The 260,226-nt window shown below is 33.4% G+C and overlaps 10 protein-coding genes and 10 non-coding genes across 21 annotated transcripts; 4 read left to right on the top strand and 16 right to left on the bottom strand.

The window, feature by feature from the left end:
* Positions 1-26,058: 26,058 nt before the first annotated feature.
* Positions 26,059-29,969, bottom strand: Rlb1. The gene is made up of 3 exons (XM_068766568.1): positions 29,751-29,969; positions 27,865-28,026; positions 26,059-27,188 (listed from the first exon to the last, which is right to left on the bottom strand). Exons 1-3 carry the CDS (start codon positions 29,787-29,789, stop codon positions 26,091-26,093), a joined length of 1,299 nt encoding a protein of 432 aa, XP_068622669.1. The 5' UTR covers positions 29,790-29,969; the 3' UTR covers positions 26,059-26,090.
* Positions 29,970-30,574: 605 nt separating this feature from the next.
* On the top strand, positions 30,575-35,344 carry RpL36 (ribosomal protein L36). Its single transcript, XM_068766447.1, has 4 exons — positions 30,575-30,658; positions 30,807-30,930; positions 31,162-31,254; positions 35,171-35,344. Exons 2-4 carry the CDS (start codon positions 30,808-30,810, stop codon positions 35,321-35,323), a joined length of 369 nt encoding a protein of 122 aa, XP_068622548.1. The 5' UTR covers positions 30,575-30,658; position 30,807; the 3' UTR covers positions 35,324-35,344.
* A 10,127-nt stretch (positions 35,345-45,471) lies between these two features.
* Positions 45,472-48,080, bottom strand: Prps (phosphoribosyl pyrophosphate synthetase). The gene has a single exon (XM_068766378.1). It carries the CDS (start codon positions 47,775-47,777, stop codon positions 46,749-46,751), a length of 1,029 nt encoding a protein of 342 aa, XP_068622479.1. The 5' UTR covers positions 47,778-48,080; the 3' UTR covers positions 45,472-46,748.
* A 424-nt stretch (positions 48,081-48,504) lies between these two features.
* Positions 48,505-54,654, top strand: Hinfp (Histone H4 transcription factor). Its single transcript, XM_068766581.1, has 7 exons — positions 48,505-48,834; positions 49,168-49,315; positions 50,697-50,938; positions 51,155-51,358; positions 51,595-51,815; positions 52,948-53,217; positions 54,330-54,654. The coding sequence occupies exons 1-7, from the start codon at positions 48,613-48,615 to the stop codon at positions 54,652-54,654; spliced, it is 1,632 nt and encodes a 543-aa protein (XP_068622682.1). The 5' UTR covers positions 48,505-48,612.
* A 3,024-nt stretch (positions 54,655-57,678) lies between these two features.
* LOC137923462 (phenoloxidase-activating factor 2-like) lies at positions 57,679-62,855 on the bottom strand. Its single transcript, XM_068766720.1, has 7 exons — positions 62,822-62,855; positions 61,459-61,573; positions 60,550-60,670; positions 59,894-59,999; positions 58,968-59,143; positions 58,400-58,558; positions 57,679-58,008 (listed from the first exon to the last, which is right to left on the bottom strand). The coding sequence occupies exons 1-7, from the start codon at positions 62,853-62,855 to the stop codon at positions 57,847-57,849; spliced, it is 873 nt and encodes a 290-aa protein (XP_068622821.1). The 3' UTR covers positions 57,679-57,846.
* Positions 62,856-67,501: 4,646 nt separating this feature from the next.
* On the bottom strand, positions 67,502-124,845 carry LOC137923241 (spermine oxidase-like). Of its 2 annotated transcripts, none has more exons than XM_068766433.1 (7): positions 78,763-78,831; positions 74,226-74,396; positions 73,221-73,433; positions 71,569-71,773; positions 70,808-71,004; positions 69,697-70,068; positions 67,502-68,927 (listed from the first exon to the last, which is right to left on the bottom strand). In XM_068766433.1, exons 2-7 carry the CDS (start codon positions 74,387-74,389, stop codon positions 68,687-68,689), a joined length of 1,392 nt encoding a protein of 463 aa, XP_068622534.1. In that variant the 5' UTR covers positions 74,390-74,396; positions 78,763-78,831; the 3' UTR covers positions 67,502-68,686. The 2 variants fall into 2 exon arrangements, with proteins under 2 accessions (XP_068622534.1, XP_068622533.1); XM_068766432.1 differs by lacking the exon at positions 78,763-78,831 and adding an exon at positions 124,711-124,845 and having other exon boundaries at positions 67,503-68,927.
* LOC137923243 (uncharacterized) lies at positions 92,682-132,829 on the top strand. The gene is made up of 4 exons (XM_068766434.1): positions 92,682-93,341; positions 128,956-129,041; positions 130,644-130,980; positions 132,555-132,829. Exons 1-4 carry the CDS (start codon positions 92,794-92,796, stop codon positions 132,658-132,660), a joined length of 1,077 nt encoding a protein of 358 aa, XP_068622535.1. The 5' UTR covers positions 92,682-92,793; the 3' UTR covers positions 132,661-132,829.
* A 1,479-nt stretch (positions 132,830-134,308) lies between these two features.
* On the bottom strand, positions 134,309-142,314 carry Smn (survival motor neuron). Its single transcript, XM_068766397.1, has 7 exons — positions 142,167-142,314; positions 141,367-141,526; positions 139,291-139,464; positions 138,744-138,920; positions 137,563-137,672; positions 136,227-136,375; positions 134,309-134,853 (listed from the first exon to the last, which is right to left on the bottom strand). The coding sequence occupies exons 1-7, from the start codon at positions 142,209-142,211 to the stop codon at positions 134,820-134,822; spliced, it is 849 nt and encodes a 282-aa protein (XP_068622498.1). The 5' UTR covers positions 142,212-142,314; the 3' UTR covers positions 134,309-134,819.
* Positions 142,315-142,783: 469 nt separating this feature from the next.
* Positions 142,784-155,959, top strand: LOC137923356 (uncharacterized). Its single transcript, XM_068766582.1, has 8 exons — positions 142,784-143,445; positions 145,620-145,779; positions 147,234-147,288; positions 147,933-148,086; positions 151,850-151,978; positions 153,250-154,164; positions 155,200-155,335; positions 155,843-155,959. Exons 1-8 carry the CDS (start codon positions 143,062-143,064, stop codon positions 155,896-155,898), a joined length of 1,989 nt encoding a protein of 662 aa, XP_068622683.1. The 5' UTR covers positions 142,784-143,061; the 3' UTR covers positions 155,899-155,959.
* Positions 155,960-160,176: 4,217 nt separating this feature from the next.
* Tace (ADAM 17-like protease Tace) lies at positions 160,177-180,803 on the bottom strand. The gene is made up of 17 exons (XM_068766719.1): positions 180,740-180,803; positions 180,211-180,450; positions 179,018-179,139; positions 177,209-177,341; positions 176,017-176,291; positions 175,436-175,495; positions 173,643-173,777; positions 172,648-172,786; positions 168,852-169,087; positions 166,522-166,660; positions 165,294-165,363; positions 164,200-164,326; positions 163,300-163,411; positions 162,328-162,443; positions 161,924-162,079; positions 161,009-161,118; positions 160,177-160,262 (listed from the first exon to the last, which is right to left on the bottom strand). The coding sequence occupies exons 1-17, from the start codon at positions 180,801-180,803 to the stop codon at positions 160,202-160,204; spliced, it is 2,295 nt and encodes a 764-aa protein (XP_068622820.1). The 3' UTR covers positions 160,177-160,201.
* Positions 180,804-192,038: 11,235 nt separating this feature from the next.
* On the bottom strand, positions 192,039-192,111 carry TRNAM-CAU (transfer RNA methionine (anticodon CAU)). The gene has a single exon. It is a non-coding gene; the product is annotated as a tRNA-Met (tRNA).
* Positions 192,112-192,134: 23 nt separating this feature from the next.
* On the bottom strand, positions 192,135-192,207 carry TRNAM-CAU (transfer RNA methionine (anticodon CAU)). Its single transcript has one exon. It is a non-coding gene; the product is annotated as a tRNA-Met (tRNA).
* Positions 192,208-192,230: 23 nt separating this feature from the next.
* TRNAM-CAU (transfer RNA methionine (anticodon CAU)) lies at positions 192,231-192,303 on the bottom strand. Its single transcript has one exon. It is a non-coding gene; the product is annotated as a tRNA-Met (tRNA).
* Positions 192,304-192,326: 23 nt separating this feature from the next.
* Positions 192,327-192,399, bottom strand: TRNAM-CAU (transfer RNA methionine (anticodon CAU)). Its single transcript has one exon. It is a non-coding gene; the product is annotated as a tRNA-Met (tRNA).
* A 23-nt stretch (positions 192,400-192,422) lies between these two features.
* TRNAM-CAU (transfer RNA methionine (anticodon CAU)) lies at positions 192,423-192,495 on the bottom strand. Its single transcript has one exon. It is a non-coding gene; the product is annotated as a tRNA-Met (tRNA).
* Positions 192,496-192,518: 23 nt separating this feature from the next.
* Positions 192,519-192,591, bottom strand: TRNAM-CAU (transfer RNA methionine (anticodon CAU)). Its single transcript has one exon. It is a non-coding gene; the product is annotated as a tRNA-Met (tRNA).
* A 23-nt stretch (positions 192,592-192,614) lies between these two features.
* On the bottom strand, positions 192,615-192,687 carry TRNAM-CAU (transfer RNA methionine (anticodon CAU)). Its single transcript has one exon. It is a non-coding gene; the product is annotated as a tRNA-Met (tRNA).
* Positions 192,688-192,806: 119 nt separating this feature from the next.
* Positions 192,807-192,879, bottom strand: TRNAM-CAU (transfer RNA methionine (anticodon CAU)). The gene has a single exon. It is a non-coding gene; the product is annotated as a tRNA-Met (tRNA).
* A 23-nt stretch (positions 192,880-192,902) lies between these two features.
* Positions 192,903-192,975, bottom strand: TRNAM-CAU (transfer RNA methionine (anticodon CAU)). Its single transcript has one exon. It is a non-coding gene; the product is annotated as a tRNA-Met (tRNA).
* Positions 192,976-193,094: 119 nt separating this feature from the next.
* On the bottom strand, positions 193,095-193,167 carry TRNAM-CAU (transfer RNA methionine (anticodon CAU)). Its single transcript has one exon. It is a non-coding gene; the product is annotated as a tRNA-Met (tRNA).
* Positions 193,168-260,226: the final 67,059 nt, after the last annotated feature.

Here is a 260,226-nt window from a genome sequence, read left to right as displayed (position 1 = left end):
GTAATACACGGATGAGACTCAAGGTGCGATCATAATTCATCGATGTGACGAAATCGGCAACGACTGCATAGTTACAACGTACAACCTGAGAATGGCAATTTGGAATAGACATTAGGAAATGGTGGCATGACCCGTGATGTTAAAAACCAGAATTTTTAGGGCGTTGTGAATAAACAAACAAGGTACTTATTAAAGGACAGAAAAATAATAGTTATGTCGGAATTATTTTCAAAATAATTTAAGATTTAAGTAAGCAAATAGTTTAAGGAGACACAAGAGTAATTTAGCTTGGTAAATACTGTAACATACAAGAATTTGAGCAAAAAATATATGTAAATATTAATTGTAATTGTAAATACAAAAACACGGACGCTAATGTCTGTGGTATACTTTAAATAAAAATGATTAAAACTCTATTTTGTGTAAATTTTTGAACGACACAATATATATTCACATATTTGCTAGAAGTGCCCGTAAAGATAACGCAGTCTTTTTCAAACACGTTTCTCTTTGTATTTTGTAATAATTTTAGATTGTAAATTTAAAATTTTGTATCACCTACAATAAAACGTCTAACAGAACTATCACCGGCCGTATAACTTATACAGCAACTCGTTCTGAATTTTAACTTGTGCACTATATAATAAATTCATGATGAAAATATTTAGAACGTGCTTATTCTTAATTTAAAAAAAATCTTGTTTAGTCATTGTTTACTAATGAGGTTTTAATTCGTTTCAAAATTGGTTGTTGTAGAAAAGACTGGCTGCAATAACCGATTTTAACCCGAGATTCTACAGTGCGGTCAGGCCGACATATTAAAAGTATATTTTAATATTTTTAATATATTGTTTTAATACATACGTGGAAAGAAAGAAAAGCTATTATTATATGTCCAATGAACAACATTAAATTTTAAATATATCTTAATGTAAGTAGAAAAAAACAGAGAAAAATAATGATGGTGTAATTCGAAAGCAGAGAAGTGAAACGAATTCCAGGAACTAATCACAAACCCCTCGCATTAAGGCCGCTTCGCCCTCATACATTACACGATACGTAATAAAACCCAACGTTACGGCACCTAATCTGGCCGGCCGGCGGTGCCTCTGACGAAATAATTAAGGAACTAAAGTTATTCGGAAAGGTAAGAAAACTTTTCGCAGTACTCTATGGCTTCGGTGCTTCGATGTTTAAATATTTACGCGAAAATAGGGGAATTACCTTCCGTTACATTTCGTTCGAAACTTAAAAAACGTAAAGAAACCGGAATTTCTTAGATCAAATATCAGATAGATATGTAACATCCATCAATAACCTTCTGGGAACACAACAAAGCACTACGTCAGAGAAAACCTGCGTTCCAACAGTGGAACATTTATTTATTTATTCATTTAGGTACGTAAGTATAAAAGTACATTAAAAGTTACCGTATAAATAGAGGTTCTGTTATCTCTCTCTCTCTCTCCTTGACATTTTTTATTCCCATCTGATGATAGGGTCTACCTTCTTCGTTTTCCGCTTTCACTTCGTTCTATCTGACGTTTTATTTTCGGAAACATTGCAGTACTTGCTTGCCTTTTTTAGGTTTTTTTAGGTTCTGTTATGTGTTCCTTTATAGGTTACACAAAATTAAAAATTCACTTCATACAGCATTGTAAAAAGATAAGACCACATTAAATAAAAAAATGAAGAGAAAAGTGATCACACGTAAAAGGAAAATCCAGCTTACGACTCCAATTCGACACCAATATTCTTAATTCCAGTTTATTTTATTACTATTTACATCGCACATATATTACCTTTCTAATATCACACCTATTTTATCACTCTTGTTATTTATTTTAATTATCCTAGACATTTATTTATTTATGGTTCTTTATTGTTTTTTCTATAACCTTTTTGCAGAACTCCAAAAAGGTTTATCGTTATTCCTCTTCACTGACCAGTGAGACGATTTACAATTAGATCAATGTAGTGTCGCTTGTTTTTTTAACTAAATAAATAAAATAAAAACGTCTTTCGTGACTCATCAGCGCACACATTACATGGCTAATAAAAATCCGCAAACATTTCCACAACGAGCACTCACTTTAAGAACATTCAGTGAATGCGGAATTATTTGTTTTTTTTTTCATACTATCCGTACTGTAAATTGTTTGCAATAAATTTTACCAACGAAACGGCTTTGAAACACGCGAAAAATACGTGAGAGAGTCCAGGTGGCGGCGGCACGTAGCTCTACTCGGTTCCTTTGTCAAGTCACAATTGTTATATAAATTAAAGAAACTCGCACTGTACATGTCACTTTTTTTTTAAATAAAGAACAGAGGAAGACTTACCTGAAATACAAGTCTTGGTAGCTTATGATAGGCGTTATAAGAAAGCTCGAGGTCACATAGAAAGCAAGTTAGGATCTTCGATGATAAATTCTGAAATGAAGAGATATGCAGAAGAAGCAAGATCACAAATTTAGCTCTAATAATTGTTAATCTAATGCGGAAGTAGACAGGGCACATCACTCGTGGAAAAAAAAGGCTGTTTGGGCAAGGCTGTTGTCCAGTAGCAACCACAAACCTGAAGCCGTAGGTAGGCTCGCAAACTAGATAGCCAGACTATATAGTCAAGGTCGCGGTATGGTCACTCAATGGGGACAGTGCAAGACCTGTCATTGTTGTCATGTTTGGGAAAACCTATACTTTGCACTGAGGGTCTATCGGCATTTTTATATTTTTTATACATAGCTTTCTTTCTTTCAGTTACATTTCTAGTTAACAGTTTTTGATATTAAGTCTCACAGATTATTTTTAATCACAGAAGCCTTGAGATTGGTGGCAAGAAAACCATAGTAACAAATTAAGGCAAGGTGCTTTAAGGACCCTTTATTTCTGGTCTAGGCTAAGCATTATCGACGTTTTATCGCAACTAACAAGGTTATGCTATGAATGCTAAAATGTATACAGCATTAATAAACCAAAGTTATAATATGTCTTATATAACTTTAGGTTTAATATTTGCTACAATGTTTGAAATGTAATAGCTAACCACATAGATAACAAAAATACATTAAAACATCTTAAGGAAATCGAAAAAATCTTTAATTGAATATCAGAAACATATGAAACATCCATCAATACGAATACGGTCTGTATGGCGAAATGTACACTCTTTTCTATATCAATGGCAACTTGCGTTCTAAACAGGGTAATATTACCATAACAATTATTTCCCATTTTTATCTCCTACTAGCCATGCTGACAAACTTTGTACTGCCACTAGTTGTTAAACCATTCCATTATATTAAAAAAAAATTAATGAACATACCATACATCTATCATGTCGCCTAATTTATTGATTAAATTTGAAATAATGATATTAATTTTGTAATCGATAAATACCGTAACTGTCTAACTCGCGAATTAAAGACAAACTTTCCAATATGAAAAGTTTCAATAATGACAATAGTTTCTGCGCAGTTTCCTTTTTTTTTTGTTTACATTCAAACTTTAAGAAACTCGTGAAAAAAATGATGGAAACCAACAAAGTCGCTTATTGCTTTGTTTTGATGCTAAATAATAATTATTTATAGCATGTTAACCCGATTTAGCTTATGCGATAAGCTACTGCGTGTTAGCGTTGACTTCAACGAGCAATAAATCCAGTCACAAGTGTGGAATGCTTCATTACGGTTGACGCAGCGCTGGGCTATTGTTCGCGCCGTCTGGCATTCACTTATGGAATGTATAAAATTCGGGCATATACCACAGATACACATAATTCTCATTCGCAATAGAAACTGGCATAAGAAGGAATAAGACTACGAAACAAGATCGTTGCATTAGACCAGTGTTACCCAGCGTTGAGCCACGCCCCACTTGAGGCGATTTGATTGTGAAAGGAGCAATTCGGGAGTGGGCTTGACACAACATTTTCGCTTTAAAATAAAAATAATGTATGTTACACAGGTGATTGGAAAATATTGCACTAGACCATAGGTTCCTATCTTTTTATGGACTAGCATTCCCTTTATAAGAGAAATATGCCAAGGTTAATTTTCAAAATGTTGTCTGTTTAATCTCTATTAAAACTAAAAATTGAAAATTAACTGTCCCTTTCTCACTTATCGGCATCCTCTGGGTGAACTGAAGACATAGTCAAGATTATGTAAAGTCACTGGATGCAGGCAACGTAAGAACAATCATAGTAGCAATCTTTGGAGAAGACATTTACTTTGTAGTGAACTTTTATCAGCTGACATGAAGATATTGAAACCTTGGTAGAAACTTACTGAACACTACAATAAAAATTAAAACTTAACTTTTCAAATCTTCCAAGCACTTTTAACAACGCAGTGAATCCATGGAATGCAGTAGTTACGTCTCACTGGATTTGTGGTGTTTATGGTGCTATGCTAGAAGTTGTAGTCGATAATACACACTTGGGACAAACATCCAGTATGGTAAGTCCAACTTTGAGAAATAGATCACTCACCGAATCCAACTCGAATGGGCTGCTTTCGGGAAACTATAAAACATCTTCTCGTCCAGAATACCGCAATGTCTGAAGATATACAGATCCTAGACAGAAGAACCAAGATCTGCAACGTAGCTCGAAGAATTGCTCGCTAGAAGTGGTAGTGAACGGAGCACATCGCTCGGGCAAACGATGGGCGTTGGGGTTTCAGAGCCTTCGTGCCCATTTTTCTTACCACTAATTAAAAATCGAACTCCACATATATTACAATGCCATAGAGAAGACTATACACGGAATTTCTCTAAGAGATCAAATTAGGACAGAGAAAGGTCCTTAGATGAACGAAAAGCAGGCCACATCGCGCAGAAGAAATTGTCGCTGAAGCTATAGAGTTCTGGATTGAAGTAGTACATTGAAAACGTAGAAAGAAGTCACTTGCAAGCGATGTAATTGTAAATATAATGGGGAGGCTGTGTATTCCATACAACACAAATGATGATGACGAAAATATAATTATCAACATCATTTGCCAAACATTTGACAAATCTATTAATATTTCAAATTGGCAACGAATGAACACAACCTTCCTTACTCTACGCCGTACTAAAAATACCGTAGACGATAAAACAAACGCCACGCTCTTTCTCAAGATTATTAAGGACCATAAATTGCATAAACGTGGGTAGTCGTATTTCATGCAAGATTGGGAGGGCTGTAAAAAGGAGCGAGGTCCCCGCGTACAGGTAGGATATATTGCTCTCTTTAAACATTTCAAAAGGTATTGGCGAAAAATATAATCAAAAAGACGGGTCACGTAATCGTATCAACTGTTTGAATTCTATCGAATAGTCTAGAATTATTTTAAGAAATATCTTATATAGTTAAGTAACTATTGCCGCGGTATGTAATAGCATTAATTACCTATGTATACTATCTGCGTAAAAAGTCCGTATTCTGCTCCAATACCACGAATGTTGAAACGAAAACTACAATTGTACACAGCAGTATAGCTACCAGATTACCTTTGAGAAACAATAAACAATCTAAGTGGAGTCAACGCATCGGCAAGCGCAGCTTTGGTTGTCAGACAACTTGATAGATAAATGACCTAGTTAAAATCATTGAAAAACAGCTGATGTTGATCATTTAGAACTGATCCCATTGGAAATCTATGGTATAGGCCTTTATCCAGTAGTTAACGTTCTGCGGCTAAAACGATGACCATAAAATACGTGAGTTTTATCTTCTTTGCGTTTACTGTCAAATGTCTATCACAAAAGAGAACTGTAATTTATTGCGCAACTGTATTAATCACGTTATAGTAAAATTGTAAAACATCATTTCAGTCGTAAAACATCCACTACTAGACTTTGGCTTTCCCATTAGATTTTCAATAGAACTGCTTAGACCTGCTTCCAGGGGACTTTCTTCAGCTTGCTGGTCCGTGGCCTCCACTTCAGAACCTTATGGTTCTAGTGACTATCTGTTCTGCTCTATAATATAGTCTCTATCTTGGACTGCCCATCGGAAATATCATTACAAATTTCGCTGGACTATATTGTCTACCCCGGTTCGTCTATGGATCATCCTTATTCAATTTGGAATTTGGAATGACAAACACATTGTAGTATAATTGTAAATAAATTCTTTTGCCATTCATGCTGTTCAGTTGTCTTCTTCTTCTTAAAGTGCCATCTTACAAAGATCGGCGACCATTAGTGCAATCTTAATTTTGAACATCACGGCTGTGAAGATGGAACGGGTGCTCTCTCAAACAATTTCCGTGCATCTTATCCTGTACGGTCATTTGCATTTGTATAATACGTTAATAAAGGACTGTTTTCTTGATAATTGATTATTTTTATAATGAGGATCGCCCAATGAAGCAATAGTACGTCAAACATTTATACCTAGTGCTGTCTCGCTCGCACAGTATCTACAACATGCAGACCTATGTAGATTCACTCACCCACAAGTTGTACTATGCAGAGTGAAACAAGTTAATCAACGACCTATCTCCTACAATATATCTATTACGTTTTTTTGTTCATTTCCTTTTTTCTCTCTCATTATTATATATTTTATTGTATGTATATAAATATTACATATTTTATTGAATGTACGCGTCAACTGCCTGATGCTTATATCTCTGTGTTTTACCATACTATGGTTGTCTATAAGAAATTATCTTAAACGACAAGATCGCCTACAAAAAAATTTCAATACTAAAATAAATTTTCAGCACATATATTAATTATTTAAACTCAAAGCTAGTTCTGCGATTCCATTATTATTTCAGGAGGCTGTTAACTATTTAAATCGTTAATTATACATTCAATAATGGCGTCTGACATGTGACAAGTGGCAGTGATTTGTCGTTACAATTTAGGCATACGTCAACGCGACCGTTAGCTAATCCATTTCGCAATATTAAATCAACGCGACGCGTGAATTATTTAGTGAGTAATTACATGATCATCACTCCACCGTCTGCCGTGTTGACTAACCGTTTTGATGATGACGTCGTGATAAACAATACAATAAAGTACAATAAAAAGATTTCAAAATTCACAACGCTTTATAAACTAACCTTTTTTTGGTATCTGCGTAAAAATATAATAGAGGAGAGGGTTATATTCTTACCCATTAAGTAAGAAAAGGACCAATATTTAGCCACTTTCGCACACGCAGTAGTAGTCGTGCAACAAAGTGCACCGCCCGCCAGCCCGCTGATAAATGCTTATGCGGCAAACTATGCGAACCACACAACTGCCACCGCCAAATCACTCAACACGTGTTTCACCCCTCCACGGGGCATCTTCAAGAGTTATGTTACACCGATTAGTGCCAAACACAGAGTCACTAATCGGTGTTACATAACTCCTGAAGATGCCCCGGCTAGCACTTGATGTGTAAGGGTCTCCTAATTCCCTAAATTAAGGATTTCTCGTAATCCATAATACTGTGCTATTCTTGAATGCCCATCTCGAGGTATGTGTTGGTCGAGCAACCCTTTTTTTATAACCACTTATATTGTTATTTTTGCGCTCTTCTTCCATGCATCATAGATCATTCATTCTTCCCTTACATTCTACATTTCATCTGTTCAGCTCTTTCATTCCATTTTCCCTCTTTTTCGATGCCTTTCATCCATCACCTCGTGTCGTGTCGTGTGGTTAGGCACCACTAGTAGTGTTATCACTATAGTTAGAAACTACATGAATCCTTCATCCACCTAGTCTGAATCAAATTTGAGTTAAGGGCTTTATAAAACAATATAACTTACTCTGCAGTGATTTTAAATACGTAAATACCAAAAGATAATAGTTAATAATGTTTATATTAAAATATAATTTCTTTCTGTACCTCTTGCACCAGTTTTAATATCGTCATTAGATAGTCTTATTGTTTAGCGTTCCTTTTGATATATTATTCCATTTGTTCTACTCCTATGCAATAAACAGTCGTGAGCTTATAGTTTAACAATGACTTTAGATAATAAATTAGCAATGACCCTGTTAAAAATGTTCGAGAAACTTCTATTTTAAAAATGGCTCCATGTACTTATGTTTACTTTTGTACTTATGTTTGGCAGCATTAATAAATGGTTTTAATTTCATACAAATAATTAATTACAATAAAATAATACTAGACTGGTAAAGGATAGTCGACATAGTCAATAAACTTCTTTTTAAATTCTTATTATTTGAATGTTATTTTTAAATCATGTCCACTGCCGTATCGTCTTTCGGTATTGCCTGAATCGGAAAAAGTAGCTTATTCAAAACTAGCTTTTTTCTTAATTTTAATGTATTCATTATTGATCGTTTAATATTTAAAAAATAAATAAATAAGTGTAAATATAAATTCAAAACATTAAATTTAAGTTTATTCATTTCTAAAATATTTATTGTTTTCTTAATTTATTTTCACTGTACTTTTTTATTAAAAAAAGTTTTCACTTAATTTGTTTATTCAATAATAAATATTAAAAAAATATATAACATTTTTTATTAACCTTATTTCTTTATTTAATTAATATGTAATGTTAATAATTTAATAATATTAAATATTAATTATATTAGATAGTTTTTTTTAAATTCACAATAAATAATACATACGGATAGTTAACCTCGATTATATTGGAGCGCTTGAAAAGCTATTTGAGCATAATTTTTGCTGCACATAATGTAACACTAATTAATCATTTACAAAACTAAATTTTTAACCAAAAAAATAAAGAGTAGAGATTTCGCGCACTAAATTTAAAGCAAATTTTAAAAAAGAGCAGAAAAACGCAATTACTTGAAAAATTTAACTCTTTTTATCGATACAAGCTCAATATAAATCGGAATTAATGGGGTAGATACACGTATGCAGCTTTCTAATCGTGCATCAATCTTAAACGATGTTCATTTTCGTTTAATTGTTTCCGTTTATCATATATCACCATTTTATTATAATTAATTTTATAACAATATATTGATAAGAGATAAAATCAATTCAATTTTAGAAATATTTAGCGGACCGCATAAACATAAGCATGTTTAAGGAACTGCAAGCAGCCAGCGGGCCGCGTGTTGCTCTTCCCTGATCTGTACAAATATAAACCAATAAAAAAATTCTAGTGTCTGTTTGTAATATTAAAATAACTGTGAAAATTTATGCATATGCACGGTACATTATAACAAAATTACATTTTTTTTTTAATTTTTGTGTCTTTTAGTTCCGGCTAATCTCTGAAACAGCTGAACGTATTTTGAGGAGGCTTATACTGGCTATATCTGATGTAATAAGGAGTAACAAAGGCTACTTTTATTTTATAAAAATACTTTTACAAAAAAAAAACAAATTAATTTTTATTAAATTCCATGCGACGTTGCAGGCACAGTTAGTGTTCTACATAAAGCAATTTTTTAATGAAAGAAAAACAGTACTTTAAAACTTTCGCACCTATAACCAACCACCCTGTATAAAACATAAAACTAGGCATAAGAAACAGACTGTTAAAAAGAAAATGAGGGATTGTGTTACAATAGAATACAGAGTAAAAAAGGAACAAAATGTATACAAAATTAATATTAAAAAAATAAAATAAATCAACAGTAGAAAAGAATTTACTTAAAAAATTAATCTCACTGACATCAACGGATTACAGATGCGATAAAAATCTCATAATTTTAATAAAGTTTAGTACGATGTACTAGCAATAAATAGCTTTTAAGCTCCGCTAATAGCATTAACATGCTATAAGCGATACGAATAGCTTAATTTCCGTCGTGCTCCGAAGTCCGAGGTACGGAGGTCAGGAAGTATTCCTTACGTATGAGCGGATTTATAGCTCCGTGAGTAGTTGAATTGCGAACTACTGTAGTACAAGCGACATTTACATACGTTGCTCTGATAAGATTGGATTTGTTGCCACTGATAACCGTACTGCTAGTTTCTTGTGCTATTTAAGCTATATGCTAAAGAAAATCAATGTCAACTCTGTAAACATGCTGTTTCAAACTTTTGCGAGAATTATGAGTTTTGTTTTCTTGTTTAAGTTAAATTATAAATAGGTTAAAGATTATAACTAATTTTAAAGTTACCAAAAACTGTTTACAAAACTTAACATGTCTAGAATAGGTTACTTCTCAGGCTAGACTTCTCTCCAACATATTTTAAAATTTTAAAACTTTCGTTTTCTTTTATGATTTGTAAAAAAATATTTTTACTGTTTTTCAGAAAAATAGTCAATGGTTTTTTAAACAATGTTGTAATTAACTTCGTCGACTTCATTAATATAATTTTGGTATTAACTACTCTCTAATACAGGATTAAAAAAAGACAATAAGTGGACCCTAGAAGTGACTCGTTGGAAAGTACCATAAAACGAATAAAGACCATCAAGATAAAGGACCATAAAGAATTTTCTAATTTTATAACAAAATGTCAAAGTGAAATGCACTATGACTATGCACAGATAAAATAATTAAAGAAAAAATAAAGTTATAATAAAAATTGTCGCCATCTTGAACGCGCATTCGAGTCTGTATTATATTTTTGCGAACTCCATAAATGTTAAAACGTGATATAACTGTAGCACGAAAGTTTCGATTAAAAATACATGAAATCATTAAAAATTCCGTGTATCTGCAATGATATAACCTAAACATCCATTTGTACGAGCAACCAACCACTTAACCTTTATAAATAAAACAGAACGACAAAATGGCGGCGGGCCTCAATATAAATAAAAAGGCGGGAACATCGACTACGTTTCTTGTTTGCGAACGAAAAATATTTGAAATGCACTGGCAATCGACGTTTTGAGGTTATTGCAAAATAAAATAAAAATTCCCAGTTGTATTCTACATTTCTAAACGAGGACAACAAATTTGCAATAGGTCTTGTAGGAAGATAATAATGATGAAATATTATTACAATAATAAGTATATAATGATAACATATATGAAGAAAATATCTTAATAAGTATATGAATAGGAAAGAAGATAAGATGAGAGCAACGCAAGACCAGTCATCGTAGCGATCTTTGAGGGAAGCCTGCCGAAGAAGGCGTCTATCATCAATCTTTTTTTACATTTCAAATATGTATTACGCACATTAGAGTAATTAATTAAATCTAGTGTTAGGATGCTTAATTTTATTTACGACTATCTGGACTCGTTATAAAGACTTTGTCCGCGTTGAATTTAACATAAAAATATTTAGTTTATATAGTTTTTTTTTTCGATAAAGCATTTTTCTGAAATAAAAGTAACCCATGTAACTTCTAATTACATCAGCTATCTGCCAGTATCAATCTTATCAAAATTGGTCCAGCCATTTCAGAGATTAGCCGGAACAAACAGAAAGACGAACAAATTAAAAAAAAACCATATTAGTTTTTATACCGTATATGTATTCATACGCATGTAATAAAAAGCCGTTATTTTAATATTACAAACAGACACTCAAATTTTCGTTATTGTTATAGATTTATAAGTTATTCGCAGAAAGCGCTTTTATCTCTTTCTTCCATACTTCACCCAAAAATCTTTGTCACATACGAAATATCCCAACCCCTTTTCAATGACCCACGTTTTGGGGACCTTTCTTTCCCCTATCTTATAGCTATAGAACGGACGTTTTGTGCTATATTTTTTCATTTAATTTAGATTAGCTTTGTCCCCTCTCGTCCTTCACAATTTCTTGCATTTCTATCCTCTTTCAAACATTACATTTTCATATGTTCTCTTTCCTTTCATTCACAATTCTTACAAACATCGCCTCTCTTTCTATTTATACCTCTATTTAACTTTAATTTTTCGGTTTTATATTTAATTTACTTTTATGTTACCGATCTTGTTTAGTTTTTATTTTTACGTATTATTTCGAAGCAAAATTTTAAAAATATGTCGCGTGGTGTTGTTCTTTATTAGGGAGGCGTTGGTTCCGCTTTCTATATTTTCCTCGACCTCCAATTAACATTCCCAACTTGCGAATACGGGACAGTGGTCGTGAACAGTCATTGCATCCACCGCTGGGTCACAGGTGCACGAAAGCCTCTCCCTGAGCTTAAAGCTATGTAGGTATTCAGCAATTTCCTTGTACTGCGTGGACATTTGAAACAGAACCATGTCCATCTCCACTGTTCACAGGGATCCGGGAAGTACCCAGTCCAATTATATTACTTGTGTTATAACGGTCCAAATTAAAGTTTAGGCTAAACGCTTTTGCTTCTCAAAGCCCGTGATGAGTAGTTACATCAGCATTCCACGGATTAACTTACCTTCTCAAGTCAACTTGTCGGATACGAATCTCCTCATATCCGATGCAGTCTCTTAGAGATATCCCAAGCATAACTTCCTTCATAGCTCCAAATAGTTTATTTACCGCAGTAATAAATGTAATAAGGTATATTCCTTACCGAATTTAATATAAGAGAGAAAAGTAACTGCGAAGCCTATTCGCTGCGCCGGATTAAATGGGTCAATTGCGAATTAACATATTCATGTATACCGTCACAAAGGCCGGCCATCGCCGACAAAAACTTATAAATTGTTTTTGCGAGAACGGCTTTTGGCCCTTGACCCTATGTTTTTGCACGAACCCTTCATTTTGATTGAACGACGCGGGACCCCTATAAATCGTGCTCATTATGTCACGTTTATTAGCTTTTTTTCACGTTACTCCAACGGCTGGGATAATTAGATATTGAGTGGTTTACTCTAGCTTCGATTCTGCGGCTGATATTTATTATTGATGCGTTTTAAATTTTTATTTTATTATCATAACTAAAGCTTATGGATTAATAACTTAATAGATATAAAATCCTAAGTAACATTGTCAAACATCTACCTCTTACCTTTCCGAATATTAGTTGCACTCGAATACATGGCGCAAACAAAAAACTAGACAAGTTCTTTTCTTTTCTCAACTTTGAGAAAGAGATGACCTCTATGAAACATCTTCTTCTACAATATCCCTCAAAACCTAAAGATGGATGTCTACTTCTAATGTACGTTACCTGTGATCTCTTACGTCATTCCAACGTGATCTCTAACTCAGAACAAGCAAGCTCACTGTTGCTCAAAGAACCATTGAAAAGTCAATGCTCCGAATTTCTCTAGGAGACTGAATAAGGAAAGCGAGATTCGAAAACAAATGAATGTATAGCGTAGCGGATTGGCAAGTTGAGTAGCAGTGGGCAGGCTACGTAAAGCGTAGAACAGATGGTCGCTAAAGCCTTATGACCACAGACCGGCAAGTATAGGACCTCTTTCCACAGAGTGGACCTTGTTAAGGTTGACCCAAGACGCCGCATGCAGGCCGCTTCCAACAGTTCCTAATCGTGCAAGACTAAGCCCAGCTGTGGACTTCCTATAACCTGTAATGATAATGAAAAATCGTGTAAAAAGACATTGTTATATATTAAGGTACTTAAAATATCGAGCAAAACTTATAAAAAATAGAAAAGTTGAAGTAAATGTAAGTAAAAATAATCGACTGGAAATGTAAATAATTTGAATTTCAAAGAATATAACGAGGGATGGGAGGTGATGGGTGAAAGTAACGTAAATGAATGCTGTGAATATGTTATAAAATATGAAAGATGGGAGAAGGAAGAAAGAGAGTAATTGTGAAAGATGAGAGAGAGAAGGTGGAAATAGGAAAGTTTGTTAAATCATTGTAAAATATATCTCTATCCCAAAAATAAGATGGAGAAATGAGAATTAAAAAAATAATTATATAATGTGTAATTTTCTCAATAAAGTCGAAAGAAAAATCATTAATTCTTTCGTAGATTTTAATTGCTCACTTTCTCTTCAAGACAATCGCTGCTCACCGTATCATCTCTAACAACGTTATAAATCTTTTAATACACGACCAATTTACTCTGTTTATAAATCAATAAAAAAAGTAATACAGTCTCGGAATAAAGATCGTCCTTCGTATATTAACATATTCATGTTTTCCGCAGAAAAGTCGGTTAGTCGCAAAACGTTATAAATTGGCTTGCCTCATGCCCGAATAAATTTCAGTTTTGTACCACTATTGGTTCAACAATGATTTAGTGTCGACATTAGCATACAACCCACGCCTTGCGCGCCCACGCCCACGATTTGCTCTCAAGTTTACTTCCAAAAGTAATTATTTACTAATCGCGAATTACGAATAATACATCACATTGTACTCAATTTATAAGACATTCACAATAACTACTAGGTATATTTTTTTCCTAAGGAACAATAAATTCTATTTGTATTACATGTTTTAATGTTCCATAGAATTGGAAAATCCTATTTTTAAGACATCACCGCTTTATTTTCAGGGATTCTATACTGTTTTTATTCGTCATCATCATAAATCTTTATTACTGCTTCCAGAGTAGAATAAGACTTTAGATGTATTTTTATTTTTTCATTTTCTTTCGCCAAATGAAAAGAAAATTAATATGATTTAAATATTAACGACAAACAGAGGTCCGTGGATCGGAACCACGCTCTGCTGCCATGTTAGTATTTTATTGGTTGAAATATTGGAATCAAACGAACTTGAAATATCTAAGCTTGTACATTGCGTTTCTACACAAAAAGAAATGTAAGAGATATAATTAATATGACAAAATAGAAAAGTGTTGCTACTGTTATATTTTAATCAATACATCTAATACATAAATAAGGGTGCGTTCTCAATTATCTAAAAAATTGAAATATTTATTAATTGTTCACCATGGTAAACATGACATTATCGTTGTCACCATCATCACTTCAATCCACTTTTGGGCCTCTCCCATAAATTTCCAGTAGAAGTTAAAAAAAAGCTGTATACGATTATTATTATTGATAAATAATCATATTGCATTAAAGGTTTTTATATACCCTTGTGACCTTCTATATAAGCTCATTCTTCGTAGATTTGAGGAACAACACAAATTAATAGATTTAACCGTATTTCGAAATAACTATGACATTTAGACGTTGAACATCCTAGTTTTCCTCATGACCGTGACAGATGAGACAGATGAGAAACAGGGGAATCCACAGAAGAACCAAAGTGAAACTAATGTGTTCCCTCTTCTTATTTCTGTACGTGTGATAAACCTGGGCTTTTAGATCTCGAACAAGGTAAAAGATAGAAGCATTTCACATGTGGTGTCTATCATCAAAGGGCTTAAAATAAGGCTCCCACTATTCACATGTTTACATAGAATCATCAAGTACTTCAGCCATATTGCACGGAAGAACTCACCAAATCTAGGGAAGCTTGTAGTTGTCGGCAATGCAGAAGATAAAAGAAGTAGACGACGGTCACCAACATGCTGGACTAACGCAGTTACAGAAGCATCCAACACCGTGCACGAGTCCAGAAAACTTACAGAGCGCAAAAAAGCCTGGGCCAAACTTGTACCGGAGAGAAACATCTAAGAAAATTAATCCGATGAAAGTTAATTTAATTTCACAAATAACATGTTGATCTACGCCACAAGAATTGAAATTAAGCAAATAAAATCATTACGTAAGCGAAGCTCGAAGTCCGACTCCCGTATGTTGTTCAGCCCTGGCGCTGTGAGACGCATTCCTCACCTGATGGAATTTATTGCTTTGTGAGCGGGAAATTGCAAATGCCACCTGCATGCGAGCATCCACTGCGGCCGCTTTACTAATGCGTTTTACTTCCCTACCGATGGGAGCTCAGCCCGAGGTTTCTGAAAGGGAGGCAGCAATGTATAACGTAATGGTATGTTTTACCGCTTTTGTGAGATTGATTTGGTCCGTTAGTGTAATTGAGATAAAGGTGTAAGTAAAACTGCTTTATTATTGTGAGTGTTAGTTTAATGAAGATAAGAACAAAATTTCTTGAGTGGTGGCCAGTAACCTTATATAAGATAAATAATTTAAAAAATATTAATAAACTATGTATATACTTAAAAACTATATATATATATGTATATATATACTAGCTGATCCCGCAAACGTTGTTTTGCAAAAAAATCAAAGTTTTTAATTAACAAATGTAAGATAAGGGTTGATCGTAGAGGGGTGAAAATTTAGGTTTGTATGTATTTTTGTATGCTGTATCATAATAAAATAAAAACCAAAAAAATTGTCTAAAAAATTAAAAATAAAATTTAGGGATGGACCACCCTTATTACTTAGGGGTATGGAAAATAGATAGTAGCCGATTCTCAGACATATTGAATACACATGTAAAATTTGGTAAAAATCGGTCAAGCCGTTTCGGAGGAGTTCAAGTTCGAACACCGTGACACGAGAATTTTATAAATTAGATATTTCATAATTTCTTCATAAAAAAAAACCTACACAGATTTAATGGTAGTGAAACAATAAATAGCTGCGGCTTATTTCTACGACGATATGACAATTCGATACGGATATAAAACGGATACGATATAGATAATATGGATACGATTATCCATATAGATACGAATGCTTTACGGATAGGATATGGATGCGATACGGATAAGATACGTTATAGATACGATACATTACAGATACGATATGAAGATGAAAAGGAGACAGTCTCCTGTTACAATACAATAAGGATACGATACGGTTGCGATACGGATAAGATATATTATAAAAACTATGCGATAAGGTTACGATACAATACAATATAGATACGATACGGATACGATACGAATAAGATACGTTATAGATACGATACCAAACGATAAGGTCTCGATACAATACAATATAGATACGATAGGGTTGTGATACGGATAAAATACGTTATAGACACGATACGATACGATACAATATATATACGATACGGATACGGTACGGATAAAATAAGTTATACATACGATACGACACGTTACGATACGGATAAGATACGTTATAGATACGATACCAAACGATAAGGTCTCGATACAATACAATATAGATACGATAGGGTTGTGATACGGATAAAATACGTTATAGACACGATACGATACGATACAATATATATACGATACGGATACGGTACGGATAAAATAAGTTATACATACAATACGACACGTTACGATACGGATAAGATACGTTATAGATACGATACCAAACGATAAGGTCTCGATACAATACAATATAGATACGATAGGGTTGTGATACGGATAAAATACGTTATAGACACGATACGATACGATACAATACATATACGATACGGATACGGTACGGATAAAATAAGTTATACATACGATACGACACGTTACGATACGGATAAGATACGTTATAGATACGATACCAAACGATAAGGTCTCGATACAATACAATATAGATACGATAGGGTTGTGATACGGATAAAATACGTTATAGACACGATACGATACGATACAATACACATACGATACGGATACGGTACGGATAAAATACGTTATAGACACGATACGATACAATATATATACGATACGGATACGGTACGGATAAAATAAGTTATACATACGATACGACACGTTACGATACGGATAAGATACGTTATAGATACGATACGATACAGATACGATAAAGTGACGATACAATACAATAGAGATACGATACGGTTGCGATACGATACGATACATGATACGATGCTAAACAATAAACTCAATATTTTAAACTGTATTTTTTTTTCATATATTACTGCGAAATAATTTCGAAGTGACATTCAAAGAAAAGAGGTTTATGTTCCTTGGGTATATGGCGACATAGAAAGAGAATTCTTTAATTGAAACTACCAAAAATAACAAGATTACAAATATGTGATGCACACTTTGAACTAACTTCACAGAATTTGTCTGTTTGTTGATTTAAAGTTTAAATAGACAAACTTTAATGTCTATTTAGAGTGAGAACTCAAAACTTTAGATGTGAGCATAAAAATTCAATCCTTATCTATCCCAGGACACAAAGGTTGCTTTTGGATCTTTTCCAAGTTAGTAATGAACGTCAGTTGGTGTTCCAATATTTTCCAATGCGCAATCGTTTCTGAATGCGAAATTTAAAAAATATTATTTTCTACTACAAAATACATACGATTAGCATAATAAAAGAGTCCATAGTTTAATTTCACCTGATAATTTAATATTAATTCATATATTTCTATTATCTAGAATATTTACAAAATCCCGGAAGACTTTGTACAGGTGTGTCGCATTCTAGTAGACAAAATGACCTAATTTAACTAATTTCATAGAATATTTTTACTAAACGTGAAATATATAAATTACATTTGTTATAATATTACATAACTGTAAAACCTGTAAAGATTCGACGTATCAATTCCGCAAATTTTATTACAAAACAATTCTGAATATATACAAGTACGCATTTATCTTTTCTTTTATTAGAACCATCTATAAAGTATTGGAAAACTTTTAGAAAAAGATGAATGAAATCAGTAAAGTCGTTCCCAAGTTTTATGAGGATTACATGAATCTATCATATCAGCAGTTTGACGTTCATAACAAAGAATAGGCTACTCCCAAAGATCACCTAGAAGACTGGGCTTGCTATGCCGCATCCACGGAATTCAACCTTAACTATGTCTCTAATAGATTCAGGCGTAACTTTTCTGAAGTCCATCCTAAGTAAGAAAAGGACTAATAGATAGCTTCTCCTTAGTGAGTGATTTGACGATGGTAGTTGTGTAATTGTCATTGTTTGCCACATGCGCATTTATCAGCAGGCTTGCGAGCGGTGCACTTTATTGCACAACTGCTGCTACATAGCGGAAGTAGCTATAAATCTGTCCTTTTCTTACTTAACTATGTCTCTAATATATTCAGGCGTAACTTTACTGAAGTCCATCCTAAGTAAGAAAAGGACTAATATATAGGTTCTCCATAGTGAGTGATTTGACGGTCGTAGTTGTGTAATTTGCATTGTTTGCCACATGCGCATTTATAAGTGGGCTGGCAGGTGGTGCACTTTATTGCACGACTACTGCTACATAGCGGAAGTAGCTATAGATCTGTCCTTTTCTTACTTAACTATGTCGTTGATTCATCTAGTTATGAGGCTACCCACGTCGCATCTACCAGCTAGTAGTACCTATTCGAAAATCTTTCAGCCCAAAAGTATGAGAACAAATAAACTAACAGAATAATTCCTGTCTATATACAAACCTTCGTTCAAACGAAGAGCTCAATCGGTAGTCGCAAAAGAATCAATGTTATGCTACTTACAGAGATCAAAGCTATCACCCGCTTACCTAATAAAACTAATTTGCCTTTAGCTAGTTGATATATTTGTATGTATATGGGTTGTTTATATCGAAGGGTCTTGCGAGGTATAAAGTTAATTTTGTTTAAAAGTTCGAAAGACTCAATCTTATTTGTACCTTTAAAATAGTAAAATATTCTCTCATTTAAACACTCTAAAGAGTGATTGATTATAGCTATAATTTGCTGTCAATATTTATATGGTACAACCTACCAAAAAATCAATGTTTTCAGCACAATTAAATACGTAAGAAAATTGTGTTTAAATTTCGGATTGGTAGACTCTGTATTCCTAGAATTTATTGGACTCTCGCATTCGAATAGAGATCCAGAGTGATCTTCTTCTTCGTTATTTCCTCATGAGGGTTGTAGCCAAACACGGCAATATCTGCTACGATCTTTTTCCAGGCTGTCCTATTTTGGAAGGAGATGTAGACGTTGGTGTCGAACGTTTTAGTAATTTCGTCGTTCCATCGAGAAGGTGACCATCCTGTGGTCCTTTTAACCTCTATTTTTACCGTCAACTAAAAGTTTCTCTCTGTTTTTGTGTTTGGCACTAATCGGTGTAACATAACTTCTGAACATGCCCCGTGGAGGGGTGAAACACGTGTTGGGTAAATTAACGGTGGCACTTGTGTAATTCGCATTGCTTGCCGCATACGCATTTATCAGCGGATTGGCGGGCGGTGCATTTTATTGCACGACTACCATTGCATGTGCGGTAGTGGCTAAATATTGGTCCTTTTCTTATATAAGTTTCTCTAAATGACCCAAGCTCAAGCTGTTCTGTGTTGTAGATTGAAAATGGATGTAAAATCTTCAAAGCGTTTTGTAGACAATTGTGCTATAAAAACTTCTTTAAAGCTTTTACATCTATAAACACCCTGTACAATAAAAATAGAGATTCAATATAACTTCTCAAGCCGCAAACCATTAAAGTGAGTCGACGATTTTAATGGTAAGGTAAGGTAGGGTTAAGAATAAAAGTGTTTTTATAACTTCTGAACGGCGTGAAATTTGAAAAGATTTAATTTGAACGTTCCTAATGGCATTGCCTGGTGTGCTTCGTGATTTCCTCATTTTCCCGCACGTGTGAATGGGAACTTTATTCAGAAGGAACGTTCGAGAATCTCTTTAGTAATCTTATGTTCTCGTAATGATTTATTTGAGTGTTGCTACTCTGTGAAAAATAAATTATTTTTATTATCCAACCAATATGATATATTAAACACAAATCATATTGACTAGTATTACTTATTTCTCTAAGCAAATACAGATACATCTCAAGTAAGAAAACGACCAATATTTAACCACTTCCGCACCTGCAGTCGTAGATGTGCAACAAAGTGCACCGCTTAGTGCCAAACATTTCTTAATATTGGCGTTTTATTACTGCTCTTGTAGTCCAATACTGTGGTATATTTTAATTTATTTATTAACATTTTTTTATACACCATAGACAATAAATAGAGGGAAAAAGAAACTATTAATACGGTACAAGAGGCGGTTCTATCGCTGGAGGCGATATCTACCAGACAACCTTTGATATTTAATGGAATTTTCACTCTGTGTTTGACACTAATCGGTGTAACATAACTCCTGAAGATGCCCCGTGGAGGGGTGAAACACGTGTTGAGTGGTTTAACGGTGGCAGTTGTGTAATTCGCGTTGTTTGCCGCGTGCGCATTTATCAGCGGGCTGGCGGGCGGTGCACTTTGTTGCACGAATACCACTCCATGTGCAGTGGAGAGACTGAAGTGGCTAAATATAAGTCCTTTTCTAACTTAGGATGGACTTTCGCAAGGTAACGCCTGATTCCATAAAGTACACAGTTAAAATACAATATACAGAGTCAATAGTTATAGATGTAAAAGCATGCATCAGTAAAATTTTAAAGATTTTACAGCCATTTCTAATCATTTTGTATAAAATGATCACTCTGAAATGTGTTACATTTTTTTTCATTGAAATGAGTAAGGCTAATAATAATTTCTGGCAGTAAAAAGTCTGCTAATACAAGCAGTAAAAAATATATAACAATTTATTAATTTTAATAGACAGTATGCGAATTTTGTGAAAGCTTTTCTTACTATATTATAAGTACATTATTTATTATTTCTGAAACCACGGATTTTTTATAAGCCACCATACATTAATTCACATTGTTTTTTATATATAACTAATCACCTTGTGTTTGTGTGTGTGTGTGTGTGTGTGTGTGTGTGTGTGTGTGTGTGTGTGTATATATATATATATGTGTGTATTTATGTATGGGAAATTACAAAAGCAACAATTTATAACATACAACATACACTCATATTAAATTCTTCCTGAATCCCTAAGTTCGCTTGACTTATTAAAATTCTCAGCACTGTCTCCTTAAAGTTTTCATTTCGCGGAAAGTGCTCAGCGTTCGTGCCATTTATAATTTTTACGATCCATTGCACCCTCACGTAGTACGAAAGCACCTTCGGCTAATTGGGCCACCTGCAATGGAGGCAAGCAATGAGCGGTTACCGCTTTTACACTAACTTAATAATTATTCTTTACTACCTTGTGAAAAAATAAGTCGACTTAAAAAAATAAATCCATATAGGACACTAAAATTCAACAGTTCATACCCTAAAAGTAAACTTAATAAAAAAAAAAAACTTTTTAACATACCTTCTAACCTTTAAAACTTGGTACAAGCAATAACGAATTGTTCCGTATTCGTTAAAGAAAGATATAAGTGTGGAGTGGTACTGAAGGAATGGATGGAAAGGGGCACCATCGCCTCCATATTGGCAGATAAAGAATGCCGCCACAAAATCCTAGATTATTGCAAGAAAGTTATAAACAAAAATAAAGATTAGATTAAAAAATATAAGTTCGGGAGAAGGTAAAAATTTTTTCAGCCATTTTTTTGTACTCTTTTTTGTTCGGTGTTATTTGTGCGTTTTTGAGTGGTACATGAAAATTTCAATCAAATAAGAACATGATTGAAGTTATCCAAAAATTTATAAGGTAGAATCTTTTATATCAGGCGACCGAAATATATGCAATCGTCTAGTGATACTGACCTTATAATAGAGTATTGGGTAGCATCAAGGGACAAAAGCTATTTTGACCCAGTTTACCACTAGATTCTTCTATTTCTAGTACGTATTCTCAAACTGTAAAAATAATGATTGTTCGTTATAATAATTATTAGTTATTTCATAAAGTTTTGAGTCAATTTTTACGTGTGCCATGTTTCATGTGATCCTTATAAACTGCTTAAAATTCGTTTTAATTGTCTTGCCATATCTATTTTTATACCTTCATGAAGTTTTTTCTTTTTTACAGTCCCTGTTCACCGCGTAAAAACAGTTTGAGGCATAATGGCTTAAGCAATCTCTCCTAAATCACTTTCCACGGTATACACAAAGACACATCCAATATTCATCATCTAGAGTCACCAGATGATGTTTGTTTCGGCATAGCACTGCACAATGAACGTGCGCCGACAGCCGGAATAACTAATGAGTACGCAAACGTGAGGTTCACTCGAATTGTTTGCGCCAATGTATCTTCACTTATATTGTAATTTGTTTGTTTATTTATAAATCTCAGATTTCTTATAGTAAAATCAATTAAAATACTCATGAAATAATTATATCTACAAATATGTTGATATGAAGAATACCTCGAAATAATTGCGAAAAAAAATATTCAAAGTTAGTATACACGGTGATGGAGTATTGAGGTCCTTTTTAAAATCTATCTATGGGGGAGGCCTTCGGCAATGGATTTACTGTGGCAAAATGATAATGTAATAATTATATGTGTGAATAAGAAAATTTGAATATGGATAAAAATATATAGTAAATAAATAAGAATTATATCGCTTTCTTTCGAACCAATAATTCATGTATAACAAAATTTAACACAAACAAATCTATAGTCCAGTAGCTATCTCCACTAATTTTTTGAAACATTTTCATTATTATCACCCTGTCAGTGACACTATTAGAGTTCTTACAAACGAAAAAGAAAAAAAGTGGAAACTTTTGTAATTAAAATTGCTATTAATTAAAAACTTACAGGCACACAAATCTATACAAATAAATAAATTTTGAGTGCGTCTTTAATATTAAAATAACTGCTTTTTACTATATGCATATGTATCTATATACGATAAATATAACTATTATAAATGAAATTTTTGTCTCCTGTCTGTCTATCTGTTAATTCCGGCTAATCCTTTGCTACTGGCTGAATCGATTTTTACGAGATTTACACTGACAGGTAGCTGATTTTATAAAGAGTAACTTAAGATACTTTTATTTTAGAAAATATCTCTAACAAAAAAATAACTAAATAGTGTTTATGTTAAATTCCACGCGAAGTCGTAGGCACAGCTAATATTTAATAAGAAGTTTTCATTGTGTGATTTGATAGAAAAGAAGATTTACTTACTGTATAACAGAGTATGTACTTTAATTTATTCCAGTTATAAATATTAAACGAACATTAATAATAGTGAGGAGGTAAACTGATATGTGTTATAAGAAGGTTGGAGACATATTGGTGGAGGATTCGTCGTAATTTCGCTTTAGTTGCGAATTATATAGTAAATGTATATTCTATAATGTGATAGTTATGTATACATAGCATACAGTAATATAAAATTAAACATTTTCTCTGTAACATTTTTACTTCTGCCCACTGGTTATCGCTGTGCCAATTTGAATTGACTAATAAAGAATGCCAAGAGACATGCATTTTCAATCTATAATAATGCAGCTATTAATGTACATAATTGAGTAAAAGTTTTAGATTATAATGTTCATAAGTATAAATTTTAGCTGTATTTACCTATAAGAAATATAATATTAAAATGCTGTCGTGACAGGCAACTGGAAAAAGAAATATCTGTATCAAATAACGGCAATCTCCCAACTGTCTGCGCTTAGCAAACGGGAAAAAAGTGTATTGTAAACAAAACACCCCAGCGGTACAGATAAGAATTAAAAAAATTGGCTTCACCTGTCAAGTTTAGGTTAAAACATTAATTTGGCGATAAAGGCAAACCCCGTTGATGTATACCGAGAAATCGAAAATAAAATGTGAGCACATATAATTGAACCCGCACTGAAACGCGGTCGCACCCGGGATTCACCAAACGGTGCATGGCCCCCACATGACGGGAACGCGCGCTGCCAACTACGCTCCAGCCACTGATGTCTACCAATTAAGATCAGGACCACCGATCGTGAAACACTTAAAAACAGGCAGGCCCATTATTCCAGGCTATTGGCACAGCGAAGCCTTCCTGGCCCGGAAGGGTTTTTCAAACTCGCTCCTACGAACTCACCACAACCACTATCTTTATAAAATAGTCTTGAAGCTATCTCTCGATATAAATATTCGTATGATAATAATTGATCTACCAATGGTTTGTGCAACTTACCCCGCCAAGAATAAGTACTAATCAACCGACATCGTGCAAGAACTTTACCGCGTGAGGCCTGTGACGGTCTTACCTTGCCACAACTCTCTCGCATGAGTCATGCTTTACACTCTGCACGCGTGTACTCCATGCGCCAACACATGCGCCCCTAAACGCATGTCGTTTTCTTTCATATACCGCCAGATATTCATCTTTTTTACCTACTTGACATAACATGTCAAAAACAAAGGCATAGAAACAACACATTGTCAGGGTGACATAAGAAGTGTAAAACATTTAAGTGTACTAACCTCGTTTCCGAAAACCGCGTTTTTCACACATATTGTTCTATGAAAAATATCACTTACCATTGGAATCTTCATGTTAATTTTAATAGTATTTTTCCGTTACTTTGATTTTGGTTTTAATGATAATTATAAGTTTTTATGACGTTTAAGAAATTTATCGTTTTCATGAAATTTTAATGGTAGTTACAATATGTGATTATAAATAGGCTTACACGTATATTGCTCATGTTCTTTCTTGGCGTTTATATTTAAAACAGATAAAAATCAGCGTTAGTAAAGACATAACACTGACAATTTAATGTCAGTATTTTATATTTACATATTTATTACAAACCTTGTAAATGAATAAATTGCATCAAAACAATTTTATACATTTATATTTCCGTGTATTCGTTATAAAAACCTAATAAATTTTCATATGAAAGATAATATCTTTTGTTAACTGTTTATGCATTACAGTGTGAATTAAATAATATCGCAATCTAATAAAACAAATGATTGTGACAAATTCCGCCATCTTCGAAAAGAAACGCTGAACTAGATTCGAGTGACAGATTAATCCTTTGAGAAAATCACACAGAATTTTGTTAAAAAATTATATACCACAACATTATGGCTTTTAGTACACCTTTCGGGTGCTAATCAGACGCCATGACGAATATCGAATTATCATTTTCTCGAATTTTACTCTTGCTTCTTGTATGTAATTAATCCTTTTTCTAATATGTTTGAGGCCAACAAATTTTATCTAAAAATGAGTGATCCTGAGCCATACATGGCGACGCCAGTTAAGCGTAGAGATAGGAACCAGGTACAGTGCTAGGGGCTGAGGACCTAAGCAGGTATAAGGCCTCCGCGCAATACATTCGCTTTTTTCATCACTGACTAGATTGCTCTTTGCTTTGGATGCCCATATCAGAAATGAGCTGATGTTCGCTCTTGAATGAACTAAATTCTTTAGCAAATTAAAGTGAGATTTTACTACTAGACCTCTCTCTACCTCCACAACATCCAAATTTACTATAAATATATTCTTAATTAAAAATTGTTAGGTGTATTTATTTTCAAAGGTACAGTATGCTCTTTCAGTGCTACACATCAATATTCATAAAAAGTAAAAGTCCAGTCTATGCGACCACCTATACACACATAATTATAGAAAATTAAACACATAATATCATATAACAAACTTTATTAACAATGTTTATTATGCATCATCAAAAACAATCTTTTTCCCTTCAAAAGGTAAAATACCAGATTTCCGCTTCTTAGCTTCCCATGACGGATGTAATTTTTCAACTTTATCACTTTCTTCCTTTACATTAACATTTGATTTAATATTATTCTTTCTACTATAATTGTTAAATTGATTATTTGTATCAGATAAGTCTTTAAATCTTCTTTCTTGTCTAAAGTCATTTCTTCTCTCTTTTGGTTTCGGTACATGGCCAAACATTACAGCCCTTCTGTATTTCCTATTGCCTTGACTATGGATATCTTTGACTTCATCTGGTTGTCTTGGTTCAACAACTGACATGTAGCTTTCACCTGTTGGTGTAATGAAGAATGGATCGACAATTTTTACTTCTTGTACAGGACTATCATTTGTTTCTTTATTGAATTTTCTTTTAAGAATCTTTTCGTTAAAATTTTTATTCTTGTTAACATCTTTCTTTTTATTGCTAGGTTTATTTAATAGTACAGGTTTTTCTCTATTAGTTGTGTTTATTTCTAGTTTAACTTTATCACTTGTAATATCCTTATCAATTTTAGCTATGATGCTGTCACTACTATTATCATCATCATCTTCTATTTCATTATGCTGCGTGGTATCATTGTTTGATTCTTGACTATCCGACATTGAATTATCTTCCTCATTTTCATCACAACTATTAACTTCTTCATCAGATTGTTCTGCTTCACTAGGATCATTTTCATCTTCTTCATCTTCATTAATAGATAATTTATTTTGTACATCTCCGTTTTTGTTATCGCCTAATTCTTCAACGTCCCAACTACCTTCAGCATTTACCATTTTAGATGCCTCTTTTGCCTTTTTCTTATTTTTTTGCTTTTCTCTCGCTTCTTTTTTCAATTTTCTCCTCTCCAATCGGGACATGAACAAATCCTGTATTGAAGTATTGCCAAATCTTTCTCTGATATATTTATATTTTTCCTGGAGGCTTTTATGAAGCAATAATCTTGCACATGCCTTCTCTTGGTCCACTTCTGGTTTATTCAAAAACTTTGTTAACTCACCCTCATGTGTTACTATAAACTTTGCAAGGTCCTTTGCTTTAATTTTCTGGAAAAACACAAAAACTCCCAATTAGTGTATGTAGTGGAATATTTAAATTGACATTGGTTGGTTATAGGCATAAAAGCTTTAAAGGGAATTAATGTATACCTCATAAGAAGAGAAAATCGCAATAATAATTATTGGTTACTGTCTGTAGGACAATCATTTATTCGCTTTTTAGTGACACTTTTGATATAGCTTTTTCATATTGTTGGAGACCATCCCCAAGATTAATCAACTTCACTTTGCCTTGATCCACCAAATGTTCCTACTAGACTTCTCTTACACTGGGAGGATATTATAGTGATTGGTCTCATGATGCAACCTTGGCATGACACAATCTTGATGCATTGAGGTTGTCTCTGTGCTGGTTTTGCTGGTGCGCTGGTTGTCGCTGAGCAATAACATGCTAGTGTTCGAATTCAAATCAGCATTATAAATTTAATTTTAATGTCCAAGAATAATTAAAGTCTAAAAAATATTATAGCCATAGTGGCCAGTAATAAAGAGACTATTACACAGCCTTCAGCCCCGTGTATTATTTTAATAAAACATTTTTTTGCATGACATCTTAATTGTATAGGTTCTAGAGTTCACCAACTCTATAATATAATGTTATCCATGTTATTTTGTGTAAATATAAATAGAAAATAAACATCATTAGTTTGAAACAAGTACATACCTTAATAATTAGTACTTCTTTAACAGCAGACTCTGCTTTCTTTCTAAACTTCTCCTTCAACTTTTCTTGAGTTTTCTTCTCTGCTAAAGTTTTTGCTTTCCGTGTAAGCTTATGTATGACTTGTATTCTTGCTTGGTTCAAATTTTTTTTCATTAGTATAATCTGGAACAAATATATTTCGTACTTGAAATAAATAAAACCTTTATTAACATTGTCCTAACTTAGCTTTGTATAATCAACGTTGGAACTAAAAATTAAAATATGATTGTTAGTACAGTGGTGATAAATATTGCACATCAACTATGTACTGGCAAAATGTCCCATAGGTAGTGTGGGGCAGAGATAACCCTCTATGAAACCGAATTAAGCCGATTGTCTCTTTCTAAAGGTCAATGTCCAATATTTATCGCCAGGTATTGTATTGTAATTCTTTTATATACATAAAATTATTAGTGCTGTGTTCCAGTGTATAAATAATGTTGACACTTTTCTAACATGTAAACAGTACAAATTACCAAATGAAAAAGTAGGATTTTATGTGATAATGACTAAAACACTCAAAGGCTGCGATTGCCAAGCTGCATTGAAAAGTAATTTTTTTTTTCAAATTCAAAATATCTTTATTAAGTTGACATTTATATGACCTTTTGAATTGTTGATTATTTTACCATTATACATAGCAAGGCTGAATCCCTGATCTGTTGAGAAGAGCCAGCCAGAAAGTCAACAGGTGCTTTTTTAAACGGAATTTAATAATTTTGATTAATACATTATAATGAGTCAATAAACCAAGTTCCACATGTTTAGTGCAACTAAAAACTTTTAAATGCTGTAATAAGATTCCTATAATTATATATTTTTAATTTTAGATTTAAAACTAATAAATGGTAGATCTAATTTTTCTTGAGGAACTTTATTATAAGCATCGCCCAAACCAATAAAGGATTTCTTAACTTTCTATGAGAAGCTTCTACAAAGTATTAGAAAACTTGAGTGAAATTAGTTTATTAAAAAAATTATGTCCTCATAAATTGCAACATGACCTTGATAGGTAGTCCGATGCTATGTAGTAAAGTAGGTGGAGTGCGGCACTAAACCTCCACATGTATAGTTCATGATAAAATGAAATATCACAATGACAATTGAATTGTTCTACAATGTTGTCATGTTCCAATTGTCTTATTAAAAATGTCTATCTATAATTATTTGCCATAAATGGTTATCATTATACTACTACAGATTAATAAGCAAGTAGATAGATGATTGATCAACAATTTAAAGGAAATGTAATCATAAGCTTTCATGCATCATTTTTTAAACTCATTTTCTTATAATCATCTCTTTCTTTTTTATTTATGTAATAGCCATTATCTGGCAAATTAAAGAGAAATCACACCAAAGTCATGTCAAGTTCAAAAGATTAAAAGTAACAACCAACATTAGAGTAGGAGAATGCTACAGCATTTAGCTAACAAGAAAGTAAACAATCATTTTAAACCATTGTTGAAAAAAATATAGCTCATTATGTCAAATTATGTCTCAAACATACAAGAAAACACTGACAAGCCAGACATAGCATAGTTTACCAGTCCCAGTATTGCTTGTGAATAAAGCTAAGGCTAATTTAAGCTAACTTATTTAACATCAACTTAATTGTGCTTGAACAAAGACACAACTTATGGTTTGATTTACTGTCATTTATCTCACCGGTAACACTACAATCCGTATTAAAAAGCTGCATATACTTAGTATAGATAAATACGACAAAGATGCGATAACTCTGCGATGTTGTAAACACATGTTCACATATAAGTACACTTGCATATACCTTAAAGTGAGGGACAATACGTTATGTTATAATAAATCGATGGCACTTCACTACTAACCTCATTATTAAATGCTTGTTTTACAGCGCCAACCTCCATTATTTAAATATTTGGACCAAAACTTGCGTTAGTATAAGGTTATATTTTAAATTCAGACGGTTTGTAATAAAACCTTATCTATATTCATCCATTCACAATATTAAGAGAGCCAAGTAAAACAATAGTACCGAAACTTATTTAAAAAATTAAAAAATAACCTTTAATTACTTAAGTAAATAACATGTAAATATGAGACTTAAACGTCAATGTCAAATTGACTATTTTAGACCCACAGACCTAAAATCGAATTGAAATTGAAGTCGTCATGGTTTATTATGATTTATCAAAATTAATTTTGTTACCATTAAAGATTACGTAAGCTGTAGAAGTTTACAAATCCAGATATACCGTATTGATTGAATTGCTTAATAAATAACATAAACAAAACAATTTTTACAAACATATTTTTTATGTATTAAAATGTGTAATCTTTGAGACATGCAAGTAATAGTGCAAGAAGTGATTATATTCTATTTTTGAAGTCAACCAAAAAAATGTCATCTAAATTTCGCCGAAAAAATTTTGTGATCTTTAGTTACCAAAGGTACTTTGGAAGAAAGCTTTGAGAATTTTTCGAGCAAATTTTATGAAAGGTTTTGTTTAGTTGGTCTTTGTCAGTGTCGACATTTTTCCTATAGAAATAACTCCCATATTTTTAAAAAGTGATCCTTATGCTTTAAACAATTATTATACCCGTATTGTTATTATTTAAGTTGTCGAGTAGCAAAGAATTGAAATTTCAAAATTCAATTTTACGCTTATTTTATGATCTGTGCATATGATGACTGTTCTTTAGTCTATATTCTTACGCTTGTCAAGAAGTTAAAAAGCGAAATAATTCTCTTTGGACTTTTATGTCAAACTGTGATGTACGTAAAGATTTTAAATATTTCAAATTATCGTTATAATCAGTGAATTTAATACAGATTATGAATTATATAAAGTTTCTAATGTTAATGAGTGAATAAGACAAGTGTCTATTTCAAGTGCTGCAATTGAAAAGTTTGTTATTTTCAGCATGGCGCCGAGGTTCGAGATCGCAGTTGGTCTGCGGAAAGGCCACAAAACAACTAAAATATCTGCAGGAAAGAAGGGGATCACAGACAAAGCTATTAGAATAAGACCAGCTCGTCTAAAGGGTGTAAGTATTCATGTTTCTATTCTTAATAGGTTATGTTTTTGTTTGACAAAAGCCACTCGCATTCTACAAACCCATTTCCCTCGAGTTTATTATTCGAGTGTACTCAAATTCCTTTTTTCTCTAGGCTTACTTTAAATGTAATTCACAAATTACGCTAGATATAACTCTTAACTGATAACTCTGTTTTTAATTATTGAATTTTTTTTTAATCCTCAAGTTTTAATATTTCAGCTTCAAACCAAGCACTCCAAATTCGTGCGTGATCTAGTTCGCGAGGTCGTAGGACACGCTCAATATGAGAAGAGGGCTATGGAGTTACTAAAGGTTTGTAATTAATCTTTAAGTATATTTATATGTTTTAGGACTTCTTTCAGTCATATGTTCCAGGTAATATTTATTAACTAGATACCTGGATCTATATCACTCTTCCGGTCCACACAACATTGCCATGGTAGACTTGAGGGTGATTGACATATATTAATTTTGTTGACATTTTATATTTAAAGTTCTTCTAATTGGTTGTTAGACTAATGTTAATGAAACAGTGGTTTTCTTAGAAAATATTCCTGTTGATTTAACTACAGGTGTTAAAAAACATTGTGACTTTAGCTGTTAATATAGTATAACCCTTTCATTTCCTCTGCAATGGAATGAAATCCCATATTATATCCCATCAGATATAAGTCCTGTCTACTCTTTCCTTTTAACTTTGTTGTACCCTAATAGTTAAATTAAGGTATAACCTACCCTTTTGTTAGCCAGGTGCAAATTTCGACAACTAACCTAACTTTTCTAATATTTTTATTTATCATAATGTCTAATTTGTTCATGTACTGCCTCATCATATCTCCGGAACCATAAGGCTTAGAGGTTTTTAGATGTAATTTGAAAGTAATATTCCTTACACTGAGTAGAAGTCTGTTAAGAATTATTATCGGAAATTCCAGCCGCAAAGTGTGTATTCACTAAGTTTGCAATATCTGCGGATTATTTATGCTTAGTAAACAGAAAAAAAAACTCAATTATGTAGTCAAATTAATTAATTATGCCTTTTATAGAATTGTGTGTGTGTTGGATTATTAAATATTTATTTTTACAACTCTTTAATACTAATACACTGACAAGATTTAGTATGTCATTGTAAATGAAACAATACAATCATTCTATGTTTATCCTCATGTGCTATAAAGATATCTGTTCATGGTGAACCCTGTCGGCAGTATTGTGTGCATAATAAGTATGTTACAATATAAACTGAAATTGAATTTGAAAGTGTTACAAGAAAATGTTTTAGAGGCTCTGGCCATTTTTTATGGATTATTGTTGTTTGACTGTTGACAATGATAGTTTTTGAGCCCCTGATATATCTAAATCTTTTTATAATTTATCTAAATGGGTGATAAATCATGGGTGGAGAGACAATATTTTTTTAATAATTTATTCACATATTTTTTTTGCTAGCTCTTCTATTTTTCACAATATTTTTTATTCTTTTCCTACTTATTCTCTGTTGATGTTAATGCTGATGGCCCGAAAGCTTTTACAGCTACATCAGAGCCGAGTTCATTGAGCGGAAGGGTCTGTGAACTTAGCTCTGATGATTCCTCTTCATATCTCGTTACCTTTCATATTATATCGCCTCTCATCTTCAGCCTTTATTCAAGGAGATTTTTTTATTTTTCTTTGCATTAATAACTTTGTAACAGTAAATTCAGTTGTTACTGGGTTAAGAGATATATACTTAATTCTTAGATCACTTAAGCAGACTCCCCCTGAGTATGTAGATTCAAGAGACTTCATAGAAAAGACCTGGTATTGTGGTATCACAATAATTACTACATAGTATTTAGAGTTGATGGAAGAAGTTAGTTACTTAAAGCTATGGTATTATAAATCACTCAAAATAGGCACTCTCATTTTTGGTACAATTGTTTATGGTCCCTTGTGTGGATTGGTTATATACTGTTTATTTTACTTTAGGCAGTATCTTCTGTTTTTGAATATTATAACCTTCAATCATTCATTAAATTTAAAGAAGGAATTATGTTAGGTCTCTTTACAGGACTTTTACTTAGTCCTTCCATCGGTGGCGTACCTAGAACTTTTGCCGCCCTTTTTATTATAAGTCAATCAAATAGTGGTTTTTATAAATTAATACATATAAATAAATTATTAAGTTATTTAATCAATATTAATTAATACACAGAGTAAATTTTTATAGACATATTTGTATGCACTCATATATAATACCTACTCTTCTAGCTTTCATACTAGAAAAATCGTGTATAATGCTCTAAAATTTTATTTTATTTGCAATTTCTTGTTCTATTGACAATATTGCAAGATTTTGTAGTCTTAATTGACTCATTGTAGAACGAAGATAATTTTTTATCAACTTCAATTTTGAGAAGCTTCTTTCGCAACTAACGACACTGATTGAAATTGTTAAAAAAATTCTAAACAAAATTACAATGTTGGGAACAAAATTTTCATTTACAATTCAAGAAAGAAAATGAAGAAGTTGCTTTTTACAACTATAAGCAAATATAAAAAATGCCGCCCCAAGGTAAGTGCCGCCCGGTGCGGACCGCCCCCCCCCCCCCAGGTACGCCACTGCCTTCCATCAATTTTGTTACAATTAAAAACATTTTTTTAAAGTATGCAATTACTATTACAGCTTCCTAAATTAATACTTTAATATAAAACCATTGATATATATAAAGCTTACTTGAAGTGGTCTCAATTAGCTGCAAAACAGTCCTTTAAACATTGAGGCCAGTTATCAATAGCAGCATGCACTGCTTCTACAGGAAAATTCTTAACAGAACCAATAGCTCGATACATAAACATTTGAATAATACTATGTATATGTATGATTTTAAAAACCATATTTGGGACCACACCTACTTTTTATAATGCAATCACAATAATTCAATTCTTTTTATCACCACACTCCGTTTTAATATCATAAAATAATATATTAGTTCATATATAAAGGAATACACAATGAACAATTATGTAAAAATTACAGATATAAAAGTAGTATATTTTTTTTAAATTACATAGGTTTTTATGGCTAGACGAAATATAGATAATGTTATGAAAGTCTAATTTTACCAATAAAAACTGTGGCATCACTTACCATAGTCAAGTGTTTGTCTATCATATTTGGAGAAACCATCATGAATTTCTTTATCCAGAGATAACTGCCTTAGAGATTGTGTAATATAAGAATGTCATATCTAGTTACTTCTATTCTACATGCAGTACATAATTAATTTTTACCTATGAATATATATATATAGTATGTGTGTGATGGATGGTATGTATGCAAGATGAAGATATACAAAACAATAAACTACAAGAATAAACTCTTACAAATAATAGGGGCCAGTAAACTGCAACTTTTTTATAGAAATGCATCAAGTAGTTCATATGTATATGTTGTAAGTTGCAGATATGTATCATTGGTTGTATTACTTCAAGTCTTCAAATTCCAATCAATGCATAGTTCATGTAAATTTCAATGAATAGATTTACTATGAAAGAAACAAGCCCCATTATGTATATTAAAGTTTGATAAACTTGTTATGAAAGCTATGCTATTCCCTTCTTAAAACTTTAACAAATCACCTTATTTTTTTTTTCAAATACATTTAAAAATAAATAAACTCTTTTTTAAAACTATTTTAGTAACATTATATATAAATTGATGGAAGCATGCAATTTATAAATAAGTTAATATGTTTCATTGTGTTTGTTATCTTTTCACACATAAATGAAATATATAAACTTTTAAATCACTATGAAAAATTTCTGAGAGCTAATCAATATATCAAAATAGGTAGGCCGCATAGTGTAACATAGGTTGCCAGTATAGGGCCTTAAGATTGTGAACATCATGGAGTGGCATTTGCAACATAGAATGTCCATCTACAAGGTAACATAGACAGTATTGTCAAGGTTTAACCAAATGCTACACTGGCCATGCCCAACAGGTCCTATTATAAACCTATGAGGCCAATGTTCAGCACTGCAGTTCCTACAAGTGAAATGAAGATGAGATTAAAGAATTATATACAGTTGTTACAATATTGTATATAAATTTGAAGGCTTGTAATTAGCAATAACTTTTTATACTTTATTGCACTTTTTGTTGAATTAGAGTGAGCTAGTTAGATCCAGATTAGTGATCTACTAAAAATTAGGAAGTTGTTAACAATATTTGTTTTGCTTATAGGTGTCAAAGGACAAGCGCGCTCTGAAGTTCCTGAAGAGACGCCTGGGCACCCACACCCGCGCTAAGAGGAAGCGTGAAGAGATGAGCAACGTTCTGGCGCAAATGAGGAAGGCAGCCGCTCAGGCACACCATGCCACCACACACACTAAGTGAACAATAAATGTTACGCCCTAACAGTGCTTCTTATTATTTTCCAATGTACCTAATATTTAAGACACAAGTAATACAGTAAATAAGCATTCCAAATCAAAATTTAAACGATGTTGCTCTATAAACTTACCAAATCATTACATTGATTGGATTTACATGAACTAACAGTAGAACAGTGGTTGTCCAGAGGTAAGAATTGAGACTAGTGTTGTTTGCAGGTTCAGTTCTCAGGATACAATCTTATATAATTCACACAACATTAATTTTATAGAACTGCCACTACATACTAATATATTTTCAAAGAATGGGCAGCAGTATCCTACATATACCATGATACAATACTATGATTGTCAAGTGTGCCGATTATGGTATATCCCTCATAGATATCTTTGGGGGAGGCTTTACACCTTGCAGTGTTCGTCTATGGGCTGAAATGTCGATCTAACAGGTTGAACTATCTTATATTCATAATTGAAAGTCATGAATAAAGTTAAATATAGTTTGAAAAATCGAAAATAAATCTTAAAAATTACGTTTTTTATAAAAAAAAGGAATAAGACATTTTGAAGAAAAAAAAACAAGTTTCAGCCATAATAGTATGATCATCATGGCAATTATTGTATTTTTATTTTTCAGTAACTATACATTAACAACTAATATTATTATAACAATCACAAAAGCTTAAAGAATCATGTTCAAATAAAATACATTTTATTTACTGATAAGTTAAGTACATACTGATTAATAATAAAATATGTTAAAACTTCATTGCACGTAATTAGTGTTTACAATATACGTGCTATGTAATGAAGTCTCAAAGAAAACAAAGTTCAGAGAAAATGTACCCCCTGTAAATATGTACGAGTGCAACAGGTTATCATTTTGCGTCATCATATAGTGTTTATCAAATGTTTATTATTTCAATGGAAATTATACAACGCTATATTTTTGTTAGAAATTATACCAGCGAGTATTTATGCGACCTAAACGGCATATTTGTTTTAAGGCGCCACAGATTATAATCAGAAATCGAATGTTCGAGACCATCTTCACCTATTATGAATAGATTTTTTTTAAATTTTAGCAATTATGAAAGCCCATTCTATTAATTATTAATAGATAAATTTGTTAAATTTAATTAGATTTCTATATTAAGACCAATTTTCGAGCCTCCCCACATAAATAGGTGTAGTCGATCATCTCACTCACACATACAAACCGGAATTTTCGACACAAATATGCATTTTCATTTATTATCATCAACCAATAAACGACCACTGCAAAGCTAAAGCCTGCTCTTGGCTGCGATGACCGGACATTCGCTGCCCACATTCAAAGACTTCTTACGAAATTTACTGTCTTTGGTCAACGTAGTGGTTGGTCTAATGATGCCGGTTCGTAGTCGCAACTCGAAAACTGTTCTGCCCCAGACCCACCAGCCATGTGCTCTCTTCACTGCCACTTTAGACAAACAATTCTATGAGTAACGTCGATGGTCTTAGTTTTTCTACCGATTTCGCAGCGAAACTCCGAAATTCTCAAAACTCCGCTTTACTAAATATACGGTTGTAAGGTTATTTAAGCGTTATTGGGAACTTTAACTTTATAAAGACAAACTTTTTACTTGTAGTCTTAAAAACACGTTAAATTTATTATTTAGCACGCTTAACTAGAAAGTAATCAAATTGGCGCGAAAAGCAAATGTCAACCTCGTGAACAGATTCACTAAATATTATTTTTACAACTATTTTTACAACTTTATTTACAAATTTTTATTTTAAGCAATTGATTGATTTTTTTACCGACTTTTGCTTTATTCGATTTTCCAGTTATGCGCCAGATAACATTCGTTCATGAAGACGAAAAATACGGAAGTCATTCAACCATACCACAAAACAAAAATTTCCTGTTTAAATTTATTATTGCGATAAAAAAATTATCCAATTAATTAATATATGTAAAACATCGATACGGTCTATTGTTATTGAGTTATATGTATAACTAATTTATTAAAATACCTTTGTGTTAATTTTTCATTTTTATTGAACGATACATTAATTATAAGATATGAAACCAACTCTTGGCTATAATAAATCTTGTTTCCGGACACAATGTCGAAAAACTCTTACTTAACAAATATATAACCTTATGTCTGTCTGCCACACTTGAGCCTGCACACACGACACACTGCAAGCTAAGAGAGAATAATCGTTTTGTGACAGATGATGGACTTCGTATAAGGAGCCACTCATCTGCTCGTGGGAACCCTTTATGATATTTTCCAAACAGGTGTATAAATAGCGATGTAAATTTGTCAATATAAATCGCCGCCCTTAAAGCGGAATTTAAATTATATACGTTCCCCGTATCAACGCCAGGACCACGTCTTACATGGAGCCCCTACGATCTCGATGCACATGTAATGCACTACTCACCTACACATGACACGGCGGTCGCGTCCGCCTAACCCGCGTTCAAGCGAGGGCGATCCGGAGAGGCCTGTGTCTCTCCCGACCGCCGAGTAGTCCTCGCTTCGTGCTACACACTCTACACCCCACTCACTACACTATACACCTACACGGTTATAGTTCTCCGCGTGTAGACGTCTTCGTCGTAACTGAGGTACGATCCCCAGCGTAAAATTTTTAGTCCGTGGACCTCTGTTTCCACGGGCTCAATTTCGATGAAACTGTACAAAGGCCGGACCGGCTAGCAGCACAACATCAAATATATCAAATAGCAATAGCAAATCAATTTAAACATTCCGTATGAACTAGCGATGGGATTTCCATTACAAAACAATGTTAAATTTATTAAGGATAGAGAATATCTCTACTTTGGCTCTCTACTTTTAAATCATAATTGCGGTATTCAATATCTCGGCAAACATGTCATTATGGCGACAGACAAATAGTCTTTTTAAGGAAATCTATTAATAATGACATTTTAAAAACTGTCAAGTTACTAAAATCATACCATTATCTTTCCGATTCACAATTAGAACAGATCTTCCCCACAAATTTTAACTAACTGTAATAAAATTGCCAAAGAAAATTAAAAAGGTTGCAAATGCACATAATGTCAAGAATCTGACAAGACAGAACGGTGAAATAACGTAACTTTATACCAGGGGTCGCCAAACTGCGGCTCGCGAGCCACATGCGGCACTTTGAACAATTATTTTTGGCTCCGATTGATTGTCGAATTATTTCAATATTTAAATTTATATTACCTATGTCAGCTCCTGGGAAATTGAAACAGATTACTGGTGTGAATAATTATTTCACCATAAACTTAACGAAATCCAAACACCGATCATAAGCACTAACCGGCATCTTAAGTAATATTAGGAGTGCTGTCATATACGTGTGCCATTATACGTAACTTCTTCATTATTTTTTGTTTAGATAATTTCAATAAATATGATTTTTGTAAAAAAAAAAAAAAACTTTTTTTGCGTGTTTTAAATGCGTATTCAATTGCGGTTCGCAAAAATATCAAATTTCTAAAAATGGCTCGCACTATTAAAGAGGTTGGCTACCCCTGGTATATACTATGTTATTTGCACATACATAATGTCATGCGTTTGGGTTTAATAATTATTAAAGAATAGGTACGATTTATGACGTACATATGTTATACAAATTTTTATTTCCCCTTTTTGTAAAAAAATTGTACACATGTCTTCCAATTTTCTGCTCCACTAGGTTAACTCTTAGAGAATGAAACCGATCGAATCGAATAGAATGTAAATAAACACCAAGAACATTAAATTAAGCCTGGGACAAATTTTAGGGAACTATCTTTGTGTTAAAATATCTTTAGATTTACATACAATTTTTACGTCAACTAGAATTATCTGTCTCTTTCACTTGCTTATAAAAGGGCGAATGAAAGAGAGCTATATTAACTTTATCTGACGAATATAGTTACAATAACCTTCACACGCTTTATGCTTCCGCATTATTATTTGATGACATAAATAGGCGCTGCGAAGGTAGCCACCAATATGCTATATTATCTCTATTAACAGGCTCTACTAACAGCTTTAGGGTTGAAATGCCTCGAACTAAACTAAATTTGGCGCCTTTTCATTCCATTCTAAACATTTATACTGAAAATTAAATAAAATGAGCAAAATCTAAATTATACCATAAAGAGCTGTAAAAAAATATCCATCTCGCCGTGATGGAAGACTCAAGGTTACCCAATGGAGATGAAGGATGCTCGGAGATCGAATCAGATATGAGAAGAACCAAGATCAAAGACGCAGCTTGAAAAGTTGCTCGTTGGAAGTGACAGTGGAGGGGGCACATCGCTGGTGCAACCCAGGGCCATAGTCGATGGAAGGTTCTCGAGTGGCGTGGTGGTATAGGTGAACCGACGGGCTGCTCTAGACCGATCATCGTGGCGATTTTTAAAGCTGGTTGATATGATGATGTGTGAAGTGATGAAAATTATTGATGAAAAAAAAAATTATGTAGACGCACCTCAAAACTTTGACCCAGCTTGCCCGCCATTTTATTTAGCGCTGTCTTAATATCGTGATATCACATATTACTAAATTAAAGTGATAATATCTCGATTTCGGCAAATGATAAATGGTCACAACAAAAATGTTACTATCGCGTCATATGTGAACCACCGTAATGCCCTTTCAATTGACCCAAACTAAGTTTTGATAATTCATCCTTTTAATATATGTAATTATATTATTCAGGGATCATTGGCCAAATTTAAGAGTCAATTATTATAAGTATAAAACGTCTTTGTATATACCATAAATTAGTCATTACTGAACGCAAACATTAACAAAATATATATTAAAATGATGGTATACATTAAATGAATACTCTGTTTTATCTGGAGCAATTAATGGCTCCAGATATGATGATTTTGAGAGATAGACGTCATTACTGACATTGAATTTTGGTAAAAGGCGCGAAAACCCTATCAATGGTCTAGTGCAGGAGTGAGCAAATTTTTAAATGAATGTGCCAATTTTGATTTAAATATTTTTGGCGGGTCGCAAATATAGTAACACTAATTAATAATTTACAAAACTTTATTTATAATAAAGGCAACAATAAAAAACTTAAAATAAAAAAGAGATTTCAAAAAAAAAATTAAAGTAAGATGAAAACATACAGGTCTTTACCTGTACAGAAAGATACAGAACAGATACAGAAAAAACGAATTTACATGAAAATTAAATAAGAAATTTGGCACTTCTTTTCTTATACAAGCTGATCAATGTCAGCCGGAATTAATGGCAGCCACACGTACGAAGCTCTCTAATCGTGTATCGGTCAATATCAAATGGGTGATGGGTGGACATTTTTTAAAATTGTCACATAGTATAAGTAACTCGATGCAAAATATATTTCTTTTCAGTGTACACTACCATTTAATTATAATTAATTTTGTAACAATATATTGATATGAAAGTCGATAATACAGATTAAATTTTAGAAATGTTTGAGATGCCGCAAAAACACATTAAAAGGGCCCGCGGGCCTCGTGTTGCTCACCACTGGTCCAGTGAATTCCTCAAAACTCCTCTTTCAAATTAAAATAGAGGTATCGATCTGATAGCCAATAAAGGAACAGAAAATATTTTGGTCGCCATTTTGTCGAACAAATGTGGGCCACCATCATCTTTTTATATATATATTATTCATATAATTCGTACATGCACCTGAGGCAAATAGTAAAACTAAGTAAGTTCAGTCATCGAATCCATTTCAGCTGGCAGCGTTTACGGACCTACGAAATGTCTTAGCCTATATCTGTCAGTACTTAAAGACGGAACCAATATGTTTTACTAGTACTTACAACGTTGAAATGTAGTCCCTCAGTCTAGATGTCATTGAAAAGCTCACGGTCGCTCACCAAGCCAGGAGTGAAGAGGGTCTTGGATGAGTGAAATTAACCGGCATAAACCAGCGAATTGGCAAGTTGAAATGGCAATCGGCAGTCAGATCAGATGGCCACTGGGTCCTTAAGATTCTGGAGTGGAAACCACGGATCGGCAAACTCAGCGCAGGACTTTAGCCTTCAAGACACACAGATGACCTTGTCGAGGTTAACGGCAGACGCTGAGTGCAGGCCGCTTCCAACAGGTCCTATTGAAAATTTGTAGAGTAGGCCTATGTCCAGCAGTGGGTGACGTCTAAAATGATGATGAATTAAGAGTACCGTAACGTATCCATAATACACTCACATTACAAATTATGATTTATTGAATGGACTACCTTTATTAAAATTAAACAGGAAATGGCAATGCCAACCAATTGCAATCCGCTAAAAGCACGTGGCACGTGTTTTACGTTACTTGGCAGACAAGTTGAGGTTTTAAGCGTGGGACATTTAAAAACAAAACAAGATGTTTGTTTATACGATAAACATTGTCCGACTTAAATATGTGCGCACTTGAAGACGGCCTTGACCACGGTTAGGCGTCTTTGTAAACATAAACAGGTTTAACATAAAAGGTACCAATGGGTGTATGAAAAAATTAATATTAATCGTTTCAAAAGTATATACTTTCGTGTTGATCAAGGAACGAATGGGTTTGTTTTTAAATGAGTCGCAAAATGCCTTTATGAGAAAAAATTAAGGAACTTAAAATAATGACTTGCTAATCAATAAGTTTATAATAATGTTACGTAAGTCCATAAAAACCTTAGAGATTTTTCTAGGAAGTGTAGATATACATGTACGCGATGTAAATATCAAAAGCAAAAACAGATTTTGTATACCCATGTCTTAATAAATCATTCTATGTGTAATATATTATACACTTTTACAATGGGATCCTAAATGTTGAGCAAATAGTTTCGATTGTTGAATTTAAAAAAAAAAAACAAAGAATATCTGTACTAAAGGTCACTAGGCCGTAAATTACTTTTTGAAAAAATCACGCTTCAGAAATGATGTGTTCGCATCCAGATTATTTCAATCTTAGACAAATAAAATATTTTTTAACAGTATTAAGAAAGTTTAGTGTTTTTTTTTTCGTCTGTTCTCAGATCTATTATCCGAACGGGTCTTAGATTTATCTCAACGAATTGAATAAAGAATGTTTGAATTTTTACGCTATTAGCTATACTGCGATTTACAAAACTGCTATAACGCTGTCTATTAAAAATATATTTTTTTATTGTGGAAACATAGTGCTGAGACTAAACCTTAACAATTAATAAAAAATAACTCTAAGGCTTCATAGTGAGCCCCGCTGGGTTCTAACACACATATATACACACACACACATATATATATATATATATATATATATATATATATTGACATCTCAGGACACCGGACACCGATCTGCTCATTTGGCGGACACTTAATGCAGTAGGACTTGTACTAGGTAGGATACCAAACATCGGCTTAATGGTTGCTATATTTAAGTGAAAAAGCACAAAGGATATTTTATTTAAAGATCGTGCAAAGTATTTAAAAGAAATTACATTTTAATTCACCTTCATTGCACCCGTTGGAAGACATGTTAAATGCCTCCCCCATGATATTCCAATAGGTCCGATTGAAAGCGGTTTGCATTGTAATTAAAACACCTTAAATTTATTTGTGTAAATTTAATGTTGAAAGAAAAAGTTTCATTCTTTTAAAAAAATCACTACATATTATGTATCTAGATTAAACGTCACTAAATGATCCTGCAATGGTAATTTGGGATTCCGTTCACGTTTGACTGACCTACTGCTTTGAGAAGGTTATAAAGAGATTTCACAGTTATACTTCTCGCTCTTATGACAACCATACAGATATTCTCTATGAATTATTTCCTAGTCATTCCTTTAACTATGTCGTACCACTTGTTCACCTTAATTATGTGGTCTTTAGCTACATTTGTTTCCATGGAAACAGTAAGTCCTGTTGGTCATAGCTATATCCTAACAGAGAAGAACAGACATTCATTTTAAGTCTTTTCATTTATTCATCTTCTACATGAAACACAAAATCGCTACTACGTTTAAATTTATTGACAGTTATAAAACGACAAAATATATTAAAACGTGATTGGCTACAGCTGTAAAAGCTATAAAGGGGTGAATAACAGCAAAAAACTTTGAAGTTTCTACATATATTTTTAATAACTGTGTATAAAATTATCACTCTTCAAGACTTACCCTTCCCCCTTCCCCTCCCCCAAATTTCGGAACGATAACCGATTTTTCGCTGCCCGCATCCAGCGACTCTCCGCGACCTTGACTATGCCGTCAGTCCATCTATTTAGACACCATTAGAGAACCTAAAATAAAAATAAAATTGCTAGAAATACATAACTTAATTTTATATTTTTCAGGACAATAAATTTTGGCAGTACAATCTTCAGGGATAGGTAGTAAACAATAATTAGTTTTAATATGTAATAAATCAAATTACGCACCATACATTAATTGACAGCCAAAGAGCGCCTTTCAAGCTTATACATCTATAACTAAAAACGCCAAAAACAGAGATTCGCTTCTGCCCATAAAATTTATTAGCAGTTATAAAACGACGAAATATAATTGAGTACATTTATACATAGATGTTTTTGTTTTCTTTACATCTTGGATGACGACAAGACGCGCCTACAAACAAACATTTTACATCATTGTGACCTAAGGTTAAGTATATTTATACTTATCACCCTGATGCAACTTTATGATAAACCAATCGCAAGTAATTTTATTAAAACTTAAAATAGTTTAGGGAATTAAAATATGTAACTGTTAAATATCAAACTAAACTATATGTTTTTTTCTTGCATTTGTTCCCAAACTTGTTTTTTTATTTTCTTCCGTAAACTATTGTTTTTCTGTCATCATATTATCGTTCGATTCTTCAGATAATCAAATATGACTGGAGACAATTTTTTTTGATCTATCCCTTGATCCTACTGTCCTTCGTTTTAAGCTCAAATCTAAATTAACAATCGTGCGAACAAGAATACATTTAAATTTTACCAACTTCTTTTGGTCCAAAAGGAAGGAACCGAAGTGATATTCGGCTGAAACACAAGACGCAATTGACATTTTATAAATAATTAATAACTTTTTTTCTTATTTTTCGCATTTATTAATTTCTAGCATAAATATGATTTCAAGTTTTAAGCAAATATTTGTGTTCAGATAAAATATCGATATGTATTACGACATCAATTTATAAGAAACTTTTTCATTTTTTTTTTACTAGAATTGGAACCTATTAACAAAAATATTACTTTACCATAAAAATGTAAAATATTAAATAAAATTACATTAACAAATATATATTGGTTAATTTATACCCTAACAACTACTAGAAAACATACAAATGCTATGAAAATAAGATCATTTATATTGCATTTATAAATAGATCTATTTTTTATCACTTCTATATTTGACATGTTCACAGACCATCTGGAACTTTGCCATTTATTAGTTGCTTTTTTTGACTTAATGGCAGATGTCTGAGCGACTTATTGTTCTCCCAATTGATTGATATAAAACATGTTGAATTATGTTCCCAATGATAATTAAATAAAACAAAAAGAAAATATGACAGGTATTTAGTGATGATGCGATTTGTCTTACTTAAATGTATAGATTTCATGATTGAAACACTCACTTTATATCTATAATGCAGCAAAGGTTAACAGATTTTTATTCGACAAAAAAGTTTCTAAGCAAGAATATCAGACGACTCTTCGAATTAAGAAAGATATACTAATAGATTGGTTGTGTTAAAAATTTAAACTCATTTGCTGTCGATCAATATACAGTTCACCCTATCGTAAATAACGTGTTTTAAATTCGTATTCAAAATCCGAACACTACATACTAAAATTAATTATTTTTTACTATCTGTGCATGCAGACTTTGTAGTACCAGAAACTATTGGCCTGGTGCGTTCCTATAGAAAATAGAAAAATTTAAGTGTGATCACTTCATATAGTGTACCCTCAACTCTTGAAAAGTTTTTAAACATAGCTGATCACCCTGTATTTTAAAAAAAAACTACATAATTTTTTTTCAAAGAAAGTTGAAATCAACTTCTCAATAAATGAAAACAATTGGTAGTAAATCAAACCATAAAGAAATTAATAAGAAAACAAAATCAAAGACAATGGCAATTATTTTATTACCTAAATACTCTTGCATTTTAGACCAAATATACATAGCATTGCTACAAATTTAGAAAATCCATCTTATTTTACAAATTTGGGCAAAAAGCCAATGTATTAAAAATGTAATTGCAAAGTACCTTTTTACAAAATGTTCTTTTAATTTCATTGGACATTAAAATGACTCCAAACATTTTAACAATACAAAAACTGTTGATAGCATAGTCTTATGTAGTAACTGTTGAATTCATTAAGAGATAAAACAAATTTCATCCATATATCAAAGCTAGTTAAGCCTTATTTTTATCATTGAAATTGATTAGTTCACAACTAATTCTTATGTTTTACCAACATGTGTTTTACACCATATTATCCGAGCTAATATCCAAACACAATTGAACACAGCTTTAGAAAAAAACAACATAAAATCTAGTAAATATCTTCCTTCATCTATTACTTTTTAAATCTAACAATGTCTTTTGAATAATGAATCTTGTCAGACATGAGAAACTAGGGGCTATAACTAAATCCTAAACTAAACATATAAATGCAAAAATAATTGAAATGTTAATTTAGTTTTATATACTTATAGCAAATTATTTGTCTCCTTTACCGAATACATAGGATAGATTATGAAATGGACTTGTAGACAAATTAATATTTTCATGCCAATACATAATTATAAATGACAGTAGATACTATTCTTATATTTATCTTATGAGATTATAGTAAAAAAAATAACATTTGGGTTTAAAGACAAAAAAATGATTGAGTTTAAATTGAGGTGAATTGTTGATTACACTAACATGTAATATGTTAAAAAAGTGAGGTTCCAAAGTCATGTGTCTATAAATTGTTTGTTATTCTCTCTATCAATAATAAGTCTAATAAAAAAAAACCTAGAAACAAATTTATGCCATTTTATTGCATCACCTCCCATCTTAACAGATTATGCATTTGAGAAATTAATTATAATAGCTCATTACCATTCATGGTCATTTTAATTATGTCAACCAAATCATACCACATTTACTTTCAGATGAAGTACTCTTATGTATTAGAAAATGTGAAATTTGAACCAAAGATATATTTATAAAAATATATTAAGTTATTGTCACAAAACTATTTTGATATGATGATAATATATATTTTAATATTTAAACATGGAACATGTTAGTGTGACAACAGTAATAAAAAATGTTTACCACAAAAGTATAGTTTCAATAAGGTTATGATTGATCCTACGGTAACCAAACACAAGCAAAAAATATGTTAGTGTCGGAACCAAATAACTTATCACTAGAAATTATACTAATACGGAACATTAGAGAATAGGTATGAGACAGATTCCCCGTTATGTGTACGTCGTACAGCCTCAGCAAGCATCATTGATACATCAATGCACTGGATTTTTGGGCATTCCTGCATGTGCCTCTCTTGTGGTATTGTATTTGTAACAACAACTGCCTCCAAACAAGCATTATTAATGCGGGAAATTGCCGGACCAGAGAAGATACCGTGGGTTAAAATTGCATACACCTTTGTTGCACCTGCTTCTATTAACTTCTCTGCAGCATGGCAAATAGTTCCACATGTATCAGCCATATCATCAACTAGAATAGCTGTACGATCTTTCACATCACCAACTAGTACCATTGAAGCAACTTCATTTGCCTTTTTTCTCTCTTTATGGATAAGGGCAAATTCAACATTCAGACGATCGGCTATAGAAGTCACTCTTTTTGCACCACCCGCATCTGGAGATACAACAATACTTGTCTTCCAGTCTGTTATGTTTTCCTTGATCCATTTTAGTACGGCGGGTTCAGCGAAGAGGTTATCAACTGGTATGTCGAAGAAACCTTGTATTTGGGACGCATGAAGGTCCATCGTTATAATATGGTCAGCGCCAGAGACTGAGAGGATGTTGGCGACAAGTTTAGCAGTTATGGGCGCCCGGCTTTTATCCTTTTTGTCCTGACGCGCATACGGAAAGCAAGGAATTACAGCAGTCACGCGAGACGCCGATGCAATCTTACACGCGTTAATCATAATTAGGAGCTCCATCAGGTTGTCGTTGATTTCACCGCTGCCACTTTGTACAATATAAACATCTTCACCGCGAACAGATTCACCGATTTCAACACATGTTTCCATATTACTGAATTTTTTGGTTACAACCTTGCCAAGATCGATGCCGAGACGATCTACAATTTTCTGTGCTAAGTCAGGATGCGAGCTACCGCTGAAAACTTTGATGTTCGGCATTCTTGTAGTTAGTGGTAACGAGGGATGATCTAATTTATTCACTACTTCTTCGAGTGTAATAGTTGATTTCATCAGCGCCGGACAATTGACCTCCGCTCCGCCGTCCGCAGTGTATGCGACAACAATACTGAGTTATCGAGATGAACTATTTATGTCTGCCTAAATAATGATAACAAGTATATATGACAACGTGGGACTCTGCTTACACAATAATACGCCGCACGAGACCCTCTAGCTTGTACGCACGTTGTATTTCGTTTAAATGACAATATAAAGACATAAAGGACAAATAACTTAGTCGATAAAAATACTTTTTATATTTAAAGTATCAGTACAAAATATTTAGAAAAATGCATACAATCCATTATTGTAGCAAAGTAAGAGTTTATATTAATGTTTTAATATAACACTGTAATGAAACCAACCATATTACATAAACATGAACATACAATAAATATCCGAACGGGCATAATACCAGCTTGTAAAAGTTTTAATAAAGAGAAAATGATTTTTATGGATAAATTATATAATTTGTTGTATTTTCGAATATATAATAAACGACAAATCAAGAAAATATAAAGAGTTTTGAAAGATAGTTTTATAAATTTCATCATGTTTTTTAATTTACTGTACAAATTAAAATTGTTAATTTATTTTAAAGTGTTCCTACTATATAAAAGTGAAATTTCTATGCTAAGTTTTTTAAAAATTAAGTTGGCTCGATGGCTGTAACAGAATGGATGAATTAAGATATGAATGATTAAAGCTGTCAGCTGTGTTTTAGAAGTTTGCGCCAGTTTATAACGTTCAGAGGTGCATATGATCTATGTTATTAATATTTATGAAACCGCTATTAGTTAAAAATTGTTACATCGTTAAGAGTTATGTACTTTAAAGTGATACTACAATGGATAATCCAAAAGTAAACTTAAAGTTATTGCGGTGCGCGGACTGGTTACAAAAACAAAATGAACAGGAACCGAAAAAGTTGTCGTTGCAAAATAAAAACGATATACAATTTATTATTCAAACTAACGCGGACAGGAAGAATTTCCTTTTAGCGGCTGCTGAAGACGAAGCTACGGTACCTGCAGGAGTAGATGAAACAGAGACGGACCCAAAACCAGTGGTTAGTAACTTTAAATGAATGTTTGACAAATTTCATGTGTGTATTTTAAATTAATGTTAATTATTATAATTACAAAGAAAGTTATATAATTGTTTATATTCCACTTTGATAGAATTTTTTGCTTGTTCATCTCACGCTTATCGTAAAAAAATCTTTTTTGTTATTATATACGTAGTAGTGATTTAAAGATACTCATAGCATAATACAAAAAGCGATAGCCTAGTTGTAATATAATGCAACTTGTCGGAAGTCACGTATTCAATTCATAGAAGTCGACATTTTTAAAGAATACATTATAAATATAAATATCATATGAATTCTATATTTCCTCAGCCATTACGTCGTTTACGTATTGAAGAATTGTGTTTGGAATGTGAATGGCATTCTTGTAAATGGAAGTTTGAAGACTATGAAGTATTCCAGAAACATGTTACCAAACACATATCTGACCTGCATGTAATAGAAAAACAAGAAGAAAATAGTAAGTCAAAATTTTTATATTTAAAGGTTTATCTCTATAATGAGCAAACTCTTTAGATAAGCATGCATTCATACATTTAAACTATAGTCACTACTGACTTGTGGAACTATGACTGCCTTCAAAGAAATACAGTTTCTAACTTATTCACATACAGGTACCCCATAAATAAAATAAAAACAGGTGATTAAGCCAAAAACTAATCCAAAATATTATGTCACAAACTTTAAAAATATTGCTATCTATCTGTCTTGTCCCCACAGGCTGGTTTCTGTAACCAAGTGACTGTATGGTTATTTTGGCAAAAGGATCAGCTTTAATGAAGCAAACCCAAGTCGTCAAGAAGTCCCAGCAGGCCCTTGATGTCACCCGCAATGTCAGGGAGGCCTCTGGTGATCTGAGATAGGTAGCCCTGTAGGATGCTACCCTTGTATACTGAAGTAGTAATTGAGCAGCATTATCAAGGCATAGAGTACTCTCCGTAACACCTAAAGTGACCAGATGTTTGTTAAGAAGACCATGACTAGTTGAGACCCCTGCCACAAAATGCAAGTTGGGGTTATGACAGCAGGGTATAGGAGAATCACCAGATAATGGCATTGTTTCTTTTGTTTGTTGGCATACCTCACGGTTTGTCCATTGTTCAATATGTTTACACCTAGTTCACTCAGATAAGAGAAATCTGGCCTCATCACTTGGTAGAAGGATGATGGGCTCCAGGCAATGAACAACTTTATTAGAGAAGGCAGGTTTATCATAGCCTCAATGTTAGAAGTTGGTGTGGTTCTCAAGTAACCTACCACTACCATGTACAGTTTTGTCTGGAGTCTTAAGATTTTTGATCTGGCAGTTACCTGGATTGACTGATGGATGACTGTTTAGTACAATTAGAGGGTGATGGTAGGCATCAGACCTCATTTCTTACTTATTATTCTTTTTCTGCATTGCCTTAAAACCATGCACACCTCCTTTGTTCTTTTTGTTAGATGTGAGCTCCAGTCCAGGTACTGAACCTTCAGTCCTTTTGACCATTTTTAGTGAACATAACTAATTGAGTCTTTGTGGGGTTAATATTCTTTATAATAAACATAATATTTATATATTAAAACATTACAAAGTAAAATAAAAGTGTGCACTCTATGATGTCCTCACATTACTGTAATTTCTCTGTGACAGACAAAAATTTATATTGCAATTTGAAAGAAATAAGCACTGTTACTTAGACTATTTATTTAAAATGAAGACACTACGTCTAACACCAGTCACAACCTTCTACATCGCCTAATTTAGGCTTTACATTGATTTATGGGAGAGTTTATGTATAAATATCTATATAATAAAGTATATGTTGGAATTAAATCGTTTTTAATTAAATCTTTTTCAGAAGAATATGTCTGTCTATGGGATGTATGTGGCCATAAAACAACAAACTTTGAAGAAATGGTCCGCCACATAAATTATCATTCGTATCATGCAAAACTGATGGCCATTGGTTACAATGGCAGGGCCACTCTAAACCTGGAGCGGTGTAAGAGGGAGTCAAGTAAACGGAATCAACTGCCTCCATACATTAGTGAGCATAATTGCCTGTGGGTCGGTTGCAAAAAAAAATTTAATTCTATGCAGGTAATAAAATTTTATATAGTAATTATATTAATGAACAGATCCTAGGAAGAACTTGGGTTAGGATAACCAATCATAACCGTGTATATGAGATGTTAGTGTTCCCTTAAACAATTAGTTTATTAACAGAAGACATACTTTATTATAAACATATGTTAACAAAACACCCTGTATAAATAAGGTATGATATATAAAAAATGTGGTATCACTTGTCTACAGACATTTATTGATCACGTGAGGATAGATCATGTGGAGTTTTCAAAGGGACTTTGCTCCTGGGCTGGATGCGGAGCAGTATTCCCACGGCGTGCTCTACTCAGAGCGCACATCCGCACCCACACGGGGGAGCGTCTCATCGCCTGTTACCACTGCGGCCAGCACTTTGCCAACAACAGGAAACTCTGTGATCATTTACGGAGGCAGGTAATGATTTTTTATTTTCTTAAAAGCAATAACTTCAATCCCAAGTATGTAATACTTTATGGTAGATGATTCGTTTCACATTGATCAACAATGTAGTCGAAGTTGGAGAAGTTACTGGATGTGGGTAGTGCAAGACTGGTCGTTGCTGTTTCTAGGAGAGACCTATACGTTGTAGTGTCTATCCGCTTACATGATGATGAAAGAATAAAAGTTGATAAACAATTTCACTTCAACAGAATGTGAACCCTCAGCAGTGCTACCATTGCTCGATATGCGGCGTGAACAGCGCTACCGAGTACCTATCGCGCGAGCACTCGCGGCAGCACGTGTCGGTGTACGTGTGCGCTCTTTGCGACATGTCCGCGCCCAGCGTCGCTGCGCTTGCGCAGCACGTGCGCTACCGGCACCTCGGCCGTGACGCCGCGCGCCTCTTCCCCTGCCCACACTGTACTTACAGGTATGACGCCGCACTGCCAATATACACTCTGCCCCTCTCTTCGCCTGCTTGTTTGAATTCGAAGAGACCCACTTTGAATTTAAATGCTTGTCGCTTAGTTAACTTAGGCAAGGCAGCTAGTCAATAGCCAACGAAATCAGGGTTTTACCTTAGGAGTTTTTTCTTAATTAATTCTAGTATATACCGGTAGGACATTTTCTTTACAATTTTTTTTTTCGCGTTTACTGAGCGCAGGTAGTTGGGAGAGGAATTTGCCGCTATTTGATACAGCTCTTGTCCTAGTTTTTCTTTTGTCCTAGCTGTGAGTTCCAACAATTTTCTATTATTATTTACAATTTAGCTTATAGGTATATATAGCTAAAATTTATACACATAATAATATAATTTAGAACTTTTACTCATTTATACATTAATTGGTGCACATTATTTTAGACAAAGAACATAAAATGCTGAACATAGGTCTCCCCATATGTTTTTAAAAGGATTGCTTGGTAGCAACCAACGCTCAGTGACAATGACTTAAACCAAGTAGTAGCTTGCCCATGGATTCACTACTATTACTTTTTATAATATTAAAATAATTAAAATATTTAAAAGTACATATTTATACACACTTAAATCCTCTTTGAATAGTATTTTGAATTTAAAAATTAATTATTAATTGTACCTAGTTAAAAAGTCAAATGGTATAGTGACCATACTTTACTTACAAATGTAATGTTTTAGTCTAATGATTTGATTGTTTATGAGTGTGCCTAGTTTCATTCATTAATTCATTGATATTAGCAGATAGACGCCCACTTCAAGGCCTAGGCCCTCTCCAAAGATGGCAACGATGATAAATCTTTCGCTATCTACATCCAGCGACTTCACTCGACCTTGATTATATCCATGGTCTACCTAGCTTTCACGCCGCGTAAACTGGTCCCGTCTACCATCAGGTACACGAGCGATATGCACGCCCACTGCCACTTCCGATGAGTAACTTCCGAGATACGTCAGTGACTTTGGTTCTTCTGCGCATTTCCTCATTTTTGATTTTCGCTCCATTGCACTCTGGGTGGCCTAAATAACATATTGTATTACTATAAATAAAAATTTGTTATTGGGGTAAAATTTTCTTTCCTTACAGAGCGGTAACAAAGTGTGATCTTCGCAAGCACATACCGACTCATACGAAAAAGAAGAAGAGGAAAGCGAAAGAAGAAATGGCCAGCGACGGTGACCTGTCGGACGGTGATACTGACGACGGAGTGCGGAAAAAGCCCAGAGAGGCAAGGAAGTACGCCTGTCATATGTGTCCGGAGAAGGAGACCAAAGTGTTCTCCAGGGGCAGTCGGTTGACCACCCATCTAGTTAAAGTTCATGGTGCTCAATGGCCTTTTGGCTATAGTCGATTCAGGTATGTTATATACAGGGTCTCTGGTGGCAGATTTGTGTTTTCAAATTTAAAATAAATCTAGTCAAAGCATAAGACCAGTGTTTCTCAACATTTTTTGTGTGATATCCCTTTAGACTCTTTATATATTTGGTTCAGTTAGGTTCTGATAGGTTTTATGAAATAATTGCTGGGAAATGTATAGAATTTACATATTTATTAAATCAACAAGCTTTTACAACAGTTTTATTAAACACTTATTTCAAAGTAACACCAATTGATCACTGTGAAACATAACAGATGTAGTAATGGGCCATTTTGAAATGTCTGGAGTACACAGCGGTGCCTGCTATCTGTTATAGACAAGTTTACTTGATGACGCCAAACACTTTATGTTGTTATTTTGGTCTCGTCTTGCATTTAAATGGCCCAGAAAGAAAGGGCTAAACTCGTGTCGAATTCAGTTTCGATTTGCCCCTTTTGACAGTCAAAGAGGAAGGAACTGTGAAGTGTGGGCCCCACGTTGGGAAACACTGTCTCTAGTCAAGTCTACAGTAAACATGGTTCAATCAGGTTGATTTATCAACAAATAATTTCTTTTAAATACAATAATAGGTCAAGAAACAAGTCTTTTCGCAAATAGTATGTATAAATTTATATAAAATCTGTACTGAGATATTAAGAGTGATATAAGTTTCTTTTTAAAATATTCTTGGAGACTATATTATGGAACTATATTATGAATGAAATACATTCATAATATAGTTCTTTTATTAACACTAAATATACCATTACGGGTCAAATGACCCATTTTGATATTTTGCATTAAAAATTTAAACAACATGATGAGCTATGGATCAAAAATTTTTGTATTTTGCGTTTGTAAAAGAAATGATCAATGTACCTTTTTGTCTAAAAATATTTTCCTTCCTAACTACCATATTCCATACGTTCTAGTAGGACCCAATAAGTGTTGGTATAATTAGTGTTAATAAGAAACGTTCAAAGTGAATTAAGTGTACATAACGCGTTATACGGGGTCACGTGTGCGCATTTAAACGCAGAACTAGTCCGTGTCATTTTTTCGTTTTATATTGTTGTCAAAGTAAGAGACAAGTACATATTACTTATTTTAGGTACCAAATAAGCAAGGACGGTATATACAGATTGACTACAACTAGAATTGAAGAGATTGAGATTTCGAAGAAGATCGTGGACGGATACAGCGACCCGAAGGAGTCACTTACCAACTCCTACGAGTTTGACTTGCAGCAAGTGGCCGGGCCCACAGAGATTTCTCCAGCTCATATCATGATTCAACTGAAGGGTGTCGACGGGAAAGAGATTCAGCAAGAAGAGAAAGAGAAAGATAGTGCAGTAGAGATAACCATGTGTGATGTAGACGAAGTAGGTAATATAATTAATTCAGAGGTTATAAACTCTGATGTACTTTATACTTGAAGAGTGAATGTATTATCCTTACTAACAGCACCCGGCGATATATATATTGCACATCGATCTTTGGAAAGAAACAATTGGCTAACTTCGGCTTCGTAGAGCGTTGTCTCTGTCGCTCACTACCTATGTGACGTTTTGTTAGTCGTATTTCGTGCAATATTTATCGCCCAGTTACTGTATCTATCTCATTCGTCCATTAAAGATTTAGACCAATTTTAGTTGTTACTTTAAATATATTGATAGTATCATAAATAAAAGTTAATAGAAAATTACTTGAGTAATTTAAAAAAAGTATATAGTTTTTATACTCCTTGTGATGTTCTTTCATCATTAGAGCTGGTATTATTTGAGATTTTGGTCTAAAAAATGATCAATCATCTTATTTAAAAAGTGTCCAAAAATCAATGCTTTGATGAAATGATGTGATATGGCTGGTAAAGGGTATTTACAAAATTAATTTAAAAAAATCTATGTTATGTATTAGGGGGACTGGAAAGTAATGTCGTTTCTGTCGAAATATTTTACAGAAAAACCGATTGATTTTTGCCGCTCCGACATTGAAAATTTGTATACTAGATGGCAAAAGATAATGAAGGTGAATACATTGTTGTACATAATTTAACTTAAGAAAGCGACATTACTTTCAGGTTCCACTAATATTATATTATACATATTAGTGATGAGAAAGCGTTATTTTGTCTCAAAATCAGGTTAATTTGAATTTTGTCTTTTGTATGTAGTATGGATACTAAAGTGAACATGAAAGTAAAAGAAATAAATATATAAGTAAGGATTTATAGAATTAAAAATTCCTGGACAATGAGTCTTCTGATTGCTCCGTCAGAAAATTGGAGAGAAATGAAAGTGTTCCATGTTCCGGTCATACTTTATTTTTGTGTCCTTATTCTGAAACATTCTATACTTATAGACAAAATTTCCTTCTTTTATTATTGATATTTATAAAAGCCTACCTACTTTCTACCTTTACCCTATCTTCGTTTCAGCCCATATACACCCATTGCAATGCATAGGCCTTTCCTAAATATATCTAGCAAGATATACAATAATCACCACACTTGGCAAGAGGTAGGCAATCGCAGTGTGGTATTATGGCATGCCAATGATACTGCTGGCCATCCTCTGGAAACTTGTAAGCAGTGGCAATTCCATATAAAAATGCATAAAATGTGATTATCATATAAGACTGTATCCTGAGAATTGAACCAGTGACCTATTATCGCATGTCTCAGTCCTCTACCACTACCACTGCTCACCTTTACTATTTATAAAGTCTTTATTATGCTTAGTTACTATTCTCCTTAACCGCACAAAGAGCTGTGGTTTACAATAAAACACTACAATGTTTTAGTATAGCAAAAATTTTCAAAATAGAATAGTTTTTTAATTACTTTTCTGATATTTACCACTACCTGCCATAACTCTATAACGGTTCAATGTTTATTTATGGGTTATATATAGTTATTTGCTAGTATAGATGCAATCTAGAAATTTCCATACCAAGTCTATCAATATTTATAATCTGTAACAGTATAAACTGTTACCAAACACATATTATGCAAGGGAAATGTCATTCTGTTAAAAGGACCATAGACCTCCTGAATACACTGTACTTGTTTTTATTTTAAGTGTCTTCGTGAATATTTTTTTAAGCATACTATAACATTTTTTTATTAAATTTTATGTATAAAGAAAAATATTTTTCACAAATTTAATTGTTTTATTTCAACATTGACCTCAAAAATGAAAAATATTTATTACCATCAATGTAAGACTAGGTATAATGTTATATACCCTTTTGCATGTTACAGTTGTATTCCATCATAAATGACATATCGTATGTGAATGTACTAGCTCTACCTTTAATATAATTTAGTTGAAGTTTGATGTTTTGTTTATGACTGGTTTAAGCGATTTACGCACATTGTGTTCCTAATTGTGTAATAAAAACTTGTTTTGGTGAATTCCATGGAAAAATCATAGAACAGTAAGTTTGTATAAAAATATGACATGTAAAAAGTATGTTTCAGATAACCTATATAAATTCTCAAAGATTTTCAATGCAGTTCAAAATAAATTATAGTGTAAGAAATTATATTCAAAAGTAAAATCGTAACTTGATTTATACAGAATTCCAATTACATTCCGAGAAAACTTTCCAGATCTATTTGTTTCTTTTCTGTTTTAAAAATTAGTGCCCCTAGTAATATCTGTGAAAAGTCCTGTAATAGAAATCACAAATGTTTGGATTGTCATTTTGACAGATAACACTAAAACATATTATATATATGTTGGCGTGACTGCAAAATTGTAAAAGTTTAAAAATAGACATAACGTAGTTGTTAAAAGTTATTATTGATGGTGGACGAGTATAAGTTACTTGTTGGGTAAAAATGATAAGGCACAAAAGAAAATTACGTTGTTGATCAGATAAGACGTAACGCTGTAAATCGAATATAAATAAATAATATTCCGAAACTGTTCTATCGGTAGTATTTTAATCACCAAAATAATCTTGGTGATGATGACAGGATTGATGGCATCACGCTTTTTTTTTTCAAAATTCTGAGGTTAATCTTCCGGCTTACCGTATGCATTATTGGAAATCTGTTGGTGTTCATTTGCAGTGAATTTGACAAAAATTATAACGAAATTGAGTTGCACTATTATGATATCTTCAAGCTTAAAAAGCATGGCTGAAACCCACCTATCCTAACGCGACTTGCTACAAGAAGTTTTTTTTAAAGTTTTCTTGTCCGCATTTGACCACCAACACAACTGGTGGAAAGCGACCATATGGTCGAAGTTGAACCACGCAGACTCGGTAGGTACTTATTTACTTTCTCCCTAAAGAAACTTGGGTTATAATTCTCGGGAAATAATGAAACAGACAGATCGTTCATATCAGGGCTGTGTGAGAGTCCAAAAAACAGACGAGTATTTTTTATCATTTAAATATATTTCACTAAAGGAATTGTTTTAAACCTTTGTTTTAATAAACATCTTAAATTTATTACATGATAATTCAGTGAGTACACAAGGGATTAAAAGAATGTAAATAAATACAAATTATTTATTTATTCTAATATGGCAATACAAATGTATGTTTTTTTTTCGATAATTTTAGGATTTGCTAATGGCCAAAAATGTGTATTTAGATGTGGCCAATATTGTGTATTATGGTCTATAAGTATAAGTTTTAGAATTAAAGCCCTCTTCAGACATGCGTTCTCCGATCCATTTGTAAAATTGTGGAACGTTCGCATATACGCACGGCGAACCCTTTTGATTTATACGGTAAGCGCTGATGCCGTATAAGATATACCTCGTACTTTGACCCTGGAAAAAAAATGTATTTATTTAAAAAGTTACAGTGTCACTTTGACAAGACTGCCTGTAAAGTGACAAAAAAAAAACCGACGAGCTGTGTTCTTGGCAACACTGCCAGTGACATTTGACGCATTTTGCAAAACCCGCCATTTATATTTTATGGGAATCTGTATGGAATAGTCATGCGGTATCCTTCACACATCGGCTTAATTTTATAAAAGAGAATCTATCTTTACTTCTAAAGGCCTTCGCTCCTAAATTAATAATATCATGCAGTGTACGAAATATAACTTTCATTTTTGTTTTTAATCGTATTTTAAATCGATACATTAAAAGTTAGTTAAATAACACGTCTGTCATGTTAGCCGTTTTTAAAATAAATGTAGAGGTAATTTCTTACCTCCATGGCGCATACGAGTGGAGCCCCTTCGTCTCCCTTGCAGCTGTCATCTGTTGAACCGCCGCATGTGAAACTCTCGTGCAGTTTGAAGATATCGCCTAATCTTGTGTTTTTCATTTTCGTCTCGCATTCCTCGCGACTAATCAGCGTTATAGGCAGCTGGAATAAAAAAAATCCTTTTTTATGAAAAAGTGAGATCAGTTTTGTACATTCACTATAATGTATTCGATGGACACATAATACCAGAAAACTCATAAGGATGGGTTCACATTTCATTAACCTCTAGTATACCAAAGGTTTGCCAGGCGCACACGGGCGCGTTGGAGTTTGGATAAACTGTATTTTTCGTTCGGGAAAATTTCTTGCAATTTTTTAACGCAAAGTTGTTGTCTACAATCTGCAGTATATCCAGATTAGTATGCGAAGTATTTTGAACTATATTCTAAGAGATATCGATAAAATATAGCTTGTGTCATTTCAGGACCTAAGGCAAAAGGGAAAGCCTGGGCCGATCTTGGCTTAGAAAACGAAAGGTTAATAAAGGTCGGATGGTATTTTCGATTCTTACCTTTTTCATAATGCTCGTTATTGTTGTCTTGGCGCCCAAGCCCCATCCAGTTCCAAAGCACTTAGTTCCAGCCTCAGGTATCGTTTGACCCACGCACGCTGGCCCTATATGCGGAGCTGACACCAGATCGTAGGGTTTCGCCAAGAACAAAAGGCTCACGTCATTGTACAGCGATTCTGTAAGATAAATTATGGTTAAATACATAATTAACTCGGTGTTTGGTACTAATCGGTGTAATGAAAGGATGCCCCGTGGAGGGGTGAAACACGTGTTGAGTGAATTAACGGTGGTAGTTGTGTTTCGTATTGTTTGCCGCATGCGCATTTATCAGCGGGCTGGCGGGCGGTGCACTTCATTGCACGACTACTGCTACATAGTGGAAGTAGCTTATATATTAGATCTTTTCTTACTTAGGAAAGGATTATGCTCGGAGTTTCGCTGCGATATCGAGTCATAAATGACGAGATCCGCAAAAGAACTGTGGTTACTGATGTAGTTCGAAAAATAGTCTGGCGTGTTGCTCGTGCTAACGACGGCAGTTGGATCTGAAAGATTCTCGAGTGGTGACCACGAATCGGTAGACGCGGAGTGTTGAAACCCCCCCCTCCCTAGATAGAGACCGACGACTGTCGTTGGATGCGGACAGCGCAAGACGAGTTATCAATGCATTCATTTGAGCAGGTCTATGCCTTGTAATGGTCGTCTATCGGCTGAAATGATGAATAAACATCGTTTACGAGAGAATTCAGTAAAAACTATGTAACTGTCTTAGCTGAGATATCATAGGATGACCTTGTGCCTTCTTATAAGGCAGATCGTCTTGAATCTGTCGGTCATCACCGGCCATACATTATACGGTTAATGATCGGTACGGATACGGTTAATGATCTTCGTCTACAGGCATTGCGGTATTTTGGGTAACTAACCTTTAAAGAATTCAGGATGGATAACGATCTTCCTCACATCCCTTTCTTGAAAAGTATACGATTCATCATCCAAGCTATTGTCCCATTCGCCGGCCCGGATTTTGAACTGTAAAAAAGTATGTTAAATCTATACGGGTATAATATGGGGCCTATATAAGTCTAGATATCACTCGCGTTCGTCACGAGAATCTCCAGAAGAGGCAATTTAATAGAAGCTAGAATTAAATGGAGTGTCCTTATAATGACATCCTTCGAATTAAAATCTAATTACGGGGGTTCCAAACGTGTCTTTATCTCATAAAGACTTAACAATCAGGCGGGTCAGTAAACACCACACAAACAAAAAAATACACACAACCACACCAATATATACATATGTATGTATATAATCATTATTATTTCGGTCGTCGGTAGTCCACTGTTGAACATAGATCTCTTTTATATATTTTCTTCATTTTTAATTTACATTTACAAGGGTTTATTCTGAAAGTTTACATAGTTGCCTACAACGAAGTCACCAATTTTGTCTTGCCTAGATGAATATATAACTTCTTATTTATTTCTAATGTTAATCTTGTGTACTTCGTAATTTTTATTGTATTTATTATTATAAATAAGGTCTTATATTATAGATCATAATTTATAATGTATACAACCTCATCAGGTTTCTTGTTGACAAATCCCCTAGCGGCACTAACGACAACCGATGGATGAATTAAAGTACCACCGGCTACGTAATCCTTCTGCGACCACACCGTCGATGTGCTATTCGTCTTTCTGAGAAATGTATACAAATATATATTTATTTATTAATCCAATTTAAATGCGCGGTAAATGTAATTGCAATAAAAAAGATTTAGATACACCTTAAATAAATTACAGAAAAATATACGGTTAAGTATAGAAGGTTAAATTAGAACAACACGATATTAATATCCAGATAAATGAAAATGTTTTTAAATAGTTTATTCTTATAAAACTTATACATGGTTATAATGAGACGTTATATTAACTGTTTTTAAAGTTGATACTCTATAAACCGAACTATACACACATTTTTTAAGTATGTTTTTAAATATTACAATATCATGGTGTACCATACATTTATTGGCAGCAAATGATCTAAATTCACCTCTTTCAAGCTTTTACACTTATAATCGATCACCTGTATATAAATCAAAAATACGTATGCACCAGGAATGATTTGCTTGATTTGATGATTTTTGAAAATGTTTTAACGTAGGTATTAGGTGTACCATACATTTATTGACGAGAAACGAGCCATGAATTCAGTTTATTACAGCTTTTACATCTATAAACAATCATCCTGTATAATAGAACGAGTTCTTATGATGATCTCCGCAGGTTATCTATATACAATTACTTAGTGATTGTATAATTGAAACATATATAATCGTAGATTGGAGGTAAGAAATATATTTACACTTTTCGATTCATAATGTTTTTTCATGTGTAAAATAAATAATATTAAATTACATTAAAATAATCATCAACGTACTTAGTTATAGTGATTTTGCTTGTAAGTTTATTAAATTCTGACTTACTTGATAATGGCAACCACCCACGGGAATTCCCCGAAATCAGCGTAACTTTCATCCATGAATCGAAAGATAAGACCGCCCGGGTTTATTACGCCACATTTTATATTCTGTGTACCGTCTGAAATGAAAAAGATTTTAAAATTCGAAGATGTTATTTATCTTACGCAATATATGGTACTTAGTAGTGGGGGAGGAGGTGGCATATAAATAACAAGCGGCGACGGACTGAGCTCACTCTGTGTTTGGCACTAATGGGTGTAATATAACTCCTGAAGATGCCTCGTGGAGGGGTGAAACACGTGTTGAGTGATTTGACGGTGGCAGTTGTGTAATTCGCATTGTTTACCGCATACGCATTTGTCAGCGAGCCGGCAGGCGGTGCACTTTGTTGCACGACTACCACTGCATGTGCGCAAGTGGCTAAATATTGGTCCTTTTCTTACTTAGGATGGACTTCCGCAAGATAACGCCTGATTCCATTAAATATTCTAATTGATATGAAGCAATATTTGGTGACATTACTGGCTGTAGAATAAATAAACTAGAAAAACAAGGAAAATAGTTGCCAAAAATATTTTCATACATTCGGTCAAGCCTGATCATTTATATGTAATAAATTAAAGATTAAAATTACGCAAAATTACGAAATTACAAATTTAATTATTGTTAGGTTTTCCGTCCTCTGCTAAATTCAATATCAATATTTTTCTTAATAGATACTCAAGTTTAATAATGCGTATTGTTTACATTAGGTTTTAGAAACGACATTAGTTTTACTTTTTTAGATAATTTTGTCAGTACGATTGGTGTATATATAGATTTGAATTTGAACCAAATAAATATAAAAATGCTTGAAAACTATAGAGAATAAACTATATTATTTAACATTATAAAAGTTTTGTAAGTTGATGAGCGCTAGACAACTTAATCGTCGTCATCATTTTAGCTGTAGGAAGCCCACAGCTGGTGATAGAACTTTCCTAAAATTCTAAGACGGATTGTTACTTGACCGATGACCCTTACAAATCACACAGTACACCATACGCGATCTTAAAATAATATATTGTATATATCAGGGGTGTCCAAGCTCCTTGATAGTTCATGCCTTGTTCGAAATTTAAAATTGTTAGCCGCAATTTAATACGCAATTTAAATCACGTAAACGAATATATTTTTTAACAAAAATTATATTTATTAAAATTAAATGACGAAAGTACAAAATATGTGTATTGAAGTTAGATATAACAGCACACGTATTATGACAGAACTCCTAATAATACTTAAGATGTCGGTTAGTTAATTACGATCGGTGAATTATTTCGCTAATTTTATGGTGGAATAATGATAATAATTATTCACTTCACACCAGTGATTTGCTTCGATTTCTCAGGATCTAACATAGGTTATATTAATTTAAATATTGAAATAATTCGACAAGGGCCGCACGTGGCTCGCGAGCTGCAGTTTGGCTACCCCTGGTATAAATGTTTAGTGTCAAAAACCCTTACCATAAGTATTAACTTCATCATTAGATTCTTCAAAAAGTATGTCTTGTGCCTTTCCTTTTGCACTGAGCATAAAGAGCGCAGTAAAAAATATCCACAGTGGTCTGAAAAAATTTTAGGATCACATAATATATATATATATATATATATATATATACAAATATATATACACACACACACATATACATATATATATACATATATCGAATCTGTAAGATATAATGTTCCTACAAACGTCTGCATATAATACATATTATATATCGCCTGAAGAAATATAGGTGCAGATTCGATATATGTTGTTCTATTTCCACACATATGCAAATTATAAATATTTATGTTAGTTACAGCCTGTCCAAAAATGTATTTATTACATGCTTATTTTATACCAATAAAATATTTAGGGCGTTTTGTGTAGAGGGTATTATAGCAAATTGTATTTTTGTCTTTAATATCTCATATATTTTTATCTACATTAAAAAAATGTACTAATGTAATTTGTACATGTTTAAGCAAGAATTGTTAAATATATATTATTTTGAAAATACGTCCGATACAGGAAAATACTGACTTTAAATATTTCTATTGGAACAAATATTATTTAAAAATATTTATACATGTATGGATAAAAAATGTGTTATTGTAGATAATTGCAGTGATATTAATGATTAACATACCTCATTATAGAAGCATTAAGAAAAATTAAAAACACAAAATCTTTGAACAAAACAATGTCTGTCTTCTGCCAACCACAACGAGACTGATCCTAGCCGCCATAAACAGACCAAACAAGTTTTAAGCTGCGAACACATCAGAGTATAACAGCGATTTCGGAATCGCATGAATTATGGTTGTACACCTGTTCTTTAAGAATAAAAAGAGGAGCGTCTTCACGTGACGATGACCACATAAAATATAGCGGAATTTATATAAAGGTACTTCTCTATTGTAAAGGTATTCCTTACTGACCCAGTTTAACGGCCAAGAAGTGAGAATAGTTAGGTTCTGATGGCATCTTATGGAAGGAAAAGGGAAGATTTTTCTCCCCGGAGACGAGGGTGCGCAGGCGTCTGTTGTTGGCAGGATTGTATGTGTGAAAGTGTGACCATAGTGCTGCCATGACAAACGAACTTTGTGGAGGTTTTATTCGTTCAAGTCCGACGTTACTAATTCTTGACCCGCATGTGTTGATATGTGAAGGTATTTTCCGCACATTAAAAATAAGGTAATGTATAGATCGCCAACAGAATAAATTTATTTCACGACATATTACGATCCAGTGAGTTACAGCCCTTATATCGATTTAACATTTTTCTACATCTTGAGGTCGTGCTATTTTTATAAAATAATTCATTATTTTATATATGTTTATACCGAACACAAAAAATGATTGGAATTTTCAGAGACGATATCTCTAGTTAAGATCAGATTGTTTTTGGTAACCATGCATTGTTGCTCAGGTGGCATTTGCAGAGTCCGCGAGTCAAGGTCACAGGGCTTAGGGCTAAGGACCCTAAGGTCATAACCTTCTTTAAGGTGGCAAAGTTCATGGGTACCTTGGGGACAATTGGCTCAGGCCGATTTATACTACAGTTTCACAGGATTGGGGAATTGCCGTTTGTTTAGAGTGCTTAGACGGACGTTTCTACAGTGACTAGGTTTAAGTGCCGCTGTGAGAGGACCTAGGCTTTCACTGGCACTCGTCGATTGTATCCGTTGACCATTACGACAAAAGGAGCGCCCAAGACCTAAGTTTCTGCCTCTGAACGAGTCAGGCCTGATTATTTTGTAGGCTGCAACTACAATCAACGAGTTTGTATGTTTAGCGGCAGAGTCATCGTAATGGATCTATACCCGTTTTAAGAACTGAGCAATCGTTGACAGTTCCAAGTCTACGTTCTTAACGTTACGTAAAATAAGGATGAAAGAGAGTGCGTCCTCAAATTCTTTAGGAAAGTTGCACAATACGCAATAGACGAGAACAAAACATAGGTGGATAAAACATTGTAAAGTTATTAAAATAGATTCATTGATATTATAAAAAAAAACAATTGTAAAATAAATCCGTGATAAAATTGATGTACACGAGAAAATAGTTAAACCAATTAAAACTGTGATACTGTAATAGAAATGGATAACTGAAGTGTTTGAGGATGTACGAAAGGAATGGAATGATTGAGAAAGGAAGATAGAATTGTAGAATGATAGAAGGAGGAAAAAAGATATTGTCTATGGAATGAACTATGGAAGACGAGAACGAAAATTAAAATTGTAGTGAAAATTTTTTTATTAAGAAATACAAAACCCTGTTCCCAATTAAATAGGGGTTGGAAGGCGTGGTCCCCAATAGCGCGGGCTATAAAAAAAGTCTACGTTCAGGTCTTTATAACGCACGTACCACGGCACGTCCGTGGCGCTGTGCACGTCTGTTTTCTATGACTAGGTATCTTTGAATGACACGAGGATTTGAAGCAAGAAACATGGGTTTTATGAGAGGACGGGTCAGACTACAGCTTTATAGAGGCTTTTTATTTGGCAGCGACATTTGCTTCCAGCTGTTTAGTAACGGACAGAGGCGGCTGAGAAAAAGGGCCGCTTTTTTAACGCGTTAGCGAAGCACCCTATAAAGATTAATTTATCATCTAGAACATGGATGCATAGACCGCAGCCCGCCGGTCGAACACTGGTGGCCCGCCGACAGCAAATAAAACACTCTTGTACATTCGAAAAATATTAAATTCTATTCCAGAATAAAACCAAAAAAATTTAATAACCTATACTTCTGGCATTTAATGGAATCAGGCGTTAATTCGCGGAAGTCCATCCTAAGTAAGAAAAGGACCAATATTTAGCCACTTCCGCACATGCAGTGGTAGTAGCTATGTTACACCGATTAGTGCCAAACAGCATCATATCAGCGGGCTGGCGGGCGGTGCATTTCATTGCACGACTACCACTGCATGTGCGGAAGTGGCTAAATATTGGTCCTTTTCTTACTATACTTCTGGCGGCCGGCCTACCATCAGTTCATGATTTGCCGGAGTGGCCCCTAGTCTTAATAAATCTGTGCAACCATGATCTAGAACCACAACTAGATAACGGACTTGCTTGGTACTTATCATTAAACTGTTCACTAGACTGTCCGGAAAGGAAGGGAACGGTTGCGCTTCGAGAAGAGCATTGTTGCACTTTCGATCAGATCAATTTCAATTCTCTATTTTCGGAACCATAGACCTAGAATAATTTTTTTATATGGACCCCATATTTGAGAACCTGTAGTTCCTTCTGCTTTGTGAGATAGGAACGTTACAAGCGTAATAATTTTTTCAGGTACATTTTTATTTACTTTTGAGTCCTGGGATTTTGGTTGTCCTCTGAAGACGTTTGGTAATTATTAATTGTTGGTAATCGTGTTTGGTAGCGACTTCAGAATTCTAGATGCAAGTGTTATCTGCGTGTAGTGCTAGTTCCACATCTTTGATTTTTGATATGTCGTTGGTATAAAGCTTGTATAGAATCGGTTCCGGGGCCGATTCTTGGAGCACGTCTACCCTTATTAGTTCCTTCCTAACTTCTTTCACGCGATACTGAAACGTTCAGTCACTGAAAAACTTTTTGCATTATACGATACAGTTCGTTATACCGTGCTCTGTAAAACGTTGTAAATTCTTAGTTCGCTTAACCAGGTTGTGCAATCACAGCAAAGCACTTAGAGCTATTTGTCCGACATACAATTATTTATTTGTTACGCAATTTAGTAGTAAAACAAATCTTTTTGCGAGATAAACTTCAAGTGGCAATTTTAATGAGATAGTTCTTTATTAAAAGTTTCAATGAACAATGTGTTAATCCCTATAAAAATATAGATATTTGCTAAGCGATTTTAAAGTTATTTTTATAAATCTGAGATTATATATCCAACCTATGTTTATAATGTTTTTAAGACAATATCCAAGAGCAGACCAATCTTACCATAATTTTTCCTTATAAAATACCATACATTACTATTCAATTGTTTTGAATTGGATTCGTTTTCGGATTGTACTGACCACCAAATTAAATCACACAAGGAAAGTAGTTAAAGAAAAATATGTTGTTCACATCTGTCAGAGTTGTCACAAATTGACATGAAGCTATATGTTATCTGTTTATATTTTAGACTTGACATACAGGGTGATTGGTGTAAAATATTCAAAGCGGTTATGGTATAGCTTATTTGCTGCAATTAATAAATACTACACCCTATCCAGGAATAAATAGTTTTAGATATAATAAATTACAATGCTAATGTAAAAAAAGAGCTTTTTTTAAATTCGGATTGTATGTCCTTACAGATTTTGTACACCCAGAAGTTACTAACCTGTGGTGTTACAATCTAAAAAGAATAAATAATATTTCAGAGTGATCACTTTATAAAGAGTGATTAGAAACAGGTGTGAAAGCTTATACCCGATGGTGTTTATGGATACAAACATATAATGGTCTATAAATATATATGTTATCTGTATGATTATAAAATAAAATAAGAAGATACATTTTAACAATTGCATATATTTCTCACATAACCTTCAAACTGTGTTGTTTATACAACAATAAAACATGACGTAAGTAAAACGGAAAAAAAACATATTTATGTTGCTCGCCATTTTGTAAATGATATTTAGTATCTAGGATCATGTGTTTAATTAAGAATTCTGTACATTATAATCATGTATTTACAACTAAACTTTCTTGAGAGACTCCTAAAGGAGAATTTGAAAACTTCGAAAAATTTACATGAAATACAAATAATGTCGAATAATCGAAATTTAGTAAACTTTACAAAATTTTTAGGTTATTTTAATACGTCAAAATTACTGTTTTTATTTTGTTTTTAAGCAATTAAAAGTTATTTTTAAACATTTTTTTCTCAAAAAATAGGGGTTAGGAAGGGGTAAAATATTATGGACTTAAAAAAAGTGACAACAAACCAAAGTTTAGATAACTGTACATTATAAATCTCTCATATACTGCAATAATGGTGTAACTTAAAACATTTTTTCAAAACTGGCATTTAATAATTGAAAAAAAAAATGAAGTCAAAATTGAAAACATCTTATTAACCGACCCTTTAGAGAAGATTTTCAATTAAAACTTTAAACCCATTTATCTCAAAACTAGAACTCTTATGTTGTGCCGCCATTGCAGCCCATGAGCGAAATGGTAATATATATTAGGCACATCTTTCAATCTATATGATTTTAAAAAATTAATTTGATTTCATAAACTTTGCACAATAAACGTGATTTATAAATTCAAGACTGCTGTCCAAGTGTTGTTTGCAGTTAGGACTCCGTGTTTCGGGCCGGTACATTCTACTATATCCCAGGATTGGGAGACCTGCGACCTCTTAGAACGCTAAGGCGGACGCTGCAAAGAGTGATCTGAGTGAAGGGGCCCCAAAAGGAGACCTCGTCTTGGGTATTCTGACTCTAAGACATCCGAGAGGGTTGAACTATGAATTGGTCGTTTGATATTGTGTGGCTAACATTATTACTATTTTAAAACATTGCAATTTTATATCTTTTATTATCATAGATTTTAATGTACTGATAAATTATACTATGAATTATTTAAAATTATATGTGAAAACAAAACCTTTTTGATATCTGTGTACAATTGTTTGTGTTTCGAATAAAATAAAATTCAAATCATCATTTACAAAATGGCGAAAAACGAGATGGCGATGTTTATTTCTTTTTCAAAATGGAAATCAATCGGTCAGCCTCTCTGAAGCCAGACTCGATAGCGCCGTGGACAGCTGAGTGTCTATGATGAGATGTCGCTTCACCAGCAAAGCAGACCACAGGGAATTTGCCAGAGTGGTACAGTGGTTCGCTAAGGACTATCGCACTGCCGCCATCTTCTTCTGTAGCAACACTGCGATATGAATACGAACCTCGGGCTAATGCGTTACTCGCCCATTGTGATCTGAAAGTAATGTCAATATATTAATAAATGATTCATATATCACATAAGTAGGAGCATAGAGATTCTTTGATCTGTGATGAAACATTGTTGTGAGAAGTAAACTTATTAGCTTTCTTGAAAAATGCTTATAAATACAAAATTACATGGCTATTTATACCAATAGAATAAAATAGAGCAGAGGTGAGCAACCTTTTTAATCAATTGATCAATTTAATTTTTTTTTAGCTGGCTGCACATAAAGCAACACATTAATAATTAAAAAAACTTTATTAATAATAGGCATTAGAATTAAAAACATAAAGTTAAAAAAGTAGAGATACAACGTACAAATTTTAATTTAAAATGTAAAAACAAAAAAGAGAAGAACATAAAAACGAAGTTAATTAAAATATGTAATGGGATGTTTGGCACTGTTTTTTAAATCGAAACTGATTTATGTAAGCTGGAATTGCTGGGGTAACTACACGTACTCAGCTTTCTAATCTTGCGGCAAACAATACGAATTACGCAACTACCACCGCTAAATCACTTAACACGTGTTTCACCCCTCCACGGGGCATCTTCAGGAGTTATGTTACACCGATTAGTGCCAAACACAGAGTTAACACGCATGCGCATTTGTAAGCGGGCTGGACAGCGATGCACTTTGTTGCACGACTGCCACTGAATGTGCGGAAGTGGCTAAATATTGGTCCTTTTCTTACTTAGGATGGACTTCCACAAAATAACGCCTGAATCCATTAGATAATGAAGGATAAAATTACCACACCTTATAATAGCTTTTACTGGAGAAACGTCGAACTGTTTCTTCAAAATTCCCATCAGCTTGTTTATCCCGACCTTCACCTGGTCTGGAGTACATTTCTCCATTTGCTTAGCACCAGTTCCATAGATCCAAGCGAGGAGAATATTGGGTTGATGTTCAACAGAGTAAAGACCGTAGATCTCAGTGACCCATTTCTCGTCATCAGAGAATTTTGCTTTGTCCTCATCTCGCCAAAGGATGGAGAAGTTCGCTGGTGTTTTTGGCCACCATGGCTTGGTGAACTCGATGTAGATCTTGTCCAGTACGCAGAGCTGAAGGGTGTTGATAGCGTTCGCTTTCTCTGCTGGTAGAGGAGGATTGAAGAGTTGGTCATGTCTGTAAAGAGAAACATCTTTTTGATTTCCAATGTTAAGATTTAAATTATGAATAATTTTAGAAAAAAAAGCGGGCATCACCATACTTTAATTTTTCCGTTCATATAAAGATATTTTTTTTTTGGTATTATACAAAGCATACGTTTCTATAATATTTTTTTTTCAATTCAATTATTGTATAAAGACTATATATAAGACTATATATAAGACACTTGGGATTAGTTTCATGCTGATTATACGTGACAGATATTGAGAATATAATGAAATTGTAAAATTGGCGTTAGAAGAACAACTATAGAGTTTTTTGTCAGGTTCGACATTTTGAATTTTTATGGTTAAAATTGGAACCAATAAAACTATGAAGGTACATTTAAATGACAATTATATGAATGTCTTCACTAAATGTACTTAACTGAATAGATTTTCTATTCGAAAGAATAAAGATAATATGTTTGTGTCATTGTTTAAGTTCGCGAAACTGAAGGATGCTTAGTGTTAAATATTTTAAACTTTGAAGATCGTTGTAATGTTCCTTATTTTAATTAACACTGTTATATAAGGTAATCCACATGGCTGTTTTATATGTAATACTTGCAATAACAAAATTGTATAGCTGTTTATTCACCAGCGGAAATAAAATCATAAAGATATGCGAGCAAGTTTACGTTCTTCTAGGCGAGTCGCATGTCAAAGAAGACGGTTGTTCGTAGCTTATACTGTGACAGCTATAGTCATATCACCTTTCCTTTAGAACTCCAATAGACATTGTAACGATCACGCTTTTGGTGGCAAAAAGACTTCCATCCTTGCACTTGACTTGAACCAAAGAGTTCTCCGGCTTGAGTCCCGGCTGACTGCTCCTCCATTTAATGCTTTCAACTTCTTTCTTCAACATTATCTGTACTGGTATCGCTTTGGATGGATCCGGATATTTATTCTGTAAAATCACAACCGTTTATTTATCTACTAGTGTAAATAAAATAATGGAATATACAATTTGAGGAAGGTGCTTTGTTTTGTTTATCGTGTACAGCATTGTTTTGTTGTTATTAATGGTATGGTAATGGTTATATTTGTGGTCTCTGAGTGGCGATCACGAGCCAGTAGACGCGACGTGGGCTATCTGCCCACTAGATGGACCGATGACATTATGAGGATCGTGGGAAATTGCTAGATGAGGTTAAGCAAGACCAGTTATCGCATCAATCTTTAGCCTAGGTACAGGAGTTTAATCGTTGAAAATGAACGCCATTGTAAGGAGACACCCTGAAACTTGTTCCACGGGTCATCAGCTCCGAGTACGCGATGGACACGGCATTGATCATGATGACTTTTATATATCTACTAAACCTAGCATTTATAGGTGTTCTACTTTCACTATACTTCATAAAACCTACGAACCTATTAACAAGGATCAATATGCCGTATAAAAGGTGTTTGTTAAACATTAAAAGATTCAAATTACAAGTTTGGTGGTCTTTAATAAACAGAATTTACTTACCAAGAGTACATCCAAAATTGTCTTAAAACCTTTCCCCTTCCAGTTCAGCATGAATTCGCCTTCGCAGCCCCAACATTCCTGAAGACCTTTCAGCGATTTTCCTTGTCGAGGGTCTTGATCCCCTCCTACATGGCTGTTCCTCTCAAACCATTCAACGAAATATTTCGCTAATGGTTCATTCTTTAACATAGCGTTTGATTTTGCTCTGAAAATTACAACCATTTCATTATCACCGTCGTTTCCCTCTGCTGGACATGGTCTTCCTCGTAGATTTCAGTCGTCACCCGACGACCTCTGCGCTCTTCCCTAATTCATAGGTGGACGTCATATGCTGCATTTGCCGGTCCGTGGTCTGAACTCCAGATGCTTAAAGCCCTAGCATCTGTTCTGCGCGTTTTGAAGCTTGCTCACTACCACTACAAATTGCCAATACACTAGGCCATATCCATTATGTTATAATCAGACAACCATCGTCTATTATTATAAATCAGGCTAAGTTATTTCAAAAATAAATTAAAGAATAAGTTTATATTAAAAATAAATAGTACCAGTTACATATCTGAGCCAAGATAAACCGATAAGTAATAAATAAGTTAAATTAATTGTCGTTTTATTACTCAGATTGAAGAAAATACGGTTTTGCCTATTGTAATAGAAATAAATTTCAACAATATTCAATATAATATTTAATAGTATCATTTTTGGACTTTTGTTGACCTGTCTTTGAGAGGTGCATCATGAATGAGTGAGAACTTTAAAAAGGAAATATGTTCTTATACGTGCATATACGTTTTTGTATATCACGCTTGTTCCTCATCCATACTAATGGAGAGGTCTAGGTGTTTTTTTTATCTGATATAAAACAATATATTTAACTTATTTAATACTTTTATTTATTTTAGCTCAGATATATTTTGAGACTAATTATTTTTAATATAAATCAATTATTTAATTAATCTCAAAAATGTGGTATGGAAGGTTTTTTATTACACACACTTATAGAGTGCAAGTATGCCACCTTGACAGAGAAATAAGTGACACACAAAACTACCTTTTAGTTCTAGCAGTACACCATGTACTGCTAGAACTAAAGGGTAGTTTTTATATAGGTTATTAATAGGTAATTTTACTTTGTAACACTACTATATCTTACTTTCTATGTTATATCTCATTTTACGTCGTGCATATGTTAAAAAGAACTATCTTTGTTTTTGTCATCCGCCATCTTTTCTTGACTACAACTTTGGCCTTGAAACGCGTTTAAGTATTCTGATTGATCCTAAAACGTCATTACCTTGATCAATTGCTGTTGTTTAAGATGAAGTTTGAGCAGTAATAGCCCAGTATTAGTTCTATTACTTAATAGAATGCATGTACACCGAGGATGTAAATAAATTACAGAATAAGTGTTTAAAAATGTAAGATTTAAATGTAAAAGAAAATATATAGATGAGCATATAATAAAATTAACATTAGGCCAAAATTAAAAGGCCGAATGTTAAGAAAATTATTAAGTTTTCTATGAAAATTAAATATTGAAGAATCTCAAGCAATTATACTCTAGATTAAAAGACTACACGTAGTCAGAGAAATGGTGATCATAAAATTAAAAATAAATAAATGGTAAGAGTAGACTTAAAATGTACACTTACGCATTTCGTACGCATTCCTTGATAGATTTCTTGCTGTTTTTATCTGCTTTACCAACTTCTTGATTCAAAGCCTCCATCAGCGCTTCACTCTTGTCTTCTGGCAGTAACTCGCCATTTGAGAGGACATACCATTTGTTATCAGGGTTAGGTCTCCCAAGCAGACCAAGAGGGTTCGCTAGCTCAAAAACGATGTTATCCTTTTCTCCATGACACCTGGTAGATATGGCATAGAATTAGTTTTTTTATTCTCTATTTCCCGTCATCGTTTCTGCCCATAGACGCTGGCTACAAGGTATATGCTACTTCTAAAGATATCCGCGTAGGGATGTACCATAATCGCCACGCTTAGCAGGCGGTTGGAGAACGCAGTGTGGTATTATGGTACTCAGAGGACACTGCTGTCCATCTTCTGGAAACTTGTTTGTGAGCAGTGACAATCCTATATAATTAATGCCAATGAACTAGTGTGACATAATGATTTGAAAAAAAAAAACTGCATAGATCTGTCAATTAATATTATTTTTAAAAGTATATGCGGCGAAAGTGACATTTACAATAAATATTATTTAATAAATAGAACATCGATAGGAAAAAAGCAGCTGAATTCATTGTTGGTTCTTTTCAAATTGTGTTTTTCAGACATTCTTCTAATTTACATGATAATACCGTGAATAACCCTAGGTAAATGGATAATAATTCATTCATTTATTCTTTCATGTCAGTCGATAGAAGATTAATGCAAAGCTTATGCCTCTCCAAGGGACGTCATAATTATCATTATTGGACAATATGAAAAAATAATTACATTTTTCTAAATGGACTCCACTATTGTGGAACTCTCATACCCCTATCTTGTTTGCGCTTGTCTTTATTCCTCTTTTATTACTTTTTTCACACTCTTTTTTGTTTTTATGCTCTCCTGTCATTCCTCTTAAAATCTTTCTTTTTCTTTCATTCTTTCCCATAGTAATTTCTATTTTAATAATAACATTGAAAGATATTTACCACGCGGCTCCCAGATCCAATGCGCATTCGCCAAATTCGACGGTGCGTATTCTGCCGCCGATCCTGTCGTCGGCTTCGAGTCCCAGGACCTTCAGTCCAGCATCGTGGAGCCTCCTGAGCGCCGCGATCCCGGCGGCTCCACAGCCAATCACAATTACGTCCATTAGTTGCCTAATAAAAAAGAAAAAATTGATATAAATAGAAATAAAAGTAAGTTAAAGATTTTTCAAGAATATTCGACGCTACTTGACGTCCAGGATACAGTGGATGGCTCTTTATAAGCAGTCCCCTTACGATGTGCAGATCAAGTTACCCACAATTTAAATCGCCGTAGGTGCACAAGACAAAGTGAATCCAGAGGTTAAATTATCAGCAACCGTAAAAGCCTTAGGAGTTTAGTAAAGGGAGGCTTAGACCCTGTGAAACTTATTTTGTGCCAGTATTGTAGTAATGTTTAAAGACCTTTTTTATATATTTACATTAATATGATTTTTAGAGATGTATAAAACTCAATTATATTCATTGCTGAAGGTCGCGCCATTTCTTTAAAGCCTTAGTCGCGGATTCAATGAGTTGTCTTCACAGGCCTTTTTGACGTACCTTTCTGAGCACTACCGTCAATGTGAGGCTTTAATATCTAATGGGTACAGGCGTTACTTTGCGGAAGTCCATCCTAAGTAAGAAAAGGACTAATATATAGCTACTTCCGCTATGTAGTCGTGCAATAAAGTGCGCCTGCCAGCCCGCTGCACTTATCACCACCGGCACAGTCCGGCCATCGGATTGGTGATCGCTTTCTTCGTCTCTTTCTTTTTAATTTTCTTACGGTAACTAGCTTATCTAGACTGATTGCCTCCTATGTGATCGAAGTATTGTAACTAACAATATTGCCTCATTGGTGAACAAATAGGTAAGCCATCTTTTTGGATTACTGCCGAACGTTTATAGGGAAATAGTAAAAAATATATATATATATATATATATATATATATATATATATATATATATATATATATATATATATATATAAACCCAAAAATAGTACGAAAATGAGATAAATTGTAGACAAGAGTTGTAGAAATAATTATAGTTGACTGTAATTGTAGAAATAATAATGAAAATTGAGAAATTAAGAATTGTAAATAAGAGAATTGCAAAACGTTAAATAAATATAGAAAAGAAAATAAATATTGTAAAGTAGCAGGCCAGAAAGAATGGTGGCGGAAAAGAAGCGATTTATGAAAAGTGAAAGAAGAGAAAAAAGAGAAATTAGTGAAAGACATTAAGAGATAATAAGAAGAGTGAGTAAATAAAAAATCACGCGAAAAAATTATTAAGCCAAAATTGTCCCTGAGTAATCAAGACGGAGGAATGTACGAGATACCGCTAAAACGGAGACCAAATAAAAAAATAGCAAAAAATCCGTTTGTATCAGGAGATGGTGGGCCTGGTCTTCATACGTAATTAATCAAAAATAATGCTATACAACGAGACTTTAAATTCCAAAGTGAATATTTATTTAAGCATCATAATACAGATAAAATTAGTATCGGTAATATCAGTGTACAATATAGTGTCGGGTAAATTAACATATAGCCGAATGTTAAAAATAAAATTGATGTTTCGTATTTTTAAATTGAATTAACTGAGACAACATGTACGTGTACTTATTTAATTGTTTACATCAGGGCTTCTTAAACTATGGGTCGCGACCCCAAATGGGGTCGCGTAGCAAAATTCTTGGGTCGAGAGATTTTAATGTCAAATATTTATATATACCATTTTATAACATCACTAGAGTTGGCGGAATACAGTGGACTTGCAGCGTCTAGACAGGCACATTTGTTGAAGGTTTTAAACTAATATATATACAATTTTAAATTTTTTTTTGATATTTTTAATTTTAAATTTTTGTATGTTTCAAAACGAATTCTAAAACTAAATATTTTCAAATGTATATTGTTACCTAATAAATAAATCATCAAAAAATATTATCATTTTCTTTTATATTTGTGTGGGGTCGTCAAGAAATTCGCAATCATAAATGGGGTCGTGAATTACAAAAGTTTAAGAAGCCCTGGTTTACGTTGATAGCTAATCTACACCGCAACCTTTCTAAGGGGGGTGGCCGCCCGCTCCTTAATTGCGAACAGAGTGGGTGAACCCAGGTTGGATCCGAATCCATCCTTGGTTCGTCTGTGGTCCACGCTGCCGTCCCAAGCCGCATACACAACATCAACACTACACAGCTCTACTCGGATATATCGGTTTACTACGTGGGAACGTAATCGTACAACTGAAATGCGTCTGTTCATCTTCTTTTTTATTTTTAAGTTCACGGACTCTTCTGCTCCGTGAACTCAGTTCTGATGAAGCAGTAAAAGCCCCCGGGCTAATAGAAACAACTTCAACCGAAACTAAGCAGCAAGAAGTGTAATCGATGTTCATGAGATATTTTTGCTATGATATCTATACCACCTCTAGGTAGAGATATTGAAAATGTATTTGTTTTGTTAAAAAAAAAATATACAAGCAATATACAGTTTAAAGAAATCAAGTTTCTAACTGTGGCCTCGCAATATATATATATATATATATATATATATATATATATATATATATATATATATATATATATATATATATATATAACTAGCTGATCCCGCAAACGTTGTTTTGCAAAAAAAATATTTTTAATTTTCAATTTAAAAATAAGGGTTGATCGTAGAGGGGTGAAAATTTAGGGTTGTATGTATTTTTGTATGTTGTATCATAAAAAAATAAAAACAAAAAATTTCGTCAAAAAAATAAAAAATAAATTTTAAAGGTGAACAACCCTTATCACTTAGGGGTATGAAAAATAGATAGTAGCCGATTCTCAGACCTACTAAATACGCATATAAAATTTGATAAAAATCGGTCAAGCCGTTTTAGAGGAGTTCAAGTTCGAACACCGTGACACGAGAATTTTATATATTAGATAATATTGTGTACGTTTACATAAATTATAATAAACTTGTAATTAAAATATGTACAAATATGTAATAGTGTATTTAAAAGGCATCGTGAAATACTACCTTTAAGAAAACTGCTAAAAATCTCTAATCCGTTTGTACGAAACGGTATCAGATTAATTAGATCAATAATACTACATTTCTTTCGCCATTCGCCGGCCATATATCCCCCAACACCCAATAGACATCTTCAGAAGAGACCATTATCTTACAGTGGACGTCCATGAGTTGAAACGACTACGACGAAGGATTGCAATAAAAAATTAATACACACATATATAAATACAAGGCAATAAAAACTACAAAACTAATTGCAATGTTAATGACATGCAACCTACACATGTGTTGATTTAACAATTCTTTTTGTTTAATTAAAAATAAGATGAACAATAAAAGTTAGTAGGATATTATTATTCGTCAATTAACTATTTATTTATATACTTCTTTGTTTTATACTTTTTAAAAGCTCTAAAGAGGTAAATGTATAGCTCATTTGTTAGCAAAAAAGCTAGATTTTACACGAACAACCAATTACTCTATATGGACTTATTTGTAAAGATATATTTTCGAAAATAGTTATCCTGGTGTCAATAATTACGAGCGAAAGAAAGTCTTCGTGTCACTGTAAGCCTGACTTCCTAATTAGGAATGATTTGCATTCTTTACAACGAATTGTTAATATAGTTTTATCACTGATAGTTTATCTATCAACGCATTCAAAATTACATAATTGAAAATGATACATGTTTATTCATTTAACGCTTCATTGTACAAATCGCAGAAAAAATAATTTAAAATTGACACAAGGAGAAGTACAAAGAAATACAATTTCCTTTCCAGATTTAATTTAAAAAAATGTCTAATTCTATATATTACTAGCTGATCCCGCAAACGTTGTTTTGCAAGAAAAAATAAAGTTTTTAATTAACAAATAAAAAATAAGGGTTTGATCGTAGAGGGGTGAAAATTTCGGGTTGTGTGTATTTTTATATGCTGCATCATAAAAAAATAAAAATAAAAAAAATTGTATAAAAAATAGTATAAAATATTTAGGGGTGGACCACCCTTATCACTTAGGGGTATGAAAAATAGATAGTAGCCGATTCTCAGAGTTACTGAATACGCAAATAAAATTTTGTAAAAATCGGTCAAGTTCGAACACCGTGACACGAGAATTTTATATATTAGATATCGAAAACATAACGCGTACTAAATCAGATTAGCATAAAGTATTCTAATTTTTTTAATAAATGCTTATCAAAATCATGTTAAAAGCTAAAAGGTCATCGCTCTGTTGTACAAAAAGGCTATTTGACAGGACAAAATTGAAATTGAGTCGAATATTACAATAAAAGTTTATTAACAGCTAAACGGTTTTTAATAAAAAAATATATTATTAGATTCCTTAAATACAATTATTGAAATATTCAAGTCATTGTTTTTAATAAAAAGGCAGTGACAAACAAATAAGTTATTTCAAACTATCCTTTTTAAATTCAGTAACAAAAATATATTCAACTTACGACGTGGTGAATGTTTTAAAATATATACGTTCACAGAAACCGCCGCCGTCGTTACTCTCTACGAGTTTATCTGCGACACTGACCTAGAGTTATATCATACGTCCATTTTACATTGTTTGATAGTTTAAATATCATTTCATCATGTCGCAATTAATAATAATTTACATTTAATTATTTTTTCACATTATCTGAATTTAGTACAGCGCCATCTTTCAGCAATTGTGACAAACTAAAAATTATAGATTTAATTGTTTATGTATTATCCATTTACGAAATTATTAGTAAGAATCAACTATCTTTTGCTTAAAAAACAATAATCTTTTAATTAAAAATACATAGTCGTATTTGAAAGTGTAAATAATTATTACCAATATTTTTTATTTTGTTACAGTGCCATCTAGCGTGTATAAAGAAAAAGTATATCAGTTTTTTGGTAGATGTAGACAAAATTTGTAAATATCAGAAAATAATACTCAAGAGCATTTAATGGTATAATCATTTTCAAGGACAGAGAATACGAATTAGTTTTTTTCCTTACGTTTTCAATTGTAACCAATATTGACCAATGTAATTTTGCGGTATTGTTAAAACAGTTTCACGTCTATTTTTGGCAAGGTGGATATTTTAGATGGCATTTATTTATCTCATTATATTTTCGCTACAAAAAAAAATTCACAAGATTCAATAATAAATCTCTTTTATTATAATTATATAATACAAACTAATCATTCCTACTCGTGTATGTATATTTATACATTTAGATACTAGATCCAAGTGCAGTAAAAACTTAATAATAAAAGATATTAAATGACAAGAAGCAAAGTAGCCGGTCGGGATTCGAACCTGTATGATCATAATAAATCTAAGACTTGATTATAAGGACAATGTTCGCACTGTCAACAGACGTATAACGTTATATCTATTAGGGTGACAACGAATATTAAACTACGCGAGATATTTATATTTTAAATTATTGTTTATAAACAAAAAAAAATTGGAATTTTATTTCATTGACATTATAAGATTTCGGTCGATCTTTTATTCTGTTTACAATATCTTAATGTTGTTTAATTTATTTGATTTATGCTACGATTTTTTTTATGCTGAAATTATTGGTATATAATATCAGTTTCAATTTTCAATTAAGGTATAATATCTTTTTGAATATATGCCATAGTTGCGGACATTGTTTTGTTATTATTATGATCTGTGCGTTCTGAGAAATTTGATTTTAACTCGTGTTATTCTTTTTTATAATCAGATATACGTTTTTATTTTTTTTATAATGGAATAGATTTATAACTGTATTTATAGTCCTTGATTTTGTGATATATTTTGTGATTATAATTTTTTTATATAAAATAAAATATTAAGAACATTTATACTGCTTATGTCGTATTAATTGCGTACAACATTCGAGAATCTGTGCTTTTCATTTTAAAAATTAACATTGAAAACTAAATTGATATCTTCAGTGTTTCTTGAACGACTTTATAACAATGTTTATTATTTCATATTTGTTTTCTTTTGTAAATACTTCCATCATATCGCAAGTTCAATATTTTTCCGTAAGAAATGGCCATTTACGATAAAAACCGCTACTTCTTTTTTTGCCTGTTTGATATGATTTTTTTTCCCGAGTGTGTTTCTAAACATGTTTATTTTAAGAAGAAGACAATACTTTAAAAAATAAATAACTAATTCCTATTTCAACAGTGTATTTAATTTTTAAGTTAATATTTTCTCTCCAGTATTTATAATTTCTACTATTAATGTCTGGATTTGGTGCACCATGTATTAACTGACAGCAAATGAGCTGTAAGTTCACTCCTTTAATACTTTCACACTTATAACCAATCACCCAATTTATTACGGTATCCTAACCACTAGACAGTTAATTGATGGGATATTACCCCGACAAAATACAAATGAAATATTATAAGCTTTACAACAAACAGCTATATATAATGTTCTTTATTAAACAACACGTGTGAAAGACAAACTATCGCTGTTATTATTAGAGTTAGTGTTTTTTCCTCTTCTGTCTCTGGTTCTCACCAGTACAGCTCAGCTATATCCGGACTTAAAAGATATAGACTGTTCTATTGAACAGAGTAATCAACAGTGAAATACTTGATGTATTAGTGATAAAAGACATTTAGTGTTTCAATAATTATCTTTCCTATATTTTTATCCTGAAGAAAGTCGGAATCATAGACACCGTATTCGATCGTGCCCATTGCGTGTGACAAGAAGAGCGGGTTAGCTAAGAATGCTGCGAAGCTGGTCGCCTCACCGATGGAAAAACTAAGGCGTCGTCATTCGAATGAAAATCAACGCTACGATTCTTGGAAACTTAAAAAAAATACAATAACTATATTTTAATGTACTAGCTGAATACATCCCTGAATGATTTTTAACGAAATACATTTTAATGGAGTATCGAATATATACCGTTAAGTTTTATTTACTTTTAAAGTTACTTCCGATGCCTGGTCTTATTTCTGCCATAGTTACAATGTATAATGATTATTATCTGACTTGCTTTGCGGTCTAAATGGCATCAAGGTGGCAGGCTGCTGAGGGTGCCTAGCGCATCCCCAGTAAAGTTCGAGGACTACCTAGGAAGCCTCACCTCAGGCCACTACATACTACAATGTTTCCATGGATTGCGAGGCCGCCAAGATCTCGGACTGTCACTCGTCTATAATACCTGCTTAGTGTGAGGCCGAACTTTGATTTGATCGATAGCTATTACCTGGCTTATATTACTATTATATCGTAAAGCGTTAGTTGGAGAAGAAATGGCGGAAGATATGCTTCTATCTACATATAGTATGATCGGATGATAGCGTCCCTTGCCTCAACGCTGTCACCTGGTCTTCATATCTTTTATACGTCGCTTTCTTAGAAAAGAAGCATTGATGGCTTTACTAAGTATAGTTGAATAATGATCTTATATTTATATTATTTTATTTTTAATGGTGTATGTGTATATACGTAGTCCTGCCATAAATATTGTACTTAATAAAAACAACATCTTTTTTATTCTATGTTAAATTCATTACTATTACAATATGTTAGTTTTAAAACAATAAAATATATATAAAGCTTATTTGAATCGGTCTCTATTGACTGCAATAAAGTCTTTTAAACATTGAAGCTAGTTATCAATAGCATCACGTACTTGTTCTATGGGAAAATTCAATGTCAATAGTATGGATTGTTTCAGGGACTCTAAAATTATAATGGCGTATATAGCAAGCTTAACTCTCTAAAACCGTCTGTAAATCATAATCCAGTGGATTTAAAAGGACTAGGTGATGGCCAGTATTCAACTCTGATGAAGATGGGAACGTTCGTTTCTTAACAAGATTCGGATCCAGCTTTATGACCCAGCGCCAAGTTTTGCTTTAAGGACCATGAAACAACAAGAAATATGAACGTGGTGTGGTGAACTTGTGCCGAGGTTTTGATACCTTTTTCTCAAACAAACTGGCTCAGTCACTCCTTCATAGCTAACACCCCACCATACCATCACTGGAGACGGATAATGTCCACGTTGTTCTCTGCTGACTAATTGAGTAGCTTCTTTAGAGCTTTAAGCTTAAATACCGTAATTATGCTATTGATAATATTGCTCAGTTGTCATCATCTGTGAACAGTGAGTGTCTAGAAAAGAGAGTAAGTGACGATAATTAACATTTTTCCTTAAAGACACATTTTATCATTTCAGTAACAAAAAGTCCACCGCTGGACATAGTCTCCACCGATATATTTCCATTAGGACAGGTTAAAAGCGACCTGCATTCAGCATCTTCTGACAGCTTTTATGAGGTCACATGTCCAATTTGTGGGAGCACGTGTTACCATTGCCGGTCTGTGGTCTATAGGCTCCAACGATTATCTGCTCTACGCGCCCTTTAGCCGGCACTGCCAGTTCAATTTGCCAGTCCGCTGGACTGTGCCGCTGACGTCTACGCATCACCTCATTCCTGGTTCAGTTTTGTAGAGAAATCCTGGGTCATTAGCTTCTCCACAGCACGACTGTGAATTATCCAATTATAAGTAAGAAAAGGACCAATATTTAGCCACTTCCGCACATGCAGTGGTAGTCGCGGGCGGTTCATTTTATTGCACGACTACCACTTCATGTGCGGAAGTGGCTAAATATTGGTCCTTTTCTTCCTTAGGGTGGACTTCCGCGAGGTAACGCCTGATTCCATTAAATATTCAATTATACTCGAAGTGAGAGACCGCGTTTCAGTGCTGATGGCTTCGTCATCACTATTTTTTCTCACGTCATTAACACACATTGTATGTGGCCACTCTTTAGCCACATAGGTGTAGTGAATCTGTTAACTAACCAAATCAAAAATGAGATGTGCAACTTGAACCGTGGTAGAGGATTGAGACATGCGATCGTAGGTCGTGATTTCGATTTCTGGAATATAGTGTTATAAATATAATTTACACTGTGTATTAATTATATAGTATTGCCACTGCTCACAAATAAGTTTCCAGAAGATTGGCAGCAACGTTCTCTGTGCACCTTAATATATTGCTATCGCCTACTCGCCTGCCAAGCGTGGCTATTATGGTACATCCTTCATTAGATATCTTTTGTGAACGTTTATAGGTTGATCGGACGACAGCATATTTAAATCATTTTTGTTTATTATCTATCTCCTTTTTGTAATGCTGGTAGTTATTGGCTTGTCGCATATGGACTGAAAGAACTATGATGATGTGCTGAAGAACCCATCACTGACGCAGGGTGGGTTGGCTCCCAACTAGGGGAACCGTCAATATAGTCAAGAGGAAGTAACTGGATCGTTCTTAGCGATCGTATCTTTTTAATTTTCTTACTATATGCAATGACTTCCAACACAATCATCTTTACTTTCAATTTTATTTATATAACAATTGAAAAAGCATTTTATTAACTCTGTACAACGAATATGTTATTTACCACAGAGTACAAATGAACTGTGGAGGTATGATAGGTTTCTTGGTAACTAATTTATGATACGAAGTAGCTGTTATTCCGATCGGTTACTTTTTGTTCGCTCTGCGAGTATAGTTTTTGCTCTAACTGAACGGTAACAGTAGCCCTATTCTCACGTAATCTTTTACAATTTACTTCTACATTAACTGGTTTTAATTATGTATATGTTTAACTATTTTTAGTTATTTAATATTCTTTATTGTACTCATTAGGATACATTAAAATAGTTTGACAATAATGTACAAAGAAGTACAAAGGGCAGTCTTATCACACGAGGTAATCTCTTACAGACAACCATAGTATGGAAAAGGAAGAAGTATAAACATTGGGCAGTTGACATGTACAAAACATACATATATACAAATAAACGTAAATAATATACTATGTTTACTATAACATAATTTAATGAGTTTCTTACTTACATTTGCTGTGTTTATATTTAATGTGTATATTTATATATCACAAAGCCCATATAATATTTTTATTTCGGGTATTTACTAATTTGAAAATTTTTGTTTCGTATTTAAATTTCTGGAGCATATATTTAGACAAAATTATTATATTTATGATAGATTATAGATGTAAAGTCTCTAAAAGTTTATAAGGATAACTCATTTGCTGTCAATCAATGTATGGTACATCCTTTCCATATATCAATGTTTTCAGTAAAAACTAAATAACGTAATGATAGTATAGTAAGAAAAAGCGTTTTCAAAAATCGAATTAATTCATATTAAAAATAATGTCACATATTTCAAAATTCAAAAAGGAGGAGGGGGAGGGGGGCAAGTGTCTGCACTGGTTGGCCCGGACTGGATAAAAAAAGCCCAGGACAGAGAGACTAGGCACAGGTTGGAGAAGGCTTCTACCCATAGAGGATTCACACCAGTAAATAAGGACACAAATAAATAAATGTAATTAGGTTTAATTCAAATTTAATTGTGTTCAAATACGTAAATTTGTTTAGTATGAAATAAAGAAGCTGTATTATTATTATTATTATTATATTTCAGAATGATCACTATATAAAAAGTGATTTGAAAGGATTTTGCTAACAACTGAGCTAGCTGTATATTCACCATTTAGACTTGTACACCTACATTTCATTTTCTCTGTAGAAGTAGGTGCTGTTAGCCTTAAGGCTTTTACGGCTTCATCTGAACTGAGTTCACGGAGCGGGAGGATCCGTGAACTTAAACTTAACAAACTAGAAATATAAAGCTGGTAGGGCGTCTACCAGTTGCACGGTGACGTTCGCACGTTGCTAAGCTTTTTCACGAGTAGAGCTTTGAAATGAAGTGTTAATGATGTGTGCTAGCGGCTTGGGACGGCAGTGTAGACCACAGGCAAGCCGAGAAGGGATCCAGATCCAACCACGGTTCACCAACGCTGTTCGCGGTTAGGGAGCGGGCGGACGATCACTAAAAACGGGTGTTGTATGTACACCTATCTAATCATTCCGTATACGCACCTAAACATACGGCAAATCGCACTATAGTGTTAAGTCTAAAAACATTCAATCATTTCAAAATTTGATTAAGTGACAAATAAGTAAGGTAGCTTCCACAGATGACGTGTACAAAGATATAAAAACTAACATTGGAATGTTTGGTTTATTGATTAAACAAAAAAACTGCCACGCGACAGACAGAGTGCGCTCGGGTTGGCACCTGCCCAGCAGATGTTGTGATATCGAGTTCCTCGCAAAGCCGCTTCCAGTCAGTTTTATTTTATTAAAGATTAAATTAATCTACGTTTGAATGAGCTCTTTCAAACTAAGTCTCGTGTGTGTTCTTAAAAGAAGCTTGCACAAAAACAAGTTTTATTTTTGGTACATTATGCAGAGCGCGTCTATACAAAAATAAAACAGTTATTTATAAATTAGTCGCCAAATTTATTTGTAATCGCAAAACTCGAAGACGTCTGAAATATTTTAATTATTATACTCTCTCTGACTCTGTTTTTGGCACTAATCGGTGTAAAATAACTCCTGAAGATGCCCCGTTGGAGGGGTGAAACACGTGTTGAGTGATTTAACGGTGGCAGTTGTGTAATTCGCATTGTTTGCCGCATACGCATTTACCAGCGGGCTGGCGGGCGGTGCACTTTGTTGCACGACTACCACTGCACGTGCGGAAGTGGCTAAATATTGGTCCTTTTCTTGATTATTATATTTTTAAATTTTTTGTTGCGATTATTTCGAGAAAAATATTAATAAACGACATATTTCTTTTCCAATGGAAACGTGTCGTCAAATAAAAATGACGTGTTAGGATATAAACAAACAAATAATGTAAATATAATTTAATTATCATATTTAGTTTAAACTTCGTCTCAGGTAAGGAAAGGACCAATATTTAGCCACTTCCGCACATGCAGAGGCAGTCGTGCAACAAAGTGCACCGCAAACAATGCGAATCACTGATTAGTGCCAAACACAGAGTCAAACACTAATCGGTGTAACATAACTCCTGAAGATGCCCCGTGGAGGGGTGAAACACGTGTTGAGTGGTTTAACGGTGGCAGTTGTGTGAGTGGCTAAATATTGGTCCTTTTCTTACTTAGGATGGACTTCCGCAAGGTAACGCCTGATTCCATTAAATATTCGTCTCAGGTATTAAAAGCTTGAGGGCTGCGTAGAGAACCTCGGTCCGGGCCACTACATACTACTTTTTACCGGATCCAGAGGTCCAGATCTTAGACCGCTTGAGCGGAGATCCCATGGAAGGACCTAGTGCAAAACACGTTTAGCATTTCTTCACAGGAAAGCCTGAGGGGACAAAGTTGTCGTTTATTATGAGCGGGCGGCTGCCCCCTGAGAACGGGTGATGAAACGTATAGGCGTTCTACAAAGATATCTATGTGAATATATACCATAATAGCCACGCTTGGGATGAGCATTGGCTATTGCAATGTACACCACATTGCACTACTACACTATTTCTTTCGTAAACCATTACAAGCAGTAATTAAATCGATGTAAATATATTTAGCATTTTAATTGAACTATTGTAAAATTAAAACGATTTAACTATTGTAAATTAAAATAAGAAAATTTGTGACGAGGCCATCGAAATGAATTCATTTCACAAAAATATGAATGCGTGGTCAATATGTTCGATGTCATTTCCTAAATGAATTCATTGGAGTATAAAAGTCTATCCATAGCATCGTTGCTTCAGTCTATAGACACCCACTGCAAGGTATAGGCCTCTCCAAAAGATATATATCAGGGATATACTATAATCGCCACGTTTGGCAGTCGGATTAGCGATCGTAGTGTGGTATTATGGTACGCAGATGACGACGCTGTGTATCCTTTGGAAACTTTTTTGTATATATTTATATATATATATATATATATATATATATATATATGTGTGTGTGTGTGTAGAGACAGAGAGAGAGGGAGAGAGAGAGAGAAAGAGAGAGAGAGAGTAAATTCTATGTAATTAATACATAAAGTGTGTGTGATCTGCGACTTACTATCGCAAGTCTCCAGTGGATTGAAACCTTTATATCAAATAGGATGTTCAACGGAAAGTTTCTCCAAAATTCGTTAAATCAGGTCCGAAGCACGAGGCATCTTGTGACACTAAAAAATAAAAATTTATAGCCTTTATCTTATCTGCGAAGCTTGACCCTAACTTCCTGCATCAATAGGTTTTAAGAAACGCCTTTGATAACAACACCATCGTCCCAAATTGTGTCGCTTACGAAATGCAACGTGAGTTGCGCAAGCGACTTAAATAAGGAATGCACCGCAACTTTGTTTTGTAATATATAGATAGACGTTTGCTCTATTGGTAAACAAACTAAAGTTAGCTATATCGAATCCTTTATTCCACTTTTAAAAATATTATATATGTCAAATGTTTTGACGTCATCGTTTCAACCCATGAGCGCTTACTGCTATGCATAGGCCTCCTCAAAAGATATCTCTGGGGAAATATACCCTAATCGCCACGCTTGGCAGGCGGTTAGGCGATTGCAATGTTGTATCATGGTACGCAGAGAACACTGCAGGGAACCGTCTGGAAACTTGTTTGTGAGCAGTGAGAATTCTACATTTTTGATGCAAAAAGTGTGAATTATATAAGATTGTATCCCGGAAATCGAACCTATATCCTACAATTATAGAGGTCGTCCTTATCGCTGGGCTAACATTGCTGCATTTCTTTTATTTTTGAATAAATAAATGTATCTAATATTTTAACAGAAAAATGGCAGAGAAACCTAGAATGTAGTGGTTGAGGATGAATGTATGGCTAATGGAATTAAATGAAATTGGAAAATTGTACAATGAAAGAAATAGTACGACAGATAAGATGATATGAAAGAGAAGAATGATAATAATAATAAAAAAGAAATGAATAAATTACTAGAATTAAAAAGTCCCTGTCCCACACGAGATAGAGGAACAAAAAAAAAATTAAGCCCCTAAAATCATGCATTGAATTTAAATTATGTTTAATGGATAGACGGTAGTTGCAGATTTAGCGGATGCGAGAGGGCTGGGCGCTGAGAGCGCTTACCCTAAAACCTCTTTAAACATTGAGGGCTCCCTGAGAAGCTTCAGCTCGGGCCGTTACATGCTACAATTTCACCGGATTGCGAGGCCGCCAGGCTTTTTATTCAGCGAACGCTTTATAGGGTGACTAAATTTACGGGCCCCTTCGAGGATACCTGAGCTAGTGCCGTCACATATTGTATTAAGTATCAAATAGATTCAGGCGTAACCTCGCGGAAGTCCATCCTAAGTAAGAAAGGGACTAATATATAGCTACTTCCGCTATGCAGCAGTAGTCGTGCAATGAAGTGCACCGTCAAGTCAAGGACTCGGTGTTTGGCACTGGTCGGTCTAACATCCCCTGAGGATGTCCCGTGGAGAGGTGACATGTGTAGAGTAGATTAACGGTGGTTGGTGGTGGTGGTAGTTGTGTTTCGCATTGTTTACTGCATGCGGATTTATCAGCGGGCTGGCGGGCGGTGCACTTCATTGCACGACTACTGCTGCATAGCGGAAGTAGCTATATATTAATCCCTTTATTAGTTATTGTATTAAGGATGTAGTGAAAGTGACAAAAGACTGACTGACTTGTGGGCTCTTCTCATATAAGGGCGCGTTTGAAACCCTTGTATATTTAAGTTAATAATGCCATTATAGAAGACCTGAGTGTATTTTTAAAGTAATTGAGTTCCTCTAGTAGTTTTTTTCGTTATGATCCTCAGATGATTTTTCATCACTTCTACTTCAGGTAACTGTTTATTCTAATATAATTTGTTATAATTCACGATAATGAGCGTATTAATGGAACCAAAAATGTCTTCTCTATCTCGTCTATCACAGTGATTCCCAAAGTGGTCTATATCGACCCCCGGCGGTCTATGACAACCTGCAAGGGTTCTACGTCAGCGAAAAAAAATTTGGGGGTCCATGAAATGAAAATAGAGTCCACGATAGTGGATCTCAACACATACACTGATAGTACCTATTTACTTTCATCATACTATCTTATAATATCAAAACATTTACATTATTTTTAAAAGTACCCATGAAGTAAAAAAATTAGGACAGGACATCATTAGCCGAGGAGATTTAAGATTAATCCTTACAAAATTGACGCCAAATGTTGATAATTTATTATTAAAGCATCAAGTTCATCCTTCTCACTAAAATTAGTTATTTTATGTTTATTTAATGTTACGTATATTTTACATAACAGATTCAAAATTTTATTTTGAGTAGTTTTAATTTAAATTCAATTAATAAATCTATAAATTAACACGTGTTTTTACTTTAAGCTTTTAACACTAAACTTCACTACAGTTAGAAATTTACAGGAAATCAATATCAGGTAAGTAGGGGGTCTACCCAACACAGAAAAACATGGCAAGGGGTCTACGACACAAAAAAGTTTGGGGAACTCTGATCTAGCACATACGAAATATTTTATAGATTTAATATACATGTAACCAAAGAAGCATTAATATAAAACCTTACTAATAAGACAATATCAATATAGCATGAGGCTGTGACTTCGATGCAATTAAGGTCATGGAACCTATATAGTTTATGTAAATATTTCCGAAGGTTTCGTGGCCACACCTGTCTTTGTGACCTCATGAACTTTTGTATTAATTCGTATCTACACGAACACATAAGAAACTGTTTAAAATAATAACTCGGTAAGTCAAAGAACAAGTTGTAACATGTCGGATCATGTTTTATTGAACCCCTGTTCTCTGTATGCCTCGCATCAACGAATATCGCTATAACCTTTTACAGTTAAAATTATATAGAGTAAATTCTTAGCTGACCTTCTATTAGGAAAGAAAATATCTACATAAAATTTCAAGTCTCTAATCCTTATGGTTCCAGAGATATCGTGATGATCTTCTTTGTCAGCAAAAGATTTAAACATCTTTTTCCAATTATGAATTTACAGTACAAACCTTGAAGAAGAAGTTGTTTCAATTTTTACTCTTAGCAATTGATTTGTTTATTGTTATGTATTGTTATAGAATTAAGATTGTTCCTTTTTACATGCGCAGTTTTATCAAACGCGAAAGAGAATATTTCACATTTCGTTCTGAAAACTTCCATTAATAAATCACAACAATGATTTGTTAAATATAAATAAAGGAATACTTTATCGCTGATGAAACATTGCATATTTTGATTCGTGTTATTGTTTAAGACAAACGAAAACAATAAGTCGTGTAATTGAATTTTATTCATACCGTTCTAAACTAGTCATTATTTAAGGAATTATAAATATCTTCAGAGATATGGCAGATAAAAAATAGCACAGATAATAAATCAGAAATATATATATACTCATTGTTTATTACTTATTTTTATTACGAGATTAAGAAGAATGTTATTCGCGCGAAATTATAAAAATAGTACAATGAGATATTCGGCATATACAGCACTATATAGCATATAGCATATATAGCACTAGCATCCTACAAAGTGGACAGACGATCCTCTTAAGGTCGTTGGAAAACGCTGATTGCTTGCTGTTTCCTTTCGGTCCTATTCGAAATTTAAATGGAATACCTATGTCTACAATGATGATGATAAAACTAACTGGTTTATGAGCCGTAACCTAAATAATTTTTTTCTAAAAACCTTCAAATGTTATGCTGTCTAGAGACAGAAATATTCCCTCGAGCTTTCTAACGATGTGACTACAATATGACGAATAAATTATGAAATAAGACACAACTACTTAGAAGCAACTTATACTGCTCTCCCAATGGTATTTCGTTCGTAGAGTTCGACGGGGCAGGGTGCAGAGAGCGCTTAGCATAAATTTCTTTTAAGATAGCGCAGCTCGAAGTCTCCCGGGGAAGTCTCAACTCGAGCTGCTATATGCTGATATTTCCTGTAGGCTGTCCAGCAAGAGTTGGGAAGGAGTTAAGGGCAATATTAGAATATTCCCAAGGGGTACGCTCCAAGGTGACTAAATCCATGAGCCCCTTTAAGAGGATCCTCATCACGACTTGGGTTGTCAGTCATAGATAATGTCCATAAAATATTTCGTCTAAAGAGCGCAAGTGCTGAACTTGGACTTTGGGGAAAGTTAGCACTTGAGAGAGAAGTGAAGGAAGGGAGTAAAGTAACGCTTTAATATGGTCAAACAGTAACAATCATCCGAGTAAGGTTTCGGTCTTCCTGCACGCTCTTAAATTGGAAATTTAAGTAAGTTTTAAGTGTCAAAAGACGTGGATTCTTCACGGGAACTTTTGCGTCAGATCGTTCCATGGAACACCTAACAGAACACGCGTTTTTTATAAAAACCAAACAGACAACAGTATGTCACTGTCATTGTCAAAAATAAGAAAAATAACTGAAACGACACCTAGATAAGCCAAGGACTGTAGCTCATATTGCAGTGCCGAAAGAATGATTATTAATGAAATAAATGATAAAAGAAACGTAGTAAAAAATCTTCTGTTGCTTCGATATAATTGACTTAATACTTAGTAGTACTTGAATAAAGGCATTCTTACGTGTTACGATTTACCACTGACAAATCATCGGATAAAAAGAGGATACTTTTTTCATAGATATAATATTCTAATTTCTTTTCAGTGATCACTTGAGAACGTAATGAGAAGAATTCTGGACGAGTCCATAATTAATAGAAAAAAGAATCCAAAAAGATCCACGATTCTCAATAGTGATACGTCGTATGAAGAAGAATCAAAATCAGTTCTACTATGATAGCATCCTTCAACTTTAAGCTACGAGTGTTCCAATCGCACCCTGACTTGAGTAGAGCCTACAACAGACTATAACAGGTTTTCCTTTTGTAATCACTTTAATAATTTCTTTAACAAAGCAGTAGAGGAATTCATTTCCAAGCTTTATTACCATTAGAAAATCATTCAATATATTATAGGATTTTTTGGAATCAATTAAACGTTAAATTATAATCATTTCTTTACATAAACATGAATAACTATACCAGCCATCTTAATAACTTCACGCTTCTGGAAGGAACTCTATGATATAATACTGGAATTTAAGAGGTATGTCCATATTAATATGTATGTTTAGAGTCATTTCACCTGATTCGATCACTGAGCAACGGACATTTACATGTTAATTAATAATAAATTTATTAATTAATGTACCGTATTAGATTTTTATCATATTATCATCCATTAAATTGATTAATATAGCGCAAATTCCTTAACGACCAATCACAAACTTTAACAACTCGGGTGAATTTGTAAACAAGTTTATCGTGAGCACAACAAGCGATTGTGAGTGAAATAGTTTAACTGTGAGACATGTATTGTGATGGTATGATTGGCGGGGTTGATATGGTATGCGGTGGTTGCAGGGTGCACCGGTCTGACATAATTGCAGGTAGAGTGGGGCAGAGGCCGAGGGGGCCGGTAGTCGAGTCGCGTCCGCCGTTCGGAGCGGTCGTGTCGCGCGGTCCAATCGGCCCGTATGGAGAGCCAGTCGACGGGATGGCAGCGCACGGCGTGAGCGCCGCGCTATGTTGAAGCATGCTACGCGGCCGCCGGCGGCTAGCGATGCCGACCACCGCTACCAGAACATGCCGCGGCGGCCGCACCATCACCTGTCCCTCAACGTCTCCACGCTGGACTCCTCCAAGCACTCCGTCGGTGGGACCTCGGCCAGCGTCAGCCCGGGCGCTGCGCCGGCAGTTCCTGTTCCGACAGTCGCTCCAGCTCCCGTGTCGTCACCACCGAAGCTTGCCAATGGGAACGCTACAGGACTACAACATCCAAGGCCTGTGCCCATTAGAAGTAGGAGCTCCCGAGCGGCGACGGAGGAAGCCCTGACATCCCTGGCTCTACTGTGCCTTGTGAGTCTCTTGCTGGCGCTACTCGCGCTGCTGTTTCTTCTGAAGATCTCCGCGCCCGCGACAGGCGCGCCCGAGGAGTTCGCGGTGGTGTACGAAGTGACGTTAGCGCTGTGTGCCTTGACTTTATCACTGAACCTTTGCTGCCTGCTAGTGTGCGCCATACAATTCCTGTTCGCTGTGAAACTGGTGCATTCGCCGTCAGCGCCGAACGGACGGTGAGTGTGGGCATCGATCAAGTCGAGCACCGCGTCTTATCCGTTAAGAATGCCTCGGAACCGGTTGCGGCGATTACGTTCCGACGAGATAGTACAACGCTTGCTTTACCGCGGATTTTAAATATTTGGTGGGCCCCCGGCGTGCTAGAGCGTTATCGCCACATGACTTACTTTGATCTGACTTACACTACTGCTCAAGTGGTATTTGCTGATTTCGCTAGTTTTCACGGCGCAGAGTTTGCTTGAACACTAGCGGCCGTGCCTCTATTTGTTTCAAAATACAATTACTTCCCTTATGTTATAATTCACTATGTTTTTGGCGAGTGCCATTGAGTTAACATGTACTAATTAATGCGTAAACTTATACCAGTAAAACCCGAGGTCTTCCTGGTAACACTAGGCTCAGGGCGTACTACACTCTCGCTGGATTGGAGCCACATGACGCTCGCCTCATTTACATTATATAAGCCATATCGCCTGTTGAAGTTTGCCCTGTGCACGCATTTCTTATCAGAGCTTTGTATTGTACACCGTAATCTAGTTTATTAAGGTCTTAATGTCTATTTTAAAATCAATGTATGTATAGTTTTTTCCGCAATTATTACATTTCTGAAGTAACTTATAAAGATTCATAATACAGAATGTATAGCCTGTATAAGGTGATCATTTCGAATTATGTTATTTTGATTTATTTTTTCTGTTAAAATCCCAAAGACAAATTACTTCTGGCTGTAGAAATATTAATTATAATACGTAGTAATTGTATTTTGAAAACATTTTTTTATTATTACGTTACTTATTATTTCTGATACCATTTATTTTTGGATTTAGAGTACCAAACATTAAGAGTCAGTAAATTAGTTTCACGTCCACTCGTATCTTTTACAACTATAATATATACAGGTAACTGTATCATAGGTATGTGTTTATTTTTATCGTGTTTCTTTGCAAGTAAATTAAAAAAATATAAATTAAAATTAATTTGTCTATGGTTTTATGAGGCCATGTTTAGTTATGTTCGGATCATTCGATAAGAACTCGACCTTTTCGCTTTGTGTACTGCTACACAAGCAGGTGGTAACGGTCGCCGTTGGCGGTTATTCGTGAATGGTCCGATAAAAATTGGCCCCCCACCTAACCGTACGTATTTCGATAGCACGAGTCGCTCGCAATATTATCGTTATCTTGTCATCATTCGTGATTGACAATGAACGTTTTTATTCCATATTTAAATTGTTAAACAATATTGATAGTTCAATATCGATTTTATTGCATGTCCCTGTTGAACGATTATTCGTTCAATTATTTGATGTTAATATTAATAATAAATCGTTTGTTGAAACATAAGCTGGATAAAGGCTGAACGTTTTCATTCCATATTTAAATTGTTAAGCAATATTGATAGTTCAATATCGATTTTATTGCATGTCCCTGTTGAACGATTATTCGTTCAATTATTGGATATTTGTATTAATAATAAATCGTTTGTTGAAAAATAAGCTGGATACAGGCATCAAATAATAAATCAAAGTAATAGAGCGCTATGTATTGCCACTAGGGTGTGTAAATAATTTTAATTTATCGTCAATTATTTTAACATTATTTAATAAAATACTAACAACTAGGAATGCTAATTTGAAGAGCTCGGTCAGAAATTCAACAATTGATATTTTTAAATAAAATTTAACAATGTTTGATGTACATTATACTATAAACAATATAAATGAGTCAACAAACCAAGTTCCACTATTTCGATCAACTAAAAACCGTTGAATGCTATATAATAAGTTATATAGTATATATATATATATATATATATATATATATATATATATATATATATATATATATATATATATATATAGTATATAGTATATATATAATAAGAAAGTTTATTTTATGTGTGGGTCTCACCATGAAGGACTTAAAGCGATTAAATCGATATTGAATTATCGATTTTATTGCGTGTCTCTATCGAATAACGTTCATTTATTCTAACACGTAATTGTTCTATTTTTGAATAATGACAATATTTTATTCGATGAAAATATAATTTCATAACTAATTTATCGACGCAATAAATAGCTTCGTATTTATTTTAAATTACACAGTTTACATTTATGTTCTACAAATTGTTTATTTGGGTCATAAATACACGTTTTATATAAAAATTGCTAAAAATATTAAAAATGGTCGTCAAATATCGTGAAATAAACACATAAGTTACGAAAACCAAAAATAAATTAATTTCAACGGTTGCCCACAACAGGCACTTGATATTAACACCATTCGAAACTTAATACGAAGGTGCCATCTGGGCTTGATTTTTATACAGGATGTTTGATTAAAGTTGTGAAAGATTTAAACGGGTGAATATATAGCTAATTTGTCAGCAAAAAGCTTTAAAGCTTTTGCACCTTTTCTAATCGCTCTGTATAAAGAAATCAATCCGAAATATATTACAATTTTTTTATATTTAAATGCGACAGAGCAATAGCATTTGGGAGTTCAAAGACTGCAGGGACAGATAATAAATAATAATTAATATTAACTCTTAAATGCATAATGATCAAAAACTGCAACCATTTAAACATAAAATTAATACTACACTTAAAAGTAGATGCATATTTTTGTATATCTGCAACATATGCATAAAAATGTTACATATTTTTTCTATTTTTCCCTGCTTTGTAGTGTACTTATATGCAAGATATATATTTTTGAAAAGTTTAAATAAAAGTCATGCATTTAAGGGTTAATACGTATTAATTCAAATTTCGAAAACGGTTTTTCTTACTACATTATCATTACGTTATGTATTATTTAGAAAATTATTGATTTTTAGATAAGGTGTCGTCGTTTCAGGCCATAGATGTCCACTGCATGACATAAGCCTTCCCCACAAATATCTATGAGGTGATGCACTATAATCGACACGCTTAACAGGCGGGTTGGCGATTGCAGTGTGGTATTACGGTACGCAGAGGACGCTGCTGCCCATCGTCATGAAACTGTTTAATTATATAAGACAATATCCAGGAATATTTAATGGAATCAGGCATTACCTTGCGGAAGTCCATCCTAAGTAAGAAAAGGACCAATATTTAGTCACTTCCGCACATGCAGTGGTAGTCGTGAAACAAAGTGCAGCGCCCGCCAGCTCGCTGATAAATGTGTATGCGGCAAACGATGCGAAACACACAACTACCACCGTTAAATCACTCAACACGTGTTTCACCCCTCCACGGGGCATCTTCAGGAGCTATGTTACACCGATTAGTGCCAAGCACAGAGTGTTTGTGTGACTCTCGCGCAAGTCTCAGTCCTCTACAACTGGTCTACCACTGTTCGATTGGGTGTATCATACATGATAGATATCATTGTCTCATGCTATAGATCACATTTAAAAAAATTTACACGTAAAACCAATCACCTGTATGTGGTAACATTTGACAGACCGCAGAACAGTTCCAGTTGGGTTGTTTATATTATCTCAAAACTTTCATAAGAACATTATTGTAAACATAACAAAATATGTATTAAAAAAATGGTATGCTTAGGTTGGTGTACCGGTTTTTGCGTTACGGTAATTTTGATTTACCGTAAAGTTCTTTCGTGAAATCGTAAAATGTGAAAATGTATTATTCCGCAACCCTAAAATGTTTTTTTTTCTTTTACGAGTTACCATCGACGTTTCAAATAAATGCACATTCCTTTAAAGGAGACCTTTGAAAAAAACATTTTTTTTTTCAAAAAATGTTTTTTACTAGACGACATTTTATGTGATGTTATAGCAAAAAGCATGTATGGATATATAATATTTGAATTAAACTTGTGTGTGAATATATAGTACAGGATGCATGGTTATATGATTAAAAGGGTAATTTCGTTGCTGATTTGCCGTCAACGAATGTACGGTACACCCTATTCTAAAATCAATTGTTTCACAAATACTAAATACCGCTATAAGTTTTCTATTTTCAAAATTCGGATTGCTACATATAAGAATTAATGATTGTTTTTTTTTAATGTCCCTGCAGAATGTACTGCCAGAAGTTATCGGCTTGTTGCATTCTAAAAGAAAAAAAAATAATGGATCATATTTCAATGGGATCACTTCATACAGGTGATTGAAATAGGTGTACAAACTAAAGCATTTTCCTGACAAATGTGCTATATATTCACTACTTTAAAACTTTTACACCTATTTCCAATCATCTTGTATAAGTTTTATCAAGAAATAAAATCAATAAACTCAAAGGAATGTGTTGAATAACTGTATACGCATTCTAATTCGCCTGACAGTTACATTAAAGACGAGAATTAAAAACAATCTGCGATTTAATATGCGCTTTTTCAAGTTATAGCTTATTTTAAGAAGCTATGAATGTTATTAATAAATTTATAGTATCGAGTTCCATGTAACCAACGTGAGACAGACGCCTTCATTTCACCCACGTGCGCTAGAAATCGGTGTAACCGTGATTAGTTGACCTTATATGAATATTGAAAAGCAGTTTCGAATATTATTTTTCGTAGTAACATTGAGAATCAATAATTCGTCCGGTAAAGAAATGTGCGAGCCTATCAACTTCAAACGTCTTTATTTTTTTTAATAGATATCAAATCTAACTTCTCTTCTAAATTTAATAATAGAAAACATACAACGTTTACAAGCATAATTTTCTTATCAATAACTAAAAAAAATATTTAAAAGATTTTTAACGATCGCTAATATATTAAGTATATAATGATACGTGCAAATAGAAATTATTAAAAAAATACAAGACAAACTTCAATTTCAATGACAGGTAACCACAACATGAAAAATACAAAATAAAAAACACAAAATAACCAAAAAAACATTACTTTTAATCAGTGTTTTATAAAAAAAACCTCTCTCAATATGTATTACAATTAAATTTTAAATTAATTATTAGGAATTATAACTCCGTAATTTCAGTTATTTTTGTAGTATAAAAAGACAATGGAAGTAAAGTCGATAGAAACAATCGGTTAATTGAAAATACTTTTTTTGACATAACTTCAAATTGTTATTCTCTTTAAAAAAGTCATCGACCTTTTCTTATGTACAAACTTAATTATTTGAAATAATGCTAATTTCAAAATAATTTAGAAAATCCGTCAAGTAAGTTTTTTTCACTTATGAAAACAACAATAGTAAAACAACAAAATGGCGGATCAGAAACTTAAAATGGCCCCTGTTACACATACATGTTTTTCTGTAAATACAATTTTGTATTCATCTGCTTTTATTTTGCTGTCATCGGTTTATCGTTTGTTTAGATTTTATATTAACAATTGTTCTGAATTTGTAAATGAATATTTGTTTGTGTTCCAACTGCTAATACACGTCTCAAAGTACATCGATATTGGCGCCGTAAACACTAACAGACAAAATAGCGGTGCCGGCAGTCTTCCGCGTCTACTGCGGGGGTACTACCGCATACCGCTGGGAGCATTAGAGCACACGGACATCGCCTTCCAATACTCCGGTATTTCGCTCGCTATCTATCATTCAACGCATTGATATCACATTCATATCTGTGGAATGAAATTCGAAATTCAAAACCTACGTTGTGTTCAGAAAAGTGTATAATCTGTATTTTATATTCTATAAATAGAATTGATATTTATTTCAAAATTTATGTTGTAATATTTAAATAAGCAATTATTACAATATATGGTTCTATGTTAAAGCCAAACCAGAAAATATTGCTACGATGTTTTGAATTTATTATTTAGTTTTATTTGTCAAATAAATAAGGTGATAAAAACGTTTAAAATTTAAAACCTTTAGATGCATTTAGATGTCTTTATTTTAATTTTTCTAAATATCACAGGTTACTATAAAATGCTTAGTCACATGAGGATACTTTATACTTAAATATGATTCGTAAAGTAGCGATATGTCATTTTAATAAAAAAAACAAATATACAAACTTCGTATTGAGGCATTGACTCCATATTTCTTTGGTGACGCCGTAACTTGAGAACGACTTTACCGATTTCGTTCATACTTTTCATACATACAGGTGTTCATGAGAAGTTAAAAAATTAAAAATATGCAGAAAAATTGAAACATTTCATAAAATTTAATGACTTTTGGCTTTTTTCATTTTATCGTCAGTATTTATTAATCACCAAATTATATTTTTTTTCTTCTCCTTTGTGGCTTGTTCAAAAAAATTATTAAAGAAGCTTAATAGATTTATCCAGTTTTAAGTTCGTCCTCATAACCTAATATATATTAAAAGTTATTTTGCTCGTTTTACTAATGTTTTATTACAATAAACACTAAGTTGTCAAATTTTTGAATCGATTTAACTTTTTTATTTATTGAATTTCGAATTGAATATTCATAACATAGACACTGCCTGTCCAGTCACCTAGTTACAAATAAAATTATAAAGCTTGTTGCACATAGCACGTTTTCGCTAATAATATAGTGTGTAACGGTCCTAATAATACTCAGGCATAGAATTTTGTGTACGTCTTCGTGTATATTATTTATTAATTTTTTTACGGATTCATGACTTGCACTAAGTAAATAGATGGGGGAATCTATTTTAAGTAATATCTTATTTGAAGCTTTATATCTTTACTGTGAACATTCCAGAAATGTCGAACGAAATATATATATTATTAGGCTTAGAGACTTGAAATAATGATAGGAATATTCTTTTTGACGGCTAAAAGGTATCTAACTTGACATAGATTTGAATGTATTTTACGAAATTCATATTTTCAGTTATGTGCTCTTGTCAGAGTTGTTTTTGTTTGTTGTTTGCACAGTTTTATGTGACGTTTTGATGAGATCTGACCATCACTCAATAGAGCGTCCACGAGATTGATTTCCAAATTTATAGCTTTTATAAAACTTGAGCTAAATATTTTTCAAAATGCAAAAAGTTACCAATAATGGTTTTTATGAAATTACATTTACAATAGATAGTGCTGGCCACGTGAAGTGGGCGGCGGACAGCTAGTTAAAAAGTAAGTTAGTTGTTCGTAATAAAAGCAGGGAAGTGTCATTGCGAAGGGTGATATATTTTAACTAAATGTATTTTTACTTTTTCTTGCAATGTTTTTTGTAACTTTTTTTTTGCCTAGCAATACTGTATTACATCGGCTATTTAAATACAGTTAACTGTCTTACCGCCTCAACCCCACGGCTTTTTCTTCAAACTCATTTAGTCCAGACTACGGGAACTCTTTTCATTGTACCTTTGTATGTTAATTTGTAGTTACGTAACGTAACAAGATCGGGTGTTTAAATTTATTTACCTGAAGGTGAAATGTTTTTTTACATATTAAGTATTGTCAGTGAAGATAAAGACTTGCGATTGTAAGTCGCAAGTCTATCTTCACTGGCTGTTTTGTATGTATCAAAACTTTTCAAAATTTCTGTAATGTTTAATTTCAATGCATATATATTTTATTTGCGGCACGCCAAAAATTGCAAATTTCGATAATTGGCTAGTATTATCAAGGCCATATCCCAGAACTATGCTAACACATTTCATTCAAGTAAGAAAAGGACCAATATTTAGCTACTTCCGCATATGCAATGGTAGTCGTGCAATAAAGTGCACCGCCCGCCAGCCCGCTGATAAATGCGTATGCGGCAAACAATGCGAACTACACAACTGCCACCGTCAAATCACTCAACGCGTGTTTCACCCCTCCACGGGGTATCTTCAGGAGTTAGGTTATACCGATTAGTGCCAAACGCAGAGGCTCTGTGAGACTCTGCGGTGCACTTTGTTGCACGACTACCACTGCATGTGCGGAAGGGGCTAAATATTGGTCCTTTTCTAACTTAGGATGGACTTCCGCAAGGTAATGCCCGATTCTATTTAACATTTCATTCAACAACCCTATATTGAAATTAACATATTAAACGAACTTACAATCCGAACCAACACAAATAGCTACAATTCAAGTGTAACTTGACATCCGTAAAATAAAATTTTCTCTTAATTAACCAGTTGACGTCCGGTTAGTAGAGTCGGTTAAAAATAACTGTTAATCAATTCCACGATAACTGGTCAAGTCTAGTTAGGAAGATAACGTTATAAACCACTTTAGTTAACTGAATCTATGGTACTATGAAGTAGGTCCATTTCCAACATCGGACATCTGACTGAAATGGTGTGATGAAATTTGCGTTGTATCATATTGTTTTCACCATCAATTAATAATAAATATCACATTGTTTTAAGTGTCATCTAAAACAATCCTTTCGAAAAATTTTAGGTTGCGGTTTTATTTCCAGGTTCGATCCCCGAACAAATAAGTTCCTATATATCTATGTTTTATTCTAAATATACGTACAACACTATCTTATTATTTATAAACTTTCGAATATAGTATATTGGCATAAAAATGTTAATATCGATATTAAATCTAATTTTAAAAATAAATATCGATAATCGATTCAAACATAGATCAACCCTAGCAATGTACGGCAATGGCAAGGGCAGGTGTGATACGTACAATCCAGTTATATAAAAGTCATTTGCTCTAACGAGTAAAAAAAATACATGCGTTACATTATGCATTACGTAAAGCTATGTAGAGGTTAGTGTACGTGTTACGGTTCAATGTATTACGAAGTCGGCAATTTGTACGCATGTGTACTAAAGTAGTAGAGATTTCGATTAGATTTTATTATTATTAAGTTAAGCGGGTAAATAGATTCAATAATCACAGTTTGTTAGCTTCGTTATCAATAGAATGAATACTTAGTTTGAATTATATAATTATATGGAATCGGTTAGTTTTATGCGTGTGTTTATCTAAACTTAATCCAAGAGACTCTCTTAGAGTTATTTCAAAATTATTTAATTAAAATTAATTAATTAAAATTGAATTATGAATTAAAATTTAAATTAAAAATTACGCGGAAAAAATATTGACGGTATATAGTTCACATATACAGATAATTGGTTACAAGTACATATAAAAGTTTTAAACGGGGGAATGAACATTATTTTTGCGCTGAATTAATGTATTGTACAATACATTCTATCCAAAAAATCAATAATTCCAGAAATAAATAACGTAATGATATTAATTGAAAATTATTTATTGTTTATTATCTATCCCTGCAGTCTTTATACATACTGCCAGAAGAAATTGGCCTATCGTATTTCAAAATAAAAAATAAATTAATGTAACGTATTTCTGAATTATCACTTTAAACAGGTGATTTAATATGATTAAATCCTTTTAAGCTTTTTGCTGCTACCCAATCACCATGTGTATATATATATATATATATATATTGTTCAGTTAATAAAAAAAACAATAATATTTATTTATAAATATGTCCAATATATACGGATAAATAAATTTTACACATTTGAATATTAAACAAAAAATATATCGTTAAATACTGGCAAAAAACTGTCATTAACCATTAAAAAAATCGAAAGAGGAAATAGTTGATATCTGTCAACGTTGAAAATGTCAAAAAGCCCGCCAAATCTCTGTCGGTTAGTTGACAAATGGCCGTCGTAATTGCGAATGTAGCAACACGTTCGTTCGCACGAATCAAATGTCAAAACATTTAAATAAGATCCGTGTACGTCTGATTTATTCGGCGACGTCGTGTGAATCCTAAAATACGTAAATTAGCGTGAGACGTACGCGTGTGGAGTTTAATGCAATCCCGTCATTTGTATGAACGGCGCACAAAGGTGGCTTGCCGCTCGCATCTTGCGTTGGTAGTAAGTAGGCAAACCGAAAATAACACCGGTCATCGATAATGTAACAACACTTCAAGATACATTGGACATTCCGTAACACGTAGACAGTCCTATTAAATCAATGAGAGATTATTTTTGTTCATTGACGCTCACTGCAAGACATATGCCTTCCCAAAGATTACCTCTATGACCAATCTTGTCGTGGTCTTTTTTTTTAAACGCCTTTTCTCCCATCTTATTTTCGGGACAGGGACATACACCCTCTACTTTCACCATACAGTATACACCCACATTACATTTACGTATCACCTCCTAACCCTCGCCACACTTTCTTGTTACACGGTTTCGTTTTGCCTAAATACTTCACCCACCACCCAGCAACAAAATCGCAAAAAACTATGGCGGCTATCCTCCTTTTTCACAAGGGAAGCGATGTTGCCACATTCAATGTTCCTACCCATTTCCACTTCGCAAGTCACTCTAAGCCCATACACCGGACAGCAAGCAATTGCGTGCACCACGATTTAGTCCACCCTTGGGTCACAGATACACGAGGGACACTTTGGAGCTTAAACCTATACTTGTCTTGGTTTTGGTCAATATTGATTATTTCGTTTTTTTTATGCTACACTCTTCAATTACTATAGTATATAAGATGAGACTTTAAAAGAGAGTAAGTACGTAGTTCACTTATAGTAAAATAATGTTTAAATAAATTGACCAAAAAACCAATACTTTAAGCAATAATAAATAACGTAATGATAATATAGTAAAAAAAATACTTTTCTATGTATTTAAATTATGAATTGTTTACTATTTGTCCCTGCAGTCTTGGTACTGCCAGAAGTTATTGGCCTTTCGCACTTTAATTGAAAAAATAATAATTAATGTCATATTTAAATGTGGTCTCTACTCTATAGGTTGACTGGAAAGAGGTGTAAAAGTTTTAAAGTGGTGAATGTATAGCTCATTTGTCAGGAAATCAGTTTTTAGTAATATTGTAATTTCTTGACTGAATCAAATTTATTAAAATAATTTTAATGTAATTTTATTGGTATCCTATTATTGTATTTTTCAATATGGTCACCCTATTCTTACCTATTTGTATTGGATCAGTGTTATGATAACATATTTTGTGCTGCGTTTTGCTTCCTTGTGTAACGTGTTTCACCGGAAGCGAAGTCTGTCACCATCTTGTCAGGTATTTAAAATGTTTATTTTTTAACTACGGGATATAGTAACACGGTGGTTATAAAAAAAACGTTTAGGATATCATTCGGGTTACTTATCTAACATACACAATTTTTTATTGTAATTTACAAAGTTCTTATAAAAAATTTAGTTGGTGTGCACCATGGTATTTTTATATAAAAAAAGCTTTGTTCATAATTGGCGCGAAGAATTCGTTTAATAATAATATTAATTACTTTAAAGTCATAATTATTAAATTTTTTTCAAAGTTGGGCCAATTATTCCGGATATTAGCCCACACATGCGTTATTCATAATTTTAAACGTGAATAATTAACGATCATGAACCTTACATGGTTTTATTATGACGCCATCATTAACTCGCTGTGAGGTTTATTGCCGCCATTGTTTATATATATTTTTTTTCATATTAATATCGTGTTTTTTACGTGGCCAGTTTATATAAATCCTTTTTAGTTACTGATCTAAATTATTAGGTTATAAATATTTTAAACAATTATTCTTATTATTCTTCTATTTGCTGATATAATGATGAATTGAGATAAAACGTATCGGTTTTTAAAAGTAATTCCTATATGAATATATAGAAATATAAAAAATTCCTATATCCCTTAGTTATTCTATAACTTGAAAACGACTTTACCGGTTTCAATCATCTTTATTTTATAAGTTTTTTAATACTTTGTAGAACGATTTTTTGAATATTCCATTTGAAAATAAAACCTATAAACTTCAAAAAAATATTTAAAAAGGATTAACTATTGAAACTTAAATCTTACGATTCGAATATCGAATATTTTTTAAAAATTGAGTGGGTAGTAAAACCTTAACCATGTGGTGATACGTCGTTAATAGACGTTTGGATTTTATAAAATATTCAGATTACCGGTTTAGTAGGCTATTGTCGATTTAACCTACAAAAAAAATCGATTACAAAAACAAAATTATGTCTGTGTCACACGCTGACTGAATGTTTATTTTTAACCTTTACGATCTTTTCTACAATGAGATTTCATGTAATATCAGATTTTTAAATTTTTTACCTAACATAAACAGTTTACTTAGTTTTTGCATGTAGCTAGCCGAGCCGTGCCTTCTCCGGAGCCCTTCCAGCTTCTTAAATCTTTAATTGTTTCTAGCCTAATTAGATTAGGTTCTTCTCAACAGCGTTCTGAGCCAGTGGTAGCTTAATACTTATAATATTAAAATAATCGATGACTACTCCCATGTATTTACTTGAATAAAGATATTTTGAATTCAAATGTAAAATACTAGGTTATTTGTACATAAAAATAGAAATTTTGTTTTTCCATCCTGGAATAAAGGTTTAAATATATTTTTTATTTGTTTTATAAAAACACGCAGTACATTTGGTCAACATGGCCACGCTTAATTCTATGTAAGTTTTGTTTGATAGTTGCAATATGTGGCTTGTGGGTGTTTTAAAGTCTCCTAAGAATCTTATAAGGGGCTAGCGGATGACTCCAAATGCTCAAAGATAGCTAGATTTTTCACACAGCGTTACGTGTTAAGAAAATTTAAAGTTTCTTTAGATGTCGGGGTCGAAAAAAGGTTGAGAAGCAGTGTATTAAAATATTAATATTAAATCTACAACATCGATTTCACCTATCACCTTAGGAAAAGTAGTTTAAAACTTTTTGTTGATTCTATTTTCAAACAAATGATATCACGTAAGTTAAGTACCTTAAAATTGTGAAAATAATTCAAACGATATTCAATCTTATGCTCGTATTGATAAAGCAACTAATTGCTACTCAATTTATAATAGATATACTCATTAGTCAGTTTAAAACTGCTAGTAAAAACTATTGGGCATACGTTCGATCTATCGACTTGTTGAATGAACCACACCACGAGGTCAGCCGCAAATATTCGAGACCGGTTCTTACGCAGAATCCCGCCTGTCGTGTCTATACATCACGCTGTTCTCTTGACAAATTTAAATCATTCAATTTTGAGTTTTATCCCAAACAGTATAAAGTTCACTTTTAATTAATTCATATTTTTACAGCGCCGTACATCTCAATGTATCTCGTTTCCCATGTAAATGACGAATATCGATATTACACGTGCATTTAAATTTCAGTTTTATTTCAGTGGAATAATATATATTTTCGTTTGCCGTTTCGTAATGTTCCCTTGCATGTCAATATCTGTTCGATACATCTCCGGCGTCCGTTCCCACGTTCGATTGACAAATATGTCGGCAATGGAATGTGTTAGTGGATTTTGATTTTTATTTTAATAAAATAAAAAATTAAATTCGTTAATTACACAATGCAATTATTTATTACCTTTTTTATATAATTATATTAAGGATTAACTTAAAACAAATAAAAATGAGACGCAATAGTTTTATTTTATTATTAGGAACATCCCGACAAGATTCCCTATGAATAAACCAAAGTAAATGACATATGTTGTGGCACTGGGCAGGCCAGTTTGCAGAACAGATGGCCACCAGGGCTTTAAGGCTCTAGAATGGAGACCACATAAGCCCAACGCTGGACGTATACTCACAAGGTGGACATGCAACCTTGTTAATGTCCTCGGAAGTCCTTTTGAAAATCTATGAGCTAGGTCTATGCTAAACAGTGAACATCCTACGCCTGAAATGCTGAAGATAGTAGTACACCACTTCGTTGTAACGTTCCAAAAAAACACAACGCAAATTGAAACGTCGCAAAGTGAATTAAGATTTTTTATAGCAAACCATGTAAAGATCGAAAATAGGTTCCAGGGTCACGAAATACTACTTTTTAAAAAGAAAATTGAACAAAGTAAACATTTAAAAACAAAAATAATATAACTCTGCCAATAAATAAATTGGAATAATATTTACCTTTTTTGTAACCAGAAACAACATGTAAAAATTTATATAAATTTGGCGCCACTAGAAACAAAAGTGTTGCCATTTTTTAGAATAAAATATAAATTAAAAAAAAATTGAAGACTCGAACCCAAAACAACGCAACCTCGAAAATCTAACGACGCACAGTGAAAATTAGTACTGCAGCATTAGTACAGCAGCGACACAACTTCGAAAAAAAACGCAAAACGAAAAGTCGCAAAGCGACGTATTGGTGTACTTTATATATGTAGCTGTAACAACTTACTATTCAGACTTAGAAAAACTTAATCCCTACTTTCAAAAGACCGTTAAAGCCTTACACTACTTTTCAATTAGCCTTCTGTGTATTACTATAATAAGTGGAGATATTTTCTTATTTATCCATTCAGTGATGACAATAAATATGATCATGTCAACCGATAAACGCCCACTGCAAGGTATAGGCCTCTCCCAAAGATGGTCACGATCACCGGTGTTTTGCGCGCATCCAGCGACTAACTGCGACTTTAACTACGTCGTTAGTCTACCTTGTGAATGGTCTACCCGCACCGCGTCTACCGGATCGTAGTCACCCCTTTTAGGGCGGGAAGGTCGTTCGTTCATGATGTTCCCCGACACTGCCACTTCAAACATATGTATATATTGAATCTGTTATATACACTAATATCACACTTTGCGTCGTGGTTACGTTCCAAAAAAACTCGACGCAAATTGAAATGCCGCAAAGTGAATTAAGATTTTCTATAGAAAACCATGTAAAGATCGAAGATAGGTTCCAGGGTTACGAAAATACTACTTTTTAAAATGAAAATTGAACAAAGTAAACAATAAAAAAATAAAAAAAACAAAAATAATATAATTCTGCCAATAAAAAAATTGGAATAATATTTACGTTTTTTGTAACCAGAAACACCACGTAATAATTTATATTATTTCATTATTCTCTTTTAAAAAACAGCACAACACACTACGTAATTGAAACTGAACTCTAAAATTAGCAAAACGAAGTGAAAATAAACTTTAATAAAATTGCGTTGATTTTAGTTAGAAAGGGAATCCCCGAGTTTTGATAGCATGGCGCAATCAGAAACAAAAGTATTGCCATCTTTTGGGAAAAAAAAATTAAAAAATAAAATAAAAGCCTCGAACCCAAAACAACGCAACCTTGAAAATCTAAGGACGCACAGTGAAAATTAGTACTAATTTAGCAGCGACGCAACTTCGAAAAAAATGCAAAACGAAACGACGCAAAGCGATGTATTTGTGTGCGTGCACACGTTCATTTCTAATCGCTTCTATCACTTGATGACTGTCTGCTTTATTTTTATTATTAACCAATAAATAGTCCATCCAATGGTTGTCTTTAAGACATGTATAACACAACATTTTGTAATTCATCTTTTCTATCTCATAAGATTTATCTATATCATATGATTTATTTTCATATTCTTTGTTATTGTTAAATAAAGAATAAATAAATAAATATTATGATATAAGAATAAACCCAAAATTTTGTTCAATGAAATATAATTAAGCTATTAAGACATATATGTTAATTAAAATAACAAATTTAAATTAATTGCTTATTTTCCTAAACTTAAAATTATAATTTGCATATGAATTTATGATCTTAATCAATTCATATTAAAGAATAAATAATATTGTAGTCGTCACATTACTATGTAAAAAGAATAATTTCGAAATATTAAATATTTCTCCTATATAGTTCAAGATATAAATCATTCAATCGTATGTACCTAGTCTACCCATAAGTTCTGTTACAAAAAAAATATCCGATGATTTCTAAAAAAGTAATTTTATTTTAAAGTTTTATATGTAAGAAAAGGACCAATATTTAGCCGCTTCCGCACATGCAGTGGTAGTCGTGCAATGAGTAATACCGATATTGTATAAATGAAAACATTAAAAAAATTCTGAGTAAAGGAAGAAGTTATTTAACGTGACCATAAAATCTGATGTAGATTTAGGCAAGACTAACATAAAATAATTTAGAATCCAATGTACTCGTTGATGATTTTAAATATATTGAAAAGTTAATTTTAAAAATCGATATAGTACTTCCGTTGTACATTCACAGTTTATAAAAATACTTTTTACTTGCTCATATGTTCGTTTCATAATCATTTTATTTGGCATACTTTAAAACAATTTAAACGTTAAAAAACTTATTCAATATAAATTAAAAAAAGAAGGGCATCGTTACTTATGTAATCCGAAAGTTACTTTCCCATGGACTTGCACAACAGAAACCGCTTTTAGCCGACGCAAAACGGTAAAAAATATCGACCACAGATTATAAAAGTTTTAATGAAAATAAAAAAAATATGGAACGAATTGTTTTAAAAATTAAATTACTGTTTCTTTGCAAGGAGTTTTTATATTACTGAAAATTTTGTGAAATAACGTTTAATGTTACTTTTAATTTTATACGACACGATTTTTAAAATCATCCATTCAGTTTTAGATCTTCTACTGCTGAAGATCAGACTCTTCCGAATATTTCATATAAGACCGATTGTAACCAGTATATATCCAGAGTATTCCGACGACCGTAACAAATTCAACTACCATGGTCTCCACTCTAGAACCTTAAACCTCTAGCAGCCAACTGGTATATTAGTTACTTGATAGATTTCTTCACTACTGGTTCGATTTCGTAGAGTAATCACGAGCTTAACACTTGCGTACCTCGAAACTTGTTAGTAACAAAATAAACAAACATAAAGTTTACAGTTGCACAAATAATGCTTCATGCTACAATTAGTGCTTCATCAGTTCAAATAGCCACTGCGCCAAAACACTATCAAGTTTAATTAAAAAAGATGCAACGACAAAATACCATTCGCAGCCGGATGACGTAAAAAAATAGGGCTGGCACAAATGAAAACAGAATAAAAAAGTTACACAGATTATATTATATATGTGTATCACAAGTCGCGTGTTGTCATTGCCTGATATATAGATTATTATTAGTACATAGTTTTTTTATTACTTTGTATTTAATACTGTCAATTTAGTTGGAAATCGTTAACAAAGACAATTAAAATAAAAATTAAATAATCCTGTAGCGGAGGTAGCGTAAGGTTTTAGAACTGTGACGTATGGCAGTAGGTTCGGTTCCCATCAGACATTTACAAGTAAATGTATGTACATGGTTATAAGTAAGAAAAGGACAAATATTTAGCCACTTCCGCATATACAGTGGCAGTCGTGCAACAAAGTGCACCGCCAGCCAGCCCGCTGATAAATGCCTATGCGGCAAACAATGCGAATTACACAACTGCCACCGTCAAATCACTCAACACCTATTTCACCCCTCCACGGGGCATCTTCGGGAGTTATGCTACACCGATTAGTGCCAAACACAGAGGCACTAAAGTTGCTAAATATTGATCCTTTTCTTACTTAGGATGGACTTCCACAAGGTAACGCCTGATTCCATTAAATACATAGTTATAGGTTATGGCTTTAAAAAGTTACAAAGTGGGTGATTTTGTAGATGACTCAGTCAGTCAAAGCCAGTCTTAATTGTCAATCTCCCCTCTTCTGGAAGTTGTAGCTTTGGAGCAGTGTTAGGTTAGTAATCTTATATTATATAGGATTACCACTGCTCTCAATGCTCCTGAGAATGAGTAGCAGCGTTCTCTGTGTATCATAATACTACACTGTGATCGCCAACACCTGCAAAGTATAGCGTTAATGCTATATCCCCCATATATATCTTTAGGGAAGGCTTACATTAGCCCTACACGTTTACCATATTCTTGCAAACAGTAATAATAAAGGTACAGAAGACTTTACCGCTATATTCTTAAGAATTCTAAATTTAAAAATCTTCAATGATATTCGTTATAATTCTTTGTTTAATTTTTTTTAAAACAATGTTATGGTTGAAGAACCACTTGTAACTCATTTATTACACAAAGCTACCAGAAAAGGAAATTGTTCCAGTACTTCGAACAATAGATATTAGCACAAAGACTTTATGTTCTGTTAAACATTTAAAAAGATTCAAACCGGAATCCCGGCTGTCACAATGACATCGCGGAGCGAACAAACGAAGGTGTTAAATATCAACATAGACAAGAGAATACATTTTATTACTCTTCAGGTAAACAGTTAAAAGTGAAAACAATGACACTTTTAAATCTACACACGGCTTTATAGGGGCGGACGTGAAGCTTATTTGTATGTAATACACTTGAAAGCTTTTGTAATAATACAGTTTTTAATAATTCTATACAGTAATCACTCTTAAATATATTACAAATTAATTATTTTTATTTATTGAAATGCGATAGGACAAAAACTCCCGGCATTACAAAGTATGCAGGGATAGTAAAAAATTATTAATTTTAATATGTAGTCAACCAAATTTGGAGGACGCTTTTTTAACTATATTATCTTTACTATATTTATTATTTCTAAAATCATTAATTTTTGGATACTATAGAATGAGCTATGAACGATCACTTTGTATACAGAATGCTACCTTAGAAAATATTTTGAAGAATAAATTCGTGTGAATTCCGTATTTTTATTTAAATTAAGGTAGTAACATGTACAATAATTTGATATCACAAAACGTAAAATGTTCTCATGTTAACGAAATAATGATCATTAGTGTCAATGAGATAAGCAAGCGTTTACATTTATCGGCGGTTTTCTTTCTTGAAATTTCTTTACAATTAAAGACGGCTTTTACAAAAGTCTATTATTTTCACTTGCTTACAAAAGTACTACTGTAAGAGCAATTATGATTACACTGTCCGGTCAATAAAACATATTTTTTCCGCTGACGATCCTGGAGTTATCATCAAGTCAGCTGATAGATTCAACTGCAAGGCATGGGCCTTTTCCAAAGAACGCACGATGACTGAACTAGGGCTGCTCGCATCCAGCTACTTCCGATCTTGATTATGTTATCGGTTCATCTAATAGCGACCCTTACCAGGTCTCACCTTCCGGCTCGCTACTTCAGAACCTTTTGGCGCCAAAAGCCCACGATTGCACGAAAAATGTGGTCCGTCGAGTTCAAGCGAGTAATTTTTCGGGCTATGTCAATCACCTTACTGTCTTGCAGATCTTGTCATTTCTGATTCGACCTTACCGAAACCTCGAGTCAACAGTTAAATAACATAATAATTATTGAAACCTTTACCATCTCTTGTCTCTTTCACTCGACAAATAAAACACCTATAAATTGCGGTTCCATATTTATTTTAAATATGGAACCGTTTTAATTAATTGCGTCTTGACATTGTTGGGAGACAGACTTCCTAACACGCAGTGGTCGAAGAATTGCTTATTTTCGATATGAAATACAATACAAACTAAAACTAAAATAATAAAGTTTAAGTTTGCCTTTTAGCTATCTTCACGAAAAGAATGCCAGAATAGCCTAATTTCATAGAAAGGAGAATCCTGAACTCCCCTAAAATGCCTTCCTTCAAGTAAAAGCTATGAGGAAACGATCTGTGAAAGCCCTATAACAAACAAGCTAGTTTGATGACCGTTTTCACAAAGCTTACTACAGTAGTAGAACATTAATTTCCAAGCTTTATTATCACTAAAATATTAGAGGAACCGGAAAGTAATGTCGTTTCTGTCGACATATTTTACAGAAAAACTGATTGATTTTTACCGCTCCGGCATTGAAATATGTATACTAGATGGCAAAAGGTTGTTAATATCTAAGGTGAATATATGGTCCATTAGAAATAAAAACTTCTTAAAAATGTAGTCGTGTGAATTTAACTTAAGAAAGCGACATTACTTTCTGTTCCCCCTATACTTCACACAGTGTTGGGATTATTTTGCAAGGCAAACTTTTTAATGTGTCAAATAATAGTTTGTAAATAATTACATGAGGATATATTGTAGAGAAGCAGTGGTTGCCGAGCGGTATAAGACTAAGACATGCGATCGTATTGTTCGTGATCGTGTCACGTGTTCGATTACCGAGATTCAATCATATATAATTCACACTTTGTGCATTAATTATATAAGATAGCAGAGGTACTGCTCCACCCCACTGGCATCGCCATCCAACGGTAGAGAACTGATACTAGCAATCGTAGGTCACGGGTTCTATTTTCGAGATATAGTCTTATATATATCACACTAAGTGCATTAATTATTTAGGATTAAGAAAGGGACTAATATATAGCTACTTCCGCCATAAAGCAGTAATCGTGCAATAAAGTGCACCGCCCAATGCGAGACACAACTACCACCGTTAATCTGAACGAAATAGTTAACCAAAGTTTAAAAAAAGGCTCACTCGGTGTTTGGCACTGGTCGGTCTAACAACGCCAGCCCGCTGATAAATGCGTATGCGGCAAACAATGCGAATTACACAACTGCCACCGTTAAACCATTCAACACGTGTTTCACCCCTCCACGGGGCATCTTTAGGAGTTATGTTACACCGATTAGTACCAAACACAGAGTGAGAGAGATATATATTTATTTCCTAATAGAGTAAAACCTCTTTTTGTCAATGCATGACAACTTAAAAAAAATAAATCTAGTACATCGTTACTTTTTCATGTAATTGGGTCTTTGTAATGACCTTTTCACCTCTAATGAATAATACGTTAATGTACATAATGAATGGAGAGTACTGTCGTATACAGAAGTGTTTAGTATAACAATTGTTACATACGCCGCGTATGTACATTTAAAAGTCTAAATTATATTTGCTCCAGCAATATTTATAGATATAAATGTCATGTGTGCTTTTTGTCTATAATAAAATTGCTAGAGGATGGTCACTTATTTCGATGAGCTGTTAAAAAAACGTGAAACAACACCGTTCATGTCTTCATAAAAGATTAAAAAAAAGAACAGAAAAGCTTGAATAAAATCGAAGCGGTGACTCACATGGTTGACACCGACCGAAAGTCATAAGGAAACTACTAAGAAATGGTTAATATATAATAAATTTCAAAATTTGGTTATTCGATTTTTAAATAGGCTTTACCTTACTTTATAATTATGACGTAATTTATTTATTTATTTAGATACACCAGCAGTACACATAAGTTAAAAGCGCATATAAAGTTAATTATAAATAATAGTTCCGTTATATGTTCCTTTATAGGTGATAATTAGAAATAATAGTTCTATGTTCATTTATGTGTGACACAACATTAAAAATTTACTATATATATATGTGGTTTAGATTATATTTTAGTTAAGCATATTTTGGATTGTGGTAACTTTTGGTTGAAGATGACAACACAGTGTAAAAAAGTCGAATTTCGACTTCGTAGAGCGTTATCTCTGTCGCACGATATATAACGACTGATAAAACGTTACATTGGTAATATAATCTAATAGATTCAGGCGTCAATTTGCGGAAGTCCATCCTAAGTAAAAAAAGGACTAATATATAGCTACTTCCGCTATGTAACTCGGTATGTAACACTTTCAAATTTAATTTTAGATTATCTCTAATCTTAAACCACCGGCGAGATTCCGCCTCTAACCAGACCTTCTGAGCCTTACGTATAGCGGAAGTAGCTATATATTAGTCCTTTTCTTACATAGGTAGTGTAAGACAGAGATAGTGCTCTACGAAGCCGAAATTAGCCGATTGTCTTTTCAAAGTTCGATGTGCAATGTTTATCGCCGGGTGCTGTACATCGTGTATCAGTAAGGATGATTATTTAATAAATATTTAACTTAGATTTGCTTCGAATTTTGTTTTCAAACTATATCCCACATATAATGTTGTATTATAGATGAAAGAAAGATCGGACTACTTAAATAAAAAAATTAAAAAAATTTATCGCACGTAAGAGAAAATCGTACGTCAATTGTCACCAAATGAAATGTACATTTGCCTATTAAAGTATTTTACTTCTATAACTAATAAAGGTATATATAGGTCAAGGTAAAATTAGAAAGAACGTCTAAACTAATTGGTCACGTAATAAATTGTTATCCAGAATCCCCGTCGACCGGAAATAATCTCCGTTCGTCGATCCGGCCTTGACTGAGTCTCCATTTTTCGTGGCCGCCAACCTGTTTCGGAGATGGAGCTCTTATGCGGACACTTTACCATTCACATTCCATAAGAACCCAGTCGATACGTCTGGGTATCGACTTACCTACTATAATACACTCTTGTTACTTTCATTTTATAATCGTATTAGTCTATTATTAAATTTATAAAAAAATACACGGTGTAGTTCAGTATTATAAGCAAAAATAAATTTGTTATGCATTTCTCTTTATATAAAATATAGTAACTCTTTAATATGCAACTGTGTTTGATATTACATTACGGATTTATATATTTAGAATATAAAAAAAATGTTATATAGAATAAAAAGAAAGAATGGTATCGAATAAAAGAAAAATTGGACATGAAAGGGAAAGAAAGAAAAATTGTAGAAAGAAACAAAATAAATTAATGAAAGATCATAGGAGGAACGATAGATGAGCGCGAAAATAAAAATTTTACATATTTTTTTTAAAAAAAACGTTTTCGTCCCACAATAGATAGAGGTACGAGGGATCGCCATAGCCAATAAAAAAAAATAATGTCGGCATTATTGTCCCTATAGGAAGCTACCACCGGTACTAAAGGCAGTTCTGCTAAGAGCCGACGAGAAACTTAACAGTTGCTCTTTACAAATATAACATAGTTTTATAAAGAGTGCGTAATTAGCGTATTTAGCTTTTAGATCATACATATACATTGTGCCATAAATGATTTATTTAATTTTTGTAGACGAAACTGAGTATACAGATTATTATTAGCTTATTATTACTTTTTTTTTGTAATTTATTACTTGTTGTTTTTTATTATCTGTTAATTTCAAGGCTATGCTGTGTATGATATTTTTTTTATTCGGTTTAACCTCCCCCCCCCCTTTCCTCCAAAAATATCAATAGCTGTCCTATATTATATTTAACGCACCAAGTGTGAACTGTGTCCCGGGAATCTGACCCGCGACGTACAATCCCAAGTCTTAGTCCTATACCAATGAGTCACCGCTTGATTTTTATTTTATTTATTAATATATATATATATATATATATATATATATATATATATATATATATATATAACATCGAGGTAGAAAAGGAATTTGATCACTTGGCACTGAAATGAGGTCTCGAACTGCAAGTCTCATTGGCAAGCTCACAGCTGCTCATCATCCGAAGCAGAGGATGATGAGATGATGATGATAGGAAATATTTAGGTGATATACGTTTGAAATCGTTCCCCGTAAATATTTTAACTTATTTCTTTCTTTGTTTTTACTTTATAAAATTCTAACCTAATTTTATATATTAAACAAAATATGGTTTTAAATGACACAATTTCATTGGTTGTTTTACCGAGTGTATATTCTTCGTCCGATTTACTTTAATCGCATTGTACGCGATATTATTTACGAGCACAGATAACATATACCTTGCAGGTTAATGACAGCGTGACACAAATAAGTCTTTTAAAAAGATCTTATATGACTTCTCGACGTTTGCTGATACGTAGTGTATTTCAACCCTTTTGCAATACAGTATGTTTCAATAAAGTATTATCTATGTTTAAGTTATTTAAATTTATAATACATATCTATCTTTTAATTAACTTACTGGAATATTTGGAGAATGTTAAAAGAAAAACAAGATTTTCTATTTTCAAACTGAAGATCATAGACAACGGAAGAGTTTTATTTTCACATGATCTATAGATTCGCTTACGACCATGTAGATGTAAAAAGGTTTTATATATTTTTGAGAGTCGTAGAGGTTAAGATAGATAAAATAAATGTTATATAATCTAGCTAACCCAATAAACGTTCAAATATATAGTCTATATGTAATGCTTATAACTTTGACAGTCTGTAGTTTTTTACCGACGTTTAAGCGAAGGTGGTCAGGAGAAGCTCGTGTCGCGCCTGACCACCGAGTAGTCCTCGCTTCGTATTACACTACACTACAGTTACAACACTACACACTTACACAGGTATTGACCATCTTTGTGCAAATGTCATCGTTGTAGCTTGGATGCGATCTGCCAGAGTAAAGTTTTTAGCTTACGTACTTCTGTTTCCGTGAGTTCAGTTTCGACAAAACTGCACAAAACCAAAGTAGCTAGCCATGTAACAACATACATATCTCATAATAATGTGAACCTAGTAAAAAAGTTTTAAAAATCGGTATAAATACGGGCTAAGTTTGATCAATATACCTTCTCCTGCCATGGAACTCAAAGCCCTATTGCAATATCTTGCCAATGTAGACCTCGACGAAGTCTCCACAAAGCCTCCGGTCCATCGGAATGCTTTCGGCATTCTACATTCGGCACTTCTTGCCGCCCTTGAAGCGGAATTTAAATAAATTCTGCTGCCCGTTTTTACGTCAGGACGTGCTCCTCACATCGGACCAGGCCGGTCATGATGCACAGACCAGTCATCACTCTTATACACATGACTCTGCGGCCGCGCCCGCCTAACCCGCGTTCAAGCGAGGGCAGTCTGGAAACGCCCATGTTACTCCCGACCGCCGAGTAGTCCTCGCTTCACTCAACTTACAGCACACCTAATTCATTACACTATACACCTACACGGGTATAGTCCCTTTTCGTGTGTGTGTTCGTTGTAACTAGGGTACGATCACCCAGCGTAAATTTTAGTCCGCGGACTTCTGGTTACCGCGGACTCAATTTCGATGAAGCTGCACAAAGTCTAAATCAGAGTTCCCCAAAAGTTTTTTGTGTCGTAGACCCCTTGCCACGTTTTTCCGTGTTGGGTAGACCCCCTACTTACCTGATATTGATTTCCTGTAAATTTCTAACACTAGTGAAGTTAAGTGTTAAACTTAATGTAAAAACACATGTTAATTTATACATTTATTATTTGAATTTAAATTAAAACTACTCAAAATAAAATTTTGTATCTACTATACCAACTAAACCAATCCATTATACCAACATCCTACAACTTACACAATATTATAAACATATATAACAATTTTTTAACTTCATGGGTACTTTTATAAATAATGTAAATGTTTTCATATTATAAGATAGTATGATGTAAGTAAATAGGTACTATCGGTGTATGTGTTGAGATCCACTATCGTGTACCCCCATTTTCATTTCATGGACCCCTAAATTTTTTTTCGCTGACGTTGGCCACTTGCAGGTTGTCATAGACCCCTAGGGGTCGATATAGACCACTTTGGGAATCACTGGTCTAAATCATATCTTGAAACACATCAATATAATGCAATGATCAATGCACACACTTCTACTTTATACTTCGTGTTGTCATTAGAAACAAGACCTAAAAAAATTCCACAAACGCAATACATTATTACGTTCTTAATAATTTCTAAATCACAACGACTTTAACATAAAGGTTATATTCCATGTGTTAAAAATACATATACGCTTGTTACAAATAGCTAAATCGAAACATCCTGTACTTGTCAGGATTTCCTGACAAACACTTAGCGGGTTTCCACAACCAGTTCGATGTACTTTATATGGCGTGTTTTTAAATTTCTAGTAACATGCGCTTCGTATCTTTTTATATGATAACTAGCTGTTCCCGCAAACGTTGTTTTGCAAAAAAAAAAGGTTTTAATTAACAAATAAAAATAAGGGTTGATCGTAGAGGGGTGAAAATTTAGGGTTGTATGTATTTTTGTATGCTGTATCATAATAAAATAAAAACCAAAAAAATTGTCTAAAAAATAAAAAAATAAATTTAGGGGTGGACCACCCTTATCACTTAGGGGTATGGAAAATAGATAGTAGCCGATTCTCAGACATACTGAATACGCATGTAAAATTTGGTAAAAATCGGTCGAGCCGTTTCAGAGGAGTTCAAGTTCGAACACCGTGACACGAGAATTTTATATATTAGATGAGAGAATTTAAACACACGCATTATTTAATTACTGCACAAATATTTATTAATTAATGCATTAGGTTGAAGCTAACCCCTAGTAGCCTGATTTACGAAAGTGATTTTTTTATAATATTACTGTGTTTGCTTGAGGGTTTAGATGAAGGGTAAAATGGATTTTTTTTAAATTTTGTTGGAAAGAATATTATACAACAGTAAAATACGTACAGCTAACCTATAAAAAAACTAATAGTAACGTGAACATTCGGTTTAAAAGATTGGTATCAAAATAGAAACTCTAGGTTATTAAGGGTTATATACGAGTATATTCAATAAGTATCATAGTGTCAATAAAGTTGATACAAAGTTACATGTCTTACGTTTTCATTGTTTTAACTTTGCTACGTAATTTAAAACTCCACGAGCCGTAGACCTCTTTTTACATACAATAAGCCGATTTTATGTTATACAGTTACTCTTGCGCAATGTAATATTAGAAGTTCATTTGTCATTTGTATCCGCCGCTTTGTCTTTGATCTATAGCAGACATTTATGGTTTTTTTTCATTACGATATTGTAGAATTCCATTTTTAAAATTATTACATTATAGTAACAAATAGATAAAGGTACAGAATATATAAGAAAAAGATTAAATGTACAGATAATTATAAAAAATTTTTGCGCTGCTCAGTAATTCATTTAGGTACTGGTTAGTACTGCCATGACCAGCAGATCAAATGTCGTAAGTGGAACTTGATAGGCAACATGCTCTGAAGAGACCCTGATCAGATACAAGCCATAGAATGGAATCCTCAAGGAAAGAGACGTGGCCGCCCAAAGTAAACCTGGCGGCGGACGATCACTGCAGAAGTGAAGGCAGTTGGAATGACACGGAGCGAATTAAAACACGAGGCTCAAGATAGCTAGGGATGGCGACGTACTGTGGGCGCCTTCTGCCCCAACGTGGCGTCATAGGAATAAATGATGATGATAGATATTACTAATGTTTGTTTGAATTTCACCAATTGTAAAGTGGAATATAATTATTCACAGAAATTGTTTCGAATATTGAAATAATTAGACAAATAAGCCTACATCACTATCGTCATATATATGTCTTTTTCGAAAGTGCGTTACGACAATTTCAAAGGCGCTATATTAGGAAGAAATTATAGAATTAATTTGACAACATAATTTCTGTTCCCATCTTAATAAAAAGGTCCCAAACCATTCTAACATCATAGATTATTATACGCATACCAAAGTGACACAGATAACAAAAAAAATCGTTAAAAATATTCACGAAAAAAAAAACTACGTGGGTTGACCGGTATAACAAGTTCCGACTTCACTATAATGTACACAGTACCACCCAAGTTATATCTTTAGTTTGGGAATTATATTTTTTTGCGTTATTAAGAAATTAGATAATTGTTTTAATGTTTTTATTACTAAACTTGGGTAAGTTTTGTGTTTTTTTGGACATTCTTCGTAAATTATAATTGAATTAAAAATAATCGAACCATTTAAACGTGCAGACAACCGCTTATAATTTATGCACATAATTATACTTAAGGAATATATTTTGCTGTACACATTCGGTTTTTCTTGATGCGTCTCTTATATATACTGTTATATTTTGATATATTTAATTTTCAGTGTGATATTTATATTATATATGATAATGTGATGATACGTCTAAGTCAAAACGGATTTTTAGACAAGATGTCAGTGTTAAAACATGGTGTTCACCATATGCGCTGTAAAATAACAAAAGGCGTCTGTATGCTTGCGTTATACGAGTAGATTTAAAAACATTAAAAGGAGCTCGCTGTACCATCATCATTATAATGTCAGCCGTTAGATGCCTATCGTAAGACATACTCCCCCCCCCCTCCCCAAAGGTCGCCTCGACATACTCTTGGGCTGCCCAAAACCAGAAGATCACCTATTAAGTACAATTTTGAAAAATACTAAAATGACTGAAGAAAATCAAATGGAAATACTAAGCTAAACGATATGTAAATACAAGCGTAAGCGTCAACGGATCAACTCGGTTTTTTTTTTATTATGGCCCCCGTTTTTGAAGACATGACGTTTCCGTGTCGTTTTTTGGGACAGGGACAGTGATTTCACTAAATTTTTGACTATGGCTTTATTTACTTTCTTCTGTCGCTCGTCACAATATCTGGCATTCTATCTTCTCCCTTCAAATGTTCTTTTATTCTTATTGTTTTTGTTTACGTACCTTATATGCATCGCTTTCCTCCTCTCTCTCTCCCTATATATGTATATATATACATAGAGAGAGAAAGAGAGAGAGAGAGAGATAGGTCTTTCTGTACTCGATAGATTAAAAAACTATACATCCTTGCCGCAAAGATTTGTTAAATATTTATATTTATGCATATCCCCGAGAAAGTTTGAATTTTTTTTTATATCAGTTTATGTTTGGGGTATCAAAACTGGTTTTTTGATCATTCATTTTTAATTACACGTATGACACAGCAACGCGTGTACGGGGTACACATAGTCCTTAGAGAAGTTAAAACAAATCAGAGATCGTTATTTAGGAAAATAATTTCAAATTGTTACCATTTTTATAACAAAATTTATAATTAAAATCTAAAATAGAATTAATAAACATGTGTATTTTAACATGTAATTTTAAGGAAGGTTAATTAAAATTCGAATGTCCAAACATATTAATGTCATTTTTACGTTACATATGTCCATAGATTATATAACCATAAATCAAGTGGTCAGTTAGCCGCCATTGTAGTATAAAATATGTGTTATTTCAAATCATTATATGCATTCCAAAAAATAAAAATGGACGAGATAATCTTTACCTGCCAGCTCTGAACATAAAACATTCCTTGCAAATTCCTACACATCTCTCTTACAATGGCATACTTTAAAGCATTTGTTTACTTTTGGGTCTGTATAAAAACGTTAGGCAGGTGAGAAAGACAAATGCCATTTATACAACAGTATGTACAGAGTATAAAATATACGTCACCGAAAACATTTCCTGAATGGTTAGTAATTTACTTTAATAAAATTAATTTAATAATTATGAAATTTAATGCAACAATCTTTAATATTCATAGAAAATAACAACTTTGTTTTTGTTTATACTTTTTCTATGGATACGGAATGTGATCGTTTACGATTGCCTTATAACAATGCGCCAGGTCATTTAGAGAAGAATGGACAGCTATGCTCGGAACTTCATCGCAAGATCAAATCAAAAATGAAGAACCGCAGAAGAACCAATGTCACTGATGTAGCTTCAAGAATTGCTTATCTACACATTTTTTATGGCTTCCTTTTTGAGGAGCTCTCGTCCTCACTGTTTTTGGTTTATTTATTAATAGATATATGCTATTTGTCATTTAGTATTTATAGTTCCACCGGATCTGAGGTTGGGAATTTTTTTCTTTTTTTTTTTGGGTCTGAACTATACTGTTTGCGCGGGCTTTAGGCGGCTCGTTTACAAAACTTACTTTGAGGGCTCTCTCAGAAACATTGGTTCGGCCCATATGCAACATTACGCGATTTGAAGTCGTTTAGGCGCTCCATGGAGTGACATGGTTCAGAGGTTCCCAGAGGTTACCACAACTTGGGTTGTCACTCAAAACGCGTTTAGTCGACTCTTCGACTTGGATTTTATTATTTGACTAACATTGCTACCACTTCGAAAAGTGTTTTCGCTGGTAGAAATGACGGAAGGAACTCCCAAAAAGTCTCCTATGTGATATGATCGTGTGTTGGCATCCCTTGTGAGGTGTCGTTATAGTTGCTTGAATATAAGAAGATTCAACGAAACTATGATGTAGTAAAATTGTACCAAAATATTATGAGTAATACCGTCATCGCGTGCTTTTAATTATAAAAAAAAACACTAATACACTACCGAGAAATAATTTCCGACATATAAATAAAAGTTATTCCAATTCACTTTGCACTTCATATATTTTTGTATACGTAATAAAGAGTCAGGTAGAAAAAGAATACCGTTCGGATACTACTACCAAAACTTAAGATTTTTTTTTGATTTATGTTTTTATTTTCTTTAATAACTTGGGTCTTGTTCCGGACGCATAAATGTGTTTTATTTAAAACCATAAACTAGGTTTACGTTTTATATTTGAAATTTTGTAATCACGTCAAACAATAATGATATTATTTTTTTTTAATTTAGTGAAATACTTCCTAATTATATTATATATATGCATTACACAATTTGATTGGTTAAAAGTGAAAAATCTTTAAAGTGGTAATTATATAGCCCATTTGTTTTTTCTTTAAAATCTTTACACCTATTTCTAATCGTCCTGTATAAAGTAATCATTCCGAATTGCGTTCCAGTAATGTATTTTTTTCTATTGAAATGAGTCAAAACAATATTCTAGCGATACAAAGGAACAGATAATAACAAATAATTTTAATATATATATTGTTAATTTTGAAATACTATCCACTCATTGTCATTTATTATTACATTTCTAATTGATTTTTGGATAAAGTGTACTATTAGTACTATATTTATTAACAGAAAATGAGCTATAAATTGAACTTAAAGCTTGTACTCCTATAACCAATTATCATATATATGTAGATAGTTCATATAGACTTATTGCTGTTAACAACAGTCCTTATTAGAAATTCTTTATATAATTGCATTGGGCTAAATAATTGACGACAATAGGAAAAATTATTAGTGTAAATTCTATGTGTAAAATTTCAAAATAGGTACAAAGAATATCATGAAAATTATCTAAGAAAAACTACATTTACTCTATAGCCAAGGTACACTTCACTTAAAATTAATTACGCGTATATATTTATTAAATAAAACTGAAAACGATGTCTGTAGGATTCTGTTCTATCCGCCGTGACGTTTTCATAATATAGATTATGAAATAACAACGAGTATAAACTCGAAACACATCATAAAATTTAAAAAAAAATAGTGTGATTTGATTGAATCGCACATATCTCTTTTCTTTATCAATCATCAAACAATAAATAAAGATCAGAGTAAGCTGTCAAAAAATTTCTGCCCCTGTCAGATGCATAGAAAGTAGGATACATATTTAATAGAGTCAAACATAACTTAGAATGGTCAACTCGTTAAAAACCGGAAAACTTAAAAGTGTTTACATTTGAACAGCAAATACTTGTTTAAACAAGTTCCCGGTTCTTGTTATAGTCTGTATTATAGACTAACAGCAATCATGAAACAATAATTATTGAAATGTCAAAATCATAAATGAATTAATCAAATTTATTTTTTAATCGCGGACATTTTAATTCAATATAAATAAAAATTTAATACAATGATAAATTTCTTTTATATTTATGTCAAATAAAAAATTTTCCTATTTAAAAAAAAATCCAGTTAAGTTTAAATATTTTAATTGATTTAAATAATAATAATCTGTGCTGAAAATAGGTTACCATTGGCTAATATCGCGAATGAATATGTTACGACGTATGACATTACGTGTATAGCAGAACGCAAATAAACAATGGCGCGAAAACATTTCCCGCCATTTCGGTCCGCCATTACGAACGAAAATAAAATCTGTCGACGTGAAACGAGCGAGGAATGTTCACGATAGCTTTGCCTTGTGTAAATGTACATACCTGTTACTTGGAATTTGTGCAGTGTAGATACGTAGTGTAGAACCGGTTCAGTCAGCTGACAGAACTGAATTTGTTAAATGGCGAAGCTGTGAGAGGCGCAAACTTTAACTGATAACGTAATCTTAACCCGCTTGTATTTAATCGTAATAAATGTTTAGCGACCGATTAAGAGAATTATTTAATAATATAGATTGTAAACTTAGATTTAAATACAATGATTTCGCTTAAGTTTTCAAATATTACGTTTATTACTGCACCATTGTCTGAGTATTTTGTCACGAGGTTTATCTGTTTATTGCCCGAACAATTATCTGTGAATAGCGTATTTGTATTGTTTGTGTATTTAGGTTCGAATAATCACTATATGACATATTAAATTGTTCAATAATCTTATTATTAGTATTTTATTAATTAACTGTTTCATAAATATTACAAACATATAATAATTATTATAAAAATTCAGAGAATAGATTTTTTATAATAATTATTATATGTTTTTTCTTTGTTATTTATTATTAACTTTAAATATCTTCTTAAAAGGAAAGATGAGTAACATAATATGAAGTCTATAGTTAACATCGTTCTTTTATAAACAAGTGAAAGGGACAGATAATTGCAGTGGGCTGCAACGATTATAAATATATGTGAGGTATGCATTTACAAAGACATTTTTTAATAATTCGAAATTATCTGTTTACCTTCTCGGTAGATTTATAATTTAAAAAAAAATTCAATGAAATTTTTTACATGCTATGGTTTATTTAATTAATTTGCAGCTTAAAGAACTCTTCAAAATAATGCATTGCGTATATAAGACGATTCTAAACCACACAATTTCAAACAAACAGAAACAATCAATGTGAAAGCAAGAACAAGTCAGCGTCGTGGAAACGACTTATACATACCAATATTTACCCGTGTAAACACATCTTTACCTCGTTATTATTAACCGTGTAGATAAGTAGTACATTTAATGGTATTATTTTTAGTTCTAGCAGACCCAGTCTTTGTACTATATACTAAACACACACTTCACTAAAGAAAGCTTTCAAGGTCGATTCAGTTAAATTTTGTCAAAGTGAAATCAAGAAGTATGAAACAAAAAACCACAAAACTCTTTATAAATTAAACGAGACGGAAAAATGTTCCACTTTCAATATATGTATCCGTTTGTATGTACTTATAAAGCTTCCCTTGTAATTATTGAAGCATGACATATCCCTCGCATTACGTTCCTGTTGGAAAAGCCGTTACGAACCCTTCCAAAGCGAATGGACACATGTCTGCGGCTTGTTAAGTAGCTTTATATCCTGCGACGTAATCAATACACTATTGATTCTTAATACAATACAACAATACAATAGATGTAATAAAAACAAAACAGATATTAACGCCCACTATCAGTTTAAAAGTGACAGTATTGACTCCTTAATATATGGATACACATACAACCAATCCATGTGTAAAATTTTTAAAAGTGTAAAGGTTTAACTAATATGTCAACAAAAAGCATTCAAATTTGTATAACTATTTTCAATTGGCCTGAATAGAGTATTCGACAAGCCAGTTACTTCTAGCAGTATAAAATCTAGACGGAAATACATACCCGTTCCTCCAAACTTGATATAGTAGAGAATAAATAATTTTACAAAATGTCAATTATCGGCAATTGAGCTATACATTCATCCCTTTAACGCTATTACACTAATAACCAATCACACTGTATAAACGTGGAAAAAGGAATTGGTAGAAGAACATAAAAGAAAAAAGAGATGTATATATCGCCGCCACCACCGAATAAATAACAATAGCTGTTATTATTTTTATCGGATTTTTAAACATTTGAAATCTACGAGTTCTAATACACCTTGTCAATTTTTTATTCTATAATTATCTGGCTAAAAATGGCGGTTACAGTGAAAGAAATATTTTTTTTCTTTAAAGCGTTATTTCAAATATAAATATTTGAAAATTATTCGGTAAAAAATAATTTTCAAACTATACAAAGATTATTACTATAAGTGTATAAAATTAAACCAATATTTAATTTTTCGGTTCTCCTGAAAAGTTGCATTTTCGAACTTATCGTTTTATTTAAAGGAAACGGGATGTGTGTGTGTGTCTCAATAACCGCTTACCGTTACAGACAGTTTAGTATCTTCATATAAAAGAGACAACTGCCATTTTTTTTATTAGAAATTTAAGTAGTTATAAATTAAAATTAACTTCAAAATACCTACTTGTTTTATTTTATAATCTTAAAGGACCATATAAAAATAACTATATCTTTCGTTTTATACGACAACAATATTGACAATGCGTCTATAAACAACGCAGTGACGTCTTTTTTTATAAAAAAAAACTTTTCCGCTCTTCCTCGCTCATATTTTTTTCTATTTACGATAAATTATTGATATTAAACCGACGTAAATATTCTCATCATCGGTATCATATTAACTATTGTTATGACATAATACTCTTATATATTAATCTAGTTGGCATTTCTTTATTTGTAAAAGACAAAGAAAGAAAATATATCATATAAAATAAGCAAAATGTCAAGTAAAAACTGACATCTTATTGCAAATGGCGATCCAGGCATTTTGGACGGTCGTATATAATAAGGAAAAATAGAGCAGACTGTCTTAAAGTAATAGAAGAGATTGGAAATCAAATGTATATAAATATTAAATATGAATATACATTCATACATACATATGCATATATGTGGGTTGCTCAATGGAAAAACATACGAATTTATTTTTCAATCTTTAATTAATACAACTGCTAAACAAGTACTTATCACAACAACTGTCATCTGTCAAAATTTACCAGACGTCATTAGGTTTTTTTTTTAAAATATTGATGCTAAAACTCCTTAATATATTTATTCCCCTTAGTAACGTCATAACTTGAAAACGACTATAGATTTTTTTCCTCTGAGTTTATATTTCCTAGTATTTGTAGTGTAAAAGGTTCTAACGAAGAAAATAGAAAGTTGCTCAGTCAAAATATTCAAAAAATATAATAACTAATGAATCTAAACGTAAATGATATTTCGCTTTGAGGTTTGAAATAAACATTCTTAATTAAGATAGAATGTCGATCAGATCAACTACCAGCATAAATTGAACTTTATACTATAATGCATAAATCATTAAGTTAAAATATTAAATATTCAGAGAAAAAAATAAATAATGATGACGATAAATTATATTAAGCTTTTAAAAAATCGGAATGTTCTTTAACTACTCTATGTTTTTAAAATCAATTCAAATGTTTGTTATTAAATTGAACGCTTGTTTACAATAGTTGTATGGAAAAATATAACCAAAACAAATATATGTTGGGAGATATGTATTTAGAAGTAACGATTTATATGTATAAATTGTTGAAATTACTAATATTTTATTATTACATCACTAAGAGTCACTGACATGGAATGAGTGGTTTGGCAAAGGAGCGTCTTGATTATAGGGTTGCCTGATATTACGGCATAAAATTATTTGAGATGAAAATCAAATATTGTCATTTTAGGTAACTGTTTATAAAGGAAAATTTAAGATTAAATATGTTATTACTTAAGATAGGATAAATCACCCAACACCTAGTGCATGGCACAGGCCTCCCTTAAAGATCAGCATCTTGACCGGTGATGAGCTGCCCGTATCCTGCGACTTCCCGTAACCCTAACTAGTCATCAGTCTACCTGGTGATGGGCTAACCAAAGCCGTGTCTTCATAGTTGCCACTTGAGAATTTTTCGCCCCCAACCGCCGTCGTTCGCATGAGCCTTATGCTCCACCTACTGCCACTTCAGACAGGTAATTCTTCGAGTTAAGTATCTTATAGTAATGTATTAATGAAAGTGTAATACCGTGGTAATTTAAAAAGTTTAAATCAATAATAATAAGGAAATCAAAACAAGAAAAACTGCTTCATTATTACAACTGGTTATTTTTCCTTTCCTTTTACCTTTATATAGATTGCATGTTTTACGTGATTTTTAACGAATGTGAAAGTCTATGTATAACTGTATATGGGAGTTCGAGTCGACAACCCTGGCAACACCTGTACAACAGGTGTCAGATCCGTTAACTTACGAACGAGTTTTAATGTTTTTACTCGTTTTGAATATAATATCGATTATTCGATTTTTCCAATTTGTTTCGCGAAAATAAATTTATTAGTAAGGTAGATATTTAAAGGTAATTGCTCGATTTAATTTGAGTTTAATTGGTTACAGGTCAAACAAGTATCTACAGAAGTCTGCCATTACACGCGTGTGCGCTGTTGGTGGCTTCTTTATATCGATACCAGTCTTCTTAACAGGTAATTGACACTTGCTTATCGTTGCAACGGTCTTCTTTAAAAATAAATTACGATCCAATAAACCTGTATTTATAACGCTATATCATTAACGGGCAAATTATTTTTTTTATTCGACGTACGATTGATTATAAATCTAATAATTTCTGCTTTATAAAGCCTAGGACTCCCCCATAGATTTCTAATTATACTAGTGGCGAATAAAATAAAGTGATTACTCTAATTTTTTTTACACTAATAAACCATTTATTGAAATTGGATAAATCGATCGAAAATATTTGAAACGTACGTGTTCCAATACACCTTGTAAAAATAGTGGAGATAAGCAAAGATATCTCTTTTTTTTCTAAATAAACAAGGTAACGCACAAACAAGAATAAAAAGTTTATACGAAAAGCATATTTTAAATATGAATATTCAAAGACTGTTCGGTATAAAATTAATTTTCAAACTATATACAAAGATTGTAACTTTATGTGTATCAATTTTAACCAATATTTAGTTTTACATCTCTCCTAAAATGTGCACGGATGGCGATATGTATGTGTGTCCTAATAGCAATTTCATTAGAGTTTTACCCCTATAACTGCGTATAGTTACGTGGAATGGTTAAGATTTGTTATATTTTAGTTAACTGTTAAAAATTAACTAATGCTAGTAATACTAAACAGCTATAGTCTTTTAACAAGATTATGTACAATAGATATCCGTAGTAAAAAACATAGATCCAATTATTACTCATAAAGAATTAACCTTAATCCTCAAGGATAACAACGTATCTGCAATTTTCTTTATCGTTACAATTAAATATAAAACAGTCTATTATGTTGTAAACATAATCTACCGTTATGGAACGATATTTAATATAATTAGGCAGTTAATTGTAAACAAGATACAAGAACAAACCATACTGCTTTCTTTCCATATTTGAACTTGGAGATGGAAGGCTATATCTTGTTTATTATAATAAAATCAGAGCATAAAATGTTTTAGTACGAATTGATATTACAAAGTTTGACATTTGAATCCTGTTCACATTTTGAATACGTAAACCCATGAAACATAAGATTTTCTTTTATAATCAATCGGATTATATCTATTGAAATGCTAAAACTGTCATTAATGACAACTCAAGCTCAGGTTCAATATGGAGGTAATTTTCTGTTTGAGTAACCCAAGAGTTCGTCGCATGTAAAAACTGTAAACGGATCTAAGAAATATGCTTTTACTTCTCTACCTAGTGAACTAGCTAGTGAATGCCAAAAAGTCAATCACACGAATAATAAAAACGCAATACTTATCATAGAGATTTATATTACGTGAAAAAGTTATCCCTAGAGTTATTCCTTCTATTTTCGAATTTATTTTTTTAATATTATTTTTAAACTGGCCAGTCCACTATGTAATAAATAATAAGTTAAAAATATTAAAACGTATTTATTACTAAAGAACGTTTGTATTTGATATCTCAGTTTTTTTTGCTTACTTATCAGAAATTAGTTACGTAATTAACTATGGTTATAAGATTAGGTTGTATTGTGTAAGTTTTTAATGTATAATTCTGGTTGGTAACAATTTCACTGAGTTTTTTTTTTAATTTTCCAGGCATAATTCTCTACACGTTCATCCAATTCCATTCGACGCCCGCGATAGTGACGTCAGTCTTCATCGGAGTCGGCATCATATTCTGCGGCTGTGCGATGGTACACAACGTGTTCGTGTGGCAGAAAGAGAAGACGAACCTCGTCAAGGCGTTCCGTGCTCAAGACTTGAACACCACGAACGCCACTTCACCAAATATGAGTAATTCAAACGGAGTGTTGCTAGGCAACGGACATTTGAACAATACCGCGGGCGGCAACGTGAGCTTTCACAGCGTGTCAGCGGCTCCATATACTCACCCCATAACGTTGCTCCAGCAAGGAGGCCCGTATATTATAAGGCGAGTTATAAAATAATTTTCACAAAAAAACTAAATATTTATCTCAACTTTATCATAATATAAGTAGTTCACCTTGGAACCACCCTGACATACATAGCTATGGCATCAAGAATCTGCTAAGATTTTTGGAGGAGTTGGCTAGACTGGTGTCAACCCTGATGTGAAATGAGCGTAATATAGCATGGTCGCAGAAATCAACTCATTGAGACAAGACCAATATAACAATACAATTTTTACCAAGAACTTTGTTTTTAAAGTATAAGTTAAACTAATAATTAATCATAATTATTTTTATTTTTATAATATCAAAAAAGAAGAATATGGTAATAATAAAAAATATATAGGAGATGCTTACTATTTTTAAAATGGCGTGCCTATATCCTTAATAACGTCATGCAATCGAATTATTTGCAATCAATTTAATAGACACCAAAAAATCATGTATTTTTAATGAATTCATTGTTTCGATGTCTGTGTAAAATGTGGCACTATCTTATTAAAACTACATGTCAGTGACATATGTTTTCTGTTGGTAAATACGAAAACGAGAACTTCGTTGGATAATTATTTAAATATTTATCTATGTCTATCGACCGGCAATAGTGCTCAAGGATTATTGTATTCAAGTTAGAGGGAGTTTGGGACCATCGGCTCGATGAGATGTACTATTTCATATCTCAAATTATCGAGTGAAAACGATTACAAAACCTTATGAAGGCCTACTAGGTATTTTTTTTAATACGAAAAACAACAGAAAAAAATAATGAGATGAGTCATATATGAAAGATACATGGTGACGTTTAACCTAATTTCATGAATAGGGCTAGTTTGACAGTTCACCAATAGAAAATAACCCATAGAATCCATTAACAAGACTGAAATTAAATTTAGCCGACTAATAATACTAAAGAAAATGTAGATTTTGATGACATTTCATTAATATATATATTTTTTCTAATATTAACACAACTTATGTAAATCAATGTTTGATAACATTATTGTGAATTATTGTAGAGGCTTAAATAAACCTAACCAAACTAGAATATTTTCGACATAAATGCATTTAATTTTATTGTGCAGACACGTCACTCTGTCATGATGACACATGATCCTGACAGATGTCAATAAAAAATTATAGCATATGTATAAGTATTCATAAACTACTTTATTTAATACGCTTATACGCAGGCTTATTACTCTGTTTAAAATATATTTACGATAAAGATATTTGGAAATGAACTGTTGTAATTTTAAGGAATGATTTTTTTGTTAGTACTATCATCAAAAAAATAAAAAACCTTGATGAGTTTCTTATTAGTTCTTTAAAATAGTTGGCGCTTTAAGAACTAACGTAAACATAATTTTAAGCTGTCCATTGTAAATGATTGTAATTATCTCATATAAAGCTCTAATAAAACTATTTCAACTTTGACTTTAGTTAATAATAATTTTAACTTGATTAATGATACCATGAATAAATACGCATTATAAAATGGTTAGATTTCTTGCTAAATGTTTATCTTCCTTGAGTTATATCGATATAATGTGATAAAATATTTTTTTTTAATCATTAGGCCACCAACAAGCACCCCGCCGGGAGAAGGCGCCGCTACACCTGGCGTTCCGCCCGCGACCATAGATCTCAGCCACGACACACATGAACTCAGCACGCTAGTTTAAAAACGTTTCTATATTTAATCAACATCGGCTATTTATAGTTTTTAAAGATTTAAATTTTTCAACTTTTTATTCTACTAACCAAATTTTTATTGACTACAGACTGGTGTATGTACGAACATTATTTTGTGGAAAGTTATCACTAAAAAAATTATCGCCTTGTTTCTTTTAACTTTAGGAGAACGTTTCCGTTGAAAATTTCAATGTTTTTAAAAATCGAGGTATTTAGTATTACACGGTTACTTCGATTTATCAATCTTAGAGTAGCCTAGTTGCATATTCAATGATTACCTGCGATTGGCAATTTTTTCTGTTAAATTGTTTTTAAAGTTAATTTATGAACATAATTAAAGTTATTATCACCGAGAAAGCGCGGATAATGTATGTTTAATTATAGATTTATTTATCGCTAAATAAACCTCAGATCTATTCAACATTTTGAACAAAGAATAAGTCGTCTTGAAATAACAAATTGTGCGTAAAATTAATAATATACTTTTGCCTGTTATGCAGTGTCAATTTAAAAAAAAAACTTTCATAAACGTCAAAACATTATATTCGTATCGGAAGGCGCCAAAAAATAAAAAAATATTGATAGAGGATAAATCAAATTTATTAGTTAAATTTGAAATTAACAAGTGATTTCAATTACTAACTATTAACTAACGTTCGTTAAAAACATGTTATAAAATTGAAAAATCCATTAAGGTAATTGGCGATGTTTTAGACCAAATAAATGTGTGGCATATTTTTATGGTAAGTTAAGGCGAGTCTGTCATCGTCTTGTATCTTTAACCTTAGTTCATAATATAATAAACTACTGTCAACAATATCAAGGTGATATGAAAGCGTGTTAGTTTGAAGTATTACGTTATCGTAAATAAATTATTTTATAGCTAAGTAAATCACAGGACTCGACTTCTACATGGGTTTTAAAATTGTTGAAACATTTCCAAAATCAAATTGAGAAAATTCGGAAACGACAGTCTTTATTAGCAAGTCGGTATAAAGTAGCTTATAGACACTACCTGAATATTTTTTTTAATATTTTGTAAGATAATATAATTGTAAATATTGTTAATTACGTCAATATACTGCCACAGCAGAATTTGCTTTGCCATGTTTATTATTTAAATTAATATATAACTTTTTAATATAGTTATTATCATATATGATCACCAGAGAACGGACATAAACTAAGTTATGGAAATGGCTTCAATAATGGGTAAATTAACAAAAGGTAAATTGTTTCCAGTGTCCACCACCCATTCCATAATCAGTCAACATTACTTCAAGTATACATTGATATTTATTTCCAATCTCTGATGATTACATAAGACAGAATTCTATAAATTCATACATACAGGTTGTCACATAAACCAACAAGTTGAAGTCAGGTGGTAGGGGAGATAGTGGGTAATTCTACAAAAAAATTATTATATCTCAAATTTTTAAATTTATTGACATTAACAAAATGAATTTTATGCAATCTGTGATGATCTTTTTTTTACTATGACAAATACATATTTTTTTATTTTACTATATATAACCTTTCTGTAAGGGACAGATAAAAATTAATATTGCTTGATTGTGATCAATCTCAATAATGTAAAAAATCTAGCAATAATGGTACCTTTCCATACCATAAATGTGACATATTAAAATAGACTTCTGGAATTTTGCCACAATCTGCGATGTTACCTGATTTCAGCTTGAAGGTGATTTATGGGACAGCTTATATATTGTAAAGTATTTTCAAATAAAAACTAGGTTTTCAAAATAAATAGATATTTTCGGGTACACATTTATTTGACAGTTGTAAGATAAGAAGTCTTACAGCATTATGTAGATACATCTTCAATATAATGCTCACGGTATTCTTGTTTAGAACATGAAACTTTTTGATCTATCGAAGCATTATAGAAGGCATCTGAGAAAATGCGTTCAACTAATAAATCTTAATTGATGACTGTTAATTAAAAATATATCCAAATGTATATTTTGTACATAGTTTACACAAATCAGGAGGCATAATTTATTTTTAACAGATAAAATCATTTCTATTTTCAATGGAAGTTTGTGTTATTTGACACTAAAAATTAAATTTTATTTAAAAAAAAAATGTGTTTCCTTTGTTTTCATCCTTAATGCTTAGGAATACCTCAATGTATTGCGTTTCTTTTGTTATCCTTTGCTCTGAAAATAAAACGACACAAGTTACTTAAATATATAAGAAAGAAGTTAATGTGCAGAGGAAAATTCTGTATTTATATTTACAAAATGAGGTAGGTGGCCAAATACTTACATGATGGCCATGACATACCTTATATTAAAACAATAAAATAACCGTGTTATAGCAACTACAGTAATTAATCTTGAACATGGATAAGAACAAAAAACAATTATAATCTTTTATTCCCAAATTATACATTTAATAATTTTAATATTCATGAATGTATCTAAAAATCTAAAAAATAACAAACCCCTTCGAGTTTTTTGTTAGTTCTTCTTAGTAGGTGGTGTGTTACAAACAAACTAAACTCAATTTTAATTCAGCAATTATAACTATTGTAATTATCTCATGTAATAAAGTTGTTTTGACTTAGGATTTGGCATAGTTTTAAAAAACCTGAAAAGTTAAATTAGGTCGAAAGGCAAATCTAGATATTCCAGGAAGAATATTTTTTATCTGATAGACTAGTAGTGCCACCTTGAGGCATATATGGCCTGGTAATTTTAATATTATTTTACCATTAATACCGGAGCCAGGTTCACATATTTTATTTGGAGGCTTCCTATTTAAAGTATGTAAAGTACCATCCTTAATAAAAATGCTTGTTTACTTTCTCAGATCCTCACTGTTCCCAGATCTTTACTGTTAAGAAGTGTATTATTAATAAATAATTACTCAGTTTTAATGCTGAACGCAGCCCATATATATACACTCCGGTGATACTGGCCAGGAAAATTGAATATATGCTTATGATGCAAGTGTGTTAATAATAAAAATATAATAAATGCATTCTTCTATCTTGGATGCAGCTGGTTGGTCATATAAGAGAACCATATAGAATTCTCAGGGACAAAAATATGGCAGTGTCATCTTTTAAACTTCACTTATTCTTATTTTCGAGAACATTGTAACATATAGAACAAATGGAATGTGTAAAAGTTACTGTTATGTGGCTTCCGAAGTATACTTAAAGACAACACAACTAAGGTGAATGAGCACTAGGACTTGGGTTAACAATATAAGAATAAATTTGTAGTGAATTGGTATGGGATGAAATTAGGAATGGATCTCTGTAACCAGTTGAAGTATACAGACCAGAGGTAGTAGGGGAGGAAGTGTTCAGATTAAAAGGCAGCATTAGCTCATTTCTGGACAGGGTTTCTTAAAGAGCAGTTTCAGAGTCTACTATAGTTTGGTTATGTACAGAATGAGTTTTGGTCGGTGATGGTGAATGCCATGCAGTAAACCTACCTGAACCCTCTACAAAACAATGGACCCACACAGTGAATCCATAGAATGCTGAGAAGTGACATCTGTTAATATTTAATTGTATTACCTCTTCATTCCTTGATAGAGACCGGTGTAGTAACCACTCATGTACCAGCTGAGCAACATTGATGATATCGCTTGATCTTCAGAGTCTGCATGTTCAGATGAGAAGCCTAATGGAGGTGGTGGAGGTAATGGCATATCCATTGAACTTAACTAGAAAAGGTAAATATATATAATAGTAATATTCTCAAAATTGATAGTTTTGTTGGATTCTATACTGTTATATAGTAGGCATCAGGTACCTGCTAGTGCTACTATATTTCAAAGCTTCCATCATAGATTACATTTTAAGATTGATACTGGATGCAGGATCATTTGAAATTTACAGGGAGATCTATGTCCAACAGTGGACTGCGTATGGCTGAAATTATAATGATGATATATAAAGATAGTTGTAAGTAGTTTTAGTTTTAAGTATTGGAGTTGGAGAGACTTCCAGCTTCTGATTGATAATCAGCCAGTTCTGATTGAGCTATTTAAACATGTTTTTGATATATCCTTATACAGATTATATAATTTTTAATTCAAATATTTGAAACCACAGTCACTCAAGATGTCATGGAAAGGTGTCCGTACTTGGAAATTCTCTAGACGATCGAATTAGAAACCAGAAGATCTGTAGTTGAATGAAAGCAACTATGTTACCCAACGGATAGTCTAATTCAAGTAGCAGTGGTCAGGACAAACAAAACAGATGGCTACTAGGACTTGATAATCCACAGACATGTAAGCATAGAGTAGAACACCGTGCAAGATGCACAAGTGGCCTGGTTGTGGAAAGACCACTTTCAGTCGGTCCTTTAGAAAATTATGGTGAGGTCTAAGTCCAGCTTGTGCATATATGTGTGGGTGAGTGAGTATGTGCATATGTATACCAGATGTAATAATAAGAAAATAGTAATTAGAGCATAAACCTTTTACAATGTCTCATTTATATGGGTCTGCTCTTTCAGTCCTGTCTTTAATGTAAGAGTATTCGGTCTTTTATTTGTACTTTTATATGATTAGAAAACACGTAGAATAAATTTACTTATAACAAAGATATGTCGACAATTCACACTAAATGTAAAATTCAGTTTTCAGGCTAGACTTTTCTCTACACCACTAAACCGAGAGATAAACGAAATAAGCATTGGTACAGAGACAATATAATTTTTTTAATATGAATCGTTCTGGTTTATTTAGTATTTCTACACCCCTAAATGTACTCCTTTATATATGGTCTACCATAACATTCACAAGGAGGCATTGGATCTTCGTTAAGAAATCATAAGCTGAATTAAGAATAATGATAGATTGCCCCAAGGGACATGGCAGCAATACAATAAGTCAGTACTTACATTTCCTAACATGGACGGATTGAGCATTGGAATGGGCATATCAAGAAGGTTGTTCATCATCGGTTGATTTCTTTTCTTTTTTTGATGTTTCTTTTTTTTCTGGAACGATCCTATGGAAATTATAAGTCAATATTATAATATCACAACAAAAATAATATTACAAGAGAGTAGATGCATGTCTACCGCACAATTAAGTTTTGAAATTTATCTTTGTACTAATTAATTTATATTTTATCTATTGAAATGCAACAGATTAACTATTCTTGACAGTATAATCTGTCGGTAAAATAATCACCAAATGTGTTCCAAACCCAAAAATTTCTTATAGTTTTCTATGAAAACCATAGTATATAAAAACACCCGTCTCTTACTGTCAAATATAATAATCATCATGGCAGAATAGACGCCCACAAGGCATAGGCTTCCACCATAGATCTCCGTGACTTTGATTATGTCATCGGTGCACCTAGTGAGCCTATTCATGCCGCGTCTACTGGCTCGTGGGCACCAGTTAGGAGCCCCTTGGTCCCTACTGCTACACTGTTAAATATATGTCCTAATAAATATCGCATGTTAGCTTGTAATGGAACAATCAAATAAAGCATTACAATAAATTACAAAATAAATAGAAACCTTAATTTTGTAAGTATTATTTGTTTAATATTAATCAATCAATAAAGTGACTGCGACAAGCTTATATTACTTGAATGTAACATCTGTCAGGGAATTTGAAAGCTGTGCTTTTTTACTAAAGTATTATCAAAAAATCCTAATAAATAGACATTATGACAATATAGCATGGTTATGAATTGCTCTAAGACACCGCAATATTTTAAAACTAAGATCTTTGACCAGAGTGTATTGCCAGTGATGACATACAGATCATAGACATGGTCATTTGCATGGCTTCATAAAAATACTCAGGGTCACTTAGAGAGCAATGGAGAGGGCTATGCTCGAAGTTTTATGACGAGAACAGAATAAGATCCGCAGGATAACCAAAGTAGCTTGAAGCTAAGCTTCTTCTATAGTGGACTGAAGACATAGCCAAATTTGCGGGAAGTAGCTAGATGCGGACAGCTCAAGACCAGTCATAAAAGATCGGGGAGGCCCATGTCTTGAAGTGGATGTCTATCAGCTGAGTTGCTTTGTCTACTTAGAAGCTAGTATTAAATAATTACCCGTGCTTCCTGTACTGGTGCCGACGTCACTGCATTCCATGTTGTTTAGTGCCGATTGGCTGGCAAATCCGTCGTCCTCTTTATCACAGAGAGCTTGTTGAATTTGCCGCGTGCGCTCGTTTTTACCTAAAGTTTGCTTTAACGAACTAATGGCGACTATTTCAGAATTTTCATATCCTGAAATTAAATAACATTGACCTTTTTGAGAAGTAAACAAAAATTACTTAAAGAATCTAAAAACTAGTCTATTTGTAATTAGTGTTTTATATGATAACTGGCAACATTGAATCTAATTATAGAACTTAATGGTTCAGAATGAGAAATTCAAATTTGCATTTTTTAATTAGTTATATTTTTTACACCATTAAATTTTTCTCCAATGTTCTGTTTGATATTGTAAATGTTTTTTTAAACTGGATTATTATAGTCCTTGATTGCCTAATAATATTTAAAAAAGTGAAAAATTTTAAGATTATTTTTAACTGGCACTCTATAATTCAAACTAGACACTTAATTAAAAAAAAAAAAAATATTCAAAAATACCAACCTAAAAACCTTACTATACATTCTTTATCATTGATAAGTCTTAACACAAAAGCTTCATATTCCTGACCGTCGCCTTCATATATAGCTCTACATGGCATCCCCGCCTTCCACTGCACTGTTTTCTTTTCATTTTTCACTGGTTGATCCTGTGTCTCTTTTTTGGTTTTAGACTGATCTGAAATAATTTCAGTAAAATATCACTCATTTCACCACATGGTCATCATTACCATCATTTTAGCCTCAAGACATCCGCAGTTGGTTATAGGCCTCCTTCTTAGATTTCCCATAATACCAATTGGATGTGGCCAGTATTGTTATCTGACAATACATTTTTCAAATTATTGTCATATGTGACTGTGACTTTAATTTTTTTCGCAATTATGTAATGGCCACTATAACCATCTGGGCATTTCAAATTCTATCATCACCATCACAACAACAGTCAGATGTCCTGTATTGGATACATTAGATTAAATTAGATTGGATTACATAGACCTCTATAGATTTACCATAATACCAGTTGGAAGTGGCCAAACAAATAAGGTTGTATATCCACCTTGTCGGTAGACAACCCACACTGTGTTAATAAGTAATTTCACTTAGTATCACGACATAAATAAACCAAAATAGGCCTCAAAATTTAGTAGTGATATCAATAAAGAGCATTGGTAGCCTAACAGTCAAAAACTAGACTTGCAATATATTCGTTCATGCAATAAGTTTAAATTCCACAGTAGTCTTATATTTAAATCACATTTTGTGCAATAATTATAAAGGATTACCACTGCACACAAACAAGTTTCTGAAGGATGGCTAGCAGCGTCCTCTACCTACCAAAATACCACGCTATGATCAGTAAATCCTCATGCCATGCATGGTGATTATGATAATTGCCCCCAAAGATATCTTTGCAGGATGCCTATGCCTTGCAGTGAGCGTTTATGGGCTGAAACAACAACTGATAGACCAAATAATGTTTGGTAAACAAGGAAACATGATCAAAGCTAAAAGCCACTGGTTTGATAATATAAACCACTACAATTCTCACAACAAATATTTCATTTATTCAGTATATTTTCCAATTTGAATTAATATTCATGATCACTATACAAGTGAAAAATGCCAGAAAAGCTCAGTCTGATGATAACTTATATCATCAATGAACTAGTCTTAAGTGATATCCTTCAACCTAAAGCTTTTAACATGACTTTTACTGATAATCATAAAAGTTCACCTACGCAATTATACTTTTATCACTATTTTATTTTTGACATTACCCTGAACACTTTCTGTTAAATACAGCTTAAATAAAAACAAAATAATCAAGCACCATCATTGCCAAGAACTCTTGCATAATATATGTCTCTACTCAATTTATTTTAATGGTTGTTAATGTTTTGCAGAATTTTATTTAAAAAAAGGTTTAAATGTGCCTTGATTTCAATCTTCACATCTGATCACTTTACTATAATAATTCCTATTATATGATGTACTTTTAAAATATATTTTTATTAAGAAGGCACTAGGCTAAGCACAGAAACCAGGGAGGGTGCTCTTTCAAAGATCATCATAAAAATTTCTCATTTTATGTGATCTTTCCTTGATCTGTCATTTGTTCACTTATCATCAAATGAGTCATTAGTGTCTTTAACTACCAGCCATTTAATTGTCAAATTCAGACAAATAAATAATACATTCAGAAAATATCAACCATATGTGAAAGAAATTTTATTTAACTAAATGTTGTAACAGTATTATGATATAGCTATTAATCTTGGCTGTTCATATAATGAGATTTTTTAACACAAGTGTTTTCTGTAAAAAGTCAACAATCTATCTTTGGTCCTAAGGGGGACAGAAAAGTAATTGCTTTCTTAAGTTAAAATCACACAACTACATTTTTAACAACATTTTTATTTCTAATCAACAATATATTGACCTTTTTTATCAACAACCTTTTGCTATCTAGTATACAAACTTTTAATGGGGGAGTGGTAAAAATCAATGGGTTTTCTGTAAAATATGTTGTCAACAGAAAGGACGTTACTCTCCAGTCCCCCTAATACATTTTACTCACCTTTCTCTAGCGAGAGTTTAATCATATGCTGTGTATTTGTTGACATTGCAAGACGTTTGGCCACTTCAGCATTAGCTATCTTTAACGCTTTGTCATATGCATCATTTAGTTTTCTGTCATCCCATACATCTTCCTCGGCATTATCATCCTCTGATTCCGACTGATGGTTTATTTTAATTTATTATAATAATTTTAAACATGTAAAAATTAATCTCTCAATCAAAACTATGTCTTCAATTAAGAGAAACTAATGGATTTTCTATATTTTAGTGATAAATGTATAGCTTATTTGCCAGCAAAAAGTTTTAAAGCTTCTGTATCTATTTCTAACCAACCTATATAATCATAAAGTATGTTATGTTAATTTATTTTTGGTTCAACAACATATGCAACAAACCAATTATTTGTGGCAGTACAGTCTGTAGGCTCACATAGTAAACAATAATTAATTTGAACATGTGGTAGTCTAAATTTTTCAAACCCTTTTTATAATAGCTTCACATTCATCCCTTTAAAGGTTTTAAGCCTAGAAACAATCACTTCATATTGATGAATAAACAATAAAATTACTGGAAGGTAGAACATTACTTATTTCCCAGGTGGTATTCACCTACAGATTTGAAATGTCCAAAATTTTAGTGCTGTTTTTAAGGCTACCTAACCATGCCTCCTAGTTACAACAACCTTAAATAAAAACAGCTTTTGTGGAATTTTGTGAGACCCCCGAGATTACACTTACCCTTACCGTCAGTGATGTTTTGTATTTTAAAATACTCATAAGAAACAATACTCTAACTTACGAGATTCATTCCTTTTACATATAGAAGATCAGTGCATTTAGACATTTTAATTTTTTTAACCAATGTTTTAAATTCCTATTGTGATTTTAACTTATAATTTACAAAATAACTACTAATTTTTTTTACTTTTATTACTTCAGACAAATCACAAAATACACTTATAGATGTCATTAATTGTCAATTCGCTTCATAGATCTACATTCACCGATCTTTTCTATTAGAATTAACATACAAAAAAAATCGTGTTTAAAGTTATTAAATCTTAAAAAATATTTATGAACTTCACACAAGTCTTATTAATTTGTTTTATTTCTTACATAAATATTTTAAATAGAAAATATATTAATTTTCAAATGTATTCCTATTGTAAACAGCTCATATGTTCTCTTAGTATCAGTAATCCACTCTATGGTATTCCTCTTGTTGTCTTTAAATAAATCAATAACATCAACTATAGATTTGATATCGATCGATAGTCAGGGCGGTAATGAATTTTAAAATATTCATTGCGATTCTGTTCATAAATATTTTTCGTTGTACATGAATATAGTTTTATTCAAACACATTTATTAAAGGTGTAAAGTTAAGTTGGCTAAAGCAGGAGACCTGTGTATTTTGGATATTTAAATAAAATTGGCCTTTTGGAAAGAATCAACCATTTAGAGCTTAAAATCAATACTATGGGTAGTTCTTGATTTATTTGTGTAGTATAAACTTTATGAAATCACTGCCGCTATGTTAATTAGCATTTTTGAAATAAGCGAAATACGTATTTGATTTTTACATATTTACTCGGACTTGCTATGAACAAGTCTTCATTACTTAGAAGTGGTAAATTTTGAGCGACACTGACGAGGTTCCTGAAACTCAACAATTTAGTAATAATAAAATAAACATGGATCTTATGGATGGAACTTCGTCTGGCGCTAAAAGTAATCAAACTACAGCAAATAATACTTTCAATGTTGACGATAATTGGAAAAATACTATGCTATTGTCGCCTGATCCATCTTTACCAGCGACATCATCACCAGATTTGTCTAATAATCTGGAGTCTGATAAAAAGCGTCCTCTAGAAACTTCGATGGATGAAAATGAGAATAAAACTAATACTGAAATTAGTAGCGCTAAAAAGAAACAAAAAGTCGATGATGATAAAGACAACGAAGAGACAGTGGATATGAAAATGGAAGAAGAGAAGGAAACCTTCGGTTTGTTGATCTCGAACTTCCCTTATCAGTGGACTTGTGATCAGATTTCGGAGTATATTCAGGAGCATGTAAGTATTCTTTTCAAATCTATCCACAGGTTTTTGGTAAGATATATGGGAATGTAATAAGATCGTCGTATTTTTGTTATATTTCATTTACATGTTGATTAAATAAACAGAAAGGTATTTATTATTTTTTTAAGAGATGTTAAAAATATAAATTCATTCTATTGACAATATTTATATCCTTTTCTGTCCATATCCATGTTAATTAAAAAATTAAAAAATCCTCAACTATTATTACGAAATATCAAGACAAAACAAATTTATTTGTTTACATGATACACATAATAGTTACATATATATAAGGATTAAGATTCCTGACAACTACTAGGTGTGTAAGTATAGAGAACCTTATGAGTAGTGAGGGGTGTAAATGGGTTCTCTATCCTATATTATATGAGTCAAGAAATTTACACAATAGTCCTTTATTGTGTAAAGTAAATTCTTGACTGTTCATAGCTTGTATTTGCAAAAGTCACAAGGATATTTATATACCTGTAAGAAAAATATTGTGGAAAATCCAACACAACACATAATTTGGTGCCAGACCACCAATAACCCCAGAGTGAATTAAAAAATGAATTAACATTAAATAAAATAAATTAATAAGGATGAAATTGGCATTATTATTAAATTTTGTTAAAAAATTATGACAATTTAATTTTTATTTTCAATTTTCGTCATAATTATAACATGTATATTTAAGATAGCTTTTTCTTTCATTTTGTAAAATTAGTTTTTATCTTCACAAGATATGTCAGCTTTATACAAATGTAAACATCTTTTGATATCTCTTGTAATAAACCAATATTGCATACAGATTTAGTGCAGGAGTTTTTTTTGGAAATTATTTCGTTCACACTTCACTAGTAAATGTTGCATGTCTTCAAATAATCCACAAACCTTGCAATTGAGGGCCTCTATTTTTTTCATGACATATGCAAACTTCATTTGTGGAAAATGTTCGGAACAAAATCTAAAAGCGGTTTTTAAGTATTATCTTGGGATTAGCATGTCACCAAACTACGGATTAATAAGTAGTGAGCATTGGATGATCCTATTCCATATTCCAGGGGTGGCCAAACTGCGGCTCTTTAAGAGTTATTTGTAGCCTGCAATAAATATAACAGAATTATAAATTGTTATTGTTTCATTTTTCAAAACTTTTTCTAAAATTACTGTAATGTTTAATTTTAATGTATATTTTTTGTCCTTTAGTAATAAAACATTATAAATACCTTTTTAAACCTTTATTATTTGCGGCATGTAAAAAATTTTAAATTTTGAAAATTGACTCTTATTATCACTTGGCCACCTCTGCCATATAAAATTCCCATCAAAAAGATCCCACATTCTCGTGGGATCTTTTAGCAATATATTTCAACCAATTTTCTAAATGTTTCTTTTTATATTTTATACTAACTTAACTATGACAAGTGAGTATGCCAAATGAGACCCTCTATTGTGAGGAATTTTGTATGCCTTTCGTCACCCCATATTCCAGTAGGAGCTGAATGCCATTGCTATCTCATAGTCACTCCCCTAATTTGAAATCATACTATTAAATTCATGATGAAAAAAAAAAACAAGCCGACTAATATTGCATGCATTACAAGAATTAGAATTACCATGTACAGAAAAAAAGTAATTCTCTGTGCCCATGGTTATGTGTGTTATGGACATGAAATAAATTATATCATTCAAATAAAAAAAAACATTGAATCGGCATTTATATGCACTTTTAAATCGTCAATTGTTTTATTTTACATTATAATTAGTAAGCTACCTCTGGCACAGAATGCTGATTTGCTGAGAAGACCTGGCTGGACACTGGAATGGTCGCTATTTTTAAATGAAGTTTAATAATTTTTAATGTGTACATTACATTATCAACCATGTAAATGAATCAACCAACAAAGTTCCACACAATTGAACTAAAAATTCATTAATAATATGTCTTATTTAATAATGTTCTTTTACTTTTAAATGTAACACTGCAAATAGGTGGGTCTAAGATATTTTATTATATTTGCATACCCTTAGATCTATGAAAATTTGTTGATTTATTGAAGATGAAATTTAGGTTTCTTATACTCCAGTAATTATTAAAAACCCTTGGAACTATAATACGCTATTTGTGTATAAATTATGTAATATTAATTAGATGCATTTGCTTTTAGTGCATTGAAGTGTATGCTCTGGAACAGTTAGATGGTGGTAATCCTGAAACAGGGCAGACCATACGGTTGTTGTTTTTAGACTTTGAGAAGTGCAACCAAGCTAGGAAGCAGTTGAAACTGAAGGCACTTGATGGACGGAAGCTTTCAGTTACTTTCAGTGGTATATATTTTGGTTCTTTTTTACATAAACCATTATATCTCTTGAATCCCACTTTAGTTCTATTATGAGTTCATCATCATCATTATTTTAGTTGTAAGACATCCACTGCTGGAAATAATCACCTCTTGGTTTCCAATGAGACCAGTTGGAAGCAACCACCTGCATCCAGCCTATTCAATGTCTTTTAGAAGTTCTGTACATCTTGTAGGTAGACATTTTGTGCTGTGCTTGCCAGTCTTCACTCCAGAATTTAAAGGCATCAGCAATCAGTTCTGCAAGCTATGTGGCCATGCTCATTGCCTTTTACTAACTAGTAATAACTGGGATATATTATGAGAAGAATGCCAAATCAGCCCAATTGGATAGAAACTAGTATCTTACAGAGCTCTATAATGACATCCTTCAATTTAAAATAGGAGACTACAGGATTTTTAAAATACTGGTTAAAATAAAGTTTAAAAACTTGTTACACTCATTTACTTGTTTTAAAAAAAAATTAATAAGACAACTAACTGACATTTTCATATATCCTTAATTCATTGGTTAAAACTATTCAAATCCTGTTTGATAAACTTTTTAAATATATTGCATAGTAATTATGAGGCATACTCTCAACTCTTATTACAAGGTCTACAGACTATTTTTCTACATGATTTTGTAATAATGTGCAATAAATGTACTGTATAGAAGAATTTTTTCTTAATTCTTATTTTTAAATGTGTTATGAAACACAACCTCCCCCTGGTATATATAAGTAAATAAACGATTATGCCTGTAGATGTATTTGTGACTTGGTCTATTAAAAGAAAAAAAAAACAGGCTATTAATGAGGCACGAATATCTTTAAATCAAACCCTACAGTTATTCTAGACATATCTATTGGTGATAGCTATTTTGATCTGGTACATAAAAAAGTGCAGATTGTTTTAACAATTAGCGATGAATATTTGCTAATTTTATATTTATTTCTAATTTCGATTTGTATTTTCATGTGTTTTGAATTAACTGTATTACTGTTAATTTTTTTTGTATTTATGGACTGAATATTCAAAGTCCACTAAAAGTCCATTAAAAAACCCATCTGAGTTTGTTGTTGGTTCTTATCAAATTAGGTTATGTTTTGGATGATTATGGGTATAAGTTGAAAGATGCTATTTCAGGGGAGGTCAATCTGATTCTAGTAAGTCACATATAAAACAGCTATAAACGGGGTGACTCATATAAAGTGGCCAATCTTAACTAATCCATAATTAAGATTACACTTTGACTAACATATGGAAGGATGATTTTTAAAGCAATGCACAAAAGGTGTTTTATTTACAAAACAATTCTCATGTTAATTAAACATATTTATGTATTTAAAAATATATTCTACACATATATTAATATTATTATTATTTTTTAAATTTAAAGCATTAAAGTATAAAAAAATGAAGGTTGTATCTTTTGTACAGTTCCAGATGACTCTGATAGTGATGAAGATTCCGATAAAACTCTGCTTATTAAAAGGTAAATTTCATTTTTAATATATTTCAAAATTGATATTTATTTATGATTTATTTATATTTACTAATGTATATGTTTTTACGGCCTCATTTTTGGGGTCTCTCCTTCAATCATGGATGGATTGGATCTTTATAAATAATTATTTTTTCGTATAATTTTTTTTGTTCCATGTTCACCTTTTGTACTTCTCATTGTCTTCAATTCTTTCCTATAATTTTCTTTACAATATTTCTCATTCTTTTCCATACATCGCTTCACTTCCTTCGTCATCCCTCCAGGGTACAATTTTAGATTTATTTTATTTTATTATTCCTCAACTTTCATATATCTGTTTAAGAACATATTTCTGGTATATATGTTAGTAGAAGAAGAAATTGCAAGTAAATTGAATAGTTTCTATTAATTGAGAGTTTTACAGCCCACTGAGGCTGAGGCTCCAACATCATCCAGTACCTTAGTTTACCAGGTGCATCTATATTAACTTTACTTCATGTTAGCCTATTCCCTTTGTTGCTCTAATAATTATGCATATTTTAAGCCAACTCATTTGTCTCTTTTACACTTTGCATGTCTACGAGTCCAACATTTGCTTCCTGTAACACTCTATATGTCATTTTCAATATAAATAACATGAAATATTTTTGCAGAACTACTGGCCTGTCCCCAAGAGAACCATCACCATCGAAACCAGAATTAGATATATGGGCACCAGATCCACGAGGAGTGTATGGGTTGAAGCCGGAGTATTTGGAATCATTGGCTATCGCACCACCTTTAGATAAGTGGGTACATGTTTCCAATGTGAGTATATAAATTTATGTAATAATTTCATATATACCGCTATTACGAACCAGATCGAAATCTTGCGACCAAGAGCTGGTAGACAGCGAGAGTAGGTCCACTACTGAGTGGACCAATTGCATAGTCCAGGTTGTGGTATGCAGTGGGCGTATGTTGGCTGATATGATGGTGATGATTACTATTTTTAGTCTAGAATTTCTGTTGTTTGACTGGAGGCATTAACAGATCAAAGGCATAAAGTCCCCCTATTTAGTAACTAAAGGTGTCCTCCGATGAGAACTTTGGCTCTGGCCAGTATACACATTCTCATAGTTTGAGAAGCCGGTAAGTTCTTATATCGCTTATATGGATGCTTAAAGAATTGATTGGGTGTAAGAATCTCCGAAGAGGACCTTGGCTTGAGTTATTAAGAATAGTTAGTCGTCCGCGGACAGCCAAGAAGCCAGTCCCATTAGAAACTCATGGAGGAGACCTATGTCAGACAGTGGACGCCTTACGTCGGAAACTGAAGATGATGAGAACGCTGATGATTTTTTTCTTTGTATCAATTCTGTACACTTTGGTAATCGGTGCTTTAAACATATGTATTGAAGTACGTTCATAATTTACGGATCCGAGACTTGGTAGCTAATCATGTGCCGTATTAGAAGGCTTGAGGTCGCCCAGAGAGCAATGTACAAGCTTCGTTACGAGATCGGATCAGAAATGAGGAGGTCCGCAGAATATGGCACTCATGTAGCTCGGAGATTTGCTGGTCTGAAGTGGCAGTGAGTGATGCACACCGCTCGTGCAAACTGCTTTAGGTCCGAAAGATTATCGTTCAGCGGCCTCGAGCCAGGGAGATAGCGTGGTTAGGTTGGGGGGCCTATCTAAGTGTACCGACGAGCTAAGGCCGATGAAGTCAATTCGGGGGACCATGATGGAACATGCGACCCCCCGTTTACGATGGAGGAGCTCCGATGGTCCGTATCGACCTTCAACGCCAAGAAGGCACCTGGCTCTGACGGACTCACCGCGGACATCTGCCGTGCGGCCGTCGTCGTGGACCCCGTTCTGTACCTCGCGCTCTCCAACCGGTGTCTCGCGCTTTCCCACTTCCCCACGAGATGGAAGGAGGCAGTGGTCGTAGCGTTGCGGAAGCCGGACAAGGAGGACTACACGCACCCGAAATCCTACAGGCCCATCGGACTCTTGCCGATTCTCGGCAAGGTCCTTGAGAAAATGATGGTCCGTAGGATCCGGTGGTACACTGCACCGTATATCAGTAGCCACCAATACGGCTTCATGCCGCAGAGGTGTACCGAAGACTCCCTGTATGACCTGATCCAGCATCTGCGAACCCGGCTGAAGGAGAAGGAGATCGCGGTGCTGGTATCATTGGACATAGAGGGAGCCTTCGATAACGCCTGGTGGCCTGCTATACGGTGCAGACTGGCAGAGACTCGCTGCCCCGCGAATCTGCGGCGTCTTGTTGACAGCTATTTTAGCGATCGCAAGGTGTCCGTACGGTACGCGGGGGCAGAGTGGGCCAGAGAGACCACCAAGGGGTGCGTGCAGGGATCCGTAGGCGGCCCAACCTTCTGGACCCTCCTCATCAACCCTCTCCTGGAGGAGGTGGCAAAGACCGGGACACACTGCCAGGCGTTCGCAGATGACGTCGTGCTGGTCTTCTCGGGGCAGAAGGCCCAGGACATCTCAAGTCGGGCCAACGCCGTTCTCGCCCATGTTCATGAGTGGGGGGTCAGGAACAAGCTGAGGTTCGCACCACACAAAACCAAGGTGATGGTGCTAACCAACAAGCTAAAGTTCGACTACCCATTACTGAGCATGGGAGGTGAGCCGCTTGGCCGGACTGGGGAGGTCCGGATACTAGGCCTCACAGTTGACGATAGGCTCACGTTCAACAGTCACGTGAAGAACGTGAGCAAGAAGGCACAGGGCCTCTATCGTCAGCTGTGCAGGGCTGCGAAGGTATCTTGGGGTCTGAACTCGGAGGTGATCAGAACGATGTATCTGGCGGTGCTGGAGCCGACGATTTTGTATGCAGCGAGTGCATGGGCGCCGGCGGCTAGGAAGCTGCTGGTCCGCAGGCAGTTGGGCGCGGTCCAGCGGGGCTTCGCGCAGAAGATCGCGAGGACCCACAGGACCGCGTCCCTGCACTCGGCCCTTATACTTGCCGGGTTGCTTCCCCTGGACCTTCGGGTCCAAGAAGCAGCCCGCTTATTTGAAATAAGAAAGGGTCATTCCCGGCAGGTGGTAAAGGACCGAGACCTGGAGGTACCGGTCAGCTACCTGAGACTACCACACCCGTCTGGTCAAGTTGGTGTGGAGTTCTCCTGTCTGGGGGAAAGTGCGGAGGAAGTCCGACTTGCCACCGCGGCTGCCGATCTGGTAATTTATACCGACGGCAGCCGCATAGAGGATAAGGTGGGTGCGGCGTTCTGCGTCAAGCGGGGCGCCGTAGAGTCATACACAAAGAAACTCAAGTTGGGCAACTTCTGCACCGTATACCAGGCAGAGCTGCTGGCTCTAGCTGAGGCAACAGGGTACGCGGCCGGCGAGTCGGCGCAAGTCTGCGCCGTACTGAGCGACTCGCGGTCCGCTCTCGAAACTGTCGCAAGATCGGACACCCTCCATCCCTTAGCGTTAAGAGTGAAGGAGAATGTAATGAAAGCGAGAGAAAAAGGGAAGGATGTAAGGTTGTTCTGGGTGAAAGCGCACGCGGGGATGGAGGGGAACGAGAGGGCGGACCAGCTGGCCAAGGAAGCGGCCCTGAAGAGTAAAAGACGACCAGAGTACGAGAGATGCCCTGTTTCATTCGTCAAGCGGCAACTGAGACTGGAGTCGCTCGACGAATGGAACAGGAGGTATGTGGAAGGAACGACGGCTTCGGTAACGAGGATGTTTTTCCCGGACGCCGTCTCAGCCTACCGCGTGCTCCGCAGCATCGAGGTGGACGCGGTCTCGGCCCAGCTCTTCACGGGGCACGGGGGGTTCTCTGAGTACCTTCATAGGTTTAAGTTCAAGGAGGACCCCTCGTGCTTCTGTGAACCGGGCGTGGACCAGACCGTGATCCACCTTGTGGCCCGGTGTCCCGCATTCGGGGGACTCCGGTACGATTTCGAGTGCCGGTCTGGTATTCAAGTCAGGGAGGAGACAATACCCTCCCTGATTGGTGGCGAAAACAAAACGACATTTATATCCCTATGCAGAGAAATCGCCAAAAAGGCGATTGAAAGAAACAAAACAAACAATTTATAAAAAAGATAAAACAAAATAAAAGGCTAAGAGAACAAATATGTGATAATTATAGTATAAGTTACAATGATAAGAAAATGTTAAACAAAATTACAAATTAAATATCAAAAGAAAAAAAGGGAAGAATGTCAGACGAATAGAGCGAACGAGAAAGAAAGTAGAAATGTAGCACGAAAGACAGACAAGACTGAAAGAGTATGTGATGAACGACAGAAGAGTATGAAATTAAAAATAACTGTGAAAAAATAAATTGAAAAATAAGTCCCTGTCCCACCTAAGATAGGGGAACGAGAGGCCCCCAATAGCGGGGGTCATTAAAAAAAAAAAAAAAAAAAAAAAAAAAAAAAAAAAAAAAAAAAAAAAAAAAAGTGTACCGACGATATAGTCAAGTTCGCTGGTAATCTTGGCGACCTTTGGCGTAGACCTATTCCTGGATGTTATCCCAGATGATGATCAAAGTACGTAGAGGAAAGAAAATAAATACATTTGATTAATTGCATTTCAGTTCAGATGTGATAAATCAGAACTGAAGGAGGTGATGGAGCTGGCTGGTCACGTGGTGATTTGCGCGGTGGTAACTATAAGTAACAGATACGCGAAGGTTATGTACAGTCACCCATTGGAAGCTGTCCAGGTAATATTTCTTTTATCGATAACTCTCTCTCTGACTTTTTTATATCTATTTAGGATACTCAAAGAAGACAAATCCTTCGAGATTCTAGATTTAAATAATAGAGGATACTTTCCTATTATAAAATAAAATAAAAGGTGAAAACAAGACTGAATAAACCAAATATTTTTTTTATTTTATTTAACTATTACACAAACATATATACATATAATGAACTTACAATAAATAGTGCAATTAGTGCTCAAAATAATTACATACATGCACAACATTTTTGCTTAAATACAGGTGTCTAACCATATTTCATTATAAAATTTTAAGGAAATTGTAAATAAAGAACCAAAGGTATGGTTTTTATTAATTTATTCTTCACTTGTTGTTTAAGTATATATCAGGCTTATCTCAAATGTACGGTAGACAGGCTTTCACTGTTTCATGCAACAGCTTTATTAAAATATCTCAAAATTATACATGGGACGATTAGGTACATTTAGTTACATAGTATTTTTACATTTATGTTTTGAATTAATTTTTACGAGAGGCTATCAACAGAGGGAGAGGAAAATATTTTTAGTAAATAAAAGTGCTAACAATATCAGATTTTTTATTTTAAATTTCAATACATTAATATGTATTTGATATCCAAGCAATTTAATTTTAAGCCTTACGTTATTTATTATTTTTGAACCAATTGATTTTATGATATTTTCTGTATTAATTGACATGGGCCATACCAGGGGTTGCCAAACTGCGGTTCGCATGCCGCATGCTGCTCTTTGAACGATTGATTGTCGAATTATTTAAATATTTAAATCTATATTACCTATGTCAGCTCATGGATAATCGAAACAAATTACTGGTGCGGATAATTATTATTATTCCACCATAAAATTAGCGAAATCCAAATCACAAATAACCAACTGGCATTTTAAGTATTATAAGAAGTGCTATCATATACGTGTGCTATTATATCTAACTTCTATATACATATTTTGTAGTTTTGTTTAAATAATTTCAATATTTTTTTATCATTATTTTGTATGTTTTAAATGTGTATTCAATTGCGGCTCGCAAAAAAGATTTAAATTTCGAAAAATGGCTCACACTTTTAATGAGCTTGGTCACTCCTGGGCTTACCCATTAAACATTAAAAAGAACAAAAAATAGTTTTAACACCTACCAACATATATGTGTCTGAAGTAAAACAATACTTATATACCATATGTCGTTATAATATACATTCGTAATTAATGTTTTTCATACCAATACTTTTTCAGGCTGTCTCAATGTTAAATGGTCAAATATTTTACGGGCAAGTGCTCAAGGTATCTCTATACAAATGCCTTAACAATGAGATCATACTTCCTAAGGGTCTTGTAAAAGTTGGACCGGGGCTCGGTTTAGACGGCAAGCCCTTGAGGGACATCGTGCATCAGTACGAAAGATATCTTTGCGGCAAAAACTCCTCCATAAACGAATCAATTTTTACAGAAGTTAATAATGTCAGCACAAATATTAATTGTGATGGTGTAACTGATAATTCTTCACCATCTACTGCGATTCCTAGATCAAGTGATAACCAAACGGATGATAAAAGAAATAAAAGCGATAAACCAAAGGATGATTTTGGGCCAAATGATAAATTCGGTTCAACTATCCAAAAAGGTTCCACTTCAACACCAATTCCGAAGAACGTCGCGAGCGGTCCGAATTCTGCAGCAATTAGACCAAATTTCAGTTGGGCATCATCATCTACATCTCAACCATTCTCAAATAATCCAATAACAAATCATCACGACTCGTTTGGACCAGGTCACAATAGTCAAAATAATCAACAATATGGCAATCAGGACTCCGCTCACTGTGGCACATTGCCACAATTTGTCGCTCATAATATGGATTTTCCAATGATGGCGAGATTTCCAGCAAGAATGCCACATCCATGCCCCATTCACATGGCGCCCAGGTTTCATAATCACAATCCCACACCAACACTCTACGGTCCTTTCATTGGAGTTAGGAATCCTAGGCCATCACCCAACGTTGCCCCAGTGCCAAATAACGAGTGGGGCAATCCTGGTACCAGTTCGAACAATCAGCCCCCGACACCTGGAACTGAAGGGGAAAGGAATGTCCACGCTGCTAAGGAACAACACAATGGATCCTTGTCTACATCGGTCGAGCTAAGCAATGTGAGTATGGTTTATATATACATTTGTGATTGGATCAGGAATGAGGGAGATTGGTAGACAAACGGGACAAAGCATCACGATTGGTAAGTTGAAATGGCATCGTGATCACATAGCGCTCAACGGATTGATGTTACGGCTTTAAGATTCTGCAATGATGACTTTACCCATTAGGTGATCATACCTTAAACCCTCTGAAAGTCGGAAGTTGCTAGATGCAAGTTTCCGATTTGTGTTATATTGGAAATATATGGTGAAACCCTTTGTCCAGCTCTGAAAGTCTTACGGCTGAAATTATTGATGGTTTTAACACTAGGTGTATATCCTGCTATAGGTAGACTACGCCAACTCAATGTCAAACTATTGTTTTGTGACGTCATCATTAAAGATATAGTATAGTGTACATACCGTCTTCTAGCCTCTGCGCATGGCTCGCACTCTTTTGTATGTGCAATAACATGAAAATTTTTTTTTGTAATTTTTGACACGCCAAAAATTTGGCCAAATTTTTTATCTATAAGAGTTATAGTTTCAAAATGATCTTATCTGATTGAATTCTACTTGTCGAAAACAACGTTCCTTCTAAATTTCAAGTTTCTAAAGCCTATGGTTCCAGAGACGCTATGAGTCAGTAAATAGACGTAATGCTGTTATGTATATCTAATATATAAAATTCTCGTGTCACGGTGTTCGAACTTAAACTCCTCCGAAACGGCTTGACCGATTTTTACCAAATTTTACATGCGTATTCAGTAGGTCTGAGAATCGGCTACTATCTATTTTCCATACCCCTAACTGATAAGGGTGGTCCACCCCTAAATTTTATTTTTAATTTTTTAGACAATTTTTTTGGTTTTTATTTTATTATGATACAGCATACAAAAATACATACAAACCTAAATTTTCACCCCTCTACGATTAACCATTATCTTACATTTGTTAATTAAAAACTTTAATTTTTTTTGCAAAACAACGTTTGCGGGATGAGCTAGTCTTTATATAAATGTGTAAATAGATAATATAGTCAATGATTATCAGCTTCCGCTGTCAACGACGTTCCCATTGCTGTCTGAGAAGATGGCCGAAGTGGGTCAGGTGATATCCTTGGAGTTGACTCGCCCGGGCTGCGCCCTCGTCCGGTTCGCTACACGAGCACACGCTGAGAGATGCTACCGTATCCTTTTTAACTACACGATGTACATACAAGACATCAAATTATTTCTCATTATTTCTTGAGTAGAGATCACCGACCTACCAACCACTAAGTGGACAGACATGTTTAAAGTTGTCGGAAGCTGTTAGATGCGGTTTCCAACAGGTCCTATTGAAAATCTATCGATGAGGCCTATGTCCAGCTGTGGACTTCCCATGACTTAAATGATGATGACGATGATTTGCTATATAAAGGATAATAAGGACGATATAGCTAAAAAACAAAAGGGAAAAAATTGTATGCAGGATGATCCCAACTGGTTTTATTAAAATTTTAAAGGATCGGGCTATGTCCAGCGGGGGACGCCCCACGCGGCCTGAATTGAACAACAATGAAAAACATTGTCGTGTGCGTTTTTACTCAGTGTTGCCAATTGTTTATTCAGGGCTACCAATAATTTACTACCAAAATTTTGTGACAACCCTATATATACTGTTACAGATGTAATTACCTTGACTTTACATACAGATCACTTCAGTAAAATGTGCGTTATGGGTAGCGTCATTGATGTGAAGTTTGTCTAAAACTTCTTGGTAGGTAAGTAAGGAAAAAAGGAAAGCTGAGTTTTAAATTCGGTAATTGGTTTGAGTTTTTCTTTTTTTTTTAAATATAGTATAGTTATATATCATTTCTCAAATGCCAAATATTTTTTTTTGCCAAAAGAAAATTTAATCCTATTTATATTTTCAAGAGTCTATATTAATATTATTTATTTATACAGAATCTCTCCATCTCGGGTTTTCTTTTAACAATGTAATATATCACACATGTACTCTCAAACGCTACATGAGGTAATTTATTTTTATATAAGTTAATAATGATCTGCACAAATATTTTACATGTTCCAATTCATATATAGAGGCAAAGAAAACAAATCCATGGAGCCATCATGCAAAACTAAAAAAATTAATTTAAATTCTTATCGTTACGATTCCTGATCTAAAAGTCTTTAATACATAATTTTGTACATATTGCACACAGGTTGTTTTATGTACTGAATGCAGACTTATTATCTATATATCTATCTTATAATAGCTATATGTAGTTCTATGTATACAATTAAATATCATTTTTAATGACTTCCATTTATATTTGTGTATATAAATTATAAATGTAACTCATTAAAAATGTATAGTTTTAAACACATATCCGAACGGAATAAGTCTCTAACTATTTTTAGATTGCTTTTTCAATTTTTATTTCCCAAAGAGAGGCTGTACAGATCTTAAGTTATATAAGTTATATCTTAAGTTATAAGTTCCTTATTGGTTTGCCACGGGTCAACTCTACGAAAATTGATGTTAGAGGTCGAGAAGTTCTAAAAATTACTTTTTATAAATTCAAATCCGTCACACAATTTTGCTTTCGTTTTTGGGTTTAAAAAATTATTATACCTGCAATTATTATTACATATTTTTTAAATAATTATTAATAGCACTTAATATTTATAAAATATGTTAATTTTTTATATTTTGATAAGACAAATACCGTTAAGTTCATTTAAATTATTGTTTTAATGGCCTAATATATTTTACTTAATATATTCAAAATTGTATTATATGATAAAATTAATTTTCAGTAGTATACATTGTTGTCCATGTCAATAGAAAATAAATTTAATTAGTTAAAAGACACACAAAGTTGTAGAGTATTGGAAAGTTCAGCAAAAGAGAAAAAGAAAAAGTCCGTACCGCGCAAAGGATAGATATAGACTAAAATTTGCTCCCATGTAAACGCATACTTACATATTTATGATTAACCTATGAAGTGAGTCGTACGATTTCTGGCGTTAACTTTGTCCTGCGAATATAGTTTAAATTTACATGTAAGAGGTTACCAGCGTAGACTTCGAAGGTCTACATTAGATTAGTTTTAAATATTTTTTTTCTGCCAAAACTTATTATTAATTAGTAGTAAGTAGTGTGTAAATATTAATTTAAATGATTTATGTGATTTACATCGCCGCTGACACCGAATAAAATAAGTCAATTTAACTTTTCAGGAGATATTCAAAACAAATCACAAAAATTTTAGCTAAAAAAAGCAGTGAAAATACGTATAAGAACATAGATATAAAGTTTTTACTTGTAAAGTGTAATCTTTTTATCCTTGTTTGTATTTTATATTGTAGTTTATTTCGAATAAAAAAGATAACTTTGCCTATCTCCGCCATTTTGGGTCAGAAAATTATGAAAAAAATTGACAAGATGTATTAGAACTTGTAGATTGCAAATATTTAAAAACCATGTGAAAATGACAAAGAAGATTGTGGTTTTATTCGGTGTGTGCGGAGATGTGTTTAAAAATAAGTTTTGTTTATCTAAAGGTTAACACCTTACAATAAAGTTTATTAATTTAGTCTAAACCGCACAGTAACTTTCCGCCTATTTATTCAAAATAATATCTGATTGTTATCTTGTAATAATTATTTTATTTATAATGCATTTTTATTTATTTAGTATTAAATTAAATCTATGTTACTCTAAGAATATAATTATATGAAAGCTATTCATGAAATATGTTAACGTTTAGATTTGTAAAAAAATTTCAAGTAGGGTAGAATGAGAAACTTTGAAATTTAAATGTTAGAGATTGATGTTTAGAACACTTACATAAGCTTGTTCACATAATTTAAAATCTCATTTGTTTAGTGCCAAATTGTATAACTGAAATAAAAATTATATTCATTATTATATATAGATAGCATATATATTATTTTAATGCATAATTATAATGAATTTTCATTCTACTTCAGCGCTTCATAAAAACATCGTAGATGTAAATAAACTAAGTCTGAAGAATTATTCAAATTATATATTAGACGTATTTGATCTCTGAAATATATATTAATTATAAGTGAATCTTTATTATAATTAATTATAAGATATATTAATTAATTTAGAGTTAAATTCTAATTTCTTTGATAGATAGATGTATGAATAATAAAGATCGTAATATATCTATTGGAATTTTATTACTTTTACCTATCACAAAAGTTTTAATATTGCAGAGTAGTGTTTTGTAACATGGGGGCCACGCTCCACAGGGAGGCAATCCGAAAGTAGAAAGTGGGCAAAAAGAAAATTTAATTTACAGATACTCGGTGTTTGGCACTAATCGGTGTTACATGGCTTCTGAGGATGCCCCGTGGAAGGGTGAAACACGTGTTGAGTGATTTGACGGTGGCAGTTGTGTGATTCGCATTGTTTGTCGCATACGCATTTATCAGCCGGGCTGGCGGGCGGTGCACTTTGTTGCACGACTACCACTGCATGTGCGGAAGTGGCTAAATATTGGTCCTTTTCTTACTTAGAATGGACTTCCGCAAGGTAACGCCTGATTCCATTAAATATTACAGAGAGGGGGCATGGGAATTTTAGGAAGGCTAAGGTGGAGCATGGTATAAAAAAGGTTGGAAAATACTGTTAGAGGGTAGGTGAGTATGTTCTACTTCAACATGATATTAGTCAACGAGATGTCTACTTCAAGGCATAGGTTTCCACGGTGACCGGTCCTGGGCTATCTGTATCCAGCGACTTCCCCTGAACTTGACTATATCGTCGGTCACCCTATTGGGGGAGGGGGGTCATATCCATGCCGCGTCTACCGGCTATCTGTTCTATCTACAGTTTTGATGTTCAAAATTCTAAAGCATAAGATAGCTAGTGAATAAAGCCTGGTGTTTCATTAGCTATAACATATTTAAAAGCAGAATACAATTGTGCATTACGTCTTAGATCAATATTCTGTTTAACTTGAGATTTTTTATTTATTTATTTCACATGCTTTACATTTTGATAGAAAGATATCGCTTTAATTTTACATTAAATGAAATCCAGTAGTTTATCTACCGGAGGTACGCGGCTCCAAACTCCTGGAGAAGACAATTCGTTATGATTAACAATTTCTAACGATTCGTTAGCCAAGCAAAGCTACAGCAGACAGTTAGAAACTTCTAATGATTTTACGATAATAATTAAGTTTATATCAAGTTGCCTCTTTACTTAAATCATCAGTTTATTTACATCACCTTGCAATTTTACATTATGTTTACAGTATCATCTTGCGACTTTACAGTATGTTACATCATCGTTTGTTTAAAATATCATCTTTAGTATTATACATAGCACCCTTTACGAACACGAACACTGTGCTACATTTTTTATAAAAATTGACGTTAAAGAAACAAAAAGAAAAATTAAGTCAATTTGTGACATTTTGAAATTGATGCCATTGAGACATTTTGCATGGAAAAATATTTTTGTGGGCTCATGAAATCAATTCTCATCATTTTGTCTCCCATGTCTTCTTTCTAGATTTTCAATAGGACCCGGTTGAAAGCGGCCTGTGTCTAGCGTCTTACGAAGTGTGCGTGTTCTTGGGCTGTTCTATGATGTGTTTTCCGGTCCATGGTATCTATTCATACATTTCAAAACCATGTTTGAACTGATAAATGGTAAACAGAAACAACCACTAAAAAGCAATTCGGTTCAGTCTGTAGCGGATTGTAACCCGCTCCGCTTATGCCACTTGCACCGCCGATAAAATTTATTCCATTGAATAATATATTTTTTTTTTATTTAAAAATCAGTTAGTATTAGTGCTTCTGTTTCTTCCCCTTTCGCTTATCGGTCATATATTCTTTTGTTATCGCTACGCTTTAAGTCCAGTCTACCAGAAGTCCAAACAAAGAGCTAAGTATACCTAATACTGTTAGCCTAGTCAGTAGGGCTGCCACATATTAAAAATATTTAAGTATAACACTAATTACTATAAATATTACTTTAATTTTATTTCTTAAGGATAAATCTATTGTGCTGTTGTGTACTACAGTTGACTTGTGCCTTGTATGACAGTCTTCAGAGTTGCCGACTTCTGCTTCGGTAATCTGTGGGAAAGCAAAAATTATTAAAAAAAATCATGTTTTTTTATTATAATATATATGATTCTATCATTCAAATATTTATAGCTAAGGCACAACATTAGTAATTATCACACGAGAACAAGCCCCCAGAAAGTTCTAGCTGTTTTTCAAAATTTAATTATTTCGCAAGGTGCAATTAAATAGGTATTTTAATGGTGTTAAAATGATTTACGAAATATTTTTATTAATACCATGGACAATAGAACTATAAAATCTGTGTGTTGAATTTAAATATAAAAAAAATTAAATTTGATGAATAATTGCTGATATTACTTATGAATTTCAAATGTTGGTTAGTTATTAATAATAACTAAACATAATAAACACTTTTATAGATAACTGTATTACATAAGTCAATGTCTTCCTTCATAAATCAAGGTATGTTGAAAAAATTAAAATCTTTTTTCTACACTTACAATTTCTACAAAACAAAGAAAACGGAGAAAAATGTATTATAACGCGCATGTTTTCGGTGATTCAGTGTGTGTGTTTGGTTGCATTTTTGTATATGTCTATACTTACACTTGTGTATTACTTTTTATTTATTTAGTGTAATGCTCTAAGTATCGGGTGTTTGAAATATACGAATTTTAGATTAGAATAAAATCATTCACATGAGTTTGTTATTTCAAATATTGTATTTAGAGACACAAATAATCCTTTCAAAGAAGCTTGAAAATGGTACAGCGTAAGAATAAGTATAAAGATACCTGGTGTGTATGATCTTCCGAGGAGATGAAGGATGCACCAGGTCATGCTGCTTCTCCCACTCCAAGTACTTCTGATGTTGACGCTGTCGCCGTCGGTCTACGTAGCTGATCTGAAAATACAAGAGCTTATTTGTATCCCTACATCGCGTGGCTTTATACAAAAACCGGCAATAGCCAAGCGAAGCCCAGAAATGTGATATCTGGTTTCAAATCTTAAGGCGTAAGTGTGAAAATACTATGATTAAATGTAGTTGTCTCTTATTCAACGCCCCATATTCCGCATTATTGTTAAAATAAAGCTATTGTTGTAGAGAATGACATTTAATTGCACCGAACATGGTGTTGCAAACTTTTACAGTTAACATAACGCCATCTATGAAAATGTTTTGACACTAGCGTTTGAAATTTAGTTTAGTACCAAGATGCAGCGGTGTGATATTATACGTGAAACTCACCCAAAGTACTTAAAAGCAAGTACGATTTCTTTTTATAAGGATCATTTATAATTTGATGTTGTGCAGTATGAATAAAAATAGAATCTAAAATTTTTTTTTTACAAACTCGCATATATTCTTGTTTAGGAACGTAACGAAACGTTGGACCAAATATCTGGGCACGTTCACAGCTAAGTCTTCAACTTTGCAGTAAAATAGAGAATCGTGTTCTTATTACCAATTGTAAAAAGCCTTTAAATTACAATGTCTGCTGCAGAACTTCATAATTAGATATTGTGAGCTACGTAAAAAAAGAAGAACCATCGCAGACGAATTATTGATTATATTGTCAGAAAAAAAAGAGTTACACAGAACGAGAAAGAATATAAAAATCTATCGCCTTTACTGCAAATATTTATTGCAGAGACCTATAGCAGAATTTAATGGTTATGGTCTATGGTGTAAGAAAGGTATAGCTTACCACGCAACTGGCTGGAATCCAAACGAGAGCTGTCACCAGAACCACCACTCCCACGATGTTGTCGCGAAGGAAGCCAAGCACATTGTTTATGTTTATATCCTCTATTATGTTCCAGATGCGTTCCACTACATCCTGGATGGTCTTCTCGCAGACACCCTTAACACGTACCAAAACCCACATTTTAAAACTCACAAAAATGCATTACTTATTATTATTTTCATTAAACTACTATACATACCACAGATTATAAATAAACGGTAACCACAGATTATAATAAGACGAGTGGAAGTCTATCGGCAGACATGATGATTATAATATCTCTTATCATTCATGACAAAACAAAAAATGATTTACATTTCAAATAGTTGAAAACGAACGAAACAAAAATGAAAAAACATATATACCTTGTTACAAAAGCCTTGTATACAGGGTGTACCATCAGGCAGTATGTCGTTGTGTGCGACTGGGAAACAAGTTTTGTTGAGGCTCTTACGGCAGCATCGCTTGCACGCGTCCGCCACTGCAACATATACATAAGAACTATAAGTAAATCGTGTTAAGATTTTAGTGTATTGTGTTTAGCCTAGCCACGCCCCTTGACTAATCAGATCGTAGGTAAATTAGAAAGCCGTGTTCACATTGATCAACTGATGTAAATATATTGTAAGATAGTCAAGTTTCGTAAATAAGTGACTTCTTTTTTTTAAAGGTTTACAAGAACATATATTTCTTATTCTATTGTTTAACTTATCTAAAAGTTGATTTTAGAACTTGTAAGTCAGAGTTCTCTGGTGAGCAGCCATTTCTCCGGAATCTGATACAGAACTGATGCTGTGACCATCCGATGTACTTTGGTTGGGTTTCTTGGAAGGTACGTCGGATGTTTACAATGTTTCAAATAGCTTATTTGACAAAGTAAAAGTCTAGTAAATAGATGTAACTTCTTGCCTAGTTTGCACATTGTTATTTATTAAGCCGTCTGCTGTTTTTATAACTAGATTCAATTCAACAAAATAAAAATAAATCTATGTTTTATGTCCAGTATCGGGCGTCCTACGTTTGTAGTGTAAATTATATATTTATGGGTATGTATGTATGAAAGTGTGTGTGTGCTGTATCACGCATATGTATGTATGGGTGTGTATATAAATATAAATAAAGAAAAGTATGGCTGTCCGATCACACGTATGTTTTATGTGTATATACATACGTAGATATGGGTGTGTAGTTGTGTATATACATGTGTGTCCCTACACACGACAGTACGACTGACTAATGTATGTATGATTGTATTGGTGTAAACATATAATTATATGGGTATTTATGTGTATGTATGCGTGTGTCTAAAGGGTAGGGGGTAAGGTAGGACGACTGACCAATGTCGCACATGCAGCTGTGCATTCCTTGAGTCTCGCAGTACGGCACGCATGAGCCGTTGCGGCAGCGACCTCTTTCCGCGCACTCGTGTTCGTCCGCGATCGCTGGAGCCTGGAGGTGGTCAAAATTCACGTCACCACATGGAGTCCCACTAAAAGCTTATAACTTGGTCACCATAGTTAAAATAAAGAAACATATTTGTCCTACATACAATTAATCAACATATGGCTACCGAAACTTATTTTTACTGTGACACTCTTCTGTGTTAAACAAGGTATATGTAAAAAATATAATTAATATTAAAATAAAAGCCATATTACAATTTCCTTATGAGCTAGTGTATATATCAAATGATTATATTATAGGCTTTTTCTATATACTGGTTGGGTTGTTACAAGAGTAACTTTTGTAAAGAGGTGTTTGTATAACATATTTGCTGTCAATTAATGTATTGTAAAAATAGGCGTTTCTCTTTGAATTTTTTGCGTTTAAAAGCCTGATTTTGAATTCGCGCAGCAGACAATTAGTTTGACAGTTTACGCTCTGCAAATTGATATTTTAGTTTAAAAGCTGCATCGGTCAGTATTTATTGATAAAAGTAATTAAATAATATCACTTTCAATTAATATATTATATGAAGTGATCACATTGATAAACAATTTATTTTTTTTATTTTTTCTATTGGAATGCGTCAGGCTGATAATTTTGCAGTACAAAGTTAGACTAAGGCATTTATCAGTTTCACTTAGTTTTTGTTGGCAATACAAGAACCGTTGAAAGAATAATAATAAGTTAGATAGGTATTGCCAAAAACACAATGTAAAAAAAACGTTTAAAAAATTATCATAATAGATCTATGTGCAGCTAGACTCATCATAAAGCTTGTGTGGATACGTGACCCTGGGACAGTCGGCGGAGGCGCCGTTGCAGGTGGCTTCGCCCTCGCAGGCCGAGTGGGCGGCCTCGCGACACACGACGCCAGCTCCGGCGAACACGCAGCCCGCGCAGCACGGAGAATTCTTGTCGCTGCAAAAGATCACATTGATCCAATCTTAAAATAACTAATGTGAACTTTTACTAATTTCTCTTGCGGTTCAACTTACAAATAAACATTGTAACCGATATAAATTTATAGAATTATAACACAAATATAGTGAATTAAGGTGTATTTACAATTTTTTATAATATATCACGTGAATTTCGGTGTTGCAACGTTTCGCACTCACTCTAAGTTCACAGTTAGTCAGCCATGACTAAGGCTATGCTTGTGATTTCTCTACAAGATAGAATAAGGCATTAGATTCGTAGATCCTAGTAGGTAAGATGTTTCTAGGCGGACTAAGGACATAGTTAACGCGTTGTTGACTGGCAATTTTACTGAACATTTATCTCGTGTACCATCGGGTACAATTTTTGCATAAATTTTATGTAACTCTTACACTTGAGAATGATACAAATTGGTCTGCGTATTATTGCGGTACTAAATCAAAAAATAAAACCGTTACTCTACTGATACTGGGAGCGTAAGTTTAATAGTTGCACCAGGAACATTTAAATTATTCTGTAAGTAAGATAAGGACCAATATTTAGCCACCTCCGCACATATCCCGCATATATAACATAACTCACACTAATCGGTGTAACGTAACTCCTGAAGCTGCTCCGTGGAGGGGTGAAACACGTGTTGAGTGATTTGACGGTGGCAGTTGTGGGATACGCATTGTTTGCCGCATGCGCATTTATCAGCGGGCTAGCGGCTGGTGCACTTTGTTGCACGACTACCACTGCATGTGCGGAAGTGGCTAAATATTGGTCTTATTCTTACTTAGGATGGACTTCCGCAAGGTTATTGTGTAAGTTTGGTTGTAGTATCATGTTCATTCTACTTTTCTTTCAAACCGTCGTCACTGATGTCATAACACTTCATTATAAATATTTATTTTCTTATAAATAATGATATGTACAGATAAATAATTTACCTTTAGTTACCTACCTGCATACGGCGCCTTGATTCTTTCTGAGCTTACAGTTCTTGTCGCAGCACATGTCGTTGTCCTCCGTACCTGGGGGACAGTGTATTTATTTTTAAATATAATGCACATTTACAATATTTATTATATAATAAATATTCACAATATTATTTGTATAATTCAATATTATATTATAAATATTCACGATACCAATTATATAATTAGTACTATATAATATATTATTAATTGTATAATTCATATTATATTTTAAATATTCACAATATTAACTGCATAATTCATATTATAAGATAAATATTTACAAGACTTATTACATAGTTATATATAAAGTAGACAGTTCATTGCAGATTAATGCACAAACCAAGCAAGAGATAAAGTGAATAATACATATTGTTTTTCTTCTCGTCGGCTTTTCTCTGGAGAGTAAGCTGTCTAGGATATGGTCTAAATATCTGACTTCCTGTCCGAGAAAAACAACTCTTCAACTCAAGGGACATCAGATGACTTATTGAGATACACCAATACCCCGCTTTGCGTCGTTTCATTTTGCGTTTTTTTCGAAGTTGCGTCGCTGCTTAATTTGTACTAATTTTCACTGTGCGTCGTTAGATTTTCGAGGTTACTTAATTTTGGGGCTGAGTTTTTAATTTTTTTCTTGAAAAAAAATTTTTTTTTTCAAAAGATGGCAACACTTTTGTTTCTGATAGCGCCATACCATCAAAACTCGGGGATTTCCTTTTTAACTAAAAATCAATGCAATTTTAATACAGTTTCATTTTCACTTTGTTTTGCTAATTTTAGAGTTCAGTTTCAAATACGTTGTGTGTTGTGTTTTTTTTTAAAAGAGAATAATAAATTTATATAAATTTGTTGTTTCTGGTTACAAAAAGGTATATATTTTTCCAATTTATTTATTGGCAGTTATATAATTATTGTTTTTTAAATGTTTACTTTGTTCAATTTTCTTTTCAAAAAGTACTATTTTCGTAACCCTAGAATCTATCTTCGATCTTTACACGATTTGCTATAGAAAATCTTAATTCACTTTGCGGCGTTTTAAATTGCGTCGTGTTTTTTTGGAACGTAACCACGACGCAAAGTGAGATATTGGTGTAGTTCCAATTTTTAGTTCTAATTTAGTAGTAGTCAAGATCACGGAAAGTGTAAGACAGTTGCCTGGCTATGGGCGCCTATCATCTAATTATGTGTAGTTGATCATGAATAGATCCTCACCTAGGAGTCCGGCGTCACACTCCTCACCGCCCTCCACTCGAAGGTTGCCGCAGAAGCTTTCTTCCGGCTCCGAGAAACAACGTCCGGATTTTGCTTGAAGCACCTTCCTGATAGACCGAAGACTGCACGGTGAAAATCTCTGTAAAGAATAACACAATTTTGTCCGGACTTTAAAAATCTAACACGACTACTGCAAGGTCTTTCGGAAAGATATCTATGGTGGGATATAACATAATCGCTACACTTGGCAGACGGGTTGGAGATCGCAGTGTGGTGTTATGATAAGCAGAGGCTTGTTTGTAACTAGAAGCAATCTTTTATAATTAATAAACAAAGTATGAATTTAAAATGTATCCTGGGAATTGAACCCGCGACAAATGATCGCAAGTCCCAAGCCCTTATCGTTGGGCTACCACTGCTCAAGTGAACAACAATATATGCATTAATTATATCAACGATGGCATCATGTACAAGGTGGGCTGACGGCCTAAGGTTTGGAAAACCTTGGATGCAGATGGCTTCCAACTGGTTCTATTAAAAATCTGTGGGAAGCTCTAGTTCAGCAATTTAGATTCTATGTATGAAATGATGATGATATATTAATTCATTTCACATAATTTTCTACTTCTGTTCATCTCCGTGATCAACTGTGTACGAAAAAAGATTGACTAAAGAGACTTTAATAGAAGTTAGAAAGAGATTGTCCTTTCAGCCCATAGATACTGCAAATGGTCTCATCCAAGGATATCTATGGGGAGATATACCATAATGATGCTTGGCAGACGAGTTGGAGATCGCAGTGTGGTATTATGGTACGCAGAGAACGCAGCTGCAAAACCTCTGGAAACTTATTTGTCAGTGGTAATTCTATATAAATAATACACAATGTGTGTATCATATAAGGTTGTTTCTCGGGAATTGAACCCGCGACCCACGATTGTAAGTCCTTACCATTAGACTTCCACTGCTTTTTTACTGTCTTATCTTGAACCTAGGTTAACGACAGTCTTAAAACTTATTGACAGTACAAAGAATATCGGGGCAGTTAGTTAAATAGAATAATTAAATCTTCTTCTTATCAGCCGATGGACGATCACTGCAAATATTTAATGGAATCAAGCGTTACCTTGCGAAAGTCCATGCTAAGTAAGAAAAGGACCAATATTTAGCCACTTCCGCACATGTATTTGTAGTCGTGCAACAAAGTGCACCGCCCGCCAGCCCGCTGATAAATTCGTATGCGGCAAACAAACGAATTACACAACTGCCACCGTAAAATCACTCAACACGTGTTTCACCCCTCCAAAACTAATAAATATTGATCACTGTAAAGCATAGATCTCTCCTAAAAATCGCCACGATGACCGATCTTGCGCAGACGGCGTTTAGCGACTTTCCGCGACCTAATTGTCGTTGGTCTACTTAGTGGAGGCTTGCTCACACCGAGTCTACCGGCACGTGGTCATCACTTGATAACCTTTCCACAACAGCCTTCAATTGCACGGGCGATGAGCCCCGCCTATTGCCACTTCAGAAGAGCAATTCTTCGAGTTACGACGGTGATCTTGATTACTTTTTTCATTACACTTATTTTGTACACCATAGATCAGTGATTCCCAAAGTGGTCTATATCGACCCCTAGGGGTCTACGTTAGCGAAAAAAAATTTGGAGGACCATGAAATGAAAATGGGGGTCCACAATAGTGGATCTCAACACATACATTGATAGTACCTATTTACTTACATCATACTATCTTATAATATCAAAACATTTACATTATTTATAACAGTATCTATGAAGTAAAAAAATTATTATCTATGTTTATAAAAGTGTGTATATTGTAGGATGTTGGTATTCGCTTTGTGGTCCGCAATACATTTTGAACATACACTAAACTTCACTACAGTTAGAAATTCACAGGAAATCAATATCAGGTAAGTAGGGGGTCTACCCAACACGGAAAAACATGGCAAGGGGTCTACGACACAAAAAAGTTTGGGGAACTCCGCCATAGACAATAAATGGAATAAAAAAAGAGACAATTCCTATGGTACATAGCGATATTATCGCTCGAAGTGATCTCTACCAGAGAGCCTTTGGATGGAAATGAGAGACATGAAGGAGAGGGCAGTTAAGGGTGACAATACATAAAAATACATACATTACTATAAATACACACATACATGTACATATAAAAGATGCTACATAATATTCTATTTTAGAGTCAAAGGAATTGGTCTTTTACCATTTATTTAAAATATTGACAACGATTTAGCATCTAATTGGTTCTGGTAACTCAGTGATTATTTTGCGTTTTTTTTATATTTACCTTATTGTTGACGTCATATCCGCTAACGCTGTACGTGTACATGAGGTAGGAGCCGCCCTGGCTGGCGGTGGGCGAGCACTCTACCACATCGGGGTCGTGCTCCGAGCCCCAGTTGTGGCCGAACTCATGGGCGGTGACCAGATCTGCTTCTCGAGTGATCACTCGCTGACCATAGTGGTTCCTCGACGAACTCAACCCAGAGTTTAAATATAGAGTGTATCCGTTCTTGAAGTACTCTGCAGAGAATATACAGGATGATTTAATATGCAAGTTTCGTGTGCAGGTGAAGTTATATATTTACTGGTTATTCATTCAATGAGCAGATAAATAAATAAATATATATATATATATATATATATATGATAGTTAGCTTTATTAATTAGACAACTAGCTGAGGTGTAACTTAAATTGTTAACATATATGATGCATGTAACAATTTTTTGAATTATTAACAAATAAAAAATAAGGATTGATCGTAGAGGGATGAAAATTTAGGGTTGTATGTATTTTTGTATGCTGTATCATAAAAAAATAAATAAAAACAAAAAAATTACCTAAAAATAAAAATAGGGGTGGACCACTCTTAACATTTAGGGGGATGGAAAATAGATGTCCGATTCTCCACCCTGGCCGACATACTCGCTAAGATTCACAAAAATCGATCGAGCCGTTTCGGAGCAGTTCAATCACGCACACAGTGACACGAGAATTGTATATATTTGAAGATGGAACATTATATAATTTGTAATACAGTAAAAATATTTTGATATTTATTTACTCTATTAGAGATAAACAGTAACAAAAGGCAGTAGGAAAGTATAAACTTAGAAATATAAAATTAGTTACAATTGTTACCTTATAACTATCTCACTAAGTACATTTAATGATTTATAGTCAAACAATGACAAAACAATATTGACGATATAAGGTACATTTCAAGTGGCGTGAGGTTGTGAAAGCGCGTTATTGCCCAAATGTCACACGAGCAATTTGAACTATCTCGGAGACTTTTATATTCTGTGGATTTCCTTGTTTTTAAATATATCTATAGTATGTTCATAAAGTTCAAAATTTGTGTATTAAATTTAAATTTTAAAAATTTAACAAATTTATCATATTTCTTTAGATAATTCTTTAAATAACTACTGACATATCATGTAACCAATTACATGATATGTCAGTAGTTATTTAGGTGAGATAAAATTATTCACATAAGCATTTTCGGATATTGAAATAATTTAACAGATAATCAAAGCCAAAAATAATCCTTCAAAGCACAAGTTGGGTACACTTTAGTATAATACTGTGATCAAAAAGTGTGAATTTATTTATAAAATGCTAATTTTTTATTTATTCTTCCAAATCAATTTATTCCTTTCAAAGTAATCCCCGTCAGATAAAACGCACTTTCGCCAACGCTATATCCAGTATAATCTTCAAGATCTTCGAATTGGTTTTTATATTCTTAATCGTGTTGAAAAAGCATCCTCGTATTGGTCTCTTGAGTTTGCCAAATAACTTGGCTTATGCCACACGGAGACAAGTCCAGCAAATACGGTGGTTGCGGAACGACATGAGACGATTTTTGACGCTTTTTCTATACAACCTTTTAAAATACAAAACATCCTTTAACCCTTTTCTTGATAATGTATCTGTAGAGATACATCAGAATTAAAAGAAAATAGTGGCATCAATTTTGAACGCAAAGTTATCATTTGTATGTGAATGTTTAGGTAATTTCTTAATTTTCGAGCGCTTGTTCAGTTTTTACTGTTGGCATCCTTGGGTCTTAAAAGTCAAGTGGTATGAATATTAATGTAACATTAAAAAAATATGCCAAGTTAAGGGTTAAAATGATTTGGGCTCAGCCAAAAAAATTCCAAAACTATCACCGATTTATAAGCACCAAATTATTTATCTTCGGACATGGCCCTTGACAGTTTTAAATAACAATTTCACCTTACTTTTTGATCATAGCAGTATATATTAGTATGTTTTAATGTTCATTAACTTCCAGCATAATTAATCAACAACATAATAGCGATAATATAAAACATAAGTATATGATGCAAATGAAACACAAAATATATACAAACGTATGAAAAGAAGCAAACAAAAACAAAACAGATAAACACTCACATTTCGCAGCGAAATGGCTGAAAACAAAAAAAAAACATAACATAATCTTAAAGCAACACAAACCTTATTACAATAATAATTATAAAATAAACTATATTTATTTCAATTATAATAACTTAAATATTAATTTTATTGTTGAATAGATAGATTTAAAAAATGTTTTTAAGATGATATAGGTAAATAATATATCACAGATAATGTACACTAAGCAAATATTGTTGAATTAAAAAAAATGTAAAAATATGTTTCCCAGATATAGGTTATTACACTGTAAATTACTTCATAAGAGGTAGTTCACCTGGGTAATGATGTCTTTACCTTTACTTACATAAAAAAATCTATACACGTTGACTTTCATCTGGAGTCTTAAGATCTAAGACATTGACACCCCTATAATCTAGACTCAATTTGACGTCTAAATGTAGCAGAAAGATCTATAAGTGTTTCCCAACGCGTAGCCCACGCCCCACAGGGGGCAAATTCGAAAAATTATGTATGTTACATAGGGGGTTTTAAGAATTTTAGAAATGACTTAGTGGAACTTAACAAAAAAAGTTAGGGAAACAGTGATCTATAAAGTGTTAGGTTATGTTTTTATCAATGTTTGGACATGTTAACCATATTGTGACCATTATATATATTCGCGATATGCAAAATCGCTTCGTCAATTCTGACTCATGTTTGTATGTTGATGAGCAAAAAATTTTATTATTACTATATATTCGTATGTACTGTACTAACTGTGCTCGCGATTTCGTCTAATTAGGATTTTACAAAAAAAAAATAACATGTATTTTGAGTTTTTTTTTTAACAATTTTTCCAAAATAAAAGTAACCTAAGTTACTCCTCATTACAATTTCCTGTCTGTATAAGTCCCGTCAAAATAGGTCCAGTCATTTAAGATATTATCCGAAACAAACAGACAGACAAAATTGAAAAAAAAAAACGTAATTTCGGTATAAATATACTGTATTATAAATATATTCATATACATGTAGTAAAAAGCAATTATTTTAATATTACAAACAGACTTATAACTTGCGATAAAATCTCTTTGTCTGTATTATTTGTATCTGGCTGTTATTGGTGACGTTAAAAAAGTTTATGTTGTAAAAAAGAAACATTTTGTTAGGAGCAAATTTGCAATAGATTTAAATTAAAAAATTTATTTAATTAAAAAAATGCAACACTGGTAGCAATAAAAAATTGTGACGTTTGTGGACTTAATTAAATCCCAGTATAGAGTAGCATAAATTTAATGTCAAAGATACTCTGTTGCAGATAAAAAAGGACACGATTTTTTAAATTTGATCAAGATCGACATATCAGCAGTTACAATGTACCTGAATAATTTAAAATTGACCACAAAACACTTATGACCACTTTGAATAAAGCAGAGTTTATAAAAAAATGTATTTGGACGACACACGAGTTTAAAGAAAGAAATCAAATGTTGCATATGTTCATTTCTCAGACATTTAATGGAATCAGGCGTTACCTTGCGGAAGTCCATCCTAAGTAAGAAAAGGACCAATATTTAGCCACTTTATTGTGCACTTTGTTGCACGACTACCACTGCATGTGCGGAAGTGGCTAAATATCCTTTTTTACATTTCTCAGACGTTGGTAACCTATTGATGTTGATGAAAAACTTACCGGGAGTACATATACCGCCCACGGAGTTCCTCCGCGGTGAACCCACGTACGCCAGGCCCAGGATACCTCCTTCAAACTTCAGGTCCGTGAACAGATGCGCCAGGCAGAAGTCTTTGTGAGAGTACTCCCGGCTGAACACCTGGTTAAAATCAAAATAGCTTTTACACACACAATGCATACGAGATTATAAGTAACGCGCCATCTATTGAGAAGACCTAACAATAAATCAGAGCGGTTTGCAATTTTTTAAAGATTTGTGATTCCTTAACAATTCATTTTCCTACATTTACCGTGAACATACTGCATATTATACTATTAGGAAAAAAACATATATTCCTATGCTTTTTCTATGAAAATGACTTTATTTATTTATATCTATAGCCTCCTTGATTATCTGCAAAGCCTTATGGTTACAGAGACATCGTGATGATTCCCACCAAGGTACTAAACATTGGTGGGAATATCTAATTATCATCATAATTTCACCCACAGAACCTCCACTGCTGGGCATACCTCCCCATTGATATCCAAAACGCATCCAGCGTTTTCTAACGATGTTAACAAAGTTGGCTGTCTAAATTGTTAACGGACGTTTTACGCTGCGCTTGTCAGCCTGTGGTCACTTAGGAACCTCAGATCAGAACTCCCCAGCTGACATCTGTTTTACTTCCCATATGGCGTGCCACTTGCTAATTCTATAGTCTGCATCAGGTACACGAGTTCATCCATCTATCTCCTCATTCAATTTCGTATTCCTTAGTATAGACTCCGGCATGGCTCCTTGAGGGACTGTCAGATCGCAAATGGGATCCGAAGGAAGCGACTTTGTTTATAAACCTATATATATACACGTACAAATATATTACGATTTACTCTGTTACTGTATAATTATTTATGAATTTTCTAGTAAAAAGTTTGTATTTGAAAATAGACCTTAGGCAATTATAATAAGATCTAAAATAACTTTACATTTTATATCAAAAACTAAAAACTACCTCGAGAAGATTCCGCACGTCCCATTTCTCACGGACCATGTTATAGTGCGCTTCGCCGCCTCTAACACGCGTCGGCTCCGAGTGAACCAATATCTTCTTTATCACAAATCCCATACCTTTAAAACCGTCCATGTCCTGAAAATGCAATAACAAATTTACATAACAATAATTTAAATACAAAAAGAAAGAGTCACACATATATAGGTTGGGCCAAAAATTTTTGCATATAGCAACACTTGATTTCTCCAAAACCGTGAGAATAAGGGGCCAACGGCGAGACGGAGCACATCTCGACGATGTAATTTTTAAAAAATAAATTTTAATAAATGATAATTACGGTTAATAAATCATAAACAAAATAGCATTTGTACTTTTATTTCTACACATGTTTCAAAAGTGCAAAAATTTATGGCCCACCCTATATGTCTGCTTCCTTCTAGGCCATAGACGAAGAATTTTCTTCATCATCATATGAGTTGACAGACGTCCACTATACGGTCTAGGCCTCCCTCAAAGATATCTATTAGTCCACCTGGTGGGGAACTTATCCAAGCCACGTGTACCGGATTATGGTTATTACTAGAGAACCTTTCGGGCTAAACGGTTGCTGGTTGCACGAGTGAATTGTCCCTTCAATTGCCACTTCAGACAAAAAAAAATTGAATCAAAAGTGTAATAATGTAGCAAACTGTGGTCCAAAAACGAAGATTATGCACATGATTTGAATGTGAAGAAAGTTAGAGATTTTTAAGAACAGAATGAAATTGCAATATAAGAAGTTGCAAAGGATGAAAGCAGAGAGTGAAACAAAAGCATATAATGAAAAAGACTACTAGAGTTGTAATGTCCCTGTCCCATATATTGCAGGTTGGAACCAGAGGTCTTCAAAGGGGAAGGGGGGGGGGGAGAGAATAAATAACAAAGCTTTGAGCATAGCCAAAAAATATTATCTAAGATCAACTTTTTAGAGTTAGTGATGAAAAATTGTATTTGTATATGTAATACTGTATCTCCATGTTACATGTTGAAAACAGAACCTTTTTGGCTTTATTGTGAACCCCCATTTTATAACCGAATCTAACTTACGTATGGACAGATATTATATCTTAGGCATTCTCTACCAGTCAACCTAACATGGTACAGAGATAATTATTAGACAAGCATATAAATGTTATAAAAACTAAATATATAATACAATATGCTATATACATATACATAATAAATATTCATCAAGTAATTACTTACAAACACATACTTAAATGAATTATAATATATACATATATTGCAGATATACATATGCTATTGGGTATTGGTAGCTCAGCGGTTGAGGACTGAGACTTGCCATTGCATTTCGATTACCAAGATACAATTTTATGAAATTCACTTGAGCAGCAGCGTCTTCTGCGTACCATAATACCACACTGCGATCGCCAACCCACTTGCCAAACGTGACTATTATCGTATATATCCCCATAGTTATCTTCAGGGAAGGCATATGCATTACAGGAGGGGGCAATGGTTTGAAACGGCGACAACATATACTACATAATAAAGTTGCAGAGATTTTTCCAGTAAAAAGGTCTGAAACCTTCTTTTTCAATATATAACTGTTTGCTGACTTTTAAATACTATTGTAAGTTTATTCCATAGCAAAACGCTATAGATAGGAGAAGAATGAACGAAGCAGTCTTACTTTTTAGTTCCTCTTACATATCTACGAGAAGTACTAAGAAGTAAAAGATTATTTGACGACCATCGTTAATTATTATAGTTATAAACTAATAAATACTAACTTGTCTGTCCTGCCATACTGTGTCATTGTATATTTTATGCACACGGTCAATGAGACTGATCTGCAAAGAAACAACAATTCATAGTTACATATATATATTTATATATATAGATATATATGTATATTACTACATATAACATGTAACTATATATGTATAGTTATTTACCCATAACACATGTATATATACACATAATAAAAAAAAAATTAAACATTAAGTTTTGATAAGAATAAAACATTGATTTTTCTATAATCTATTGTCGTTTTTATTATTTTGTGCAAGTTTTAAGTCGTATATATGTAATACGTATATATATATATATATATATATATATATATATATACACGTATATATATTTTTAACTTACTTTGCCTACAGTCTACAGCTGTAGCTAATACAAATTAGTTTTGAAATAATATAATGTTAAAAAGTGCAAAGTAACAAATAAAAAGTGTAAGTGCACATAGTCCGGAATATTAGTATTTAAATTGTTTAATTTATTAAAAGGACAATGCAAAGTCCCAAAAACGCTAAATGAAGAGCAAAAGGGCTAATTTGAAATATAAAACCTGTATAACACTCACCAAGTAACTTATTGTAGTCTTTGTGTTACTCGCTCCCATCTCCTGGAAGAACCTGTAGTCTGCTACCAGTAGCAATGGACACCTTGTCTTAGTAGGAGTATACTCATAGTCACTCTGGCGTTTCACTCTCTTGTAGTCAAACTCGCCATCTTCATAAACACCATCGTTGTTATGCTCTGAATTCTGCGACTTCAAGTATTTATTCTTCTCTGATCGCTCATGATTTATTTCCAGCTTGTCATTATAATCTTCCGTATCATCACCTTCTTCTAATTCTGCAAAGCAAACTATTTATTTATAGGTGTATATGATATATAAAGGCGGTGAATATCCAAAGTTATCTACGAGAGATATATCTGCTAAGCGTTTACAAAATTGAGTTTACTACTAAATTTAGTTTATACAAATTAGTCGTATACCAATACCTCGCTTTGCATCGTTTCGTTTTGCGTATTTTTCGAAGTTGCGTCGCTGCTTAATTAGTACTAATTTTCACAGTGCGTCGTTACATTTTCGAGGTTGTGTTGTTTTGGGTTAGAGTCTTTTTTATATAATTTTTTTTTCTAAAAGATGACAGCACTTTTCTAATTGCGCCATGCTATCAAAACTCGGGGATTCCCTTTCTAACTAAAATCAACGCAATTTGAATACAGTTTTATTTTCACTTTGTTTTGCTAATTTTAGAGTTAAGTTTCAATTACGTAGAGTGTTGTGCTTTTCTTAAAAGATAATAATAAATTTATATAAATTTTTACGTATTGTTTGTGGTAACAAAAAAGGTAAAATTTTTCTAATTTATTTATTGGCAGAGTTATATTATTTTTGTTTTTTTTTTATGTTTACTTTGTGCAACTTTCTTTTTAAAAAGTAGTATTTTCGTAACCCTGGAACCTATCTTCGATCTTTACATGGTTTGCTATATAAAATCTTAATTCACTTTGCGTCGTTTCAATTTGCGTCGTGTTTTTTTAAAACGTAATTACGACGCAAAGTGAGGTATTGGTGTAGTTTATTTTCTGACTTCAGATTTTGTGTTGCAAGAAGTTATTGGACTGTCGCTTTTTATTCCAGGATAATTGGAAATAGATATAAAAGCTCTAAAGCTTTTTTGCTGTCAAATGTCCTATACATTAACACCGTTAAAATTTTTAAATCTACAACCAATCATCCTGTATATGTGAATGATACGAACCTTGACCTTCTTTCACGTAACCGCAAACACGAGGCCTACTTCCGTTGGCATTTGCCCAACTGAAACGGATGTCTGATGAGCGGTATGTGATCATTGTTCCATCTTCTTGGTCCGGTAAATGTCGCCATGAAGGCTGGGAGAAATAATTCATTTAGCTTGCAGTCATATCATATGTATATATATATATGTTGTGTTGTTGTCGTATGTGTGTTGTGTATGTAAAAATTTATGCGGGGCTTCTAGCACCATCTGTCAACACCAGTCGAAACCTCTGAGATGTAACATATATCTATACTAGCTGATCCCGCAAACGTAGTTATGCAAAAAAAATTAAAGTTTTTAATTAACAAATGTAAGATAAGGGTTGATCGTAGAGGGGTGAAAATTTAGGTTTGTATGTATTTTTGTATGCTGTATCATAATAAAAACCAAAAAAATTGTCTAAAAAATTAAAAATAAAATTTCGGGGTGGACCACCCTTATTACTTAGGGGTATGGAAAATAGTAGCCGATTCTCAGACATACTGAATACGCATGTAAAATTTGGTAAAAATCGGTCAAGCTGTTTCGAAAGAGTTCAAGTTCGAACACCGTGACACGAGAATTTTATATATTAGAATATATATTTCAATTGTTGTCAATAATATAAATTATTTGTTTTACGCGCACACTCACACACATACATATATATGCATAAAAATTTACTCTTTAGAATAATGACATTTCAAACTAAATTTTTAATCATCATCAGGACAGCGGATAGGTGTTAATGGCAAGGCTTAGGTCTTCCCGAAAGATCACCTCAATGACTGGTCTTTCCCTACTCCCATCCAGTATTTATTTAGCAACAATTATAAAATAAAACACTGACAAACAAACAGACTTTTCACTTCAATTCAAATTAAGTAGTCTCTCTGACACAAAAATCATTAAATGCAGTGTACATACTTTAAGATAATTCTCTAATGCTTACAATCAGGTCTAAGAAAATTGCAGATAAATGTTTTTAACCCGCTGAAGGATTAAGCTCTATGCAACTAAAGTAACATTATTCATTTAAGGCCATATAATATAGCAGCACAAAACATAAAACCCACGGTAACCAACTTTACGTCCATCACTTATGAACTTGGGACATAATGGGTTATAGTGAGGTGGGGAGCTGAGTTCACAACCTGTAATATATATAGATGTAGGTATATACATGTATATATTTAGGAGTGAATCACGCAGGCGAATAATAGATGTTTTTAGATATTTTTTTAACACTAATTTTTCACTTCTTACATAGTTCATGCAAACCAGCCCATTGCCATCTTCCCAGAGAATGCCATAATTCATTCCTACTCTTCATTCATCAATCAATTGCTCACTTCCTTCACTCTTATGTTCCGTTCCCACATATATATGTATATATATTTAATTATTACTATTTGCTATAATATGTATTTATTTAGTGTCACATGACCATGCACACTAAACACCACGGGCCTATGATAGATCAGTTTGTGGTCCCACACATGCACATAAACATAACATAATATGTATACACACACATGGATACCATTCCGTTCAACAAATAAGAAATGATTGTCTGTGTGTGTAATGTATTGTATTGTTTTGTTTGTGTTTTAATAAGTTAAATTACTATATTGATTGTGTGCAATAATAATGCTTTGGTTAGGTTAGGTTAAGGCCATTGTGAGGTTTCCTTAAAATTGCTACACGGGTATCAGCTCTGAGCACCATACTCTACCCCTCTCTATATGAATCCATGGAATATTCTGAATTTACTTCATCATATATTACCTCAATATGATAGGTTTCATCTGGAGTATGTATAATTCCCGTTATAACACCTTCCTCTATATGTATCTTGACATCTGATAGTTTTTCACCAAACACTCTGCCGGTGTAGAAGTTATCTCTATCTGAAAAATTAAAAAAAAAATACTTGAAATTCAGTCTATGAATTCAATATATTTTAATGTAATTGTAGTAATATAATGTAATCTAAACCTAACATAGGTTAGTTAAAGTTCTAAAAACATGAAAGGGATAAATTTATGACATTTTACATTAATTAACATAAGTCATGTTAATATAGTAAATAAGGGTGTGTTAGTTCAGACTACTACATATTAAATTTAATTATTGTTTACTATCTGACTCTACAAACTTTGTACTATGAGAAGGCCTTTCACATTCTAAAAATCTTAACAAATAAAATTATTTGTATACGTTACACAAAACAGGTGTAAAAGCAATAAAGCTTTTGGAAACAAGCTTTAATCGGAATATACATTCACTTTTACACCTATAAAACAATCAGCCTGTATATTCACAACTTTCTCTAAACATTACTTTAAATATATTGATATATAAACATGTGATGAAACAAAATTAATTACAATTATTATATACCCATAAAAGATGAAAAAGTATTTTGTACCTTTGTTAATTAATTTTTATAACTCTTTATAGTAAATCAAGCTACAAAATATTACAATGTACATATATGTGGGGATGAAGCAGTGAAATTTGATTTAAACCAAGAACTCTAACAAAAACACTCGTACATTTGTTGTACATACAAAATCTGACAGTCCCTGTGACCTTCCTTGTCAATGTCAACCCTTACATCCTTCTATTCTAATGATGCCCAATAACTTATTTTCTCTGACTATTACATATATATATATATATATATATATATATATATATATATATATATATATATATATATATATATATATATATATGTAATAGTCTCTTGCGTAGCTCAATTGTTTTTTTGGAAAGGAGTCAGAGTATACAGTCTTACTTGTCAAAGAAAGTCTAAGAAATAGATATCATCTCTTGCTTAGTTTGCACATTAATCTGCAAAAAGCCATCTGCTGTGTTTATAACTATGTTTTACACACTGTTAATAAGCAGGTGTATCAGAATTTTTATTTGTTATAATGCTTAATTCTGGTCTAAATAAATACATATTTACATACCAACATGCACAACTGTTTTTTTCCCTTCACCATCAACACTGTATGCTTTGAAGTTAGAATGCAAAACAGAACTATGCGGATGCAAAATTAGCCTGAAGTCCTTTCCAAGTGTTCGGAAGTGCAGCTCTTTGATTATATTAAACGGGTGATTTGATAACTTGGTGCCACGCTTCACAACATGGTGGTTAAGACTTGACGAGTGGAGAGTTTCAAAATATTTTAGGTTGTTGTATATTGAACCTGAAATAATAATTAAAAGAAATATTAAATTTTGAAAATTTGGAAAAGTTTATATATTGATATTATTAATCCTAAGAAGTGCTTTCCAAAATCCCAAAGATATTTTCGACAGTTGCAATTTTTTTAATGTTGCCAAAACTTAAATTAACTGTTATTTACAAGGGTTTTCCATACATAATCAAGTTGCCTCTTTTTTCAACTGATTGCCATGATTACTGGTCATGCACTGCCCACAATCCAGCAATTTCTGACAACTTTAACTATGTCATCTGTCCACCTAGTGGAGAACCTATCCACTCCGTGCCTACCCATTTGTGGTTGCCATTTGAGAACCTTTCAACTTCAATATCCATCAGTTTACAAGCAATGTATGCCAACCACTATCACTTCAGATGAACAATTCTTTAAGTTATGTCTTAGGTTCTTCTACAGATCACCTCATTTCAGATTCAATGCCATAATAAAACTCAGAGTATAGCTCTGTTCATAGCTCTGTGATTGACTTTCAGCCTATTGATAAGGCCTATTGTAAGTAATCATGTCACCTATACATAAGCAAGTAACCAATTGGGATCAGACAACCAGAGCAAATAAATCTTATAAATGAAATAGCTTGCCTATATTCATGAAATATGTCTGTTCTTAAGAAGGAGGATTGCTTAGTGTGACAAAAGATATGACATGGAGGAACTGGGTAGACTAAGAATACCTGACAGTCACTTTTAGGGCATTTCATTGTTGATTCTAGATATCTCAGAATATTTTGGAAACCCATGTACTTCTGACCAGTAGAGAAATTGTATATGTGTTTAAATTTTGTTACTATGACGAAATGAAAATTTTGTATGACTATCCTTTATTTTCAGGGAAGGGGTTTAGTTTTTGGGACAAATTTCTAGAGCATGTTGAGACGAGAGAGGAGCAGGAGAGGTGTACAAATAAAAATAGTGAAATTCCAGGGTTTGTATTTTATGATTGGGCCTATTATAGAGCAATGCTATACAAATTTTGTCATACAACACCACATCTTAATTTTAATTTCAATGCTATGATTTATTACCATTTAAACTGGAAATTTTAGTAATAAAGTAATGTTTGCGAATTGTTCGTCCCAAATTACACTGTAAAGGTACCTTCTTACTAGGCATCATAAAGAAAGATTTACGCGCTTACCTATTAACATCAACTAGAGTTTATAAAATAGAAAAATAAGACATTAAAAAACAATAGTATAGCAGAAAGTTTACGTTACGTTTATTTTATAGGGAAATATTTACAAATTACTTACACGTACTGAAGCCGAAACAATTCGTCGAAATCACTATACTAATTAAGAAAACACTATTTTTAACTTTCATTGTGTTATACTTATTGCTTAAAGCAAACTAAAGACTATCCTTAAACATTTAAGTATAAAAAACCTTATTAAGAATGATTTTTAAATAAAATTATTGATGCATCGATTTATCAATGTATATGCTATTAATTTGTGCTTAACCTTTCAAGTTTAAAATTACATTTCACAATTTATATACAATGAAAAGAAAACAATCACTGAAACTGAAAAATGAAAATCGTTATTGACAGATTGCAAATGTTGCTATAACTACTACATATAATATAAACCATTTATACTATTAGAACTGTATGAACTCTATAAAAAACATGTAGTAAAAAGAACTTTACATTTTTTAATTTTTTATCTTCAGTGATAAAATTAAAATAGTTGTTTTTGAGAGTTACAACAGATTAAATATCAACCCGTAAATTATTGGAAATAAACTATATGTGCCCATAGCAAAAACATATATTATTCTAAGTACCACTTTTTTGAATTAATCAACAATAACTTAAAACTCTTTTATTAAATACGTAACTTTTTTATTTTAGAATGATAAAAAGGTTTAAAACTTGTACCTTAATTTCTCCTCAACTTTTTTTATTAATTTTTAAAAGTGACATTTTAATTTTTGAAAACTATTTCTCTCCATATCTATTCAAAGTATAAACTATCTTTTATAATATTTTAATTAAGCTCTGTTATACCAGGTGATTGATTGTAGAAGTAAAGGTTTTAAAGTTGTGAACGTATAGTTGATTTGTCAGCAAAAAGCTTTAAAGATTTCGGATATTACCCTGTATAAAACGATTACTCTGAAATATGTTTCATTAAATAAGTTTTTAATGTGACAGACTAATAACTTCTGTCAGTCCAAAGTCTGCAGGGATCTGTCCCACATTTGAAATAATTATTTTTAATATGTGGTAAATCGAATCCTGAAAACGGTTTTTACGCATTAGATTATACATTATTTTTAAAACCTGTGATTTTTGGATAGGGACACAACATTTATTAAATGACGGCAAATCAGTTACATATTTACTAATTTAAAGCTTTTACAACTATAGCCAATTATTATCTATTATCAAATATGCTGCATACCCAATCCAAAATAAATATTATGAATAATTAAATACTACTTTTTTAATTGATAATGATGCCAGTATACAAAATAATCTTAAAAAAAGATACATATATAATTTAGTTAATGATATGGTTAGAAAATTGTTAGTTGGGGAATATTTTTATATTTCTTTTTAATTTTTCTTCAAGAGAAGCTGTTAATACCAAAATAATGATTGTACTCCGGGGCTTTCAATGGTTCCAATTAAGTATAATGAGACAAAATTCTATCTCCTTACAATGTTTTATTGCAACGAAGCAGACTAACAGCGAAGCATTTTAGTATTTTAACGTTCATTTTCTATTACAGAATATTTTAAAGTGTTATTGTTCATAAAATGTTTTAGCTGTTATATGAATTTATTAATACCATAACGTTCTTCCTCCTACAGATTGACTTGAAATTAATTATCTATACATTATATTGTTCCTGCCGAAAATATAAAAGTTTTTTTTTTACATTTAATGTGTCATTGCGGAGTGGTAACCTAATTTATAGGAAATATAATTATAAGAGTTTGTGTGTGAGTAAAAATAAATGAACGTGTGATAATTTTTTATATTACATAATATTTATAAACAATTAAAGACAGCACAGATAAAAAATTAAGATAATTACTACGTAGGCAACCTATGGTAAACCATGCATAACCATTTAATGAAATAATATGCATAGAAAATTTGGGACTTATGATCTAACCTTGGATTCTAAATTTCTGCAACTCTCCAAAACATGTAAAAATATTTGAGAACCTGACTTTTAAAATGGAACATGTGCGGTAAAACTAGAAAAATAAAAATAAGTAGAGTTAATGTAGAAGAAGTATTAGAAAATTATAAAAAATAGAGATAAATAGTGTGCCACAATGCCATCTGTTAATTGTAATTAGGAGATAATTTAAGACAAATACGGGTTAAAAAATGGATATTATAATAAGACAGTGATTAGAGAAATAATGTAAATAGATTAACATTTAGCAATAAGTAATCTGGGTAAATAATAAGGGAGTAATTATTAATGTAACCAATATAAAAGATCTTTGCCATCTGGTAGATTACAGGTGTCCTAAATAAAAAAAAAACAATATAAACAGTTATACGCTACTTTTGTTTAAAATGTTCGGATGACATTGACATTAGAATGAAAATTAAAAATATGATATAAAAAACAAAAGTTTTTACTTTATATCAGATATATGTCATATATGTTTAATTAAATTAAATTTTTAAAAAAGATCAAACACCTACAAAAAAAGACAGACTAGAGAATATACTTAAATCCTTCATTAAACTTCATAATTATGTCTTTTAAAATATTTTTACTAAAGCATGTTTACTTTTAATCTTTTCGTTACTAGCGCCAGAGTAAGCCGGCTTCTACCTTGTAATATGGGATTATGTGTTGCCTGTTTTAAGATTTATCACAACTAAATAAATTACTATGAATTATTCTAAAATCTATTTTTAATTAATATACCAGTAAAATATTTAAGTTTGTAACGCAAATGGGAAAATTCGAACATCAGCTTACCGCCATGCAATGTGCACACTTCGCGTGTCAGTAGCGTCACTTCGGCGGAACGGACTGCGGTAAGAAAAGGTTTAAAAAGATGGGTTTTTGAAGTAGTTTTAACACATTACTCATCCCCTGCAGATTGCACATCGATTAGATTTTAGGAGTAGCAAAGTCAGTTCGAACTGTTGTTCTTGATATAATGCATTGCAAAATCCAATAGCTGTTTATATACCCACAATAATATTACCAGAAAGAGTTCAGACAGTTGCACGCGAGTATGATGATAGTTCTAATTATCGGTATAAATATGGACAAAGGGTCTCCTTCTTCTCGTCGAGGAGTTCCAAGCCCTCACGTAATAATTTGCGAATTTGCTGTTGTGCTGATGGTCAGGGCCAGTTGTTCGGTAGGTATGCAGCTTCTACTATGACAGATACAGGGTTAATATATACAGCCTTAATCTGTGTTTAGCACTAATCAGTGTAACTAAAAACTCCTGAGGATGCCTCGTGGAGGGGTGAAACACGTGTTGAGAGTGATTTAACGGTGGTAGTTGTGTAATTCGCATTATTTGCCGCATGCGCATTTATCAGCGGGCTGATGGGCGGTGTACTTTATTGCACGACTACTACTGCATTGGCGGAAGTAGCTGTATATTCGTCCTTTTCTTACTTAGGATGGACTTCCGCAAAATGACGCCTGAATCCGTTAATACTAAGGGCTAAAACTCCACAGTTTTCTCATGACACCTTTTGTCGAACAACAATAAACAAATTCCAAAAATCTAACTCATTGTAATAAAAATACCCTTGGTCTTATATTATTTTCATAACAATCATCTTTTTAGACCTGCATGTAAAAAGAGATGATTTCTCTGATGAATGATTGAATATAGAGAATTAAGCTACAGATTTCCATTTACACCTATAGCCAATTGTACGGTTTATATGAGTTATAGATTAACATGATACTCTCTTTTTCTTCTTCCTTCCGTTTTCCCTTTATTTGGGGTCGGGTCTCCTTATCAATTTGCGCCAGGCCACTCTATTCTGGGTTGTCTCTTCATCAAGTTGAAGGGTTTCCAGTTCCTTTCCGATATTAGACCACCACGTAGCTTTGGACGCCCTCTCCCTCTTGGGAATTCTGGGAGGCTTAAGGCAGTTTTTACCACGTGATTAACATGATACTATAAATGTAAATTAATATTTTGCACGAAAACATTAATGTTTCGCCTGAAATGTTTGGATGAGATAATGAAAAGGTTTTTGTTGCCTTAAAAAGGTGCGAGGCTTGAAACGGCTTGCCTTTCACTCGTACCTGCCTGGCTTCCAATTACGCAGCTCTATAATTATCTTAATTAAGGCGAGCATTCGGTAAGGAGACTACTTGCTTTTTGTCGTCTTTAAAATTCTTAATTCAACTTATAACTTGAATGAACTTCACACTGTGATGTTGTCAAAATTTAAATTCTAAAGAAACTTTTCGTTCATATTCAGAGGTAATCAGCGCTGACAACTTTAACGGTTTAAGGGAAAGATATTTGCCGAAGTAATTATATCGTATAGATATGTTTAATATAATATTTACTTAAGAATACGTACACGTGTACAAGTTTTAAAATCGTATGGTTGTTGACGATTAATTGTTTTGTAGAACTTGTTGCAAGAAAACAAGTCGTTGGCAGCACAAACATAGTGTTTATTTCAGAACGTTGGAAAGGGATCCTCTGTTTGATCACTCATAATATGTCAATTATATTGTCCAATAAGCTCTCAACTGTTAGGTTATACCAATGGGAACAGTATATCTGCCCGAGGACACGGACCTATTTACGGTAGGTCTTGCTTCCACAGTCTCTGACAGCAGTACTCTTTAATATGAGCAACCCGTGCGCGTACGCACCACCTGACTCTCTAAGTAGGTAGTTGTAAGATTCACTCACCCCTTATATGTCACCAAGAACGCACCGACGATTTGATCCTCGTGACCAGATAAGCTGGCTCTGGCTGGCTGGATTGGTACCGGAGTTATTGGTCATACTTTTTTCCGTGTTTCATCACGAGATCTAGCCTAAAATACACCCGGCTGAGTAGGGTATTATCTAGAACAGTGATTCCCAAAGTGGTCTACATCGACCCCTAGGGGTTTATGACAACCTTTTAGGGATCTACGTCAGCGAAAAAAATTTTGGAGTCCATGAAATGAAAAAGGGGGTCCACGATCACTATCGTGTCGTGATCAGTGTATGTACACTGATATACATATATCACTATACTATACATGTATACACTGATAGTACCTATTTACTTACATCATACTATCTTATAATATCAAAACATTTACATTATTCATAAAAGTACCTATGAAGTAAAACATTTATTATATATGTTTATAAAATTGTGTATGTTGTAGGATGTTGGTATTCGCTTTGTGGTCGCAATACATTTTGAATATACACTAAACTTCACTACAGTTAGAAATTTACAGGAAATCAATATCAGGTAAAAGATCTACGATAGAAAAAAGTTTGTGGAACTCTGATCTGAAGAATAAAGGAGGTATGTATGGTATGTTGATCACGCAACTGCTCGAGCTGCGGCAGCCTGCCGCCTGCCAGCCAGCAAGCTACGTCTTACGGTCGTCCCCTACTGCGCGATCATCCACCATGCGGTCACCAACACCTCTGATGACAACCACTCACTCCACCGACTTCGAATGGTCAGTTAAAAATCAAACCAGGTAAGCGAACATGTCTTACGTCTGGAGCAAACGACATTGCCATTATGAATCTGACACCAATGACCAGCACTGCTCATTCAGGTGGGCAACTAACCCCTGTAGTACTTTCGTCCAAACAACCAGATCACAAGATCCGGTTATCAGCCGACTGAGGCCGTGTTTCTTCGATTGGAAGCACGCTAGAATTTATTAAGCACAGGCTCTGCCAAAAGACGTTATTATAAAAGTATGTTCAAGATAAAAATTTGATCAGTTTGGAAATGAATTGTATTAATTTTAGAGGAAATTTTATTCGTTGTACAATTATCAAAGAAAAATTACTAACCGAGTCTTTTGTTAGTTCTTCTTAGTAGGTGGCGCGTTATGCACTAACTTAAACTTAAATTTAAGCTGGCATTTGAATTATCAATTATTGAAATGTTTACTTATCTATTTTAAAGTATTCACAAGATAATTAATTCTATGTGCGGCCACTTACAAAATTGTCAGGACTTTCATTCGCCGTGCCATCCTGGGATTAAGAAAAATACTCGAGTTTCCAGACTAAGCGACAACATTACGATAAACTATATTCAAAATGTGGTCAGGTCATATATCACAGATGAAGCTAACCTCTTATCATATTAGATATAAGACTTGATATAGTTTCTTTCACAGCTTTTTCTAGCGTTAACGCTTTCCGAAATGGTTGTTTCAGACGGGTAGCATTGCGCTGAGAGTATATACGTGGTACCCTACGCCCGCCTTCTGCAGCGAGGCTTCGCTGAAATGCCCAGATGTCGATCTCTCCCACCAACGCGTGGGTCTAAGTAAATAAAAGTAGCACCGAATACACGCGCACCTTCTCCTAGATATAGTAGCTTGTGATATAGTATAGTTAGTTTTTGTATTATTTAGTTTTAGTATGTATTTAAGTCAGTGTTAATAAATCTACGTGTTTCTCCGCTGTATCGTTATGCAAGTTTTTTTTGAAAGCAAACCCCGCGTGTCATGCTACAGTCCACTAAATATTGGACTAGATTACTACGACTAGCAAGCGAAATTAGTCAATTCAGCTACATTTAGCGCTCCGCCGCCTCAAATTCAGTATATACATCATCATCATGATTTTTAAACACAAAGTTTCTGAAATTTTTAAAACAAGTTATAGGAAGTCATGTTTCAGCGATTTGTTACAGCTCTGAATGGATTTAACCAAAAGTAAAATATTAAGAATATAATTGTATATTATTAAGCTTTTACCACGTGTCTAAAGCTTTAGAGAAAGCGCTGAGAAAGCTCTTTAAAACTAAAAGCGAACTTGCAAAATATAGTAAAGGTCAAAGGCGTACTAATGTTTCTTTTATGTAACGAAGTAAAAGGCTTGCGGGCAAACCTTTTGACAAAATGCTCTGGTAATGGTACGTTATATGCAAATAAAAAGTGTAGCATGTAAACCTCTACGTCCTTTGCATTTAAAACCAAAGATGTTAATTAAATAAGATATAGTAGCAACCTCCTTGAAGATATTGTTAACCTCTTTGGTGGAGCGTGATTTGAATATTAAAAAAATGTAAAATCCTTTTTAATTTACATTTTATTAAAAAATTCTTGAATCATTTTTATTAAAACAATTGCAAAACAAAACAATAACTAAACACCGATTATTCGCAACTTAAATCACTAGTGAAATATAAATAAACAGATTTTATTATCCGTGATACTTTTGGTCATAGTAATAAGGATTCATTTTTATATATAAATCGGACATAAGAATAAGAAGTCTTTAAAAAGTATGATGTTAGAAACTTCGACTTAACTAACATAATTTCGTCAGTGTATCCAATACTACAGTTTCGACGTACATTCGTATATTCGACTAACTACGTAATGTCTTCACTAATCAACGTGACAACTTCCTTGTGCCGTTAATGCGTTTGAGGGGTGGTCGTTAGTACGGGCCCCTCGTCCCGTAATAGATAATTCGATGTAAAGAAAAACGTTTGCCGGATAGTTAAACTTATATAATATCACAGAACAATAAATCTCAATCTGAGTTACAAGTATTTCTTTTGTTGAACAGCGGTTGAAGCGACACGTCCGCTCGGCACGGCGCGTCCGAGAGAGAGCGAGTTATACCTAGTATAAGAAGGGGCATGCCAAAAACAGATGCGTTTACAGATAATAAATTTGGATGCGTTCTAATGAACGCCACACGTTTATTATTTATAACTCTCAAAAAGTTTGTGGATATCATAATCATTGTGGCGCTTTTCGGTGGAGGCCTAAGCTTGCTTTAGGTATCTAAAGGCTAACGTTAATGAATGAACAAGTTTAACAACACTTGTATAATAATGTATGTATTTTTCTTTATCATGCTATAACTTGAGCGACTTAAGCGATCACATTCATATTTTATTTAAGTTTACTCATTGAATTATTTTTGTTGAAGTAGATGATGCCCGGAGGCTTTTACAGCTTCGACGGTATTGATTTCACAGAACGGAAGGGTCCTCCATATTTATACAGATATAAAACCTTGGAACCAATGTTCAATCAATAAAATTCGTCAGCCAATCACAACTTAAGATACAAGAAGTATTGTAGAGCACTCTTTTACGCTCGATATATAAAGAATTATATTTCTATGGGATTCCCCTTTTCGATACACCATTGACGATGACGTAAAAATAATTCTATTACAGCTTACATTTGCAATTTTGATAGATAAATCTCAAATCAGTCAACTTTGCATCTTAGATACTGCAGGAATTTGAAAAATGATTTGGTCATCAATGTTATACAAAAGTATATATAAGCATTCGTCATAACGGTCATTAAAGTTTACTTCCATTAAGATAGAGACATTTCTATTCATAAAAAATATAAGAAAGAATTTAAAATTCTTTTTCACCATTTATAGTTTCTCGAGTTGCGGCTTTGAGCCAGTTGACGCGGTGATGGTAGGTCCCCACTGGTAGCGGACAGCGCAAGATCGGTCATCGTTACCACTTTTATGTAATCCAACGCTTTGCAGTTAGCGGAAATCGGCTGAAAAGCAGAAGGATAATTACCGATACTTGATAAAGAAACCAAACTTAGCCTTCGACTTAACAATACGCAGAATTAACAACAACTGTATTATTTAGAATTAAAACAATCCAAATTAAGCATAATAACTTTATGTTAAAATCGCTATGGGCCATAAAATTTATATGAATTTTATCGCCTATAGCCAGAGAAGATAAACATTTCTGTTTATAATAACAATGATTGTATATATATATACAAAATTTAAATGAAAAATTATTTTCTGTTAATTAATTCAACGTTCTCAGGGATTTCTATGTAATTTTATCTCGAATCTTAATAGCAAAGTTGTTTACTATTTCAGACCGCAAGACTAAATATCCCTGAAAGAACGCTTTACGCTTAAATATTCTATCATGTTTGAGTTTGTACACACTAATTGACTGGTTGAGTTTTAAAAAGCATAATAAACCTTGTATAATAAACCGCGTTCAAGCGAGGGCGGTCCGGAGAGGCCTGTGTCAATTACGACTGCCGAGTAGTCCTCACTTCGTGCTACATATACTACACCCCACTCACAACACTATACACATATACGGGTATAGTAACAGCGTGTGGACATCTTCATCGTAACTGGGAAACGATTCCCGACGTAAAATTTTTAGTCCGTGGACCTCTGTTTTCACGGGCTCAATTTCTATGAAGCTGCACAAAGCCTAAACCGGCTAGCAGCATAACTTCTAGTATATCAAAAGCAAATTCACTTTGGTAAAACATGGTCTTGATTGTAAATATTAACCTTCATTATCATCATGCTCCATATCAGCTGAAAACTTGTTTATAAGTAGTGGAAATCCTAAAGAATTAATGCACAAAGTGTTAATTATGTAAATGTGTTCCGAGAATCGTACCTGCGACCTATAATCACAAGCTTCTACTATTGGACTACTATTTTATTGTTAAAATTTGCTGACAAATAAACTATTCAGCATTTTAAAACATTTTTACAAGTTGTGAATCATGTGACTACTCTCTTGTCTTTCCATGTTAAAACTGAGGAGATTCTTGTGAAAATGCAGTCAAATAGTGAGCAACAGTGACTTCTTGAGTTACTGCATCAATCCCAATCATGAGAAGGACTCACCTCTTGAGGGCAGAGAGTTAAACATGATAATTTTTTGAATTAAGAATTGTTTTGGGATCAAATGAGATTAATTTAGAACTTGACACACCTTTCGAGTGTATATTAAGTAAGACGTACAAACTACAATTATTTAAATTAATAAACAAAACCTTTGAAGCCTTCATGTTGCGCAGTGTTAGCCACTACGGCCTTAATACTTTTATGTGAAATTATTCTTGCGCGTTCAAAATTCAAATTTGAACGACGGCTCTAATTCAGAAATCAATAGTGACGTGACTGCTGTTGCTCTAGTCGTGTAAATTGTAAATACTCTTTGGATATATGTGAATATATCTTCTTCGATCACACTTGCTTATTTATCATCTTCCTCCGCTTTCTCTTATTTACAAGCATTTATGTTAAATCTAAATTTTAACATCTACCAGAGTCTATCTTAGCGGAACACGAGTTCAGCTTTTGGATAGTGTCTCTAAATTGGCCTTCGTTTTCGTAATAAATTAAATGAATAAACATGTATGAAAATAGTCTGTTTAGCTGTAGTCAGTTTATAAATTACTCGAATCAATGTGTGTGGTGAAATTTTAGTTTTCTAGCTTATATTTAAAAAGTTACAAAAATATTGCCCGGGGTGAGGATCGAACTCATGACCTTAAGATTATGAGACTTACGCGCTGCCTACTGCGCCACCGAGGCTTGTTCACTAACGACAAAAACATTGCCCCGGGTGAGGATCGAACTCACGACCTTAAGATTATGAGACTTACGCGCTGCCTACTGCGCCACCGAGGCTTGTTCGCTAACGACAAAAACATTGCCCCGGGTGAGGATCGAACTCACGACCTTAAGATTATGAGACTTACGCGCTGCCTACTGCGCCACCGAGGCTTGTTCGCTGACGACAAAAACATTGCCCCGGGTGAGGATCGAACTCACGACCTTAAGATTATGAGACTTACGCGCTGCCTACTGCGCTACCGAGGCTTGTGCGCTGACGACAAAAACATTGCCCCGGGTGAGGATCGAACTCACGACCTTAAGATTATGAGACTTACGCGCTGCCTACTGCGCCACCGAGGCTTGTTCGCTAACGACAAAAACATTGCCCCGGGTGAGGATCGAACTCACGACCTTAAGATTATGAGACTTACGCGCTGCCTACTGCGCCACCGAGGCTTGTTCGCTGACGACAAAAACATTGCCCCGGGTGAGGATCGAACTCACGACCTTAAGATTATGAGACTTACGCGCTGCCTACTGCGCCACCGAGGCTTGTTCGCTGACGACAAAAACATTGCCCCGGGTGAGGATCGAACTCACGACCTTAAGATTATGAGACTTACGCGCTGCCTACTGCGCCACCGAGGCTTGTTCGCTGACGACAAAAACATTGCCCCGGGTGAGGATCGAACTCACGACCTTAAGATTATGAGACTTACGCGCTGCCTACTGCGCTACCGAGGCTTGTGCGCTGACGACAAAAACATTGCCCCGGGTGAGGATCGAACTCACGACCTTAAGATTATGAGACTTACGCGCTGCCTACTGCGCCACCGAGGCTTGTTCGCTGACGACAAAAACATTGCCCCGGGTGAGGATCGAACTCACGACCTTAAGATTATGAGACTTACGCGCTGCCTACTGCGCCACCGAGGCTTGTTCGCTGACGACAAAAACATTGCCCCGGGTGAGGATCGAACTCACGACCTTAAGATTATGAGACTTACGCGCTGCCTACTGCGCTACCGAGGCTTGTGCGCTGACGACAAAAACATTGCCCCGGGTGAGGATCGAACTCACGACCTTAAGATTATGAGACTTACGCGCTGCCTACTGCGCCACCGAGGCTTGTTCACTGTCGACGAAAACATTGTATGTATATTTAAACTATTTACATTACTCTGGTTATTTTTTAAATTAATTAATTTATTTATTTTCATTGTTTTTCCTATTACTTTTTTCAGATTTACCTAAAGGTTTGGTGATACTACTCATCAGTTACCCCTCTATTCTCTCTGGTCACTTTAAGGTTCTAGAACGGTAAGCACAGTGTAAGATCTGCTCACAAGGTAGATAGACGAGCTTCTTATGATCATCAGAAAACACTGGATATAGGCTACTTATAAGTTGTCTTATTGGAAATCTACGGGCAGGCCCATATCTTTGAATGAACGTCTTACAGCTGAAGTAATGATGATGACGATGATGGCTTCGCAAGTGGTTAACTGGTAGAGAAAGCTTTCGGCATCAAATTCACCGTTGTACTTTGTATAATATAAGAAGTGTGACCCTCACTGATAAAGGGATACGCCGATTCTGCCGTGGAAGTCTTACCACTGAAAGGTGATGAACTAAGATTTTATTTTTTGAAATTGAAAATCGAGAGACGAGAGGATTCGCTCGATGGTTGTTGATACGATAAGAGAATTTTGTAACAAAAATATTACGTCCTAAAATCACTTCTCATTTAGAGCCTACTTCCTGTAAATGTAAATAACATTTGGTATAAATCATAACCTTTATTTAAGTATAATATTTAGTTAAACTTATTAAATTATTTATGAGTTTTAAATTGAGTGAAATATTTGGAACTTTTTTGACTCGTTCATTTGTTTGACATCATAATGTACACATCAAAAATTGTTTTTAATTTTTATCTAAAAAGATCAGTAATTCGAGCCAGTGATAGCATACTATTTAAAATTTAAAATAATTGGCTATTTAAAGTTGTGTTTGTGTCCTATTGGTGTTATGAAAATAATAAAACACGATAGACTAGTATGACGTGAAATATGTCAGATTTAGTTCTGCCTATATATTTAAACCTAACATCTAAATAGAGTTATTCCGGATTAGGATCGAAGAGAATTTTAAAATTAGAATACAATGGAATGACAACCCGTTAGTGTTGTACCGTTAAAATTTTAACGATTTTTATAATTGACAAATTTTTCAATGTACCGTTATTTATTAATTTCAAGTTATTTATTTAATAAATTTTAACGGTTTTAATGAACAAATTTCGAAATTACTTCCGCATTTTAGCAGATTTCGGCAAGATATATACAAGCTGTCAGTAACATCATATCTCCCAACCAAAAATTTAATTTTCTTTAATATAAACTGAAAATAATTAATTATCTGTTACACTGTTACTTTACGGTTTCTTATACCTACAGCGTAATTGGTTTTAGGTGTAAATATAAAACGATTGTTTCTTAAATAATCAACAACATTATGATGATATAGTAACAAAAAGCGTTATCATAATTCAGAATACCATATACGAAAATTATCACTTTAAGCAAGGTGATTGGAAATAGTTGTAAATGTGTATTAGATATTTCCACCTATGTTCTGACTCATTATGATATCTCTAGAACCATAAGATTTAACTGCCTTATCATATACTATTTAAGCCCACCGCCAAATTATTCAGTACTTGAGTAATTTGTCGGTGGCGGTTGTGTGATTCGCATTGTTTGCCGCATCAGCGGGCTGGCGGGCGGTGCACTTTATTGCACGACTACCACTGCATGTGCGGAAGTGGCTGAATATTGGTCCTTTTCTTACTTAGGATGTACTTCCGCGATGTAACGCCTGATTCCATTAAACATATACTATTTGGTAAGAATTTTTCTAGGAGTAGAAGTCACCTAAGAACGTATTTTGAGAAATTAAACTAGCCAGGGAGGTAAGAACAGACCATTTCGGTCAAGTTTGCGTAAAGGGTTTGAAACAGCTAGTTTATACTAAAACTATTATATTTTTCACAAATGTAAACGCATCTTTACTAAGCAATAAGTGGTGCAACTTGAATTCTTCTGTTTCTTCTAGCTTTTTAGGCGTTACAAGCATAATGATTGTGGCCGAATGGTTCTCCGGTAGAAGTGGCGCTGGATCTCTGTAACGAAAGACCATTCATCAAAGTGATCGTCTATCGGCTGATAAGATGATGAAGATTAAGCAAGAGGAAATGTATAAAACTTCCATGAGATAGAATAACTAAGTTAAAGTTACCGTCGGTATAAAAATACGACTATTGAATCAACATTTCCACTTTTGAAAATGAAGCCGGTTTCGGAAAACTCCTTTATAAGTTTAAGAAGCTTTCAACAAACCACCTTTGTTCATCTCGAATAACACAAATACAGTTTCCGTTTATTTTTATGAACCAACTGTCTTTCCCGACAGACTATACTGGCAGAAGTTATTCAGCTGACATATTTAGAAAAAAAACGTTTTTTTTTAAGAACATTTAATTAATTTTAAATTGATTAAATGTCAAATAAATGAATCTAGTTATCGATAAATATTGAACGGTGCGTCTTTTAAATGACGACCTAACTTAAAAGCGTGTGAATGAGCAAATTGCTTTCAACTAATATTGGAAATCTAGAAGTAGGCCTATATCCAGCTGTTGAAGTTCTATAACTATAATTATGCTATTTTTATCATGTTCAAAGCTCTCTGATATTATTGAAGTTTCTTAGCGACCTTATATATTTTTCTGAACGTAAAACTTATAATAAAAGGATGAATGAAGTCTGTGAAATTGGTCTTAAGTTATTTCGAGACCGAAGGATATAAGGACTTGTTTTTATATATAGAGCGTGAAATAAATAGAACCTAATATTGAACCTAAATGTACGCCCATCTTAATAAAGATCTCGGAGTACATTTTCGATTTGTATTGAGCAAATTAAAAAATAACTTAAATATGAAGCTCTATTTCTTCTTCTGAGACGTAGTATTGAGTGGAATAAATAAATACACCAGTACCTCACTTTGCGTCGCGATTACGTTCTAAAAAAAACACGATGAAAATTGAAACGCCGCAAAGTGAATTAAGATTTTCTATAGCAAACCATGTAAAGATCGAAGATAGTTTCCAGGGTCACGAAAGTACTACTTTTTAAAAAGAAAATTGAACAGAGTAAACGTTTAAGAAACAAAAATAATATAACTCTGCCAATAAATAAATTGGAATAATATTTACTTTTTTGTAACTAGATACAACACTTAAAAATTTATATCAATTTATTATTCTCTTTAAAAAAAAGCACGACACACTACGTAATTGAAACTGAACTCTTAAAATTAGCAAAACAAAGTGAAAATAAAACTATATTAAAATTGCATTGTTTTTTGTTAGAAAGGGAATCCCCGAGTTTTGATGGCATTGCGCAATTAAAAACAAAAGTGTTGCCATCTTTTAGAAAAAAAAATAAAATAAAAAAAAATTAAACACTCGAACCCAAAACAACGCAACCTCGAAAATCTAACGACGCACAGTGAAAATTAGTAGTAATTAAGCAGCGACGCAAAGCGAGGTATTGGTGTAGTATTAAAAATGACAGCAGTGGTAGGTCAGCGGTAGAGAACGAAAACTTCCGATCATTGGTCGCGGTTGCACAGGATTGCAACTGCTCATAAACAAGTTTCCAGAGGGCATAATACCACGCTGCGTTCGAGAACCCGCCTACCAAGCGTGGCGATTATGGTATATCCCTTCCTAGGTATCTTTGTGGGAGTTCTATGCCATTTGGTGGGTGTCTAGGGTCTGAAACGATGATTAGATATTGTGTGAAAATAGTGAAATTTTGACAAGCTGACAAAATGATCTCGATAATAGGACTTTATTATCTATTATATTTATATAAATAGTATATGTAAGAAACGGATCAATATATAGCTAATTCCGCACATGCAGAGAGATTAAATAGAGAATGCTTAGCACTAATCGGTGTAACATTACTCCTGAAGATGCCCCGTGGAGGGGGTAAATACATGTTGAGTGATTGAGTGGTAGTTGTGTAATTCGCATTGTTTGCCGCATGCGCATTTGTCAGCGGGTTGGCGGGCGGTGCACTTTGTTGCACGAATACGACTGCATGTGCGGAAGTAGCTATATATTGATCCTTTTCTTACTTAGAATGGACTTATATATATAGTCCATATATATATTAAAATATATATATCATGGTATATCATCTATACATTATTATATTAAGTAGTAGCCATTAGTATATTTATATAAGGTGTTTTTATGCGATTATGTTCCATATATATTCCACATATATTTGACATCACTTTTCATTTTTTTTCTTCTATTATGGTATTAACTTGTTTCACGTACTTTTATTGATTTATCTTTACACCGCCTAACATATATATAACATGTATTTAAATAAAAAAAAAAATTTTAAACAAAAAAAAAACACACTAGTGATGTCGACAAAGCTATCATAGTGTTCCTTAAAGAACAGTCTCGGTAAATTATTGTCTGAAAAATCAACGAAATATAAAATATGTAAAATAGTCAACCATTCAATATGTTTATTTAAACGTCGTTCTACAAATGCTTGCAACAGATATATTGAAGAATGCTACGGAAGTCTCGAGTGTTCTCGGAGAGAGTCGCGCTCGCTTAGAGAGGGTACTACAGATGATTCACTCACTTTGCTCTTTCAAAATACACAGTAAGAAGTCGTACTGCAATCAGGTAAAGGCTTGAATACGGAGAAAATTAATAATAACATTTACTTACAACATTTAATATCTCATTAACAATACTGCATATGTCACATTAATGTTTACTTTTGTTTTATAAATTGTTGTATATACTGGCTGCGTATATCGGAAAATAATTGTTTAATATTTTAAAAAGCTTTAGGTTTTCTCTTTCGCGAAAATTGAAAGTAACCCACTATATAAATCAGCATGTTAGAGAGTCAAAGTGGCAGTAGACAGGCAGAATATATACAGAATTGTCTCCCATTGGGAGCTGAAGGTTTTGGCGTGGATAGAAGGACGTTTTCAAAGACAGACAGATGGACAGACAAATGTCCTTGTTAAGTTCCTTAAAAGACGCTGGATCAATGCCATTTTAAACCGGTACTACAAGAAAACTATGTCAACCAGCGGACGACTTTTGGTTCAAATCATGATAATTATGATCAAGGCTAATGTAATCATCGGGCATGATGCCTTCTAAGTATAGTATTTATAATATTTATATAACTTAAATATTGAAACTTGTTTTAAAAGTAGTAATAAAAAATATTTAATATATATTAATATATATATATATACAGGATGTCCGGTAATGAATGGATAACCTTGAAATGTCTTATAGTACAACTTATGTCCGTTTTGAAAAAAATACGAAACATAATATATCACAAGTAGTACCTTTGATATATTTTTTTTAAAGAAAAGTCGATTTTTTTCTATCTTATTTTACTGTCTTGAACACTATGACCAAAAATGAATGATTTCTGTTGGTTTTTTGTTATTTTATTATTATACACTAACTGTGCTAATAGATAAAAAGTAAACAGTATGAATAGCTTTTGCAGTTTTTATTTAAAAAAATTCGCAAATTAATTTATTTCTGAAAAACATGCAAAAAATATAATTTAAGCGAAGTTCAAACCTCTTGGGTATGAAAAAAATGTATGAATGTATGGGTGGCCAATAATTTTAAAATAATGTCGGTTTCATGTAGATTTTATAATGGTATAATTCATAAATGTATCTTCCATAAATAGTGACTTATTGCCATTAATGTAGAAAAGGAGAAAATTTGACTAAGTAACAAAATTTGTATTATGGGAACATTTTTTAAATTGAATTGTCTCTGATCATCATCGGCAATCCGTCTGCCAACCCTGGTGATTATGATATATACCACCATAGATATTTTTGCAGGAGACTTATGCCTTGCAGTAGGAATCTATAATCTGAAACGACGATAAATTTTAAATTAGAGTTTTAAACTGAAATTCCAGATATTTGAAATTAAACTACACCAGTATAGTTAATCTGAAATTTTACAGGTAACGACCTAATATCAAGCGACCGCCTCGCTTATCTCGTTAAAACATAAAACGTCAAATCCCTAACAAAGTGGACGCGGTCAGTGGAAATGTTAACCCAATTCTCAATCAAATGCTTGTATTTCAATATAATACGAACGAAAAAACCGTTGAGAGTAGAAAAAGAAGCCATTATGCAAATACATTGGGGTTTTTCAGGAAAATCTTTTCCCATTTAATAAACAAATGGACGAAAACGCTTTAAATGTTTTCCGTTTACGGTTTCGTCGGGTATGTAATATTTGTTTTATTAATACGTAAAACCCTCCTTGTTTTGCAGGACGAACGAATTTTATTACATTTAATAACACTAAATTATTGTCGACTGGTAGAGAATGCGTATAACTCCGTCTTTAATCAAGTTAAAAAACATATCTACCTAGGTAAAAAGATTTTCTTTAGAAAAGAAAAAAATACAGAACTTGACCGAAGAGTACTTCACCTGGTTGTTCCATACTGGGCTCATAAGGGCATATTCAAATCACATCTCCCACTACCTACCAAGAAGATAGTTATAGACTCTGAGATTTTATCATGCTTCACCTACGGATGCCAAACTTAGACTTTTGACTTGAAGACTAGAAACAAATTACAAACCACTCAGAGAAGAATGGAGAGAAAATACTTGGATATCAAATTAAAAGACAAAATAAGGCTAAGAGCTGGGCAGGTCACGTGGTGAGGTTCGCTGATAACAGGTGGACACAAAGAGTAGTAACATGGACGGGACCACGAGGTACCAGAGCGAGAGGCAGATCTAATGCCAGATGGGCTGACGAGATCGTGGCTAGGACAGGTCACGGGTGGCTTCAAGTTGTCAAAGATAGAGAAGAATGAAAAGAAGGAGGCTTTTACACTGAGGGGATCCATAAAAACTTAGTACAAAATTATCAAAACTATTATTTAAAATTACTAATTTTAAGTCAATGAATATTATAAAATGTTAAAAGTTATCGAATTGTCTATATATAGTTCATCATTATCGTAACAGTACACGCCCACTGCAGGCTAACGTCCCCCCCCCCCCTACAAAGAGCGCAACCTCACGTGCTAACTACCTTGAGTATATCATCGGTCTACATATGCTTTGTCTGCCGGCTCATGGTCGGCTCATTCTAGAACCTTTCTGTTAGTTATACGAGCGATGTACCCCACCCACTGCAGACGAGCAATTTTTGAAGTGACGTTGGTGACCTTGTGACTTGCGGAATTTTCTATTCATCGCTGATTCAATTTCGCTGCGAAGTAAATTACGCTCTATTGCTCTATGGGTGACATTAAGCCGTATACGGTCTTTAACGAAAATATTAGAGGGACCGGAAAGTAATGTCGTTTCTGTCGAGATATTTAACAGAAAAACAGATTGATTTCTACCGCCCCGGCATTGAAAATTTGTATACTAGATGGCAAAAGGTTGTTGATAACGAAGGTGAATATATTGTTGATTAGAAATAAAAACATGTTAATAATGTAGTCGTGTGAATTTAACTTAATAAAGCGATATTAATTTTCGGTCGTCCTAATATACTTAGTCTGGCCATAAATACTGTTACTATTCAAAAAAAGAAAATATTACGTTTGAATTTGGAATCTGTCATTTTTATATGATTGCTTGATGTGTTTTCTTATTTTCGCGCCATTATATTGTTAAATATTTTGTTATATTAAAATGGAGTGGGGTGATAAAGAGAACCGAATCGCTGTGATTGCCTTACATAAAGTAGGTATGGAGAAAAGTGCAATTTTTAAAACCCTCCACCCGCTTGGTATTAGTCAAATGTTTGTTTACCGGGCTATTGATAGGTACAATGATACCTCCTCTGTTTGTGACAGAAAAAGATCTGGCCGTCCACGTACCGTTCGTGTGAAAAAGGTGATTAAAGCAGTTAGGGAAAGAATTCGAAGAAATCCTGTCCGTAAGCAAAAGATTTTATCTCGGGAGATGAAGATAGCTCCTAGAACCATGTCGCGTATATTAAAAGATGACTTAGGACTTGCAGCCTATAAGAGACGTACTGGTCACTTCTTAACTGATAATTTAAAGAAGAATAGGGTGGTAAAATCCAAACAACTACTTAAGCGGTACGCAAAGGGAGGTCACAAAAAAATTTTGTTTACGGATGAGAAAATTTTTACAATTGAGCAGTATTTTAATAAACAAAATGACCGTATTTATGCTGGAAGCTCTAAAGAAGCTTCGCAATTAGTAAACAGAGTACAACGTGGGCATTATCCCACTTCAGTGATGGTTTGGTGGGGTGTTAGCTATGAAGGGGTGACTGAGCCATATTTTTGTGAAAAAGGTATTAAAACGTCGGCACAAGTTTATCAAAATACCATTCTTGAGACGGTAGTTAAGCCTTTAACTAACACCATGTTCAATAACAAAGAATGGTGCTTTCAACAAGACTCGGCACCGGGTCATAGAGCTCGATCCACCCAATCTTGGTTGAAAACTAACGTTCCGGACTTTATCAGCACTGAAAACTGGCCGTCGTCAAGTCCTGACCTAAATCCATTGGATTATGATTTATGGTCAGTTTTAGAGAGTAAGGCTTGCTCTAAACGCCATGATAATTTGGAGTCCCTAAAACGATCCATTCGGTTGGCAGTGAAGAATTTTCCTCTAGAAAGAGTTCGTGCTGCTATTGATAACTGGCCTCAACGTTTAAAAGACTGTATTGCAGCCAATGGAGACCACTTCGAATAAACATTGTATATTTTTAATAGTTATATATTGATGTATTAAACTAACTCACTATGAAAGGAATAAATGTTACGTATAAAAAAAAAATCGTGCTTTTCTTTATAACAATATTTATGGCAAGACTAAGTATATGTGACTGTACATATTTATCCGCTGTACAATAGATAAAAAATGCTCATTAGAGATACATGATTATTAACATAAAAATATTTTTTATTCTGTAACAGTTCGAACAGCTTTATATTTTAATTGTCTCTCAATTCATAGTCTTTCAATGAGCCATGGATAGTACAATGGTCGGGATTTATTTATGAGATTGAATTAACAAAGACGAGATCCATTGACAAGTTGAAATAGCATTGAGCAAGTCACATAGCGCGCAGAAAATGGCCGCTGTGGTCTTCGGATTCTCGGGTGACCAGCGGCAAGATCTGTGTAGGATTTCCTTTCCTAATGTTGACAGCTGATCTTTTGGACGACAGAAAACACAGGATCCAGGCGGCTTCCAATTACGCGGTCCTATTTAAATATATAATAGAGGCATGTGCCAAATAATAATATAAAAAAAGGTTAAAAAAGAAGAAAACGGGTTTTATTGTTTGCGTAAAATTATTACAATATGCAACAATTACCAAAGTTATAAAAATTAAAACACAATGGGAACTTTTACTACAGTAATCCGTGCATAGCATATAAATAAGATATGCATAACCTTAACCTTCTTACAGCGTTGATTTTCAGTAAGGGATGTTTTGATTATTTATTTTTTATATGTCCAGTGGTCACTGCTGCCAATCTTAATTAATGGAATTTGGGTATAAAAAGGCATATACTGGAATAAAAATAATATCTAATATATTCAGGCGTTACCTTGCGGAAGTCCATCCTAAGTAAGAAAGGGACTAATATATAGCTACTTCCGCTATGCAGCAGTAGTCGTGTAATGAAGTACACCGCTCGCCAGCCCGCTGATAAATACACGTGCGGTAAACAATGCGAAACACACGTACCGCCGTTAATTCACTCTACACGTGTTTCACCCCTCCACGGGGCATCCTCAGGAGATGTTACACCGACCAGTGCTAAAATCCGAATAAAAATAATAAAAAATTAAATAAAATTAATGAACAAGGATTAAGTAAGTTCAAGTTAAATAAAATACAAATATAATTGTAACTGAAGAAAATTAAGTAATACTTGCATATAGCAATAACATACAAATAATATGTATGATACATTTTAAGACGGTTTTAGTTATAAATAGGAAATTTAAACCTTTTATAAAGATGAAACGGTGACAGTATAAAGCATTCATTTCACTTGCGATATATAACTTATTTCTCGGAAACATTACTAAGAGAAGTTGTATACAACTTAAGTGATGTGAATAAGCTTGTATATAATCCTGGAAATGTCCATTTATCCCTGATCCCTTTTTCCTTTTATCTCGTAATATGTAGATGTATAAAATTTGTCAAACTGTAATAAATGTTGATCAAATGTCTCTTTATTATTTTTTATCTAATATCTTTTGCAATATAGTTTATCAAATAAAACAGACACAACTAGACATTTTTTTCATCACTTTTACAATGTCCGTTTTTTAAGTAAGAAAAAGATTAATATTTAGCCACTTTCGCACATGCAGTGGTATCGTGCAATAAAGTGCACCTCCTGCCAGCCTGCTAATAAATGCATATGCGGCAAACAATGCGAATTACACAACCGCCACCGCTAAATCACTCAACACGTGTTTCACCCCTCCACTGGGTATCTTCAGGAGTTATGTTACACCGATAAGTGCCAAACACAGAGTCATACTGCATGTACGGAAGTGGCTAAATATTGGTCCTTTTCTTACTTAGGATAGACTTCCGCAAGGTAACGCCTGATTCCATTAAATGTCCGTTTTTAATACATATTTCCGAAATTTTTGGCTCTGGTTTTTGCATGCTACACTGCTTACTAGGTATCTTAATCTATTTTAACGACGTCCTAATAATGTTTTTAAAAATACATTTCGTACAACCACTTCCTTATCCCTATTCCATATTGCCATCCTCAGGTTGTACGCTATTATCTGTGTGGTGGTTACCGCATTCACCATATCGATGAATCTTGCGATAGCATCTTGAGTCTCATTCGTGCAATATACACACGAGTTCTTGTGACGTGATATTGCTACCACCGCATGATGGACACTGTTGTTCAGCCCGAAGGTTTCTGTTGTTCTACGCAGTCGCAGTGTGATATTATAATATGTAGAGGACATTGCTACCCTTCCTATGGAGTTCCATGTGTGACAATCCTATACAATAAATGCACAATGTGTGAATTATATATAAGACAGTATCCCGGGAATTGAACTCGCGACATACTATTGCAAGTCTCTGTATAATTTTTTTCTTATCGAAACCTTTAACTGTTTATAATTCACATATCATCATTATTACCAATACGAGAAAGCACCAAATAAAAATAAAGTTACGAAGTAAATTCGAAGTTAGACAACTGCTATCTACATGTTTAAGTAGTCTGTCTACTTATATGTACAGTACCATGGCTGTAAAAGGAACGTAATAGACACTTAAAGGATTACAATTCGCTCTACTATGACTAAAATAGATCAAAAGCGATCTATTTCAGCTTCGTATGATGATGGAAACAAAAACCGTGAAAAAGATTTAAAAAAGTATTATTTATTTTAAAATGTATGAGACTTGTTGAAATTATATACAAATAATCATTAATTAATATAATTATACCGCCATCTATTGGAACATAGATTGTATAGTGTTCCTACCGTCATTGTTATAAAGTGAAATGTAGGTATGTTTCTGGACGTAAATAAAAAGTTAGTTCTGTTCGAATCTCACAACCGGCGTTTTATTATAAGACTATTCCCACATGTGGTGGGATATTTGAGTAGGTTCATGCCTTGCTCTACGCATATTTCGGTTTTTATGATGTAGATGAAACCCACTAAACGAAGCCTCGGAATAAAATATTGCGGTATGATCCGCGATGGTTTTGAGAGATGACGGAACGGTCTTCCGTGCTGTGGACACTCAGACAATGTCTACTAGATGCTTTTTTATTTAATGTAATCAGGTGTTACCTTGCGGAAGTCCATCCTAAGTAAGAAAAGGACCAATATTTAGCCACTTCCGCACATGCAGTGGTAGTCGTGCAACAAAGTGCACCGCCCGCCAGCCCGCTGATAAAAGCGTATGCGGCAAACAATGCGAATTACACAACCACCACCGTCAATCCACTCAACACGTGTTTCACCCCTCCACGGGGCATTCTACTAGATGCCACGAAGCGTATACTACTACTACAAAATATTTATATTTTGTTGCCACTTCTTGCACGGTGTGGTTTGTTGTCGGTCAATGTCGTAATGGTCTATTGACATCGTCCCATACATTTCCATACAAAGAATATCTCTTTATCAATAATATTCCCATAATAGGTAGATTCAAAAGTAGACAAGAGTTTATACGTTACACTAAATAGCATAAAAGTATAAGCGGTGAAGAGTATAAACAGCATGTACAGCAAATAAAAAAAGGAAGGCTTTAAAACATTATAATAATGTGCTACGTGCAATGTAAAGCGATGGAAATTACTGATTCCCGGTAGAGTAACGCAGGTATAATAGGTAGGTAAAGGCTTTGACGCTTTTTGAGCTATAGATTAACACCTTTAAAACCTTTTACATCAATAACTAATTATAAGGAATATTAAAATAATTGTCAATTTAAACAAATCATTTAAAGCAGAGTTTCCCAAACTTTTTTGTGTCGTAGACCCCTTGCAATGTTTTTCCGTGTCGAGTAGACCCCCTACTTATCTGATATTGATTTCCTGTAAATTTATTTGTTTGTCCCACATTCGTATTTATAGAGTGACGAATTGAACAAGTCAGTGCAAGGTAGCGAAGCTCTGAGACTGCGACTCTCAGGTTTTTACAAGTTCAAAATGTATTGCGACCACAAAGCGAATACCAATATCCTACAACTTACATAATTTTATTAACATATATAATAATTTATTTACTTCATAGGTACTTTTATAAATAATTTAAATGTTTTGATATTATAAGATAGTATGATGTAAGTAAATAGGTACTATCAGTGTATGTGTTGAGATCCACTATCGTGGACCCCTATTTTCATTTCATGACCCCCAAATATTTTTTCGCTGACGTAGACCCCTTGCAGGTTGTCATAGACCCCTAGGGGTTGATATAGACCACTTTGGGAATCACTGATTTAAAGGCTTGATTAGTCAAACTACATTTAAAAAATCATTTAATATTAATTCGTATATATAAACATACACAAGAGAGTCTAAATAATAGTTTTGCACAATATAAATGTACGTACAAAGCCGGGCGGTTTGGTAGTTAAGAGATAAATACTAAACTAAATGGTCGACATGCCGTTACGAAGCGGTGACGTTTGGCTCGCTCGATGGAATTGCCGGGATCACGGAAACGCGGTACAAGTGTCGCCGGGTAGCCGCCACTACCTTGTTCTCGGCTGTAAACATTTATGTCCGGTCGTTGCGGATTCTACATACGTTTATATATGTGTCGTTATATATTCAAATTTAGTATTCTATGATCTTTCTATACGTGTGCGTCGTAAAGATTTCTTTATTATTATTTATTGTACACTTTTAAATAGTTTCACAATAATAGATAAAAAAGTACAAAGGGCGGTCTTATCACACAAGGCAATCTCTAAGATTCTACAGCTTCTAACGTAAGTCGAAATGGTCGTAAGTCGAATTTCATACAAAAATAAATAATATAATATGATAGACATGTATGTATATATTGTATAAGCAAATATAATGGCTTTTATTTCTGATTTTTAATTGTTATTATTTTAGTTGTTTTCCCACACTCATGCTGTTTTATTAATTTTATTTTCATCTCTAAGTCTATCGCCTTTCGTTTTCTTTCATTGGTCTTACCAACCATTATGGTGACGAAAACTATTTCTAAAAATTGACACAATTTTTAGAAATTTTGTTATAAAATTTTTTTGTCGTTAGTACAAATAGTCGTAAGTCGAGATGGTCGTAACTCGAGAACTGACCGTACTAGTGATGGGTAAATAACGTGTACCAAACATATTACGTATTTACAAACAAACGTACATAAATATACTTAAATATGTATATAAGATATATATTTATAAGTACTAAGGTATAATCCATCTCATAAATATAATACAATAATAAATAAAAACATCGAACTTTATAAACTATTAGAAGTTAAAAATCAGAAGTCTAAAATAATGTATGTACTCTTACATAGTGGGTGTTATCATTGCTTATAAATAAGTCGATAACCGCTCACTCCTAGGCCTCTCAAAAAGATCACCACGAAGACTGGTTTCCGCTACCTGTCTCCAGCGACATCTGGCGAACTTAACTATGTCCTCGGTCTACCTGCTGGGGGACCTAACCACGTTGCATCTACTAGCGGCTCCAACGCTGTTGCACGAACGATGTACTCCGACCAATGCCATTTCAGACAGACCAATTCTTCAAACTTAGTCTGCGAATTGGTTATAAAACTCCTAAGACTACAAGGCGACACTAAAGTAAACATAAAACGTTACGTAATACAATAATTAACTTGATTATTATATATGATAATTTAGAATTTATTAGCAGTAAATATTTTCATAAAATACTATCGAAAAAAGCAGAAAACTGTTGCTCTATGGTTGTAGAAAATGGTTGACTGCAAACATAAGATTACAGACTCAATTAAGTAAAGAAGATTCATTGGACCAGGGGTTCATAAGTTACAACTAAGAGTATTAACTATATATTTTTTAATTATTTTATCTTATAGATTATGGAGGTTGCTGTAACTATTTATTTTATAGTATATTTTAGTTTTAAAAGTTAAGATTTTGCTTTATTTTTGGGTTCAATATAAATTTATAACAAAAATAACATTATTATTTATTATTTGGACATGTTTGAAATGTACATACGTAACCACATGCCATGCATTATTGATTGCAGCGCCGTCCGAATTCGAAGAGAAAATCCGTCGGATAGTTTTATTGCGCTTATTTTTCTTGCAGGCGCTTTGATTTCTTCATAGCGTTGCGCTTTGCCCGTCACAACTTTGTTTTAGTTTTATTTTGTCAATAGTTTATGTGTCTTATTTTCTTTTATCAGACTACTATGGTGCATTACAGTTATAAAAAACTACTAATTGTTATCGTCCTTTCGCTGTACGTCTTAGTAGATTATGATGATTTATCCTGAATATCCGCGAACTAGACGTCCATCCAAAATTTTATAAGCAGCATATAGTTTTTAAATCTACTGTACATATAATAATAATTCGAACTATTAGAGTGCTAAAGGCACACTACCCATGTGACGTTTGGTCAGTTGTTGTATTTCGTGCGACAGAGATAACTCTCTACGAAACTGAAATTAGCCGATTATCTCTTTCCAAAGGTCGATGTGTAATATTCATCGCCGGGTATTGTATTGGATATATATGGAGGTCTATAAGTACGGCTGAAATTATAGGGAATGGTAATAAAAAATAATGTTTTTTTTTTAAATCTATCTATCGTTGAGAGAATGTCATTTTAAATGATTATATTTTTCAATCACAAAAAAGAGCTTAGCCACTTAGATAAATATTGAATATGAAACCTTTTTTTTTAAATTTGATTCATAGCGTCGAATATCTCCGAGCTTTCCGAGCGTTCAATCCATCACCGGGATTTGTTTGTCGCTATTTGTTTAGTGTCCGATGGTTTGTGTTTATGAAAGGCAATCCGATTTACTTTGCATTTAGAGTCACGTCCCTGGTATTGACTTATATCTGTTACGTAATGGACTGAATAACTTTTTTTGTAACTTAATCTGTTTTTGATTTTTGATTATTTTAGTGATTGAATTATAATTTATTTATTTATTTATAATAAATACTCATTGTTATCCAAGTTAAAAAGTAATACATTCCAAGGGATTGTTTTCCAGAATAAAGACCAATAGGTTATCTAACTTAAGTGACTTTAAGTAGTCCTCCATACTTTAGTAAAGGCAGTATGTTCGTAACAGCATTTTAGCTAAGCCATAGTTCAATCTCTGATCTGTCTTACTTAAGATTTTACGCCGTAGTGTTGTTTGCAAATGAATATTGTTACGTACTGTGGGTTGTGACTCGGAATGAAACACCACTGGTTCACAAGGAGTCTTTTATTCACAAATCAGTTTGTCACCCTACTTTAACACGAAGTATACTTACGCTTAGTCCAAATTTCGCTTCCAAATTGCTCAAGAAATCACTATCCAAATAACTTACTAAATATTCTCTTTGTATCACTGATCGTGGATCTTAATCTTATAACTCGAAAAACAACACTGAACTGTCGACATGGGGAGTGCACCTATTTATACTACTGTTCTAGTAAGTTTGCGATAAAATTTCTAGTAACTTTTAGAATTTCCGAGAACCGTACACAAAAATCTATAAATAACTTCAAGGTCAAGCTAGTTTACGGCACTTCTTGATCCTAGGGTTCCGTGTTTATTGTTTAGAGAGTTCTGTAACTCGTTCTTTGTAATAATATAGTATTTATTGTGCCGCTGTGCGGTTGTCATTTTCAAGCCGCTTTTATAATCTCCGAATATTATATAAAAACGATGAACCATTACGAAATTTGAGTTACCGTCGCTTAGGCAGTTAACGGTACTTAAAGTGTATTAAATATCGATCCAAAATCGTGATATTATAAGGTATGACTTTTGGTCTAACCTTGAGGAAATTATTATACATTTAACATCGTGGCAAACCTGTGCTTACACTCTTATAGTTTTTAAAGTTACAATTGTATTAACATTGTAGTATAAAAGAGAATTTTCAAATGTAAAGCTTAGTTTATAATTGGCAGATGCTCCGATACATGTGTTTGACAAATTTTCATCTTTTATAAAACGACATAGGTTTGTGGCCTAAGGGCTTTTGTTTCAAAATTAAAAGTACACTCAAATTAGCTTTAAAAATACTGTATTTACTTTAAAAAAATGTTCAAGAATAACATAATAAGAGTGACTTGTCGACGTCTTATATACAATGTACAAATCTCGTCAGGTACACTTGTCGGTTGAAGTTTTGATGTTTTCATTTAAATTTTAAAATAGTTTTCCCTTTCGCACGTCCGCATTGAAATTCAAACTTTCAACGATGACATAGTGCTCTTTATTTTAATTTTCTAGAAGTTTCTTGAGTGATCTTTATACATTATCGTTTATATTGTGCAGAATTTATGTACAATGTTTTCGACGTTAAGTCAGCTGGTCTCCACATCTTCCGAAAAGAAGTATTAACATATTTTTTATCGTCTCCCCTTTTTGGGGATCTATTTCGTTCCCCCTTCTATGCGTGGGGGAGGGATGTTACTACTAGGGTACATATTTTTTCTATTATTTCACTTTCTTTCACTTCAAATTAAAATACACAATAAGTAACAAAGCCATTCACAAAAAAAACGTGTATAACAGATGAACTTACCTATTCCCTCCAAAGAAAGTGGAAATGGGCAGGTCACGTGGCGAGGTTCGCTGATAACAGGTGGACACAAAGAGTTATAAAATGGACGGGACCACGAGGTACCAGAGCAAGAGGTAGACCTAATGTCAGATGGGCTGACGAGATCGTGGCTACAGCAGGTCAGGGGTGGCTCCAAGTTGTCAAAGATAGAGAAAAATGGAAAGCTTTGGAGGAGGCTTTTATCCCTTTTATCCATACAAATTTAGTACAAAATTATTAAAATTTTTATCTAAAATTTAAAGTCATTTGTATGGAATGAAATTAAGCTTTATTATTATTTCATTTTCTCCTTTCATATTTCACAATCTCTTAAATAACCATTATAAGGTCTAAAGTCTAAGATATTGTTTGAAATCAATAGAACAACGTGGGTAGTAAACAGTAATAGATAGCAAATGAAAGGTGAGACTTCTGTATTGTTTTCGGGTACGCGGTTGTGATTCGAATAATGTTTCCTTATATTTCTTTGATATCTTCCGCATTTGAGAAACCTTTGAAAGTCTATAGCGCTAAAATATTTATTCTATATATTATGGTACGAGATTCACGCTATTTATATTTTTATGTGATATTTATACCTTTAGTAAAGAAAGGTTTGTTATCAGAAGGTAGATTATATACTTTATTTAAGAATATACTTTGTATAAAAGAACCATTTACAAACTAAAAATATTTTTTTTCCAACTTTTTTTTTACAATACTAACAGTTTAGGTGGAAATAGAAAATATTTTTTCTTAATTTGCGTTTAGACACACTTTGGGAACCTAAAGCCTTAAGAATTAATTTTCAAAGTAACCCATAAAAGCAAGAGATCTCTGTAATTGATTAGGCTTTCGATTTCAGAGATACAATGAGATAATACCTTGAAGTTCTTAAATGATATTCAAAAGGAAAATCGGTGTAAATGTTGTCATTTTCATCATTACTGATATATATATATATATATATATATATATATATATATTATGTAAATATTATTTGTTTTATTGAAACTATATATATTATTTTATTAAAAACTTATTTCATAATTTATACATTTGGTACAGATTTGACTTAGATAAAATTTGGTTTATAAAAATAACAAATAATCACAGATCAAAAAAACTTTAGAATCACTGGACTACGACAAATCTATTAAAGTATTTCGCCTTTGTATTATAATGTCTCATTATCATTCTTATATTAAATACACTATTAATTAAGTATTAAACCAGTAATTCCCAAAGTGGTCTATATCGACCCCTAGGGGTCTATGACAACCTGCAAGGGGTCTACGTCAGCGAAAAAATATTTGGGGGTCCATGAAATGAAAATGGGGGTCCACGATAGTGGATCTCAACACATACACTGATAGTACCTATTTACTTACATCATACTATCTTATAATACCAAAACATTTACATTATTTATAAAAGTACCTATGAAGTAAAAAAAATTATTATATATGTTTATAAAATTGTGTAAATTGCAGGATGTTGGTATTCGCTTTGTGGTCGCAATACATGTTTATTTAATGTAACGTATATTTTACATAACAGATACAAAATTTTATTGAGTACTTTTAATTTAAATTCAATTAATAAATGTATAGATTAACATGTGTATTTACTTTAAGTTTTTAACACTTAACTTCACTACAGTTAGAAATTTACAGGAAATCAATATCAGGTAAGAAGAGGGGCTACCCAACACGGAAAAACATGGCAAGGGGTCTACGACACAAAAAAGTTTGGGGAACTCTGTATTAAACATTATGTTTGCTCGGAATTTTTCTACGAGATGGAATCAAAAATGAGAAGGTCCGTGGACAAGTAACGTAAAGGACATATTCAAACCCATTTGCCAGTTGAAGTGGGAGTGAGTAAACCATATAGCATGCAGAACAAATGCTAAGGTGTTTGAAGGTTCTGGAGAGGACATTACAGATCGGCAAGCGTAGGACGTTGGAAGAACTTGGATGCAGGCCGCTGACAACCAGAGGTTCTCATGTGGCTAAAATAATGATAATGGTGAAGATGATGACTTGTATACGTTAAAAAAAGTAAACCAGAAGAGCTTTGCCTCCTCGGGTATCCTTGTATTGGAATCCTAAGCGGGATTTACCGGCGAATGGCAGTTCTATGCCGAGGATTCCTCATGGGGGCCCTTGAGTTTAGTCACTTCATGGACCGTTCACCGAAGCGACTTAAAAGCTTGGCGGTCTCTCAATCTGGTAGAATAGTAGTATGTAGCGGCCCGAATAGGGAGTTCCCCTGGGAGCTTTCGAGTTTTGCTTTTTTAAAAAGTTTTAAAAGGCTAGGCGCCCTCTATACCCTGCCACCTCAAATCCGCGAAATCTACAAATACCATTTGGGCAGCAAACCAGTCAGAAAAAGTAGAGTTTAATTACATGTAAACTAAAATTTCTATCTCTACTGTATCTATTACAGTAACAATTTAAATTCGTTACACAGCTTCTATAGTAGCATAAACTCAGGTATAAACTCTACGAAACTTTATTTGCTTTATGTATAATTTATGAAACTGTACGACTATTCTATAACGGTCGCGAAGGCTTTACTTGGCTTAACCAAATTTTCGCCTCAATTTGAGGTTCTAGTAATGTGTCCTTATTTTAAATTCATTTAACTATATTATCAAGAGGACTTTGTTCTATAGTTATAATAATTCGGAAACTCCCTTTAAGGGTTTATTAAAGGAAAACTAAAAGTACTGTTTATTAGGTGGTGTATTTAATTAAACATTACCTTCAGCCGATAGGAAATTGACGCTAATGAGAGATTGAAATATGTTGTACTATATTTTCATTTCAAAATTATTAAATTTGGTATGGATAGGTGTCTGGTATCTCTTTCCCTCTTTTCAGCTGATGACTATTGTTATGCATATGTCTCGCGCAAAGATTGCTATGGTGATGACATCCCACGATCTTAACTATATCATCAGTATACCTAGTGGAAGACGTACCTGCTCCTTGCTTGTGATCACCACACCAGAATCTTTTAGCACGAGCGATATGCCTCACCAACTGCCAATTCAGACGAGCAATTCCTTGAGCTACGTCAGTGATTTTGGATCTTCTGGGAATCTCATTTCTGATTCGCTATCGCAGTGAAACTCCGGTCAGGGATTCTGATCGGTGTAAGTGAATAAGTCATTGTAAGAGGAATTTCTTGAGCATGCTACGCGGGTCGTCAGCCCCAAGCGCTATATCACTGATACAACAACTACACTGTAAAACCATATTTGATTAATCATAAATAAGAAAAGGACCAATTGTTAGCCACAAACACTCTGTGTTTGGCACTAATCGGTGTAACATAACTCCTGAAGATGCCCCGTGGAGGGGTGAAACACGTGTTGAGTGATTTGGTGGCAGTTGTGTAATTTGCATTGTTTGCCGCATACGCATTTATCAGCGGGCTGGCCGGCGGTGCACGACTACCACTGCATCTGCGGAAGTGGCTAAATATTGGTCCTTTTCTTTGTTGTTTGTATTTCTCTTGTTTATATTTCTCTTCATTGTTCTATATTCTGGTTCATGAGCCACGATTCTCTTCATTATTTCAACCCTTGGACGTTCACTGCTGTAATAGGTCGCTCCCAAAGATTTACAATAGGACTGTTTAGATGTGGCTTGAACATGGTCGTTCGTGATTCCATTAAATAATAAAATATAATATTATTTTAATACGATGTTTATCACCGTATCGTTAATCCTTTAGATGCCTGCTGTAAAGCATAGGCTTACTCCAAAGATACCTATGGGGGTAAATATCATAATCGTCAGTGTATTATTATGGCACGCAGAGAATGATGCTGCCCGTCCTCTGGGAACTTGTTTATGAGCAGTAACAAAAATTTTTTAAACAAATAAAACTAATAATCAACAAAAATATAATAAAAAAGTAAGTATGTTCAATAAATTAACGAAATCATTATCTTCGCACGTAAATACTATCCGTTTTTTTTAATCATTTTTTGTTTAGACTATATCTATATATATATTAATCACGTGATATTAAATTTGACCCAGTGGGCTCTTAATTATTCTTAGATTTCTAAATACAAAAGTTTTTTTATATGATTATTGAGCAAAGTGTGAATTATAAGAGATTTTATCACGGGAATTGAACTCGCGACTTATGATCGCAAGTCTCAGTGCTCTGTCGCTTTGAAATATATTTTTAAACTTTGTTTAGATAAGAGGATGATTTTTTAATCCCAATGAATACATTGTCACAACCTTATCTATTATAAATAACATCAATAAATCAAATAATTCCTTTACATTTTCGTCTTATGCTGTTTTATTAGAAAGAGGCTACAGTAATACCCCGCTTTACGCGACTCTGTTATACGCGGTTTCACTATAACGCGAATTGCAAATTTTTCGCTCAAATGCCTCGAATTACGCGAAAGAGTGCATATAAATATAATGTAGTCATCAACTTCTCTATGGTGTCTTGACCATCTGTCAAACAATTAAAAACAGTGTTGGGTGTTTTGAACGTATTTTACAAGAACGTAACCAAAACATTACCCAAAAGACAATAGATGTATTTTTCCGTTAAAAATAAGAGTATGTGTTGCATAAAGTGTTCCTAGAATTAAAGTGATTGATTAAAATGATTTGTATTTTTTTGTAATAATTTTTGACTATGTTTAATCATAAACCTCGTTATACACGAATTTCAGATAACGCGATTTTTTTTGGAACGTATCCCTCGCGTAAAGCGGGGTACTACTGTACAATATTAAGTTGCGAGTTAAGTTGAATTGTATCCTTAATGGACACAAAATGTATTATTTGCGCCGCACAAGATGGGTGCTACCTGTTTTATCAGGAGGCGGTAACGCGACAAAATGATAAAATATTAATATCGTTTTAAGGAACAAAGGACCGTGCTGAAACAGCCTAACAAATGGATTTTCATTATTAATTACCATACAATATAGAAAGTACGAATTATCCATGGTAAAATATACTTGTTAACTGAATTAAGTGTTTTTACAAGTAAAAATACACTCGTTGGGGTCAAAATGTTCCCGAGTAAGACCTCGAGCCGATAGACGCCTAGCCTAGCTTATATTTAATGGAATCTGGCGTTACCTTGCGGAAGTCCACCCTAAGTAACTCAGACTCTGTGTTTGGCACTAATTGGTGTAACATAACTCCTGAAGATGCCCCGTGGAGGGGTGAAACACGTGTTGAGTGGTTTGACGGTGGCAGTTGTGTAATTCGCATTGTTTGCCGCATACGCATTTATCAGCGTGCTAGCGGGCGGTGCACTTTGTTGCACGACTACCACTGCATGTGCGGAAGTAGTTAAATATTGGTCCTTTTCTTACTTGGATCCAAATAGTTCAATTCGTGGAAAGTAACTGATTGTGGGCAGAGAAAGACCGGTCATCTTAACTATCTTTAGGGAAAATCCTTGCCCAGTTATGGGTCTCTGTCGGCTGATGAATTATGCTGAAAATGATAGAAAACAATTATTAAATTAAATATGTACTTATCACGAAACCATTGATTTTGATAAAGGGTATATCATTAGATATATTCACACCTTTTAAATTTTGTCGCGTATGCTAATAAATGAAATATATAAACATAGTATAGTTTAATCGAATATAAGAAATAACAATAAAATATTGGCCCGTTTTACTACACATTTTATGTGTTACGGTTAATTTGTCAATGCTATAAAAGAATAGATAGATCGTAAAACATTTTCAAATAGCCTCTGAGCACTTTGTGTAAGGAAAAACATGGCGGTCTGACGCAAAATATAGCAACGCGATATATATCGAACATGGATTATTTACGAGGCCACCATTGTTCGTTTTTATTTTATTTGACCATTTGCAAAGTTCGCAAAGCCATGGAGATATGTGGATATAATATCGCCTATTTCTTGGGTACTTTTAATGGCATTACTTTTATTTTTTTTCTTTGATTATTAAGGCAATCGCAGCTGAGGATATCACAGAAGGTGGACATACTTTAATAAGGTCGACCGAAGATACTGAACACAAACCGCTTGCAGTTGGATTATTCGGAAATCTGTTGGGGTGATCTATGACTAGTTCTGGTCGTTTGGCTGAATCGATGATTATAGATAAAAATATTTTAGATTATTAGTGTTTCTCATAAAAGTGTGATGCTTATCTTGAATACAAAAAAAAAAAAAAATAAAATAAAATATGAATATAATCGAAAATTGGTTCATTGATAAAGTAGTAAACTGTGACAATGTAGCAAATTATGGTCTAGGAAAGTGATGCACGGGAGACGATTTGAATGTGAAAAAAATAGAGATTGTGAAAGATAAAACGAGAAAGTGAAGTAAAGGAATACATTGAAAAAATAGTTTACGCCAGTTGTAAAGTACCTGCACGCCACATGGCAGGGGATAACGAAAGGTCCCCAATAATTGGGCTATTCGAATTATTTTTATTTACTTTCCCTACTTTTCAAAGTTTTAATATATTTCGCAAAGTTTAAAAAGTTAAAAAACAATATTATGTATTTCGATGTAAATAATATATAATTAATTTTGACGAGTGTTGGACTTATCTATTTACTTTATAAAATACAAGTAAATGAATAACTAAAATGATACCAACAAAACAGTAGTAGTTAGGTTGTTTTTCTTCTTGTTTAGAACAACAAACTGAAAACAAAAGAACTACAAACTTTCTTATTCACAACATTAGTACTACTGCGTATTAATATGCCAATGAAAATGTAGCAACCGGAGGTGGAAGTATTTGTTTCATTGTACTAAGAACAATGAATGAAACTTCTCAAACAGAACATTTCTTTTCACTGTACGCGCGAAACAATTAGCGGATACAACGGCGAGTGTTGTTGAGTGTACATTGTTTTAACGCGTTCCTTGATGGATAATTAGTTCTTTTGTTAATTGCAAGTTGCTGCGTGATATTACTTACGTTTAATAGCTCCGCCGTCATTGGTTTCAGGTTGTCGTTTCGACTTAATACTTTATATACAGCCTTTTTAAAATTCAAATTAAAAAATTCTTTATTCCACTATTGACTGCATCTATTGTTAACGTCAAGTAGAATCTATCACCTGTTCAGATGAAATGCCTTAGACTTAAGAAGGCAGACGAAAGAAGTTAAGCGGAACTTAAAATACACATTTAAAAAAAATAATACTATGTATTTATTAAATATGAAATAGCGTAGAGCCGATCATGTCATTCTAATATGTGCTATCTATGATTAAGTAATTTACAGTATGATAAACCTTTGCATAAAAACCTTCCCTGACTTTTTTTTTATAATGTAGCAATTGAAGTTACTTAAAAATTTTCTGGGATCCAATTGATGTAAATGAATTGCATAGAAAGACTTGCTCGATCAAAATCAAGTCTTAGGTACAAATACTTAGCTTTCGGTTCTTTTTTTGAACCAGATTGTGGCTGTTGCCCACATGGCATTTGGAGATTCCAAAGGTTTGAGGTGGCAGAGCACATAGGGCGGCCTAAGACCCCTTTTAAGATATTGAAAAATAAAATAATTTTTTCTTGGGCTGGGATGCCGTCGAACTTTTAGATTGCTTCGGCATTGAAAAATACAATAAATATTTCTAGGCTGGGGGGCCGCCGCGCTCTTAGATTGCTTCAGCGGAGGCTCCAAGGAGAGACTAGGCTATTATATGTATTGCTTGTGATATATATATAGTATTTATGTCAAGTTGTTATATATGACTCGGACTCATTCCTTATGTGATCAGAAGCTTGTCCTAACAATGGAGACAGGGGCTATAGCTCTAAATTAAGGGGTTTCGAAAGGATTCTCAAAGTCAATATCAATCGTTCAACCAAGTAAGCTAAGTTAGGTACATTCAAGTTAAACTGGTTGGTCCGTGGAACATTTCATCACCATCATAATTTTAGCCACAGGACGCTTCTCTGCTTGTCATAGACCTTCGCTATAGATATAGCTTATTTGTGTTATGTCATTAACATAGTCATCTGTTCACCTTGTTAGTGATCGTGAGCAAACTTTAAAGTAAGTAAGTGAAATGTAAATAGAAATAAATAAATATATGAGATATACAATATTTTGTTTTAATGACCATATATGTGGTAGGATATAGTTTTAAGTAAATTTTTGTATCGTGGCACATATAAACTTAATAAATAGAACATAAGATTGAACAAAATTCACAACCGAACACAAATCGATTGCCAATTTGGCATGCACGTCTGCGAATTGGCACCGAATTTACTTGCATCTAAATCTGACGTCCATTCGACGGAGTGGTAGTCAAAAGGAATTTGAAATTGAGTGCATCGTTTGGTGGCGAGTATTCTCTAATCTTTAAATCAAAAGCGATCTTACACTACTTTTAAACTGTAGATATTTTTAGACATTAAATAAAAATGGTTTTTGATTTGTTTATATAAAGAATAAACAAACATTAACAAATCATAATAAGTAAACATAAAAGATAAAAAAACTAAAGCGCGTAAAATTTTATCCGCAAACTATATATGTATTTATATATAGTTTGCGGTTATCTATGTATATATGAATAAATTATAATAAATATGCACCTTATAAGGCCTTACAAGGTTGAATAAATATCTCATTTATATAGCTATAAAGATTATACATCTATTTTCAATTAACCTGTGTAAAGTACTTGTTTTGGAATATGTCACATTCGTTTATTTGTGTCAGCCCATCGACGCCTACTGCAGGACTGTTAAAAAAAAATATTAATTTGAATTATATAAGACGATTTTTGGATAGGGTGACCATATATCAAATGTGATATAGATTTACCCCTATTTTGTTCTTTATAGACAAAGCATTTGTCCTCTGTCTCGTCGGATGTTAAGCGATGACTGTATCTACGATGGTATATGTCTAGAAGAAATCTATTCACTCTTATCTTGAAGATTCCTAACTTATAATTGTCTGGAAAGAAGAAAAAGACCAATATTTAGCCACTTCTTTTTCTTTCTTCTTCTTCTTCTTGTTACACCGATTAGTGCCAAACACAGAGTCTGTGTTAGAGAGTTGTAACATAACTCCTGAAGATGCCCCGTGGAGGGGTGAAACACGTGTTGAGTAATTTGGCGGTGGCGGTTGTGTGATTCGCATTGTTTGCTGCATACGCATTTATCAACTGGCGGCGGGCGGTGCACTTTGTTGCACGACTATCACTGTATGTGCGGAAGTGGCTAAATATTGGTCCTTATCTTACTTAGGATGGACTTCCGCAAGGTAACGCCTGATTCCATTAAATATGTCAGGAAAGAATTACGCCGGTGGTTTGTTCCGCTCCTTGGCTGTTGGCACAAAACTCTTAGTGGGGATTGGAATGAATTTTAACCCTGTTGTGAACCCGTGGGTCTTTGTCCGATAGAAGAAAGGAGATAGGGGAATTTTAGGAGTAATTCCGGTGCAAACTGTCCAAAATACAGTCAGTAGAGTACCGATAAACTGGCATCTTTTAGCCGATGCGCCAAACTTTAATAATTTTACAAATATACCCAATAATTCTGTATAATATTCTAGTCAGTACTGACTTATGATTTAGTGCAGTATCTCTCAATCTTTTAGATGCTATGCCCCACTTTATTATTTATAAAAATTCTCATGCAACTCCTCCCTTCTACATAATTTTTGATATTAATAAATTGAACTATTCTCCTAAGTAACTTAAATGGGTAATAGGCTCAAAGTTTTATGGAAGAAAATCACTAAGAAATTGCTACCGAAACACTGCGAGTAAAATTGCAATCCTTATAAAGATAAACTGTTATTTAAATGACAAATTATTTTAATGAACATTTTATCATATCTCTGTTCTACGCTTTATGTAACCCGTTCACTGCTACTTCAATTTTTCAATCCTTTGGGCTATGTCAGATTCTTTTGTTCGATTCCGAGAATTGTTTTCTTAACCCTTTCCTTACCGCAGTACGTTCCGCTGGATTGACGCTATTGAACCAGGCATGTGTGCCGCAAAGTGTGCACATTGCATGGCGGTAAGCTGATGTTCGAATTTTCTCATTTGTGTTACATATTTAAAGATTTTACTGGTATATTAATTATAAGTAGAAGTTAGGATAATTGTTAGTTATTTATTTGACTGTAATAATTCTTAAAACAGGGATCTACATAAGCCCACATTACAAGGTGGATGCCGGCTGACTCCGGCGCTGGTAACGAAAGGGTTAATAGCTCGATGCAACTATGACCGTGAAAGAGGACTAGAGTGTAAGACCACATTTCTGTAAAATAATTCGTCTCTGGTAGCACACATTGGTTGTAGACTGAAGGATATCAGACGAGAAGATTCTAGAAGATTCTGTTTCCAGATTGTTAGCCAACTAGATATACTTACCTAGTTTAACTATGTGTTTTATCTAGAATACTGAAACATATATATCACAGAAATTATTAATGGAACTGGGAAACGACCAGAGAGAGAATATATGTAGTTTGATATTCAAATTGTTATTGTTATTATCACGATATATATATTATATTCCGTCGGATACAACTATATGTGATGCAATTGTATCGTCTCAATCAAATCTTAAGTTGTTCGGCTTCTACGTCTAAACTTGGCAACCGTCTCTATAGTTCAATGCATGTATTGATTGAACTATATATTTTGTTCTGCGACTCTATTGATTTATCTGTTCTTGTATGCTCCACAGTTGTTTCTAGTTCTGTACGAGTGCGGAGTATTGAGACCTTTTATATATGCACTACTTTATCAATATAGTAAATTGTATATGTACTACTATACTACTCTGTACTATAGAAGTCCGATGTACTAAGTCTCATTTTTCATTGTATACTATTATGGTGGAAGGATGTACCAAGAGACTGTTCTTTCATTTAGTATTTAATCACAGCTTAAATATATAGCAGTATCAAAAGTCATAGTAATAGAAATCATAGTAAATAAATGTCAATACTGAGCTTGTTATGATTTAGAAATAAACAAATAACTAGTGAATCAAAAATATGGTACAGTCAATGATAATAAGATATTTAAATTATTGAATGATGAATGTAGAATTTTGGATTTTGATTCCAATTTTAAATTATTGATTCACTTATTTGGCATCATTGTGTATATTGATATAAAGAAATATAAATTAGGATAATAAATATGCTAAACATAAATGTCAGATGCGAGTAGCGGAAGACAGATTATCGTGGCGATTTTTGGGAGAGACCAATGCATTGCAGTCGGGATCTGTCAGCAGGAAAATAGGTTACCAATCAAAATAGCTTTCATTAATAGACCGGAGGTCCATTTGCAGTATTAATAAAACATATATAGTATGGAGGCCTAAGCCTTGTAGTGGAGATCTATGGGCTGAAACGACATCGATATCAGACAGAAATCACGGACTTGTAATCAAGGAGTAAGCCGTCCACCCATATGGTTGACAAACAATAATTACAAAGACAGAAGATAATTATGTATAATAAAAATAGATTTTAGTACTTCAAAGATTTGTCAGTTTCAAAAAGTTAAAAATTTTTAATGAGTATACGTATATATAATAATTTTCCACAAGATATCTTAGACTATCCGTTTTTTAGTTTTAAATCTAAAATTAAAAGTATATTATCAATCTAAATATTATTGTAGTATTCACGAGCATTTAATTGATCGTAATTCGTTAGTTGATTCATTTACATGGTTAATATAATAATGTATACACTAAAATTGTTACATTTTGCCTAAAAATAGCAGCTGTTGAATTTCTGGTCGGCTATACTCTGCAGATTAGAATTCCAAGCCTGTTGCAGTTTTCATATGTGATCTTAAAGCAATCGACTTTTCAAAAGTGCATGCATACTTCAGTAAACACATTTTTAATTTGAGATTTAATTTATCAATTTATTTAGTCGATATGAATAATATTAATTTGAATATTTGTTACCAAAAGCATGTCCATATTAATATATACGTATGACATTACATTCCTTTCTTTCATCCCCGGCTCCCGGCAACGAAATACAGCAAGTAAAGATAAAAGATAAGAAAAAAAAGTTAAGTTTGTTTCATCCGGTGAATAGAGACCTCTAATTGATGCTCGAGGCTCCCTTCCTTCTTTTTGTAACGATCTCGTCTTTGTTCTTATTTTAATGATCATGTTGAACGTTTGTATCGATTGTTTAATTAATGTGTAATTCATTCTCTTTATAAAGGTTTTTCATTGAATTTATTTGTTCTGAATATTCAACATTTTTTATCAAGAACTTTTATTTTCAAATTACGATAAAATAGAGAGTTGATAACCAAATTATTCATTTTTTATTTTATTAAATAGAACATAATTTGACTATTAATTATATAAATAACAATCGTTTTAATTTTGTTATATTATCGTCACGGGTTTTTGTTTTTGAGACTTCAATACAGTACCCGGCGTCGAATGTTTCACATCGACCTTTGGAAAGAGACGATCAGCTAATTTCGCCTTCGAAGAGCGTTATCTCTGTCGTACGAAATACAACGATTGACGAAACGTCACATACGTAGTGTGGGACAGAGATAGTGCTCTACGAGGCCGAAATTAGCCGGTTGTCTCTTTCCAAAAGTCGATGTACAATATTTATCGCCAAATACTGTAGATTCTTTTGTCTCTATATATATGACGGTTTATTATATATGTAGAAGTCCTAAAGAGATGTGAATATATTTCTTTTAAAAACAATAACTTAGCTTTTACAACCACAGATTTCTTCACTATTTCTAAAATAATCACTTCCAAATATATACAATTAATTATTTTTTTACTGTAATTTGATATACCTATAACTTCTGACCGTACCAAGTCTACACAGACAGATAGTAAGCAAAAATATATATTAATATGTAGTAAAATAAATTATGAAAACGTTTTTTTATTACTATATTCTCATTATGTTACTTATTATTTCTAATGCCATTGACTTATAGATATGATATATCATACTACTACAGAGCAAAAAAACAACCTTTTAAAACTTTTACAAAAATAATTATCATTCTGTATACATTAATATAGCATTCTGTATGCATTAATATAGCGTTACAAAAAATAATCTATTCGTATTAAATAACACCATAGGGATGGAAAGTAAAAATTTGAATTTCATGAAATTACGCGAAAAGGAAATATATTTCGCTGCGTTTTCATACCGTTGTACTACACGAAATAAAACTACAGAAGACTACAGTTTATATTTATATGTATATTGTTTTATGTTTAGTATAATAAACGGTAATTTGATCGGAGGTTGCGTGGTAGAGTCAATATGTGACGTTCACTGTAGTCAGGCCGGGCCGGACTGATGATCGATGGCGTTAACTATCATCATCATCATTATTATCAAGAGGTCAGCTGATGACATCCATTGTAAGGCTTTAGCCTTTTCCAAAAAGACTCTCCTTGTGTATGACATCGGCCCATCTAATGGAGAGCTTACCCATGTCGCGTCTACTGGCTTGTCGTAGCCATTCAAGAACCTTTCAACGCCAACAGCTGTCGACTCCACGAGTTATGTGCCTAATTAACACGAGCAATTCTTCAGAGCTACGTCGGTGGCTTGTTAACTATTAGGGGTATCGATAAGTAAAGTCGCTTTCTTAAGTTAAACACACACGACTACATTTTTAACAAGTTTTTATTTCTTATCAACAATATATTCACATTCGTTAACAACAATCTTTTGCTCATCTAGCATATAAATATTCAATGCCGGAGCGGTAACAAATCATATGTCGTCAGAAATGACATTACTTTCCTGTCCCCCTAATATATAGAAAAATAAATACAACTATTATTGCAAGATTTTTTTTTCAGGAGTTCTCAACTTTTGGTTCGAAATAAAACCGTAAAAATACTAGATTAAGAATGAAGTAATTGATTTTTCATACGTATTAGTCGTTTAATCGCATAAACACAGCTAAATGGTAATTTTAAAGCAATACATTTTCCGCTAGATAATTATTTAAATGTCTTCCTCGGTATAAGATAATCCGAGTTCGCCGGGAGACTTAATGAGAATCCGACACGCTGCAGTCTTTTGTGGAGCTAATCAAATAAATTAAGTCTCTAGTAGTAGCTTGTTACTGATGGGATTAAGTGAATTATTTCATTACATTATGTATAATTTTAAAATTGTTTATTACCCTCATTTTAATATATATTACAATGTATAACACGATGACTTTTACGAATAAATACACAGATTATTATGCCATTTACAACATAAAACATTGATACAATTAAAGTGTGTAAAATTCGCGGTATTCGAGGTACCAAGTGGGACTGCAATAGAGTGCAGGTACGTTGCTACCTTCCTTTACATCAAACTCCTGGGACACCCACACATCTATTACTTTTAAAACACCACGCGCCCTGCAAATTAAATCAGCATTATTATCTCAGCCGATAGACACCCACTCCAAGGTAAAGCCATCTAAGATTATAACAGTTACGCTGGGCATATCCAGTGATTTATCGCAGTCTTGACTATGTGTCCAGTATTTGGCAAGTTAAAAACGGATTAGCAGTTGCGGTTGCAGTAAGGGGTCGAAAACTCATCGCATCGCTTATAGACAATAAGGAGAGTCGTGAGACATTTCTAGAGTAGAGCAGAAGGGTCATAGGAGAGACTAACAAAAGGAACAAGCAAGTAAAAAAAGTGTGTAAGTTTAGTAAAGATAAACATTTATGATAAATGTAGTGCGAAAATAGAAAATTAAAACTCAGATTATAAAGGAATGTTAATGTAAGAATAAAGAAATAAAAATAAAGAAAAACAAAATAAAATGTACACCTGTAGTATTCTTAAAAAAATCCTGAAAAAAGGATTAAGAAAAAATGAAAGGAATGAAAGAATTTGTGAAGAGAAAAAACTCAAAAAGAAAATTTAGTGAAAAAATTATTTTTGAAAAAATAGTCCCTGTGTAGCTAAGAACGGAGGTAGCATTTTTATATGGCTCCCCTTTTTAGGGACCACTCGTCCCCCCTACCATGTGGGTTACAGGGATATTACAACTCGGGTAACGTATTTTTCATTGTATTATTTTATTCCACTTTCTCCTTCCATCCTTCACAATCTCTTAAATTACAATTTCCTTCCATTCTTCACAATCTCTATCTTTCTTCAAATTCAAATCATTTCTCAACCAACCTTTGTTGTAGTTAATGAGGGGGGGGATGCTACCTTCTTCGATCCTCTTTCCGATCTCGACCTCCCTCTAATAATATTTCATCAGTGCGGTTTAGGCAACATATCGAGAAATTCGCGAAATTCAAACGGTAAGCACTTTATAGTTTGTTTATTTAAAACCGAAATCTTAGTATACAAAGTAAATATTTTCTCGGCTTATTATTTTATTTAATTCAACTGCCAGACATTACATATTAATATTATCTATATCCTATTTAATGTATATTTAATGTGTATGATAATAAAATCATACATTCTCCAATTTTGATTATGTGATATGTCCTTAAAATTGAAGATTGCACGCTTTTTTACTTGATTAACCTCTTTAGGCACTGCACTCATCAAAAACACGTCCACTTGACAACCACTTCCATACCCTCCCCTCTATAGTGCCTCACAGTTTTTGCGAAAATGTAGCTAATAGTTGCTAAAAATACGCAAAAGCCCTATTGAACTCTCTCGAGATTTGTTTACTCCAACTAATGAAAACACTGAAGGCATTTTTAAAATAACAAATTAGCATTCGCATCTTCAATTTAAGGATCCTTGTACAAAAGTTCAGGCTTTGTTTAGAATACTTTTAAACGAGGACCATCGCGACAAGGGTCCTTATCTTTAGGCTGTATGTGTGGAGCCACTTAAAAAAGTACGAATTGACGTCATGATATGCTTTTAGAAATTAGTGTCTGAAGTCCCTTGATAGCGATGTTCGTTTGCAAATTTCGAAGTTACTTTTGGTGTACTTTTTCATGACGTGTTTATTTATTTTAACAAGAAATGTAAAATGGTTTTGTACATTGATTATTTCTATATTATTTATCACATTTTATGTACATTTTCATTAACATTATCAGTTAAAGTTGGTTCAAGTAATGATTTTAATAACATGGTTTGACAAAGTTTCATTTTGGACAAAATACGGAAATTTCGTAAAACGTTTTTCTGTTGTTAACAGAAGAAGTTACTGTAAAATAAAAGTGATAAAAAAGGTGATAGTATTTTTATTATAGTAATAGCAGTTATATATACAGAATATCACATCTCACCGACTTAGCTCAAAGAATTGTGAGTCTGAAATGGCAGTGGGCGACGCAAATCGCCCTAGCAGCTGAAGTTCGCATCGCGTGGGTTCCTAACTAGGTATATTGATGACATAGTGAAGGTCTGGTAGTGATGGTACTGATATCATCATTTCAGCAGTAAAACATCCACTACTGGGCATAGTTTTAAAGAGTTTGTATCTTATTAAAAGATGTTTGTAACACTTTATCAATTTATTTAACACACGAACAAATTTTTATTAGCGCTTGAGTGCGAGCAAAAAGGACGTGCATTCGTCGTAGGACTCTGGGGCGCACTGTGTTCCGCGACCGAGTGAAAGCGGGCAATAGAACAAAGGCGCAAAAGAAACAAAAGTAACAAAAGGTCTGCGCCCGCGTCACCGGTGCGTGCATGTGCTCGCTGCACTAATTCGGCACACTAAGTTCGCCCGTCGGCTACGCTCGCCCACAAAATCTTACACCTATTATTCATTCAGACATCACATCAGTGTATATACGACTCCCACAGTTTTCCAACAGAACCTGCATCCAGTGTCTTATCGCTTTATTTACTTTATTTATAAATAGCAATTATTTAAAACAGTATAATAAAGATTTTAATATTTATAAAATAAACCAAAAAGATACAAGTAATAATATACATACATATTTTTATGTGCTTTTCATATATATGCTAATTCTTACCTTAAAACAGTTGACAGTATATTACAAAAAAAATCTTTTATTGCGTAACTAATTTCAGAGACTGTTTCATTAGATGATCAATAAATATTAGCGTTGTGATGTGATTTGTATAACGTCGTAATATGCTGAGTGGTCATGTACCATTTACATCTACAACAAGTTAATCTTGTTTTTGTCAACTATTCATATAACTCATATATTTACGACACCACTGCTCATATATAGATACCTACTGCAAAGAAAAAGCTACTCCCAAAGGACGATGGCCCTGGAGAAGGTCCTCAGTTGTCCGCATCCATTGGTCCACCTAGTCGTAGGCCCACCATGTCCAGTCTTCGTTGTCACCATTCGAAAAAAAAACTCCATTTTAATCCTGTTACATTATGTATGAAGAGTTCTGTGGTGAAAGTTATTATTTTTCTCAATAAAATAAGTCTCTTATCCGACAAGACAACTTTGTTAATACTTGTAAATTTCAGTCCTTTGTCATATTATGTTATGAAAGTGAAAATGAAATGTTTTTTGAATATTTCATTCGAGTTTTTAATACTTACGATATTTAAGTTTTTCATTGTATTACTTAAATAATATTTATTGGTAATTCAAAACTAAAATAAAAAGGCTTTTTTTTACTTTCACTCGATGACACTGAGAGAATGAATTAATTAATAATGTGAACATTGTTTTTACTTTTTAAATGTGAAAAGTTCTCAAAAAGACATCAAGCTAATTGTAATTTAAATGATCAGGATTCTAGATAGACATCATTCTAGACATTTATTATTTTAGCTAGTACGAAGTGTTTTCAGGTATCTATTATACTACACTATAAATATATATTAATAATTGTTAATAAGTAATAGGAGTAAAAGCGAATTAAAATGTATAGCTTATTTTCTGAAGATTAATATTTTATAAACAATAAGTGACGAAGTGGTAATATAGTAAGGAGTTTTTTTATTCCCGGAATACAATTTTAAATATTTCACACTTTATATTTTAATTATATATAGCACTGTCACTCACGAACAAGTTTCTAGAAGATGCTCAGGAGCATCCTCTGCGTACCATAATACACTGCGATTGCCAACCCGCCTGCCAAGCATGGCGATTATACTATTTACCCCATAGATATTTTTGGCAAAGGCCTATTCTGTGAATGGGTTGAAAAGATAATGACGAATAGGTTCCTACAGATATTGGTTTGCTAAAAGTTATTGGTGTGTCGCATTCTAATAAAAAAATAATAAATTAATACAACATATTTCTCAGTGATTGTTGCATAAGGTGATTGAAATGTGTAAAAGACTTCAAAGTTTTAGCTGACAAATGATTCATCTCTTTAAAGTTTTTACTCCTGACACCAATTATCCTGTGTTTGGCACTAATTGGTGTAACATAACTCCTGAAGATGCCCCGTGGAGGGGTAAAACACGTGTTAAGTGATTTGGGGGTGGTAATTGTGTGATTAGCATTGTTTGCCGCATCCGCATTTATCAGCAGGCGGTGCACTTTGTCTCACGACTATCACTGCATGTGCGGAAGTGGCTGAATATTGGTCCTTTTCTTATTTAGGATGGACTTCCGCAAGGTAACACCTGATTACATTAAATACCAATTACTTCTTTATAAATATACCGAGTATCCCCAACCTTCTTAGCGTGTCCCGTATTTCTTTTTGGGGGTATACAATCCATTCTTGGCAAGTTTTGAATTGCCAAAAACTAATCTAATCAAATTTTACACTTGTAATAATTATAATTTGAGAATATATTTTTAATGAAAATCAAAATTCTTAAAACTCTTTGCATATGACATTACGTAAATTCAGTTCTTAGCTGATTTATACTCAACAAAAGCAATATTCATTTCTCCTTTCAAGTATCTTACTCTTCTAGTTCCATAGATATCATGATGAATAGGTGGATATATTCTATATATATATATATATATATATATATATATATATATAAAATGGCTGGTTTTTCGCCAGTTGTACAAATTTTGCAAACGCGTCGCTTATTACTATAGTAAATCAAAGTGCAACTAATTTAAGTGAAGTATATAAATATCATCACATATTGCGAGGGCTAGCTAACTCACAAGGCATATCAATCACTGGAAGCGCACGTAACGTCATGGTATGATATAAAAATGTATTTTTAAATTCATCAAGGCGTCCATTTTACGGCGCTGCTGACCGGTTTCATTAATGCTTTATAATTTGTGAGCCGAAAAAAATTTCACAAAGGACCAACTTTTGTTGCAAAACACGGAAACGGGCTACATTGAAATGCGCAACGGAATATAAATTTTAACAGCGAATTGCTGACCGAATGAAACGTTTATTGAATAAACATGTATAACACCGAACACCATTTCAAGCGAATAAGAATCATTATTATAATATTTATTAAACACTTCAATATCTAATGATGAAGGTTTTTGGCCAATGTGTTGCGGGTGATGACATAAGGATTTCAGATTGTTCGTAAAGAGTCAACCAGAGATCAATAGAGGGATATGCTCGAAGCTTCGCTGTAAGATCGAATCGACATGTGGACTTTTCTAGAAGAACCAAGATCACCAATGCAGCTTGGAGAATTGTTCGTCTGAAGTGTCAGTGAAACCGGCGGACGTTGGGGATGAAAGCTTCTCGAATGGCGACCACGAACCGGCGGACCTATTAACTTGCCGTCTAGGTTGATTGATGACGTATTTATGTATGCAGAAAGTCGTGCTAAATGCGTTTGTTGCAATACTGGTTACCGTGATGATCTATGGGGGAGGCCTATGTCTTGCAGTGGGTGCCTATCGGCTGATATATCGAGAATTGTGATTTACTATATACTTAGTGTATAATGTTGGAAAATATTAGAATAAACTCCTTAATTTATATAAAGCGTTGTCTTTAATTTAAATTTCAAACGAAGTTACTTCTACATGTTAAAGAACTTTTTAGAACTAATTACGGCAGCTATGTTTTAAATATTGTTTTTGAGTGATTAGATTAAAGTGGTCTACTGGATGTAGTAAACAATAAATAATTTTATTATGCAGCAATATGAATTTTAAAATTTTTTTCTTACTATTACAATTATGATATATTTTATTTCTGAAACCTTTCATTTTTGGGTATGGTACACCGTGTCTTAATATGCAGCAATCGAGTTGTACATTCATCCCTTTAACCTGTCAACTGTCAATGGACATACCTGCTCAGGTGCTAACGGGTTAGATCTGAATGAAACTAATTAGGTTATATTATATCGAATTACTTTAAACATAGAGTTTAAAATCGCTTGCTCTGGATATACTAAAGATCACAGGATGATAAATCATAATATTTAAATGGTCATTAAAAAAAATCGTTCCCGACACTTGCAGTCGACATGTTGCAACCTTCCCGGCCAACGGAAGCTTAAGGCTTTTACACATGTAACCAATCATGTTGTTAAGAACTTTATATCTAATCCTCTTAAATTATGTTTAAACCTAACACTTTGATCTCCAACCGTAGCGGATGAAAATACGAATAGTTAGTAGCGTGTACGTGTTATTTATTTTTGGGTTAAACTTTCACATTAAAATGAATAAATTTAGCACAACGTTTCGTTCCGAAGCTTTATGAATGTGTTTATTTTTGTTTCGTGCAATTGTGATATTTCAGTGATGTATTGTTAAACATTTTCATTAATAACGTTATTTATGAGTATTATTGCAGTAAACCTGCATTGCATACCAGCTTTAGCATTGGCGAAAAAGTTCTGGTTTTGTCTGAGTAGGCTTGATTTGAGAGTACAGATGGCAGGACATATGGCACGCGGAACAGTAGGCTCTGGAGCCTTAAGTTCACATGGTGAACTAGACAGTCGTTCTTTTCCTTAAGACTGCTGACGACCTTTCATAGGAAGAGGCTACATGTAAGTCACTCTCAACAAGTTTTAAAAGTATCTATGGAAAGACCTCTGTAAGTTGTAGACATCTTTCGGCATCATAATGATGATGGAGAGGAGTTGTTAAGCTGCATTTGCTCACGTTCACTCCTCAACGGCTAATTCGAAGAGTTACTCAACGCGGATCTCTGATGTTCTCTCACTTACCGCACTAAGCTTCTTAAAACCGTTTTTTAATAAATAGTGCAAATCGACTAAAATAGTTAAAAATGACTTTTACATTACTTTAATGCTTTTCTCTCTCTCTATATCTTCGTCTTTACTGACTCTGCCGAATCTGGTCCGATGTTCGGTTTATACATCCCTCCGGAACTGTTTTAAACATTTCCGGCTTGTTATTTCTCTTCCATTTGTTCTAGCGTTTTCTAGATATTTTTATGGAAATTTTAAACATCGTTAATTTAAATTCCATGGTCTGGGATCGAAACCGCGTATTTCCGTCGTACTTGTGAAGTTTTTTCAGTTACCGTCGGCTTAGTTTACCAATTCTGTAAAATTTTGGGCACTTTATGAAATGCTTGACACTCGATTCAACATAGCATTTATTAAATCTGTTATTGAAATCTAGTTCAGTATATCATATTTTTGGATTATAAGTGTCTCAAACCTTAGAACAGCCAAAATTTGTCAGTTCGGTGTCACGCGTGACTACAAAAATAAAAAGAATTTTCAAGGAAAAACCCACACACAAACGTATATATAAAACGGTTTTCCAAGTAATAAAATAAGGACTAAGGGTTTTCCATTGGGTCCGTTCCGTTTTTTCGTTCTGATGTGATATCGACGTCGACCCTTTTACATGGGTAAACCTAAAATCTAACGACGTCCGAAATATGTTCTATGAAAGGTAAATCCTTAGCCGTTTATATATTTTTCGTTTATATTTTTATTTCCATAAAGCGCTAAGAGATCTCTGATAGACACTAGTGCAGTACATTTTCGTAATATAGTGGTCACTATAAATAAACATTATTGCTTCCATAACATCATCATTATCACATGTATCCCCGCATTATAATTGTCTCAACCATCATCGAACTCTTATTCCACATCATCTCCGGTATTATCATTGTTCACGCCAATGGAATCACCTCAACTATCATTGATCTCGTCTTCATCACAATCATTGTCTCCACCATCATCTACGTCAACGTCATCATCATGGTCCACGCCAATGGAATCACCATCACTATCATTGATGTCGTCTTCATCACAATCATTGTCTCCACCATCATCTACGTCAACGTCATCATCATGGTCCACGCCAATGGAATCACCATCACTATCATTGATGTCGTCTTCATCATAATCATTGTCTCCAACATTATCTACGTTATCGTTGTCATTACCGTTCCCTTTGTCATATATATGTTTAGTACCTTCATTATTATCGTTCTCACCATTAATAAGACGGTTAGGTTTGTTACAAGCCTAACATCAGGAAGCATTAGGAATCCTATTTGGGGCCTTGTTTTGAATTTGTAGGATATCATTACACGGTAAAATTGATTATAGTTTTTATGAAATAGGGTTATTCTTACAATTATATTTTTAATTACACAAGACATTATCATCATTATTTGCACAAACGTTGTGCCTTATCCACATATATGTTCACAGGTAATCATTACAATAATTATTCATATTGGAAAATAATGTATATAAATGAAAAGATGCATCTCTTTATTTATTATACCAGTGAACCATTAATTCAATACGAAATATTTATCAAAACGTGTACAAGTGGGTTCAATTGAGAACTATTCGTTTAAGCATCAGAGAGATTACTCGCCTCCGAACGGTGTATCTAATTTCAACTACCTTTTAAATACCAACCCGTCGATACGTCAGATTAAAGCCAAGTTCAGTACAAATTTGCAGACGTACTTGTCGAATTCAGAATCGATTTCTGCTCAGTTCTGATTATTGTCCAATTTCCCGACTTATTTACGAGGTTTATTATTTAAGTTTTAATATAAAAAATGAAAAAGTAGGGCGGGGCACGTCGATCGTGCAAATGATTGCCATTGGGTCTGAAAGGCTTCCAAATGGTGATCATAAGCTGGTAGTAAATTTTCAAAGTATGTCAGAGCCTATTTAATGAACGTAAGGGTTTTACTCATAATACGACAAAAGCACCCGTGAGCGATTTTTTTCAGACATATGACGCTGACAGGCGGATAAAGCTATATATATACTTACTTATGGAATATATCTATTCCTTCTTTGATGGAATATATCCCGTTAGTAAATAGTGGCGCGTTACTACCCGAGCACGTATCTGTGTCTTCTTCTATGGAATATATCTGTTCCTTCTTTGATGGAATATACTCCGTTAGTGAGTAGTGGTGCGCTACCACCCGAACACATATCGGTTCCTTCTTTGATGGAATATATACGATTAGAGGGTTGCGGTGAGTTACTACCGAAGCGCGCATCTGTTCCTTCTTAAATGGAATATACGCGATTAGAGAGTAGAGCTGAGTTATCATCCGAGCATATCTATTCTTTAAAGGCGAAGACGAGCCAAGGTGATCGAGATGTTTCATTCATATATTCAAAAATACTGTTTACATTCTACAATTTTAAACCTAATCCAATTGCAGTGAATATTGCACTAATGGCGTACGAATTTAAATAGGCGTTCGAATTTTAAATATGCCAAAATAATTTAGCACTAAAAATATTGTTGCCGTAGTGGCCAGTAATACGGAGCGTGAAAGCTACAGCTATATAAAAATTTTTAGTTGACTTACATGGGAAACAAATAGTCGAATATACATAGTAAAAATTAATAAATTATGTAACTATAATAGCAGAAAAGCTTTCAATTTCTAACTCAATCAGGAACGAGTAACACGCAGCCCGTTAAACATGTTTATGCGACCCACCAAGCAAGTCTAAAAATTTAATTTACTCTCACCAATGTATTGTTATAAAATTATATATATTAAAACGGTAGTACATAGTAAAAAAAACAATTATTCAAAAGTAATTATGGGTCAGGGATGTCGCTACCGTGTCAATTCAGATTCATATTAATCAGCCTGTATCGGAAAAACAATGTCAAATTTCGTTTATCTGTTCTTTCCTTTTTGTTTTTACACTTACATGTACGGGAAACATTAACATCTTTACTTAATTTTTAAAATTCGAAGTTTATCATAAATAAATTTTTGTAAATTATTGATATGTGCTACTTTATGTGCGGCTCGCCAAAGAAATTTTAAATTTAAATTGGACCTATTAAAAAGGTCGCTCACCCCTGAACTAAACGGTTATATATCTGTTTGGCAGAATAGTGGTAGCATTTCTATTACTATTTAATATATATTGAATACAAATTAATCACCTATTACTGTTTGATAGTCACATCCTGATCACTACAGTGGGATGTTCACCGCTGGATATGGGCATCTATAGATTATCAGCTTGACTTCCTCAAGGTCGATTGTCCACCTTGCAACTTGTGGTTGGACTCCAGAAACTTAAGGCACCAACGACCTATTTATTATGTAGCCTGCCTATTGCCGATTCTATTTGCAAATTGGCTAGGTTATGTTAGCTTTGATCGTCTACGAATTATCGCATATTTGATTTGTTTTCGTATAAAATCTCGTGTATATCCTGCTTTAAATTTTTATATGAACAAGTATATGAATGACGAATAAACTCGATTAATATAACACCTTGGAAATAAATCTTATTACTTCGTTAGCAGTTTTCAACGGATTTCTAAGAAAACACTTCTGTTACAAGTGTTTTTTTTGCAAAACATTTTCTTTTTAGTGAATTAATTATACGCTTGCTAAACCGGAGACTTAATTACGTTTCCAGTAAACGTCAGTATCCGAGAAAGTTTAATGAAAACGGTTTTTAAAAATGGAACAACATTTTTTTTATTGAAGAATGTACGTACAGCATACAGATGCTAATATGAGACTTTATAGTATATATATATTTAACAAACTTGATTATTTATTCCAATCATATATTATTATATGTACTTAGGATCATTGGGTGTGACAATTTTTGTGCGTCATAGCTCGTGTAGAGCCCAATATAAAAAGACACTTGAAACACAGTGTTTTCGCTGTGGTCGTTATTCCAGATAAATACATAACGCAACTTTATATAAAACTACATTGATTCCAAACACGTTCTGATCTAAGAAGATTCGAAAACAAATATATATATTACATATTCAACACAGCCATTTCAGCCTATATACGCCTGTTCCTCGGCATAGCTCTCCCTGAAAGATATCTTTGGAGGGATTTACCACCATCGCTTGGCAGGCGGGTTGGCAATCACAGTATAATATGGAAACTTATTTGTGAGCGGTGGCAATCCTATATAATTAAAGAATAAAGTGTGTATTACAGAAGATTGTATCCCATTAATCAAACCTGCGTTCTACGATCGCAAATCTCAGAACTCTACCGCTAAGCTGCCACTTCTTATATCACAGTGTACTTGTCTATAATAGCTTCCTTCAAGTTATAGCTACTAGAGTTCGACACGTGCCATATGAAGATATATAGCAAACTCGTACAGCTTTTTGTGGTCCCCTTTTACACACAGTAGTAGAGAAAATAATTTCCAATATAAAAAAATTAATTACGTGATTATTTAGAAACATCAATCTGCGAGTTTATTGTACAATTGCCCACAAAAGCGTTACAATTTATATGGAGCCTAGAGAGAGATATAAAAAGCTTATATTTTTTATAGCTTATGTACACGACTGTTGGTTGATTATTATCTATTATGTGGTTTCAATACGATCTCATCGATCTAAACTCTAAATTATCGATTAAATAATTTTACAAAATTCATCAAATAAGACAAGAACAATATTTGGCATTTAATAATTTTATGAGAGTATGGAAAATTTATTGTCTATATAGAACCAATCGCATAGAAATATATGTTGGAAAGGGAAACGATAGTCAAGAGAAATCGTAAAAGGTGTATTGACATAAATACAAAGTGTATTAACAATTTAAACGACTCTAAGACAACGGCAGATTCTACATAACTGACAATTCCAGGGAGTTTGAATTCCAACGCGCAAGAATGATTTAAGGCAAAATTATTGTAGCTATAGTGGCCAGTAATAATAAACGTACAGAAGTGTATTACAATACAAAAGATGTATATGGTATCCGAGCTACTCTGTGTGGTGAAAAGAAGTTAAAAATTCAGAAAATATTTTTTGTTCTATTTTTTTAAAAAAATTACTTCTACTCAATTATTTTATAATTTAGTTTAAATCATATCATAACCAGTGAGGCTTGTAATATAATAAATACACTATGATATATTAGGGGGACCGGAAAGTAATGTCGCTTACTTAAATTAAAATCATACGGCTACATTTTTAGCATGTTTTTATTTCTAATCGACAATATATTCACCTTCGTTATCAACAACCTTGTGCCATCTTGTATACAACGCCTTGCAAGTACGTGATGAGTTACCAAATTACAATAAAATATCGACATCCGCAAAAACGACATTACTTTTCGGTCTCCCTAATAGATTTACTAAAGTTTATATAGAACAGTTTTGTTGAACTGAATAATCAAAGACACCAGGATCGAATGGGAGAGTAGTGAAAGGGACGTCACGTTTAAACTATGAGGGTCAAACTGAAAGTTCTTAGAAAATCAAAAACTAAGCATTCTAGCAAGTTATTAGTTTTATTATAACTTTTCAAAATAGCGTCCATTTACATCAATACATCGCTGCATTCGATGGAACCATTGAGAAAAGCACCTTGCCCACTCGGCCTTAGGGGTCTCTTCGACGGCGTTTTGAAACGCAGCCACTGCTTCTTCGGCGTCCATAAAATGTTTTCCTCGAAGTTTTTCTTTTATTTTCGGGAATAAATAAAAATCGCAGGGTGCGCGGTCGGGGCTATACGGCGGGTGACCCAGTAATTCCACGTCTGAGGTCGCCAAATAGTCGATCGTTTGCCTGGCGGTGTGCGACGAGGCATTGTCGTGATAAAGGAGGATCCTGCTGCGAGGTCGTTTCTCTCGAACTTTTTCCAAGACAAGTGGCAAACAGTTGTTAGTGTACCACTCTGCATTAACCGTTTTCTGATCCTCTAAGACAACTGTCGCGTAATGACCTGTCTTTCCGAAGAACGAGGCCACCATCTTTTTTCCAACACTTCGACCTCTCTTCACTTTAGTTGGCAACTCTTCGGAAGGAAACACCCACTGAGCAGACTGTCTTTGGTTTCCGGATCATAACAGTAAATCCAGCTTTCGTCACCCGTTAATAAGTCGAACACAGCATTTGAGTCACCTCCGTTAAATTTTTGGATCATTTCTCGGCACCAATCAACACGGCGGAGTTTTTGAGCCTCGGTCAAATTATGCGGTATCCAGCGGGCACAAAGCTTCCTGACCGCTAAATGTTCATGGAGGATTTTGTGCACTTGACTCATACCTATGCCTAGACTTGTTTGAATCTGCTGATAGGTCACTCTTTTGTCAGTCTCTATCATACGCCGCACAACACTGATATTGTCTTCAGTCGTCGCTGTAGAAGGCCGTCCCTCACGCAAATCATCGGTGAGATTAGTTCGACCACGTTTGAATTCATTAAACCAGTTGTAAACTGTGGCACGAGATGGGGCTTCATCGTGAAAAGCCAATCGAAGTCTATCATAACTTTCTTGTTGACTTATATGACATCGAAAGTCATAAAAAATCATTGCACGAAAATTTTCTCGGCTTAAATTTATTCTGACGTGCACAGACAATTTTCAATTTGCCGCCAAATCGTAAAACAAATAACAAATGAATGAAATGTATACTCAATATTATTGGTAAAGAGTTCTATTTTCAAAATTTAAACTTATTTTTTTAATATAATGTTTTTAAGTTGCCAGTTCTAAAAATTTCAGTTTAGCCCTCGTAATGACTTCGATTTTAATCTGTTTATAAAGGAGTATTATAATTTTTCTTTGCCACATTCCAGCATAATTTAGGTGTTAAATGCTTATTTAACTAAATAAGCTTTATGATGGTTATGAAAAACAATTTTTTACGTAAATAGCCCTGTGTATGAAATGATGTTAAACGCTATCACTTTCCTGACAGTTTTTCGTACATATTTTTCAACGAAAATCGTAAATATTTTTAAGCCTTTTTTATGACGTTCATTGTGAATATTATCGACCGTGTTTATACAGGTGTATATTGTTTGTAGCTTCATAGAAAGTAGTGATAATATTAAACTGAATTACTATCGAACATTTAAATAATTTATTTTCAAGTCTTCGGTTGAATAAGAGTAATTCATTCCAGGAAAGGTTCATTCCAGATTAGTTTTCAAATGAATAGATTGTCTCAGCGTAGAAGAATATTGAATTTATTATTCTCGCATAAAATACACGACTAAATTGTCTAGAACTGGATTGTATTAAATATTGTGCATCAGTGTTTAAATTTCAATGTTAAGGCAGTAATATTTTTAACACATTAAACTCACTTGTAATACCTCAGATTTAGATGAAATCATATAATAAAAACTTCAAATAATTGTTTTGTCGGCATTTTTAATGGTATTATCAAAATGTAGCTATTCATTTTATTCATATATATGAAGTTGACGATGCTAGTGTTAACTTTGCACACATTAGCCTAAACTGCTCCATAAACTATGTACTTGAATGCTTGCCAAATCCTGATTTGTGTCTAGACATAATGTCTTCTAATATCGATATAGGTCTAGGTCTTGTTTATGCTACGAACGCATACCTAATGCTGAATTAAATATCTTTTTAAAATAAAAATTCACTTATTTAAATTAAATTGCCTCAGTTTGTTTTGGTATTGGTAGCTAAATAGTGAAGGGCTGCTACTTCTTACTTGCTATGTCATAACGTACGAAGTTTACTAAATTAAATACGAGATGGCGTTTACATCGTTGTAATTTCAAAAGTGGTCAATAGATGGCACTGGAAGTCGATTGAGTAGAGTTATAGTTCACTACGGATGAACAAATAAGTTCAGTTTACTTGAAAATTAACAAATTGAGGAATACTCTTAAGCCAGATGTATGCAATAAATACGTTGTTTATAAATGTACGCGGAAAGAAAAACTATAAGAGATTGGGGCGGAAAGGCGAGTGGTGACGATGAACCAGTAGCTCCAGTTGGTGTAAGACCCTACTAGGATGACAAGTAACATAGTAAAAATCACAGCAAGTCACTGGAAGCGAGTAGCGTAATACTGGTTCAGATTTTAGAGGGAGACCTAAGCTTTGCAGTGGGCCTCTATCGACACAAACGATGATGATAACTTTTTCGATCATCCCTTACAACATTGAGTTTGCAAGAATTCTGTATTTCATATTAATGAACTGTATTTTACTATATTGAGACCTAAGATCCTTCTGAAACTAAGATCTGGAGCAGGTTCCATATTCAGCAGTTGCGAAATTATTATGACTAAAAACTATCCGTGGTTGATTTGTGCTCTGATATAAATAGTTATTAAAAATAATTGTAATAATAAGACAAAAGATTTTTCGAAACAATCAAAACAGATTCATAAATAGATTTAAAGATGCATACGGCATTCTAAATAATAGATTAGTATTCAAGTGATATTTTGAAACAAAGACGTGATAGTATTTTTAACGATTGCTTTACAGAATGAATTTATACTAGCTGTTCCCGTGACTTCTTCCGCATGAAATATTATTATATTATAAAAATTTTTCTTAAAATAAAAGTACCTTTAGTTAGTTCCTATTATACCAGCTACCAGAATTAATGCAGCCAGCTCAGAGATTAGCCGGAACAAATAGACGGATTGACAGACAAAAATTTTAAGACATATGTATGTAGTAAAAGACGGTTATATAATTATATAATATTACAAACAGACAATCTAATTTTATTTATTTGTATAGATAAATCATATTATTAGAACATATAGCAACTGTTAGATTTGTTAGAGATCATACATGGATTTGATATCCAATGTTTTATGAATTTAGAATTTATTGTTAATATTTTTTTAAATTACTTAATTGTTTCTTCTAAGAAATCTTTTATACAATACTCTGGAGGTACATTGGTTTACGTCACTTTTTGACTCGATTTAAAGAAGTTCAGCTATTAATTTATAAGGTAATTAACCTTACACCCTTGAGGACATGTTAAAGCGTCTTTGGCATGATATCTACGTCAATATAAATTTAGGATAAGTTGTCAAAGAAGAGTTGCGCGGTAGTAAGCGCTTTCAGCCCTGCTATACAGTGGTATATATGATATGATAATATACTTATCAGCATCATTTCAGCTGAAATATGCCCACTGTAAGGCATACGCCCCCCCCCCCCCTCAAAAACCGCCATGATGAGCAGTTTTACGCTACCCGCATCCAGTCATTTCTCATGAGCTCGACTACATTGTTTTTTTTATATGGCTCCCGCTATTGTGAGCCTCTCGTACCCGCTATTTTGTGTGAGACAGGGACTATTCAACATTATTTAATTTTTTCCGACTTCATTGTTAGTCTGAAGGACTCTAGCCGCCTCTAACACTCAATTTCGTCTTCAAATTTGTTCGTACTTTTTAGATGAAGAAATTAATATAGAACTGGAGTTCCGTTTTTATTTGATACCCACACGACCTGCTTACTTTCAATACTGCTGAGACCATGTCGATATAGTGAACGAAGTACTTTAGTATTTAGACTACACTACATCAAAAAGGTTGTGATATTTTTTCAAGGAGATCACTACAGGTGTAAATGTTGGGTTATTCCAGATGTATTGAAAGATCTCATTGTAGCTGTCGCCCATTCCCTACGAGTTCCGACCGACATTTGACAAATGATGGCCTTTGATATCATTCAAGTGTACAAATACTGGTGTAAATTTGTCAATGTATTCCCTAATAGCATTCCATATGGAACAGTTTTGCGATTTCCTTCATAATACCGTCTGTCATGTCATTTGGAATAGGGAACATCTTTCTACTTTTAAGGATAATATCTAAATCATATTATCTCGTTTTATCTTTATTCTCTCTTTTTTTGGCCTGACTCATCTCGTCTGTAACTGTTATCTTCCCTTGGCTCATCTAATCTGCTGTTATCTCATCTTATTTTGCCTAGGATAATTTCCTTGGTCCTTTTCATAGCATCTTGTCTTCTCTTATTTCATCTTGTATTGATATGTCTCATCTCTTATCTCGTTTTATCTAGTCACAACGCGTCACATTCCGCCTTGTCTCATATTTCTTTGTAATAATAATTTATCGATATAAATAAATGGAAATTTATACTAAAGCACCCAAGATACGGAACAAAGTGTAACAAAGTTAGGAAATATGACTTTTATTGTTTTTATTTCGGGATCAGAACGCAGGTGTGAGGCAGCGAATGAAATATTTATGTGACGGCTTTCATCGTTCACGAATGATTTCGTATTTGATGGAGCACTTTGAGATTATACCGTGCGATGGGCGGTCTATTTGATTGTTTCTGTATCCCTATATAAATAAATATCCAAATCTCACTTCTTAAATGATACTTTAGTGATTATTTTTTAAACTTAAGCAATTTTTTTTGTATTTATTTTTTTTGATTTTACACGAGAAATGTGTGCAATCTAGCAATGTTTTTACTAAATCGTGCGTATTGACGCAGGATTTAGATTTTATGAACTAATAAAAGGTTCAAAATCTTACATAGAAGAAAGTGACTCAATAAACTTTATTGCTTACACAGGATGTGTAACAAAGTCTTACAACATATATGTATATATATGTAGATACCTACATATACATACATAAAAAAATCCAAAATAAAGTAGCAAGAAAGTTTTTGAAAATTTTCAAAACGAGTTTGTTGTAGGTTTATTAAGATATAAGGAGTAATAGTGTCTCTTGTGCCTTCGTATTTTTAGTTGCAGGGTGTTATAATAAACTGAGTCAAATTGATTTTATGTACAATCAAATTGGACTCTACTGGCATTAATCTCATGAGACATACCCTAAATAAGCCATGTCCCATATTTGACGTGGAAAGAATAGAATACTAGTCTCGTTTAGCACAGAGAATAGAAGAGAACATCGTCCCATTGGTGAGTATAGATAAGTGTTGCCAGATCTTCTTGGAGTTCTGTTAAAAGCAATAAATAAATAAAAAAGGTAATATAAACGTAAATTAAGTGCAATATATACAGTAGGAAAATAAACAGGAATTAAAAATAAATAAAATTATAAATAAACTATAAAAATAATTAACGTAAAAATTGTAGAACTCTAGACGGAAGGCGAGGGAAGTGTGGCGACGTATGGAAAGGAATGAGAGATATTGTGAAAGGAATTAGAGGAAAGAATGAAAGAAATTTATTAAAATTATTCCAAAAAATATAAAATAAATAGAGACCCTATCTACCCATAATAGGAGTCGAACGAGATGCCCCATAAACAGAACCAAAAAAACAACAAATATAAACACAAATGTCAGAGGGGATAAATAAATTAATTTGACATTATTGGTCTCAAGATATAGTGTGTTATATGTTCATATGTTATTACTGTGTATGGTAGAATCTTTATTTCTTTTTATTTAATCACCAGAGGCCTTCAAGTGGTAAATATAAAGCTTAACCACGTGGCGTGTGATGAGCATTATTTGTTTTATAACTAAAACAGACTCTTAGCTCTGTAACGATCGCGCCATAATTAAAACTTGATGGAACGATCCTTTCTCACCGTTAGAACATTTTTCTATTAAAATCATAATTTACTTTTTCCGTCAGATGAACGAACAAGATAGATGATTATCTAGTAATATTTTAATGTTTAGCTTAAATCTAGTCCGAGGTATCGCGGCGTTGATTGTGGTTGTTTATCATGAGAGCTGCCATATTTAAAACTATATCAGGTCAAGTTCTCATGTATCAATTTGACAATGTGAAAACAATTTATAAAAGTGTAATATTTTGACAGTAAAAATTCAATTTGTTATTCAATAAATATTTTGTTACTGGTTTTAATGATAACTTATGCTAAGTTATTTAAAATGAGGCAAGTTATATAACATAGTATTAAATATTTTTTATCGAACGACATTATTAAAGTTTCGGGAAGTCGCCGAATGTGTCATCATGTCAATATTTGGAGGAACCTTATCCATTACAGCGTTAATCGATTTAAAAGAAAAAGAACTATTTTTAAAACTGGGTGGACGGATAGATACTCTATGTATTTAATGGAATCAGGCGTTATTTTGCAGAAGTCCATCCTAAGTAAGAAAAGGACCAATATTTAGCCACTTCCACTCTTTGTTTGGTACTAATTGGTGTAACATAACTCCTGAAGATGTCCCGTTGGGGGGTGAAACACGTGTTGAGAGTGATTTAACGGTGGTAGTTGTGTAATTCGCATTGTTTGCCGCATGCGCATTTATCAGCGGGCTTTCGGGCGGTGTACTTTGTTGCACGACTACCACTGCATGTGCTAAGTGGCTTAATATTAGTCTTATTCTTAGATACTCTATGAACTAGCACGCACACATGATTTTAAATATTAAAATATCAATATTGGTCCTTTTCTTACTTAATCTGGTGTTTACATGTATCTGCCTTACTACAATATATTATTTATAATATCGCGATTTTACAAAGCTATTTCTTTGATAAATGTATTTCCAGTTATCACTATTTTTAATTAAAATTCAATAGAACCTTCTTTGAAGTTTAAATCATATGAAGTGCATTGCTTTTAACAATGCCATGCCTGTTTTACGCGTTCGATTCCGAAGCAATTTTCTAGTTCAGCGACGAGTAAAACCTATGGAGATTGCTTAACAAAGGCCCCAATCGCTTGTAGTTTGAATCCTTCATACAGTGTACAAGTTTTTTTTTATTACGCATGAACACAGATGTAAAATCAGATAGGCTTCTATCATTTCCCTATGCGACCCAAAGTTATGTATTAAAAATTTATATATTCTTAACATATTTGTTACGTGAATTGAAAAAAATAACTTTGATTATTTCATAAAAATAGATCTACTTATTTTGCAATATTTAAAATAATTAATAAATAGACTTTACAAGAAATAAATATAATTATACAGAGATTTTAATTCATAATACGAAGGTAATGTCAACCTGTTTTTGTCTATGAAGGTATTGTACCCAAAATAGAAAAGTTTAGAATAGCATAAAATACTCTTAGAAGAGAGTAATGTAGAATAAAAAAAATAATGGAATCAGGCGTTACCTTGTGGAAATCCATCCTAAGTAAGAAAAGGACCAATATTTAGCCACTTCCGCACACGCAGTGGCAGTCGTGCAACAAAGTGCACCGCCCGCCAGCCCGCCGATAAATGCGTATGCGGCAAACAATGCGAATCACACAACCGCTACCGTCAAATCACTCAACACGTGTTTCACCCCTTCTCGGGGCATGTTTAGGAGTTATGTTACACCGATTAGTGCACAACACAGAGACTTGACTCGTCGTGACTGAACTCCATAAATTTAAATATTGGTCCTTTTCTTACTTAGAATAAAAATGACTAATACAGTGAGTGAGCAGAAAAGAATAGAAGGAGTTATACAAAATTGTGAGATAAACTAAAGTTGAATAAGAGTAGAATACAATTCAAATGAAGAAGATATATAGCACAATAGAGAATGATGTGAAAGAGGTCTTCCAAAAGGCCTTACGTAGAAGATCTATACCAAATCTGACTCAATACATCGTTTTAGCCCATCGACACCCACTGCAAGCATAGGCTCTCCCTCTAAATATATCTAGACTGAAATATACTATAATCACTACGCCTCGCAGGCAAGTTGAAGATCGCAGTGTGGTATTATGGTACACGGAAAATGCTACTGCCAATCCGCTGGAAACTTACTTGTGAACAGTGACAAAATTATATATTTAATGTACAAAGTGTGAATTATATAAGATAGTATCCCACAAATCGAACCCGTGACCAACGACCGTAAACCCGAGTCCCCTGCCGCTAGTCTATCGCTACTTGTAACCCTTAATTTATTTATTTCTAAACAAATTACAATGTTACTCAGGAAAATTATTAATAATGTAGCCGAAATTGGCTTTAGTGATTTCCCTGTGGTCCTCTTTACTGATTATCCACGTTTATTGCGTGCCTAAAAAAATTATGACATTATCCACTATTGAAATTTACGGTTAATGTTGTTCTTAACTAATTTGAGTTTCCAGAAATATGAAACTATAGGAATATATATTAAGTTATTTTTTGTTTGAAGTGAATTGATTTTATATTCTACGATGTGACAAGAGTCATCTATATATATTAATAAAATTAGAGTGTCTGTTTGTAATATCAATATAAACGCTTTTTAATTGAACATATACGGTACATGTACCAAAATATTTTTTTATAATTTTTGTTTGTCTGTCTGTTTGTTCCGGATAATCTTTGAAATGACTCGATTGATTTTGACAGGACATATACTGTTAGGTAGCTGACGTAATAAGAAGTAAGTCTACTTTTATTTTCTAAAAATTCTTTAACAAAAAAATATTATATTTTTTTGTTAAATTCTATGTGGATGAAGTCGCGGGTATAGCTTGTAGTCTATTTCAACAATAATGATGTGGCGATAGTATAGAATTATGTTTATTATCACGAATTTTCAAAGCAACAATTTTCTCAATTAATAACGCCTTTATTATTATTACTTATTTATTTAACTTTTTTACACTTGGTGTCTAAACTAAGTATTCTATAAAACTCAACCTAGAGTGGTGCAGAGATAAGATATAGGAAAGTGTGTTAAAGTGTTAGAAAAATAATACGAAACATATACTTGATGCGATCGTACATTGCGAGTTCGATTCCCGGGATACAGCCTTATATATAATTCATATATAAGCATTACATATTTTTTTTGTTGGCCCCCGCAATTGGGGACCTCTCCTTCCACCCCCTATTTAATTGGGAACAGAGTTTTGTATTTCTTAATAATTTTTTCATTTGAATTTTTATTTTCGCTCTCGTCTTCCGTCACTCCATACATAATATCTTTATTTCCTCCTTCTATTATTCTACAATTCCATCTTCCTTTCTCAATCATCATTACATATTGGTAATGATAGGATTATATTTACGTTTATCTCATTTTTTATATATAATCAGTCTTTATCTAATCAAATGTTAACCAAAATGACCCTAAATTAGTCCTTTTCTCGCACTTTACGTACTATAAAATGTATTATTCCATCTCGGAATATTACAGTTATAAAAGCACACTCAGTGAGTCTGACTGAGGACTGAAACTTGCGATCGTTGTCGCGGGTTTGTTTCCCGGGATATTTTATTTATTTATATCCTTTATTTTACAGAAAGCTTACAGATTAATAACAAATTTTAAAATACGGCAATTGCTTGTGACATTTGTAAATACAAGCTTCCACTTATATGTTATTATTAGCGTTTATATTTATTGATGTTAAACAAACAAAAAAAAAAAAAGAGTGAAAAAAATACAATAAAACGAATGAACCATGTCAAGCCGTGCTATATTGTCGCACCTGTTGCCTATCTCCCATCATTACCAAAAAAATCCCTACTTAAGGTATTTCCAATTTGACGTGCGCTGGTGTTAAATAGATCAATATTCAAGTGTAATGGTAAATCGTTATAAGTTTTTACTGCGCGTATCTGAAAGCGTCGCATTTGTAGTTTGTAGATGCAGTTGGTGCGTGTGGTAATAGTCGTTTTCTTAGGTTTTTAAATAATTAAATCGGGAAAGTCAATATAGCCGTTTACGATGTTTGCTAGAAAACAAATATGAATAACAATACGTCTTGTTTCCAAAAGCAAAAAAATTGTATCGCTTACAACGTTGATCGTATTCCATTGAAAATTGTTTTGCTTTAAAATCCAAGTACTGCATGAATTACCTCTGTACAGACTCAATAAGAGATTTGTAAACCTCGTACTGAGGATTCCATACTTGTGAAGCATACTCAAGGTGGCTGCGCAGGAAATAACGATAGAGAACTTTAATGGGTGTGCATTAATTATAAATAATTAACACTGCACACATATAAGTTTCTAGAGAACGAGCAGCAGTGTCTTCTGCGTACCATAATACCACACTCCGATCGCCAACTCGCCTGCCGTGGTGATTATGGTATATTTCCCTATATATATCTTTGTGGAAGGCCTATATCTTGCAGTAAGCGTCTGAAGCGATGACACGGTGTGTTTGAAATGTTTTTGACGCACTATTCTTTTAACTTAGATGTTTTAAGTTATAGTTCATATCAGGATTGGTGTGCAAAAACATATTAGAATCAACAATGCATTTGAAATTTGGAACCGAACGAAATAGATATGTAGTTTGATTGACTGTTAATATTTTATGAGCTGTAATAAATATTATTATTTTACTCTCTGATATACTTCGAGGACTCAAGTAAAACAAGTTTAATATTCAAACGCGAAATAAATTGGAATTCCAATAGTGGGCCAGAAGTTTAATATGTATGAAATAGAACAAGCTGTGCTATTATTAATGTATTAAAACGTGAAGTGATTTTTAAATAGCCGCTAGTAGAAAAAAAGTTCATTTTGGATACTTGATATTGTCTTTTTTACTAGAATATAAAGACCATGTGTTCATAAAGAATTCTAGATAATTCAGTTGAAAAAAAAAGACTTGTTAGTATTTACAATACACTACTTTGATCAAAAAGTAAAATGAAATTGTCATTTAAAACTATCAGAAATACGGAAGGCAACTATTTTTTTTCTAAGTTGGTAGGACTGTCTACAACATTTGCAAAGCGTCTGTATGTCAAAAGGTTTAAATATCTCCGACTTAAATGTGTCAAATGTTTTAACTTTGTCAAGTGCATCGTCTCAATTGGTGCCAAAATCAATCAGCTTTATTTTGGAAAAAAAAGGGTCAAAATTTCGACTGAAATTGCTCCACAACCACCGTATTAGCCTGATTTAGCTGCCTGCAACTTTCAGCTACTTAGCTAACTTAAAAAGTCAACGCTGAAATACAGTTTTGACACCATTAGGTGATCAAAATCCTAACTGAATAAGATCTTAATTAAAGGTTATATCGTAAAAAGACTATTTTGACTACTTTGAGGACTGGAAAAAGCGTTGGCAAAAGTGCGTTTTATTTACAATTACTTTGAAAGGGATCAAATTGATTTTGAAGAATAAATAAAGAATTTTCATTTTATTAACAAATTCACCTTTTTGATCATAGTATAACGTATACGGCTGGGTTTTCGTTGATTCTTTTCGGCCAAAGCTCGCTAAACATATAAAATTTAAAACTAAAATAATTTCTGGAAGTTACGTGTCTTCAAATTCAGAACCTTAAGGCCTCTGCGGCCATATTTTGCCCGATTTATGGTCTGCGCACTGCAACAATTTGCAGTTACGGATACATGGACACAATACACGTAACACACATTGATTGTAGGCTTACGTCGTAAGACACCGGGGTATATTCGAAAAATTCTTTAACATGTATATATAATTTTATTAGTGGAATCCTAGCCATCTTTGAACACAAACTACTCCTCGGTTTTCTTTGTTCTAATACTTTTTTTATTTAGAACCTTTTGTGGACACTTAAAGCAAATTAATTTTATAGTTTAGTTACTAAAGCTTAAGTAAGAAAAGTACCAATATTTAGCACTTCCGCACATGCAGTAGTAGTCGTGCAACAAAGTGCACCGCCCGCCAGCCCGCTGATAAATGCGCATGTGGCAAACAACGCGAATTACACAAGTACCACCGCTAAATCACTCAACACGTGTCATCTTGAAGAGTTGTCTTACACCGATTAGTGCCAAACACAGAGTCTATTCTAATTTATTGCACGACTATGACTGCATGTGCGGAAGTGGCTATATATTGGTCCTTTTCTTACTTAGGTGGACTTCCGTAAAATAACGCCTGATTCCATTATATTACTAAAGCTTTTTGAAACTACTTGAGATTCATCTGGTTCAGACCAGAACAATATTAAAAATGGAGGGATAAAATATTCGGTACGCGTTGTAGTTAAAATAAAGAATTCTGGAATACCACAACGAGGGCTTCAATAAATGGTCTGCAATGCATGCAAAGGTGCTATTAACATCCATTTCAATATTTTTGGGTCGAGCAGCGCCGGCCCGAAGTGCTGCGATCTCTATTTCGAAATTTCGTGAAATGGGCCGCAGCGAGGAAAAATGGTCACTACGTAACTTATAGCAATACAGTACTGTAACCTCACTTTTAAAATTCTATACGAACAAATCGCTCATATATTTTATTGTTTGTAAAATGTATGGTAGTTGTTGAGCCATAGAAACCAAAATATCTTTTCACTTTAATGTTAAAAAAATTTAGTTAACCATATATTAAAGTCGTCCGTGCCAACCAATTCGAAATATATGGTGGTGACTTATGTTCAGCAGTGGACCTTTAATGGCACAGCTATTTAGTGACCTATAGAGAACAACAGACTTTGGATGCAGATAGCTTTTAACTAAATCTATTGGAAACCAATATTAGTTTGAAAATGACGGTACATTAAAACAAAATACTCCGTTATACAACTGCCCTGAAAGACTTCGTATTGTCAATTATTACATATTAGTCTGCTACAGTTTAACGAGAAAAATAACAAATGAAAAGTATTTCTGAGATAATAGAGAATAGAATTATAAAACTTGGGAATCAATATCATCATCGCAGCTGAAGGATGTCCACAGCTGAAACTAAACCTCTTCCACAGATTTATAATTTGACCGATTGGAATCGGCCTTACCTTAACGAGATTATCTGTTCACCTTAGGAATGAATTGTCGTAGTTATTGAGTCAAGAGCGTTTGTGAAAGTGATCATAAAAAAAACATTGACTAAGTTTGTTGCATACCCTGCTCAAATCAGAGCGCGTTTGAAACTTCAAGTTTCATTTTAAATTGTATTATATCATTATAAATCCGATCCATTCTATTCTTAAAATTTGAAAAACAAAATTACATAAGTAGTAAATGTGGTTAATTATGTTTTGTGTTACATATTTTATTTAAAAAATGTAAATATAGATAACATAGCAGTTTTCAAGCGTACTAAATATTTATTGATCGTTCTGAATACGGACGCATAAGTTCCCGCAGAAGTCGTAAAACAGAATGTGCCTCCCGATGTACATTGGAATTGGGCCGGTTCTGGAACTATTGTAAATTTCCGTCCACGGAAATACAGACATGTTTACATCCACGTAATTGTTTTTCAAAATAGCTTCCATAATGATATGTACTAAGTACATTACACTCATAGATTTTCAGTTTTTCGACGATGTTAATAGGGTCATTGTTAGAAGCGTGGTCCGTGGTCTTCACTCTCTACCTTTAAGACCTCAAAGGCCAGCACCATAAACTATGCGAAGCAACTCCTCTTTGGGGATCTTTTCCAAGACCTTTTCAAACATAGTTACTGCTTCTTCAGCGTTTTGAAACCAAATTCCATGAACTCTTTCTTATTTTTTGAAGAAATAAATGTCGTATGTTTGCAGCAAGACTATACTGATCGAACAATTCTACAACCGCTACAGTCATTTCCTGATTTTTGGTTTAGTTAGTGTACTAAGGCTTTGTCATAATGAAGTATCCGTTGTTACAACAGGCAAATAAATGTTAGTATAGTTCTGTGATTTTATCGTATTCTTGTCACCGACACCAATCGTAGCATAACAGCATCTCAGACAAAAGAAAGAAGAGATTATCTTTTACCATAACGGAAAAAAACATTGAAAATTATCTTTTGATTATAGAATCCTAACAATAGATTGTATCAAATACAACATTTGAGGCAACACTATCGTATTTCAATGTAACTTCACCGCACCAATCAATGCAACGGTCAGAGCCGAATTTCAACCGGCGTTCGAATTTCAATTTGAGCAAGACAATATTTTACGTCTAAAAAGTATTGATAGCTGTAGTTGCCAGTGTACCTAATATATATAGCTTTCACACTCGAACGTTTTTAGTTTGTGAAAAAAAAATTCTGGTTTTTTCTGTTTTTTTTTTTTTTGGTAATTTATTACACTGTTTAGTCGTCTTTAAGTAAAATACATGAGTAAATTTCAAAATGTCAAGGTTGTTATAACATATAAAAACGTTAACATCATCGTGTTTTATTAATTTCTTACTTACATTAAAATAACAATGATTATTTAATAATAATTATATTACTTTTCGAGCTGTGGTAGCGCATCGGTAGAGGAATGAATACTTGCCATTGTTGGTCGCGTGTTCGACAACCAGGATACAATCTTATATAATTCACACTTTGTGCATTAATGAAATAGAATTGCCACTGCTCACAAAGAAGTTTCCTGAGGATCGGCAGCAGATTTCTATCTATACCATAGTAATATTGCCATTTCCAACCCGCTTACAAAGCTGGCGATTATGGTATATCTCCCAATTGATATCTTTGAGGGAAGCCTTTGCCATAGTAAGCGTCTATGAGCTAAAACGAGGATATTCTTAATAACTTTTAAAAAATCTTTTACAATCATAATTCAGTGTAGTTAACCTTAGAATTTCTCAAAGAACTACTTTGAACAAGGCTTGTCATAATTCCTTCATAACGTAGGCATCACACTGTTCTTCCCACTTCTTCTCGGACACTAGAAAGTGCCGTCATAGGTACGTACTTATTGATTTTATCTCAGAGTTTATAAATTTCATTCATCAAAGCACATACTCCTCAGAACACTACAAGCGCAGACTTCACAACGACAACTCTACCACACATGGACAAACTACTTAGCTTCCTGGAACAGGTGATATTTTCCTCTCTTCAGTGAACAGAGAGGGTGATGCAGGGCACGACCATTATCCCACCTTTTATCGCCGGATACTCTACCCTTTCATCTCACTTCGTAAACTCATTAGACTTACATTGTTGTAGTCTACGTGCAAATTCCTTCGTTCAACTGGCGATTCAAGTTAAGTTTCTGGACCCTTCATTTCCGCGAATTCAGCTCTGATTAGTCTGCAAAAGCCTTCGGGCTAGCATTAACATCAACAGACAAAAAAATATATTGTAACTACAATTACTATCACAGAGTCACTCTGTGATTGGCACTAATCGGTGTAACATAACTCCTGAAGATGCCCCATTAAGGGGTGAAACACATGTTTAGTAATTTGGCGGTGGCGGTTGTGTGATTCGCATTGTTTGCCGCATACGCATTTATCAGCGGGCTGGCGGGCCGTGCACTTTGCTGCACGGCTACCACTGCATGTGCGGAAGTGGCTAAATATTGGTCCTTTTCTTACTTACAATTTCTATACCATCTACAAATAAAATCTATATTGAATAAAAAAAATATAAATGATATGAAAATTAATGTGAAATATGTCATATGTTACTATTAAATTATTAATTACTATGATAATGACAATAACATTTTTATAAAATATCTAACTCGAGTATTTTACGTCAAGTATTGTAAATAGCAGTAGTAGTACGTTCACAGCTGAACATGGGTTGCTTACATAGATTTACAACAGAACCCATAGCAAGCGGCTTGCATCACGCATCTTTCGACGACCTTGATAAAATTACCTGTCCACCTTGTGGCTGGACATCCTGTGGTGCGTTTGCTGGTTTGTGACGTCATACCTGCCTCCGGTCATCTGTTCAGCAACCTACATGCCTTGCTACTTCAACTCACAATAATTAAGTGTAATAAACATGTATATTTCATGTTAATATTTTTGGACATTTTACAACAGATTGACTATAATTTAGATTGTATTTATTCTGTCTTTAATGATTTTAAAATAACCTTACAGGATGATTGATTATGTGTATTTGCTTTGGTACATTCTGTGCAAAAATCAATTTTGAAATTTGAAAAAATTTTAGCCTTAAAAAGGAACATTTAATGGAATCAAGCGTTATTTTGCGAAAGTCCATCCTGAGTAAGAAAAGAACCAATATTTAGCCACTTCCGCACATGCAGTGGCAGACGTGCAACAAAGTGCAACGCCCGCCAGCCCGCTGATAAATAAAAGATTCGGTCACATAAACGACTTTGTGTTTGGCACTAATCGGTGTAACATAACTCTTGAAGATGCCCCGTGGAGGGGTGAAACACGTATTCAGTGTGTACTTCGGTGGAAGTTGTATAATTCGCATTATTTGCTGCATACGCATTTGCAGCGGTGCACTTTGTTGCACGACTACCACTGCATGTGCGCAAGTGGCTAAATATTGGACCTTTTCTTACCTTCAAAAGGAGTGTCCGAAATACAGTTCAATACATCTTAAAATTAAAAATTGTTACTATATGCCTCTGCAGACTTTGTCCTAAAGGATTATTATCTCGTCGCATTCCAGTAGCAAAGAAAAATAATGAGAAATATTTCAGAGTGATCACTTCTACGGTGATGGTTTTGTATAATAGCCCCTACTTCTGAGAGTCTCTCGTTCCTGCTATCTTATTTTTTGAACAGGGAGTTATGCTATCCATATATATATATTTTTTAGTTGTAATTTATTTACATTCTCTTTATTTGATTCTTCACAATATCTTTTATTAGTTTCTTAGACTCTTCACATTGTCTTTTATACTTAGTGTGTATATTCTTATTACAGTTATTCGTTATCTTCGATTCTTCGCAACGTCTTCGGCAACATTACATTTTTTACATTTATATTTTTTTATGTGTTACGTTTAAATAATAATTAAACTTTTTCTTATTACACAATCACAGTTTCGACTGTATCATTTCTTATTCCACCTCTCTACGGGTATGGTTGGATATGTATAAAACTTTAATTTTTTGCAGATAAATTAGTTATATATTCATATATTTAAGCTTGTCTAGTGTGAGCGAAGTTATATTAAACAGGCTCCCAAGAAATATAAGTTTGTTTAGCAACTTAGTCATGAAATAAATATGTAAAATCTCTATAGTGCACGGACAATAGAAGCCTATATTTTTATCGAAAACAAGATGAAAAAGCTTTAAACCTACTTATAACAAGCTCGAGAAGAGAGTATCTCAGATAACTACATTTGTTATACACGCCATATATGTAAATTTTTCAAGCTAAATATCAAATGGAAAATACTTGGATAGCTTCGGTGAAAATGTGTCGAGAAATAATAATGCGCGAACATTGATAAAAGAAAATTGTTATTTTAAACTTTAATAAAGCTTCTAAATATTTTGTGAATTAAAAATAATATTGGCTTTTTGGTGAGATGGGTAAATCAGTTGTCGGTGATGACATCTTCTTCTTCTTGAAGTGCCTCTCCAACTAGTGGAGGTTGGATATCAGCTTCCTGCTCTCTTCCTTAATTTTAGTTCTGCGTAATAGCTCAGCAGCGCTGGCGATTCCGGTCCACTCTCTAATGTTACGAAGCCACGACTTCTTTCTCCTTCCAACCTTCCTTTTACCAGCGACCTTTCCCATCATGATAAGTTGAAGGAGATTGTATCGTTGGTGTCGAAGAACGTGTCCCAAGTAAGCGATTTTCCTTCGTTTTACTGTGAGCATTAGTGGTGATGACATACAGATCCGAAACGACACTGATGACAGGCCTCATAAGAAAACTCAAAGTCAACCAGAGAGCAACAGAGAAGGCTATGCTTGGAGTTTCGCTGCGATATAGAATAAGAAATGAGGTGATCCATAGAAGAATCAAGATCAACGACGTAGCTTGAAAAATTGCTTGTCTAAAGTAGCAGTTGGTGAGGTATATCACTCGTGCAACCGATGGCAAATAGGGTTGAAAGATTCTCGAGTCGTAGATGCAGTAAATACTTCCACTAGGTAGACCGTTATCATAGTCCAGGTCGGGAAGTCGCTGGGTACGGATAATTCAGGATCATCGTGGCGATCTTTGGACAAGATCTATGCTTTATGCAGTTGAGCGTTTATTAGCTGAAACAAAGTATGTATTCACGAGAGAGATATATATTCAACAGATAAATCAACCAAATTGAAGTTTTAGCAATAATTCGATTTAAAAAATATTGGTCGGAAATTAGCTTTAGTATTGAACTTTAGTTCTGCTCCTATTGTAACTTTAAATGAGGTTATATATAGTTAAAAATATCGTTAACCTGTATGATGTTATATAGTTAACTGTAAAGTTAATTTTCAAGACTACGTAACACTTAAGATTTTAATGTTCGAAATAAGCGTCACAAAGCTTAGCGAGTCACATACGCGGTGCCATAAAGACGCCATCATAATATTAATAAAACGCTTCGAAAGCCCCCATTAAAACTGTATATGTAATATTTTCCAACTCGATGCCACTGTTAATAGCTCAAGTAAGATGCCTTTCTATTATGAAACTGGTTTATCGTAACAGCTATATGCTTAAACTGGTTACAGACAGCTAAATATATAATATTTTTCTTTATTTTTGTTGAATTGGTAGCGTGTTATATGTAGCTTAAATGCTATAAAATATAGCATGTTTAAAATAGCATGTAAGGAGCTATATATTTCTATAGCTGCATTCACAAACCTACTCACGATTTTTTATTCATTTATTTAATGTAGATATTTTTTTTACGATTTGAATAATATCTGTGATATTGTAATAAAACCTTGTGTAGGTTTATCAAGAGATTACGTATTCCGCAATTAGTTTTGACTGCAATAGAGTACCCGGCAAATTATATATTCAAAAAAAAGGCAAATTAAACATCTTTTAAAGTATCAAGAAATGTAATCTGAGAAGAAGTTTAATATTACTTATGTGATTTTATTTGTAATTTACATGTAGGATATTTATGAGAAAGAATTATGTTTTCTTTTAATTTTATTTAAATTCCCTTATCTTTTTGTTTAATCATTTATACCGTTATTTAAAAACAAATTATAGAACCGATAAAAAAACAAAAACATTGAAAAATCTGAAAAATAATTACAGTAGATGTTGTAAACTAATAAATTGTGAAAAAATTAAGAGTTTCATAAAATTAGAGATTTATAAACAAATTAAAATTAAAAAATAAGTTAATCTCATTGAAATTAATAAATAAAATACATAAAGATATAATGAATTAAATTATGTTTGGTATTTTATTTTAAAGAATAACAGGTATCATAGCTAATCGATTTCAAAAGCTTTCTGATTTTTCCTTTCGTTCAATAATATCAGTTCAAGTTCAAGTTTAATTGTGATCTCTTTCATTCTTCATCTTTTCTTTTTCTTAAATCAGTGATCAGAGATATTTGTTGTGTCAGTTCAGCCTATAGACGCCCTCCGGAAGGCTTTAACTTGGTATTATAAAAACTTATTTTTGAGCAGTGGCAATCCTATATAATTAATGCATAAAGTATGAGAAATATAAGACTCCCCGGAATAGAACTCGCGATCTGCGATTGCAAGGATATATATTTAACATTTGAATATAAAAAAATCTATTTACATTTTTTTTTTAAGAACGAAGTAATTTTTTCTATAATAATTACTCATTTTAATAGACTAAGCGAACTGTAGAATCTGTGTTAGCAATATTCCGGTTAGGTAGGCGTTATAACTTAGAAACCTACTGTGCTAATGGCCTTTATATCTGAAGGCTTTGAGGTGAAATAGTATATATTTATATATTTCGGTATACCAGCAGTGCAAGTTAAAATTACATTAAAATTTACCGTATAAATAAAGGTTCTGTTATTTGTTCCTTTATAGGTGACACAACATTAAAAATATACTGAATACGACATTATAGAAAGATCGGACTACATCGAAAAAAAAAGGTTGAAGAGAAAAGTGATCGCACGTAAGAGGAAATATCTGGCTTGCGACTTTAGTCACAAAAAGAGCTCGTAATTTGAAAGTGTTTTACTAAAACACCTTACTCATCTATTTATTATATTATGTCTTGAAGTTTTGTTTTATTTTATATTATTTAGACAATAATTGTGGTAATAACAATCTAGGTAATACCAGTTATGTAGAAACTTAACAATAACACAACAAGTACCATTATCTATCTAGATAATAAAGTTTTAAATCTGTTGTCAAAGTTTCGCGGTATTCTTAGTTTAATTAAACACAGTTACCTACAAAAGAGTTACTTCTGTTATGGAGCCAGAGAAAGTTATAACAAGGTTGTATTTTGTACTCACATCATTGAAGTTGCATCTTTAACCCTTAATAGCCTAGAGTTTCAATTTTGATACCAATCTTTTAAATCGAATGTTTACATTACTATTAGTTTTTTTTATATGTTGGCTGTACGTATTTTACTGTTGTATAATATTCTTTCCCACGAAATTTAAAAAAAAATCTATTTTCCCTGACCCTCAAGCAAATATTAAAAATATATAATATATATTAAAAAATATATCATAATATTAAAAAAAAATCACTTTCGTAAATCAGGCTATTAAGAGTTAATATTTATATATTTATTTACTATTTTTACAGAATGCGTGGTAGCGAACTTAATGCCTGTAATAATACCAGTAGTCTAACAGTCTGTCTAGTCTTATATTGCTATACTGCTATTATTTCGCTTGTTGATATAGACTGTGGTTTTATTGCCATATACCATTCTCATCCAATAAATTGATTGCAATGAAAAGAGAATGCTGTAAAAATATTATTAATACACTTGAATATACAGAGTAATTGGTTAATGGCGCAAAAGCCTTAAAGGAGCAATTGAATAGCTTATTAAGATAAAATTCGTTTATTCAAGATGGGAACTTTTAACAACTTCTTATTGATCGTCAACATTTTAATAGTCTACTTTATTTATGACTCTACTATGCTTCGCAAGGTGTTATAGTTGTGGAGAAGAACCTGGAAGTAACTCTACAACTCGTGTTATAAAAATGTTTAACAGTACAGATTTATGTATATACACTTTCTGACAGATATAGCCTAAATGAAAACTAAATAATCAAGCGACATCATTGCCAATAATACTTGTCATTTAAATATTCGTCAATTTAATTTTAATAAAATTTCAGAATTTTATAAATATTTATCTCCGTCACATGAATTGATCACTTTAAAATATGTTGCATTAATTAATTTTTCCCACTAGAATGTGACAGGCAAAAACTTGGGGAAGTAGAAAATCTACAGATACAGATAATAAACAATAATTAATTTTTATAAGTGGTAATAGGAATTTTTAATACATTTTCTTACTATATTATTACGATGTTTGTTATTTTTGAAATCATTTATTATCAAATAGAGTGTACTATATACTAATTGACAGAAAATAAGATATACATTCATTCACTCTTTTAATGATTTTACAAATATAATTATTCTTAGTATGTATGTGTATATTGTTTTATTGTTAGGTCTCCTTCCAAAGATATCTATGATGGATATACCATAATCTTCTCGCTAGGCAGCTGGGCTCGCGATCGCAGTATTGTATTATAGTACGCAGAGAACGTTGCTACGAATCCTGTGCAAACTTATTTGTAAGCAGAGGGAATTCCATATAAATAATGCAAAAAGTGTGAATAATATAAGATTGAATTCTGGGAATTGAACTGTAGACGTAGACGATTGCAAGTCTGTGTCCTCTATCGCTTGATTACCACTGCTCGTGTATATGAATATTTGTACATAAATAATATATAGTATGCACTATATTAACATATGCACATATACACGTTAAGAACAAATAAATGTAAAAATAGAAATAAATAAATACATAGTTACAACTCAACCTCTAGGTAATGATTATTGGTGGATTACATGTGCAGTACGAACCTGTAATAAACTCAAAAAGGCTAACAAAGTTTACTGCAGACTCTGTGTTTGGGACTAATCGGTGTAACATAACTCCTGAAGATGCCCCGTGGAAGAGTGAAACACGTGTTGAGTGATTTGACAGTGGCAGTTGTGTAGATCGCATTGTTTGCCGCATGCGCATTTGTCAGCGTGTTGGCGGGCGGTGCACTTTGTTGCACGACTACCACTGCATGTGCGGAAGTGGCTAAATATTTGTCTTTTTCTTACTTAGGATGGACTTCCGCATGGTTACGCCTGATTCCATTAAATTTTAAAGTTTACTTCAAATAGAAACTAGAGGTAATGCTTATAGACTAGTAAGTTGTTATTTACATTTTATATAACATGTAGAACGGAGTTATGGACTTCAATTTAAAAACTTGTTGTATCATCCAAAGGTTCTATGGGGGATCTACCACAATCATCAGGCTGTGCAGGTCGGTTAGCAATCGCAGTATTAAGGATACTTAGAGCAAACTACTGTTCATCCTACAAAAAATAGAACACGCAACCTGCGATCGCAAGTTTTAGTCCATACCGCCAGACTACTAGTGCGACTCAAAAAGTAATTATGTAAAATTGTGTAATCAAGTATTTATTAAACAATACAAGGCGCATGTATTTTATAATGAAGGTTGCATCAACGCTTATCGTATTGTGCAATCGTAGTCGATTGTTGTTCTATCATAATTAAAAAAGGCTTTATTGTAACTGGATATTCAACAGCGAATATCCGACTATTGTAATATTACGCAGTATTTTAAAGGCAATGAAAAGTCGATTAAAAAAATAATTGGTTTAGTCTTCTCACTATTGAATTTATTATAATTATATTACTAAAACAAAATAAGTTTGGATGTAAATATAATTACTTTATAAATAACACTGCTCGTGTCTCGTGTTCGTTAAAATACTATAATCTTCAATGTACGCGGGGCCCT

The sequence above is a fragment of the Battus philenor genome, unplaced genomic scaffold (genome assembly GCF_028537555.1).
Source record: "Battus philenor isolate CCGP_79_NKW_IND1 unplaced genomic scaffold, ilBatPhil1.0.hap1 SCAF_21, whole genome shotgun sequence".
Taxonomy (NCBI): domain Eukaryota; kingdom Metazoa; phylum Arthropoda; class Insecta; order Lepidoptera; family Papilionidae; genus Battus; species Battus philenor.
This window is presented reverse-complemented; position numbering and strand designations above follow the sequence as displayed.

Coding starts and splice junctions, on each gene's coding strand:
- Rlb1 (XM_068766568.1), bottom strand. CDS start 29,789: ATGGAGGTTGGCGCTGTAAAACAAGCATTTAATAATGAG. Junction 28,027..29,750: donor AACAAGCATTTAATAATGAG/GTTAGTAGTGAA, acceptor TATTTGTTCCAG/ATTATACTAATGAAAAAAAA. Junction 27,189..27,864: donor AAGAAGTACTAATTATTAAG/GTATGTACTTGT, acceptor GTGTTTTTCCAG/AAAATTAAAGCAAAGGACCT.
- RpL36 (XM_068766447.1), top strand. CDS start 30,808: ATGGCGCCGAGGTTCGAGATCGCAGTTGGTCTGCGGAAAGGCCACAAA. Junction 30,931..31,161: donor GACCAGCTCGTCTAAAGGGT/GTAAGTATTCAT, acceptor TTAATATTTCAG/CTTCAAACCAAGCACTCCAA. Junction 31,255..35,170: donor GGGCTATGGAGTTACTAAAG/GTTTGTAATTAA, acceptor TTTTGCTTATAG/GTGTCAAAGGACAAGCGCGC.
- Prps (XM_068766378.1), bottom strand. CDS start 47,777: ATGAAATCAACTATTACACTCGAAGAAGTAGTGAATAAATTAGATCAT.
- Hinfp (XM_068766581.1), top strand. CDS start 48,613: ATGGATAATCCAAAAGTAAACTTAAAGTTATTGCGGTGCGCGGACTGG. Junction 48,835..49,167: donor AGACGGACCCAAAACCAGTG/GTTAGTAACTTT, acceptor ATATTTCCTCAG/CCATTACGTCGTTTACGTAT. Junction 53,218..54,329: donor TTTGGCTATAGTCGATTCAG/GTATGTTATATA, acceptor TACTTATTTTAG/GTACCAAATAAGCAAGGACG.
- LOC137923462 (XM_068766720.1), bottom strand. CDS start 62,855: ATGTTAGATCCTGAGAAATCGAAGCAAATCACTG. Junction 60,671..61,458: donor TGGGTGGTTGCCATTATCAA/GTAAGTCAGAAT, acceptor TACATTTCTCAG/AAAGACGAATAGCACATCGA. Junction 58,009..58,399: donor CACTCGTATGCGCCATGGAG/GTAAGAAATTAC, acceptor TTTTTTTTCCAG/GGTCAAAGTACGAGGTATAT.
- LOC137923241 (XM_068766432.1), bottom strand. CDS start 74,389: ATGGACGTAATTGTGATTGGCTGTGGAGCCGCCGGGATCGCGGCGCTC. Junction 71,774..73,220: donor AAGGAATGCGTACGAAATGC/GTAAGTGTACAT, acceptor TGTAATTTTCAG/AGCAAAATCAAACGCTATGT. Junction 70,069..70,807: donor ATTGGAGTTCTAAAGGAAAG/GTGATATGACTA, acceptor TTCTCTTTACAG/ACATGACCAACTCTTCAATC.
- LOC137923243 (XM_068766434.1), top strand. CDS start 92,794: ATGTTGAAGCATGCTACGCGGCCGCCGGCGGCTAGCGATGCCGACCAC. Junction 93,342..128,955: donor CCGTCAGCGCCGAACGGACG/GTGAGTGTGGGC, acceptor AATTGGTTACAG/GTCAAACAAGTATCTACAGA. Junction 129,042..130,643: donor GATACCAGTCTTCTTAACAG/GTAATTGACACT, acceptor TTAATTTTCCAG/GCATAATTCTCTACACGTTC.
- Smn (XM_068766397.1), bottom strand. CDS start 142,211: ATGTCTAAATGCACTGATCTTCTATATGTAAAAGGAATGAATCTC. Junction 139,465..141,366: donor TAAACTCTCGCTAGAGAAAG/GTGAGTAAAATG, acceptor AAATTATTTCAG/ATCAGTCTAAAACCAAAAAA. Junction 134,854..136,226: donor CTCTATCAAGGAATGAAGAG/GTAATACAATTA, acceptor TTTTATTTTCAG/AGCAAAGGATAACAAAAGAA.
- LOC137923356 (XM_068766582.1), top strand. CDS start 143,062: ATGGATCTTATGGATGGAACTTCGTCTGGCGCTAAAAGTAATCAAACT. Junction 148,087..151,849: donor AGTGGGTACATGTTTCCAAT/GTGAGTATATAA, acceptor ATTGCATTTCAG/TTCAGATGTGATAAATCAGA. Junction 155,336..155,842: donor ACACGCTGAGAGATGCTACC/GTATCCTTTTTA, acceptor CTTTACATACAG/ATCACTTCAGTAAAATGTGC.
- Tace (XM_068766719.1), bottom strand. CDS start 180,803: ATGGATATTGAAGTTGAAAGGTTCTCAAATGGCAACCACAAATGGGTA. Junction 172,787..173,642: donor ACGTGCGGAATCTTCTCGAG/GTAGTTTTTAGT, acceptor GATTTTAACCAG/GTGTTCAGCCGGGAGTACTC. Junction 162,444..163,299: donor CAGCTGCATGTGCGACATTG/GTCAGTCGTCCT, acceptor TATATGTTGCAG/TGGCGGACGCGTGCAAGCGA.